Below are 288358 nucleotides of genomic sequence, written 5' to 3' on the forward strand. Positions count from 1 at the left end.
TCTTGGGGAGTCTGGCACGACTTAGTAAATTCACCCAGTTTTCTAGTCATGATCTCCAGGAGCACACACACCAGTGACAACATCAGGGTCAGCCAGCAGGAGGGAGGACACTCGGTGTTGTGTCTACCTCTTCCTGGCTTTTAGCTCCCCCTTCAACTCCCTCTGCACAGTGCACTGATAGCAGCTTTTTCTAATGTGGTCATTGTTTCATTGAAAGTTCAACGTGATTGTGAAGAGAATGACGTGACTGGATGTGGATAATAATAGAATTTGCGGAAACAGGTTGAAGAGGAATGGCTTAGAGCAGAGAAGCAGCAATAGGACATCACAAGTGGACAAACAGGTCTTATTTTGAAGAAAAAATTAACTTTTATTCAACGAATTTATGATATTATTTTTATTTGAGAAAATCAATAAAATGCTTTGTTACTTACTATAATGAGGCAGAAAATGTTTTGGAAGATTATAGATGTGGGCAGTTGATTTTGTAAATGGCAAGTGTGTGATGAGCACTGGACCTCCAAATCAAGTTGTTCATCAACTCGCTGGAGAATTCAGTGTGAAACTCAGTGAACAGGTCAGAACAATAATTACAAATTTAGGAGCAATATAAAATAAATTATCCCTTGCTGCCAAGGGAACAGGCTTCGGAGGGGGGGTGGCGTTGGGAAACTGGGAACAATGGTGAAGGGAATGTCACAATGGCCATGGGGTTGGTGCTGGAATGTTGAATGCACGAAACAACTGTATTGTGAATGACTTTGTAAAGCATGGTTGGAACTTAAATTTTCTTTAAAAAAGTAGGAAGAAGAAATCCCTTTAGATGACTTTTAAAATGATGAGGCAGGATTAAGATGTTGAGGGCCAAGAGATGGTACAGTTGTTTACTTGCATTAGTTCAGACACCACACAGACTCTGTACCTCACCACATATGGAGCCCTGAAGGGCTAGGCCACTGCTGGGGTGTCCCAGATGATCTTCAGCAATACTGCATCCTCAGGCCCTTACTGGCATCACCAGCCAAGGCGGCACAAATTTGCCTGTAGGGCTCCCGGCCTCTTAAGCACCACTTGGGAAGCCCAAAACACAGAAGATGAATAAAGAAAATGCAAGAAGGAATGTATGCCAGAGCTCTTGGAGTCAGCAGAACAATAAGGAACTATTTTAAGAAAAGATACCAAGGAACTGCTGCAGAAGGCAAAGGAAAACCAAGCAAGAATGCTTTTATGAGACAAAGACGAATGGGCTTTATGAGGGTCCTCAACCCAAATGACAAGAACTACTGACAAATCTTGACCATGCAGTACCTTAATTACTACTTTGCACTCAGGAATTGCACCTTATTTCCTACTTTTTTGTTTTTGCTTTTTTAATCACATCCAGAGATGCACAGGAATTATTCCTGGCTCTGAACTCAGAAATTATTCTTGGTGATGCTCAGGGGACCATATGGGATGATGGGAATGGAACCTGGAGAGGCAGCATGCAAGGCAAACACCCTACTGGCTATGCTATCACTCCAGCCCCGTTAATTTCTGCTCTTAAGGGTCTTTGCCATCTGTGAGAAGAGATTGTTACAGTGAGAAAAATTATTATATTTACCATACATTAAAATATGTTTATATTTATATATACTTAGCCTCGCCCAAAGTTTGCATTTCAAAGCTTAGGATAAGTTAAAGAAAGAATTTTTCAGGTCAGAGAGATAGTCAATGCATTATGTACTTGCATTAATGTGACCTATCTTGTTTCAATTGCTGGCACCACATATGGTTTCCTGAGCACCAACAGGAGTGATCCCTGAGCACAGAGGCAGGAGTAATCCCTGAGCACAGAGCCAGGAGTATTCCCTGTACACAGAGTGATACAGTTCTCCAAAAACAAAGCATAACAAAAATAATAATCAGAAGAAGGATAAAGCTTGGTTTGTACTGTATCTATGAACACTTTTAGTATTCGAATCATTAACTATCAGAGTGCAATAATTTTGACTGAGAGAAAAATGAGAATAATTTGTTCCTGGCTTAATGCATCCTGAAAAATTATAAATACCTGCTAAGTAGTTGTAAAATACTAGGAAATCAGTTTGTTTTCTATATATCATGTCCCTCCCCAAACACAAATTGTTTTTATACTTTTAATTCATTCTTATTCTTCATATTGTGGCAGAGACAAACACTAGTCATATCTTTATTTGAATTAGGACAAATTTGAGGAAAATTTTCAGAGCTATTTAAATGCTTCATAAAGACATTATGCTGATATAAATTACAATTAATTTGATGCTGATCAATATTTATGTTGCCTCTGCCAGTCGCCTGAGCACATTCTATGGCATTCTGAGCAAGGAAGTTTATTTATAAGAATTGCTGTCTGCAGCCGGCCATTGAGTGAATTCTAATCATAATATCATGACATTAATGCAGACTGAATGATGATTGCTTTCCACCTCAGTGATGATAGAGCTGTGGATAGCCCAGTTTCAACAAGCATAGGAAACTCATTATTTTTATTTATCAGGTATAGTGTGTGGTTATCACCTTTCTATGTAAAAGCTTTTTTATCCAGATGAGCTAAGTAAGAAGACAATAGAGAAACTGACAGGTAATATCTTTGTTGTTACATTGCTGTTGTTTTAGTTCTAATTAGACAAGAAAGCAAGACAATGTTTTAATTGGTTTAAAACTATTCTAATTCGGTTTTGAAAATTAGGTGAGATGCATATTTTTATTTATTTATCTTTTGCTTTTTGGATCACATCCGGCTATGCACAGGGGTTGCTCTTGGCTTTGCACTCAGGAATTCTTCTGGCGGAGCTCAGGGGACCATTTGGGCTGCTGGGAATCAAACACGGGTCAACAGCATGCGAGGCAAATGCCCAACCCTCTGTACTGTTGCTCCAGCCCCTAGATGCATATTTTTAAATCAATGTCGTTTGACTTAAGAATGAGTGGAAGAAAGATCAGTGATAAGATCGCTGCCACTACCATGATCACCCCTACTACCAGCAAGGTCACCTACACCACCGACAACACCACACCGTTCAAGTCTAGCGTGACTCTGGCGGTGACACTGATAAAGATCCAAAGAACTTGCGTTAAAGTTCAGTGGACAAATACAGGTTTTGGGAGTCAAGAAATAGTATGGCCGGGAGGGCACTTACCTTGCATGAGGATGAGCCTGGTTTGGTCCTCGGCATCCCACAGACTTCCCTAAGCACCATCAGGAGTGATTCCTGAGCATAGAGTCATGAGTAAATCCCAGAACACCGCTGGGTATGCCCCCCAAACAAAAAACAAAAACAAAAACAAACTTTCAAAGTTACAGACCAAACTAATCTTGGACAATATTTATATGTTGAGTTTGATGACAGAAAAGCTCATAGGGAAATTCCTGGGAACACTCTTATTATCAGGTGCCACCTCGGAGATTATTTGTTTTAGGAATTCTACTTATTAGTGGTAACTGGAAGGAAGTTATTTTCCAGCATGTAAGCATATCACAGTAGGTGAAAAGACAAACATGAGCGTTAGCATCAGTACACAAAGATTTCAATATCAACAGCAGCTTTTTCAGATGGTAGTAGAACTGTATGTCAGAAAGATGAGTGCCAAGGAAAGAGGGAATTGAATGGAGCGGAATGATGAGGCAGCTCCAAGAACATTGTTCAGGGGTCTTGTTTCCTGGTGGTGGAGAGGTGAGCAAACTGTACATTACTATTGAAAGCGTGTATAAAATATAATAATTTAAATATAAAAATGAGTTCGCTAAGGGACTGGGGTAGGAGGATGGGGGCGGAATCCTCCCATGGATGAAGGATCATGGACATTGAAGGTGAGTGTGGCATTGGAACACTGTATGCCTAAAACGCTATTAATCATATTAAAAATCAAAGAACCTAAATAAAAAGTGAAAAAAAAAACAAGCTCTTCACTCAGTAAGATAAGCGTTCAATAAAAATAAATAAATAAGTGAATCTCAGTCTCTTCATAATCAAGAACTCAGATTGTAATACCTGCAACCTGGTTTCAAGTGCTCTCGTCATTTATACATTACCTTGACGTTAAGCATGACTATCACTGATGCTAATCCGGATCAGTAGAAAAAAGGAGTTAATATTGCCTTGTTCATGGAAGTGTTGCAAAAAAATAAAGTAATAGATGAAGACTGCTGAGCTATTGAAATTTTGAATCCACAGAGTAAATAACTCAATGTAAGTTCAAAATTTCTTCTTTTCTAATTCTATAGACTTCCACTATTTTGGGACTTCTACTATTATAGGAGTCACAAACTCATGGATTGGACTCAATAAGATATTGTGACACTGAGAATGACACTGTCCTCCCATTGTTCATCAATTTGCTCGAGCAAGCACAGTAATATCTCTTTTTGAGACTTGTGTTACTGTTTTTGGCATATTGAATATGTTACAGGTAGCTTGCCAGGCTTTGCTGTGCGGGCGAGATACTCTCGGTAGCTTGCCAGGCTCTCCAAGAAGGGCGGAGGAACTGAACCCTGCTCGCCAGGCTGACTGCATGCAAGGCAAATGCCCTACAGCTGTGCTATTGCTCCAGTCCCAAGACATTGTAAATAAAGTATTTTAATATATTGGAATGTTAGGTGAATATTGCTTTCAATACAGAGGTGCACTTGTACTTTAAAAATATATAAAATTTAAAAATTGGAGTAAAATATAAAATAATTATTTTCTTAGTATTTAAATAACTATATTCTCTCTAAAAATGTTAATATCCTGTTTCAGTTTTGCTATTATATCTGGTAGCTCTCTTAGCACAGTATCTAAAATTCTGTATATTATGATAATTGATTTAATATTATTTCCTGACTGCTGAGTTTCTTCCAACATTGGTTATTATAGTAAATATTGAGTGTAATGTTCTATCTATATATAAGTACCTTTTGGAGCTATTTCTGAAGCATATGTGTTTTGGCTTAAGAAAGTCAAATTAATTTCAAAATCAATGAGGAAATTTTAGTAAAGAAGGATTAAATTCTATAATTTCTTTTATTTAGAAAATTGCCAATATTCCTCCACTACAAACCCAGTGTATTTTTTCTATCCTTGCAAAAACCTCCAGAATCAACTGTAGTCTAATATTAAGCACTGAAAGGGAGAAGAAAATGATTATGAGAATATAGATTAATAATATGTTAGTATCATCTTTTTCCTTACTAAAGTTTCACATTCATTTCAGATTATTTTGTACACATGGTCATGGCTTTTCAACTACGTGATTCTGTTTATTTATGCCATGCTTACTCTGAAGATTTACAATTCATAATGCTATGCAATCCACGACTCCTTATCCTTCACTGTCTCTGAGAAAGCTCTCTTGGACAGTGACAAAGCTCCCAAAGCAACATGTCTCAGCCATGCCCCCTAGAAATTCTATAATAATTTCCATTACCTCCTCTGTAGGGTACTTTTTAGAGTAGAAATATACTATGACCTTCTGACTCGTTGTTATAAATTCAGGGCTTGCCATGAGCATAGATCCCAACATAGCTGGTGAATGAAGGACAGAATAGGAAAATAGCTGTATGAATAAATTCTTGGAATTATATTCCCATTTTTTCTTAATTTTCATGATTGTAAATGTGGAATTGTATATGCGAATAATTCAAATGTTATAGAGCTAATTGAGTGGTGATACTTGTTTAACTGGAATAAGCATATTATTAATTTTTTAATGGCAAAATGATGCGCTAGAGCTATAGCACAGTGGGTAAGACATTTGCCTTGCACGCAGTCAACCCGGCTGACCCGGGTTCGATTCCTCAACCCCTCTCGGACAGCCCGACAAGCTACTGAAAGTATCTCGCACTCACGGCAAAGCCTGGCCAGCTACCCGTGGCGTATTCGATATGCCAAACACAGTAACAAGTCTCACAATGGAGACATTACTGGGCTTGCTCGAGTAAATCCATGAACAATGGGAGGACAGTGCTACAGTGCTATTGACAATATGATATCTCTGGATTATTCTGTCAACTCAACTTGGAGCACAAAACACATATTTCTGTAAAAAAAATCGAATCATATATTACCTCTGGCTTTTTAAAAATCTTTTATTGAAGTAGCAATGGGTAACAACATTACATAGATATCAGATGAACTTTATATATTGATATCTAGATAGGCCACATTATGTATACGATTGCAGGTTAGGTTTATTTCAATCAGCCTTTCATTTATGCCATTAAAAATGACTACTGTCAAAAAGACAAGAGATGATAAAACTTGGCGAGGCTGTGGGGACAAAGAGCATTTGTAAAAAAAAAATAAGTGATTTTTTTTTTAAAAAAAAGGGGCTGGAGCGATAGCACAGTGGGTAGGGCCTTTGCCTTGCACACAGCAAACCTGGGTTCAATTCTCAGCATCCCATATGGTCCCCTGAGCACCGCCAGGAATGATTCCTGAGTGCAGAGCCAGGACTGACCCCTGAGCATCACTAGGTGTGACCCAAAAAGAAAAAAAAAGCATTTGTACACTATTGCCGGGAATAGAAATTGGTACTACCTCCATTCACGGATGCGCGACATCTTATAAGAACTTTTTTTTAATGACATCTTATTATCTCATTCCTACTTTGGAAAAAGTTGCAGGCTATTGAATGTAGCCTGCCTACAGGGCAGAGTCTGGCAAACTCCCCGTGGCATACCAAATATGCCAAATACCAGTAACAATGATGGGTCTCATTCTCCTGAAGAGCCGTGAATATAATCTCAGGGCTAGGATGAAAGAGACGTTACTGGGGCCTGCTCGAGGCAATCGAAAAATAACAGGATGATGAAATGAAAATGAAAAACTACCTCCATGGAAGATAGTATGAAGATACCTTAAAAATTTAAGAATAGAAAAATCATACGATCTAGTAATACCACCTTGGTTATTCAAGGTATATGAAAACAATAAGGTTACGTGAAGAGATATAGGCATTCCACATTCATCACAGCATCTCAAACAGCTAAGAGTTGAAATAACGTAAGTTCTCACTGACAGAGGTACAATAGAGCATATGTGGTATATATCTACAATGGAATACTATTCTCTTACAAGGAGATGAAATCCTGTTATTCTCTGCAACTTACATGAAACTAGGTAATATTATGTTTAGTAAAAAGTCAGATGGAAACCACTATGAGTGTACTCATAAAAGTAAAAAATTAATAAACAAAAAAACCCTTATACTTTTGACTGATGATTTCTCAACTACATGGCTAATAGTTAACCTTCTAGGAAAAATATTAAATACCTATTAATACATTATGACCTGAAACTTAGATTCTTGATTAGAATAATTGAAATTGTACTCAGAAGATTATATAGTGGTTAGTACACATGTACTAGCCTTCCACATGGTCCCTAGAACATTTCTGGGTGCAGTTCTAGAGATCTTTGAGTGTCTGAAGTGCCCCAGGTAATCTCAGGCTCTTTAGAACATGAGCTTCAAGACACCCTTAGGCATCACATTGAAATGCCAGTCCCATTTTCCAAATAGGGCTTCCGGTCCTACTGAATACAGCATGGGAGCCCCACCCTCAAAAAAGAATTACTAAGGTTATAGTGCCTATATTCATCCCTACATCTGCACGATTTACTAAATCATGATTTACTAAAAGGAAATTTATCTGACTCTTCCAAATGACTTCTAACCTCTATTTACCATAGATTCGTATTTATATTTATTTTGTTTTTTTTTTAAAAAAGTTAAAATGTCATATTGATTCAGAAATTACTGTTTTCTAGGGTCTCTATAAATTACACCTATTTTAAATTCATTTTTCTCTAAAAACCATTAGAAAAATAAAAACATGGTAAAGCTAACAAAGGAATCTCATGTCCAATCCAATCTGTAGGCTTATTCTTTAAAATAGCAAGAGAGGAACTATTTTTAAGCTCAGTGACTGAGTTTCTACTAAAAGAAATTATTTTCCTGATTGAGTAATTGAAGTAAATCTGGAACAATTTTAAAGAAAAGATGAAAAACTGATAAAGCTTATTACAGAAGCTAATCAAAACAGTAAAATTCTATATTTAGCAAAGTGCTGAGTAGAATTGGCATACAGTTGTAGTTATTGCAGAAGATTGGACATTGATTACATTTCACAGCAGGGAAAAACAATGAGGGAATTACTGAACTCAGGTTTGTTTTACCTTTGTACTTTAAGCTAGGATTCTTCATAGTAATAGGGTCAGAAAAATGCTAAAACTTTCAACTCAATACCCCTTTTTTTTTTGGCTTTTTGGGTCACACCCAGTGATGCTGAGCGGTTACCCCTGTCTCTGCACTCAGGAATCAGTCCTGGCGATGCTGGGGGGGACCATATGGGATGCCGAGGATTGAACCTGTGTCGACCTCGCTCTAACCAGTGCACTATCACTCTGGCTCCTCAACTCAATATGTCTGATTTTGAATAGAAACTATTGTGAAATTATTTTTCTTATATTTAAGTTCATTAACAAAATCTGACTGTCTTCTTTTGTTTCTTAGTATTAATGAGTACAAATAAAAGGTGGATATCATAATAATTAAAACTGCCCAATGTTTATTGAGGAACTTGCTGTCTTTTTAAAGCTCTTTTGTGTAAAAATATTAATGGTAGTTTTCATGGTAAAGTTTTAGAATCTAAGTTGTTCTTTTAAGTTTTTATATCTCAGCTATATCACAGTAAAATGGAAGAATTCTATAACCACATGTAAGATAAAATGTAGCAGTAAAATCAAGAGTAAAGATAGTCTTAAAGAATGAAATATTCTGGAGATTAAAAAAATTCATAAACAATATTTATAAATCAATTTATATTTGAAGTGATGTCTTGCATGTATTCTTTAGATAGTCTGGGGTATGAAATCAGCTATTTTCAGTGAAATATTGTTATCGTTATTTGTTTAAATTGCATAATGCACACATAAAGAAGAAAACTTCTGTCACCTTTTTCACATTTTGAGAGTATTCAAATCATACATAAAATGATTTGAATACTTTACATGATAATTAGGCAATATTCTGATACCATCTTGATACATTTTTTTTAGAAAATAGAAACATTTATTGGAAAGTAGAAGAGAAAGAAAAAGGAACTCCCCATATGGAGAAGAACTTTGTATAGAAAAGTATTTTGCAACTTTCTTTTCCTTGCATTTTAATGATTTCCTTCAAAGTACTTATACTTCTTATACAATATTCCTGAAGGCTTTAAAACACTCAAATATGCTTTAGTTAATTAAAAATTAATTATTTACCAACACTTCTAATGTTTTACTAAAATAAACAAATGTATGCAGATTATCCATATTCATTGGATTCTGGGAAGCTCTATACTTAGGAAAAAATATTTATGTAGAAATTAGACTTTAACATTATGAATATTTTTAAAGCTTCTGATACTGTACTCCAAAATATTTTCCATAAAAACGGGGGTCTGTAGTCCCATAAGAATTTATATTACTGAAACAAAAAAAGGATGCATTACTGGTGAAGGGACTGGTGTTGGAACATTATATGACTGAAACCCAGTCATTAAAAACTTTGTAACCGTGTATCTCACTGATATTCAATAAATAATAATAAGTTAAAAAATTAGTATTAACACCATTTTTTTTTCTCTTGCCTCTAAACCTGTGCACAGAAAACAGAGAATATTGTTAGATTTATTTGATGGGGCAACCTGTGTTCTCTTAAGAATCTAATATGCAATGCTTGATTTCTGGTGAATGTGAACATGTGAACAACTTTGAGTACATGTTTGTAGTTGACATACCACCTCCTCCTAAGAAGTCTACTCAAGGCCATCCTATTTTAATCATGGTAATGGCAGCAGTGCCAGAGAACAAGCAACAACATGCAAGAATTCTGGAGACTTAGAGTTGGCGCATCCTAGTAATTCCTCATTCTATCTGTGAGGGAAAATCAGATATCCAAGGCTGTCCATGTGAGGCTGAGCAGTATTCCACACACAGTGGTCAAGGAACCATTGCTACAGAACAGACGTTATTACTGGGAAGAACCAAGAATCATAGACAATGCTTTCTTCTTCTTCATTGATTGAGCGATTATGTTGATTTCAGAATGTATTTCTTCATTACATTTCAAAGCATTTCAGCGACGTTATTGGCATTCTTTTGGACTCTTTAAGACACCTAAACAGGAATTAAGAAAATCACTTAAGTGGCCGAATGTACAAAGCACTTTGAGTAGTATCACTCATAGTGAACTGAAATCTTAAGTCTGAGTAGCACTGTAGCATTGTCCTCTAGTTGTTCCTCAATGTCCTTGAGCAGGCACCAGTAACGTTTCCATTGTGAGACTTGTTACTGTTTTTGGCATATCGAATACTCATGGGTAGCTCGTCAGGCTTTGCCCTGCGGCCGGATATTCTCGGTAGCTTGCTGGGCTCTCAGAGTGGGGCGGAGGAATCAAACCCAGGTTGGCTGCATGCAAGGCAAACGCCATACCCTCTGTGCTATCACTCCAGCCTGAATAAGAACAAATAATAATTGAAATTGCACACACACACACACACACACACACACACACACACACACACACACACAGAGGTATGCTCACACTCAGAGTCCAAGTTTAGCATCTTTCTGGGAGGACATGGTTTGGCCCCCAATTTAATAAACTTTCTGAAGTCTTAAATCTTTATTTTATCACATGCTAATTTGCCAACAGTGGAATTTTCCTTGAAGAAATAATGGTATAATATTATTACTTTTGGTAATAATGGTATAATATTATTACTTCTAATATAAAAGCTCCAAATTTAGAGCTTTTCCTCAACACTTTATTTAAAGAGGTATGTTTTTAGCAAATAAAGTGAAAATTGATGTAACATCCTCCTCTCGGATTTGCCAATGAATCTTAAAATTTTCTTTGATAAAAATCTACCACTCAGTGCAATTTTTTAAAGTCAAGCAGTGCCTTCTTTTAGCAAGTAGGAATAAAACTTTCCTAATATGATCAGACTAATAGAAAGGGCAAGGCAGAGTTGAATTTCCATGTCAGAGTGTTTGCATTCTACTCTCTATCCTACCCCTCTGCTTTTAGGCCGTGTTTCCTTTAGAGTCATATGCTCACTCTCACTATTTGTGGGGTCTACATTTGTACATTTCCAGCTGATACTCATCCTTGAAATACACTGCAAAAACTGCTAGTATTTCTTTTTTCTAGCCAACTAAATGATGTATGAACTTTGAACTATTTAAGTCTTTGCAGACCTTTCCCAACAGAAATTTCAAAGGCTACTTTTAACTCTTTTATGGTTAATTGTTAAGAGAAAAGAAGAAATGAGGAGAAGAAAAACACAAGACAAACCAATCTGTGGTCGAAGAGTACAGTGGTTAGTGCACAGAGGGCAAGGTACTCTCCTTGCATGAATGAGAAATGGTTCCCCCACTCTCCCTAAACTCCCTGGAGACTTCCAGAATTGATCCCTGAACACAGTGCCAGGGATAAGCTTCAAACACAGCCAGTGACCCAAAGACAAAGACAAACACCACCTCCCTCAAATAAAACAACCCACATTTGACTTCAAACCTAGAGTCAAACAATACCAAGTTACAATCATTAAAATGCTTGCAGCGTTAAAAACAAAAAACAAACAAACAAAAAAAACCAAAAAAATCACAATACTGAGTAACTCGATGGGCGTTGGCTCAGAATTCAGATTTCGGAGACTGACTGATGCATTTGTAGCCATGTTTACCCACCAACTGCAGAGTTTTGGCTGCTACCTTTATTATTATTTTTTCTTTTGACCACATCCGGTGGTGATTAGGGGTTAACTCCTGGCAGGCTCGGGGACAATATGGGATGCTGGGGACTGAATCCTCGTGAGCACTTTACCTGCTGTACTATCCAGCCCCCCAAACAATTTCCCTTAGTTTATTTTCAGCAGCATTGACATACCAATCGTATATATCCAAAATGGGGACTTGCAATTACATAATGACTTGGTCAGTATTAATTTTTCCCCTTCGATAATCCAAATCAAGCTTTGCTACTCCAGTAGAGACAGAAGCAAATTTGTTCCCTTAAAAAATAATAATAAAAATTTGTTCTACTCTTAACCCATCTTGTTTGAAGGGAGCCATTTTCATCACAGAATTATAACATTTATTTAATTCAGTTTACTTTGTATCCAGACACAGAAAACTCATTTCCAAGGTTTGGGCTTGAAAACGAGGGTTTAAAGATTCTCTGACCAAAACTCTATGGGTAAAAATGTTCAGTTTCAACATGATCATGAACAGCTTTTCAACTATGTATCTCACCGTGACATGATTTTAACAATTAAAATTAAATAAAAGGATACAATAAAAAATATTGTTTCACATGCCAATAATAAACTTGGTAGTAAAAATATTCTGTGGGTAAAAAATCATTTCTGAGTCCAGAAAAGGAAGAATCATAAGTTACTAGAAACCCATTTTCACAATTTATTTCCTAAGTATTTGTTTCAGTTTCAAGGTAATTCTTGATTTTTATAATAAAGCCTCAAAGATTTAGTCCTTATAGGAAAAATAAGCTTGAATAAAACAATGTGTAAGATGAGAAGCAATCTTAAGACTTTACTATTAAGGTAACAATTAGTGTAGGCTTGTAGACTTAAGAGGTGCACTACTTACATAATATGTTATTTGGTCAGTTACTTTTATTTTTAAAATTATAAAGCAATATATGATGATATAGAGATCTAAAATGCTATTTTACATGATGTTATTTAGATATATTATTTCTATAGGCTGTTAAACTATCTGAAAATAGAATTGATCTTCAGCATTACCTCCTTAAATATAAGACATATATCATGTATAAAGGGAATATTTCTTCATTACATGAAACATTTTATGAAATCCAACCAATATTCAAAACACACATGAGTTTAATATTGCAAAGCTATAAGCATCTAGCAAAGAACAGTGAAAACAAATGTCACACCTATTTCATTAATAAGAAACAGACCTCTAAATTTAATATTGACTTTATGTCAGCAAACAGGAATAGTTTGTGTGGTGTCTTTCAAGGAAAAGAGCAAAACAGAGACGTTTAAAGTTGAAATGCAAACTGACAGGTTACTATCAGAATGCTTTTAAGGAATCAAATTGAACAAGAATAAGAAATGACCTAAACTGAAGGAGTGAAATGAAAGAAGAGTGATGAACATATCAATTAGTAGAAATGCGTGTGAAACTATTTAATTTTTTTTTCTTATTCGAGTATCTGTGGATTCCTTCTAAAATGAAAGAATTATGAAGGGGGAAATGATGGGCATGATAGGTACACCCAATGTCTGGGTCACAGGCCCAGCATGCATGAGGCCCTGAGTTCTAACCCAGGTATCATATGTCTCAAGTGTTGAATGATGCTTCTGCAACAGTCGGACTAAAGATCACTGTGAGTGGCCCCAAGACCCCTAAGTCTTGCTTGGTAGCTCCCCTCTGCCAAAAAAGTGAATTCATTAGAGAGGAAAACTAATATCTAAATTTATAAGTGATTATACTAAGTCCTGAAAAGTGCTTAATGTGAGGTTTGCTCAGACCAAATGGGACTGCTCAGGACCCAATGGTAACCAGCTGATGAGATAGCAACACATTGGGAATCAAAGATCCACCCTGGGCCCCAGCTCAGAGGACAGAACTAATGGCCCAACTGGTGACAGGAAGCCATCAGATTGCATTCCATGCTTCCTCATATCGCCATGCCCCTCCCCCCCGCCACCCTGGTTAAAACAAGGCCAGGCCAAAGGCATCGGTTCCACTGGTCTTTGCTCCCTTTTCCTGCCCAAGACAATTTAAAGGCCCTTAGTCTTTCCCTAGGATATAGTTCTATCCAAGCCTCATTAGAGGTTCATAGGGTTCCGCCTGAGAGTACACCTCAATGAACTTTCCCTATGTTCCTTCACTTTTAACTTGTCTCTGTCTCTCTCTGTCTGTACCAACTGAGGTCAGAGATCTATTACTTATGTATTTTTTTCATGGTGCAAGTGATAGAATGGAATAGTTTAAGGTTAGATGAACTATAGATTCTAACAAAAATACACAGCTAGAGATTTGTATCATCTTTTTTTAAAGTCTGTGTTGGCATTTTGGGGCTACCCCAACAGTGCTCTGGGCTAATGCCTAGCTCTGAGTTCAGGGATCACTCCTGTTGAGATCTGGGGACCATATGGGGCGCACGGGATTGAACAGGAATAGTCGATTGTGTGCAAGGCAAATGTCCTATCTGCTGTACTGGCCCAGGGAATTGTATCAATTTTTAAGAAAAAGTAGTTAAATAAAATAATATAAGTGGTTTGGCATATCAATGAAATAGTTAGGAAAATAACCAAGCTAAAGGCCATATGTATAGCATCATTGTTTTAAATAGCCATATTTTAAACACGCCGTATCAGTAAAGGTAAAGGTAAAGGCCCTCCTGTTGATCGTCGATTTCCTCGAGCGGGCCCAGTAACGTCTCCATTGGAGACTTTGTTGTTACTGTGTTTGGCATATCGAATACTCTCGGTAGCTTGCCGGGCTCTCCGAGAGGGGCAGAGGAATCGAACTCGGGTCGGCCATGTTGGCCGCTTGTAAGGTGGACGCCCTACCCGCTGTGCTATCAGTAGTATCAGTATCAGTAGTATCATTATTAAAACAGCCAAGACACAAACAACAAAAAACCCAAAGCATATGGACAGACAAAGAAAGCAAGGGTCTATCCTACAACGGAAATTAGAAAGTTTAAATTCAGTATCTCATTGTTCATTGGTTCCATGGTGCATTTCACACTGAATATACTGATGGGGATAACAGTTTCATTGCATCAGATAAGCTGAGCTTAGGAAAACATACAGAATTACTTAATTGGTTTGAAATAAGCTAAAACTGTCTGACTACATTAAAAATCAGAAAACAAATTTAAAAATTTTAAGAGTGTTGCTAATTCTGAAGGATTAACTATTAGGTTTTCAACCTTTACCCATGAAATAATTCCCTGAACACAATGGAATCCATACCTATTACTTCATCAATACAACCATTGTTTAGAGTTAAAATGAGTTCTATTCACCTGAAAATAGTTGTATTTTACAGAATCTTCAGACAGAAATCTTCAAGTTACAAAATTTAAAAAAATCCTTTTGAAAATGGTGATATATTTAATAAGGACTTGTGATTATTTCTTAATTATTCAATAATGAGAGTTAAACATTAGTCTTACATAAACTTATATAACTCACTGGCAGGCTTATCTTACTGCTTTAGCCATCGAGGTAATGATTACATAAAAGACCTTTAGTTTCTATTGAATAAATCATAACAAGTCATTAGAATTGGGTTATTAGAACACTTAAATCCTGACAGCATGATCCTCAGATATAAAATTGCTTCAAGTCAGTTTTTTTTTTTTAAGAAAGGATTTACATTTTATAAAAGCCAGTTTTCACTGCTTACCTGTGACTATCTTATTGGTATGTATAGCTAATTTCAGTACCCCTGGTTTAAACCAGAATTTAGACGGATTAGGGCTCTTATGGTCTGGAGCGATGGCACAGTGGTAGGGTGTTTGCCTTGTGCGCAGCCAGCCTGGCCAAGCTGGATTCAATTCCTCTGCCCCTCTCGGAGAGCCCAGAAAGCTGCCGAGAGGATATCGCCCGCCCGGCAAAGCCTGGCAAGTTACCCATGACGTACTTGATATGCCAAACACAGTAACAACTAGTCTCAAAATGAAGACGTTACTGGGCCCGCCTGAGCAAAACCGATGAACAACGGGAGGACAGTGTTTGTTTTGTTTTGTTCGGGACTCTTATGCCACATACCTCTGAATCTCTTGACAGTATTGTCATAGGACTACATACAATTTAAGAATAATTATCAAAATTGTGAATATTGAATGTTATATTATTTTTATATATTATCTCAGAAAAAACCTCTTTATAAAAACCCAATTGTGTTTCCTTGGTAAGTCACTAAATTTTTCTTTAAAATTACATTGCTTTCCATACCTTATTGGATAACAAACCTACTGGAGAGAAAAAAATAAAATGCATGTACCTTTTGGGAGGTGAATTCATTTGTTGTGAATATATCTGACTTGTCCCTGGCTTAACTATCATCATGCAAACCAAATAGCTGCCCATTACTTGTCACTGTCACTGTCACTGTCATCCCAATGTTCTTAGATTTACTTGAGCGGGCACAAATAACGTCTCTATTAGCAGCCTCTCTTTACTTGTCTTTCCCAACTATTGGAGGCATTTTTAGGGTCAGGGGAATGAGACCTGTTATTGTTACTGTTTTTGGCATATTAAATATGCCACAGAGAGCTTGCCAGGTTTTGCCATGTGGGTGGGATACTCTTCGTAGCTTTTCGGACTCTCCAAGAGGCATATATATTATATATTATATTATATTATATTATATATTATAATATATGGGCTGGAGTGATAGCACAGCAGTAGGGCGTTTGCCTTGCATACAGCCAGCCTGGCTGAGCCGGGTTCAATTCCTCTGCCCCTCTCAGAGAGCCTGGCAAGCTACCGAGAGTATCTTGCCTGCATAGCAATGACTGGCAAGCTACCCATAATGTATTCAATATGCCAAACACAGCAACAACAAGTCTCACAATGGAGACGTTACTGGGCCTGCTCGAGCAAATCGATAAATAATGGGAGGACCGTGACTGTGACCGTGATTATAATATATTATATATATTTTCTCTATGATTTGTTGCCTACTGTATGAACCGCATCAAACATGATGTGGTAATTATGTAAAATGGGTAGGAAGTGTCTTATGATGTGTTTGAGGCCACAAGGTCTGGAAAGCCACCTGGAGTGTGGTACCGGTTAGGTAGGTCGGCTGCCAGAGCTGGGTCCCTTGGGGAGGGGAGGGCTCTCACCCTCATTACTTAGTTATGATTTTTGTTCCTATAGAAACGATTATGATTTGGGGGAGGGGATCAGTACTTGGGAGTCCCTCTTGGTTCTGAGCTCAGAGCTCCCTCTTGATGGACCTCAAGGTCCTGCATGGGATGCTGGGAATCAAACCTGGGTGGGGTGCCTGCAAGGCAAGTCCCTCACATTTTCACTATCCACTCCCAACTGTGATGGGCTGGAGCATTAGCACAGTGGGTAAGGCGTTTGCCTTGCATGTGGCTGACCCGGCTTCAATTGCTCCGACCCTCTCAGAGAGCCGGGCAAGCTACTGAGAGTATCCTGCCCGCACGGCAGAACCTGGCAAGCTCCCTGTGGCATATTCGATATTCCAAAAACAGTAACAAAAAGTCTCACAATGGAGACATTACTGGTGTCCTTTCGAGCAAATCGATGAACAATGGGAGGACAGTGCTAGAGGACAGAGCTACAGTGCTACACCCAAATGTAATATTTCTAAAAATTTTCAGATATCACTTCAATTCTGTGAATGATTTTCATCATTGTAGAAGATCTGTGTAAGTTCAGGCATTCTTTCAAGGTTATTAAGCAACATAAAATAATAAAAAATAAAACTCCAAATTAAAAGAAGAAAGAGGAGATACAGAATGAGCTATAAAATATAATGAATTTTTGAAAGCAGCAGTTAAAGGTGAGTCCACACCAACTTGCAATAAAAATTTCAGTTACGTTTCCTTAACCAGGACAGACTTCCATCAGCATTTCCTGGCTCTCCAGGGGATCAGAAGGAAATGAAGAGCTTGGATAGTTTCCAAGACCAAATGGTCTAGAAACTTGACAATGAGAGTCAGCATGTGATTGGTCTGCTCTCATCAAAAAGTGACATATTGTTGATGATTGTTTAGGGAGATAACTGAAGAGATGTAGGATAGTCTTGTGAAACACTTTACAAACTATTAGGGCATCATAATATATTTTGTTGAGAGATTTGCAACCATTGAAATTCATATAAATAAATAATCTTTAATGGACAATTGCAGTTTGCTATAAAACATGATATAAAGAGATTGATAATAAGTCAAATCAAAAGTAGGAATGTTAAGACTGGTAACTGGAGACAGTGATGAAGGATTTAGTCTTATTTGCTCATGTGTTCATAATGGAAAATACCATAAGAAGCTAATCCGGATCATTTTAATGTCAAGTATGGTCGATTCTTGAATTTTATACTAGTATTTTCCTTCCTTTCTCCCTCTCTCCCTCTCTCCCTCCCTCCCTCCCTCCCTCAATCCCTCCCTCCCTCCCTCCCTCCTCTCTCTCTCCTTTCCTCACTTCCTCCCTCCCTCCCTCCTTCCTCCATCCCTCTCTCCCCTCACTTCCTTCCCTCCCTCCCTCCTTCCCTCCCTCCCTCCCTCCCTCCCTCCCTCTGTTCCTTTTCCCTCCCTTCCTTCCCTCCCTCCCTCCCTCCCTCCCTCCCTCTGTTCCTCTTCCCTCCCTTCCTTCCCTCCTCCCTCTCTCCCTTCCTCCTCTCTCCCTTCCTTCTTCCCTTCCTTCCCTCCTCCCTCTCTCCCTTCCTCCTCTCTCCCTTCCTTCTTCCCTCCCTTCCTTCCTTCCTTCCTTCCTTCCTTCCTTCCTTCCTTCCTTCCATCCTTCCTTCCTCCTTCTTCCTTCCACCCTTGCTTCCACCCCTCATTACTTTCCCCTTTTTTGGTAGGTAAATTAATTTTCTAGAAAATTATTCCTTATACATTATCCTTGCTAAAATTTTTACATGCATGCCTGACAAAGAGTTAAAGGGCATCTATGCATTTATGGTAGGTACTGAGCTAAGACTTTTGCATTTTTAAAAGTCTTGGGATTTTTACCACTAATAACCTATCTCCTATGCTTCTAAATACTTCCTAACTTAAGAATCTACTCAGAGCTCAATCCTTTCTGTCTGCATTTTGGGACCACACCCAGTGGCAATAGGGATCTACTCCTGCGTTCATGCTCAGCAATGAATGATTCATAACACTGCTCTGTGAACTCTGCCAAAAATTGAACTCAGGCTTCCAGCACGCAAAATATGCACTCAATCTGCTTAACCATATCCTCAGCCCCAATAATAATAATGATGATTCTTTAAGTATGATATTCCAATGCCTAAGAATATTATTTAGGATAGATTATATAAATAAGATATTTTGTAAGTCTCTTGAAAACAAAAATCATGACTTTAAGAGCAGATTGTGATATTCAGAAAGTTTAAGGCTGCCAGTTCAATTTTGTGTATTATCTTTGGAGCTGTATAGTATTCATATAAGTACTGACTATATCAAGGTTATAAAAGGAGTATGGTTTAGTTTGTGGTTTTATTTTGTATATACCCAACAAAGTATTAGATAGTAGATAGACTCATAATTAATATAACTGAATATACTATTTGCTTCTGAAATAAGATAATGTATGTCATGTCTTAGAATTGTGATCATGTTTTAAAACACTAAGTAGCCCTTTTAATTTTCCCTGACATTATCTACCCTTGTTTATATCAGACAAGTTTGTAAAAAAATCACGATATATTTCTTGAATAAAGAGATACAAACACAAAGCAAATATTCATGATGTACTAAATATACATGTTCATGAGAAACAATATATATGAAATCTTAAATCAAAACCCAATGAAAATATTAAGTCTAACCCATATTCAAGTTGAAGATCATGGCAGTCGAGCAAGTCATTGACATCTCAGCACTAGTTTAAGTATCCCAGAGTTTATCCCATAGCACAAGTATTTGTGTTGGGCCTCAGTGTCATTCCTTGCGAAGTATCATCTCTGGTCCTGTAAGCAAACCTTTTTCTTTGTGGTATGTGTTAGTCTACAGTGACTGTGCCCAGGGTTTACTCCTGGCTCTGTACTCAGAGATCATTCCTGTTGGGCTCAGGGCACTACGTGGGTTTCCAGAGATGAAACCAAGCTCTACTGGGGCTGGAGCGATAGTACAGCAGGTAAGGAATTTGCCTTGCATGTGGCCAACCCAGGGTTGGATCCCCAGTATCCCATATAGTCTTTGAGCACTGCCAGGAGTAATTCCTGAGTGCAGAGCAACCCCTGAGAATCACCAGGTATCATCCAAAAAGTCAAACCACACTCCCCTACCCTACCAAATAAAACTCAATACCCAGGTCTGCTGTCTGCATGGCAAGCACCCATCCTGCTGTTTCATAGTGCCAGGCCCTGTAGCCAAGCCTTTGTGTGTGTGTGGGGGGGGGGGGGGGGGGTGTGCATGTGTGTGTGTATGTGTGTGTGCATGCATGTTTGTGTGTGTGCGCATGAACACACGTGAGTATGCATTGTGTGTGTATGTGTAATGTTTATGTACCAGAGAAAGACATCAAGTACATGAACAGTGCATAACCTAGAACTCAGATAGTGTGGGCAAATTTACTCTTTATTTGTGGACTGTATTTCTCATTCTAAATGGAAGGAAGCAGGTAATTCACTCATTTCAATTGGTCTGTGAGTCTTCCTGTTCTGCAAGTTGCCTGTAACTTGCCTGCCTATGTATTCAGGCTTCATACATACTTACGAGGCTATGTGCTATACCTATGTACTGTACTTTTTGTACTGTACCTTTGTACTATACCTATGTTCTAATTTATTCTTAATTGTACTGTACCTACGTATGTGCTGGTTTTCAAATACAATGGAATCAAAATAATTTTCTACACAATAGAGGCACTTCCTCTGTCCAGCTGGAAAAAGAGAAAGCCATGTATGAAGTTTGAGGGCTCAACCAGCAGGCAAACAATTTTCAGTTTTTCTTCAAATGGGAGGAGAGAGAGGAGAGGGATCTATAATCGAAAAGAAGTCCTACAAGGGTCAGAGGTCAAGCTCTGTCAGAAGTGACTTCAAAAACAATTGCCTGAAGGGATGAGGGGAATAGATTGTCCTAGGAAGGAGCTTCTAACTTCTGAGACTTTCCAGGGTCCAAAAATGAACCCAGAGGAAGCTTGAAAAGGCTGGTGGACCAGATGAAAGCAATGTGGTTAGACAGAATCCACTGTTCACAGAACCTTATAACCTACATTTAACAGCAAAATAGCAGTCTTGTTTTGTACAACAAAATGCCCCAAATATCACATGGGCCCAGTCACACCTCTATATTAGTGATATCCAGAAAATGTATAAAACAAGACAGCAGAAAGAATACTACAAAAACTAACACGAAGATTCTTTCTCTAAATCTTGGGAGAAGGTGATTCAGTGGCTGTATCTGAACGGTAATGAGAGACACAATCATTCTAGAGTTTATTAAATTATTGGGCTTTAAGATACTATTGATTAAGCAAGTTTTTTTAAGTACTTGTTCATCTTTGGTTCAGATAATATCTGAACTGTTAAAGAAAATTATGCTGAAAACCTGAGAAGGCACATTTTCTTTATGCAACTAGTACATTTTTAGCTCCTTTTAATAAATTATAAGTTCAGAACTTGCTTTTGTGCAATAATATAAAGTTATAGTGTTGTAAAGCTCTAGCTAATCATTTAAAAATTCAGTCCGTATACATTTGCTTAGTCTGTAAAATCTTTGCTTAAACATTTGCAATGATTTGGAACTTACTAGTTCACAAGTAACCTTCTCACTTCTAGAAGTATATTTCCTATATAACATCTCCCCCTCCCTCTTTTGACGACAAATTTTGCCTCTATCACTTTATTCTTTGCTCCTATTTCCGCTGTGATTTGCTGAGAACAAATTTAATTTCTTACCCATATTTATTTAGCAATATTTACCAAATACATAGCATAAGGCTATTTTTAATATTCGTAGTAGGTACTGGAATAGGAAAAAAGACTTACACTACATTATATGTACTTTTGGTCCTGATATTCATGCCTGAAAAAAACTATTTCTCCTGTGTTCATAAATTTTAAAAAAAGTAATAAAGTATTACATAAGCATAGTTGTAAAACCCATGAGCAAGAATAAGACCTACACAAATCTTAATGAAGGAAACTCTAAAGCCATAAGTCTTTAAAAATAAAGCAAAATATCCATTTTTCAGTCAGAAAGACATATTCCAAATTTTATGAGATAACAATAGATATTGGGTAGCCTGAAGAATTAAATGCACTACTTTGATAAGTTGCAATACGATCACTAGAATAGGTAAGATAACATAATTATATGTCACATAATTACAATTTTGTGCTTAAAATCTTTAAGTAAGTTTTAAGTGTGTAGTAGGTAAAAAATGGCATTCAGCTCAAATAGTACAACTTAGTTACTCATCTAACTTACTCAACTTCTTACAGCAACTTGTACTCTTTGACAAATATTAGTCCATTTGAACATTTCCATTCATCCATTCCACCCCTGGTAACCAGCATTGTATTCTCTGTTTCAACAAATTCGCTATGTTTACATTCTCTAGATGAATTTGACCACAAACATTTTTTACCTTACCTTTAACTTAGCATAATGAATGTTCTCAATATCTATCCATACTATCGCAAATAAAAGGATTTGTTTTCTTCTGATTAAAAAACAGATATCTATCTATCTATCTATCTATCATCTATCTATCTATCTTCCTCTATCTCTCTCTCTCTATCATCTATGTATATATCTTCTTTATTCAACAGACTTTTCAATCCGAAGAAAATATTCTCTTATTTGTGATAGTAAGCATAGATCTTGAGAACAGTCATTATGCTAAGTTAAAAGTAAGGTAAAATATGTTTATGGTCAAATTCATCTAGAGAATATAAAAAGGTCGAATTTGTTGAAACAAAGAATACAATGCTGGTTTTATATACATATACATATATGTATATACATGCACACATAAAAAGTGTTAGGTTTGATATGCATGTATATATATTGATGTATGTGTGTATATGCATGTAAGTGTATACGTAAATACATTCACATGTACCCATCTCTCTCTCACACACCACACATAAACATATATATATACACATATATATAAAACATCTTCTTTATCGATTTGTTTTAATACTATGGTTATTATGAGTAATACCCTACCATTGTGAATTTTGTTTCAATAAGCAAGGGAATTCAGGACCCTCTTCAATATCCTGTTTTCATTTCCTTTGACTATATATCCAGATGTAGAATCACTGGATCATCTGGTAGTTTAATTTTAATTTTTTCAGACTGTACATTCTTTTCTGTGCCAGTTTGAATTTGCATTAACGGAGCATAAGTGTCCTCTTTTCTGCATATTCCTGCCAGCGCTTGTTATCTTTTTGTCATTTTATGTTTTTATTTATTTATATTTTAAGCTGTTGTCATTTTTATACTTGTCATCATAATGGGAAAAACTTTTTTGATAGAATTAGCCTGATGATGATATCATATTTTTATGGACTGTATTATCTTTAAGAGAAGTGTGTATTTAGTTTGTGCATTAATCCCTGGATGTAAGAATGTTTCAATCGATCTCACTGTGGTTCAATAAAATAAAAATTTAAAAAAGAATGTTTCAATTGTACAAATCAATAAATGTGATACATCATATTAATAGAATGAAATATCACCAAAATGGTCATTATGATAGATCCAGAAAAGTTATTTTATACAGTATAATGTCATTGTATGATATAGACTTAGTAAATTGACTATTGATAGAAAATAACACAATGGAAGACACGTGTCAAACACACAACTAACATTATACTGAATAAAATACTGAGTTTTTCTTTTATTATCAGAATCAAGACAATATGCTTCATTGATTTTGTTCAAAGAAGAATTGGAAATACTGGCTACAGCAATCAGTGAAGATACATAAAATTACATACAGATTATAAAAGAAAGAAACAAAACTCGTTATTTGCACACAATGTAATATTATATAGAGAAAATGCTAGTATAAAAAAATGTGAGAACAGCAAATTCAGAATAATTAGAGGATGTAACATGCAGAATTCAGTTGTGCTTTTATACATTAACTCCACAAAGTAACATTAAAAAAAAGCATTACCACTCATTTTAGCATTAAAATGAAAAAAATCCTTGGTTTAATAAATCTAATCTTAATCACTTAACTTAATTTAACTTCCTGTTAGTTGTCGATTTGCTCGAGCAGGCGCCAGTAACGTCTCCATTCATCCTTGTTGCATGCCAGTGAAGCCCAAAGGCATCTGTTCGCTCTGGGAACATGAAGAGCCTCAAACCGATCGTTCATGATCTTGATGAAGAAGTCTGACCACCTGGTAGGTGGGCAGCCACGCGGTCTTTTGACATCCCGGGGGATCCAGTCGGTAACAGCTCTAGTCCAGCGGTTGTCTTTAAAACTCATTATGTGACCAGCCCATCTGATTTTCGACACCTTGGCAAATGAGACAGCGTCCCTGATTCTTGATCATCCACCGATGTCGGAACTCTGGATTCTTTCTCTCATTTGAGTGAAACGTGGTATTCCAAGCATAGCTCTTTCAATTCCTCTTTGGGAGACCCGAATAGCATTCTCATCCTGTTTACGTAGGGCCCAGGTCTCTGAGGCATATGTTAATGCAGGAAGAACAGTGGAATCAAAGAGATGTGCCCAGAGCTGGAGGTTCTTCGTCCACTTAGCTATATCTTCGATGTTCTTGAAGGCGTTCCAAGCCGCTCTCTTCCTCCTGCGCAGCTCGGGTGCCAGGTCATTTGTCATGTTGACTTCTCGACCTAGGTACACATAGCTGTTGCATTCGGAGATGGTCATTCCATTGAGAGCGAATGGGGCAACAGGAACGAGGCTGTTTCTCATAAACATTGTCTTCGTAAGATTCAGCTATAGTCCTGCCTTTCCACACTCACGGTCAAAGTAGGCCAGCATTTGTGCTGCTTGGCTGATGTTTGGTGTTATTAAAACAATGTCATCAGCAAAGTGGAGGTGGTGTAGTTGCCAACCATCTATCTTCACTACCATTCCTTCCCATTCCAGTTGTTGCATGATGTTCTTGAGGGAGGCACTGAAGAGTTTCGGTGAAATGGTATCACCCCGCCAAACCCCTCTCTTGACATCAATGATTACTTCTTTGTAGAATGGTGAGATCCTGGTAGTGTATCCGCAATACAGCTCACGGAGGATCTTGATGTATTGGGCTTGAATGCCCTGATTTGCTAGGGCTTCAATGACCGCTTCCGTCTCAACAGAATCAAAGGCCTTCTTTAAATCAATGAACGTTAAACAGAGCAGCATCTTGAACTCCCGAGAAACCTCAATGAGCTTGGTTATCGTGTGGATATGGTCGATGGTGCTGAATCGTATGTGGAACCCTGCTTGCTCACATGGTTGTCCTTCATCTAGTGTTCTGCCAATTCTATTTAGGATGACTCGAGTGAACAACTTGTAGATGACAGACAATAGGCAGATCGGGCAATAGTTGCCAATGTCATGGATGTCTCCCTTCTTGAATAGTAGTACAGTCCTGCTGGTTTTCCATTGGGATGGAACCTTGTATTCTGACAGGTAGCATGTGAAGAGCTGAGCCAGTGTATTGATGAGTACTGATGGCAGGTTCTTCAGGTGTTCAGGTCTGACCTTGTCTGGGCTGGGTGCTGTTCGTTTCTTTACCAATGAAATGGCGTGTCGGATTTCGGAAGGGAGAACGTTGGGAATGACATATCCATCCTGTGGAATTTGGTATGTTGGCAAGTGGAAATGGCTATCAAAGAGATTTGAGTAGAAGTCATGGATAATCTTCTCCATTGCCGTTCTGGAGGATGTGATGGATCCATCAGGACATCGGAGGGCAGTCATCTTGGTCTTATAGTTGGCAAAGGACAGGCGGGCGTTATGAATACTTTTCCAGGCTTCTGCCGCATCTACCAGCACTTCTGCTCTTCTCTCTTTGAGGTCTTCCTTGATCACATCTCTGCACTGCTTTGTGAGCTTGGACGTTAGCTTGCGGTTGCCTGAGGCATGCGCCAAACCACGCTGGCGAATAAGCTCAAGAGTTTTTGAAGACAGGCGTTTTTTTTGTGGCTATCTTTCTCTTGGTGTTCCTAGCACAATCATGGATGTGCTGAACCAGTCGATCGTATTCCTCGTCAATGTTGTCAACAGTGGCATCTTCCCATGTTGCCGCAATAGTGCCAAAGAGCTCCCAGTTGGTGGTCGTTCTGGGAGTTCTCTTTTTAAACTGCAACCCTTTCTCCCCGCTCTGTGAAGTAGAATTTTGCACAAAGGAGACGGTGGTACAATCCCGTTCGGAATTTTGGGACAACAGCAACATCGGTCAGGCAAAACCATCGATTGAATATGATGTGGTCTATTTCATTGTGGAATCGTCCACCGGGAGACTCCCATGTCCAACATTTAGATTCTGCCTTCTGGAACTGTGAGTTACCATGGATGGTCTTGGTGGACATGATGAACTCAGATAGTCTCTCACCGTGTTCGTTCCATTCTAGGCCATGGGTCCCGATGTGAAGTTCTTCAGCTGATCTTCTTGGTCCTATCTTGGTATTAAAATCACCCACAATGATCTTGTAGAAGGTGTGGTCTTCTTTATAGAACTTCTCCAGCTCCATGTAGAACTTCTCGATTTCTCTTTCATCATAATGCGATATTGGTGCGTAGACAACTAAGATAGAAACTGCCAGCAGTGAGCCACATCTATTCAAATGTAAACATCCGATTCAGGTTGTTAGGCATTCGAATGAATCAATGCTCATGGCCAAGTTTGTGTTGACAAGGACACCGACGCCTCCGACAGCTCTTTTATCGCATGTTCCGAGGAACAATTCTTCTCCAGTGTTGAAAATGGCATGGTGAGATTCGTGCCTTCTTGTCTCGGTCAGACCAATGATGTTGTACTTGATCATTCGTGCATTGAAAGTACAGACGATCATTTTTGCCTTCCTTCATTGTGGCAGCCTAGTTCGTCCTTGAGATTTTATGGGCCTCTCCTTTCTCATCCTTCTCAGTGCTGCCATGTCGGTGAAGCCTTCAGGGTCAGGTGAGTGAGACCAGTTGTAATTACTGGTTTTGGCATATTGAATACACAATCTAATCTAGGAGGTAAATATCTTTCACCAAAAATTCATATGACGCTGATAAACAAAAGAAAGATCACACAAACAAAAGTGTGTTGGAATGACATATTCATGAAATCACCATTAACAGAATTGTAAATCACAGTACCTCAATAATGTTCTTTTTTTAAAACTATTTTTTTATCGAATCACTGTGAGATAGACCATTACAAAGCTGCCCATGATTGGATTTCAGTTATATAGTAGTCCAACAACCTCCACCAGTGTACATTTCCCAGAAGCAGTGTCCCCAGATTCCCTCCCATCACCCCTCACCCCCTGCCCCCTGCCTGTCTCTATGACAGACACTTTTCTTCCTCCCCACCCCGTCTCTCTCTCTCTGTCTCTGTCTCTCTCTCTCCTCTCTCCTTTTGGGCATTGTATTTTGCAATAATAATGTTCATTTTGTAAAAATCCCATATTTGTGTGTCAAAAAAGTTTGCATTTTTTAAGGCCCTCACTTCTCAATATTATCTCTACATTAAATTTAAATCCTTATTGAAATTTCAAACTACATTTTATAATAATATGGGAAAAAACAATATTTTGTGTACAATGCAGTTTTAAAGCAAATCTTAGAAACAATGCTTGAGAAACCAAATTTCTTGATTTCAAACTTACAACAAAGCTGTAGTAATTAGAACAGTATGGTGTTGGCATTAAAAATTAACAAACAGGGAAAATACGAGCTCTCCGTAACTTCATCCAACCTTTAATCCTAGATCAAGGCCACCCTCAAAACATGTAAACCTAGTGTTGAATCAAATTAAACTGACACTAACAAAATTTGAACCTTGACAACCAGTGCATTGACAGTCCTTATTTTCACAAACTGTATTTTTTTAGATAAAAAAAAAGAAAATACATTCTTTTAGAAACATTTTTTCTTTATGCTGTTTTTCTAATATATATTTCTAAAAATTCTTACTGTGCAATTAAAGATCAAAAGACATAAGAAAGAAAAAAGCTAATCAGTCAAGGAAAAAAGTCAATTAAAAAGAATAAGAGAAATTTGAAATTTCTTTGAAATGATCAGAACTAAAATGTCTGATGAAAAGTTAAGAATGTCAGTACAATGGGTAAGGCATTTGCCTTGCATGTAGCAGATCCTGGTTCAAACCCTCCTATTCCAACCCCAACATTCCATCTGGTCCCTGAGCACCACTATGTGTGATTCTTGAGTCAGACCTAAGAGCCTGAGTATCTCTAGTGTGCCCCCCACAGAGATAAAAGTTTGTTTATTTGTGCATAAGCAAATATAACTTTATCAGAAACACAAAAACTGCAAAAATAATCCAAAGAAATTAAAAATATAGTAGATCCAATAACAAGTTCAGTCTGTGAACTTAAAAACAGAATTGGACAAATGAGGCAAAGACAAGGAGATGGACACATGAAGAAAGACAAAAAGAAAATACTCAAGCAAACAGTAAAATTACAAGAGTGAAGAAAATAACTGAGTCTAGTTACACAGGACAGTATCAAGTAATCTTTCAGAAGCATAACTGAAGTTATAGGGGAAAAAATGACTGAAAGAGAACGATGTAGAAGAAGTATACAAAGTTAATGGAAAACATTCCAAAATAAATAATCTGTTTAACAAGTATCAAATAAGATAATAGAATTCAGGGAACTTACTGGAAATTAAACATAAAGAGCGAATATTCAAAATGGTAAGAAGCAGCAGTACAAATGATCATAACTCAGGAAAAAGCAGAAGTGGAAAGATAATTGACAAGCATATTAAAATATGAAAGCAAAAAATTCACCTGTAGATTTACATATGTTCAAAACAATCTTAAAAAATAACAGTGAAATAAATACTTTCTCAGAAAAAAAAGCTGAGAGAATTGTCTCCAGTATTTCCCGGCAAGCTACCGAGAGTATTCAATATGCCAAACACAGTAACAACAAAGTCTCCAATGGAGACGTTACTGGGCCCGCTTGAGCAAATTCTTTGGGTTACATCTAAATAATTATTGATGTGTGACCTATATCATGAAGAATAAATGAAGAATACCAATAATGATAAATGTCTAAGAAAATTGGAATTGTCTTTGGTTATCAATAATGAAAAATATTTAAGAAAAATTAAAATTTTTTCACTAGTCTATGTGTACAGATTATAGAAATATCAATATATCAGTACTGGGCAAATAGTTACTTCTATAAACCCAACATTCTTTCTTGAAACAATCATTCAATAGAAAAATAGCATCAAAAAATATGTTCTTTGCATTAAATTAGGTGCTTCCTATTATTGGTAGACATAGCCCCTCTCTGTCTCAATTGCCTCTAGATTCTTTTCCTTGCTTGAAGCAGCAAATATCTGATTCATTCTGGAACTTTTATGGATCCAGGGGAAATAAAACTTCATCCAATAACTCCATTTATTTCCTGGGAGATTATAACATCAATTCATCTCCAAAAAGGTCAGATGTCATAAGCTCTTCTTTATTATGTGTTCATAGATAGATTCTTTCTATTTCATTTGGAAATTATCTCTGAAATCCCAGTCTGAGGTTTTATGTCTAGAAGAGAAAGTAGCTACTGAGATCCTTACATTTTTTTCCTTCCGCTTCATTAAAAATAACATTCTTCTCTATAACTATTACTATCTGGTACAAAGTACTCAAGTCAAATACAATTTCTATATATATGGAAATGACAGATAAGATTGCATTAAAACAGTAAAGAACAAAACAAACCAAAAAAAAACATATTAAGTTAACTTGGTGCAGATGATACTAAACAAAATTTTTATGTGATGGGTGTTTTCAAAACATATTATGAAAAAAAGACTAAAATGCTCCTAAATTTTGTCAAGGGCCAAGATCAGAATCATACAAATGTAGTTGATCTAAAACAATGTAAAAGAAATTATATGTAGTTTTTTTAAATAGTGTCTGCTGAGAAGAAAAATGAGTATAATAAGATTATAGATAAAGAATTATTCAGTCTTTTAATTAATTAATTAATTAATTTTGCTTTTTGGGTCACAGTCGGCAATGCACAGTGGTTACTCCTAGCTCTGCACTCAGGTATTACTCCTGGTGGTGCTCAGGGGATCATATGGAATGCTGGGAATCAAACCCAGGTTGGCCGCATGCAAGGCCCTACCTGTTGTGCTATCACTCCAGGTCCTAGTCAGTCTTTTAAAACTCTTCAAAGTTGCTATGTTAACCTGAACTATATGTACTTTATTAAATTGAGAATACAATAAAGTTGAGACAACTATAAAATAATGATTGTTTCATCCATAGTTTCTCTTTAAATGGCTTAAGGAATCAGCATGTAATTAAATGTTATATCAATTTTCAAAATCCTTATGATATAAAATATGACATATTAATAATTTATATTATGAATATCTGTAAATTCATAAATTAAAAATCAAGTCTTATATTTGTATTGACCCTGCCATGTATCCTAAAAGGTAAACTGGAAACCAGTTTTATATATGTGTGTGTGTGTGTGTCTGTGTCTGTCTGTCTGTCTGTCCTGTTTTGTCTTTTACTTTTTCCCAACCAACCCTGCCAGTTACCTCACTGTTAATTATAGTAGTGATTGTTAATTCATAAGGAATTAAAATTGAGCATATAATTTGAATAGGTTGACTCTCACTTTGTGTAAAACAATCTGTGTTTTTAGAACAAAGAATATAAAAAGACGCAGTATATAAAAATAGCTTACTTTGTATTTACTAAATAAAGGAAACCGGTTAAATGTTAGTTGGAAAGAAAAATTTAATGGGCCACAGTAATATAATTCAGGAATGATAAAATACACTCTCAAGCAGATATAAAGCATTTTCGATAAAGGGGGAAAATCAATTGCCTCTACACTAGAAAGAATTCATTTGAAAATGTGAGATGTTTATTTTCATTGCTATGGGTTATTTGTAATTTAGAAAGTTAGAAAACAGTCCAAACAATGAAACTTACCAAGTCCATGATGTGCATTTTTTTTCTCAAATAACTGAAAACACTCAGCGATAACCTTAAGTTATTTCAGAACTTTTCACAATTTTTCTGACTCCTTCCATGACACTCATCTCTTTAATCATATAAGCCCAGGCTGATTTTATGATAAAATAAAAGACATTATTTTAGGCAAGGCACAAGAGCACATGTTAGAGGGCTGAGTTAAGGACAGTGCAAAGAAAGCTCTTCAACTCCCCATCCCTGTGTTCTTCTTGCTCTCCCTCATACCAGAAGTTTTATACAACTCTCACAAAAAGATCAGTGTACAAGAGAAAATTCTGTGACTATAATTTTGCTTTTCCAAAACATTCTTGAATGGCATCCCCAATGGGGAAAGCATAACTAAAGAGGAGATTACACAGCAAGGCGAACAGTTTTGAAGCATAAAAACAGGAGTATATCTCACCAGTCGTGAATGCCCACACATGCTATTGCAGTTTTCCAGCCTGACAATGAAATGGAGATTCTTTCTGGCAGCGTTATTTCTTCACGTCAGGACAGAACAATGACACTGCAGGAAAAGGACCTTGACAGGATTCTGAAATCTCCTCCTTCCTCTCACTATATCCCTACACGGAACAATTTTTGAGTGTTTTTCTTTTCCTTTATTTCTATAGTCAGATAAATCACAGTCAGCACCAGACCACTTTTATGGTCTGGAATAAATTACCTGAGGTGTAAAATTTAAAGAAGAAATTACCTGAGGTAATTTTAATCCCTAAGGTCCCTAATTTTTGACGTTTTCTCTTATGCAGCTGTATTAGATTTCGTAAGACTATTCTTAAAATGCACACACTGTTCTCAAAATCAGAAGACTATTTTCTAATCCAGACTATGCTACTAAACTGCATGGCCTGGCCAACTCAAGTTATATTCTTCAGTAAAAAAGTAAAAGCCAGAAATATTTATTATTAGTGAAGTCTCTTGTATCCTTAAAACCTAGTTATAGAAGGCCATCCTTTAGAATATAGTCTGCATAATTTCACCAGCTATTTTTAGAGAATATGGCAAGAATAAATTTATGGAAAAGAAATAATAAGCAATATGGAAAATAGTTTATTTGAGAATTCCAGAGAAAAATAGAAGTTATTTTTCCTAATTGGATCTATGCTCATGAAATACTGTGTATATGCTATCTGTGGATATGTGTACATCTCAATGTTTATATGTAACTGAAAAATGTAACTGAATTTAGAAGTTTCAGTGACAAATATAAATTTATATTGATAGTCTTGAGTTGGCATCTATCTCCAGTAACATAATATTTAATATCTACACCAGTGCCTCCAGTAGGGGCATATTAAAACTCTGTATTACTAAAATAAAAGAGATAGCAAATGATTGATATCAAATTAGTTTGAAGGATAACATAATTTGCATAAAATTTTACCATGTGATATAGTCTCACATGTGTACTATATTCAGCAGTCAAAACACTTAAAAGATTTGCTACAAAAATTTATTTATAATTCTGGCCACCTATAGTAATAGAAATAAGGATTAGGTTAGACTAAGTTTACAAGTAATATTAGGGGCTTTGCTATTGGTTTATAATGCAAAAACTTTCCAAATATCTGTTACTACCCAGAAAATGAATATTTAAAAAAAAAGGCACACTTTGTTTTCTGGTCTCCTTTACTGGAACAAAATAGTTTTGCACTCATTTTCTAAATTTCTGTTTTGAAAATACCATGAACTCACAAGAATTTGCAAAATTTCACAGATAAGTCCCTCGTGTTCATCACCAACTCTCCCCAATGGCACCAGCCAAAGGACATTACAAAATCAAGCAACTGATTGGAACGGTGCCGTCTCTAACAGTTACTCTTATCTCACTGGGATTTTGCATGCACTCAAAATGCGTCTATTTTTTTCTTACTTTGGAACTTCTAATGGTTCAAATTTAGTATATTTTCACATCTGTCAGTGAAAAGCTAGCATATGTATGGGGACTGGCATTTGAGGGACTTTGTTTTGCTTTGTGACAGTGCTCTTGGGTTATTGCTGGCTCTGTGTTCGGAGGTCATTCTTAGTGGTTCTCCGAGAACCATATTCAGTGTCAAGGAGCAAGTCAGAATTGACCACATGCATGAAGGCAAACACCTTAATCTTTCTACTATAAACCAGGCCCAAATCAATATGTTTTATAGGATTAAAATGAATATCTCGACATAAAGTCTACTTTTGGGAAAACAATGACAATTATTTACCTTGCCAAAGTAGATTTCTAAAATGATCTAGAGATTCAAACATTGAATTAAATTCCAATTAGAAACTATTAAGGGGCTGGAGTGATAGCACAACAGGTAGGGCATTTGCCTTGCACGTGGCTGACCTGAGTTCGATTCCCAGCATCCATAAGGTTCCCTGAGCACCGCCAGGAGTAATTCCTGAGTTCAGAGTCAGGAGTAACCCCTGTGTATTGCCCGGGTGTGACCCAAAAGGCAAAAAATAAAAACAAACAAACCAAAAAAGAAACTATTAAGTTAATTCATTAGTTTTGGAACTGTTTATTGAACAGCTCATTAAGGGCAAACTCCACACTAGAAAATACAAGGGATAAAAATATGCATAAAAACATCTCTCCACTCTTCAAGGTCATGTATAATGCAGGAAATACAGCCAAGGCCACACACATACACACACACACACACACACACACACACACACACACACACATACTGAACAGCAGATTGAGATGTAACCTGGATGATGGAGACGAGTAAGGGAATTCCTATATCATCATGAAGAATTTGACAACGACATTATTAGTCTTTCTTAGCCAAAATAAAGATGTTTGACATTATAATTCTAGTTTTAGTCTCAACTCATGTAGTCTGTGGCCCTCCACTCTTTGCTGTGTATTTTTTTTTTTTTGGCGGGGCGGGGGGAGGATGGTGGGAGGGAGTTTGGGTCACACCCAGCGAAGTGATGCTCAGTGGTTACTCCTGGTTCTACGCTCCGGAATCACTCCTGGTTCCAGGGACCATTTGGGACCATAAAAAGTAGGTCAGTCATGTGCAGGGCAAGTGTCTTCTCTGCTGTATCGTTCCTGACCCCGTGGTTCTCCACTCTTGATGGGTAAGCCCATCTACATTAATTTAACTGCAGAAATTGAGAAACCTAGTGTAACATTTTTAGAAACTGCTGTTTCCTGAAATAATACTGAACCCCAGGATAAGGATAAAAGGCTGCACTGGGATTTTGTTTGTTTATGTTATTATTTTGCTTGTTGATGAGTTGGTAAGTTTATTTCTAAGCATTCTAACTTGCAAACTTATGTCTTGTTAAGATGTTACTTGCTTCCTCGGGGGGAAATACTAATTTGTCTTTACCTTTTTTTACCTTGAGGTCCAAACTTTAGTAGGTAAAAGTAAATATTAGGATGTGCTTCCAAGCTTAAGACAGAAAACAGTATGTAATAAGCATGACAGACTAAATAGAAAAAGGGACACAAATACATATTAGCAATGTTTTAAAAGCTAACTTCACTTAAAATTTTATATGATTGAAGTAGTTCATTTATATTCTGGTTGTAGGTAGGTGTTGGAACATTGCATGCATGAAACTATAAATAACAATTTTGTAAATCAGGATACCAAAATAAAAATGGGAAAAATAGAATTTAGCACAACTATTTTTCCAGCATCATTACCAAATTAATTTTATTTAGAATAAATACTGTTGCATCCAAGGTAAAATCAATGAGTTAAATTGTAACTTTGTAATGATACTTTTAGATAACTAATGGATAACTATAAAAATATTAGTGGATCATCCAAATTAAACATTTGTCTCTAATATAGTCATATATATATATATATATATATATCCGACTTGGAGGATTCTTCTGGAAGTGAGTAGCTATTATTTGGGGCCCTGTTTTCTTTAGTATATACATGTCAAAGATGATGTTCTCTTGATAGCTCACTCTTGCTCTCTCTCTTTTCCACTGTGTGTGTGTATGTGTGTGGCAGAGGTGAGTGTGGGTATATTTGGAGAAATCGATGGGTAGGATCTCTAATCAAGTCATTTGGAAATAAAAAAGAGCATGAAAAATGTGAAACAAAGGTTTATGTGCCTACAACTGGAAAAACTTTGTCACATTGCATTGGTCTGAAAACAGTCCAAGAGTCATAGCGAAAGCTTCCCAGAAGAGGAAATCAGAAGAAAAAAACCAGGTTTTGGTGAATATATTTTTTCCAGTCTTCATATATCAAAGGTTTTTGTGCAATTTGAAATGTAATAAAATAAAACAAATGTGTGACTTTTGAAATTTGCCAATTATGCATGCAACAAAACAAATATGAATAATTTTAAACATTGTTGATCATCATTATTTTTTCATAATCTCAAAATGTTAGCTGTCTTTCACAATCAATTCCAAAATGTCAAGTTTTTATAAATAATCTGACAGATCAGACAACTTAGGTGTTATTCAACAAGCAAAACAACTGCAGCATCATTGCATTTAATTAGCTAAGTATTCAGTAGATTAGAGTTTCAGAGAGGTCTGTCTATCCAGATCTGCTCAAAGCAGATTCAAAATGTGTACATGTTTAGGTGAACAAATATCCAGTACAATGTGATCCCTTCAACCCAACAATATGGAATTATTGTTGCTTCTGTTATCTCTGCTTCATATAGTAGCACTGAAATTAGATGCAACACTGATTGTCATTCCATCAGTTTTCCTTAGGATTTTGAGGACAATTTTCCCCTCTCTAATTGCTTATGAATTATGCAATAGTATTTAATTTTGATATCATAATTATCTTGAGTCTAACATTTTGAGGACAGGAACTATATATCTGTATATCTCTAGGGAAATTAACCAGAGTTTAGGTAGATGCCTTATAGGTCTACCAATATTGGGGTTCAGAGTCTGTGATTTATTCATTTATCTTTTTATTACATATAACACATTGCATTGCATGTTGCAATTGTGTTATCCCCTAAGTGTGTTATTTGATTTTTTTTCTATTCTGATGCACAAAATAAAGTCTAACTTGGAGTCTATCTACCATATAGTAGTTTTTGTGTGAGTTACATAACGTTCCAAACCTTATTCTTTTTCTCCGAAATGTAAGATATTATAGTAGCTACCTATGAAGTTTGAGATTAGAATAAAGTGAGATAACAAATTTAAAGCTAATTATCGCTCAGAATAGTGCTTAAGAGTATCACTATTATGAATGGAAAATAGAAGAGGGTTCTTGAAGTAGATAGAGTAATGAATGAAAATGGATAGGACCTATAAAACTAATACTGAAATTCTAATACTGATATTTATAAATGCCTGCCTCCTGACAAAACATGCTTTACAATGAACTGAGGCAAACCATCACATTTTCTCTTTTCTCTCTCGTTCCCTTTCTTTCTCAGTCCTTCCCTCCTTTTATTTAGCTTTCCTGCATGTCTTCCTCCCTCCCTCCCTCCCTCCCTCCCTCCCTCCCTCCCTCCCTCCCCCCTCCCTCCCTCTCCCCTTCCTCCCTCCCTCCCTCCCTCCCTCCCTCCCTCCCCCCTCCCTCCCTCTCCCCTTCCTCCCTCCCTCCCTCCCTCCCTCCCTCCCTTCCTTCCTTCCTTCCTTCCTTCCTTCCTTCCTTCCTTCCTTCCTTCCTTCCTTCTTCATAATCTCAAAATGTTAGCTGTCTTTCACAATCAATTCCAAAATGTCAAGTTTTTATAAATAAGCTGGCAGATCAGACAACTTAGGTGTTATTCAACAGAAAAAACAACTGCAACATCACCGCATTCAATTAGCAAAGTATTAAGTAGATTAGTGTTTCCTTCCTTCCTTCCTTCCTTCCTTCCTTCCTTCCTTCCTTCCTTCCTTCCTTTCTTCCTTCCTTCCTCCCTTCCTTCCTTCCTTCCTTCCTGGTATTAGGAATTAAAGCTAGAGTTTCTCACAAGCAAGGACACATGTGTTGTAACCCTGAGTCTCATCCCTATCCCTAAAACCATCACTTTTAACAATACTTTAATTCTAAGATGCTAGATCATGATAAAAGCATATTGGGAAACTGCTAAAGGCCAGGTTAACAACTAGGAGATTTTAAAAGAGTTGAAAGGGTGATTAAATTTCCTTCCCCCTAGGTAAAGCTATAGAGAACAGAAACAACACTTCTTACTCCTAACCTAATTTTAAAAAATTTGGGGGTGGGAGTGAAGTGAGGACAATATCTCTATTTGTACTGTTCTTTGGAAAAGGCAAATTGTCTATCAGATCTATCTCTGGAAATAAAGCTTGGTGAAATTGATCTTATATAAGTGACCCAAGTGAATGACACCGTTCTCTGTCATCCTGACCTGTTCGTGTTGACAAGCCACAACATGAGTGGCCATTAGGAGTCTGAGTATTATTGAATCGGCAATAAGCATTAAAACCTGCATGAACGCCCTTATCCCATTGGGGAGAAGTAAAATGATGAGCACATTTTTCACTGTAGGCTTCACGACTCCTTAAACTTCAACATTAGAGACAGCCCTGAAAGGAATAATGCTTTACTCAGAGAAAGCCAGCCTCTGAATAAAACATGATTTATCCTCTTGTTTCCCTTGAGCTGTTTTTACCCCATCATATAATTTCTGACCTTGGAAGATTTGGCAAAAAAAATCAAAAAGTCATTGTGAGTAAGACTATAGATTGTTCTGGATAGAAAGAAATGGGTTCTTAGGGGGGTTCAGTGTGACAGGGCATGTACAGGACAGAAGGTTGCAGGTCAGAAGAATGCAGGTACAGGACAGAAGGATGCAGGTCAGAAGGATGCAGGTACAGGACAGGAGGATGCAGATCAGAAGGATGCAGGTACAGGAAAGAAGGATGCAGGTCAGCTCCTTCCCATATTGGTTCTCCAGCATTTTCCAAGGCTGCTTTGTCAAACTGAGTGGACCATTCTTCAGGAAGCCTTTCTTTCTTTGCTTCGCTTACATATGGACATTAGGAAGTAAGTCAGTTGCATAAAAGTAAATGTGATGAGAGAAAAGAGAGCGTGGTCTAGTGGAGCAAGGCGATTCCTGAATATTAGCATTTTTCTTGAAATCCACAGAGCCAGGTATGGAAGCTGCTTTTAGAAATTCAGAGTGATGCTCTTCCTGGGGTACAACTGCAGCGTAGGTGAGGGGTATTGGAAGTTTTTTTCCTTTGTTCTTCTTGTGTTCTTCAGCACTTGAGGAAGGCCCATGGGCTTCTAAGAGCTTCATTTTGCGGTTTTAAAAGAATTTGGCTTTAGCCTTCTTCAAATGCTGGTTACTTTTCCATGGGTATCAGTCCAATCTCTGAAAATCCTGGAAGATCCTGAGATAGAACTCCCCAGAAATCCAGCAGAGAAATAACGTGAGCTGTATTGCCCATCCCTTTTTTGTTTTAAATCTATGTATCAGCCTTCCCTGTCTAGACAGTGGAGCTCTGGCTCGTCTGGTTTAGTTTGTTGTTTCTTGTCTAGGTTGTTGGTTCTTCTGCTTTTCTTCCCAAAGCATTCTAATTTGTTCTGGGAGGCATTAGGAAATCACCTTGTCAAGTTAGGATGGACACAGCATATTCTTGGAGGTTTCTATTTTCATAGATTTCTTTCTTTGAATAAATTCCCAGGTAGTGGTCTACACAACAGGGAAAAGTAAAGAACTTTCACTGAGGTTGTTTTTGGGGATGTTGTTTGAACCAAGAACCCACTCAATAACAAGGCTACTTTGGAAATGTCTTTTGTATCCCCACAGGCAGATAATGAGACATATAAGTTCATGGAAAGAAAAGGAAGGAACAAGAATCTCCTCACTTCTGTCTAAGGTGGCATTTTCCCTACAAGAAAGGTCTGATTTAAGGGATGGCATTTTAGTAAGTGACACACCAATTATACAAGGACAGCAGCGACAATCAATTCCAAACCCCACTCATTGCAAGGAAAGCAGCTAAGACCCAGAAGGTGAGAAGCAAAGTCAGGGACAAGGACAGAGCGGATAACCTCCCGTTCCTGGCTTGCACACAAGTGTCCTTTCCATCACAGGCTGCATTCATTGCTTTTGCAAATGCTAGATTTAATTCCATAGGAGAAACAATGTCATAACGGCTCAAAAACTCGGTTTCTTTAGCTAGAAAAAAGCAATTTTAAAATTCAGGTCAGAGACTAGCAAGAGATAGTGGGTATGGCTCTTGTTTGCACAGGACAGACCTGGGTTTGATTCCCAGTACTTCACATGACTCTAGTGGACTACCAGAAGTGATCCCTGAGTGCAGAGTGGAAATCAATCTTGGGCACTGCCAGGGGTGGCGCAAACACCAAAATAATAATAATAATAATAATAATAATAATAGAATAAAGGGGCCAAAGTCAAAGTACAGTGGGTAGGACATTTGCCTTGCACACGGCCAACCCAGGTTTAATCCCTGGCAACCCTTATGGTCCCCCAAGCACCATCAGGAATAATTCCTGATTGCAGAGCCAGAAGTAACTCCTGAGCATCACTGGGTGTGACCCCAAAAGCAATAATAATAATGATAATAATAATATAGAGATCAGTCACTGTCATATTGCTTAAACCTTAAAGTCTTGCTCCTCTAGGGGGCTGAAGAGACAGGACAGTGAGTAGGGTACTTGCGTTGCATGCCACTGGTTGGCGTTCTACCCTCCTCACCCCATATGGGCTCCTAAGCCTGCCAGTACCTGTGAGCACAAAGCCAGGAGTAAGCCCTGACTTTGGTATAGTCCCCCAAATATTCCCCACCCCACCCCTAACCCCCAAATTTTGCTACTCTAAAGAAGACTCAGAGACCTGGAGAGCCATGATCACCTATCACCAGGAAAATTCTTAGAGCTATAGGATTGAAAAGCCTGTCACAAACCATTTTCTGGGGATCAAAACTTTGTTACGATGCCCAGGTGATCAGCATTGCCCATGAAAGTCTGCAAACATGCTTAATTTATTTATTTAATTTTTTTTATTGAATCATCGTGAGCTACAGTTAACAAAGCTTTCGTATTTGAGTTGTAGTCATAACAATGATCGATCACCTATCCCTCCACCAGTGTACATTTTCTACCACCAATGTCTCCAGTTTCCCTTCCCCTGAATCCACCCCGCCCCCCACCTCTATGGCAGGCAATTTTTCTCTGACTCTTTTTCTCCTTATCGGTATTATGGTTTGCAATACAGATCAGGAGAGGTCATCGTATTTGGTCCTTTATCTACATTCAGCACAAACTCAGTGATTCTCACAACCAGTCGGGATTATTTGCGTGAGGAATCATCCTTAATAGCAATGTCCACCACAGAAGCTCAATAAAAAAGTTTAGGAAAAAATGAAATCGGGGACTGGAGGGATAGTGCAGAGGGTAGGGCTTTTGCCTTGTATGTGGCCGACCCGGGTTCAATTCCCAGCATCCCATATGGCCCCCCCGAGCACTGCCAGGAGTAATTCCTGAGTGCAAATCCAAGAGTAACCCCTGTGCATCGCTGAGTGTGACTCCCCCACCCTGGAAACACACACACACACACACACACACACACACACAATGAAATCAGTGTTTCCCAACCTTTTCACCACAATCACCGGGGAGCTACCAAGAATCCAAAGATGCCATCATATACCTATTCACCCCTAGACTTTCACAAGTGGTTGAGCGACAGCTCCAGAGTGTCCAGGACAGACTGGAAATCTGTTTCCCAGGGGGACTGTGGGGTTGGTGCAAGATACCTACGTTTTCTAAGTCTCCCTCCCCTCCTTTTCTACACAGTGGAAATAGTCATGCCTGTCTGAGAGGCTTGGGAAAGGCTCAAGTGAAGCAAGAAATGGAGCAGAAAATAGCTGCTCATAATCATATGTATTCCCATACTCTCAATGACAATTCCACCTTACTTTCCTCCACGTCACTAGCCTGGAAACTCATCCATGTGCCATCCTCATAAGCGGCTCTTCTCTCCCACAAATTCCACAGAGCATGACACAGATTCACGTGCATTCAGAGCTGACTAGCGGCCTTAAAGATGTCTTTCTGGGGCTAGAGTGATAACACAGCAGGTAGGGCATTTGCCTCACACGCGGCTGACCTGGGTTCGATTCCCAGCATCCCATAGAGTTCCTGAGTACCACCAGGAGTAATTCCTGAGTGCATGAGCCAGGAGTAAGCCCTGTGCATCACCAGGTGTGACCCAAAACACAGAAAATTAAATCTATCTACTGATTCTGCTCACTTGTCTTCTCTATGCCACACATGTCAAGGCAAGTATGCAAGGTCCATTTTTTCCTATTCATGAAGTAATGTTCTTTAGAATTAATCAATACAATGTAATAAGTTCATAGGGCATGCCTAGCATTTCTGCACTCCCAAATGACAGTGAGTCCTCAAAACCCACATGCTCCACGAAGACAGATTTGATTGTCCGTATAATACATCCAGCTCTGAGGTCCCTGCATGCGTAGACAAAATACAACCTTAAATATGCTGACAACTGGGGCCCCAAAGATAGTACAGGGATTATAAGGCTCTTGTCTTGCTCTGGGCTAACTCTAGTTTGATCCCTACCACCAGGAACAAAGGGGTAGGAGAAAGCCCTGAGTACAGCCAGGGTGGCTACCCACCCTCGCCCCCTCCCTTTCTTCCCTTTCCAAACTGTTTACCACTAGGGATGTGGCTCAGTGGAAGAGCACAACGTTGCAGGTACATGTTCCAAGTTTGATCTTTGACAACACTAATTTAAAATACGTTTGTAATTAAAAGGAAATTGTGGGCATATGTAGTGCTGAGGACCATAAGTATGTCCCTGCCAAACCTTGGGCAAGGGAACAAAATAAAACCCACCCAAAACCTTTCCTCTGGAATGTCTAGAATAAAGGGCCAGATTAACAAGGTGCTCTCGGTACAATAACTGAACTTTTGAAAATCTCTGGAAATCAATGATGATGATATGTTCAAATTATCTCATGCAAGAAAAATCGAATGCAAAGGCGGCCCATAATATTGCTCCTGGGCTGTAAACCTGCCAGTGTCTATAGCCAGAGACCCTGAGCTTCCCACCCACTTATCTGTCCTGAGTAGATAATAGAAAAAGAAAGATGCGTGAAGGCCTGCTCTGGGCTTTTTGGAAGGAGGATTTATATTTTAATATCGCCATGCTTTTGTCTGATCCGAAGATTATGATTCATTGTTTCTAATTGCTCCATTTCTGAATCTCCTGGTAAATACACATCATAAGAACATTTTCAAAAGATCTGTCACAGGATTGTCTCTATTTTTTTGTGCTTTTAGATGTAAAAGCCCCCCAAAGAATTGTCAGCAACTCAAAATAATGATTATGTAAATGAAAAAAAGAGTCTTGCTTTTAAAGCCAAGAAAGGCAAAGCTATTTAGAGTAAGGACCCCTCCTCCACTGCAATGTTCATTCTCCTCCACCTCTTCCTCCTCTTCTTCCTTCTCTCCCCCCCGCCCCCGCCCCAGATTCTTCAGAGTTCCAGGGGACATCCCCTCTTCAACATCCCAACCGCATCCTTGAAAGGATTGAGAGCCAACTGCTAAACTGTATAGCCAGTCTTTATCATGAAATTCAAACTGACTTAGAATCTCTGGTACTGATGCTAGAGCCATCCAACATTTGTGTCATCTTTTGTGGTTGAATAGAAATTCTGGTTGGAAGGGTGGGAGGAAAAAAGTGTTCCAGATATTACAATAAACACCAGCAAGCACACATAACACACACACACACACACACACACACATGCACATACACAGCAGAAAAAAAAATTTTTTTTCTATCTCCATTGAGCTTAACAATCAGCAGGGCCCAAATTACCTCTTATTAACATTTATTTTACAAAAGAGGCAGGGTATAATTTGGTGATAGATTCAGATTTGGAGAGGAGCTATAATCAGCCTCCTGAAGAGCAGTGCCTGAAGTATATGGCTGCTATTTTTTGTAATTATATTTTTCCACACCCCCCCCCTTCCCTCTGCCCACTCCCCCTCCCTAGTCTGTAGAGTCTTTCAATCCCATCTCCAGGGCTTGAATTTCACCCTCCCCTTCATCCTTTTTCTCTCTCCCCACCCCCCCCCCCCACATGCCCCACCCCTCCTCTTGCCTTTCTCTTTCAGGCCTCTGAATAATGCAGCCTCTTTCAATAGTCCAGGCAGGCTTGAAGATTAGGAAGCCTGTTTGTGAAGCTGGGGGGTGGGGGGGTGACTGCATAGGATCAAGAGGCCCCACACCCCTGGCAAACAAGGCCCTGGGAAGGAGTCCAAGTGTGGAGAGCATGTGTGGGGGTGGGGGACTGAATAGGCAAGCAGCAGGCTGGCCCATATGTCAGCCTGTGCCACAAAGACTCCTCTACATATCTACCATGACAAACAGGATTACCGAAGACAATTAATCTGGCACGCTTTATCAAAATCAAGCACTGACCCCCGACCTCTCTTCTCAGCGTGCGGCAGATGCCACGCTCCGATTCAATAGACCTCGAGTGTTCCCTTTTTCACTGGTGAAAAGAATCCAAGGCCTGAATAAGCCTGGCATGGACTAATTGCAACCGCGATGGGATGGTGACAGTTCTAATCAAATAAGACGAGTCTACCTTTTCTCCCACTTTTAATGGAGAGGCTGGCCGCAGCTCCCCGCCTGTAGCAAAAGAGAAAAAGAAAGGCATCAATTTTACTCGGAGTCTTTTTGTCCTCTCTGTGCCCGCTGATTGGAGATGGGAGAGAGGAATGGAAAATCAGGTAGTTGAGATTCTTATTGTCTGCTGCTGGAAGCTTCCATTGGAGCTGGGAAAGGTCTGCCAAAGGCTGAGGATCTGAATGGTTTGCATGAGTTAGTTAATCCTTTTGTGGCTGGAGATAATAATGCAATAGAAAGACATGAGATCAATGGAATCAACAAAATCTCCAGTCTTGAGTTCATCCAGGCCATTCCTGTAACTTAATCCAGTTGATCTAAATGTTTACATCTGTACCCTTTCATGCCGTTGAGAAAAGGGACCCTGGATTTGTTGATGATAAGAATATCCACCAAACTACTCAGATTAAATTAGAAATCAGTCTTTTGTAGAAAGGATATAAGTGTCAATTCTTTTCTTTATTAAATTATTTATTTAAGGTTGTTTTTTTTTTTTTTTTTTTTTTTTTTAGGTTTGAGGGGCAAATGAAAGAAAGACTTTTGGTCATTTTCTTATTGATGATCAAGGAAGAATATAAAGTTTATAATTGAACAGAGTTGATACTTTGGCCTTTGGGGAGTGGGGCCAGAGGGTTATAGTTCCCTTTTTACCCTCAATCAGTTTAAATACTCTAAGTATGGTAGTGGAGTAAGTCAGATTACTTATTATTATTATTATTACTATTATTATTTCATCCAATCTTGGTGACCCATGAATATTTGAATGATTGAATATTTGAATGTTTTTTCAGTATTTTATTTAAGAGTCTGAATCTCATAATAAATGTGAAGGTACTGCTTGGAATCGTGTAGCTTTTCTCTTTTTTCTCAAGCCACACGTATCCTTATCACCTATAGGACCCACCAAAAAATCCATACAGGTTGTATAATTCCTTAGATAAGCCTGTGTTGTTGTCATATAACATTGCTTGGGTGATTTTGTGTACATACAATTTAATTAAAAGCAGGAACATACCCTGGCATCTGAGTCAATGGCCCATGCACAGTTCAAATAAATACATGAGGCCTATTTTTCCCCAAATGCATAAGGCCTGCTTAAGTTACAGATGAAGCCTGAGCCTTATTTCTTTATGACCACAACTCAGTAAATTTAAACCAATTTGTACTGGCTTAAGAAACTCATCGATCTTAACCTATGAGGATCGAGTTCTATGAACTCTCTATTGAAGGTTTTATAAATCTCGTATTACAAATGCTTCTTCCCATTTCTTCTGTTTCCAGTTTGGATCTTACTCTGTAAAATATTGATATCAAATCCCCAGTATTTCCTTTTGATGCTAATATCTGAAAATTGATGTTGCAGTTGAGGAAAGGATTACCAGCAAATGAACTTTGTTCTAGGCTAATGTCTATCTAAACTGGTTCTATCATTATGACTGAGTCATTTTCTGCACTTTGATTCTTTCGTCAATAATGATGGCATTGAATATCAAGATCTCTCGTGTTCAATCTGTTTTTAAAATACCCTGCTTCTTTAAATCTGATTTTTCTGATAGTTCTTTCCTTCCTATCTTGGGATCTGACATAGTATGTGTATACCTAGCTCACTCTTGGTCTTATAATTTAGATTCCATGTAAGATTGTTTAAAAAAAAAAAGGGGGCCAACCTGTGATTGTATTTCACCAGCTCAGGTTTTCAGGCTAGTTGATTTTCTTTCTGATTTGGCAGTATTAAATGAGTGGAAATTCTCAAAACCCAGTTATCGAAGAAGATAGGGTTTTTTATTAGAATATATAAATAAAATCCAGGTAGTGGAAAGTAGTGTTTGTATTTGCTCAACTTAAAGAATCTAAACATGAAAAATATCGGGGACAGCTCAAAATAAAATTGTACAGAGAAATTGTATTTACTTGAATTGTTGTGACCTTGGACCCTTCTAAAATTCCCTGTGGCAGAATAACTTTCTATGTCTTGTTCATTGTAGATGTCTCTATGTTCCAGAAAATTCTTTGCTGATATCTTCAACCTAGGCTGGGAATACAGGCTTACTCTCCATGAGATTAATCTCTACGGTATTACATAGCATTCTTACACTCAGGTGTTAATTTTTCTTGAACATAGAATTCTCTCCAAAATTATCAATTCTTGTTTTACTGCATTTATATTGCAAATTATTTGCAATTAAATTATTAATTAGTTTAGGGATTTGCAAGGTCCAAGATCAGTATGATTATCTTCAACTCATGTTAATTATCTAATAGATTTAAGATTCTTACAAAACAAGAAACACTTCTGGAGAAATGATGCATAAGTAAGGTAAAATAAGTAAGGGCATTAACAATTATTTAAGATAAAATGTTTGAAAACTAGGAGATAATTTTCTAAAAGACTTCAGGACAAAATAATACATCGTTCTCCTTACTCTGATATACAACAACATTTGCAAGCCAAATTTCTTTGAATATTATGTATATAGTTATATGAAATAAAATATACATATATTTGAAACCCACAAGAACATTTAAGTATAGCCATAGATGCAAAAGATTCTTGGTTGAGAAAAACGTGGTGTTCAGTTTTTCTTAGACAACTTAATTAGATAACTTGAGTTTCTAGAACTATTTTTCTAATATTAACTATCCATCTTTACGAAATAAATAATCTTAAAAAAAAATCCAGTCGGACTGAAATGTACTCACATGGATGGAAGGTGATAGTTATTCAAATGATCCTGAGCAAAGCTAATTTTGCAAGGCTGAAAAATTGAGATAAAGTGGAGCCTAACCCTCAAATTCTCAGGAGAAGTTAGAGGTGGGATTTCAGATTGGCAAAGCTCCAAATCTAAGGAAATCACTGTCTGGAGTCAGTAATTTCTGGACTGAAAATTCAAGACTCCATTAGGTTTCCTGTCCTAAAGGAAGCGATAGTTTAATGGTGATAATCAAGAGGAGATGGTTTAGTGTGTATGGGGGGGGGCGGGGGGGGGGGGGTATTTGTGTGCCTGTTTTTTGTTTGTTTCTATTTTGAGGCTACACCCAGCAATGCTCAGGGATTACTCCTGGCTCTATGATAAGGAATAACTCCTGGCAGTGCTCTGGGAACCATATGGGATGCTGAGAACCTGACACATGTGTGGCACACGCATAGCAAGGACCCTACCAGCTGTGTTATTTTTGTTGTCCCCAAGAAGAAACGGTTCAGATAAGCTAGTTGTTGGAAGCTCAGCTGGCTAGGGTCAGGCATTCACTATCCCTTTAATACAACCTGCCCTCTTCGTTGAAAAAAAAAAAAACTGCGTGAGCTGGTGTTATTTATCTTACAAATTTACCTTTACAAATCTACAATCTTATATATGCTGTGTTTCATCTCTTGTGAGTGACTCAACCGAAAATACACCTGAGCACAAACCTGGAGCCTTCAATGCATCAGGAAAACCTTCTGATAACCCTTTACCACTTGAACAATGGAAAACAATCCCCTTCTCACTAGCCGCCCCCCTCCCATGTTTCTTTGGAACCCATATGGTGAAAACGCTATGCCCCCCCATCCCCCAATGCAGAGATAAAACTGCTGCTTAGATCATTCATTGTCAAAAGTATTGAGCACATTTTAGAAGGATGGTGATTGTAATGATCTTCTCAGGTGCTATAGCACAAGAGCTGAGGTTATCAAGATTTGGGGGCGCGTTTCACGTTGGACTTAACATTTCTTGCTTGCGGAAGTGCCGGTCAGGTTCTGTATTAATCAGCTTGGAGGATGTGGGAGCTGCAAAGGGGGTTGCACCAGCAGCACTCAGGCTAAGCAGAAGGTGGCAGCATTTTAACATCATCCAGCAATGCATGTGCCCCCCACCCCCATCTCACTGCCCCCCCCCACACACACACATATACACATACACTATCATGAAGACCTAGGGATCTTGGGTTCTTTACTAAAATCCTGATAGGCCTTTTTTCAGCTACATACTTAGTGCAGCAAGGAAGCAGAACACACAGTGATGAGAGGTTTATTCATCTGTGATAGCACTGGATCTTTCCGGGATAGATTGGCAAAATATACAGCCACAGGAACCAAGGCTTTGGGCTGAAATTAGCTAGAGAAATGTTAAATTTTCTGACGTTTTTCATGAAAAAATACTCTAGTGTTAAAGTAGTAAGCTTAATGTAGGATGTACAGAATGATTTAAAATGAGACACACCAGAAGCTTATATAATGTTTAATGCAATTTACTTCCAGTAAAAAGTAAAATAAGAGAAATAAAGGTAAAGAATACAGAAAAGTGTAGCCCAGAAAGGGAGAGGTGTAATCAGATTTCTCTGCTTCTAAAAAGCTCAGATCACAGCCAGCACTGAGGCTGCACAAGCCTATGATGGAGTGAGACGAGTCCCTGTTCAGAGGTTCTTCATCCTCGATGCCTGCTTCATCCTCAGAAGCTAGAGGAGCTGCCACCAGCTAGAGGAGCTGCCACCAGTCTGGGCAGAGACTCAGCACTAGCTTGGATTTCAGAGAGTACAGCTCCTCGGGCTTCAGCTTTTAAGTCTCTGCCCCTGCGCTTCGGTGTTCCTTCCCGGAGTCCCTTGGAGGGGAGCGGGTTGAGCTTTCCTCCCCGCCCCGGCCAGGGCTACGGCAGCCGGAGACCTCCAGGACCAGCCACCACCATGCTGAGACCACTCTCCGCACACATGAAGGTACTGGCAGAGGGACAAAGCCACGCGGGTTCCGGGGCCGAGACCTCCAAGCCTACTCGAATTGGAGTCGAGCATCTTCCACCCAGATCCTCCAAATTCCAGTAGGCGGGGGTCACACCCACCACCTGGCCCCCTGGCGCCGTGTAATCCCATCAGCGGCCAAGACTCAGAGACTTTAAAATCCAGATCCCGGACGAGAGCAGTGCAGTCTCTGCCCCCACGCTTCGGTGTTCCTTCCCGGAGTCCCTTGGAGGGGAGCGGGTTGAGCTTTCCTCCCCGCCCCGGCCAGGGCTACGGCAGCCGGAGACCTCCAGGACCAGCCACCACCATGCTGAGACCACTCTCCGCACACCTGAAGGTACTGGCAGAGGGACAAAGCCACGCGGGTTCCGGGGCCGAGACCTCCAAGCCTACTCGAATTGGAGTCGAGCATCTTCCACCCAGATCCTCCAAATTCCAGTAGGCGGGGGTCACACCCACCACCTGGCCCCCTGGCGCCGTGTAATCCCATCAGCGGCCAAGACTCAGAGACTATAAAATCCAGATCCCGGAACCGACATCTTATTATCTCATTCCTACTTTGGACAAACTTGCAGGCTGTCGAATGTAGCCTGCCCACAGGGCAGAGTCTGGCAAACTCCCCGTGGCCTACCAAATATGCCAAATCCCAGTAACAATGATGGGTCTCATTCTCCTAAAGAGCCCTGAATATAATCTCAGGGCTAGGATGAAAGAGACGTTACTGGGGCCTGCTCGAGGCAATCGACGATTAACAGGATGATGAAATGAAATGAAATAAAAAGCTGCCTGGGACCAGTTTATAACAGTGAAGGAGTTCTATATGATAGGAAAGTAAGGATGTGGTATGGGTTCTGTTTTTGAAAAGGGTACGAACCTTTAGGTCAGTCATAAGTCAAGAGAAAAAGCTGAAGCTCTATATTACTAGGTAAATGTCCACTCTTACTACGTATGACCAAGGACAAATGTTTACCTCTCAGTGTCCCATCAATAAACTGAGATAATAAATGTTAGTATTGTGATAGGTTTCTTATAGGACCATGGTTATTTCTGGAATATGTATAACAACATCGGCTTCATATCCGGTGTCCCAAAGACGTTATCTTTTATGATTACTCCTACAATGACAGCACAATTATTAGTAAGTTTACTGTTTAAACACTACATGTATTTTATGAGCTGATTGGTTTTTGTCATTTTGTTTTGGTTACCACACCTGAAAGTTCTCAGGGCTCATGCCTGGCAGTGCTCTTAGGGCAATATGCAGTACCAAAAAACTGATCCTAGGTTGACCACCTGCAAGTCAAGCACCTGAGCCACTGTGTTATCTTTCTGGCCCTCTAACTTAATTTTTATGGTGTTTCTGTGAAGCAAGTGAGAAAGAAATTATAATCTTCATTTGACTATTAGGGTGAGTGGGCATAGATAAAGATCATGCTTGTTGCTTTCACCCTTGCTGTGTCTTTGAGGCAGCACTTGTTGGTCATTGTTGGTTCAAAACCACTGGACTAAGTGACATCTATGTCCTTCCCGTAATACTCAATATTTTCAACTGCTGAAGAAAGAATTTGGGCTGAAGGATGGGAGTTCTAACTTTGTTACTAGCTCTGGAACATTCATAATTCTGTCATTGACAGCATAATAAAGAAAACTTCAATGGAAACATGGCATGCTATTTCATCTTAATGTTAATTTGCTGCAAATAAAGACAATGTTAATTTGATTTGTGCACACAGAACTCTTCTTCCTAAGAGGTATAAAGAAGTGAAACAGAACTCCAGTGAAACCCAGTCACTTGATCACTTGATCACTTGATCCCTTGACATCTCGTTACTCATTGATTTGTTCACACAGGCACCAGTAACGTCTCCATTTGTCCCTGTCGCATGCTAGTGTAGTGCAATGGTGTCTGCTCACTCAGGGTCACGAAAAACTTCAAACCGATAGTTCAGGGTCTTGATGAAGAAGTCTGACCATCATGTAGGTGGGCGGCCATGAGATCTTTTGACGTCCAGTGAAATCCAGACAGTAATATCTCTAGTCTAGCGGTCGTTTCCAAATCTCATTATGTGTCCAGCCCATCTGATTTTCTACACCTTGGCAAATGAGACAGACTCCCTGATACTCGATTGTCGATGGAGGTTGGAACTTGAGATTCTTTCTCTCACTTGAGTGAAGCATGATACTCCAAGCATAGGTCTTTCGATTCCTCTTTGGAAGACCCGAATAGTGTTCCCATCCTGTTTTTGTAGGGCCCAGGTCTCTGAGGTGTATGTTAATGCAGGAAGAACAGTGGAATCAAAGAGATGTGCCCAGAGCCAGAGGTTATTTGTCCTCTTAGCTATTTCTTTGACGCTCTTGAAGACATTCCAAGCTTCTCTTTTCCTTATGCACAACTCGGGTGCCAGGTCATTCGTCATGTTGACTTCTCAACCTAGGTACACATAACTGTTGCATTCGGAATGTTCCTTCTTTTGAGAGCAAATGGAATGTCAGGAACAAGATCGTTTCTCATAAATATTGTCTTCGTGAAATTCAGCTGTAGTCTGACCTCTCCACACTCATGGTTGAAGTCAGTCAGCATTTGTGCTGCTTGACAAATGTTTGGTGTTATTAGAACGATGTCATCAGCGAAGCAGAGGTGGTGTAGTTGCCGACCATCTATCTTCACTCCCATTCCTCCCCATTCCAGTTGTCGCATGATGTTCTCAAGGGTGGCACTGAAGAGTTTTGGTAAAATGGCATCACCCTGCTGAATCCCTCTTTTGACATGGATGATCACTTCCTTGTAGAATGGTGAAATCCTGATAGTGAATCCGTAATAGAGCTCACAGAGGATCCTGATGTATTGAGTTTGAACACCCTGTTTGGTTAGGGCTTCCATTACCGCTTCAGTCTCAAAAGAATCAAAGGCCTCCTTTAAATCAATGAACATTACAGAGTGGCATCTTGAACTCCCAAGAAACCTCAATGAGCTTGGTTATCATGTAGATATAGTCTATCATGCTGATTCCTTTGCGGAACCTGACTTGCTTGCATGGTTGTTCTTCATCAAGCGTTCTGCCAATCCTATGCAGGATGACTCAAGTGAACAGCTTGTAGATGACAGACAATAGGCACATTTTGCAATAGTTGCCAATGTTGTGCCTGTCTCCCTTCTTGTACAGTAGTACAGTCCTGCTGGTTTTCCATGGGAATGAAACCTTGCATTCAGACAGGTAGCATGTGAAGAGCCAAACCAGTGTATTGATGAGAACTGATGGCAGGTTCTTCAGGTGTTTGGGTCTGACCTTGTCTGGGTCGGGTGCTGTTCGCTTCTTTATCGACAACATGGCGTGTTGGATTTTGGAAGGAGAACGTTGGGAACGATATATCCACCCTGCGGAATTTGGCATGTGGGCTGGTGGACGTGGCTATCGAAGAGATCTGAGTAGAAGTCATTGATAATCTTCTCCATTGCCAGCAGTTTCTATCTTCACTGTCTACATACCAACATCCAATTATGATAAAGAGGAAATTGAGAAGTTCTACATGGAGCTGGGGAAATTCTATAAAGAAGACCATACCTTCTACAAAATCACGGTCGGTGATTTGAATGCCAAGATAGGACTGAGAAGATCAGTCAAAGAACTCCATATCAGGAAACCCAGTCAATATGGGAAAAAAACAAAATCACTTCCAAGTAGTGTAAGTTGTTCACAAAAGACATCCTGCTTAATTTTATACATAGCCCAGGCACTTGATTGTATTTTGTAGACAACTATATTCCCTATCCATTAACTCCTTATCAGTGAAAGTGCTTTTCTTGAAATTAATTTGACCTATATTTGTCACACATGTTCTAGAGTGACTGTAATTATCAGTATGCTATTTAAAAGAATGACCTTCTTGGAGAACAAGCAAACACCAGAGAAAGTGATTCAACAAATAGCTTACTAAAAAGTTGAGTGTTTTATTAATAATGATTGTTTTATTAAAATGGAAATGTCTGAAATATTGCAATTGTCTTGTATTAAAAACTGTCACAGTAAAGGTTTTTGTTTTTGTTTTTTGCTTATCTTTTGGATATACTTTTCTGTGAATACATCACACATGAAAGAGAAATAAAACTTCATGGCTGACCTCAGTTATCTTTAATGCTATTGTAAATTATTTCATTCCATGAACCAGATGGGTTTTAATTGTTGTATCTGGTGTGATTTTAGCATTACAGTTTACAGTTTAAATTGTCTTTGGTTAAAATACCATTAATAACCAGAGTTCTAATACAGTTATTATAGTTTTGTTGAGTTCTAACAAATTTCCACCTCTCAAAGATTGCCAAAATGAAAACAAAACAAACAACGAACACTGTCCTCCCATTGTTCATCAATTTGCTCGAGTGGGCCCAGTAACGTCTCCATTGTCACACTTGTTATTGTGTTTGGCATTTCGAAAATGACATGGGGAGCTTGCCAGGCTTTTCTGTGCAGGTGAGTTACTCTGGTTAGCTTGCTGGGCACTCTGAGAGGGGCCAAGAAATCGAACTTGGCTCGGCAGGACTGGCTGTGCGCAAGGCAAATGCCCTACCGCTGTGCTATCGGTCCAGTCCTGCCAAAATAGATGATAGAAAAATTAGTGTGTGAGATGAGCCTTTATTTCTTATATAAAAAAGCACCTATTTATGACTAACATTGAAGTCATTTCTCTTATTTTTGTAATAGACTTTGGCATTTAAGAAATACATGATCTCAAAGTTTTGTAAGTTCTTAAATTCATGAGGATTTTTATGACAGAATTTCAAAAGTCTTACAGTACCACAGCAGGTAGAGTGTTTGCCTCGCACATGGCCGACCCGGCTTCAATTCCTCTGTTCCTCTCGGAGAGCCTGGCAAGCTCCCGAGAGTATCCCGCCCACACGGCAGAGCCTGGCAAGCTCCCCATGGCATATTCGATATGTCAAAAACAGTAACAACAAGTCTCACAATGAAGACGTTACTGGTGCCTGCTTGAGCAAATCAATGAACATCAGGAGGACAGAGAGAGAGAGAGAGAGAGAGAGAGAGAGAGAGAGAGAGAGAGAGAGAGAGGTGTCTGCCATAGAGGCAGACTGGGAGGTGGGGTAGTGTGAGGGATACAGGGATATTGGTGATGGGAAGTGTACACTGCTGAGGAGGGGAGGGATGTTTGACTGAAACATTGTATGACTGAAACCCAATCACAAAAGCTTTGTAACTATATCTCATGATGACTCAATTAAATAAAAAAGGAAATGATCCCTGAACATAGCTAGGAAGAAGCTCTGGGTACCATGTGTGTGGCCCCAAAATAAACAAACAAAAACAGTATCTACCACATGGAATTGTCACAAATATGAAATGAAGTAACAAGATAACTGGAACAGAGGAAGAACTGTATAAGCATGCAATAAATTTTAACTGTTACCATGATTACCTTCGATGACATTTGTTTTGTCCACTGAAGAACTCTAACTTCCGGTTAGCAAATTCATAGCCAGAGTACTGCTATACTGTGCAGCGCTGGATTCAGACTTTGATACACAGGTAGGCAATATAAACACAAACACAGCCCTTCATTTATCTCTATGGGATGAAGATAATATCACTTACTTGGACAAAATTGTACATACTATAAAACAATATGGGTAGGAGCAGGCATCTTTCTTTCTAGATCAGAGGTCAGAAAATTCACACAAATTGCTCAGTTCCTTTAGGAAGACAAGGGAAGACTTTCTGGTTAATTTAAGAGTTTTGCAAGTTCTAAAGTACATGATGGTCCACTGCTTCTGTTATTCACTAAGGCCATGGGAGAGTGTATCACATAAAAGACAAAAATGTAATTATAATTGAAACAAGGATGAAAGGAGAAGTTATGTCCTTTGTAAACCCAAAGATTCATTATTATAAATTTCTAGGAAATAATTTTTCAATGTTGAATTATTGTGATGCTTTAAGACAGACCACATTAGAATTTTTGCTAAAACCTTTGCTCACCATTGACACATTTCAATATGAAACTATCATATTATTTAAAAAATGTTATTGATACTTTTTGCTTGTTTGGGGGCTCCACTCAAAACTGGAGCCCAACTGTACTTAATACTCCTGACTGTACACTCAGGAGCCACTTCTGGTGATCTTTAGACCACAAGGAATATTAGGTATCAAACCCTGGTCACCCTGTGTGGAAAGCAAGAGTCTCACCTGCTGTGCTATTTTTTCAATTATATTATTAATCTTAAATACTCACAAGGGCTTATAATTAATAAATTATCTGAAACATAATTAAAATAACTGCACTCCCACTTAATAGAAGTTTAGAAACCTAGATGGGAAGTGCTGACATAAAATAAATATGTTATAAATAAAAAGTAAAGGCAGTAGAGAAAGCATTCATCACCTCCACTCTATCGCAACAGAGATTTCTCCAGCAATCCCAATATAATGGTGAGTTTAGGAACAGTCATTATCGAAAAGTAAAGAAAAGTCTTTTGGATAATAGTTTTGTTTCTTTAATTTTTGCTTGGTGTGCTGTTATAATGATTCTCACCTTCTATGTATGTTTGCTGAGCTCTCAGTTAGGAACTGTGAACTTTTCTCCATGAATGTTTTATTTTAATAACATTTTTTAAAAAGAAATGTTAAATGACATCAACTCTTTAAATAAATTTTTGACAATATTTTTCCTTCTTCGGTGACTCTCCTAGCCTCCTGGAACCAAAGTAAATAACGTTATAAGTAGGTATGCTGTTCACTGTGAGAGCCTGAGGTGGTAATTGTATCACCAGCAATTAGAGGAGGACTATTACTAATCTATTCTTATTAAATTACAAATAATTTGCAATGTTTAAGAAATATAGAATAACAAAATGACAAATTCATAGTTCTATGATCAAAATATGATTACCAAGAGGGTGAGACAATTAAATTTGCTGAATACCACAATCATGGAGAAACTGTCTGGGTTTAAGGAGTATGCAGTATAATATGTTCTTGTCCTGCATTTATTCAGTTCTTGATACCAAATGGACACAGAATAGCCTGGACACACCATGACACCACAGGACACAAGTGGCACTACATTCTTGGATCCTCACAGTGAGGCTTCCAAATCATCACTGGGAAGTGACTCACCCACAACAGGGAGAAAATAGAGATCCATCAAGTAGATTTAAGGAGATGCCTTAACTAACCTTAAAAAAAAGCCTTAATTAGTTGTGGGGGCTGGACTTAGCCCTCAGAATGAACTTGTGTAGACTGCACTGCACATGGCAGAAACATAGGGACCCATGAAAATGGGCGAGATTTCTCGTATGTCCTGATTGGTTTGGATGAAACTGAACATCTTTTCCTTTAAGCTGCCTTCAGTAAATAATTTAATAAATTTCAGTTTATCACTTACAGAAAGAGACAATTTTCTTTTTTTCACAGAAGACTGACTGGTCTTTGACCTGCAGATTTCAGGTTCTAGTCCAGCCTAGTCTTTGGGATGTAAATTCCAGGTGCTAGCCCAGTCTAGTCTATTGGGATGTAGCTAAGAATTTTTTTAAATACCCTACAAAATTTAAATGTCACCATTAAAAACTATAGTGGCTTCTTGCTTATGCTTTTTGTTCAAAACCATGGTTTCCAATCACATCATAGTCATTTATAAGTAGAGACTTCCTCGTTTCAACATACCTGGATCTATCATTAAAATGCTTTTGACCTTCTTCCGCTACTTGATAAAATATTTCTTATTCGTGAGATACATAGTTTAAATTAAAAAAATGAGATCCTTTCCTCAAGGCATCTATTGGTTAAAGGGAAGTCAGAGAATTGGGTAATAATTTTGAAGAAGTTACAGTTGAAAATAGAAATAAGTGCAGGCGTGAAACTTTTCTAGAGTTTTAAACTCAGCTGATCTTTTGACCTCAAATAAGTATACTGCATGGAGTGCTGTGTTTTACACACTCAAGCTTGTGAGACCAGGGAGCCAGAGGTAAAAGCACAATTTGGACCTGAAGATACAGGACAATTATAGAAATACGGAGGTTATTGTGTCTTATATTTCCTGTGAAATTGAAGGCAGCGCTGGGGACCTTAGTTCATTACTCTCACAGTGATCCTTCAGGTTGTAGTTACCCAATCAATATGTGACAATTTTTGAAACCAGAGGTATGACTATGATTTCTGGTTTTGTCTCCTGCTTGGAAAGATCAAGAAAACCATAATTCCCGCTATTACAAAGAGAAATAGTTTCACAAAGAGAAGATCAATGACTTTCTTAGACCAATCATAGACTCTATCTCTTGATGTCTAGAAAAAGGGAACTGTGTATCCAGAGGAACAATTGAGATTTTTTCCTACCAGGAGCAGAAGTAGTCAGAGCCACAGAATTTTAGAAGCATTTCTAAGGTAGTTTTGATGAATCACTGAAGGCTTAGTTAGAGATACGACTTCCTAGGAAATACAGTTTTCTAAGGTGATCCCCATGGGTTTTTTTTTTTAAGAAGATACATGCACAGTCCTGCTTATGATTTTGACATGGGTGGAAAAGAAAGAATATTGTGAATTAAGTCCTGAACCTTCTCCACAAAAGTCTGTTCTCAAAAATATATAAAAGGAATGTTACAAAAAAAAGTCTTTTTGTCTAACTTCCTGTTAGAGAAAGAGAACATTTTCATTTTTGCCTACATTTTCATTTTGGTGTTTGTGAGTGGGGGAAATGTTCACAACCAACAGATGAAGAAGCTACTTGAGAAACCTTCAGTGAGAGGGCTGGAGTGACAGTACAGCTGAAAGGGTGTTTGCCTTGCATGCGACTGACCCAGGTTTTATCCCCAGCATCCCCTATGGTCCCTGAAGTACCTCCAGGAGTAATTCCTGAGTGAAGAGCCAGGAGTAACCCCCTAACATTGCTGGGAGTGATACAAAAAAGCAAAAAGAAAAAACAAAAAAAGAAAAAACCTTTCAGTGAGGCATAGGAATAGAAAGGAGAAAGATGACATATGAAAGTCATGACACAAAGATCCATGAACACATAAGCTATTTGACCACAGTGCTGTATAAAACACAGCTCTCCACCCTATCTCAACACAATTCCAGTAGATTGACACAGTAAAATACAGACATAGAGAAGCCCAGAGTGCTAAGGGGAGTCTCAAACAATGGCACTAGAGGAATTTAAAGCCTCCAGAATGTATAGAAAATATATTTCATTTTTCATTTCATCATCCTGTTATTCGTCGATTGCCTCGAGCAGGCCCCAGTAACGTCTCTTTCATCCTAGCCCTGAGATTATATTCAAGGCTCTTTAGGAGAATGAGACCCATCATTTGTTACTGGTATTTGGCATATTTGGTATGCCACGGGGAGTTTGCCAGACTCTGCCCTGTGGGCAGGCTACATTCGATAGCCTGCAAGTTTGTCCAAAGTAGGAATGAGACAATAAGATGTCATAAAAAAGTTCTGATAAGATATCGCGCGGCCGCAAATGCCCCCGTCTTCTGCCCCCGCGCCTGGGTGTTCCTTCCCGGGGCCCCTTGGAGGGGAGCGGGTTGAGCTTTCCTCCCTGCCCCGACCAGGGCTCCGGCAGCGGAAGACCTCCAGGACCAGCCACCACCATGCTGAGACCACTCTCCGCATACATGAAGGTACCGGCAGAGGGACAAAACCACGCGGGTTCCGGGGCCAAGACCTCCAAGCCTACTCGGATTGGAGTCGAGCATCTTCCACCCAGATCCTCCAAATAGAAAATATAAAACACAGCAAAACCCATAACCATTAAATTGGTTTTCAGAATAAAGATCTGTTTGCTTCAGTTTCTATGACTTCATATTACATGTTCAGCTTTTGACATGAAATTATAATACATGCCAAAAGGCAAGAAAAAAAAACATGGCCTGAAGACACATAGCAATTATCATACTGAGACTCAGACATGACACAGATTGGGGGCTTTTGAAAGTTTTTAAATTGATTTTCATTTCTTTCAATTCATTTCTAATTTCTTTGAGTCTAAACTTTTTCATGCTGTCTAGTAAGCACAAAGCCTCTATTTATAATTTACTTATTTAAAATGTACCAGAAAGTCATAAATGACACAACTCTCTGCATTGTAGCACTGTCCTCCCATTGTTCATCAGTTTACTCGAGCAGGCACCAGTAACATCTCCATTGTGAGATTTGTTGTTACTGTTTTTAGCATATCTAATACACCACAGGGAGCTTGCCAGGCTCTGTGGTGCAGTCAGGATTCTCTCGGTAGCTTTCCAGGCTCTCTGAGAGGGACAGAGGAATCGAACCCGGGTCAGCTGCAACTCTCAGAATGTGAAATATTTTCTTTCTTGTTTCCTTTGGCTTGGGGGCCACACCTGGCAGTGCTCAGGGTATTCTTCTGCCTCTGCACTCAGATCACATATGATAGAGCTCCTAGGACCATATGTGGCACAGGAAATCAAATCTGGTCATCCATGTATAAGGGAAGGTACCCCGTCTGCTGTACTATCTTTCCAGCCACATACAATTTTTCTTTCCATTTGTCTTTTAACCTTTTTTTCGTTGATGTTTTCTCTGACAGATTTTCTTCAATGAAAACTTTATTTTGGTTGAAGCAGGAGCGGGGGACTGGGGACAGAAATAACATCAAAGGAACAAAGGCTTAAAATAGATGAATAAAGCTCTACTTTTAGGTTCTCTTCCACCCAAAGCATACCTACCTTCATTTAGCTATTCCAATTTCTTGCAAGACCAGTGGCAGTAAGACAAAAGATTGCCTATTGAGCCACGCTGATGGCCTGCTTAACTCAGCAAATAGAAAGTCCAAGCTGTAAGGTGTAGTCACACCTGCAACTTGGAGATAAAGATAGACTAGGCGTAGGTTTCAGACAGCACCTTAATTAAAAAATGCTTTGACAAGCCTGCTTGCTTGGGACTTAACTACCCTGTCTGTCTAGGAACTTTTATTATCTGAAAAAGAATACTCTTTATATTACTCATATCACGCATGATTATTCAATGGATAGATTCCTGATTTAACAAAAAAGAACCATAGACATGGATTTCAAATCGTGGACACTGGTAGGTGGTATGTGTGGTACTGCAACTTTGTATGTGAAACCCTGTAATGTAAACCATAGGTAAAGGTAAAAGCTCTCCCGTTGATCATCGATTTGCTCGAGCGGGCCCAGTAACGTCTCCATTGGAGACTTTGTTGTTACTGTGTCTGGCATATCGAATACCTCACGGGGAGCTTGCCAGGCTCTGCCGTGCGGGCGAGATACTCTCAGTAGCTTGCAGGGCTCTCCGAGAGGGGCGGAGGAATCGAACTCGGGTCAGCCATGTTGGCTGCGTGCAAGGCAAACGCCCTACCGTTGTGCTATCGCTCCAGCCATGTTAATTCAAATTTAAAAAAAAATAAAATAAAGGACAGCGTTGGTGTTCCAGTGGTTTTTGTTTGTTTTTATTTTGTCTGGGGACAACACCCAACTGTGTCCAGAACTTGGTTCTGTGCTCAGAACCCAGGTCAACCACATACAAGACATGTTCGTTACCTGTTGTACTAGCTCTCTGGCCATGTTCAGTTTCTCTCCTTCTCTTCCTCCCCTATTCCCTGCCCTTTTCTTTCCTTGTCTCTTGGAGGTCTTTTAAGGTTCACTAAACCCAAACTAATAACCCAAGTCTTTATTAACACGGACCTCTAGTTTCCAGGACAGAGTAGGTATTTCACTCTTGAGAAGATCTTCAAAATAGGAGCACAGATTAAAGAAAGAGGCCAAGCATTGCTTTAGAAGGGAGGAGGGGCAAATTTCTGTCCTATTTGTCCTATGGCCAGTCCTTTGAGCTAGTGGCTCTCAGTCTGTATGTGTTGTGGCCCAGTGATCATCAGCAGCCGTGTCATCTGGAAACTTGGTAGCAGTAAATCACTCTCCAACCCCAACCAGATCTAATATTCTAGTGAGGAGATCTATCAAGCTAAGTATCAGCAAGTTCTCTGGGTAATTCTGAAGCTTACTCTTATTTTTTTTTAATTTTTATTAGTGAAACACCATGAGGCACAGTTTTGTGCTTGGGTTTCAGTTATATAATGATTGTTACTCTTATTTTTGAGGATTTTTTTCCCCCTATAGTCTTTAGGCTCAAGTTTTAGGCTAAATTTTTAAAAAATGATCATACATTGTATGACTGAAACATAATCACGAAAGTTTGTAAGTCTGTAACTGTATCTCATGGTGATTCATTTTTAAAAAATACATAAATAAATAGGAGCGGAAGAGATAGCATAGTGGGTAGGGCACTTGTCTTGCACATGGTCAACCTGGGGTTCAATAACTTCTTATTTTATCAATAACTTCTTAAATTATCATTGCACCACTACTTCTTTTTCAAAACTTCTTTCAAAGTGTATAGGATTTTATCATGATTAGATATGTGTTTTTAAAAAGCATTTACCTGCATTGAGTAAAAAGTAGGGTTAAGCAAAGGTTTGCAAATATTGCAAGCAGATAGGTACAAAGACCCTGGTAAAGAGCTGTTAAGAAGTAATAAAATGTAAAAAAAACTTTAACAGCCCAAGAAGTAGTCCAAAGGCATGGAGACCACATTCCTTTGACGTGCAAATTCTGAGCTCTTTGGAGACAAAGAAATAGATTCACCCCCCCCCCCCAGAGGCAGAAATCCAAGGTCCAACCCAGAAAAGGGTGAACCCCTTAGAAAAGAAGAGGGTAGAACATAATCTATAGGTTGTGGTGAGTCTGTGAAAAGACTAAAATGAAAAACAGCAAATTGTGCAAGGTTTTCCTTAAGAAAATACCCGGATTAACTTAAAGAATATCTCCCGAAAGCCACTGGAGACTTGTTTTTACAAACCCATGATCTCTGCTGAGTGGTCAGTCCTCTTTTGCTCTCCCCCTATCACTAAGACCACGAAAATTATGAGCAGAGAAATGATTAAACAATTATACATGGAAGTAAAACTAGAGTTTCAATAGAAACAATCCTGTTTTTCTATTTTCCCCTTCCCCTGAGATGATTTTCTGTGACGGAAGGGGAAGAAACTGGAAGGTTGGGTTGTTTGGGACTGATTGTCCCTTTCCTGAAAAGAGCGATTCCTCTTTCCAGCCTGAGTCCTCATCCCCCCAAGAACGCTGTTGGTGGGGACCACTTCTGGTGCTGTACAGAGCAAGTGGATTTCTGCTTAGTGGTGCTGGCAGGACCTGAGCATCCTTGCTTTGTTCGTACTTATAGCCGGCTGGCTTCACAGTCCTGACCCCTATCAGGCATTTCCCCAGGTAGCCACGGTTTGTCCAGTAGAGAGCTCTGGGGACAATCTTTGCTGCTCCTTGCTTTTCCACACTTCCTGTAACACAAAAATATACACTTTAGGGGTCTATTGCAAGCTTTCAGAAGTCCCGACACAGACCTCCTCATCATAAAAATCTTGGAGAATTGAATAAAGAGTACAGAGATGTGAAAATGTGAAATTTCTGAATTAAATTCAGAGTTTTCTGTGTTACAATAAAATATGGCATACACTTGATCACTTCATCACTTGACTTCCCATTGTCAATTTGCTCAAGCGGGCGCCAGTAACGTCTCCATTTGTCCCTGTCGCGTACTAGTGTAATCCAATGGCAACTGTTTGTTCGAGGAACACAAAAAGCCTCAAACCGATCGTTCAGGATCTTGATGAAGAAGTCTGACCATCTTATAGGTGGAATTAGAATGATGTCATCAGCAAATGAAAGGTGGTGTAGTTGCTGACTGTCTATCTTCATTCCCAATCCTTCCCATTCCAGTCATCCCATGATGTTCTTGAGGGTGGCACTGAAGAGTTTCAGTGAACTGGTATCACCCTGCCAAACCCCTCTCTTGACATCGATGATCACTTATTTGTAGAATGGTGAGATCCTGGTAGTGAATTCGTAATACAGCTCACGGAGGATCCTGATGTATTGAGTATGAATGCCCTGATTGGCTAGGGCTTCAATGACCGCTTCTGTCTCAACAGAATCAAAGGCCTTCTTTAAATCAATAAACGTTAGACAGAGAGGCATCTTGAACTCCCGAGAAACCTCAATGAGCTTGGTTATTGTGTGGATATGGTCGATGGTGCTGAATCCTTTGTGGAATCTGGCTTGCTCTCATTGTTGTCCTTCATCTAGTGTTCTGCCAATCCTATTCAGGATGACTTGAGTGAACAGCTTGTAGATGACAGACAATAGGCAGATCGGGTGATAGTTGCCAATGTGGTGGATGTCTCCCTCCTGTACAGTAGCACAGTACTGCTGGTTTTTCATTGGGATGGAACCTTGCATTCAGAAAGGTAGCGCCTGAAGACCCAAGCCAGTGTATTGATGAGTACTGGTGGCAGGTTGTTCAGGGTCTGACCTTGTCTGGGCCAGGTGCTGTTCGTTTCTTTATAGATGAAATGGCATGTCGAATTTCAGAAGGGAGAACATTGGAATGACATATCCATCCTGCAGAATTTCGTATGTGGGCAGGTGGACGTGGCTATCGAAGAAATCTGAGTAGAAGTCATGGATAATATTCTCCATGGCATACAGTAAATTTTTATTCCTTACCTATCTGTGGATCATTTGGAGAAACTCTTGTTTATTTGCTAGGTTTACTAGATTGTCTCTGAGATGGGCAATAATTACTTAATGCAGGTTGGTGCCTACAGTGTTTATGCTTCAAGTTAAAAAATTATAAATTGATTGGGTCACTCTGTTCCTCTGTCATTCATCTTCCTTAGGCTAGTGGATATCTTCAGGTAGTGATTAAAAAAATGAGATGTTTATAAATAAATTAAACATTTCAAGTTCCCTAATGCACAGCAATGCCAATGTTTCACAATCAAGGATCTTATATGATAGAGACCAAAGACAAGGAACAAGAAAATCAACTCTTTCTCGAAAGTGATGGGAAGATGGAGTGGAATGTTTTGAATAAGTCTAATGCCTAGAGGGAAAAAATATCTTCCAACTTAAAATATGTTTTTAGCAACACATTCATTTCTTTTGCTATGAAAGTATGACAAAAGTTACTTAAAGTTGCTTACATGAAAAACCTAAAGGGTGTTTCCTTCAGACTACCTAATCCTTATAATCCTTATAGAAGGCAGAATTAAAATCTGAGTGGTTTTTATTTATTTTTTTGCCTTCCCCTTCTCAAAGTAAGCTGTGATAACAAACTGTTTAAAGATGGTGCCTAAGAATACACGGTGAGTTACTACAATTTATGGCGTGCTTCCCATGTGTATAGGGATTCTACATATTAATAAGTTTGTTTTTATTTTTGTCTAGTCTTGTAAACCCTAGTAATTTCTGTGTGTGTTTGTATAACAGATACTATCCCAATTAAAAAGATCACACATTTCTTTAACATAAGATAATGGTATTTTTCTCTATTATGCCTTGCAAAAATAATTTTGGTGATATCAATACTTCTCACCTTCAATCTTGTGCTGAGGCAAGGACTGACTCTTCTCTCTCTCTCTCTCTCTCTCTCTTGCTCACTCACTCACTTGCTTGCTCCCCCCTCTCTTCCTCTCTCTCTCCCCTCCCTCCCTCCCTCCCTCCCTCCCTCCCTCCTTCCTTCCTTCCTTCCTTCCTTCCTTCCTTCCTTCCTTCCTTCCTTCCTTCCTTCCTTCCTTCCTTCCTTCTTTCCTTCCTCCTTTCCTCCCCTTTCCCTCCTCCTTATCTCCCCTACTCCTCTTCCCTCCCTCCCTCCTTCCCTCCCTCCCTCACTCCTTCCTTCCCTCCCTCCCTTCCTTCCTTCCTTCCTTCCTTCCTTCCTTCCTTCCTTCCTTCCTTCCTTTTTTCTCCACATCTGGTGGTGCTGAAGGCTTACTCCTGGTTCTATGCTCAGGGATCACTTCTGGCCTGCTTTGGGGATCACAGGTGACAGGGATGGAACCCTATTGGGCAAACATCCTACCTGCTGTATTATTACCTCACCCCTGCTTTCACTTTCTTGCAAAGAGCATTTCTTCACTCCAGCCTGGGTTCAGAGCTCCCAGATAACTAAGGTGGTAGGGACAAGTTCCCATGCAGTGAAGGGCACGTGGACTTCAGGCACACCTTGACAACAGCTTCCTGGGGCTGGTGGACATGCAGTAGATGTTCATCAGTATCACTGCTCACAGTTGACTTTACCAATCCTGACCCACACAGCATCTGTTACCCCGGGGGGACCAAAGTAGGTAGAACAGAGAGGTTGAACACTATTTTCTTAAGTGAGTCTCCCTGGCTTCCCACTTTACCAAGGCACTTGCAACCATTTTATTAATCACACACATTCATTGTTAGCTTTATTGAACTATTTGGGATAAAAGAAACTATAACACCGTAGCACTGTTGTCCCACTGTTCATCGATTTGCTCGAGCGGGTACGAGTAACGTCTCCATTGTGAGACTTGTTGTTACTGTTTTTAGCATATGGATTTTGCCACGGGGAGCTTGCCAGGCTCTGCCATGTGGGTGGGATACTCTCGGTAGCTTGCTAAACTCTCTGAGAGGGACAAAGGAATCGGACCTGGGCCAGCCACATACAAGGCAAATGCTGTGCTATGGCTCCATCACTCCCTGACCTTTTGGCCAAGATCAAGTGTGTGAAAGAAACTATATGCTTAAAAAAAGAAACTACATGCTTAAATATTATCACTAGACCAATAGAAATTACTTATTATATTTGTCTGTGCTTGATATAATTTGCTACAATTTATATTACATATTAAAGCAGTTTGCATTTTGCAGAGAAAAAAGTTACATGAAGAACCAATATGACACTCTTTCTAGTACCTTTTGAAATAAAGAATCACATTTAACATATTGTGATGAGTGTCTTTCTGTGTCACAAAAAAATATTTGATGGATTAGAGTTATAAGAATCAATCAATCCTTTGTTTTAAACTCCATCCTGCATCCTTTAAAAATAGAATATAATAGGAGAAGGGAATTGAACAACCTTTAAAAGTAGGGTGATAAAAATAGATGATCACTACTCCTGTGGAGGAAAGAAGAATATTTTCTTTAATTAAGCCTAATCCTGGCATTCAAAAGGTTGAGTTTTAACTACTTTCAAAATAAGTAATACTATTATAATTTCATGCCAAGTGAATCAGTTTATCTTTTGATTTAAGGAAAGATTTCACTGTTGCAACCATTATAATAAATTAAATAAATGTATTGTACTATTTTATAGATTCTATTAATAACAATTTACCGATTTTAGCCAATATGTTACTAAAACTCATGTTACTAAAACTGACAATACACCAGAAAGAATTTTTTGGACATATTCTCAATATGAAATTATATAGGTACATTTTCATATGATGAATGTAAAATTTCAAAGGATAATGCCAGATAAGAATGTTAATATTTCTAACCAATTTTCTAGTTTACCTTTGACTCTATGTAGGTTCTAAAAGGACTGGTTAAAAAAAACTCACATAATTGTCATTATGTGGAATTGATTTTATGTATTTTGCTTTTACGTATAAATTGATTTTATGTGTAAATTGAAAGTAATTTTATTTCAGAAATACATATATATATAAGAAGTTTGTTATGTATTTTCAGTTTTAAAAACATGAATGCATATACCCCAGAGAGGCCAAAAAGTATAGTTAAAGTGACATCTGCACTTGTTTGTTCATTGCAGCACTGTTTACAGTAGCTAGAATATGGAAAAAACCTGAGTGCCCGAGAACAGATGACTGGTTGAAGAAACTTTGGTACATCTACACAATGGAGTACTATGTAGCAGTTAGAAAGAATGAAGTCATGAAATTTACATACAAGTGGTACTACATGGAAAATATTATGCTAAGCGAAATGAGTCAGAAAGAGAGGGTCAGACATAGAAAGATTGCACTCATCTGGGCAACATAAAGTAACAAAATAAGAGACTAACACCGGAGAACAGCTGTGATAAATATGAGGTTGTTCACTCCATGGCTTAGAGGCCAGCCGCACACTCCAGGGGTAAAGGCAGCTCAGATAGAAAAGGGAGCACCAAATAAAGGGTGCTGGGAAGATCTGCCCAGGATGGGAGATGCCTGCTGAAAGTAATCTATGGACTGAACATGATTGGCACCCAATGTCTCTTCTGCAGACCACAGCACCCAAAAGGAGAGATAGAACAAAAGGGAATGCCCTGCCACAGAGGCAGGGTGGGATGGGGTATGGGGGGGGTGGGAGGGATACTGGGATTGGTGGGGGTGGAGAATGGGCACCGGTGGTTGGATGGGTACTCGATCATTGCATAACTGAAACCCAAGCACAACAACTTGTAAGTCTACAACTGTACCTCATGGTGTTTCACTAAAAAAAAAAAAAAAAAAAAAAAACATGAATGCATTTTTGACAATGACGTATCAAAACATATATTGATGCATCGCCCTGAAAAACATGCAGTCTCCCAAAATGGTTTTTAAAAACACACATTTTGATAAAATCTATTTAAGTTTTTAACATCTTTATGTATATCCAAAACTCCTCTAACATCTTTCATGTTTTCTTTACCTGAATCATGATTCTTTTTGATACCAGTAGGATTACACAGATGTTGACATAAATACACAGTGAACCTCATTTTTAACAACTATTGTATATACCTTTTTGGTTTTTTTTCCCCAATTAAAAGTATTCAGTTACATTTTTATGGGTCCTCCTGGATTACATCCAGAGAACAGTTTTCCAGTGGAAACTGATAATTACAGGGTAGTTCTCCTTACAACTTTAGAATCTAATGCTCTTATTCCTAACCCCCAGGGATTATGAATATCTCAATTTCTAGGCAACTATATCTCAACTGCGCATACTTCAACTGAAGTCTGAAGAAAAAAAAAAACCCAAGCAAATGACTATTCAGTTAACTTTGTACATGTGATTAAAGAGTTCTGAACTAAATAACTTTTCTGGGGGAATATTGGTGAGTCGAGAGAGAAGGCAGCTGACAGAGGGAGAGAAAGAAACAAAGTGGAGACACTAAAATAATTATATATCTGTCAATTTCCTTTTTTTCCTGTTAAACACTCACCTATTTTTTCCCTGTGGAAAGTTCATTTAAAACTGTCTCTCTCCAGCTATATGGAAAACCTACAATGCTTTCAAGAGTATAATACAAATCTAGAATGTTTTCAAATTTCCCTCTTTTGTGGGTTTGGAGAGTGACAGCTCTATAATTAGGGATAACAAAGAAGAAGGGAATTAATAAGATTCAAATACGGGAGGCCCAGTCAGAAATCTGGAGTGAGGAAAGGGGAAGAAAGGAAAGCAAGGAGTGTAAATCATATAATTTTATTGTGCACTGGAAAGTTGGACATTTAGGCTTCATACAGCGACTTATTTATTTAGATTTTATGCAACCAGTTGGATGTTCCAACTTTCTACAAAAGCTTGTAGGTCATAGGAACCTGAAAATCGATCCTCAGATTCTTTTACATTTGTTTTTGCTCTGAAATAAATATTTGATTTAAAGTTCCACCTGAATAGTTGCATTAAATTGTCTCTACTGCTTAACAGTCACCTGTGGGACAGGTTAATTAAATAAACCACCAGCATTTTGACACAAGAACCCCACTCTATCTAGGATTGTGTTAGTTCAATTTTAAAGTAAGAGTGACTAGCTCCTCATCTAGGAAAATACTTCTTACTCTTCTGGTCTTGTTTCCATTCTCTGTTTGTTCTTCTTGGTTTGATTAAATTGACCTATTTGATGTTTAATAAGATTTTTAAAACCACGTAGCATATGTTTATGCCTTTTAATATTTTTAGTGATATTTATTTACATTTCATTGGGAATAACAATTAAGAATAATAGATTACCTGGGGTTTGTTAGGATTTTCAAAACCACAGAGTGTATGTTTATGCCTTTTAATATGTTATAGCTATACTTCACTTAATCACTTATGGTACAAGCGCGAATGATCAAGTACGACATCATTGGTCTGACCGAGACAAGAAGACACGAATCTCACCATGCCGTTTTCGACACTGGAGAAGAATTGTTCCTCGGAACATGCGATAAAAGAGGTGTTGGAGGCGTCGGTGTCCTTGTCAACACAAACTTAGCCAAGAGCATTGATTCATTTGAATGCCTAACAACCCGAATCGGACGTTTACATTTGAATAGATGTGGCTCACTGCCTGCAGTTTCTATCTTTGTTGTCTACGCACCAACATCTCATTATGATGAAAGAGAAATCGAGAAGTTCTACATGGAGCTAGAGAAGTTCTATAAAGAAGACCACACCTTCTACAAGATCATTGTGGGTGATTTTAATGCCAAGATAGGACCGAGAAGATCAGCTGAAGAACTTCACATCGGAACCCATGGCCTAGAATGGAACGAACAGGGTGAGAGACTGTCTGAGTTCATCATGTCGACCAAGACCATTCATGGTAACTCACAGTTCCAGAAGGCAGAATCTAAACGATGGACATGGGAGTCTCCCGGTGGACGATTCCACAACGAAACAGACCACATCATATTCAATCAACGGTTTTGCCTGACTGATGTCGCTGTTGTCCCAAAATTTCGAACGGGATCGGACCACCGTCTCCTTCGTGCAAAATTCTACTTCACAGAGCGGGGAGAAAGGGCTGCAAAGTTCAAAAAGAGAACTCCCAGAACGACCACCAACTGGGAACTCTTTGGTACTATTGCGGCAACATGGGAAGATGCCATTGTTGACAACATTGACGAGGAATACGATCGACTGGTTCAGCACCTCCATGAATGTGCGAGGAACGCCAAGAGAGAGATAGCCACAAAAAGTCGCCTATCTTCGAAAACTCTTGAGCTAATTCGCCAGCGTGGTTTGGCGCATGCCTCAGGCAACCGCAAGCTAACGTCCGAGCTTGCAAAGCAGTGCAGAGATGCGATCAAGGAAGACCTCAAAGAGAGAAGAGCAGAAGTACTGGTAGATGCGGCAGAAGCCGGGAAAAGTATTCGTAACGCCCGCCTGTCCTTCGCCAACTATAAGACCAAGATGACTGCCCTCCGACGTCCTGATGGATCCATCACATCCTCCAGAACGGCAATGGAGAAGATTATCCATGACTTCTACTCAAATCTCTTCGATAGCCATGTCCACTTGCCGACATACCAAATTCCACAGGATGGGTATGTCATTCCCAACGTTCTCCCTTCCGAAATCCGACACGCCATTTCGTCAGTAAAGAAGCAAACAGCACCCGGCCCAGACAAGGTCAGACCTGAACACCTGAAGAACCTGCCGTCAGTACTCATCAATACACTGGCTCGGCTCTTCACACGCTACCTGTCTGAATGCAAGGTTCCATCTCAATGGAAAACCAGCAGGACCGTACTACTGTTCAAGAAGGGAGACATCCATGACATTGGCAACTATCGCCCGATCTGCCTATTGTCTGTCATCTACAAGTTGTTCACTCGAGTCATCCTGAATAGGATTGGCAGAACACTAGATGAAGGACAACCATGTGAGCAAGCAGGGTTCCGCAAAGGATTCAGCACCATCGACCATATTCACACGATAACCAAACTCACTGAGGTTTCTCGGGAGTTCAAGATGCCGCTCTGCTTAACGTTCATTGATTTAAAGAAGGCCTTTGATTCTGTTGAGACGGAAGCGGTCATTGAAGCCCTATTGGAGATTATGATTAATAATAATAGATTTCAGGGGAGTTATTGGGCCACAACCAAAGATGTTTGGAGCTTAACCTTGGCTCTGTGCTCAGTAATCTTTGCTGGTGGTGCCCAGGAATGTATCGCCAGGATCAAACTGAGGCTCATCAGGACCAAGGCAAGCACCTTAACCCCTGTACTATTTCTCTGGCCCCAAATAATATTTATGTTTGATCTTTCATGTAAAAAATTAAGCGATGGAATAGTAACATTAAAAGTTACTTAGGATCTGGGAGAATATCACAGAAGCTTAGAGGGAAAATTATATATATAAATATATGTATATATTTATGTGTATATATATATATATAATTACTGTAGCTCTGTTCTCTCGTTTTTCATCGATTTGCTCAAGTGGGCACCAGAACCGTCTCACAATAAATTGTGAGAATTTTTGTTACTGTTTTTGGCATATCGAATATGCCATGGGTAGCTTGCCAGCCTTTGCCATGTAAGCAGGATACTCTAGGTAGTTTGCTGGGCTCTTCAAGAGGGGCAGAGGAATTGAACCCAGGTTGGCCGTGTGCAAGGCAAATGCCCTACCTGCTGTGCTATCGCTACAGCCTATATATATCACGATCACGATCATCCTGTTGTTCGTTGATTGCCTTGAGCAGGCACCAATAAAGTTTCCTTCATCCTAGCCCTGAGATTTTAAAAAGTGCCATGTTCAAGGCTCTTTTAGGGTTAGGAGAATGAGATCCATCATTGTTACTGGTATTTGGCATATTGGGTACGTCTCGGGGAGTTTGCCAGACTCTGCTGTGTGGGCAGGTTACATTTGGTAGCCTGCCAGGTTGTCCAAAGTGAGAATGAGATAATAAGATGTCGTGCAGCTACAAATGCGGTGGCACGCTTCTGGGAGCTAGGTTTTATAGTCTCTGGGTCTTGGCCGTTGATGGGATTACCTGGCACAGGAGGGAGTTGGTGGGTGTGTTCCCTGCCTATTGGAAGATGGAGGATCTGGGTGGAGGATGCTCAGCCCCTATTCGAGCAGGCTTGGAGACCTGCCACTAGGTAAAAATATTCGTATCAAATGAATAAATAATTCTTCAGTCTTTTAAAGGGTATGCCAGTTGTTTATTGCTTCATAGAAAGACTTTAAACAACACCTTGAATATTTTCTGGTTTTGACAATTATGCATTTTTTGACAATTATGCATTTTTACTATGCAAAACAAACAAGCAAACAAACACCTGATTTAACAAGTAACCTGTCAAGTATTGATCTCTTCAAAGAACCAACTTTTGGCATTATTTGCTCCTCACTGTCTTCTGGGACCACTCCTGGTGGAGCTCAGGAGATCTTATAGGGTGTCAGAGATGGAACCCAGGTTCACCAAGTGCAAGGCATGCATATGGCCCACTTTACTACATTCTTATCTATCCCTAAGGTATCACATTCTTTTCTTTTCTTTTTCTTTTTCTTTTTTTTTTGACTTTTTGTGTCACACCCAGCAAGCTCAGGGGTTATTACTGGCTCTGCACTCAGGAATTACTCCTGCTGGTGCTGGGCATTTATTTTCCTTACTGCTACCTTCGGGCTTTTATTTTCCTTACTGTATCCCAGATATGGAAAGATCATACTGTTATCTATCCCTCGCCTTTGTTTTTTTTTCCTTTGTTTTCTGATTTTTGATTTGGGGGCTAGAGGGCAGTTTTTGGTGGTTTTGGTCACACCCAGCAATGATCAGGATTCTGTGGCTCTGTAGTCAGGAATCAACCGTGGTGGTGCTCAGAGATACCAGGGATCATACCTAGGTCAGCCATGTGCAAGGCAAGCACCCTCCCTCCCCACTCTACTGCCCGCCAGATCCAATCATGTACCAGCAAATTGCATGACTTTGGTTTTTCTTATAGCTGAGTAGTATTACACTTCATGTATATATATATATATATCACAGCTTATCCAATCATCTCTTCTTGTATACTCCAGATTTTGACTATTGTGATTAGTGCTGCTCATTTAGAGTAGAGACGGTCACACCCAGTTGTGCACAGGGATCACTCCTTGTGAGGAGGCATGTATGGAACTGAGGATTGAGCCTAGGTCAGTCTTGGTAAGGCAAGTGTTTTACCCAGTACACTATCCAGCCCAGAAAATATTTTTATGTAATGGGGGCGGGGGGCTGGGTGCCCTGTCACGCCTGGGAATACTCAGGGTTACTTCTGACTTTGCTCTCAGGGATCAGTCACTCCTGGCTGCCTTAAGGAACTGTGTGGGATGCCAGGGATTGGACCCGAGTCAGCTGCAAGCAGCAAACGCCCTATTTGCTGTACTATCTCTTTGGCCTCCAAAAATATTTTTAAATTAATGAAAATAGAAAATTTTGTATACTGTGGCTCAAGCAGACTTAATGGAAAATTTATTCTGATAATCTTTGGATGGTTAAATTAGAAAAGTTTTAGCTTTACTGTAAAGCGTCTTCCCTCTTAGAAAATAACAAATTAGATGCTAAAGAAAGTGGAAAGGAGGCTGGAGCAATAATACAGCGGGTAGGGCAATTGCCCTGCACATGGCCAACCAAGGTTCGATTTCCAGCATCTCATATGGTCTCTGAGCACCTCCAGGAGTAATTCCTGAGTGTATGAGCCAGGAGTAACCCCTGAGAATTGCCGGGTGTGACCCAAAAAGCAAAAAAAGAAAAAGTAGAAAGAAGGATCTAATAAAAAGATAAGAGTGCGGTACCTGGGGACAGAGCGATAGTACATCGAATAGGGTGATTGCCCTGCATGTGGCCAGCCCAGGTTCATTCCACGGCAATTATATATGTATATATATGTATATATACATATATACATATATATATGCAAACAACACTAAGAAAGGAAATACTATATTGAAATGCATAGCTATTAGGACAACTGAGTTTTATTTTTCAATTCTCATCCTTGATATCTATCCTTATTAATTCACTTCAAAGGGTTGTTGACAAAACTGTTTGAATTCAGTATCTCATTTTTGGAGATACTGAAAATTTTAACAGAGATAATTAGTCACCAAGAGCATAGTAATATTAAGTAATATGAATAACATAAGCTCTATGAGTTTTTAAGAGATATGTAAATACATACGGGACATGAAGGCCATTGATTTGATCAGGAATGATTGGGAAAAGCATCATGGAGGGTAAAACTACAACCCAGAGTTGTGTAAATAACCAGTTCTGCAATCAGTCTAAAGAAAAAAAGAACACAGGCTTTCCACTGTCTAAATGTAGAACATTTTTAGAAAAACTTCACATGGAAACGCTTCCTGCAAAGAAGCTTTTATTATTGATTTCTATGGGAAATGTTTAGTGCTCTCAGGCTATCCAAAAATAACTTACCAAAGGGGAAAGTATATAACCTACCAAATTATACCAAATAAAAGTTAAAAATATATCCTATCATCTAGGAAAAGCAGGGACAATACTCAAAGCTCCCTTGTAGAAAGAAGTTTCTCTGAAGGAGCTCGACATAGAGTGCTCAGTTCTGGATTTCCCTAGTTCTAGAACAGGAGCCCAATGAGACCAATATTAGGGACTTCAGGTCTTGTATGCTTTGCTTTTTTCACTCCTAAAAGCAGAAATTCTCTTAGGATTTTTCTCATTTAGCAAAAACAGGTCCTAAAGAAGAGATTTTATATATAGCAAGTGGCTTAATGTGAACTTTAGAAAAGCCAGGGTTCTTATACTACCTTCAGCAAAAGAAGTCACTGTGATGAAGACAGATGGAGGTGGAAACGTGGGGTAAGCAGGTAGACAGATGTGAGCACAGGGCTTGTGCAGAGAGCAGGTCCTAGGAAAGTATCCTTAAGATACAGATTATCAGTGAACCTCACACTGAGCCTTTCACAACAGCAGTATTTTCAAATTTTAGTGCTATGGACTGGAGTGATAGCACAGCGGTAGGGTGTTTGCCTTGCACGCAGCCGACATGAACAACCCGAGTTCTATTCCTCCGCCCCTCTCGGAGAGCCCGGCAAGCTACTGAGAGTATCTCACTCACACGGCAGAGCCTGGCAAGTGACCCGTGATATATTCAATATGCCAAACACAGTAACAACAAAGTCTCCAATGGAGACGTTACTGGGCCCGCTCAAGCAAATCGATGAACAACGGGAGGACAGTGACAGTGACAGTACTATTGATGTACACCAGGAGAGCAAACGCAAATCTTTGGGTGTCCTCTTCGGATAAACAAATCCAAAAGGTCTAAACTTAGGGCGTAAGAGAGTCAGAGAGGGTAAGCTATTGCCTTAATCATGTCTACCTAGTTAGATTCTGGCCCAGTAGAGCATTCCCCAGAGTGATTCCTGAGCACAGAGGCAGGAGTAAGCACTCAGCACCATTGGGCATGACCTCAAAAAAAAAAAACTACGTACAGGTATACATGCAAATACAAATACATAAGTAAGTAGATACATAAATAAGTACCTAAAATTGAGCCTTGAACTCTGCATGTTTAGTATTAAATCCAAATCCAGTTGGCTGTGGATTTGAAGGGATCACATTTTGGGGATGATTACAGGAAATGTAGTTATCAAAAGATAGAATTAGTTAAAGGACATTCTATAATCCTATTGGAAACATTGCTCAGTGTTGTATTTCTCCTCCGTGGTTGTATTTCTCCTCCGTGGTTAAAGAAGAAGCAGAATGATTCCTTCCATAATGAATTGAATGTTTTGCAGAGATTTTTTTCTCTTCTTGTGATTACATAATTATTTATCTGATAAAAATCTTTGAATCAACTTATTGATCAATTAGACTGATTTCCAATATAATCAAAAATAAGTTTGTGCTAAGGCTATATTTAACCTCAGATTTTAGGAAATGCACTTTTTATCCATTGTTGTTCTTGTTATTATCACATTTTAAATTCTTTTTTATTTATTCTTTATTATTGTTTTAAAGCGCTTACCTCCCAAAATTTTAGGCAGTAATAACCACTAAAAGTGAATGATTGTCATCTGAGAAGTTTCAGTCGAACTTTGTAAAGTTCTATAAGTTCAAAAAAACTATGAAATATAATCATTTGAATTTTTTTAGTTCCAATACCTATATAGGAAGAATATGGGTAGTGAGTAAATCAATTAAGTTTCATTGACGATTATGAAATTTAAAATAAGATTTAAAATTTGGTTATTAACTTGTTACGGATCTTTGACCAAGTCATCATTAAAAATGAATTTAAGAAATAAAAAAACAATTTAAAAAATTAACTATAGTACAGTAAATGTTGAAGCATTCACTTCACATAGATTATTCAAATGATTTAAATTTTCTACCAAACTCATTACACAAAATTATGACTGGTTCAAATATCTCCAGATAATCTTTTAGACACTACAACGTAAGATATTACTACTAGCATATCTTTTAAATTTATTATTGTAATATTTTTTACTTATTTATTTATTTTGGGGCTGGAGTGATAGCACAGTTGGTAGGGCATTTGCTTTGCACGTGGCCAACACAGTAGACCGAGTTTGATTCCTCCACCCCTTAAGCTACCAAAAGTATCTTGTCCGCACAGCAAAGCCTGGCAAGCTACCTGTGACGTATTAGATATGCCAAACACAGTAACAAGTCTCACAATGTTACTGGCCTGCTTGAGCAAATCAGTGAACAGTGGGAGGACAGTGATGGTGACTGATTTAATTTGATTTTTGGGTACAGCTGACTCTGAGTTAGACTCACTTTTGGTGGTATTCAGGGTGTCATATGTGGTACTAAATATACAAAGATAAGCCATATGCAACGAGACTATTTTATCCTCTGTACTATCTCTCTGGCCCACTAACATGTCTTTTTAATATATTACTTTGTTGTTATTTGGTGAATTGCTTTCTTTTTATCAACTTTTTGAGCCTGTGTCATTCTAAAACATGCAATTAATCTACTTTAACTTTTAAATGTACTTTAGCTTTTTTGTTTTCTTTTTTAACCTTTGCATATATTTTTTTTCTTTTCTCTTTGTCATCTATTTTCTTCTGAAATAAACAATGAAGATGTGAAATTTCCTTAAAAATGGATGGGCATGGAGAGTATCACTCTGAGTGAAAAGAGTCAGAAGAGAGGGGCAGACATAGAATGGTTGGACTCATTTATGGAATATAAGAAAACATAGTACGATATTAACACCCAAGAAAGTAGAAATAAGAACGAGGAGGATTGGTTCATGTTTGGAAGATTGCCTAAGTTGTTGGGGGAGAGGGAAGTTAGAGTAGAGAAGGGACCATTGTGGCAATGATAGTTGGAAATGATCACTCTTAGGTAAAGAAACAAACATGAGAACCTTTCAGTACCAGTATTGCAAACCATAATGCCTGAAAGGAGGGGACCAAGTCATCATTAAAAATGATGGGATAGAAGGGGGAAAGAAACTGGGAACATTTGTGGTAGGAAAGGTGAAGAGATGATCGTTGGAATATTGTATGACTAAAACACAATCATGAACAAATTTGAGACTGTATATCTCACGGTATTCAATAAAAAATAAAAAAGAAAGTTGGGGAAGGATATTTGGGCCATACCTGGAAGTGCTCAGGGATTATGCCTGTCTCAGTGCTTAGGGGGTCACTCCTGGTAGTGTTCATGAGACCAGTGTGTGCCAGGGATTGAACAGGGATTGGTTATATGAAAGACAAGTGCCTTACCCCCCATACTATCTATCAACTCCTGGTATGAAAAAATGTTAACTTTATTTTCAGTTCTTTTTGAATCTTTTCTTCATAGAATATGGCCTCCAAATAATTCCCACCTCACTAGTTTATATATTACCTTCAATTGACAGTCCCTTATTTCACTAGCACTGTAGCACTGTCCTCTCGTTGTTCATTGATTTGCTCAAGCGGGTCCAGTAACGTCTTCATTGTGAGACTTGTTGTTACTGTGTTTGGCATATAGAATACATCACGAGTAGCTTGCCAGGCTTTGCCGTGTAGGCAGGATACTCTCGGTAGCTTGCTGGGCTCTCTGGGAGGGGGGTAGGAATCGAACCAGGCTCGGCTGGGCCAGCTGGGTGCAAGGCAAACACCTTACCACTGTGGGCTTAAAACATTTTTATATTGATTACATAGCAGTCTTTAGTCTTTAAAATAGCAACATATTAAAATGGTTTATTTCATCATCTTAACTCTCAAATACCAATACACAGAAAGTTTTACAGATATACATTTAAATCAAACACATCTAAATATTAGTCATGTGGTCATTGCTGCTGATTTTTTTTTGTACATTTATATAAAAGTTATTTTGAAGAGCTGTAATCAGAATTAATCTCAATAAATAAAATGTGAATTGGTAGAATTTAATAGAAATTGATTGTATTTTTGGATGGCTTGGGGATATTTTCTTGCTACCTGACAAGTTTTCATAATAGAAATAATATAACTAGGGAACTTTATTAATTCACTTAGCTGCTTAGCTGAGTGCACTGTTATTTAAAATCAGCCTATTTCAGATTTAATTTTCTATTAGTACAGATGGTACATCAGCACTGCATTCAAATCACAAATATGTTGACAGAAATAAGGATCATCTAAAGGCTCTATTAATCAACCAATTAAATTGAAAATAAATACTCCATTATGTTTCCAAAATAAATATCCAAATAAAAAATAGAATTGGTTAAAGGAGAGGAAATTCAAAACATGGCTAGAATGTTTTTTAAAGTTCTATATCTATAGTTCATAGTTATATTATAATTATCTTTAGGATCGAGGTAATTTATAAATATATGACACTGTGAAAAATTCAGTTCATTGAAGTAATAAGAATGTTAACACAAGAACCACCTGACAATATATTGACAATGATACAATATAATTATTTTGTATTCTAACTCTAAATATTGAATGAATTCTTACTTAAAAGAATAAAATAATCTTTGCCGTAGCCCAAAAAATATAGGTATAAGTGTGTATAGATTATTTCCACATTACCTTCAGAGTGACAGCAGTTTCATTTCATCATTGGATTTTAAAATTTCACTCTTTTATATATCTAAAAGCATTTAAATAAAATAAATTTCAAATTATGAAACTGCTTGATTTCCCTCTTTGCAGAGCTGTTAAAAATAATTATGTGCACCAATAAATTTTTAAATATAAGGTCAAAGATATACAACTAAATAAATATACACTAGTAAATGTGATATACCTGGTAATCACAAGGGCAATTCCCTGTTGCTGAAATTTCATTATGAGGTATTAATTCAGTGTATTTATTGCTTTAGAATTCATAAAAGTCTTTCAGGTTTTATGGATCTTTTAACACATCATTCCTTTGAATTAAGTAATATAAAGGGTTAAATTCTTTTTTTAGGGATTTCCTGTCTTTGGTCTTTTCTCCGTGGGGGTATGGGGGGGTTGTTGTTGCTTTTTTTTTCCTTGAGATCAGATTTTATAAAGTGCTATAATGCACACATGTTTAAGGTCTAACATAAAACAGGTAGTAACATTTGGCATTGCCTTTCATTTGCTTTATGATCATTCTCTTTGGGATGTTTTACTTATCAATAAAGAATCAAGAATTCATAGAGTGTTGTTCAGTTATTTTTATTAGTTTTCCATCACTTCCCAGTTGTTGCTGTTCTATAAGCAATGTTAATTATTTGTGTAAGTTTAAGCACAAGTAAGTTTTCCAGAGAGTTGGAAGCCCAAGAATTAGAACACTAACAAAACAAAAAGTAGGCTACTAACTCAATATCTCATCAAAGTTTGCATATATTTTATGAAGTAATAAAAAGCAAACCAAGTTCTAGTCAATATACTAAAATGAGAAAAATGAAACAGAAAAATAATTAATGAGCAGAGAGATAGAGTTCAATGGGTTGGAACAAAAACTCTGCATGCAGGAGGCCCACATGTGAGGCTGAGCAAATCATGGTTCCCTGAGCCATCAGTAGCCCTTGGAGCACAGCCAATCTTTTTCTCACCAAAAAAAAAAAAAAAAAAAAAGAAAGAAAAAGAAAAAAATAAATAAAAGAAGTGAAATAATTAAGAAAAAAGAATACAATAAAATAAACAATAACATTCGTTATGCAGAAACCAGCATTAAAATCACTTTTAGAGAATGCAAAATATTTAACCTAATCATACACTTCTCAATTTCTTTCTTATCCACTGCTCATTCAAGTATCTCATTAAGAAGGCATAAGAAGTTCAAGACACCATAAAACATCTGACAAAGAGTCAAAAAGTTAACTTATTTATGTATAAGTCTTGAGTTTCTTCTCTGTCTGAACAACTGTATTCTCTGAATTGTAGAATCTTCCTCACAGTGGCTACAAATTTCACATCAGATTCTTATCAGTTATTTTTCTTTTCTTTTAGGTGAATGATTAATTGTCATAAAATCTTTTAAGTCCATCAAAAGCAGACCTTTAAAATATATTTTTTAGGGGTTAAAGAGATAGTACTATGGGTAAGGTTCTTGTCTTGCACACAGCCAACCTGGGCTCTGGTACTGCATATGGTCCCCAGAGAAATGCCAGGAGTCATCCCTTAGCATAAACCCAGATGTAAGCCCTTAGCACAGCCCAAACAAAGAAAAATAATAGTAAAATTAAAATAAATAAGAGCTTTTGTAGTGTAACCAACACATTTACAAGTGTGCCACCATTTAGTGTCTTGATTGTTACCACACCTCATCACTGCCAATATCCTCCACAATAGCCCACCCTTTCATTTCACGCCCATCTCTCAAGAAATCATACTTTTAAAATACAGATTTTCTACATGAAACGTTATAACATAGATTTCATTATAAGTTCCCTTTTCATCTTTTGCTGACACTTAAATCTATCTACACATTTAAAGGTAAAGGTAAAGGCCCTCCCGTTGATTATCAATTTGCTCGAGCGGGCCCATTAACGTCTCCATTGGAGACTTTGTTGTTACTGTGTCTGGCATATCGAATACGTCACGGGGAGCTTCCCAGGCTCTGCCGTGCAGGCGAGATACTCTCGGTAGCTTGCCGGGCTCTCCGAGAGGGACAGAGGAATCGAACTCGGGTTGGCCATGTTGGCTGCGTGCAAGGCAAACGCCCTACCGCTGTGCTATCGCTCCAGCCCATCTACACATTTATAAACTAAAAAATTTTCTATCGTGGAATGTATGAAGAGCATATTATCATGCCACCCTTCCACAAATAGGCCCCTTTGGCATTGCGTTCTCTTAAACTAAAGATTTTTTTTAGATTTCTTTTTTTTCTTTTCTTTTTCTTTTTCTTTTTTTTTTTTTTTTCATCACAGCTGGTGATGCACAGGGGTTACTCCTGGCTTTGCACTCAGAAATTACTCCTGGAGGGATGCTGGGAATTGAACCCGGTCAGCCATGTGCAAGGCAAATGCCCTACCAGTTGTACTATCACTCCAGCCCCAAGATTTTTCCGATATCTTAACACCAACCTTCCATTTTTATTCCCCAAAGTAAGATTAATGAAAAATTCTTAGCACCAGAGTCAAGGCCAAAAGAATTCTGTACACTCAAATAGCACAGCGGTAGGGCGTTTGCCTTGCACGCAGCCAACATGGATGACCCGAGTTCCATTCCTCCGCCCCTCTCGGAGAGCCCGGCAAGCTACCGAGAGTATCTCGCCCGCATGGCAGAGCCTGGCAAGCTAACCGTGATGTATTCGATATGCCAAACACAGAAACAACAAAGTCTCCAATGGAGACGTTACTGGGCCCGCTTGAGCAAATCGATGAACAACAGGAGGACAGTGACAGTAACAGTGACAAACCTTGTTCACATAGCATACACCGTCTACTTATTTTCCCACAGCTTTAATTATTTTCCACAACACCCTCTTGTTCAAACTTATATAATTTTTTTTTCAGTTTAGCAATTTATTGGAAATGCAATTCCTTATGAGAACTCCTATATTGTGTAAATTTTACATACAATAAACTTGTATGATTTTCTCCGGAGAAACATCCTAGTTTGTGATAATTTAATCTCAGGCCCAACTGAAAACCCTAACAGGGTAGAGGTAATGTTTTATGGCCCTGTATGTGTGTGGGGAAGTTACCAATATGACCTAAATTAAAATAGAAAAGCTTTGAATTCATACTGAATGTCCTTTACTTTATTAAAAAGATCATTCTCCTTAACTTCACCCTCAAAGTCCATCCAAATTCTTGCAAAGAACAGATTTCCCAGCCTCTTATGGTTAAATGATATATACCATTGTATAATATACATAAAAATATGACTGTATCACTATATCACTGCTATCCCGTTGTTGGTCGATTTACTCGAGTGGGTGCCAGTAACGTCTCTATTCCTCCCAGCCCTAAGATTTTAGCAGCCTCTCCTTACTCGTCTGTCCCAACGATTGGAGGCTTTTTCAGGATCAGGGGGATGAGACCACATAAAAATATAATAATATAAAATCTTATACAATCATATAACATATTAATAATGCCATTGTGTTTTATATAAGGTAAAGGTAAAGGCCCTCCCGTTGATCGTTGATTTGCTCGAGCGGGCCCAGTAATGTCTCCATTGGAGACTCTGTTGTTACTGTGTTTGGCATATTGAATACTCTCGGTAGCTTGCCGGGCTCTCCAAGAGGGGTGGAGGAATCGAACTCGGGTCGGCCATGTTGGCTGCGTGCAAGGCAAACGCCCTACCCGCTGTGCTATCGCTCCAGCCCTGGTGTTTTATATATGTATGTATGCATTTTCTATATTATATGTTTTAGTCATTCATTTACTAAAGAATGCTTAGGTTGTTTGGATTGCAAGAAAAGTAAACAAATGTGTACCACAAATTGGAGTGCAAATTGGTACAGCCAGTTGAAAAGCAGTATGGAAGCTTCTCAACTATTTAAAGAAAAAAAAAATCAGATAATCTAGCAATTTCATTTCTAGATAGATTTTTGAAGAAAAGGAAATAAGTATTTTAAAGAGATATTGAAGATCTCACATTCATTACAATTTTATTTACCAGAGTCAAGATGTGGAGACAAGATCAATGTCCTAGTGGTTGGATAGTAAATAGAATGTCACACACACACACACACACACACACACACACACACACAGACTCTTAAGAGAGAAGGAAATCCTTCTATTTGCTGCGAGAGGGATGAAACTGTTCTGAGTTAAATAAGATAGACTAATGTATTCAATGTTAGATTGCTCCTGTGTCTTATAATGTGAAAATGCCCTAGTAAACAAGGAAGCGCCAATACATCTTGGCTGTTTCATTTCCTTGTAATAGAAGGAAAATGTTTCCTTCTCTTCACTTCCTCACCAACACTTGTTTGAGTTTTGTTTTGCATAAATCATTTTCACAGATAGGAGGTAATATCTCAGATATCCCATTAGATTGGATTTGTATTTTCCCAATAATTACTGATGTTAAGTACATTTTCGGGGGTCACACCCACCAACTGGCCCCCTGGCACCTTGCAATCCCATCAACGGCCAAGACTCAGAGACTATAAAACCCAGCTCCTGGAAGTGCGGCCGCATTTGCGGCCGTGCGACATCTTATCATCTCATTCCTATTTTGGACAAACTGGCAAGCTACCGATTGTAACCTGCCCACACGGCAGAGTCTGGCAAACTCCCCGTGGCGTACCCAATATGCCAAATACCAGTAACAATGAAGGGTCTCATTCTCCTCACTCTGAAAGAGCCTTGAATATGGCACTTTTTAAAAAAATCTCAGGGCTAGGACAAAGGAGACATTACTGGGGCCTGCTCGAGGCGATCAATGAATAACAGGATGGTAGTGATCGTGACCCCATTAGATTGGATTTGTATTTTCCCAATAATTACTGGTGTTAAGTACATTTTCATTGAAATTTTGGCCATTTGTACATCTTTTAAACAAATTTATTAAGGACTAGAGCAATAGTACCGCAGAGAGTTTGCTTTTGTTGCATGAGGCTTACCTGGGTTTGATTCCCAGCCCCAATGCTGTCCTCTGAGCAGATAGAAGTGATCCCTGAGCACAAAGGGAGGAGTAGGTCTGGAGCACTGCACTTGTGGCCCAAAAGCAAACAAACAAACCCTTCCCGAAAAAACTATTTAGTTTTGCTTTCCATTTTTAAATTATTTGTTGTTATTAAATTAGGTAAAGTTTTGCATATATTTATACTTTATAAGTGTTTACAAGTATATTTTGTCCCATTCTGTAGGTTAACTTTGCATTTTGGTGATTTCTCAGCTGTGCTTAGTTTTCATTTATTTATTCATTTTTGGCTTTTGGGGTCACAACCGGCAATGCACAGGGCTTACTCCTGGCTCTGCGCTCAGGAATTACTCCTGGCGGTGCTCAGGGGACCATATGGAATGCTGGGAATCTAACCCTGGTCTGCCCCATGCAAGTCAAACGCTTTATCAACTGTACTATCTCTCCAGCCCTGTGCTGAGTTTTTTAATTTGATGTAGTTCTATTTTATCTAAATTTTTCTGACTTTGTTTTTTGTATCACACTGAGGCAAACACGATTAAGGCAGATGTCAATGACTCTACCCCTCATGTCTTCCTTCCTCCCTCCCTCTCTTCCTTCCTTCCTTCCTTCCTTCCTTCCTTCCTTCCTTCCTTCCTTCCTTCCTTCTTTCCTTCCTTCCTTCTTTCCTTCTTTCTTTCCTTCCTTCTCTCTTTCTGTTGTGGGGGGCAATACTCAGAAGTACGCAGGCTTACTCCTAGCTCTGTGCTCAGGGATCACTCCTGGCATGGCCTGGGGGGACCATATTTGGGTTTGGTCATCAAATCCAGGTCCACTGCATGCAAGGCAAGCACCCTAACCCATTGTACAATCCCTCCTGCCTCTTGCCATTCTGGATTTTAAGGAGTAGTTCACCATTAAGATTCAGAAGCAAAAATCTACAAAGACTAGTCTTGCCAAAATACTATAAATATATGAAAGACTATTGTGTCTCATAAATAATTACACTGGCATATAATTTCTCTGTTGTGGTTTCCTATATATTTTTAAATCAATAATAAAATATCATATTCCTCAATGAAAAATCTTCCTGTCTCTTGCTAATGCCTTGCAACATTACCACATTTCCTTGAATGCTATATTGCCTACTTGGGACTGGTTTTGAGTGATATGATAATAATAGAGTGTTACTCCTGATTGTAATTCATTTTGCTTGCATATCAATCTTGCTGTATTTGAATGTATACAAAGAATACTAATCACTGTACTGTATGTCTTTAATCTCTGTCTTAAAGCAACATCTTTATTTGAATATGCATGACTTTCAATATTTGCATAAAGAGAAAGTCAGACACTTTGATTACTAGTAATCTTTTCACAATTTGTAAGACTTAACACTTCGGTGACAATTTTCCCTTTCTTATTTTCTTTCCAAGGTGAGCTTTCTTTCATGTATATCTATGTGCATCATAGGGGATATATCAATAATATTTGAGTATGAAATTAATGAGAAAAACAATAAAACATATCAGGTGTTGATAAATAAACTGCCAATTTAGAAATATACTCAGAATAATTTTAACTTAAAGAATTTAAAACTGTACTATTTATTCCATTCACTATAATTTTTCACTCCTTCATTCCCAGGTGATAGAAATCAAATGATCAGAGATCCAATTTTGACCACTTACTAACACAAAATTATTTTCCAATTTGATTTGACACAAAGATAACATTGTTTAAAAGAAAATATAAAATAAAAGTTTCACTTTTCAGAAAAAATAAATGGGTTAATTTATATTTGTATTTTGCATCTCCTTTCTCCAACTCTTCACAATTAACTTGATTCTAAAATGTTTGAAAATCTACAATCGATTCCTGGCTACAAAAATTGTTTAAAAGCTTCTATTTTCCAATGCAAGAAACAGGAAAATCCAGATAACTATGTTTAGTTGTATTCGTGTTTTAAACTAAATTAGTAATTTCTAAGAGAATGATAACTCTTGAAAATCATTATGTTGGAATATAACCATTATATTTAATTTCTTTGTGATGCCACTAAATTATGAATGTCATATCCTAAGACCACTTTCATTTACTTCAGTCTGGTCAGGAATGTCCTGTAACCATCACTAAATAGTCCTTCCAGCATTTGGGAGGCTATTTTTCTTGTTTCTCATAGTTAAGAATTCTTTAAATATAAATAAGTATTCAGAGTGATACAACATAGCCTATAAAATATAAAATAATTGAATGCACTAATAAAAATATAAACTACTCAAATATAATTTATGCAATTTTTTACTCCTTTGTTTCCAAGTTTCCAAAATAAATTGTATTCCGCTTTCCTACAATCCTCTCATTTGCTTGTATCTACCCTGTACATGTAGAGGAGCTGGGGGTTCTGCCAAAGATTTTATATTGCCTGACTTATCAAAACTATCATCTACTTTAAAAATGCTTTGCATTATCTTATGATATAGTTATCATGACCCGTTTGCATTAAGCAAATGTATAAATAGAGTGAAACAAGTTGCCCAAAGTAACACACCTGACAAGCCAGGAAGGTTCACAACCAGGTTCTGAATCTGCGCATTTTCTACAGTCTCTCTAAAATGCAATATAGATATAATACCTTACATTTGACTGATATTGATTTTTAAACCACATTTTTCATAGGATATATGATAAACAAAAGGAGCTTCCCACATCCAATCAAATGTGGAAAAAAAACTATAAGTTTACTATTTTGATTTACTATTTGGTTATTTTCCCATAAAATAATAAAAATTTATAGTGAAACTAGAGTAATATATTATTCCTATCTAATTCCACATGATTTAATTAACGTCTCCAGATATACTTTACTTTTGTTGCTTTTTTGGAAGGGGTCATCTAAAGAGAAGAACATATGGCTCTGTTTTATTTATTTATTTATTTATTTATTTATTATTTTCGGGTCACACCCAGAAAAGCACAGGGGTTACTCCTGGCTCTGCACTCAGGACTCACACCTGGCAGTACTCGGGGGACCATATGGGATGCTGGGAATCAAACCCAGGTTGGCTGTGTGCAAGGCAAACACCCTACCCACTGTGCTATTGCTCCAGCCCCTAGACAACAGATGAGTTTTAGGTACTTGTTTGGAGAGTTCTCTGGGCAACATGACATGCCAGTATTCGTAGTGTTGTCGAAGTATTTGTCCAAGTAGTAGATCTGCTTGTCGGCCATCCCTGTGGCAGTGCAAAGGCAGAGTTGGAGCAAGGGGGCTGCATGTCCTCCTCTGGGTGAAGCAATAACTCGACTGTGACCAAGATAGTGGTAGAGGAGAAGAAGGAGAAGACAAAAGAGCGGCAAGAAACTAAAAGGAAAAAGATGACAGATAAAAGGAAGACGACAGCAGCAGACGAGAGACCAGGAGACAGAGAGAGAGAGAGAAACAGAGATTGAGGAAGATAGAGACAGGAGACTGAAGGGGAAGACAAAGACTTGAGGATAGAGAAGACACCCAGAGAGTCCACCCATCAACCATCCTTTGCCTGTTGTCCAGAAGAGCCTGGGGTGGCTTCTTGTGGTGGTGTGAAAAATCACAGTTGCACATCCACTACGATGGAAGGCAAGTGCCCTTTCAGTTGTGCTATCACTTCAGCCCCACTTTTCACTTTATGTGGTTTTACAGAGAGAAATATAAAAATATATGCCTCTTACAGAGCCTGGCAAGCTATGGAGAGTATCCCGCCCCCACGGGCACAGCCTAGCAAACTCCCGGTGGTGTATTCGATATGCCTAATACAGTAACGACAACAGGTCTCATTCCCCTGACCCTGAAAGAGCCTCCAATTGTTGGGGAAAAAACAAGTATGAATAGGCTGCTAAAATCTCAGGGCTGGGAGAAATAGAGATATTACTGGAACGCGCTCAAGTAAATCGACGAACAATGGGATGACAGTGATACAGTGATACAGTGATACAATTCAATATGATTAGAACTTCCTTAATTTTAAAAGATTCGTGTTGCTTTTTAAATAAAAAATTTTGAGAGTATAAAACACAGTCACTAAAAATAATTTAAGTCAGGTAACTATTATATTCTCACCTGAATCATAAAGGAACATTGAAAATATTTCATTGTGTTTGTTTTCTAGAACTAATTATCTGCCTTTTGGTCATTATAATTTATCTCTAGGTAAAGGCCCTCCCGTTGATCGTCGATTTGCTTGAGCGGGCCCAGTAACGTCTCCATTGGAGACTCTGTTGTTACTGTGTCTGGCATATCGAATACTCTCGGTAGCTTGCCGGGCTCTCCGAGAGGGGCGGAGGAATCAAACTCGGGTCGGCCATGTTGGCCGCGTGTAAGGCGAATGCCCTACCCGCTGTGCTATCGCTCCAGCCCAGGTAGGGCGTCTGCCTTGCACGCAGCCAACATGGCCGACCCAAGTTCGATTCCTCCGCCCCTCTCGGAGAGCCCGGCAAGCTACCGAGAGTATTCGATATGCCAGACACAGTAACAACAGAGTCTCCAATGGAGACGTTACTGGGCCCGCTCAAGCAAATCGACGATCAACGGGAGGGCCTTTACTTTACTTTAATTTATCTCTAGAGACTCATAATATTGGAGATCAATTCAATTATATTATATCCCTTTTATATATAAATATTTTTTGTTTCTTTATTTGGGAACCACAAAATAAATAAATAAATAAAATTTGGGTGGTGTTCAAGGATCACTCTTGTTTCTGTGCTCAGGTATCACTCCTGTTCAGGCGACCATTTGTGATAACGTGGATCAATTCTGGGCCAGCTGTATGCAATGCAAGCATCCTACCCTCTGTACAACCTCTCTGGCCAAAAATTGCATGTTTTTTACATATGCAAAGTGATAGGATATTATGAGAGGGGATAAGAAGCAAATTGAGCTAAATTTTAAATCTTTATGTTTAAAAATATTTTCAATTTGTGTAAAAGTGTCTGACTCGTTATGAATTTCACTGTTCTATAAGAGAATTAAAAGAAATGAAAAATCTCCCAACTTACTCTTATATGATTGCTACCTGAAAGGTAATATTGTAATAGCCTATAATTGCCTGTAATTCTTCCTTTCATTTGGCATGTAGGAAATAAAATACATTGCCATGAAGATTGAATATATCAGCCTCTCGCTCCCTCATAAACACTAGAAGCTGTACAATAATTAAAATTGAATTTGAAAACAAATTCATTTGACTAAACATGACATATCAACTATACTGAAGTGTGGCACTTCTGTCAGGAGTTATTAATGGAAGGATTAATGTATTTTCATGTATTTCATTTCTGCAGGAGAAAAAGACACACAACTAAGCAAAAATGCATATGAATCTCTTTGCTCATGCTCTATGCATCTGTCATGATTGCCTATCAATGCAGTGAATTCATGCATTCAATAAATGTATTTTGAGCACCTGCTGTGTGCGAAAAGTACAAGATTGCCAGAAGTGCAAAGGAAAATACAGACTATATATATGTAATCAACTAAAGAAGTAAACACGAAATTATGAAAACTGCTGAGTGGGACAATAGAGTGTAAACAGGTGGCATTTAACTAAAACATATCATTAAGATAAGAGGAAAGAGCAAAAATTCAGAATCAGGGGTAGGAGTTAATATAAATACAGGTTTAAACGAAAAAGAACTTGAAGACCTGTAAGACAAATGTTTTTGACCTCAGAAATTGTAGTGTTTTAGTACTAAGAAAGCACAACTTACTTTGCTTTTATTTGTAATCAAGGATTTCGGTGTGTGGGGGGAAGTGCAAGGGGCTAGAGCGATAGCACAGTGGTTGAGCATTTGCCTTGCACGTAGCCAGCCAGGCCTGGTTCGATTCCTCCACCCCTCTCGGAGAGTCTGGCAAGCTACCCAGAGTATCTCACCCGTGCGGCAAAGCCTGGCAAGCTACCCGTGATGTCTTCAATATGCCAAACACAGTAACAAGTCTCAAAATGGAGACATAACTGGGCTTTCTTGGGGACATTGATGAGCAACGGGAGGAAAGTGTTTGACAGTGGGGAGGTGCAAACGAGAGAGAATGGGGTTAAGTATTTGCCTTGCATGCAGCTGACCACAGTTAAATCTCTTGCATTGCATATATTCTCTGAGGCACTACCAAGAGTGATCCCTGAACACGGAGTCAAGAGTAATCCCTGAATATGGCAGGGTGTTCCAACATCACCCCCATTTTTTTTAGTTCTTGGAAAGTTTCAGTCATGCAAAATGAAAATGTTCTAACTTGTATTAAGTATTGTATCATAGTTAACTCAGGGTTGCAAACTTTAAACTATGCTAAGAGGACAGTTTTAAGTTTTCTTCTTTGTTGTTTGTTTTGTGTTTGGTTTTGCCCACATACTCAGGAATAACTCCTGGCTCTGCACTCAAAAATCATTCCTGGCGGTTTTGGGGGGACCATATATGGTAATGGGGATCAAACCCAATTTGGCCATGTGCAAGACAAGTGCCTTACCCCCGGTACTATCTCTCCAGCCCCCTATTTTAAGTATTCTTGACACACACACACACACACACATATATATATATACATATATATATATATACATATATATATGTCCTCACACATATAATCAACACCAGGTGAAGGGATGGGGAAAGCTTTGAGATTGATGGATAAATTTGTATTATATTTTGTGTGATGGTTTTACTGGTAAGTAAAGTAAGTAAAGGCCCTCCCGTTGATCATCGATTTGCTCGAGCAGGCCCAGTAACATCTCCATTGGAGACTTTGTTGTTACTGTGTCTGGCATATTGAATACTCTCGGTAACTTGCCAGGCTCTCCGAGAGGGGTGGAGGAATTGAACTCGGGTTGGCCATGTTGACCGCGTGTAAGGCAAACGCCCTACCGCTGTGCTATCGCACCAGTTTTACTGGTGCATATCTAAAATACCAGTTTTACTGGTGCATATCAAAAATATTCATTTTAATATCTTGATCATTCTGTGACTAAATAAAGAAAATATATATCTACACAATGGAATACTCTGTAGCCACCAGGAAAAATGAAGTCATGAAATTTGTGCGTAAATGGATGGACATGGAGAGCATCATGCTGAATGAAGTTAGTCGGATGGAGAGGGACAAACATGGAATGATTGGACTTATCTGTGGGATATTTAAAAAAAATACAATATGAGACTAATACACAATACCCAAGTATAGTAGAAAGAAGGGCAAGGAGAAATGGTCCATGGTTGGAATGTTGCAGAAGTGGTGATGTGATGAGGGCAGTTATGATAAAGAGACCACTGACAAAGACAGTTGGAAATCGTCACTCTGGACAAGAACTGAGTGCTGGAAATAGGTAAAGGGACAAACATGACAACCTTTCAGAACCTGTATTGCAAACCATAATGCTCAAAGGGAAAGAGAGAGTGAGTGAAAGAGAGCAAGAGCGAGAGCGAGAGAGAGAGAGAGAGAGAGAGAGAAGAAAATTTCCTGCCTTAGAGGCAGACTGGGGGTTGGGGAGGGGATGATGGGAAGAAAAAAAACTGGGGAGATTGATGGTGGGAAATGTATGCTGGTGAAAGGACACGTGTTAGAACATAGTATGACTAAAACCAATTCACAAACAACTTTGTAACTGTGTATCTCACAGTGATTCAATAAACAAAAAAGAAAAAATCTTTTATCAATTTGGAGTGTATGATATTGCACTGTTTGTAGAGTTTCAACAGTGAGCAGTGAATTTTTCTGCTGTCTCTGGAAAGTAAGGAGACCTGGGTGAGGAGTTTAAAGCTGCATAGGGTCATTCCGTTTTATTTATTTCTATTGCATTTATCTCCCATCTGATTCAGACCATACAAATTTACAGAATGTGTTTGAAGATATTGGATGTCTCCGTAAAATTCAAAATATTGTTTGAATTCTATATTCCCTACAGATATCTTTAGGAAGTGTTCTCAAATGAAAATATCACATTGAGGGGTGTGTGTGCGTGTGTGTGTGTGTGTGCATGTGTGTGTGTGTATGTGTATGTGTGTGTGTGCGCGCCCACAGAGCAGACCCTGGTTCTATCCCTGAAACCCCAAATGTTCTCCTGAGCCCTGTCAGGAGTGATGCCTGTACACAGATCAAGGAATAAACCCTGTCATATAAACAATGATCATTCAACATATAAAGCATGAGGCAGGTATGCTATAATTCAGTCCATTCAAGCTTTATTTTAGCATATCCACCTAGTATTCCTTTAGTCTTTGTGATTCTAAAATTTACAGAGCTTTCTTCGGAAAATCCCAAACTATCATGATAGATTTAGAATGAGAAATAGCTTAAGCATTATGTCTGAGAAGTAGAAGCATTTGCTTTGTTTGTTTGCTTGTTTTGTTTGTTTTTTGGCTTTTGGACCATGCCTTGAGAAGAACTGGCCCAGAAGTAATAAGGGTTAGATGTGGTTATGACGGCTGAGTCCGTTAGAGATATCACCAAACTAGTTCACTCTCACTATATACTGTACACCCAGAAAAGAGGATAGGATGCTAAACAGGAAGACAGATTTCTGCAAGATAAGAATAGAGCCCTTACCAGAAACTTCTGTGTAGACTCCTTGATCTTTGTCAGTCTTTAGAACTGTTTGATAAAAATGTATGCTGCTTAAACCACCTAATCTATCGATTTTTTCTTTCTTTCTTATTTTTTAGACAATGCTAGCATAATATAGATCCCAGTCATTAGACATCCCTATCTCCAAGTTATGGGAGTCAGTGAGAGTTTTTTTTTTAAGCATGCCCATTGGAAAACTCACTTTAAAATCACAAAGAATTTGTATTAAAAATGCAGACCTTTGAGTTTAACTAAATGGATTTTAATCAAAATCACTGGAAATGGGGCCCTCTAACTTACTATGCATCTTACCCCAGAAAAGCTTGAATACAGATCATTCTGTTTTTTTCCAGAGTCACAGAGCCAATATCTTCCAATAAAAAGACTGTGAATAGGTGTGGAATGAATATTTTTTGACTTGAAAACAAATTTTGCATTTAAATGATATAGGTGATTTTAAAAAGGTGAAAGGGAACTGGGGAGGTTAATGATTCAAGAGACTTATGAATATTTGGAGTAAGATGGCCAAAAAAACCTCAATTAATAATAGTAAATCATTTTATGGCTTGCTAGTTTGAGTTTGACTTCTCCCTTGCTTATCTGAGTTGAGCACAGACAAGGCATATATGTTTGGTTTTATATTCTAAGACCATGTTAGTAATAGGCTGCTTTTCACAGAGCTCTAGCAAGCTGCAGAAAATCATAATTCTCATATACAAGAAATGTTTTAGTCAATAGCAATTTTTGATTGCCACATATTCTACTAGTAGTGCGATAGAACAGAACTTTGCTGCATATAAACATTCTAGAATTATATCCCAATACAAACTACATATTTAAGGGAGAAGCAATTAAAATTCCCTAAATCTCAGTTAGGAAAGATTGGGTTTCTTGATGGTTTCTATGGACTGAAAAATTTATTTAGTCTATTGATGCTTGGAATATCACGTTTCACTCAAATGAGAGAACGAATCCGGAGTTCTGACATCCGTCGACGATCAAGGATCAGGGACGCTGTCTCATTTGCCAAGGTGTCAAAAATCAGATGGGCTGGTCACGTAACGAGATTTAAAGACGACCGTTGGACTAGAGCTGTTACTGATTGGATTCCACGGGATGTCAAAAGACCGCGTGGCCGCCCACCTACCAGATGGTCAGACTTCTTCGTCAAGATCATGAACAATCGGTTTGAGGCCCTTCATGTTCTGGAGCGAACAGATGCCATTGGGCTACACTAGCACGCGACAGGGACAAATGGAGACGTTACTGGAGCCCGCTCGAGCAAATCGACGACTAACGGGAAATTAAGTGATTAAGTGATTAAGTGATGCTTACATCATCAAAGAATATTTTACAACAAAATACTGATTGTTAGTCTGAGAGCCTGTAGAAGATTCCAATGTCATTTGGAGTTAAAACAGCAAGAATGCACCTTCTGTGTAAGGTCTTCTTCAATTTTTAAAAGAAAAGTAAATATTCATATTATTATGTTTAGAAACCATAAATAGTTATTTTTGTTTGGTTGATTAGAGTTTTTTGCATATGCATAATGGGCCATGTGCGGGACCCTGAGCTGAGATCTCCAAGCCTGCTTGGTTCAGGACTGCGCCTCCTCCACCCAGATCTCCCATCTTCTAGTAGCTAGACAGTTACACCCACCAAATGCCTTGTAACCCATCAACGGCCAAGATCCAGAGACTATAAAACCAAGCTCCCAGAAGAGAACAACGCAAAGTCTCCTGCCCCCATTCCTGGCCATCCTCACCAGGGCCTCTTGGAGGAGGGTGGGTTAAGGTTCCCTCTCCACCCTGAGCAGAGCCCTGGCAGCTGAAGACCTCTGAGACCCAGTCACAGCCATCCTGAGACCACTCTCCACATGCTAGGGCAGCTTTATGCATGAAGGAACCAGCAGAGGAACCCAGGTGTGTGTGTGACCTGGGTCTGAGATCACCAAACCTGCTCAGTTAGGGACTGGGCCTCCTCCACCCAGATCCCTCATCTTCCAGTAGCTAGACAGTTACACCCACCAACTGTCATGTAACCCCATCAACGACCAAGATCTAGAGACTATAAAACCAAGCTCGTGGTTGCACAACCTTTTATTATCTACTTCTCACTCTCAGAGAACCCAGCAGGCTACCAAGAGTATCCTGCCACATATATGCCTGATGGGGAACATCTCTAAAGGTGAATAGAGGCTTCCCCAAAAGCCTTCATCCCTCTCAGAGAGCCCAGCAAGCTACAAAGAGTATCCTGCCCACATGGCAAGCTACCCATGGCGTACTCGATATGGCAAAATCAGTAACAATGATGGTCCTATTACCCTGACCCTGAAAGAGCCTTCAATATGCCATCAGTCTACAATAGCACATGACAGGGATGAATGGTGACATTACTGGTGCATGCTCTAGCAAATTGATGAACGGGGTGATAGTGATAGTGATAGTGATAATGTGCCTATAAAAGGCAGATGGCAATAGTTACCTGGTGGTAATTAGGTATATACCAGATAAACCTTCTGTCACATAAGTCCTAGTATGCCTCTCTCTCTAATCCGCTCATAAAAGTAACAATATTAAATTATATCTAAAATCCATTTGATATATTGATTCACATAATGCAAAAACATTCTCTAGTTAGGTAGAATGATTTTTTTTAAAAAAATTGTTATTTATTTGTTCATTGCTTTGTCAAAATAGGTAGGTGATGTCTGAGAATATTCTGATATGAACATTAAAAATGTTTGTGAGAAATACTAATAAAATGAAATTGAAACACGTAAAAAATCCTATGTTGTAATAGGTGTGAGCTGCCGTTTTCTCTTGTTGAATGCAAAAAAGATTACAGTCATTTTGTATCTCGACTTTCAACCGTTCTTAAGCTGTCCCCTACCACTTGCCTCTTTGATTGATCTGAAAAATAAATGCAACTGCATAGGTCAGAGTGCACTGGGAAAATCAACAAACATTCCACAAACAAGCTCTCCAATTTTATTATCATGCTCTCCACACTTCTGTTTATCTTCTAGGTTCTGAGTTTTAAAGTAGAATAATGACTGTCTTTGGATTTCAAGAGCCAAGGCGAGATAGATTGAATCATGGAGAAGTGTAGATGCAAGAAGCATGGGTGTAAGATAAGATAAAGTATATCTTTCCAATTATAATTACACAGTATCTTTTGTACAGTTGTCCCTACTATTATCATGACATGTCTGCAAAAGAGAGGAAATATAAAGGTTCTTTGGCATTCTCAGCCTATTGACATACTGGTAGAAAATGTTATTTCCAGAGAATGTATTGTAAGAAACAGCAGTATGATTAATTGTGTCTGGAGAAAATTAAATAGAATAAGAAGACTTTTGTTTACTTTAGAGGTATGCCGGAATTTGATTGTATTTTGTACAAACATTGACTGTTAGCAAATAATTTATAGATCTGATCTATTACTAAAGCAGTAGGGGAGCTTTAAATGAACCGACTGAAAGTCATTGCTAAATGAAATACTTTACATATCAGCAGCAAATATGCACTCTATCCACTTCTGAAAAAAGATGCTTACATGGAGAGAATGGCACCCGAGTAGAAGATTTGCTGAATGTAAACAAGAAGCATTGAAAGAAAAGAAATTTCAAAGCAGTTCTGCAAATCTGGATAGTTTTCTTACAGCCATATTTGGCAAACCTTTTAACTTTTTCATCTATACCAGAAGTTCTGTTCTTCCTTGGTCGCTGATTCCAGATATTTCAGCTTTCCAACATATTCAAACACTTGCATTCACCTTTTTGCCTGAATATAAATTAAAGAGCTCCCACTAAAATTTACAACATTTAAAATGGAAAAAGACACAAGAAAATGGAAAGATACTCCATTCTCATGGACTGGAAAAATTAATATTTCTAAAATGATCATTCTGTTCAGAGAATTATATAATTTCAACTCAATATCTTCAAGATATTAGAAGAATTTCTTCAAAGCTCTAGAGCAAACGTTTCTGAAATTTCTATGGAACCACACACACATATACTTATACAAAAATTTTTCTGAAAAAAGAATATGGGAAGCATAACATGTCCCTACTTTATGTTTTACCAAAAAAGTTATAATAATCAATATTGTGTGATAGTAGAATAAAAGTAACATATAAATAGAATAAAACTGAGATAAAAAAAGAAAATCCTCAAATATATGTTATCTTGTAATTTTCAGTCAATAACATAATATAGAAAGATTCTTTAACAAATGGTAATAGGTAAACTGGATAGCCCCATCCAAAAGAATAAAATTGGATTTCACTATATATAAATGAACTCAAAATGGAATAAAGACTTGTATTTTAGACAAGAATCATAAAATGTATTAAAAAGAAATGAAAAATCCATGACACTGGAAGATTGTGGAGCAACAAAAACCTTCTCATATTACTGTTCTTTTATTACTGTTCTTTCTCATATTACTGTTATTTTGTTTATAATGCAAAATAAAAACAAGCTCTTCATAAAGTTTTAGCATTTTTATTACATAAATGCTTATAATGTGGTCTAACAATCTGATCCATCGATATTTATGCCATAGAATTTTTGAAAACATATTCATGGAAAGATGCACACACACATGCTTATAACTGTTTTTTTCAAAAATGCTCCCAACTGGAAATTACCTAAATGTCCAGCAATTTATTTAATTGGGCAATTTTTGTATATCCATATCACAGAATATGGCCCAGAGATAAAAATGAAGTACGAGTGTAAAGTGCCAGTATAAACTTCTAGTATAAATAGTGGTATAAAGAACTACTACATAAAGTGCCAACATAAATGAATGCCAGAAGATTAAAGCAAATGATGCCAGACCCATAATACTATTACAATTCATTTATATAAAACTCTAGAAGAGGTAAAAATGTACTAAAAAGAGTATATCTGCGTATCTTGTGGGTTTTAGGTAAGGGAAGATATTGATTTCAAAAACACAAGGGGATCTTAGGGTTGAGTAAATATTCTGCATTTAGCCAGGGTAAGTATCTGACTACATTCGCTGGAGTTCATTAAGCTACACTTTACATACAGTGGCAGTATTCACTATATGTAAACATAACTCAATGAAGTTGATTAAAATAAAATGAAATCTACTCACCTTTCAACAGTTCTTCAAGCCGTATTAATCCCTGGAGAAATCATTTGTTGAGGATCTACCATGTAAATTCTCTGTTGTTTTTGTACTATTGTGCTATTTTATTAATTGAAATGAGAGGATCTTTTTCTATACTGTGTCATTGTATTACAGCAGTAGGGCATTTGCCTTGCACGCAGCCAGCCCAGCAGAGCCAGATTCAATTCCTCTGCCCCTCTTGGAGAGCCCGGCAAGCTACCAAGAGTATATTCAATATGCCAAGCACAGTAACAACAAGTCTCAAAGTGGAGATGTTACTGGGCCAGCTTGAGCAAATCGATGAACAACGGGAGGACGGTGACAATGACGGTCATTGTATTACTTTAAGTTGTATTTTTGAATTATGAATTATATACGAGTTTCCTGATTTAAAGTATACAGTTAAATTAGTTTGGACAAATGTTTATATAACAAACACCAGCATATACTAATATGGAGTATGCCATCAAAAGATGAGTTGTGTGTCATTTGGAGTCAATCTGCTTCTCTTCTATCTATCCACTTTCAAATGCATATATTTTATTTCATTCTAATTTTATATTCTCTGGAAATTAATTTTCTGGAATCATTAATCATGTATGTAGTCTCTAAATCTGACTTTCTTTTGCATGTTTTCATGATGCATCCTCTAGGTTGCAGAAAATCAGTAGTTTGTGTCCTATTTCAGAAAAATGTCTTCATAATTGTCCTTTTAGTTGCTTTCACTTTTATTAATTATAAATAAAGCTCATTCAAAAATTATACACAAGTAATTATGTAAACATGTTTGATTTCGCTGAGATATATAATATAGATATTGCTGGTTTCAATTGCACCTATATTAGTGTGTCTTTAAAAGAAACTAGCAGTGTTTTTCTGAGATTTATATAGCTTGCATTCCTTCACCTAAAATATACAATGGTTTGCATCATCAACAATTTTTTTCTGTACTCAAAGATTTTTATTTTGGCTCTTCTAATAGGTATTTGAATTATCTCATTGTGATATTAATTTTTATTTTCTAATGGTTAGTAGAGCTGGAGCGATAGCACAGCGGTAGGGTTTGCCTTGCACGCAGCCAACATGGCCGACCCGAGTTCGATTCCTCCGCCCCTCTCGGAGAGCCCGGCAAGCTACCGAGAGTATTCGATATGCCAGACACAGTAACAACAAAGTCTCCAATGGAGACGTTACTGGGCCTGCTCGAGCAAATCGATGATCAACGGGAGGGCCTTTACTTTAACGGTTAGTGATGCTTATTATATTTTTACGTGCTCTTTCTGTTTGTTTGGGGAGATTTCTATTCAAACCTTTTATTCATAGTATATTTTTTCTTATTTATTTGTATTCTTTTTATATTTTGGACATAAATACTTTATCTGATATGCTATGCCAATATTTTGTCCTGTATGTACCTTGTCTTTTATATTTGTTATAATAATAAAGTTTTAATAAAATTGAATTTATCTTTTTATGATTAGTCTTCTCTGCCCTCTGTTATAATTACTACTATTCTATGTATGTAAAGATTTTTTCTCAAATTAATAAGTTTCATACTTTATCTATGACATTTAAATCTATGGTCTAATTAGAAGTAACTGTGTATGTTATATAGTAAGTTTTGAGGTTTTCTTTTTTTTCTTTTTGGGTCATACCTGATGAAGTACAGGGGTAATTCCTGGCTCATGCACTCAGGAATTACTCCTGGTGGTGCTTGGGGAACCATATGGGATACTAGGAATCGAACCTAGTTTGGCCGTGTGCAAGACAAACTCCCTACCCACTGTGCTATCTCTCCAGCCCAGTTTTTAGTTGTTGTTTTCATTTTAAGCTGCTTTTTTATTCGGATGTCCAATTATACCATGACCACGTATGCAAAATTTTATACGTTCCCTGTATAAAAAAGTTTACATGATATTTTGTTGAAAATAAATTACCACATATGCAAAATCTCTTTTAAATTCTCCATTCTGTTTCATTAATATTTACATCCATATTTAAAATAAATTCATGCTCTCAAAGGTAAAAGGTAAAGGTAAAGGCCCTCCCGTTGATCGTCGATTTGCTCGAGCGGGCCCAGTAACGTCTCCATTGGAGACTTTGTTGTTACTGTGTCTGGCATATCGAATACTCTCGGTAGCTTGCCGGGCTCTCCAAGAGGGGCGGAGGAATCGAACTCGGGTCGGCCATGTTGGCCACTTGTAAGGCGAACGCCCTACCGCTGTGCTATCGCTCCAGCCCTCAAAAATAGTCATAAATGGTTTTACAATCAAGTAAGCTTTCCAGTTATGCTCTATTCAAATGTCCTTTGATCTTCCCATGAATTTTAGAATCAGCTTGCCAATATCTACCAAAAGACCATTGCAGGAAGCAGTTGATTGGAACTGCTTTAAATCTCTAGATTAATTTAAGGAACTGTTGTGTAAAGATAAAGTATGTGAATGCATATTGAAGATTTACTTTTTCACAACAGTTTTAAAGTATTGCACAGCCTTACAGTATTCCATTGTCTGACAGTATTTAGATTTTCTTGATTTTTCTCATTGTTTTCAGTTTAGTCATAAATATTGCACATTTTTAAAACTGCTGTCAGGTATCGTGTTATAAATGATTTTGTGTTAGTAGCCAACATCCCTTGGTAATATATGTCGAACAATAAAGTTTGTAAATTTCTAACCTCCTAATATTTTCCGGTGCTCTTTTAAAATTTTTATTTTATTTTTAAAAGTTGTTCACAGTAATTTGTTACATTTAATATTCCAACACCAATCCCATCTCCATTACACCTCCCCATCACCATATTTCTAATATTTACACTTCCAACCTCAAACCCAGTCTCCAAGCAGGATCAAAATAATTTATTTTATATTGCGTGTTAAGAATAATCTGCTGAAAATGATACAAAAAAGTTTCCTTAGAAAAAATTGTGTGAAGATTGTTGCATCTCATCATGGAGCCAGTGAGCCCTTGTTTAAGAGATTACCAACGTACGAAAAGGTCACACAGCTACAAATGCAGCTGCGTGCTCCAGGAATTCTAAAATTTAAATACAGTGATATAGTTGAGGATAATTTAATTATTTTTTAAACTGGGTGGTGGCTTTGGGATTGGGAGGCATCTCTGCAGCATATCATTCTGTGTTGATCTCTTCCAAGAGCTTTATTTGTGAATCTCTGGATCATGGCCGTTAATGAGCGTAGATGGTGCCAGAGGCAGTTTGTGGACATGACTACCAAGCTACCAAAAGCACAGGGAGATGGGGGAGGGGGCACCCATTCCTGACTCTGTACAAGCCCCTCTGTACAAGTCCCCCATACCTGGATTTTTCAGCAGAATCACTCATGGGTGAAGCTTGTCTGAACCAGCAGAGAGCAGCTTTGGGAATGGAGGAGCCCGAGTTCTGGAGATTTTGGCTGCCAGGGATCAAATCCTGGTGGGAACTCACCTGTCCCCCTTTTGCACTGTAGCACTGTAGCACTGTAGCTCTGTCCTCCCATTGTTCATCGATTTGCTCGAGTGGGCACCTGTAATGTCTCCATTGTGAGACTTGTTGTCACTATGTTTGGAATATTGAATATGTCATGGGTAGCTTGCCAGGCTTTGCCTTTAGGATGAGATACTCTTGGTAGCTTGCTGGGCTCTCCAAGAGGGGCAGAGGAATTGAACTGGGTCGGCCCCTTTTGGTACTTTTTAAAATAGATTTCTTAGAAGATTGTATATAACCCTTGTCCTTGATCCTAAGGTTATATTCTTCAGTCTTTTCTACAGGATAGGAGAAAATATTTCCTCATCACACTTTGGGCAAAGGGTTAATATCAATTTCAAGGAGAAATTCCTTGAAAAACACAAACTCCCAAAGGCCAGTCTAAAATAGATCATCTGTACAATCATGTCTATAAGCAAAACTAAATGTAACTAAAATTTTGCTGCAAATAGGTTAGTTTTCTAGTATGTTTCTTCTAAAACTAAATTGTGACACCAGGTGAGGTTTTGAAATAAATTTATAGGGTTTACGCCAAAGTTTTGCAAACTTTGGCTTAGTCCCTTTGAAATATTATATGACATACCCTTTAAAACACAGACTTCTGGGGCTGGAGCGATAGCACAGTGGCTGGGTCGTTTACCTTGCAGCATCCCATATGGTCCCCTGAGCACCGCCAGGGGTAATTCCTGAGTGCAGAGCCAGGAGTAACCCTTTGCACCATGGGGTGTAACCCAAAAAGCAAAAATAAATGAATAAATAAAAATTAAAAAAATAAATAAAACGCAAACTTCTTTTTAGACTTAGAGAGTTTAAAATTAACTAACCATATTATTAATTTAGGTCAGGTTCACCCCAACCAAAATTCAACCTGGTAGTTGGTACTTACTAAAAACCTGTAAAACTGGTTTACCTTCCAATCAATTATTGCCGAAATGGAAGGAACTTTATCAAATTATCTTAAGCATTCCCACGGCTGTGAAACTTAATGGAATTTCTAGTTGGGTTCATCTCTCCAGGATAAAGATCATCTACATCATCCAGCAATTAGATTTTGACAAAGTTCGAATCATATGTCTTCTAACTTGGGACATGCCTTTTACAAGTAGTCAGTAAAAGCAGAAACTCACTGTTTCCTTTATAGCAGTCCCTTTAGCATGCAGAAGAAAGAAACAAAAGCTTGCCATATTGTCATTATTTTGGAATTTCCTTAAACGCTCTTTCCATAGACCAAGGAAATTTATTTTCCCTCCAGAAGCATATTATTTATTTAAAATTATTGTTTACATTTTTTAAAAACGTCTATTTGATTTCTCTTTCAGACAATTCTAAAATCTCATAAACTATCGCCTGGGACAAATACCAAGTTTGCATGACAGGGTCTGTGCCCTTTTGTCAGATTGGCATATTGACTTATTAAAACACCAAATCACACACTTAATATTGGTAAATTCCTCTTTAAACTTTAACACAAAAAATACATTTGGCAGAGAAAATAAAGAGTTCTTTTTGAGAAGGATTTGAGGGAGCATATGAGAAGAAAGGACATGGGTCTAGAGAGGAGTTCGAGAAGGAATAAGGATCTGTCCAGAAAGAAAACCAGAGGACACAGTGCAAACTTGGCCATAGCAACCCTTCAGTAACCCAAAGAGAGAGCACTGCTACATGCTGGGTGCTGTTCCACAGAGTTTTCCAGATTAATCAGACAGAAAATTGATGCTCCTTCATTTCACATGAATTTCTTGGAACCTAAGTTATGTGCAGTGACCACTGTCCCTAAATGTATTAAGCAATTGGAAATCCAAAGGTCCCTTTGTCAGAGGAACAACTCAATGGCATTATAGCTAAGCAGAGCCTGGAGCTCATTCAGCATCACCCAATGCCACACATGCCGACAATGTTCAGGGGTTACTCCTGCCAGTGCTCGGGGTACCATATAGGATGATGGGAATCAAACCCCGGTTGGCTGCGTGCAAGGTAAACACCCTACCTGCTGTGCTATCGCTCCAGCCCCAACAACCAATGCCTCTTGAATCATTTGGAGGTATAGTTCTCTGTACACATCACCATGCAAATGATGTATGTGAAGTGCTTTGCACACCAAATCTTTGAAACGTCCAAGAAGAAAGATGATTTTTGCAAGCCAGCAGCCTATATAAAGGCACACATGCATTTGTATTGATTTTGGCATCAGGGGGCTGTTTTACGAGATTTTGTCAACCACGTTTCCTTTCTGAACACAGGCTGCATACAACAATTGGATGAACAATTTTGCCAAATCTCTGGGGACAGCTCTGCAGGCCTAGCTTGTATGAGATCACAATATGAGAATATGGCTTGGTTGGACTTTTATTTCAGTAAGTGAGCTCATTCACTTAAGGCACTAATCATTTTAGCAGGAGAAAAGTACAGCCTTCCAAAATCATGGCAGGAAAAACACAAGAGAAAAGACATGTCGGAATGATTCTATGGATGTTCCCTTGTGATTTTACACTGAAAATTTTCCATTTATACATCATCAGAATGGATATTCACTCTGATGTTCCTGGTGAAAGATATATGAGAAAAGTCAAACTAATGCAAACAAATAGGATTTCAGGCTGCAAAGCTGACTTACCTGTTTTGGTTTTATTACATTTGACATAGGAATACTACTTCCCCCCATTTAGAAGTCTTTCCATCATAAGAAATAACATCTGCATGGACATGATTTTAAGAAGAGAGATTATGATGTTTTGTATGAAGCCCGATACTAGTGACTGATTCTATCTACATACCTAATATTTGTATAAAAACTGTAAATTTTACTATGGCTACCCTGACTATGCATCATGGTTTTACTCGATTTTATTTCTATATTCAGTTATCTCCAATAAAAAAGCTTTAATCTTTCTCATCTTTCCAACTTTAAATCTCTCCCCTTTGCTTATTTCAGGATATCTTTGGTGAAAAACATTGCTGCATGCACAGAGCAAAATACTTCATATTATTGCACCCTAAAGGTAGTCATATTATTTCCAGTTAAATATAACTAATCTGGAAAGCACATTAAACCCAGAAACAAAGTTGGTCTAATTCTGTTTTTCATTAGTGAATGCATTAGAAATGGATTCAAGTAAGTTCATGGAATGTTTATATATTTTTATAAAAATATGTATCTACTGGGGAAAATACAGGGTGAATGGATGATTCATATATCCATAATTGAATGTTCTGTGTGGCAATCATAATTTTCAAATTTTCTGAAGAGTATACTGGGTAATGCAACCAATTCTATGACATGCCATTAAGAAAACACAGAGAACTACTGCTGAAACAGATGGTCACGAACAGTATTCCTGTGGATCTGTCAAGCTTAGATTAGTGGTGAGTTTCTGTCAACTTCTATGATCAGGTTGTTGACTATGAGATCTCTACCCTCTCTCTCTCTCTTTTCTCTAAATTTTATATTATTTTTATAAAGTTTTACACAACAATTCATTACATTTAATATTCAATCACCGCCACTATATTTCAAATGCTTCCACCCCAAATCCCAAATAATGACCCCCAAAGCTTGGTAAATCAATGCTATAGAATATGAGAGGTGCAGGAATTCTAAAATTTAGAATATGATTATACAGCAGATTGACTTATGTCTACCCTCTCTCTTAATACATATACTGCTTATATAATCAGAATGATTCTCTGCTTGTTAACTTTGTCCTTGTATCATGCCATAAGAGCTAGTGAAATCAATCAAAGTAACAATTTACTCATCCAGTACCCCTGCAGAACTAGCCATTTTCCACCCACCAACACTCACACACACAAAGAGAGAGAGAGACAGAGAGAGAGAGAGAGAGAGAGAGAGATTATAGCATTTCTCAGTCAAGGATCCTATGGTACCTAGCATCCCCAGGATATTTTCAAAAGACCACTGGTAAAAATCACATAAATGGGGATGACATAGCATGGAATGAGGTGGTCAAATGGTAGAACAGGGTGGAAGACAGAATCAACAGCTAGAAAATGTTAAGAAATACTCTCCTGATCTATAACATCTCTCCACATGATTAGAAAATATCATGGTAAACCTTGGGAATTTGTGTTTAGTGTGCCCTGCCATTGCTCGACTATTATCCTCATCATTATGTAAGATCTGTGTCATTCTACTCTACATCTGTGTCCTTTTATTCTACATCTATAGACTAGACTCTTACACCATAATTTCTCCAGGATCTTTTTTCTCTCAGCCTTATTTCATTGCTTAGTATTCACCACTCATGTGTGTTTAGAAGATCCTGATTCACAAATTTCCATTTCATCCTCACCTACGTGTGCTTCACTGAACGTTTCCTTCTCCATTCTACCTTTACTGGAAGGTCACTGCCACGAAATCCACATGCATCTTTTTCCCCTTGGTTTTTTCTTTTTTCCTTCCTTTTATCCCATCTCATAGGCCTCGTGTGTAGAAATTAAAGTTGCAAACACTTTGATTTCTGCTTGGCATTTGATATACTTTCTACACTTTCCATGAAATAAAATTTTTGTTCCTTGGAAATTTATATCAGTTCTTATTCACCTAACCCATAGAAGCACTAATTCTTTCTTACTCACTACTATTTTAGTGACTGGTCATAAGTTGTTTCCTTTATGAAATTTGGGAATATGTTCCAAGAAACATGAAAACCTACTTATTTCTTAACTTATTCATCTTTGCTTTCTTTTACATTCCTAAACTCATGGGCATACATTGTTACTCCTTAGGAAACTATTCTACTAACAAAGTGATCATTAAGAAGCCTGAGATGAACATTAAAGAAAATGGGAGGAAAGTGTCTTATAATACCAAAGCATAGATGAAAAGATTAAGCAAGAAGAGGAAGTACAACTTTCCCTTTGAAAGGGATAGAAAAGAGGATGAATATTTATGGGCACAAAGGGTGAAGGACTAGAGCTAAAGAAAATTTATGAGACTATTATGAAGCAGTGTTGCATATCCAGTGAATGATCAAAGCATATCAGCTATATACCCGGATAGCTGGTATTGGAGTAGTGATTTGTTAGATATTATGACAGAAGACAAAAAATTGGTCATTGATGTGCAGTTGATTGGCCAATGGGGTCAACATTTGATAAGCAAAGAAATCACGAAAGAGAGCTAGGAGAGTAAAATAGGAGAATCAAAGGGTAAATGACTGAAAGTTCAAAGAGAAAGTATAATAAAAATAGAAGAGAAAAACTAAAGGGAGAGGAGATATGAAAGAGTAAAATACTTTAAGTACCCAAACTATTCCTTTCTTACATGAAATATATCCAGATAGGAGATTTATATTAACTCTTCCTGGAATATTATTTCTATGTAAAAAGTTATTAGGACTTACAAAACCAAAAGCAGATAGCAAACACATTTTAATGACTTAATCTCTTGGTAATGTGGGGACTGACTGATAATTTAAATTTATCGCAGCCTAACTGAAGTGGGATCTCTAATTCAATAGTTTAAAGAAGAAATGGGGAACTAGGAAAGTTTCCTTCTGTGAAAATAATGGGGAAAGCAATTCAATTCCTTATCATGTAACCACAAATTGTTCACATCCCTTACCTCCATAGAAGATAAACTGATGACAGGCATTCCTTTCAAACAATACATACAGGTTGTGAATGGAATCAATAATGATTTTTCTAAAGAATAGAATTTTATCACAAAAATTCAATCACGTATCTATTGCATATGCTATCTTACTTGAAAATCAAAATGAGTTTTAAATAAAATCAGTCCAGGAACCATTGAAAAATTAGAGCAGGAATTAAAAACAACTGCAAGAGTAAATTGAATAAAGCAATTAAAATTTTAATGGAATTTTGATTTTCCATAAAAAGAAAATTAGGGCAAGCAATAGTGTTTTCAAACATTAGGAACAGATGATTTTGTTTTGTGGGACTGGCATTCAAAGTGAATGTAATGGGTCTCCTAAAAAGGGTTTCTTTGTTTAAAGCCTGGAAAATCAGTATTTGGAAATACTTTTTACTGGGTAAAGTTTTTCTTGCAGTTATGTTTTATCCCAGCGAACTTGAAAATAACAGGTGCTTGCATTGTATTTTTCAGTAGGTTGTGGATTCTGGGCAAACAGTTTTCAGCCAAAGGGGAATAGTTGATTGTATCATTGCTATACATTCCACTAGTCAGTACGCTGGGGACTGTGACTCAAGTTTGACTTGTGTTCTAAAGAGTATTATACTGGATAGTTTCAGTGAAGTCTCTGGTAGACTGTAATCTGCACAAAATTCAGTCAGAGTGACAAAAAACCTTGACCAAGCTATCAAAGAAAATGAAATATAGTTGATGTCTGTCCTTTGGGTCAACCTGAAGGCCAGTTGTTTGGGGGAGTGTACTTAATGACAGAGATGGAGCAGTGCAGTGATATGTGTTCTGTCTAGATTTACTGAGAGATTATCAGAGGTGAGGGAGTCAGAAAATGCATTTCCTGCCCTTGAACTAGTTAGGTAGAATGAGTGACAAGGGAAACTTTCTCATACTAGGTGTGAAATATGTATCCTTAAAACCACCTTGTGGAGTCACAGTACAGATGTCAATAAGCAAATTTCTTCAGAGCTCTGCTGAAATTTCTGTTATCATGATTAGTCTTATTTAGAAATGGGTTAAATAACCTTTACTTCGTGTGGACAGGGAAGATATCGCGCAATTAAAATACTTGAGTGTACTTGTCCATTAACTCAATTCACATTTAATGATACTACATCCCAGCTAATGTTTTAGGTAGCTGTAATACAAGTATTTGCATTTCTATGTAAGCAAAATTACTTATATAACATTGTCTATGTCTATAAAATAGACAAAGTCCCTAGTTTGTCTAGTTGAGTTTTCATTATAACCTGAGATAATATAGATAATAAAAATATGACTGATTATTTTTAAAAAGTATGATGGACTGTGATTGCCTGAAGAATAATCCAGAGTACAGAGCCAGTAGAAAAATGAGGTACTTCTAATTAAATAAGGTGGTTGGAATTAAAGGAAAAAATGCTATATGAATCAAGTCTTGAAAATGTCAATGGAGTTATTCCTGTTGATATTTGGAAAACCTCATTCAAACATTTGTAATGGGCACAGTTTGATAAACTGCATGGACTTATGAACACACTAATATATCAAGAAACAACAGAATTGATTCAAATTGAGAATTAAATTTGCAAGGTCGTGGGACAGGAGGAATAAGGGAGCACAGTTTGCTCGTGAAAGTGCAACTGTAAAGATGAATGGGCAAATGGATTCAATTTTGGTCAAACTAAAAATAAATATACACAAGGAACCCATGGGTGGAAAAAATCAAGAGGTTTCAAGAGACTCAAGCTCAGAAATACATCATTAACACTAAGAAAATATGAAAACTTGGAATAGAAACTCATAGTTTAACTGAGACTTTAGACTTTAGAACCCTGAAGTTTAAGTGACTTCAAGCAAAAAAAATAAATAAATAAAAATGGTAAATGTAGTAGTGACTTCATTGCCAATAAAGGAATAGAGGAAGTTAGCTGGATTGTGGAAAGTTATCAAAATCACTGTGCCATACAGTTCTCTATGAGGCTGGAAGGTGAACTACATTGATTCTATTCTTAGCAAAGAAAAACCGAGCCAGGACTATTAAGAGGAATAAATTAGTTCATGCATATAGCACAGTACCCCACACTATAAAACATAAATGATATATAGGCATTGCCACAATTTATCCATTCTATTTTTCAGATTTCAAACTTGTGGGACAAAGTCCTTTCCCCTCACAAAATTAATATTAAATCAGTAATGTTGCTCACCTTGCATGAGAATATGTTTTATAATTAAAGCATTATGACCATTATATTCAAAATCCCATCCACAGAGAATGTAGAGGGCTACTTGTAAGTAAAGTAAAGTAAGTAAAGGCCCTCCCATCATTCATCGATTTGCTCGAGCGGGCCCAGTAACGTCTCCATTGGAGACTTTGTTGTTACTGTGTCTGGCATATCGAATACGTCACGGGGAGCTTGCCAGGCTCTGCCGTGCGGGCGAGATGCTCTCGGTAGCTTGCTGGGCTCTCCGAGAGGGGCGGAGGAATCGAACTCGGGTCGGCCATGTTGGCTGCGTGCAAGGCAAACGCCCTACCCACTGTGCTATTGCACAGTAACAACAAAGTCTCCAATGGAGACGTTACTGGGCCCGCTTGAGCAAATCGACGATCAACGGGAGGGCCTTTACCTTTACTTGTAAGTAAGAAAATTATAATTGTAAGTACACAAACAAACTAGAAAGATTTGTTGTCAGGACTCTGAAAGGATAAGGTAAAGGTAAAGGTAAAGGCCCTCCATTGATCGTCGATTTGCTCAAGCGGGCCCAGTAACGTCTGCATTGGAGACTTTGTTGTTACTGTGTTTGGCATATCGAATACTCTTGGTAGCTTGCCGGGCTCTCCGAGAGGGGCGGAGGAATCGAACTCGGGTTGGCCATGTTGACCGCTTGTATTTATCTAGCAAACATCTTCTTGTGTAATCACAACATAAATAAGTGCGCAGGCGGCAGCAGCGTGGTCTCTCTCACTCACCATGTGCTTTCAGTGGCCATGAGCCATTTCTCCACCCCGGCCAGCAGCCGTTGTAAACAGATGCATGAATGAGGGAACAGAACCACCAGGCAGGTTAGTGATCAGTTGCCTTTTATTGCATTCTTCCCACACGCCTTTTGCAGTCTTACTAAGCACCTCATTCCAGTCTCACACTGCCCCTCAGTTTTATCTCCTCCTGTCCCCCATGCTAGTCTCTCCACACTAGTCTCGCAGCCTTGGTCTAGTGCCCAACCTCCAAGCATTGAGGGTAGCAACTACATCTAGGTCAGGTGTAGTCAATCAACATATAAAATCCCTTCCTTCTGAGGGAAGCTCTTCTAAAATAAGATGAAGATTACCTGTAGCTAGAGAGCTGCTCAAGGGCAAATTCCATCTAGGGGTGTGTTTCTCCTTTCCTTAGTCCTACAACCATTTTAGATTTACTTTCTTCTAAATAATCTTTCTAGTCATTTTGTATAGACACAGTAAGAGAACCACTAAGCTTGTAGGGTGCCTCTCCCTGAGACATCTCAGTACAGATCCCAGACTGTAGTCCTCAGGCCAGGTTAGTCTTTCCTAACCCTAACAGAATCCTAATCCAGTTGTTATTCTTTGAATCAGGACAGAATTTGTCCAAGACTGTGCTCTTAACTTGTAGTTAAGTATTATGGTGCTTGGCCTGACCCATATCAATGCCAGGGTAGCTCACAACTTGCCCTGGGTCTATCCAGTCCCTCGTCAGGACTCTGATCTTGGGGTGCTAGGAACTAAGGGCAACTGAGGCTTAAGTCGAGAAAACAGAAACCCAGGAGTGAATGTTCTTTGGAGTCAGTTAAATTCCAAGATACAAAAACGTAGCACTATCTGTCTTCCCATGTCTATACAAAGAGGACGTTGCTCTAAAGTGAACTATGCAATAAATAAATAAATAAATACAGTGAACTATAAAGGAAGGATAAAAATCAATATTTCACTTACAAATACAAATCCAAAGATTTCTGAGGAATTTGACTTTACAAGTCACAGGTACTGCTTAGGGGAAATAGGAAATTAATGGTTAGGGAAGCAGAGCACAGATAAGTTAAAGGTAAACACAGAGGAATGGTAGTGCCTCAGGAGCACTGTGAAAGGTGTAACCCAATAAACCTAAACTTCCTGCAGCCAGGGAGAAAGGACAAAGTAATGTTATCCTACATCTCCTACATCTGATATTGCACAGAAAGGAATGTTAGGTTCTAGTTTGGGTAACAGAAATTAAGTGATTGTAGATTACATATCAATTTGAAGCACACTGTCTTGGGAGAGCAGAAATGTGCCATATTAAAGGAAGAGTATTAAAAGGAATTTTGTACCGCATCCTTACTACTACAAGAACTGTGAATCTAGGTTCAAAACTAGAATTTATGTTCATAAAGTGACTCTCATTTGAAAGTTTTGTCATGGTCTTCTCCCTCTGAAAACACTGCATTTCGGTCTTTAGTGGTGAATGGTAAAGTATAAGGTATCAGATACTGTCTGGATCATTCAGCTTATTTATAAAGCACAACTCATGAGAGCGGAGACAAGGAAGAAATCAATCTGCTGGTAGAGGATAAACCAGAAGGATAGCAATTGGAAGGATGCTGAGGTTAAATCTGGAACAAAATAAAGCCATAATTGGAAAGGGAGTCTCAAGTTCAGAAGTCATAACTATTAAGAATGGATTAGAAAGTGGAAGGGGAATTGGATCAGTATAAGACCTCAGGATAGAAATGAGAATAAAACAAACAAACAAAAAACAAGGAGCCAGTGTCCACTTTCTAGAGTGTGGTTGTGAGTGCTCTAAGAGTATGTGTGACACTTTTCTTCAGAAAATAGGAGTGGTAGGTTTAACTGTAAATATTCCAAGATTATTTTAACGGTGGCTTAACAGAACTATTCATGTTTTTTGTAGGTTAAGATTTATTATAGAAATTTTGCTAGCAATAGCCAACCAGGTTGCAAAAAAAAAAACCACAAAACAAACAACAACAACAACAATTACAACAACAAAAACCCACTGGACTGGGGAGTGGGAGATAAAAGGGTGATGGGAGGGAACCTGGGGACACTGGTGCTGGGAAATGTATACTGGTGGAAGAATGGGTGTTGGAATACTGTATGACTGAAACCTAATCATGAACAGCTTCTTAAGTGTCTATCTCACAGTGATTCAATTAAAAAAATTAAAAAACCCCTTTGGAACATTCCCATGAATAGATTATATGTTGGAAATATAAAATAAGTCAACAAATAGATGGATATTTATCTGAAGGATAGGATCACACTTAATTGGAAGAATAGTTCAAGCCTATGTTCATAGAAGCATTATTCAGATTGTCAAAATCTCTATCTACATGTCCAATAATATATGATAGTAGTTGTTAAGCCCCTACCTTTGCATTCTGACGATCCCATTCTGAATTCCTGGCAACTGGTATCCCCCACTCCAGAGCTCTCTCCTGAACACAGAGCCACACGTCAGTGGCTATGGCCTGATCCACCCCCTCCACATACACCCAGAAAATAGTCACTATGGTATGAATTCCTTTCAGTAGTTAAAAGAAATGAAATCATTTCCTTTTGGACAAAATGGGTGAAACACGAAGAAATTTAGTAACTTGAAATACACAAGGAAACACAAAACAGTGATGGAATGACTTTGTCATATGTGGAATAGTAAGTGTGGAAATAAGCAAGCTAGCAATAATCAATAAAGTAAACTCCCAGACATAGTGAAAGTATGGTGGTTGTCAGAAAGAAAGAGGGAAATGTTTCTAAAAATTGAGAAGATGATTCTTCTTGGTATTGGAATAGCAATGGAATTTTGGTGGAGTGTGTGGTTCAATTTTACACACAAATAGTATGCCATACCCAGAATTCTAGGTGTTATAAACTAATAATGAACCAATAAAAAGAAAGAAAGGAAACTAAAATTTTATTAAACTTTCAGGCCCAGCTTCTAGTTTCCATTTGTTGTGTTTTTCTCACATCATGCCGTCTTTTCAGCTCTTCCACAGAATTCCCTTTAAGTCCTTCATGAATAGTTTCTGAGAAATCATTTCAATGGCCTCATTACCTGTGGCTTTCTATGTATAGCTGATTTGCCCTTGTGAGCTAACAGTATTCATTTTGATAGCCATGGTAACTATTCCAAGCCTAATAAAATAATTCTGCTTTCAGATCTGCACGCAGTTTGCTTGTTGCATGATCTCTATCATGCACCTTCCTGAACCCTCACTTAGAAGATACAGGATTTTCAAGTAACATCAGTTCACCTGGAAGTCCAGCCTTGTGTGCTTTTAGCATTAGCAGCAATGAAAACAAGAGCAGACTTTGACTTTATCATTTGGCAGATAATACTCAAATTTAAACGTGCATCTGTAATAGAAATTGAGTTTCTTTACAGAGCCTAGTTTGTTATATTATATTTATATCCTATGACATTTATGGGCAATGACCTCTTTGATTTAAATAGCAACATCCATCTAGGAAATTTTTTTTGCCATGTTTTAACCTTTCCTGTTTTTTCCTCTTTAATAGAAACAATTTTGGTCATATAAAATGGTCAGAAAATTTATTATTGTTACATTAACACCGTTATATTCACTATGGATTCATGATTCACCTTCATTGTATACTAAAAGTATAAACTAGAATATTAAGTTATTTAAGCGGGCACTGCTTGTAAGAATTATTGAAATTGATAAATGTTTTACTTGATATCACTGTTATTGAAATATTTGAAGAGTTGCTAGAAAGTAGAGGAAAAACTTAGGTCTTACTTCAAAATATTAAACTTGTTTAATATCTCTAAGTCTGGAAATAATCACTATATTTGGAAATGGAATTGCTGAGACCAACGTTTTCCTAAAATTTGCAAAATGTTTAATGCCTAATTTTTAGTAGTACTAGGCATAGCAACAAATTGTAGACACAAGAAAATACCCCTTCTTTCTCTTAGATAGGTAAATTGGGATGAACAAACAATTATAATACAGCTTAATGGTGCTGTAATGGAAGTAGAGCTATTTTTGGTGAGTTAACAAAGGAGCCTTTGTTCAGAATTGCGTGGACCCTAAAAGGTGTGCTTAAACTCTAGTTTTCTCAGATTCATTAAAGCAAAATTCAATATGAAATTTGACACTTAATGAAATGCATTTCACTTATAAACACACATTTAATATTCTAGACATGTAATATATTTGTAAGTATTATATAAGTCAAGCTATTTGCATGAATCTTCATTTTTTTTAGTTTATAGTGCAATTTGTATGTAGTTGTTTTCTTTTGTTTTGGGGTCACAACTGATTATGCTAAGGGTTTATTCCTGACTACCCTCCGGGACCACTGTTGGCTGTGCACTAGTGCTGGAGATCAAACCCAGGACAGCTGTATATAAGACAAGTGTCCTAACTATTGTTTGGACCATGACCTCTGTAGAGTTTACATTCTCTTTTAGCGAATGTTTCTACGTGTTTTTGTGTGTTTGAAGCCAGTATAGAGATGGTCCCATTGAACAAAATTGGAAAGTAGTAGAGAGAGACCTATATAATCACACAGGGAACCTTACACGTCAATTTACAATACTTGCAATATGTAGGTGAGGATAAAATGATAAATATTTTGTACTGTTTGAGGTATTTCTTTTTCCATTCCCTGTAGATCCCCCGTACCTACAGAGATACGGGCAAGTTATAAATATATGTCATGTTGTTGAGGAACAAATAATGAACTCAATTCATAAAGAAAAAACTTTTTAAGAAGAAAAAATAGGATTATCTACCAAAAATAATTAGGGAAGTCTCATGGGATGCTTGAGGAGACAGCCCTTAAGGAGGAGAGAGCACGAAGTGTCAGTAAGATCATGTTTTATAAAAACAACAATGTGAGACCAATACCCAAGGACAGTAGAAACAAGAGCCAGGAGGATTGGTCCTCTGTTGGAAGACTACTTCAAATGCTGGGGGAGAAAACACTTGGGATTAAGAAGGAACCACCGTGACAAAGATTTTGGAAATCACTGGATAAGAATTGAGTACTGAAAACAGGTAAAAGAACAAATATGATAACATATATTGCGAACATATAATGGCCCAAATGGGGGGGGGGGGAGAGAGAGGGGAGAAGAGAGAGAGAGAGAGAGAGAGAGAGAGAGAGAGAGAGAGAGAGAGAACGAAAGTGCCCAAGTGCCTGCCATAGACAGCCTGGGATAAGAGAAACTGGGGACACTGGTGGTGGAAAATGTACACTGGTGGAAGAATAGTTGTTGAAACACTGTATGACTGAAACCCAACCATGATCAGTTTTCTAACTCTGTATCTCACGGTGACTAAAAAAAAAAAAAATTAAAAAACAAGAAAAGAATAAAGAACCTCAAATTGTAGAGACAGAGATTAGGTCCAAATAAACAAGTGGTGATTATGGAGGAATCATGTTCCTCCCAAATTTATGTTCAAGCCCTGACTTCCCCTGTCCTTGGAGGTTGAACCTTAAGAGAATAATAAGGTAAAGGTAAAGGCCCTCCCGTTGATCGTCGATTTGCTCGAGCAGGCCCAGTAACGTCTCCATTGGAGACTTTGTTGTTACTGTGTCTGGCATATCGAATACTCTCGGTAGCTTGCCGGGCTCTCGGAGAGGGGCGGAGGAATCGAACTCGGGTCGGCCATGTTGGCCGCTTGTAAGGCGAACGCGCTACCCGCTGTGCTGAGAATAATGAAAGTTAAAAATGAAGTCAGGACCTGAGACAATTAGACAGGCATAAGAACAAGAATCTGTCTCTGTCTGTCTTTCCTCACCTAAATTAAGCACAGGAAGAAGGTCAGGTGAGGGTAAGGGAAAATGTCAAAAGCCAGAAAGAAACAAAACCAACATTGAGTGCACCTTGCTTTGAATTTGTGGATTAAGAATTGTGAGGAAATCGGAGCTGGAGTGATAGCACAGCAGGTAGGCCATTTGCCTTGCACAGCACATGGCTCGACCCAGGTTTGATTCCCATCATCCCTTATGGTCCCCCAAGCACAGCCAGGAGTAATTTCTGAGTGCATGAACCGGGAGTAACCCCTGTGCATCGCTGGAAAAGAAAAAAAAAAAGAATTGAGAGGGAATAAAAACCGATTGGAGCCCTGCCAAGACCACGAGTTGCCCACCACGAACAGCTCTCAGCACAGCCATGGCCCCAGAGGCACAGGTTCCTAATTTGGAACCCAGAAGCTTTTGGCAGAAATGTGAATAGACATTAAGCTACGATGTTGTGACACCCTGGGAGGGAAAGGGTGTCTATCTCTTCCACCATCCCTCCTCGCCCCCCCCGCCCCCCCCCCAGAGGCATGGTGGCCACTGCCTCAGAGTTTATTGGACAGCCAGGTATGAGCCAGCAATCATGCCGCAACTGCGCCCTCATGGGATGGGGGGCAAAAACAACACATCCTTCTTGCCCTGCCCCCCACAAGCGGCTATGGATGCAGAAGCACACAAACCAATCTTGGAACTTTTCGGCTTTTGGCAGAAATCCCTCCCGACTTAATTAGTAAAACAAAAGAAATCCAAAATCCAAAATCATGTGGCTACATCATATGGTCTTCATAACCAGCAATAGAAAATAAATTATTTCATGATGCTTTTTCAGCAGGTTTGATTGTTGGGGGAAAAATTCCAAATAATAATGGTGCATCTTTTGTAGAAATAATGAATGTAATCAAAATAGAGAGAGAGTTAAGTGGAAATCATCTGCCTCAGAGGCACGAGGAGGGATGGCATGGGGAGTATATTGGTTTTTGGTGGTAGAAAATATGCACTGGTGAAGGGATGGGTGTTTGATCATTGTATGGCCGAGACTTAAACCTTAAAGCTTTGTAACTGTTCTCACAGTGATTCAATAAATAAATTAAAAAAAAAAACTATTGGTTAAGCCATTCAACTTGTGGTATCTTGCTTTGGTAATTTCCTATGACCAAGTCTGAACTCAATGCATTTATTTATCTATCAAAAATAGACATATTATGGATTCAACAATTTTGGGAATGCATAGTTATATGTTAATGTTTCAAAGATGCAATTGACAATAAGCATTAACCTTCCCTGATATAAGAATGAACTGAGCTTGTTTTTGTACATTGAATATTATGAGTAGCGCTGCAACAAATATGGTTATATCTTTCCAAGATAATGATTTTACTTCTTTTAAATATACGTCCGGAGTTATGTTACTGAGTTATCTGATAGTTTATCCTACTATTTTTAATTTCTTGGACAACTTTAATGCTATTTTCCATAGTGACTGGACAAGTCAAAATTCTCACCAAAAGTGCACAAGGATTCTCTTTTCTCTGTATTCTCACCATCATCTATTTCTTATCCATTTGATAGTAGCCATCCTAACAGTACGATGACATTTCACAGTTTACAACAGTGTGCTGTATAATTGTCATTGCTAAGAGTAGAACTTCATCCTTCTCTCATACACACAAAAAGTAAATATGTGAGGTGATGGATATGTTCGTTAACTTTGAAGGAATGCTCTCACAATATATACATATACTAAATCACTGTCATATGCTTTACACATCTTATAATTTTATTAGTCAATTATACCTCAATCAATCTTAATAATCAATTGAGAGATTATGTGAATAAAGATCAAAACAAGGACTTTGTTGGCATTATTGTGATAATTGGATATCATGCTTTTGATTTCCCATTTAAAGGGCTCATTAACATCATACTCCTGAATCAGAGTCAACACATTACAGACATAGCTACATTGCAGAGAGAAGACTGCAAAAGAATGCCTTTTTCAGAAAGAATTCACTCCAAAGTAAAAATGGAGCTATATTTTTAGAGCCTCTGTATTCAAAGGTTTTTGAGGGGTCAGAGGAAGTATCTCAAGGTTTTGATCAGAGTACATGCTTTGCATGCAAAAGGGTATGATCCTTTATAATACTAAGTCTCTTGAGTACGGTTGGGTTGCAGAAAAAAATAAAATTATAAAAAAGAGAGAAAGAGCTGCTGCAATAAATAAATTGCTGCAAAGTTGGTAACTTCAAACAATAATAATAGTAAGGGGTTGGAGAGATAATGCAGGATTAAGGTACAAATGCCTTGTATACAGATGACCTGAGATTATTGCCCAATACATATGGATTCTTAGCACATGTGGGGTGACCTGGGAGGGCGGTTTCATATAGAAACAACAGTGACAGTCATCCATTTGCTCCTAACACTGGATATGAGAAATTGAAATCAATGGCTGGAAAAATCATGCTCCTTCTGAAGACAATGAGGAAATCTTCTCCTTCTTTCATCTGGCCCCTGGTCTGTCTGTAGAGTCTGTGCATGTGTAGCTGTATCACTACAAGTTCTGCCTCCATCTTAATTTCTGTTCTTCCCTGAAGTGTCTCTATATGTCCAGTCTTCTCCTTCCAGGATGCAGTCATTGGATTAGGGTCCATCCAAATACATCATGATTTCAAAACTCATAGCATCTGCAACAACCCTAAATCCGCTAAAGGTCTAGATAGATATGAATTTGGGAGAGAATAACTGAATTTAATCCAGTACAAACTGAGCTGTCTCTCTGTAGCACTGTCCTCCCATTGTTCATCAATTTGCTCAAGCAGGCACCAGTAACGTCTCCATTGTGAGACTTGTTACTGTTTTTGGCATATAGAATATGCCAAAGGTAGCTTTCCAGGCTCTGTGGTGGGATACTCTTGGTAGCTTGCTGGGTTCTCCGAGAGGGATGGAGAAATCGAAGCTGGGTCAGCCTTATGCAAGACAAATGCCCTACCCGCTGTGCTATCACTCTGCCCACAAACTGAGATAATGCGTCACAAATATTTCTTTTACTCTCCCTCCCGCTCCCCCAAATATATAACGTATTATTCTAATAAGGGAAGAATTAGTAAGAAGTTGCTAAAGAGATAGGTGTGCTACTCTAATGGAAGACTTTCCAGTGAAAATCAAAGTCAGAAAAGAAAACAAAAATATTTTCTGCTCCAATTTGGCCTGTTGTTTTCTTAATAAGTTGCATTTATTTTCTGTGTTCCTCTGTTTGTATATTTCTCCCACAGGAGGCAAAAACAACTTTCTGGGATGACAGTTACATTCATGATTTCTGGGCCCAAACCCCTCAAATACCCACAATAGCTGCTTGAATTGCCTTTTCCTCTCGGAGTTTAGTTTTTGCCTCAGTAGAGATCTGACACAGGTCATTACCAAATATTAAGTGAACATCCCACTGCTTTCAAGAGGAAAATTTGTTCCTTGGTCTCTTTTTACTTATTTTCAAAGTTTTCCCAGCTACATTGTATAAATTAAGCCAAAAAAGTTTTCACATTTAAATTAAAGTACAGCATGAAATCATTCTAATAACAAAGTATCAATAATATAAAGGCATCCCAAGTTCCTTTCAAAATGACCCTTATGGATCATATTCCTGAGTGGAGACCCACTTGTCAGGAATAAGATCCTGCATATTTAATCCACAGATAACAGAATTCTTTGGTTTAGCTCACTCACCCAGGTACCCACCCGGTGGCAGGGTCCCTTCCCAGAGTTACACATCTAACTAGATCCCCTGAGAACAGGCGGTTTCATCCTTGGTCTGCGGGGGATGGGAATTGAGGCACACTCTCACTATCCGCAGATGATATGATACTATCCTTAGAGAACCCTAAAGCCTCTACCAAGAAACTCATAGAAACAATAGACTTGTATAGTAAATTTGCAGTCTATAAAAACAATACCCAAAAGTGATGGTTTTCCTATATGCAAATAGTGAGAGAGAAGAAAGTGACATGAAAAAAAAATCCCGTTCACAATTGTGCATCAGAAAATCAAGAACCTAGGAATCAGCTTAACTAAGGAAGTAAAGGACCTGTACAAAGAAAACTACAAAATGCTACCTCAGGAAATAAAAGAGGACACGAGAAAATGGAAAGACATCCCCTGCTCATGGATCGGGAGAACCAACATTGTCAAAATGGCAATACTTCCCAAAGCATTGTACAAATTCAATGTGATCCCTATAAGGATACCCATGACATTCTTCAAAGAAATGGAGCAAACACTCCTGAAATTCATATGGAACAATAAGCCCCCACAAAAGCAATTCTTGGGAAAAAGAAAATGGGAGGAATCAACCTCCCTAACTTCAAACTCTACTACAAAGCAGTAATAATTAAAAAAGCATGGTACTGGAAAAAGGCAGAGCTGAAGACCAATGGAACAGGGCTGAATATACTGACATCTCCCCCCAAACATATGATCATCTAATCTTTGACAAAGGGAGCAAGAAATGTGAAGTGGAGCAAGGAAAGCCTCTTTAACAAATTGTGCTGGCAAAACTGGATGGCTACATGCAAAATAATGGGCTCAGATCTCTGGCTAACACCATGTACAAAAGCAAGATCAAAATGGATTTAAGACCTCAACATCAGACCGTAATCCATAAGGTACATTGAAGACAAAGTTGGCAAAACCCTCCATGACATTGAATCTAATGGTATCTTCAGAGATGTCACACCACTGTCCAAGCAAGTGAAAACTCAGATAGACAAAATGGATTATCTTAAACTAAGAAGCTTCTGCACAAGAAACAGTGACCAAAAAACAATGACAGTCTACAGAATGGGAAAGGATATTTGCCCAATACACATCCAACAAGGGGTTGATATCTAGGATATACAAAGTACTAGTTGAACTCCACAAGAATAAAACATCCAACCCCATCAAAAAATGGGGTGATGAAATGAACAAAAAAAATTCTCAAAGAAGAAATCCAAATGGCAAAAAGGCACATGAAAAAATGCACATGAAAAAACATCATTAATCATCAGGGAGATGCAGATCAGAACAACAATGAGATATCATCTCACACCAAGAGACTGGCCCACATCCAAAAGAACAAAAGCAACTGGTGTTGGCACGAATGTGGCAAGAAAGAGATCCTCCTTCACTGCTGGTGGGAATGCCGACTGGTTCAGCCTTTCTGGAAAACAGTATGGACTATTCTCCAAAAATTAGAAATCGAGCTCCCAATTGACCCAGCAATACCACTCTTAGGAATATATCCCAGAGAGGCAAAAAGTATAGTCGAAGTGACATCTGCACTTGTTTGTTCATTGGAGCACTGTTTACAATAGCCAGAATCTGGACAAAACCTGAGTGCCTGAGAACAGATGACTGGTTAAAGAATCTTTAGTACATCTACACAATGGAGTACTATGTAGCTGCTAGAAAAGATGAAATCATGAAATGTACATACGAGTGGTACTACATGGAAAGTAGCATGCTAAGCAAAATGAGTCAGAAAGAGAGGGACAGACATAGAAATATTGCATTCATCTGCGGAACATAAAGTAACAAAATAGGAGACTAACACCCAAGAATTGCAGAGATAACTACCAGGAGGTTCACTTCATGTCTTGGAGGCCAGCCGCTCATGCTAGGGGAAAAGGTAGCTCAGATAGAGAAGGGAACACCAAAGAAAGGGTGTTGAAAGGATCCTCCCAGGATGGGAGAAGCATGCTGAAAGTAGACTATTGACTGAACATGATTGCCACTCAATGACTATTTTGCAAACCACAGCACCCAAAAAGGAAAGAGAAAACAAAAGGAAATGCCCTGCCATAGAGGCAGGGTGGGTTGGGGGGGATGGGGGTGAGAGGGCTACTGGGATCAGTGGTGGTGGAAAATGGGGAACTGGTGGAGGGGTGAGTACTCGATCATTGTATAACTGAAACCCAAGCACAAAAAATTTGTAAGTCTACAACTGTACCTCATGGTGTTTCACCAATAAAAATTAAAAAAAAAACAAATCCATTGGTTTACATGTAAATACAATGAAACTGAAGACAATATTCTATTGCCTTTAAATGTTAAATTCAAAGAAAATACAAAATTCTCAAACTGAAGTTTCACTAGCAATATTGGTTGGTTGGTTTGTTCAGGTGCCACAGCAGACACTGATCGCAGTGTTGCTAAAACGACCATGGGTACTAGGGATCAAACTAGAGCCTCCTGCATATAAAGCAGATTCTGCAACCCTTTGGAACATCACCCTATCACCCTAACTTGGGCATTGTGGTTAGTGAATTCCATTAAGGTTTTTTTCTGTATGTTTTTGTTTTTGTTTTTGCTTTTTGAGTCACACCCAATGATACTCAGGGGTTACTCCTGGCAGTGCTCGGGGGAACATATGGGGTGCTGGGAATCAAATCCGGGTCCTCCAGGTGCAAGGCAAATGCCCTACCCACTGTGCTATTGCTCCAGCCCCCATTCCCACTAAGTTTAAACCAAGAGCAGAATATTTTTGTTGAATATTCTAGAAGAACTGAAGAATATGCCCAGTTTGAAGCATCTGCCTGGAAAGGATTGTTCTGGCCAAATCTCTCCTATGGTCCCAATTATAGAAGGTCTAAAACGTGCATTAAAAACAAAGAAATATCTTAGTGTTAAAGCATGCACTCACAGAATGAAGTCAATTAGCCACTCCTGAGGCCCTGTTGAAGTTACTCCAAACAAAAGGAAGCTCTCAAGTGAGATTAAGCCAGATTCACGTTCCCCATGCTTGAGATTAAAAGATATTTGAACAATTGAAGAACCAATCAGGAGAAGTCATTGTTCCTAGCTCAAAAAATGAGATCGCCACTCATTTTATCCCAGAGGTTTAGCCTTCAAGATTTGTGGATTAGTATTCAGTGAGGAGAAATATCTCACCGTGGAATTAGTTACAGCACTATTTAAATTTTCTAAGTTGGAGGAAAGAGTTGATCTTGCAGTGTAGTAATCGAATAATCCTGGTATCCTGAGGATATCAAAATTTGCAGTGAGGGGAGATTTATTCGTCCAGCTATATTTCTGTCAGGTACATTCAAGTGATTGAATTTCTAGTTTCTCTTCGAACAACATGTAGCCAGCGTCATGATGTGGAATCTCTGTGTCTCAATTCCTTGCTCCACATATTTTCTTGATTAGAAAACATTTTTACTTGAATTCTATCCTAGCTTCTTGCAGCTCCTTCTGTTTGAAATGCAGTTGTTTTGGGCTCCGGAGGCAGAGTCCTCTTGGGTCCACAGCTGGAGAGTTTTTCTGACCAAAACACTCACAAGAAACTGCTACTAACGGCTCTTGAATGTGTGGTCCACTGCCCTAGCATCTACCAAGACTTAAGCTATCTTCTCCTTATGATACTATCTTTTTATCTTTCCTTAATTTGCTTGATGTTTGGAGTTTTGCAAAGGACCGCCCCTGACGCCCTCCCCCTCCCCCACCCCCGTATTTTAAAGCCATCATGGGAATTCAATGATCCACTTTCGCATTAGAGTTCTCATTCCTTTTGAGAAAAGTTCTGGTGAATCCTAAATAGTTAAACATACTTTTAAACCTCGTCACTTGCTATCTCTCTATCATTTCACTTCTCTTTGTCTGCTGGCCCTGACATTTATTTTCCTAACCTATTCTTATAAACATTATTTTGTGTGATTCTTCATAATGAGAGTTTTTTTTTAAATGAGACCTAGTTTTGCTGAAAGCATTGTTTGCATAATTGTTCCTACCATAAAATATCCATTATTCCCATATTACTTATTAATAAAAGCCCAATCTTGCTAAAATGCTTCTGTCTCAGATTGTTTTAAAAGAGACAACTCCTAGGTAAACAGATGGTCGTAGGTATTGTTAAGGGAAGAGTTCATAGTAGTTTCATAAGAAGTCGATTTAACCATCTCTGTTCACTCATTCTTTTTATTTCTTTTCTGAAATGTTGGCCTTATATGTATAAATTCAACCGTAACATGTTTCCTGGGAGTAGGGAAGCACTGGGATAAGCCTGATAGTCATCTGGGCTCTATCCTGATCTATGCTTAGTGGCTACTCCTGGGAGTGCTCAAGGAACTATCTGTGGTGCTAGAGACTGAACCAGGGTCAACTGCCTGCGAGACAAGCACCTTAATCTTTACAGCATCTTTCTAGCTCAATTGAAGAAAAGTGCTATTTAATTTTTTTTTGGGGGGGTGGCATACTGTCTTATTCCTGGCTCATGCTCAGGGATCTTTCCTGATAGCATTCAGTAGGATATATGTGATGTCAGGGATTTGAATAAGGATCCACAGCATGCAAAACAAGTATTTTACCTCCTAGGCTATCTCTCTGACCCCTTAAATTGCTTTTTATTAATTTTTAATTTTTAAAAATTTTAAGCTATTCGTTTATTTTTGGCTTTATGGACACACTTTGCTGTGCTTAGGGCTTACTCCTGGCTCCACACTCGGGGATCACTCCTGGCAAAGTCTGGATTACCATACGCTTGCTGGGTATTGAATCCTGGTCCACCACATGCAAGACAAGTACCCTGTTGCTGTACACACACACTCTCTCTCTCTCTCTCTCTCTCTCTCTGGGTCCTTAAACTTTTAATTTTGAATTTTTATTTTTTAATAAAAAATATTTTCTAGGGGCTGGAGCGATAGCACAGCGGGTTGGGCGTTTGCTTTGCACGCAGCCAACATGGCCAACCCAGGTTTGATTCCCAGCATCCCATATGGTCCCCCAAGCACCGCCAGGAGTAATTCCTGAGTGCATGAGCCAGGAGTAACCCCTGAGCATCGACGGGTGTGACCCAAAAAGCCAAAAAGAAAAAATATTTTCTAGTTAAGCTAACATGTTTACAATCATATTAATATATAGAATCTTGAGGCACTGTTAGTATATCTTGTCACTCCTGAAATGTCCAGTAACTTCCACCCAAATACTTATGTTACCTCAAGCCCTCTTTATGATTCCCAACTCCTGCTCAGTAATCTTAGTCATTAATTATATTTTTGTCTTGGGGAAGTTAGGGATCCTAAGTGGTCATCAGAGAGGCCAGAGGCTCCTCCCTGTAAGACACTGGGGCCACTGACAGCTAGATCAAGGTTATTGTACTTTTCAGGCCCTACAGTTTTTAGGACCACAAGAGTCACTCCAGCAGTGCATGGGGGGTCTTCAAGGACTAAAGAAAGTGATGCTGAAAGACCATGTGGTCCTGGAGAGACAAAACCCCTAGTTATATGGCTGCTTCGACAGTTGTCTTGATTAACAATGCACAACTACCAACACACAAGAAATTACTTGAACAATTTGAACAACCAATGTCTTGTAAGTTCAGCCACCTGTAGACTAGCTTCAAATAAGAACAGACCCAATCTTATGTTGGTCATCCTTATTGCCTTCAAAACATGAATTGGCTCATATGACTGTATGACATAAAACATTTCTAGAATGTAGTCAGCTAGGGCAATCTTTTTATCTCTATATGTATTATGGAGATATAAATTCTTATATCTCCATTTGAAGCTTGAAAATTAATGTTTCTGTAATGCAATGATAGTATTTAAGGGCATTGGTGGAGGGGGCATTGGGCTATACAGCTGTAGTGCTGAAAGACTATTCCCAGTGTTGTATTTGGGGATTATTCCTGGATGTAATTAGGGAACCTGGATCGTGCAGGAGACTGAACCCAAACCTCTGGGATGCAAAGCATGTGCTTCAGCCCTTTGCTCTTTCTCTCTTGACTTCAATGGTAATATTTATAATCTTTACTTCTCCTCTCAAATCATCCCAAACACTGCATTGCCACTATTTTTAAGGACTGTTTTCCTTATTTTGTTATGTTTTCCTCTTATTTTGAACTATCCAAGGAGAACGACTTCTTTTCCTGTATCTGTATTGTCTCTAAGGAATAATTCCAAATATTCACTATTAATTTCAATTTTACAACAATAATAGACATTTCTGGTGTTCTTTTTTTTTTGACAAAATTCTATAGAAACACAGTATAAAGTCCTGATTTAATCTCCACTAAATTGGGGGTCGGCAGAGAAACATTTTTCAGCCAATGATTATTTGAATATTGGTAACATCAATTGCAGGTCATAAAATTCAGGCAGATGGGTCACAGTAAGCCAACGGAAAGCACATTTGTCTGTCTTGTCATGGATAAGGGCCAGACCACATGATTCTTTTTCTTCTGTGTTGTTCTGTGGTCACACCCAGCAATGCACAGAAGTTACTCCTGGTCCTGCACTCTGCAATTATTCCTAGTGGTGGTCTGAGGAATATCTGGGATGCTGGGAATTGAACAGAGATCAGCTGTTGTATAAGGCAAACACGCTACCCACTGTACTATTGCTCTGCCCTCCAGACCACATGATTTCTTGAACTTTAGATTGTTCGAGAGTTGGACATTTTCCACTAATGCTATCACCTTTATCGATTCCTTACTATCTAAAAGAATAATTAGATCTGCATATTCTTTTGTTCGACCTTTATCTTTTGTCCAACTTTATCTTCAAAGTCTTTTTATCTCTCTACATATCTTCCCTTCTTATTTTACAAAATGCTGAAGGTTTCCAGCTGACAAAGTACTTTTTTTTCAAATTCATTTTTTTTCACTCTCAGTGTTGTTCCCATGCTAATGATAAAAGAAAAGTGCATAGTTTTTATACCTCACAAATTTTTCTTTGAATTTCTTATTCTCAGTATTAAACATTTAGGAGAAAGATATTTTCAACTGTTTCTATATTTCAAAATATCTTATTCTAGTTGATAACTTTCATCCCTTGTTATCATTGGAAATAAGGGACACCCCTAATTCAATCTACTGTGAGAAGGAAGCACAAGGATTTAAAATAAAGTTGTTTTTTGTGCAAAAATGTGTGAATCATGATTTTATTTTTATTATTTATTACCAGTTGTTGGGCTGGCAAAAAATGATATTCTAGTTAAAAATAGTGAAGCAATTGTTCACTAAAGCTATTCAGTTTCTGTGAAAAATATTATGGAAACTTCCTAAACAGTAATTCTAGAACCTACATGTGATTAGAGCTTATCTGTGAACCCACTTCTTGGAATCTACCCCAAGGACATAAAAGCATCAGTTCAAAAAGATGTATTTAAACCTATGCTCATTGCAGCAATAAGTACAAAGGCAGGTTATAGATAGAAACAACCAGAATGTACATGACAGACAATTAAATAAAGAACTGATGGTATGTAAACACAGTGGAAGACTATTCATTTTTTTTTATTAGTGAAACACCATGAGGTACAGTTGTAGATTTACAATTTTTTGTGCTTGGGTTTCGATTATACAATGATCAGATACCCATCCCTCCACCAGTGCCCATTTTCCACCACCATGGATAATATCCCCCCACCCCCATCCCCCCATCCCCCCTGCCTCTGTGGCAGGGCAATACCCTGTGTTCTCTCTCTCCTTTTGGGTGTTGTGGTCTGCAAAAGAGGCATTGAGAGGCAAACATGTTCAGTCCATAGTCTACTTTCGACATGCATCCCCCCTCCTGGGAGGATCCTCCAAACACCCTTTATTTGATGCTCCCTTCTCTATCTGAACTGCCCTTTCCTCTAGGATACCCGGCTGGCCTCTAAGTTATGGAGTAATCCTCCTGGTGCTGATCTCAGCTATTCTTGGGTATTAATCTCATATTTTGTTACTTTATATCCCCCAGATGAATGCAATCTTTCTATGTCTATCCCTCTCTTTCTGACTCATTTCGCTTAGCATGATACTTTCCATATTGTACCACTTGTATGTAAATTTCATGACTTCATCTTTTCTGACAGCTACATAGTACTCCATTGTGTAGATGTACCAAAGTTTCTTTAACCAGTCATCTGTTCTTGGGCATTCAGGTTTCTTCCAGTTTCTGGCTATTGTAAAGAGTGCTGCAATGAACAAACAATTGCAGATGTCCCTTCGACTATACATTTTTGCCTCTCTGGGATATATTCCCAGGAGTGGTATTGCTGGGTCAAATGGAAGCTCAATTTCTAATTTTTTGAGAATCGTCCATACTGTTTTCCAGAAGGGCTGAACCAGTGGACATTCCCACCAACAGTGAAGGAGTGTCCCTTTCTCGCCACATCCACGCCAGCATCGGTTGCTTTTGTTCTTTTGAATGTGGGCCAGTCTCTAAGGTGTGAGATGGTATCTCATTGTGGTTTTGATCTGCATCTCCCTGATGATTAATGATGTAGAGCATTTTCTCATGTGCTTTTTTGCCATTCGGATTTCTTCTTTGAGAAAGTTTCTGTTCATTTCATTGCCCCATTTTTGGATGGGGTTGGATGTTTTCTTCTTGTGGAGTTTAACCAGTATTTTGTATATCCTGGATATCAACCCCTTGTCAGATGTGTATTCGGTGAATATCCTTTCCCATTCTGTAGACTGGAAGACTATTCAATTTTAAGAAAAAATGAAATGTTGCAGTTGGCTCCAACTTTGATGAACTGGAGGGTACCATGTTAAGTGAAGTGAGTCAGAAGGAGAACAGCAAATACTAGATGATTTTGCTAATCTCTGATAGAGAAAACGAAGTAATAGGATTGAATAAGAGCAAACCACTGACTTGATTGCAAAACTGATGTCACCAAGCAGTGCAAGGAGGGGGAGAGGGAAGAGATAGATGGTGAATGGAAAGGGAGATTATAATAGAAGCTTTCTGGAAATGTAGAAGGAAGATGTTTGATGGAGTAATGTTTGAATCAAAACAATAAAAATCAACACTATTGTAATGAGGTTGCCTAAAACCACAATAAAATAAAATAAAATAAACTTAAAAGGAAAAATATACTAATGGCTTGATTGGGGCCCAAAAATCGTGGTGGATAATGAGCCAAAATCTGTAACAAAAGTTTATAGACATGAAAGAAGCAAATGCCACTAGTAAGAAAAAATATGCTTCACATGTACATGGGTTAGCTTGATCATTTGATAATTTGATCACTTGACATCCCATTACTCATTGACTTACTCAAGCAGGTGCTGGTGACGTCTCCTGTCATGTGCTAGTGTAGCCCAATGGTGTCTGCTTGCTCCAGGAACATGAACAGCCTCAAACCGATCTTTAAGGGTCTTGATGAAGAAGTCTGACCATCTCATAGGTAGGTAGCCATGCGATATTTTGATGTCCCATGGAATCTAGTAGGTAATGGCTCTAGTCCAATAGTTGTCTCCAAATCGCATTACGTTTCCAGCCAAAAACAGTAAATACAATGGGTCTCATTCCCCTGACCCTGAAAAAGCCACCAATAAAGCAGCGTTAAGAAGGATGAGGAAGGAGAGGCTGATAAAATCTCAAGGCCAAACTAGGTTGCCAAAACAAAGAAGGATAAAAATGACTCTGTACTTTCAATGCACGTATGCTGGCATTAGATGCATCCATGGAGGATCTGATAGTGCAAGCACGAAAGATCAAGTACATCATTGGTCTGACTGTGACAAGCAGGCATCAACCACATCATGCCATTTTCGACACTGGAGAAGAACTATTCCTTGGAACATGAGACAAAACAGGCGTTGGTGGTGTTAGTGTCCTTGTCAACACAAACTTGGCCATGAGCATTGAAACATTCGAATGCCTAACAACCCGAATCAGACGATTGCACTTGAATAGATGTGGCTCATTGCTGGCAGTTTCTATCCTAATTGTCTATGCACCAAAATCCAATTATGATGAAGAAGAAATTGAGAAGTCCTACATAGAGCTGGAGAAGTTCTATAAAGAGGACCAAACCTTCTACAAGATCATGTGTTACCTAAATACCCAGATAACCTCATATGTATGTTCATAAGTTACATTTTTATTCTAAAGTGGATATGTCCCTTCCCTGAATGAACTTAATGTGGGGGCACATGTACAATTCTTATACATCGTATTGCCAGAAATTACTCGAAATTTGCTGGATGCCTATTGTCCAGTATGCACATAAAAGGATAAATGATTTTATATGAAAAGAGAATGTCATCCAGCTATCAAGTTCTTTATGTAGATACTGTACATATAATAAAATATGCGCTTGATAAATAAGCAGAGTAAATAGTCCAAAGCAGCATAGCATTTGCATTGGGCTCTTAACATCCTCTTGGTAGATGGTTTAAAATTAACAATCAGACTGTATACAATTGGCATCTGGAGAGAAACTGCCTTCCTTGGACAGACAATTTGAGAGTGTGTTTTGAATATTAGTAAAGTGAAAGCACGAAAAACAGCACAACTGTTCCATTTTAAAAGAGATCAATAAGCCTGTTTGCCTCAATATGTTTTTAATAAATAAAATATTAATATCTGGCTTAAATGTTAGCATCAGATAAAAAGGCCAATGAAGTAATAAAGCAAATACTACATAAAAGCCATTTCCTGGGCTATAATCATTTCTTCATTTAAACCATTCTGCCTTATAGTGGAGCGTACTGGGAGCTAATAAGACCAAAAGCTATTCCAGCGATTGTTGCAGTGAATGCTGAGATTGAATAATTGTTCACTTTTCAGCTAGGTTTGGCAATCACCATAGGTAAAAAATAGAGTCGGGACAAACATTTAGATTGGAAAGAGCCTACAGGGAAGCCCCACAGAGATTTTCCTCCTATTAGTTCTGCTCAGGGTAGCAACTTGTAGATAATGCCTGCAGTCAATTTTTAAATAATATTGCAATCAAATACCTGAGCTGTCAAGGATACTGGGCCTGGATAAACCAAAGTCAGAAGAATAGAAGCTTCAGAGTTAGCATCCTTTACCACCTCCAACATCATCTGTTTCTTCCAAAATTCTTGCCATGATTGCTTTGGACTGATTCCCTTTGTCTCATTTTTTTTCTCTAAATCTTAGTCCCATCAAGATTTTTCCCTTCCTTCCTCTAAACTGTGTTTGATAAAGTGTACCAGTGACCTCTCATTGGCTAAATCCGGTGTTCAAATTTCAATTCTAGTCCTATTCAACGAGAACCCCAGTTCATGTTTTTACTGTAGTATTCACCTCAAAATAGCACTCTTGGTGTCGTGGAAAATATATTCTGTTGCAGCATTTAAATAGTGGTCAACAGCTGCTGTTTGTTTGGGATTTTTAAAAATCACATTCTCAAATCTGAATGATAAACTTTCAGTGTAGCATATTCTTGGTGTCAGGTTCTTCTCTTTCAGTTCTTTGTATGTACTGTTCCACCACATCTGGACATTTTTTTGAAAAATTTTACAAGGAACTTTACTTAAATTTTCCCTGTATGTGGGGACAGAACTTAAGATTCACATAAGAATTTGTTCTCACTTTGCTACTTTAAGTATCTCTTTAGTTCTTATAATTTTGGTTTCAGTGTGCTTTGGTGTTGCTCAATTTACTTTGTTTGTGTCCTTGTTTCTTTTGGATCAGAGCACTAATTTTCTCCTCACACTCTGTCATTATCTCTTCTACTTCTACAAGTTGTTCTTTCCGATACTCTCTGTCCTCTCCTGGAATTCAAATCAGCTCTGCAAGAGATACTGTAAAAAAATGTTAAAATGTTAAAACCTTCTATAAAAAATGTTAAATGGAAAAACTCATCAAAATCCTCACTAAAAATGGCAATGAGCACCTACATATCAATAATTTCTATAAATGACCATGAACTCAGCTGGGAACATTGATGGTAGAAAATGGGCACTGATGGAGGGATGGGTACTCCATCTTTGTATGACTGAAACATAGTCATGAAAGTTTGTAAGTCTGTAACTGTATCTCAAGGTGAATCATTAAAAAAAAAAGAAAAAGGAAAAAGAAAGGCTATTCTTCTAAAATAATTTAAAAAGAACACAAGTGAACAAAAGACCCCTAGACACAGACAGCAATTCGCATTTCTAACTCCCTGACATTCATTCTCTGAAACTGTGTGTATCAGAAATGTAATAATGAACACATAATGTAGTAGGTTCTGTGGTGAAAAAATCTAAAACTCAACAAATTATTTTAAAATAATTAAAATAATCTATTATTATATCATTTAGAAAACATTTTTGTGATATAGAAATGGTTTTATTAATTTAGAAAAAAATCATGGGCTAATTTTTTCTTTAGCTATTGCACTTTTATTTATATTTCTTACTTCATTGAATGTTTTTAATAGTATGCCTATATGTGGGTATGTATGTATAAGAACAGTGTTCATTAAATATAAATGCTACTAATTGCTATCCAATAAGCTAAGTAACCTATAAAAATTACTTTCTTAGTTATTCTTAATTTTACTAATTTTTATTGAAGTAGCATTTTAGTATAATATTAAATTTAATGTGTGAATCATTAAAAATCAACATATGCTTACAAAAATAAGTAAATAAATAGATAGTGGTCGACAATATAAATGACACAAAATATAAATAACAAAATACATTCCAGGGATGTTTTTTGATTTGTTATTTGATATCGCTGGAGCGATAGCACAGCGGGTAGGGCGTCTGCCTTGCACGCAGCCAACATGGCCGACCCGAGTTCGATTCCTCCGCCCCTCTCGGAGAGCCCGGCAAGCTACCGAGAGCATTTGATATGCCAGACACAGTAACAACAAAGTCTCCAATGGAGACGTTACTGGGCCCGCTCGAGCAAATCAGAGGGCCTTTTTATTTGATTGTTTGAGGGATGTTTCCTGGAAACAACATATTTAAAGTAAATTTTTTTGTTTTATATATATGTATGTATGTATATATATATATGTATATATATGTATTGTTTTTGTTTTGGGGACCACACCCAGAAGTACTCAGGGCTTACTCCTGGCTCTGTACTCATTAGTCACTCCAGGCAGGCTCAGAGGACCATTTATATAAGGTGGTAGGGATCAAACCCACATCAGCTGCATGCAAGGCAAGCACCCTACGTGCTATATTATTGCTCTAACCCCTAAGCAGACAGACAGACAGACAGACAAACACACACACTCAGGCATGCGCACACATAAAATTTGTCTAAAAATTTTGTTCTATAGATTACAGAGTGCATAATTTTATTCTAATCTATAAAGAGTGCAAATTTAGGTCAGAGAGACTCTATCTATAATCCTGGCTTGAAGAATTAAGAAGATTTACTCCAGATTTAAAAGATGAGTATTCTGTTTCTTTAAAATGAGGTTGGTTATGGACAACAACGTGTCTGTACAAGTTGTCAGGATTTTGATTAACTAAAAACTGTTTATGAAACTCTGCCATAGAAACATTATGATTTTTAATTTTCCCAACCACATTTTGAGTTACTATCTTATGAATGATAAATAGTTTCACTATGAATTGATATCCATTTCTGACTTCTGACTTCTGGCTTCCCATTCTTAGCCTAAGAGATTTCCAGTAAGGTACATCCCAGTGCTTGTTCTGAGACTCAGGCATGAATCGACTTTAGGATGGCAAGTTAAAATCTGTAGTCTTTACATATTGGAATTTCATTGTATATTAATGTTTGCACTAGTCACGCTGATTTGTAGGCTGAGGGTCTCTTGATAACATTTCCTTTGAGTTTTGGCAGGAAAATATTTTTTTATACAGTAACTTCTGCAACAGAACATAACAGACTTGTCCAAGAAATTTATAAAAACTTTGGAAAGATATGAGATGAAAAGAAAAAAGTTATATGTCTCAAATGGCATCGGATAAAATATAGTTTATAGAACAGTTTCATCACCTCTCTTGTAATTAGAACCTCGATTATTTGAGAGATGTTTCCTGGAAAAAGCATAGTTCAAGTCAATTTTTCTTGGTAGTTTTTAAAATTTACAATTCAAAGACAATGTTGACAATTTGGCCCCTGAATTAAGTTGGCATCTGTTTTAGGTTGTTGGCAACTCAGTCTGCCTGTTGTGATTTTCCTCTTGCTTGCATTTTATCCTAGTTCCTTGCACAGCTCCTCCAATGTGTTTTTAAGCAAATAAATCATATGACATTTTTGTTGCAGAGAGATTTTATTCATAGCTTTCTGTTCCTTACTCTGAAAGCAATATTATTTGCAGATTTACCAGATTTTAGATACTTTCCACTAAAATTTGTAAAAACTTACAGAGAAAGGATTTTTTATGGAGATCTTCTATATTGTCTTTAATGAAAGATTAACCTACTGCCTCACTTTTTCTGCCTATTTCAAAGACCCAGTATTTAATCATCTTTATTAGAATCAATAATTCATGATCTCTTCTTATTTTCCACAGAGAGGGTATTGAAATTGAATCTGTAGTTTTTACAGATTTATCACTGTTACTGTTATCCCGTTGATGGCTGAGTTACTTGAGTGGGTGCCAGTAACGTCTCTATTCCTCCCAGGCCTGAGATTTTAGCAGCTTCTTTTTACTCGTCTTTTCCAAAAGATTGGAGGCTCTTTCAGGGTCAGGGGAATGAGACCTGTTGTCGTTTACTGTACAGATTTATACAAAAAGAAAATAACTCTCTATATTACTAACTACATAGAGATATGCCAAATATGCTTTTTAAAGGTATATTGCATGGGTATAACTAATGGGAGGAAATTTAAGACTGGAAAGAAGATAATAGGACAGTTTTTTTCTTTTTAAGTTAAAGAGATGTCAGCCTACTGCTTGAGTAGTTCAAGAAAATTCTCTTCTTCCTCAAATACTAAAAAATATTCATTATCAATTGATATATTTAAAATACGACTTATTTTCATTGCATGAAGATTCAAACTAAAAATAACCCCTGATAGTCTTCAACATGAGTTATTTTTGGATTGGTTTAATTTATTTGTTCAGTTTGATCTATTCTGATTAAGGTAAATAATAAATACACATTCAATTAATAAATAGGTGATGAATAGATGGCATTAGTTTTATTAATATTTTATCTTTTTCAGACTTCACGTTTTTAGAGGACTATGAAGATTGTAATAATTATCACTTTATAAAGTGGGGAAAATGGCAGGACTTTCACACAAAGACTTCATTGAAATGGAAGTATGAGCAAAAAAGACCCAGAAATTTTAGTTTACTATGTTATCTCTAATAGGACAGACTTAATTACGTAAATTTTATGAAAACCACAAGAAATTCAACTCACAAATCCTGATTTGGGTTCAAATTTGGAAATCAAATGCTTCTGATACAATAGTGATAGAAATTACTAATTTTTAAAAAAAGGCTATTTAGAAAATCTGATAATTTTAGAGATAAAAGTAATTTTTGAAAGTTTACAAAGGAGGAAATAAGCCCCATTGTGGTTCAGCTCGATGAGATATAGATTTCAGAAAATATTAGTAATAAGCTTATATTTCCTGAATACCAATTCTTATAGTATTTAGAATAAAGTCACGCTAATAAACTAATTTATCCAATAGTTTAAAATTTTACCTTAATTTTAACTGAGTAGAGTTAAAGAAGAAACAGTGTTGAAAGAGGGCTTATAGTATTATGCATTTCTGTCATGATTTCAGTTTCAAATGAACTTTGAAAACTGTATTTTTAAACTTTGTCTAGTTATTCTAATTTTATTAAGGTAATGGCATGGAAGACTGTTTCTGTTTCAAGAGTGGGATTTCACGACTCCTTTGAAATACATTGCTATATGACACTCACCAACAAAGGCCCAATGACCTTCCTTCACAGCTCATGGGACTCCCTTCTTCACTGAGTGGTCTCAGTTCTCCGATCAGAGTCTCAGAGCTTATTTTATTTTGAATTTGTTTGCTTTTTCACTTTGCTTCTCTATATCCCACATATAAGCGAGATTATCCAATATTTGTTTTTGTTCTTCTGACTTATTGACTTCTCTTGATGTAATTCTGTTTTCAACTGAGATGCAAGTATAAGATTTATCCATCTTGACAGTTATTTCAGGGCCTTCCTTACTTTCTTATCTTTTACATAGAAGCTGGCACCCTAGAGCACTAGTCATCTGCTGCAAAATGTCTTTTCTGTAGTATTTTTTTCATTTCCCCAGTAAAATTTAGAAGGCAGCCAGAAGTTCCTAAACTCAAAAGTAGCAAATAATTATATTCACTATTTGTCTCTAAAAAAAAAAGTTTTCAAAGTTTGAAATCGCCTTAAAGAAAATAAAAAATATTAGATATTCTCTATAACATGACCCCAGGTTAAAGATCAAATAAAGGTAGATTAATACATTTTCTTAACCACTTAAAAGTATTTTAAGTGAAACTTTCCAGTAGATAAAAATACAGTTAATCAAAATTGTATTTCCCACAGTTAGCTGTAGATTAATGTAAATACTACTCTGCCTTGAAAAACACTTTGTTTCTTAACTAAAGTAGCAAAATCCTATAAGATGCACGGAGAGGAGAATTGTTCTATATTGAGAATATTATTGACAAAAGACAGGAAACTTGGATCAAAAGAAACAGACACCAGACAAAATAAAACTTTTACACCTTTATTTTATTTTAATTTTGTTGTTCCTGTTTGTTTGGGGACAACACCTGTGCTTAGCACATATTCCTAGCTCTGCACTCAGGGGTCACTCCTGGCAAACTCAGAGGACCATATATGGTGCTGGGGATTGAACCCAGATTGGCCATATGCAAGACAAATGCCCCATCCACTACACTATCACCAGGGCCCACCTCTACACCTTGAATATGCTCCTGGTATTGCTAGAAGGAGGCAGACAAGAATGTTTTTTAGCTGTATACACAGCAACTTGTTATAAAAAGACGTTTGTTCATTAGACAAAACCAAGACCATAGACTATAAAGGTAAGAGCTGAAAAATGTTTTCTGGAGAAAAATCACTGTGTCATAATCAATGAACATTATTTGTGCCAAGACCAAATATCCATCAGAGATTCATAGAAAAGAGCAATGAAATAATAACTGATAGAACCCTGTTTAATGTGACTATCTATAACGTTTTTCTGTCCCGTTGTTCTAAGTTTGATATAGGAAGAGCAATAAACACCATATTAAAAATTTACTTCACACAGAAGTACTCAAAGTACACACCAACAAGGCCTCATCATACCTGAAACGTATTTAATGGCAAAACTCTATTTCAAAAATATGGCCTAGGGGCTGGAGTGATAGCACAGCAAGTAGGGCATTTGCCTTGCACGTGGCAATATGGATTTTATTCCCATCAACTCATATGGCTGGAGCGATAGCACAGCAGTAGGGTGTTTGCCTTGCACGCAGCCAACATGGCCAACCCGAGTTAGATTCCTCCGCCCCTCTCGGAGAGCCTGACAAGCTACCGAGAGTATCTCGCCCACACGGCAGAGCCTGACAAGCCACCCATGATGTATTCGATATGCCAAACACAGTAACAACAAAATCTCCAATGGAGACGTTACTGGGCCCACTCGAGCAAATCGATGAACAACGGGAGGGCCTTTACCTTTACCAACTCATATGATCCCTTGAGCACTGTCAGATTAGTTCCTGAGTGCAGATCCAGGAATGACCCAAAAAGAGTAAAAAAAAAATGTAGCCTAATGCTTGAGATAAAATTTGGGGGTCTTGGAAAGGGCATGATTTTATTTTGCATATGAATGGTAAGAAAGGGCTGCAGAATTTAAGAAGAGAACTCCCAGAACGACCACCAACAGTGAGCTCTTTTGCACTATTGTGGCAGCATGGTAAGATGCCATCATTGACAAAATTGACAAGGAATATGATCAACTGGTTCAGCACCTTCATGGTTGTACAAGGAACGCCGAGAGAGATAGCCACAAAAAAAAAAAAAAAAAAAAAAAAAAAGCCTGTCTTCGAAAACTCTTGAACTTATTCGCCAAAGTGGCTTGGCGCATGCCTCAGGCAACCGCAAGCGAATGTCCAAGCTTGCAAAGCAGTGAAGAGAAGCGAAAAAGGAAGACCTCAAAAAGAGAACAGCAGTGCTGGTAAATGCCGCAGATCAGGAAAAGCATTCGTAACTTCCGCCTGCTCTTTGCCAACTACAAGACCAAGGTGACTGCCCTCCAACGTTCTGATGGATCCTTCACATCTTCCAGAAGGGCAATGGAGAAGATGATCCATGACTTCTACTCAGATCTCTTTGATAGGCACATCCACCTGCCCACATATCAAATTCTGCAAGATGGATATGTCATTCCCAATGTTCTGCCTTCTGAAATCTGACACGCCATTTTGTCGGTAAGGAAACGAACAGCACCTGGCCCAGAAAAGGTCAGACCTGAACAACTGAAGAACCTGCCATAAGTACTCATCAATACACTGGCTCGGCTCTTCACGTGCTACCTGTCTGAATGCAAGTTTCCGTCCCAATGGAAAACGAGCAAGACTGTACAACTGTTCACTCGAGTCATCCTGAATAGGATTGACAGGACACTAGATGAAGGACAACCATGCGAGCAAGCCGGGTTTCGTAAAGGATTCAGCACCATCGACCATATCCATACGATAACCAAGCTCATTGAGGTTTCTCGGGAGTCCAAGATACGATACCTCTCTGTCTAATGTTCATTGATTTAAAGAAGGCCTTTGATTCTGTTGAGATGGAAGCAGCCTAACAACCCGAATCAGACGTTTACATTTGAATAGATGTGGCTCACTGCCTGCAGTTTCTATCTTCGTTGTCTATGCACCAACATCTCATTATGATGAAAGAGAAATCGAGAAGTTCTACATGGAGCTAGAGAAGTTCTATAAAGAAGACCACACCTTCTACAAGATCATTGTGGGTGATGTTAATGCCAATATAGGACGGAGAAGATCAGCTGAAGGACTTCACATCGGGACCCATGTCCTAGAATGGAACGGACAGGGAGAGAGACTGAGTTCATCATATCGACGAAGACCATCCATGGTAACTCACAGTTCCAGAAGGAAGAATCTAAACGTTGGACATGGGAGTCTCCCAGTGGACGATTCCACAACGAAATAGACCACATCATATTCAATCGAAAGTTTTGCCTGACCGATGTGCTGTTGTCCCAAAATTTCGAACGGGATCGGACCACCGTCTCCTTCGTGCAAAATTCTACTTCACGGAGCGGGGAGAAAGGGCTGCAAAGTTCAAAAAGAGAACTCCCAGAATGAACACCAACTGGGAACTCTTTGGCACTATTGCGGCAACATGGGAAGATGCCATTGTTGACAACATTGACGAGGAATACGATCGACTGGTTCAGCACCTCCATGAATGTGCGAGGAACGCCAAGAGAGAGATAGCCACAAAAAATCGCCTGTCTTCGAAAACTCTTAAGCTAATTCACCAGCGTGGTTTGGCGCATGCCTTGGGCAACTGCAAGCTAACGTCTGAGCTCACAAAGCAGTGCAGAGATGCGATCAAGGAAGACCTCAAAGAGAGAAGAGCAGAAGTACTGGTAGATGCGGCAGAAGCTGGGAAAAGTATTTGTAACACCGCCTGTCCTTCGCCAACTACAAGACCAAGATGACTGCCCTCCAATGTCCTGATGGATCCATCACATCCTCCAGAATGGCAATGGAGAAGATTATCCATGACTTCTACTCAAATCTCTTCGATAGCCATGTCCACTTGCCGACATACCAAATTCCACAGGATGGATATGTCATTCCCAATATTCTCCCTTCCGAAATCCGACACGCCATTTCATCGGTAAAGAAAAGAACAGCACCTGGCCCAGACGAGGTCAGACCTGAACACCTGAAGAACCTGCCATCAGTACTCATCAATACACTGGCTCGGCTCTTCACTCGCTACCTGTCTGATTGCAAGGTTCCGTCCCAATGGAAAATCAGCAGGACCGTACTACTGTTCAAGAAGGGAGACATCCATGACATTGGCAACTATCGCCCGATCTGCCTATTGTCTGTCATCTACAAGTTGTTCACTCGAGTCATCCTGAATAGGATTGGCAGAACACTAGATGAAGGACAACCATGCGAGCAAGCCGGGTTCCGCAAAGGATTCAGCACCATTGACCATATCCACACGATAACCAAGCTCATTGAGGTTTCTCGGGAGTTCAAGATGCCGCTCTGTTTAATGTTCATTGATTTAAAGAAGGCCTTTGATTCTGTTGAGACGGAAGTGGTCATTGAAGCCCTAGCCAATCAGGGCATTCAAGCCCAGTACATCAAGATCCTCCGTGAGCTGTATTGCGGATTCACTATCAGGATCTCACCATTCTACAAAGAAGTGATAGTTGATGTCAAGAGAGGGGTTCAGCAGGGTGATACCATTTCACCGAAACTCTTCAGTGCCACCCTCGAGAATATCATGCGACCACTGGAATGGGAAGGAATGGGAGTGAAGATAGATGGTCGGCAACTACACCACCTCCGCTTTGCTGATGACATTGTTTTAATAACACCAAACATCAGCCAAGCGGCACAAATACTGGCCGACTTTGACTGTGAGTGTGGAAAGGTAGGACTACAGCTGAATCTTACGAAGACAATATTTATGAGAAACAGCCTCATTCCTGATGCCCCATTCGCTCTCAACGGAACGACCATCTCTGAATGCAACAGCTATGTGTACCTAGGTCGAGAGGTCAACATGACAAATGACTGGCACGGGAGCTGCGCAGGAGGAAGAGAGTGGCTTGGAACGCCTTCAAGAACGTCGAAGAAATAACTCTAGAGGATGAAGAACCTCCGGCTCCGTGCACATCTCTTTTGATTCCACTGTTCTTCCTGCATTAACATATGCCTCAGAGACCTGGGCCCTATGCAAACAGAATGAGAACGCTATTCAGGTCTCCCAAAGAAGAATAGAAAGAGCTATGCTTGGAATACCATGTTTCACTCAAATGAGAGAAAAAAATCCGGAGTTCCGACATCCATTGACGATCAAGAATCAGGGACGCTGTCTCATTTACCAAGGTGTCAAAAATCAGATGGGCTGGTCACGTCTTTAAATGACATTTAAAGACGACCGCTGAACTAGAGCTGTTACTGACTGGATTCCACGGGATGTCAAAAGACCGCGTAGCTGCCCACCTACCTGATAGTCAGACTTCTTCGTCAAGATCATGAACAATCGGTTTGAGGCCCTTCATGTTCCCGGAGCGAACAGATGCCATTGGGCTACACTAGCACGCGACAGGGAAAAATGGAGACGTTACTGGTGCCCGCTCGAGCAAATCGGCGACTAACGGGAAGTTAAGTGATTAAGTGATTAAGTGATGTTATATCTAAAAGTTATGGTTGCTGTTCTATTGCTGGCAATTTTTTCCTAACTTGATTTTACCATTTTTCAGTTCTGCTAATTATAGAAATGACAGTGTGTAGAAAGTATAATTAATCAAATTTCTTGAGTTCCTTCTTTTTTCATATTTGGTAATTTTCTAACAATAAGTAATATTCTTTCTAGCAAACAATTCTGTTTCTAGTTGGTTTTGGACATTTAAGAAAATCTTCTTGGCTCTATGTTACAGAAGTTTCAGATAAAATAGAAATACAGTTCTATGAAACTAGGGCAGAAGGAAGGAGATAAAAATTGCCCAATTTGCTGGTGGGCAGATAGTAAGATTTCACACTAACTTATAAACATCGAAAACATAACAATTTAAATGTCTTAGGTTTGGGGAGTGATATAAAATTAGATGAATTATTGAAAAATATAGTGGGAAGAAAAACTACCCATTTTTCTTTAACTCAGTTTAAAATATCTTATAGGTAAGGACTTATTTTTGTAGATTGGCATTCATTTCTCCTGTGTTGCAATTTATCTGTGGTCATTTGTATATCCACTCAGCAAATGTATTTGAGAATGTTTTGTATATCACAGGCAAATTCTAGCTTGCAACAGCAAATTAACAAACTAAATGTTATGTTTCCCATGGAGCTTACATTCAGAAGGACAGCACACAAATAATAAAGGTAAAAGGTAAAGGTAAAGGCCCTCCCGTTGATCATCGATTTGCTCGAGCGGGCCCAGTAACGTCTCCATTGGAGACTTTGTTGTTACTGTGTCTGGCATATCGAATACTCTCGGTAGCTTGCCGGGCTCTCCGAGAGGGGCGGAGGAATCGAACTCGGGTTGGCCATGTTGGCCGCTTGTAAGGCGAACGCCCTACCTGCTGTGCTATCGATATGCCAGACACAGTAACAACAAAGTCTCCAATGGAGACGTTACTGGGCCCGCTCGAGCAAATCGATGATCAACGGGAGGGCCTTTACTTTAAATAATAAAATAAATAAGTAAAAATATATAACAGTAGAAAAGGGATACGTACAAGGGAGAAAATAAACCTGAAAAAAAGAGAGAGAAAATGTGTATTTCTCTTGCATTTCTAGTTAGTGAAGGCAAAATATTTATTTGAGGTGATATTTGAGTGGCAAATGCATGAGACTAGCTAGAGAGAATGAAAAAGTAGGAAGCAGATTCAAGAGAACTGAAAAACCAGATAATTGAAAGCTTGACTTATTAACAGCATTAATACAATGAGAAAATATATAAACCTTTTCTTTCTATGACTTTTTTTCTTGTCATCACATGGAGACTTCATTAGCGGCTGCTCTGATTGAAGTCCCTATGAGGCAGTGTGACCCACCATTGACAATATCAGAAAGATTACAGACCAAGACATTCTTAAAATTGTAAGAGAAACTCAAAGCTAAAGTGACCTGGTTCGAGTCTAGACAACCCCATAAAACAATGAAACATATTAGTAAAATGATTTAAGTCCATTGAATTTTAAGGTGATTTGTCACGATCACGATCACGATCACGACCATCCTGTTGTTCGTCAATAGCCTCGAGCAGGCCCCAGTAACGTCTCCTTCATCCTAGCCCTGACATTATTTTAAAAAGTGCTATATTCAAGGCTCTTTCAGGGTTAGGAGAATGAGACCCATCATTGTTACTGGTACTTGGCATATTGGGTACACCACAGGGAGTTTGCCAGACTCTGCCGTGTGGGCAGGTTACATTGGGTAGCCTGCCAGGTTGTCCATATACATATTTATAAAATATACAAAGGTGATTTGTCACATGGTACCAATAGTATCTATTAGTATTTTGGCTTTATGGTGATGCTCAGGGGTTACTCCTGAATCTACACTCTGGAATTACTTTTGGCAGTGTTCAGGGAGGGGACCATATGGGATGCCAGGAATCAAACCCAGGCTGACTGCGTTCAAGACAAATGCCCTACCTACTACATTATCACTCTGGCATCAGATTATTCCATTTCTGAATGAGTTCATAACTCGGCATGCCTGGCACTTACTTACATGTCATCTGCTTTTTTCTAGCAATTTATTCTACCTAGCCAACCCATAATTTAAAATATCTACAGATAATAACTCCTAGATTTCTCTTGCCCTAACATAAATTCAATAAATGCTCACTTACCTAGTTAGCAGCCTTTATTATATTACTATCAGGTTGTCTAAGATTAGCCTTCAATCAAAATTCTTCCCTAGTCTTTTCTGTCTCAGTTAATGGCACCAGCATAAACCCAATTGCAAAGGATTACTAAACTTTGATGTTATTATAATTTTTTTCCTTGGCTTTGTGCTCTGCCAATGCTTTCCAATTTATTCAGATGTCAAATTTATTCTCCTTTCAAAGTGCATCTCAAATCCTGCCACGAGTCTTTAGAACTAGTTTAAGTTTGAGCAGATCTGTATCATCTTCTCATCAATGGTATAGAGTCAGGAATAGTACCTAACCACCACTGGGTATGCCCTAAAAACCAAGCCAAACAAACAAAGTAACAAAGAAGTTATTCAACTCTGATAGTTAAAAAAAAAAATCATATACTCAAGTTAAGAGCTTTCTGAAAATTAAATGGTGGATTAAAGTAATTAAATTTAGAGACAAAATTAAAATTTAGACTAAATTTAAACATTTCAAATTGAATTTAAATTCAGTTTACTTTTTTAGCATCAATGATCTATAAATTTACATTGCAAATTCAGGAGAATATAAAGACTCACAAAAGTATTATTATAGAAAGTAATTAAGCACTTGAATTAAAGGCAGAATAAAGCATTCCAGGGAACTTTATAAGACATCCAAAGGTCAGGGAAAAAACTACGTTTACCAAGGGCAAGGGAGCACTGTCGGTGCAGGAATAGATATGATGAGGCCCTGAGGAAACGATGCAAGGAAGTAGACACGTGTGGAAGGTGTGGAATTTGAATGTTGTGTGCATAAAACCTCATCATGAACAATACTGCAAATCACCATGCCTTAAATAGAATTTTTTTTAAAAAACCTGGATATCCAATACTCACAACATTATCATACTTATGATTTCAAACAGATTTAGTCATTTCTGCCGTTATAATAATCAAATGAAATATGTGTCTCTTTTTCTTACACTAACTAGAAAGAAAATTTATAGCATGAGTTGCATTGCTCATGGGATAAAAATCAAACAATAAAGTTCAAAGTAATACTTGACATTGTCCAGGGCAGAGAGTTAACTAGACTTTCTTAACAGTATTTCTCATCTATCACTACTGAAATAAATGTAAATAGCAGTGAGATTAAATTTGCCAGGATTTGTCTTTCCTCTTCTCTGATCAACCAATGAGAATATTCCTACGGGAGGTCATGCTCTATGCTTTGTTGGTGAGCAAGTGCCATTCTGAGTCAGACTAGAGAGTTTTGTTATTAAGATGTTCTTTCTGCTGCTGTTTTCTTGCAGTAGTCAATGTGGTCAATTGAATTACACTCCTTTTTTTTTTCTATAGAGTCAATTATTTTTCCTACCTTGCCTCTTAACTCTTAAATAATTTGATGCCAAAGACAAATGCCTTTTCTTGTTTAGCAGGGCTCTTGCAAAATGGGATTTTTACTGACATTTCAATATCTCTCTGTCTTTTGTGCTATGGTTTAGAACACTCAGGGATCACTGGGTCTGTCAGTTCAAATATTTTAGTGCCTCATCATTTAATTTATGGTTTAATAAAAGAAATGATTTTGTTTATGGCTTGGATTTATTTCAATAAGTTGGGTGCTTGTTGTTTGAAGTGACTTGCGGGTTTGCCTGTAATTTTTTTAACTAATTTTTTTAATTGAGATTTTAATTCAGAGAGATCAACTTCTCATAGTCTTATTAAAAAGGTCACAGGAAATGTAGAAATCCCTTAAGCAGTGTAATTTTCATAAAAATCAGTAATATGGTTTATATTACATAGCCTACAGTCTATCATAATTATGTGTTATATTCAATTTAGGAACCCGGGAGAAAATGTTGACTTTGGATTCATGGATATTAAATGGGGTTGTGGACTCATTACATTTTCTAGTTACAATCCAAGCAAGAGCATTGACCTGCTTATCAGTACTAACTGGGGAAAAAAAAACAAAGTAGTATAGTTTACATCCAGTCACAATAAATTCTTCTTTTTTAAGCTTTCATGAGAAGATTTCTGAAGCATGCTATTTTTTTTCTTAAAAAATTTAAATATTTTTCTCAATCAACGGAAATAAAGAGAAAATTAAAGTAAATAAACATAATTTCTTATAAATCATGGAGAGACTGACTAAATAATGAGAAACAAAGGTTAAAAATTAAGGAAAGTAAAGGGACTCCGGAGCAGAGAGTACAGCAGGTAGGGCATTTATCTTGCACATGGCTGACCAGGAATTATCTCTGGGACTTCATGTGATCCACTGAGTCCTGCTAAGAGTGATCTCTGAGTACCGAGGTAGAAGTAAGTCTGAGTACTGACAAGTATGGAAAGTGAGGACGGAAGGAGGGAAGGCAGGAAGAGGGGAAGGCAGGAAGGCAGGCAGGCATAAGGCAGGCAGGAAGGGAGAAAGGGAGAAAGGGAGGAAGGGAGGAAGGGAGGAAAGAGGGGAGGAAGAGAGGGAAGAAGAAAGGGAGGAAGGGAGGGAGGAAAGGTGGAGGAAGAAATGAAGGAAGGAGGGAAAGAAAGAAGGAAGGAAGGAAGGAGGGAAGGAAGGAAGGAAGGAAGGAAGGAAGGAAGGAAGGAAGGAAGGAAGGAAGGAAGGAAGGAAGGAAGGAAGGAAGAGAGGGAGGGAGGAAGGGTGGATGGAAGGAAAGATGGATGAAGGGAAGGAGGGGGAAGGGTGGATGGAAGGAAAGTTGGATGAAGGGAGGGAGGGAGGGAGGGAAGGAGGGAGGAAGAGTGGATGGAAGGAAGGGTACTTATAAGGTGTCTCAGTCACTCTAATTAGCTGCATTACAAGCATGAGATCATGAGTGTTCCCAGCAATTCCATTAGTTGGGATCTCTGGTGTCACAATGAAGTATACGATCTTTATTGCACAGCCGGTTGTAAGTGATTTATCACAAAATAAAAGTGTGCAACTCCCATCAAACACTTCATCCAAGAAAGATGTGTGAGCACTGCAGGCAGGTGTCCAATTCTTGTGACTATAGGCTTAACACATCAACAAGTGGCAAGCACTACAACCAGAAAGAATGTGTATGAGAACTGTAACTAGATGGAGACCCCAGAAACATTCAGGTACAAGCACTTCTAAAGCATGGGATGCCAGGAGAGTATCACAGCCAGGAACGGGGAATAGAACTACAATAAGAGGGAAAACGGTGTAAAAATACTATCGAGTAATTGAAAAAAAAAAACCTTGATAGTTAAATTACTTATTTCTTTTGGGGTCACACCCGGCAATACACAGGGTTTACTCGTAGTTCTGCACTCAGGAATTACTCCTGGCTGTGCTCTGGGACCATATCGAATGCTGGAAATCGAACCCGGGCCGACTGTGTGCAAGGCAAATGTCCTGCCCGCTGTACTATCACTCCAGCCTCTAAATTATTTATTTCTAATTTCTGTGTTGTATATAGAAAAGATCACTTAGTGTCATATCTACTATTCCTATATTCTAGTAGTTCAGTGAATGACAATGAAAATTTACTCTCTAGTTAAGAAACAAATATATGAGTGGCACAGTACAGCTTTTTCATGCCTAGATTACAAAATTAGACATTTGGAAGCTGCAAAACATTCTATTATTTCCCATTATATGTTCCAAAACCCTTGGCAATAGTTTGCCTTTATTTAAATTTTCATTTCAATTACTAACAGAATTTACTTTAATCTTAAAGGTCTAATAAAGAATTCTTAGAACGTAGACTATATAACAGATTATGTAACAATTATGAAACAGTAAGGTCATACTGCCAATTTCTTTTTCAGAATAGGACATTAGGATCCTAATATTTTGCTGATATAAAATTATCTAAGTTCTCTTATTTTTATTTATTTATTATTTTTTTTGCTTTTTGGGTCACACCCAGCAATGCACAGGGTTTACTCATGGCTCTGTACTCACGAATTACTCCTGGTGGTGCTCGGGGGGATAATATGGGATTCCTGGGAATCGAACCCAGGTGGGCTGCATGCAAGGCAAACACCCTAGTCACTGTGCTATTGCTCTAGCTGCAGTTCTCTTATTTTGAATAATATTCTTTCCGCTTTGTTTTTGTTTATGCACCGCACCCAGAGGTGCTCAGTGCTCTGCACTCAGGGGTCACTCCTAGCCAACCCAGAGACCCATATGGGGTTCCAGGGATTGAATCTGGTTAGGTCACATACAAGTCAAACACCCTACCCACTCACTGTATTGTAATTCCAGCTCTCAGATAATATTTTTTTAGTTTAGTTTTGTTTTGGGCCACACCCTTCAAAGCTCAGAAGTTACTCCTGGCTCTCAGGATTCATTCATGGCAGTGCTCTGGGGACTATATGGAATGCCGGGAAATTGAACCTAGATCATCTGCATGCAAGGCAAGTGCGTTACCTGCTGTACTATCACTCAAGTCCTCACATAATATTCTTAAAAAGTAAAAATTAAATCCCAGATTAAAAAGTGTTTTTCATTCAAATGTAATGCTATACAGACTCCATTTCTTATTGTGAAGATCATTTTTGTTACTTCCTAGTGTTTAGTGAATCAATTATTTCCATTACACCAATAATGTTTTCATGATATTTGTCCTTCATATATGTGGATATATAATTATTAATATTCAAAATGATGATTCAAGATATCAAATCATCCAGAGAGGGAATAAAAAAAGAGGCCAACCTTTTGTGAAATGAAAATTTAACTGGAAAAAAGAATTGCATTTGAGATAGTTTTACCCAGGTAAAATTACTATGATAGGGGAATGCTCACGTGTGCTTTTAAAAATGTATATATTCTGGATGAAAGAGAGGAGATTCATTGCATTTTAAATACTTTTTGGAAGTTTGAATTTTCCATATGTGCTGAGGTTAAAGCTAGTTAACTTGATACATTGAAAGGAAGCAGTAGCAAAACACAGCTATTGGGCAAAAACATTGAATACTGGCACTTTCTCCATCTATTGAGCTCAGCTACAAGTGAGAAATCTAAAAATAAGAATTATCTAAGTTGTTTAGATGGTTTGTATGTCAACTTAAAAGCTCTGTGAAGGGGCATTCCCTTGGACCAAATCAATAAAACCAATTCTACTCTAATCTTCAGGCTGCTATTAACAATTTTTAAGTGCAAATCTTCATTTACCATTCTTTTGCTTTGAATTTCTTATGCTTATGCTTACACCCTGAGAATAAATGTAATACACATGGGACCAGAATTCCATGTGATCAAAGATTTGCATTGATTTTCTTAACAGAAGCAAGTTTTTAAGTTCTTGAAGAGAAAGACAAAATCAGATTTATCTCTTTGGTTGAAATTAGTTCATCATGTTTGTGTTTTTATCGGTGTCTACATGGGATAGGAATAATCTCAAATAGTAGAAAACTGATTGATTTATTACTGTTATTAAACATTTATGTTTTAGAGTGCTTTTGAGTCTCACACAGTTATACTCAGAGACTTGTTCTGTAGTCAGTGGTGGTGATATTGTCTTGTGAAGAATCTACGATCTGCAGGGATAAGAATTCCTTTTATAATTTTCTGAAAAATAAAGATGCATATATATTAAAATTTCCCTGAAGGACTAATCTGTCAGAGTTTTAGTTGGTTAGATAATCGTCAAGGCCACCTCTTACCCTATATTTTGTTTTAGAAAACATCTACCTCTTGACCAAAGACAGATTAAAGTTATTATTCTGAAGTAAACCAAAGACTATATTCTTGATTCCATCTCAATGTGTCCTTTTTGCTCAAACGGCCCCCTTCCCCCATATTCTGTGACTGGGAACTTGACTGTGATGAAAGATAATTATTCCAATATGACAACTTTATTCAATAACCTATTTATAAAGATCCTTGAAAAGATAACTGGCTGAGTTTGAGCTCAACATGGAAATTTGTAACCTATTTATAAAGATCCTTGAGAAAATAACTACCGGGCTGGGACTCAACAAGGAAATCGTTCCAGGTCTGTCTCAGAACACATAGTAAACTATAATTTTAATAGTTTTCAACCCTTAAGGAGCAAATTTTGCAGAGGGAAAACTCAATCAGAATCAGAAAAAAAAACAGGTTTTCCTTCATTTCCCATTTCACTTGAAATTCCTTGCACAGCTTCAACACGACTTTAAATGCCGTATATTTGAGTAAGAATGTCAGACTTTCAGAAGAAAATGAGGCAACTAATGGAAATCTAAATAAAGTCTAATGTATGCCTTTTGCTCTCCGCCTCCCAAACCTTTAATTAAGGTTATGCAGGCACTTGCATTGTTAAAACCCAGGGAAAGTTTTCTTTTGTTTGTTTGCTTAAAAAAATTTATCCCAATTTTTGTAATAACATATATCACATGAGCTAATTGGTCACAGAGCTTTGTCATTTATAAATAGCTGGCACAATCTGGGCTGAAAAACTCTAAGTGGAAAAGCACATGTTTATCGCACACATTTATCAGCACGAAAAACTGGAATATTAAGTTTTTGTCAGATTGAAAAATGAAAAGAAATGGGTTAGCAAGTCCTCAGAAGGAGGTAAATCAGACTATTTTTTAAAAGTCATCCTGAGCTAAAAAAGGGAGAAAAACAGAAAGTATTAACTTTGGAAAGCCATTTTGGGATTCCAAAATCCAATTAGTCAAATCCACCAAGTATGGAGGTAGGGATCTGGTGTGAATTAAAAACAAACAAACAAAATGCATTAAGAATCATGTAGAAAATTTGTATGAATAATACCTTGTGTCATGTTGACCCGAAGTTCAAAACAACATAGAATCAACCAAAATTTTGTACATATTTATTGAAATATTAGAAATCTTAAGTCCAATGAGTTTTATCTCATGTTTATTAGTAGTAATTCATTTGAACAGCACTGTAAAGTGATTCAAAACAAAAGTATAGCATAATTTCTCTTTATAAAGTTTTGCTTTTGTTTTGTTTTATTTTGGGAGGGGATTGTACCACATGTGTCAGAACTCAGGCTTTACTCCTTGCTCTGTGCTCAGGATCCTCTCTTTGTGGTGCTCAGAGGATTGTGTGTTGGGCCAAGGATTAAACTGAGATCAGTAGCATGCAAGGCCAAGTGCCTTAATTCCAGTTCTAAAAAATATTTATTTTAAATGTCTAATGGAGACTGAAAGTTAACTGAAAGTTAAAGTTAAATTCCATTCCATCCGGAATTACATTTTTTTAAAAGAGTAAAACCAGATATTGAAATACAAAGTCACACTGCCAAGATATTCTGATAATTACGACATCAGATTATTCTGTAGTTGTGTGAATGTTATAGAGAGTTTTCCATTCTCCATATAGTACTTTTCCAAAAGCTTTCATTGATCCACTCTGTTGAATCCATAGCCATTCCAGAGGACAATTTTGGGGAGGAATTGGGAACCTGTGAATTTATATTGATCCTGTAGTAGTTTGACAGAAAAAAAAATTTGTAGCAGGTTGTAACAGAATAACATCTAGTGTACCCTACCTGTAGCACTGTAGCACTGTCCTCTCCTTGTTCATTTGCTCCAGTGGGCACCAGTAACGTCTCCATTGTGAGACTTATTTTTGGCATATCGAATATGCCATGGGGAGCTTGCCAGGCTCTGCCATGCGAGCAGGATATTCTCGGTTGATTGCTGGGCTCTCTGAGAGGGATGGAGGAATCGAACCCAGATTGGCCGTGTGCAAAGTAAAATGCCCTACCCGCTGTGCTATCACTCCAGCCCCTATATGTATTGTCTGAATTATTTCTTGGTATATCGCTAAAGAATCTGGAAGTGGAAATGGGTCTTCTCTTCTAACTTGAATATGTGAATTGTTTTCAAGGAACGGTTCCATACCATCAAACAAATATGGAAAGAGTCCAAGGACTAAATTTCAGAGCTTAGCAAAAAGAAAATATAAAAAAATGAAGTCAATATTTTCATTTATACCCAAAAGTTCAATACAGGCCAAATTGTTATAATATATTATGAAGCAGGACATTAACTATCTGATGTTATGCAAGCTATTTTATTATGTACGTTGTAGATAAAATACTACTTGTTGTCTTCATGACAGGAACGTGACCAAACACTAGCTTTGTAAGTTTAAATATGTAGAAAATGTCAAGATCCTGTTTTAATCATCCCTTTTTAAAATTATATACCATCAATTGATGTTCATTTTTCAATTTTTCTATTTTGGTTTATTTGTTTTGGGCCCATACCTGGCAGTGCTCCTGGCTCTGTGCTCAGGGATTACTCTTGACCATACTTAGGGAACCATATGAGGTGCCGGGGATTGAACCCAGATTATCCCCTTTCAAGGCAAGTGCCCTACCCACTGTATTATCACTCAGGCCCTTAATTCATTTTAAACTTTATTGAATATGAAAATATATATATTCCTGCTTCTCCTTCTAAAACTCTATGTTATATATTATATGGCTATTTCTTAAGTAGCAATGCTTAATGTTTCACTGAGAGAAAAACAACCCAACTAATGAAAAACAATACAAAGTTACTTAAAGCCTTGTATTTCAAAATCCAACTGGCATTGAGATTTACTGCTTAATGTTTTATGTATATAGTTCTCTGAATTAAGAAAGAAACATATACACTTTTATAAACATGACCACAGTACATAACCCAAAAATAATTCCTCATATTTTCCCTCTGTAGGCAAATCTTCCCCTTTTGATACAATGTCATAGATACCTAATATATCAAATCTTCAGTTTATTTTGTCATTTTTATAGTCATAGGCAAAGTTTCCAGTCTTCGGGGGGTAACATTTGCAACTTTTTTTCTCATTTTTATTGTATATTTTTTTCTAAAAGAGAAAATGTCAACTTTTAAATTTATTGCAATTACATAACAGATTGGTAGTATATTCAGCAGAGAAGTAATTCTATTATTGAACACCAGAAGCAAACATTTTTGGAAAAATAGTCCTGTCCTCAGAAACATATGGTTCAAAATCTGTAAAGTTTCACTTTGGTTACCATAATCTCAGAAGAATAGATAAATAATCAAACATTAAACTTTAGTCAAAATGTTATCCAAGAGCTCTAATAGCAACAGAAACTATTAATCTTTATAAGAGGTAAGATAAAGATAACAAATTTTCCAAAAGAGTTTCCATAAAAACGTTCCAAAAAGCACTGAGCTGAGAAATAGACTCTTCAAACATTTTGCAAATCATAGCAGAATCAAGATTTTTTTCATGAAGCATGGCACAACTTTCATATCTATTTTTTGTTGGTTATTCACTTTTTGAGTAGAAAGGAAATATCAAATTAGTTCCACATGCAGATGATCTCTTAGACTTGAATAACTCTAAGCCATAACTGTGGTTACCCTTCCCAGAGGATGTGTCTGGAACTCAGTGATTTGACACCCAACCAGGAGCCTCTATAGGTTTGAGTTTTGCATTTCTATTGCTCATAATCACGGAAAATATTAATCTCTGGCTCCTTTGAATTGATTGCTTTCTCCATTTGCATGAACTATCCTCTGAGTTCTTGCAATAAATGACTTCTTTTTGGCTTGATTGAACGCTCAAATGAAATCATACTATACACCTATAAACCCTGAATTCAAGTTGAACTCACATAAATGATTGAATGTAGGGAATATCTTCTCACTGCAATAGTTAATAACTTTTCCTCTGCTATCATGTCCCTTTGACTTTCAAATAGGTGAAGTGCTATATACAGCTAGATCTGAATATCTAACCCCGTGGGTTTTAGTTCCATTAGACTCTGCCACAGATCATTAAGAGTCACAGGGACCACTACCTAGTATCGGGAAAGAGCACACAAAGTCATATCCTTTTCATAGCATACTCTTTTTTTATTTTTATATTGTGTCTCATGTATTGCCGACCCGAGTTCGATTCCTCCGCCCCTCTCGGAGAGCCCGGCAAGCTACCGAGAGTATTGGATATGCCAGACACAGTAACAACAAAGTCTCCAATGGAGACGTTACTGGGCCCGCTCGAGCAAATCGATGATCAATGGGAGGGCCTTTACTTACATGTATTAAAACCTTTTGAGATAAGATGTAGGTTTTATTTGTATTTTTACTCCAGTGTATACCATCAGTATAGGTTATGCTGAGGTCCAAAGAAATCAAAGCAAATACAGGATGAAAACAAGTTTCTCTGTGGAATCAACTTGTTTTGTTTTGCACTGTTGACTGAACCTTCCTAGTTTCTCTGTTTCCACCCATTGCAGCAAACTTCCCTCTATTATCCCAACTCTCCTTCTTCCGGGATAACCACCATTTCTTATTCTTTATTATTAGGTAAAGGTAAAGGCCCTCCCGTTGATCGTCGATTTGCTCGAGCGGGCCCAGTAACGTCTCCATTGGAGACTTTGTTGTTACTGTGTCTGGCATATCGAATACTCTCGGTAGCTTGCCGGGCTCTCCGAATTCTTTATTATTATTATTATTATTATTATTATTTAACTAGAGTCACCATGAGATACACAGTTACAAAGTTGTTCATGATCAAGTTCACTCACACAATGTTCCAACACCAGTGTACATCTCTGACCACCAATGACCTGTTTCTTTTCTTTCTGCCTCTATGGCAGGTACTTTGTCTCTCTCTCTCTCTCTCTCTCTCTCTCTCTCTCTCTCTTTCTCTCTCTCTCTCTATCTCTATCTCCTTCTCTCTCTCACACACACACATATACACAGCTTTTGGGCATACTTTTAACATGTGATATGCTTTCTGGTGACAAAAGTTCCATATAATCATCAGAGAAAGTATGAAATTTCACTGATATCTTCTAAATGGACTTTGCTAAGAGAAAGAATTCTGGACTTAGTTATTATATCAGTTAGAGAGGTGAATACAAATTAAAGGTATTTAACTAACTATTTAATTTCTATTACCCAGATAGAATTTTTTTTTGGTTTATATTCGTTAATGCCCTTTTGTTCTTCCAGAAGTATGTCCTCATTTTTCAACTACGAAATTGATGCAAAGGATTTCAAAGAAGTTGAATCTTGAAGAAGCATGACAAATATAAGCCTAATTCTCTTCAATCCATGTAAGTTTCAATAGTTCTTAATTAGGAACAATTTTTAAATTATGATTGTTGCTATTATAACACTATTAATATTATGATTAGGCTTTTCTATTATTTTCTTTAAAACAATTATCTCTGGAAATTAATTTCACTTTTCAAAAGAAGCTTGGTCTACTATAAATTTTCAAATGAATTGGAAGAGAGTAAGTATCCATCTTCCACCTACAAATCCATGGCCATTCTGATTATTTTCTTCCCCGTGGAATTAGTTTTTATTACCTCCTCTTTCTTCTCAATAAAATTTTAATAAAAATTTACATCCATATATGTTCTGGTTTATCTGAAGCACAATATCATAGTGTATATCTTGGTTGCCTTCCTACCTCTCTTTCCTAATCCCCTAAGCCTGTGGGTTTCTTGATGTATTTATTTTTCAGGTGACTTTGCTATCCTTGACCAAATCCTTTAGTGTAATTTTTTTTATCTCTGAACATTGACTTTCTACCCTTTAATTTTTCTGGTTTACTGTCCACACTAGGCTGTGCTCAGAACTTACTTCTGGTCCTGTGCTCAGGGATCACACCTGACAATGCTTGAAGCACCATATTTGGTGCTTGGGATCTAACTAACAGAGCACCTTGTCTAGACCCAACTAGATAAGCACCTTAATCTCTCTGTTACCTGTATATGGCCCTGCCAAATCTACCACTGTATGGCAAACTACACTCTGGAAATCACATTACTCCTGAGCTCCATATCTACAGATGAGAAAGTATTTTTTTACAGGTTATTAAAAAACTTCTTAAAGTCAGCTGTCTAGTTGATTAATTTTAGCATTAGCTGAATTAAAAGGTAGTGGTGGTTTGGAATAAGCAGTGAATGTAATGATTAAGATACTAAGTATAAGGAAAATATCAGCTCAGTTTCTAATTTCTCTAATTTAGAATTTATTATTAAAGATTGTAACTTTTCCAAGGTATGGCGACTTCATTAAAAGATATATCAAGAATAGTAATAATGATTGTTCTAAAGAGCAAAGGTATTAATTCATATATACCCCAAGCACAGTGCTTTGTCTATAATAAATATTAGATAGAAATAGTATTTTTTGAAGAATTTATCACCCATCATAAATTCTCTATAAACTTTCTCAGCAAATGTCCATTCCAATGATAGATATATGCAATCTCATCTAGGAAAATTTTAAAGGGTGGGGCAGGAGATAACATTATTATATTCCATTATTACACTAAAAGCTCTAAAGGTAATTATTGCAAAGAAAGATATGCCCAATAGTGTGGTTTTCAAAATGGGTGGTGGTAGAAACTATTTGTACTGAATAAAGCATCTGGATAATTAGAGATAAAGCAACCACAGAGTTGATGTTCAAGAGATATTTTATGCTTATTTGTATAATGTAATAATTAAACACATATATACCATTAGAAAGCTCTGCCCCAGTAGATTTATTTTTTTTTACTTTTGGGGGTCACACCTAGCAATGCTCAGGGGTTATTCCTGGCTTTGCACTCAGAAATTACTCCTGGCAATGCTCAGGGGACCATATGGGATGTCGGGGATCGAACCTGGGTCGACTGTGTGCAAGGCAAACGTCCTATCTGCTGTGTTATCGCTTTGGCCCCTGCCCCAGTAAATTTATTTGATATATACTTCACCTCACAAAATTACTATTTTCTGTTATGGTGAGAACATTCAGAAAAGTAATGTCACAGCAATTTTCAACTAAAGCTATTTACCACCATTCTGCATAATACATCCTTGGAAATTATCTCACAACTGGAAATTTGTACCTTTTATTAATATTTCATTATTTTTATTCACCACCCAGTCCTGGCAACCATAATTCTACCATGATCCTATAAATCTGAAATTTTAAAATTAAAAGTAAAGATTTGGTTTTACTCTGACATCTCTCTTAAGGTTATAGCCAATAACAGGATTTTCTTCTTTTGAGCACTTTATTTAAGATGTATTCATGGATCCTTAGGTTATTTCTGATTCTTTTGTCTAATTATTTCATGAACACAGATGTGCATACATATCATTGAAACCCCTCTATATTTTTGCATAATCATTGAAGATCCTATGCCAATATTTTTGAAAAAAATGTAGACATTATGTGAAGCTTTTTAAAAAATGGATTTGCATTCTTTAAGAAACATTTGTTACTAAAGTGTCTTTGGCGCAAGATTAGGATGCATGAAATACTCGTAAATACATGTTAAAATTGAATGGTCGAAATCAATGCTCATCATTTCTTTATGACAGTTTAGCAAACATTTTTCAGATCTGAAAAATAAAAAGTTAACACATTAATAGTTATTGATTTAGGCATTCCAGTTGAAATATTTCACTGGAGAAAATTTACAACAGTGTTGCAAAGTATGGATTTACAAAATTTAATCAGTGTCTGTCTGAAGATTCTGTGCCACTGTCACTGGTTTTATTATCTGAAGCACAGTCCTCTGTGTCCCTAATGTAATCCGTGCTTACATCATCACTTTGCCACTAAGCATTATCTTCAATCCATCTAGTACATTAGAATATCCCGTCTTCTTGAAGTGAAACAACTGCTCACTTCATTCGAAGGCCTCAACTCTTAATTACTTAATGGCATCAGTTGGTGATCACTGTTCAGCATCCACTCCTAAGAGTGGAGCAAATAGTTTCTAAAAGATTGTTTTATCTATGTGGACATGTGCTGAAAAGTCTAGTGCTACTCACAAAGCACTTTACATTAACATAACTCAAGTCTTTTCTAAGACCAACACCACAAGGGGGGAAAAAAGTATGCTCATTGCAAATAAATTTTCTGCATACAGGCTGGCATTTATTATGGTTTCTAAATTTTCTATATCATATAGCAATTTTTTTATTCTGTGGGATAACAGTAAACTTTTCACCTAATCATTCTACATTTACATTATCTTTTCTATTTAGATAAAGTTCTAAGCATTGAATGAAATTAGTGATTTATTATCTATCAAATATGTTGAACTATTTTAGATTTTATTTGCATTGTACATAAAGGTTTGTTATCCCTGGTTTTCTTTTAATTTATTATTTTTATTTTTGTATGATTCACTGTGAGGTACAGTAGCAAATCTTTCAGTTTGAGCTTCGATCATATAGTCATCAAACACCCATCCCTTCACCAGTGCATGTTTTCCACCACCAAAATCCCCAATGTCACCCCCTCCATTTCACACCTCTCCCTGCGTATGTGGCAGACAAATAATTTTAATAATTAGGGTCTGTATCTCTGGTTTTCTATATTATTCCAATATGTTTCAATCTTACCTGATTTTTATCCTTTTTTATTTTTTGTCAAAACTTTTTGTCCCAGTTTTGAAAATAAAATTTTGGTGAAATTTTTGGTGTATGGCTGTGTTTTCTGATGATTTTTATTCTTCAATCTATGCTTTCCTTGATGACTTTGATTGAAATTTAGTCTAAGTATATTTTGGAACTTGTATCCATATGTCCAATTTTGTTTAGGTTTAATTCTTCTATTAAAAGAGAATCTGCTTACTGATCTTTCTATACATTTTGATTTATTAACTAAGAATAATATTTTATTTTTTTGTGATTCAGAATTTAGTATGAACAATAAGATTTTTTATGCTATTTAAGTAACTGTTAGTTTATTTTAATAGTATCACTGTATCACTGTCATCCTGTTCTTCATCGATTTCCTCGAGCAGGCACCAGTAACGTCTCCTTAGTCCTAGGAACGAAGGAAACGTTATTTTAATATTGTATTAATTTATTTAATTCCCATTTCTTAAAGTTATCAGTTTCTGATATTGCAAATGGAGTGTTAAAGAGGTCTAGTTGATTACTGGCTTATACAAGGACTCTTGGCTCTGTGCTCAGAACCCATTCTTGGTAGTGTTTGGGATTAACTTTGGGTCATATTATTGTGGGCTAGCTATCAGAAAAATAACTTTTATGACTTGTTTAGACGTGTTTTGAGTTATACAAACACAATTCTTAATTTTACTTTTGCTCGTTTAAAATTTTGTATTGCCTAAAAGTTAGCCATCTGGGGGGCTGGAACGATAGCACAGCGGGTAGGGTGTTTACCTGCATGCGGTCAACCCGAGTTTGATTCCCAGCATCCCATTTGATCCCACAAGCACCACCAGGAGTTATTCCTGAGTGCAGAGCAAGAGTAACCCCTGTTTATCGCCAGCTAAAAAGTTAGCCATCTCAGTAGGAAATAGTCACACTTCTGACTTTGCAGTTTAAACATGAAAACAGGTTTTCATGATTGTTTTCAGTTCTCATAGTTATCTGATTAGGCTCGTCTAATTGGATAATTAGATAATAGTTTATATTTCCAATTTTTCTATTTCCAAACATGTTGATTATATGTACAAATGCTATTAATTAATTACTAGACTATTCTTCCCCTTGCGCTAAACAAAATTCCAGTAATATAGTTTCTCATGCATGCTGCCAAAAAGTTTAATAATCTTGAGCTTATGGAAGATGTTCTTAATTTTTTCCAATTAAGAGGAGGTTTAAATTTCTTATTCCTAATAAATCCGGACAATTATGCCCATTTTCTTGAGCAGTACACTTAATGTGGTGGTTGTTATGAAGTATAACACTTAAAATTTGTGTCTTTCCGCAAGGTAAATTTTATTGAAATGTTCCTAACATGAAATAACATGAAATGTTCCTAACATGAAATAAGTCTCTTGTCCCTGTATCCCAGAGACAAAGCCCAAGTTTGCAAGGAGCCCTGGTTCTGGTTTCTGAAGGTAGCAGATACTTAGATTAGACAAAGCCTCTTTAGCAAGCAAAGTAGGAAAAACCATTGATATAGAATCAATGTCACATTCATAAATAAATTGAAAATTCTTCTAGGGGAGTACACACACAGTCAACATTACATTCAAAGTAAAACAGTCATCAATTAGAAATAGAAGAAGAAAAAGATTAGACTTTTCCAAACACTCATTTAACTTGACCACAGACAAACAATGTGTGTGTTTTTGTCTTACCAGCAGGAGAAGCTAACTGAAAGACTAATTATGGAAACGCCAGCCCTGTCAAACAAGGATTAGTGCATGATTAGATTATTTCAATCACCGGTGAAGTGATGGAGCAACTCCTAAGTACTCAGTCAGGTGCTTCTTGGTTGGTCCCATTATTTATTTTTTTTACTTGCTTGTTTATGTTGTTTTGTTGTTTTCTGAGTTTATGTTGTTTATGTTGTTTTCTCAGTTTGTTTTGTTTGTTTGAGTTTGGGGGCCACACCCTGTGATGCTCAAGCATTACTCCTGGCTCCATACTCAGCAATTACTCCTGGCAGTGCTCTGGGGACCTTAATGGAATGCTGAGGGGGGAACCCAGGTTGATTGCATGCTTGGCAAGTGCCCTGCCCTCTGCACCATGGCTCTCTTGTCGCTTTTGCTATTGTTTTCGTTTTTATCCTGACCTGCTCTTGTACCTTGTCTTTACTTTTTCTCACTTTTTTTCTCACTTTACTTTTTACTCATTTCCTTTTTTTTTTTTTTAACTCAATCATCTATCAGAGAAGTTCAGGTTCAGCCGCTATGTTGTCTTAAAAACAACTTAAAAGTCTTGGGGATAGATGACAAGAAGTAGGATTCCTGGATCTTATAGAAGTTTTTGAGAAACCTTCTTACTCTTCCTAACAGAGGTTGAAGAGGACAGTACTCCCATTGACAATGAATGAAGGTTCCTTTTTCACCACATTCCCTCCCATGTAGAGAACTTCCTATCTTTTTGGTATATACTGCTCTCACTGGTGTAAGATGAAACCTCCTTGCCATGTTGATTTACATTTTCCTGTTAATAAATGATGACAATGAACACTTTTCTACATGCCCACTGGCAGTTCAAATGTTCTGTCTAGATCCTCTTCCCATTTTTTTTTTATTTCTTGTTTTTTGTTCTTGTGAAGCTGTGTGAATACTTTATGTATTTGGATCTTAACCCTTTTTCTGATGGATGGTTTAAAAATATTTTCTGATATTCAGTAGGGTGCTTTTTTTATTTTAGACTAAGCTTATTTTGTTGTATAAAAATTTTCATTTGATGTTGTTCCCTTTATTTTTGTTTTGTTATCACTGCTTCTGCTGCTAAATCAATAAGGATACCCTTGAGGTCCAGATCCTGAAGATTTTTGCCAATGTTTTCCTCAATGAGTTTTATTGATTCTGGTCTTTAATCCACTGGTGAGTTAACATTTATGTATAGTGTGAGCTAGGGATCCAGTTTTACTTTTTGACATCTATCCCAGGAATACAATGACATTCATTCAATAACATGCATTCTCATGTATGTTCATTCTAGCATTTAGTACAAAAGCTAGGATAAAATGTTCCTAACTTTGTATGTTCACTCAAATGTTCAATGACAGATAACTTGATTTAAAAAAAACCCTGTAGCATATAAACAAAATGAAATGGTATACATTGTGTATTCTGTAAGGAAACTATTTCACTTTGATGCAATTTGGATAAGACTGAAGGGTATCATGCTAAGCAAAAAAAAAAAGTCAGAGTGAGAGGACAAATATCAATCTCTCTCTTCTATAATATACAGAGCTAAAAATTAAGGAAATAATGTCAGGAAAAATGACAAACCCTCAGTCCTGGATTCAGTCATTTTGGGAACATCAGCCATTTTATGAGTTCAGTTTTTAATCCTAAAGTAGATTGTTATGTCTCCTCAACATAATACTTCTACTTTATTTTTGTATGTACTATGTTAGTCAAATTTTATTATTTTCCATATTCTTTAAAATAGCCTTAAGGAAACTTTAGAAATAACGCAAAAGTCTTTTCAACATCCTTGCCCATGAATAACTGTGATTATTAATCTTGAGAGGCGGAGATTACACTCTGCTCTCATGATCTGTGCAGATCTGATCTTTCTGTTAATTTTTATAGTAAGTTTGAGAATAAGATAATAAAAATTATGAACAGCTATAGTCTATAAGGATGACAGAAGACTAAAGGGAATTTTTAAAAGTCTTTTTGCTTTTCAAATTATACATTCTCTAATGAATGTTATTTACAGTCGGTAACAAAGATAGGGATACCTTTAGGTTATTGCTGACTATTGTGCTATATATTTTCGCACGTAACATTAAGCAGTCTTCTGGGTTTTAGGATTTATTGGGGTTCACTTGTAGAATTGTTTCAACTTCCTAGCATTTTGAACTGGGCTTCTTACATATAGCTATTGTCTTTCATTGACTTCGGCATTCTTCATCAGAGTTGAATTTCACATTTCCTTCTTATTGAAACTGGGAAAGAAATGAATATAGCTGAAGTGATATTATCTGACATGCTAGGCTCTTATAAAAGACACTGTATGTTCTCCCTTCCTCCAGATATGTTTATACTTGAGATTTAGCCTTTGCCCAACAAGAAAGATGAACAAAGAGTGAAAAGGGACACATAGGTTTTTCATCATGGCCTTCAGCATTCACAGTTGATAAACTTGTGAACAAGCGGACTATGTCCCAGCTGACTTGGAGTGGAAAAGAAATGTTGAGCCAGTTCAAACTGCACATTGATGGTTAGAATAAATATAAACAGATTAACTTTTGTGGTAGGTTGTCTAGACATAGCCCAAATGGTGTGGGTGTTTTATTCTTGTTTTTATTTTTTTGGGGGTCACCCCAGCATTGCTCAAAGCTTTCTCCTGGCTTTGCACTTAGGAATCACTCCTGGAATGGAGATCTAACCTAGGTCTGCCATGCAATACTGTCTCACTCCTTGCTATACTATCTCTCTAGCCTCCCAAATGGTTTTTTAAATAATATTTTATTTTATAATTTTTAATTGAAAGAAAAGTTAACATAATAGGACAAACAATTCCTATAGGCTTTTTCTTTAGATTACACAGTTTTATGCTTGGCAATATAAGTTTTACCACTTCATCCTGAAGTATGCTTTTATTCTAAATTGTTGGAATTAGATATATCAGGTTTTTTATTCCTACTTTGACACAAGGTTTATAATAAAACAAATTCTTAACATAACTGTTTATAAAAAGTAATGAAATTGACATTAATGCAATGGTGTCAAGTTTTAAATGAGCTCAATGTTATTTTTAGGATCATGTAACTTTTCATTTTTCTTTTTACATCTTTTATTTTTCACTTTAAAAATTTTCTCAGTGCTATTTTTAAGGTCATGCACTGTTTTTATTTTTATCTTCATATCTCAATTTCCTTTAACCTTACTATCTGTGAAGAATATAAATTACTTTGCAGAATTCCCCTCCTGTTTAGATTTATGTCATGATTCATCACAATTAATCATACACAATTGTCCTCATAAATATCAGTGAACTGAGAAATAATACAGGAATTAAGGCTATTACTTTGTGTGAGGCTGGGCCCAGTTTGATCCTCTGTATTGCATATTTGATCCACAGCAAATAATGACAATTCTGAGCATTGCCAGAAATGAACTGAGCAGTATGCTAAGAATAAGCTTGAGCACTGCTAGATGTTCCCCAACTTCCCGCCCATCACCCCTCAGTATCACTGAATTGAGTGTGTGTGCTACTTAGTATGCCAAGTCATAAAATCTGCATTCATTTGATATCAATGATACATATATTGACTTTGATCACTTTAAGATCATAACTAAAATAGAGTTCCTCTTTTCCCAACTACAGTTTAATACAAAATTGTGGGGAAGATTCGTTAAGTGCAAATTTCCTGTTGGTCACCAGATTTTTGTCCACTAATTTGGGCATACACTCAGTTTTATAACACTATCATTCGTTCTGTTTATTGGTTGTCATTCTACTTAAGGAAGAGATTTCTATTCACTCCCATTATTCATGTGTTTATTTTACTATGGACTCGTGTATTTTAATTATGTTTAATGAGTTATAAAATGTTGTTATCATGATTCATTTTTATAGTCAATTTGTCTCAGTTGTAGCCAATGGGAGAAACCTCAAGCTGGCTCTATTATGCTTTTCCACTGTTTTTTGAGACTTCCTTAATGCTTGGAAATATGAATTTTCTCCATCTCTTTCCCAAAGGAGTCTAGTATCTAGCAGTTAAAAAGGGTTCTTTAGAAATCAATTTATGGATAACAATTTATGGATTGCATTAATATAGCTGGACCCCTATAGTGAACATACATAGGAAATGCATATGTGCAAACATAAGCCACTAATGCATATTACAAAACAAATGAAAATACAAAACAATTAATTAGAGATTCCTATGTGTTTTTAGTATATTTTATTTTTGCCAGCATTATTTACAATTTTGCAGTACCATCAATAGCAGGTATCATATATGCAACATTCCATTCTTTTAAGTTAAAATTACCCACTGTGCTATCTCTTCAGCCCCTACTCTGAAAATGTTGACTATTTTTTTTTTTTTTTGCTTTTTGGGTGACACCCGGTGATGCACAGGGGTTACTCCTGGCTTTGCTCTCAGGAATTACTCCTGATGGTGCTCGGAGGGACCATATCGAATGCTGGGAATCGAACCCGGGTTGGCCGCATGCAAGGCAAACACCCTATCTGCAGTACTATTGCTCCAGCCCCTGGAAATCTTGACTCTTAACATCATTAACATAATTTGACAATTATTTGATCTCTTGTTGAAAAATAACTAGTTCCAAAATACTAATGAAATTAGCACTGTAGCACTGTCTTCCTGCTGTTCATTGATTTGCTTAAGTGGACCCAGTAACATCTCCATTGTGAGACTTGTTACTGTGTTTGGCATACTGAATACGTCATAGGTAGCTTTCCAGGCTTTGATGTGCAGGTGAAATATTCTTGCTAGCTTGCCGGGCTCTCAGAGAGGGGCAGAGGAATTGAACCTGGGTTGGCCAGCAGGCTGTGTGCAAGGCAAACACCTTACTGCTTATTCTAGCAATGTTGCTTTTGAGACAAGCTGACTTAGAATAGAAATTAATTAATGGGGTTCATCGAGATAATAAGGGGTTTAAAATACTTGCCTTGCATAACGCCAGCCCCAGTTTGATCCACAGCACAGTATATGATCCCCCAAGCACTGTGGGAATGATCCCTAAGCACAAAGCCAGGTGGAAGTCCTGAACACAACTTAGTGTGGCCCCCAAATCAATAACTAACTGAGTGAAATTGGTAATTCATTTTTTTCTTTTATCTGTCTTTATTATTATAAGTGTGCAGATATAACCAAAATTGCTCCTTAAGGGTTTTAATTTTAGTGTTTTTTTCTTTTTTTGTGTCTTGTTTGTTTTTGAGCTACACCTGGCAGTGCCCTGCATTTAACAATCACTCTTTGCAGTACTTGAGGGACCATATGTGGTGATGAGAATTAAATAGAATGCAAAACAAACATCCTACTCATTGTACTATCTCTTCAGCCCTGTTTTTGTTTTTATGCATTTATTCTAATGCCCAATGATAGAGATTTTTTCCCTCTCTGTGTTTGTTTCAGCATTTAATGTTCTTTTTAAATTTTGCCATCAGTTTTAGATTATTTTCTTAGAATTTTGAGCAGCTTAAAAAGATTAATTTTTATTGCTCAGTTATCAAAGCAACGTGGAAAGCTTTTCCCATGACAGTCTTGTTTCTCCTTCTAAACCTTTTTCACATTGAAATCATCCCACCAAATATAATTTCCTGTGGGAGTGAGAAACTACACCTATATCTCTCTCAACACACACATTCTCTATAAATAACTACTTTAATTAGTTATTTTAAATATTCCCTTTAATAGATTTTTGCAAACAGAAAAATATCCATTACTTTTTTCCTTTCACAAAAAGGCATAAGTATATTGCATAATGTATACTACCCTGTGCCTTGCTATCACTTAAGAATATATTTTTGAAATCTATCCATAGCACATCATCATTATTTTTAGGTAAGGAGTGCTCACTTAATACATACACAATATGCTAAGCAGCATTCAGGCCATGGTTTATTCAGTTCTCACAAAATCTTTGTCAAGAAGGGATAAATCTAGGGCCAGAGTGATAGCACACTGGGTAGGGTGTTTTTGACCCAGGTTCAATCCCCGGCATCCCATATGGTACCCTGAGCCCCGCCAGGAGTAATTCTTTAGTGCAGAACCTGGAATGACCCTTGAGCATTGCGGGATGTGAGAGAAGAAAGAAAGAAAGAAAGAAAGAAAGAAAGAAAGAAAGAAAGAAAGGAAGGAAGGAAGGAAGGAAGGAAGGAAGGAAGGAAGGAAGGAAGGAAGGAAGGAAGGAAGGAAGGAAGGAAGGAAGGAAGGAAGGAAGGATGAATCTTGGTCCAAGTGATAGCACAGTGGGTAGAGCCTTTGCCTGCACGTGACTGATGCAGGTTCGATTTCTGGCATCCCATATGGTACCCTGAGCCCTTCCAGGAATAATTCCTGAGTGCAGAACCAGGAATAACTCCTGAGCATATCAAGGTATGAGCAAAAAAAAAAAAAAAGGATGAGTTTCAGACTTCCTGTCTTCCTATCCATAAACATTGCCTCAGGTCTTTTGGTGGAACTGGCAACCAACACTCTGTTGAGACCCTCTTTGGTACTTGCCTTTAGCTGAAGGACCTCATGTCAACTACCACTCTCTTCCAATACCTGATGTGTGCATGGGTTCAAATGCAAATTCATTATTGCGACTGGAAAAGCTGTTGTGACTTTTCTACCCTGTACCCCTGTTAGGATCCACTGAACTTTTTGCTGTGAGATTTTTGCACTTAACTATCCCTCCAGTTCAATCCTATTTCTTTTCTCCCCAGCAACAACACAGTCCAATAAACTTGTTTATGTTTTATAAGGAACATATCCCATTAGCATCTTTTGGAGTTATATTTTGTAATGTCACAACTTTGCAGGCCTGGCAAGCTCCCTGTGTCATATTCGATATGCCAAAAACAGTAACAATAACAGGTATCATTCCCCTGACTCTGAAAGAGCCTCAAATTCAGCAGCATTGGGAAAGAAAAGTTAGAGAGGCTGCTAAAATCTCAGGGCTTGGACGAATGGAGACATTACTGGTGCCCGTTCGAGTAAATTGATGAACAACAGGATGACAGAGATACAGTGACACAGTGATTGTCACAACTTCATAGGTGAAATAAATTGATTCTTAAATTGTTCCTAAACATCTTTGGTGAGGACCTGCAAACAAACCGACATTTTTTTACACTGTGTATAACCACTTTGTCATAGTATCTGGTCCTTATCTAAGCAGTGACTTCCTTCCTTGGTTTTAAATCACTTTCATTTTCTTCTAAGAGATCTCTTGGCCTCATCTCTTTTATCACCTCCAGCCTACAAAACGATTTTCTAAAGCTTCAAAGGAAATGACTCCCACATATAAATACCACATATAAGAGATTCTTCCTGAATATAAGCCGAAATAAATAATATTTTACCGGGGGCAGACAACTCCCCATTTGCTATTGACTTCATTGTTTGCTTCTATAATTCGGTTGTGGAAACTTTGCATCTAATATGACCACACAAGGAGGAAGGACATTATGAGACCATTAAGGTAACGTCAGATGATAAAAGTAAAGACGGAATTTGGTAAGGTTGGGGACTTTAAGGAAAAGGAGACCTTTTTTTTCTTTGCTTTTTGGATCACACCCGGTGGTACTCAAGGAATACTCCTGGCTCTACACTCAGTAATTACTCCTGGTGGTGCTCAGCGGACCAAATGGAATGCTGGGTATCAAACCCAGATCAGCCAAGTGCAAGGCAAACGCCCTACCTGCCCAGGGCCCAGAGACCTTTCTCTCTCTCTCTCTCTCTCTCTCTCTCTCTCTCTCTCTCTCTCTCTCTCTCTCTCTCTCTCCTCTCTTGTCTTTTCCCTTGCCCTCTTGTCTCTCCAAAGGTGCTAGGGAAAAACCATAGGCACGCTCAGTGGGAAGGGTCCATCTAGAAGGAGGGTCTCACCTAAATCTCACTGTCCTGGCACAGTGACCTTCCAAGGTTAACACTTGAGAAATAATCCACCACATGACCACTCTCATAGTTCTTACAAGGCAGCTGAGAGCACCAAGACACCATCCCTGGACTTTGCATCTTTTTTTAACCCTCACTTTTCCTTCCTTTCTCATCTTGATCTTAATCCAGCTCTGCTCTTCACGTGACCTCACTGTGCAGTGAACTCATTTTACCACCTTTATTTGAATAACCCCTTCTCAGTCTCAGTCCTATAGAGGAGGACTCTTAAATATTTTTCATTCAGACACTACTTTTCAGTAGATAATTTTGTGTGTGTGTGTTTGTGTGTGTGTGTGCGTGTTTGTGTGAGATCTACAGGCATGTGAAAGAGGTCTGAAAATAAAATAGTTACTGATGATAAATCATAAAAGATACTTTAAAACAAATCTTTAGGATTTTTTAATAATGTTTTTATTTATTTTAATGACCCATATGTCATCACAAGTCATTGTTTAAGAAGCTATGTTCTTGAGTAGGATTTCCTGAGCTCCTAGTTAGAGCAAATCTATTTATTAGCTCCCATAATGATCTGTTATGTATCTTTGGGGGTTTCAGGTGGCAAACTTGAGGTCTCATGTATGTAAAGCACTTTCTCTGAGCCACGTTTTTGATTGCTGTCTTTTAACCCTTTAGAATAAAATTTGACAAATAACATCATGCTATTAAAAATTATAACTTCATGCCACGCGACATCTTATTATCTAGTTCTTACTCTGGAGATCTTGGCAGGCTACCAAAAGTATCCTGCCCACCCAGCAGAGTCTGGCAAAGTCCCCATGGTGTATTCAATATGCCAAAAAGCCAGTAACAATGTTGGGTCTCATTCTCCTGACCCTGAAGGAGCCTCGAATGTGGTACTTTTTCAAATCTCAGGGCTAGGATGAAGGAAACGTTAATGGGGCCTGCTCAAGGCAATCGATGAACAACAGGATAACAGTGATACAGTGAACTTTATACTTATAGTATACACTACTTTGATCAATTAAATAGATAAAAAATGTTATTTTGTGTACCCATGGAAACAGCCCTGGGGTTATTCTCTCCCAAGTCTACGTTGTGGGGCCAAGGGAATAGTACAGCGAACAAGGCAGTTGCGTTGTACATGGCCAACCCGGGTTTGAGCCCCCGCACCCAGTCTGGTCCCCAAAGCCTCCAGAAGTGATCGCTGAACAAAGAGTTAAGAATAAGGTCTCTGCACCATTGGGTTTAACCTATGCCCCTACCCCCAATACAGAAAGAAAAACAAAAATGAAATCCACCTCCTGTGACAGTTATCAGTATAAACTTTACCTACTCCTCCAAGAAATTTTTCTTGACTTCTTTCTCTAAACCACCATAAATGATTAATCAGAATAAATTTCCACGTGGCCAAGCATTAGATGCCATTATTCCTCACACCACGTGGTTATACTTACTGCTCGTTTAGTTGTCTGATTCCCTAGTTATCCTTAAGGACAGGACAGATGCCTTATCCTTTTTAGTATTCTCAGAATTCAGGGCATTGCTCGATGCATTGTGTTCTAAATAATAAAAACATAAACAAATGAATCCACATAAACATTCATAGACTCAAGTGGAAAACAAACATTCCCTGTTTATATCCCTTGGAAGAATATCTGAGAACACAGTAAAATAAACTTGTACTTCCTGTAAGGTATCCATAAAGTGCTGATATCTTAATATTTCAACCTATCCCTTGGTTCCTGGCATCAGTAAAATGGTTTTAAATTCTTCTACCTATTTATTTTCTTTCTTTCTTTCTTTCTTTCTTTCTTTCTTTCTTTCTCTTTTTCTCTCTCTTTTTTTTGCCTGAAAACACTGGAAACTTCTTGGTTAATGTCAACAAGCAGTGCAGAAAATTCGGTCCACAGGACAGCAATGTTAGCTCCATGGAATGAGCACATAACTTTCCTGCAGGGATCCCAGTTTCTACCCCCAGAATCACAAGGTCCCCAAGCAAGACCAGGAGTGACCTCTGAGCACTGATCTTGGGGCACTGTTTGATCACTACTCAGTGTGGTTCAAAGGGAAAAAAAAGTCATTCTTTGCCAGGAACATAAACTAATTGAATCCTCCTTATTCAAGTTTTTGTGATTTCTAAGGATTACAGGTATAGCAAAATAACTGACCTTCTATGACCAGTCTTGCAACTTCCTTCTAATGATCTTCCAAATCATGATCCTTTTCACCCTAAAGAGTAGTGAAGGGAGTGGAGAGAAGGTACAGCCAACGGGCTCTTGTCTTATTGGCAGCTTGCCTGGGTTCAGACTCTGGCACCTTATATGGTCTCCCAAGCTCTCCAGCAGTGATCCCTGAGCACAGAGCCAGGAAAAAGCATTGAGCACTGGAGATATAGTTCCATCACTCCCCTCAAAAAAATAAGCAGTGGAAACTTTGAGGGAATAAATACTTTTGCTGATGTACTAATCATACTAGTTCCTAGTACATGGCTCTCATGTAAACAGTGCTAAATCCTTCCCACAAATATAACTTACAAATCCTTAAGTGTCTTGATTATAATTATCTTCAGAATTTGGTCAAATTTGACTTTTATATGGTCAGTGGGATAATGATGTGGTATAGGGATTGCTAATTATGTTCAGGAAAGGAAAATATCATCATGAATATATTTTAGCACCTAAATACATTGTTCCATCATGGAATTCAGGGAAAAAGAGGGGGGAAGGGGGACTGTAAGTTGAGAAGCCTGGATTGGATAAGAAAAGAGAAATTCTTAGATTCTCATTAGTTATGTTTTCACCACATATGGTCAACCCAGGTTTCTTCCCTGGCACCTTATATTGTCCATCAAACACTGCCAGGCATGATCCCTGAACACATAGTTAGGAATAATTCTTGAATGCATATGACTCCAGAACAAAACAAAACACATAAAAAAATGCTTTGATTAGAAATGTATATTGCCAATATACTACTTTTTAGTATTTTGATCATATACCTATTTGTGTGGACTATTATCTATGTAGAATGCAATATATATATATATATATATATATATAACATATATAACATAATTCACTGTTTTAACATTTTAGTCTAAAACTTACTAACATTACTCATTAACAACATTGAACAACAATCTATCTTTCTAGTTCTAAAAGTTTTTGTCAACCTTAAATAAAATTCTTTACTTATTATGTAGAAACTTCATTTACCCCTGCCAACCCATATTCTCTGGATAGTTTTATTGGAATATACTTTTAGAAATTTAACATAAGAAGAAAATAGAATCTATGGTGCTTTGTGTTGGGATTTCAAAGTTCATCTACCTTATAACATCTAACAAAATGGCAGTCTTTTTATGGCAAATATTCTACTTAAACTATAATAACATTTTGCTTATTCATTTATCTGTTGATGAACACTTGAGTTATTTCCACCTTTGAATACTCTGAATGAATACTGCTCTAAACATTAATGTGTAGGTATCTGTGTTTCTATTTTAATTGATTTTAACATCCTAGAACTGGATTGAACATACTACTCTGTGTTGCTTGATGTGAAAGATAATTCAAAAACTTTTAGTATTCTGTGAAATACAGTTAAAAATCTGAAAAAAAAACCGCTCAAATTTACATTAAGTTTGCATTTTATGTAACAGAAGCTACGTTTGACAGACTTATAAATGATTTATAAATAAATCATTTCAAAATTGTCTTTTTCTTTTAAATGTGATACTATTAGACACAAAAACAGTATTATGCTGCAGACTTGTAGTTAAAATTAGTTACCAAAAGTTAATATTCATGACCACGTACTTGATACTAAATACCAACCAGTCAACAGCATTATTGAGACTATTATTTCCTCCAGGGACAATATAGGCTTAAATGATCAATAATAGAATATTTACAGTAGTAAATGCAAGCATATATGTGGCATCAGTCATTGAAATCAAGAGTGAAACTTCACTGAGAGATAAAGAAATATACCTTGGAGAGAAGAAACATTAAAATTGAATTTTATTTGCACTGCTTTAGGCATAATAACTGGGAAAGATAAAAAGAAAGAATCCAAATGAGCGATAGTATATCTGTTTGCTCCTTGGGTGACCTAGTGACCCTACCCCCAGGCTTTCTTTTTTTTAACTAAAGACAGTAAAGTGATAATAAATGAAAGAAATGTCACGAATTCCTTAATGTCTAACTGTCTCCAATTTATAGACAATATGAGGAATATTTGAGAGGAGTTTTGTTACAAATAACTGACAGAGGTATCGAGTGTGGAATGTGATATATTGACTTTGGGGAAAAGTGAAAAGTTTGGCATATGTCTGACTCTCTAACTTATTTTCTTTCATTCACTATTAGGAGTTTCCCCTGAGAAACGAAGCTCATAATTGAGCACTCACATGTAATCACCGTCACATACCACTTCTACACTTTAATGAAGTCCCAGAATTCAGGATCTCTGTCTGCCTGTGTCTGTGTGTCTGTGTCTGTCTGTCTGTCTGTCTGTCTGTCTCTCTCTCTCTCTCTCTCTTTATCTCTCTCTCCCCGTCAGTCTCTGTCTCTCCTCAGATTTCTATTGTTATAGCTCAGATCAATCTAAGCTCTCTGCTTCTGAATTTTTTCTTAATTTCCTCCCTGCCCTCTTTGAGGATTACAGAGGTCGGGCCTGATAAGAAGCGAATACATCTCTGCAGTTTGACTTACCGATTGGATGGAAAAATGGATGAACACAGTGAGGCTATAGACTCACTTCTCCAACTTAAAAAACTGCAACTCAGAATCCAAACTGAGGTTCTTAACTTTAAATTCTGTGTCCTGCGAATTGCAATTTTGTAATGTGCCTAATGCTGTATGATGATGAAGAAACGCATGTGCGAATAACCTAAAAGTCACGTGCCGCAGAAATCCCACTAGCAGTAGTTCTCTTAATAAGAACTGCCGAGATGGAGTAATTTCAGGGTTGCTTACTTCCACTGCTTGGCGCATCTACGGGGATTCAAATCCTTTCCACTGTCTTGCTCTGCCTTGGCTTATTATATTGGCTTCTCCTCCTGAGTCCACAATTCAGCTGCAACATCTCCCTCCAAAAGCAATGGGGAAGAAGGAAGGAGGAGGATCTGCTCTTCATTCGTGTCTTCTTTAAACAACAGAGATAACTTTCCCAGAAGCCTCCAGCAAAGACATTTCAGTTCATTGGTCAGAAGTGTATCAAATTACTTTTCCAAAAGAAATCTAAGGCCATCAGAAAACTGTTGGAATTTTCTTAACCAAGTTAAATCCCTGGGTTGGGGAAATGTTAGCTTCCCGGGATGCATATCCATTCAAGTGAACAAATCAGTGTATAGTATTTGTTGCTTCAGCTTTTTTATCTGGCCAGAAGCCCTGAGAGGTAGGCCCATCTAGATCATTTAATTTTAAATGATAAAATTTGATTTATCATTATGCAGTAGTGTTTCCCATCGAAACATCAGATTGCTACTGTCTATATACAGGCATAAAAAGACACTCGAAGAAGAAAATTAGTTGTTTTTCAGTTCTAGATGAGGTGTGTGTGTGTGTGTGTGTGTGTGTGTGTGTGTGTGTAGGTTGGGGTGGTGGGGAGTTAAGACCATTAAGACCACATCCAGAAACATTCTGAAATTATTTCTGGCTCGGTGTTCAGAGATCCCTCTTATCAGGGCTCTGGGGTGTATAGACAGTGAGAGGGATCAACCACTTGCAAAGCAAGCCCCAAACCCACTGTTCTATCTTCCTGCCCCTGATTTTTCCTTTTTTAGTTCATTTATGATAGCTGATATGCAGAAAGAAGAATTCACAAGGAGATGAAAAAATGGTGTTATTATACACAGTGCGGTTGTATTAATTTGTAATTAAATTTTGCAATAAAAATATCTTGTCATGATTCAAAATATGCCTTGCATTCTCATTTACGGCGCCTTAATTCTTAAAGTATACGCAACATTTCCTTCCAATGTTTTTCCCATCTCAAATGACTCTAATTTAGACAATAGCAAGCCGAGCACATGATTAATGAAACTGTGAATTGAGGACGGGACAGCTGCTGGATCACAAAAAAGATGCTTTGTGGGCATGTTACTGCAAGAACAAGGAACTCTACAAATTGATAATTTGTGAAGCCAATTGAATCCCTCTGTTAGTATTATTGTAACTTTTGGTTAGGCAAGGGCATAAGCAGTGTTTATACCAATCTAGGGCAAAGCCATCATGTGCGATTAATAGTACTAGCATTTACAGCATCGAACAAGCTACACTTCAGCAAAAGAAATCAGACTGGTGAATGTGTTCTTATCATCAGTGCTCTGCTTGCGTCCCTCTGATTCCTCAGTGGAGGGTCCCAAGCTTTTCTGGCAATGTTCAGTTGCTCAATGATGCATTTTTCAAGCCAGCCCACCTGGTGCCGGCCAGCCCTGCTTATTCTTAGCACACACATCCCTTTCTCTTATTTCGAGCAGGAATGAGATAAGGGATATGGAGATTTGATCGATGGTAGGGAAGAAACAGAATAATAGTAATGCGCTTGCATTGTACAGTCTTTCCTCTCTTAACTTGAAGAAGAACATAACTATGGAATATTGGATGAGACAGATTGCAAAAATAAATAGAGACAGAAATATATATATGAATGCCTTCATGATGACAGAAATACTGTTTTGTTTTTTCCCAACTAACTGCTAGCCCCTTTCACTTTAAAATTTCAGTTCATGCCATGTAAGACCAAATTATTCCTTCCAGTTCTTATTTGAATTGCTATAGGATTTAGATCCTTAATTTCTGCTCAAAAACTTTTTCACTTGGCTCTCAAAGCTTTGTTCTCCTAATCCGCCTGTAACACTATTAACCTGTCTTGTTATCCGTCTTTTTTTTTAATGGCTTAAGACTTCAAATTAGGGGATGTTGCTAGTTTTTTTTCCAAAGGAGTGATTTATGTGTCTACGATTTGGATATTATTTATAAGTTCATAACTGCTAAATTTATACATTAAACTGTAGCAATGGCACAGTGGTAGGGAGTTTGCCTTGTGTGCAGCCAACTCAGCCGAGCCGGGTCCAATTCTTTCACCCCTCTCGGAGAGCCCGGCAAGCTACCAAGAGTATCTTACCCGCTTGGCACAGCCTGGCAAGCTACCTGTGACGTAGTCAATATACCCAACACAGTAACAACAAGTCTCAAAATGGAGACGTTACTGGGCCCGCTCGAGCAAATCGATGAAGAATGGGAGGACGGTGACAGTGATAGTCAACCTGCACCTAACATGCTGACTAGTCAGTGAATTAGAAATCCTATGTTCAGAGGCAAAGTCAGCCAGGAGCATCCCTAGTAGATAGAAAGCACTGAAAGGATTCAACTGCCTCCTCTCTTCCTTGCTCCAAATAAGTTTAGTTTTTCATTCTTTCTCATTCTTTTGCCTTACACATTGCAAAACCCCTCCAGTTTTCACACCTCTTCATAGATATATACACACTGTTTAGTAATTTATCAGCAATTACATCTGTTGGCATTCCAGCTGTTCCTCATGGTATTTGTCTCTCTCTCAAAGTCAGAAAACCAAGAATAAAATGGCACCTGACAACCTTGCCAGATCAGCACATCTGGAGATTCTGAGTGTCTGACTCAGGAAAAGTGCATCCAACTTATGGGGCGAGAAAATACTTGAGGCATCAAATCATGCTAACTTTGTTTTGTTTCGTTTTTTTCCCTAAAGTTTCAAAATAATGAGAGAAACAAATTTAGAAGAATTATATTTTTAGACAATTAAAACATTCCTGTCAACCATGAGCTCTCTGAAGTAATTAACCATTTTAGATGCTGGAGAATAACCATCCATTCCATGGTCTAAAATATATAGAGAAGATAAATACAGAGAAAGTTGTTAAAGATTCAAATCTCTGACAGTACTTTAGGGGAGGTTAAATTTGGTTAACCTCTCAACATGAACAAAGGAAATCTTTTCCATTCTGCACTAGGAGATTCGAGTTTAAAAATATTCATACGTAAGTTTTTTGTATCAGCAGTATTATTCTTGGTATGATATGTTCAGATAATGACATGGAGGTCAAATTTTGGTGACATTGCTTTCTTCATTTCATTTGTTTGGAGTTCGAAGAAACTGACTCGAGCAAGATGACTTGTTTCTTTGTTGTTCTGTTATACCCCACTGGGTTTTTCTCATGTTCAAAAACACAAATTGCAGCTGGTAATCAATAGTTGTTCTTGGGATTCAGGCAACAATTTATGTGCTCTTTTGTACCCGCTGTACTTAAAATAACACTCTAGACTCTTTTCTAATCAATTAAAGGTGGTTGCAGGCTCTTGTTACATGATTGTGAAGCAAAAAGCAAGCCTCAATAAAAGTGAGGTGACCTACTTCCCTCTGGAACAACTATGCATTGACGTCTACAAAAAAACACTGGCACCTTATTTTCAACATGTGACTTAGAGTTCTCGCCCTCAACACCACAGTGATATTGTAGTCTGCAATGTCTGACAGGAAGCTTGGAAGAAAGTCTGAATAGAGAGTTTGGCCACATGACTCATGTACTCGAACACAGTGTTTTGAAGAATATGCACTGATGAATATTCTTCGTAGTGCATTAAAGAATATGTTCACCTCTAGGAAGAGGAAGGACTGAGATCCCCTCCCCCTTTATTTGTTTATTTTGTAATAATTACAGGCTCACAAGAAGTAGCAAAGATAACATTTGTATGCCAGTTTCACTCATTGGTGACAACTTACAGAATTATGGTTCAATAACAAAATTAGGAATTTAACGTGGGTACGCTGTGTGTAAGAGTTTTATTGTTCTATATCATTGTCAAATGTGAGTAGATTCTCATAACCACAGAGCATGCGTTTATATAAAATATAATAATATTGTCTTTTTAAATTTTCAATGCTCATACATATAAATAAGGACTATTTCCCCAAGGTAATTACTATAAAAAGATGATACCCTTTCTTCTCACATAGATACTGTACTCAAAATATTCCTGAGGTGCTCATCTCTCCAATTTTACTTCTAACTTATTTGTGAAACAGAGAAGAAACTCATTCAGAGCTTTCATCCTCTCACGTTCTTACTGTACTTGCTAGACTTCCTTTTAAGGTTGCTCTCTCCTTCCCTATTCTATTAGTGATACACTTATTTTTCCTAAGCCAAAACTTTTTTTTTGATTGCCCACTTCACTCTCAGTGAAGTGTTTTGCCTATAAAGTAGCTGAGGAAATAGACCCTCAGACATAACCGTAGTTGAATTCTAATCAGTTCCTTCTACCAGGAATGAAGTAGCCTTTTTTTCCTATCCAAAACCTTTCTCCCCAAATGCCACATTCTCCTGTACTTACCTAGTGCAGGGGCAAGAGGCATTCCTGATGCTCTCTCATGTTTTTGCTCAATTGCCCTTCTCTGAAAACTATGCCATGCCTCCCACATGTCACTCAAATCCGAGCAGTTCTAGGCATGGTTTTCATATCTAACAAACAAAGTAATATTCTTTGTGCTTGAAATTACAAAATAATGCTTTGGGGCTGGGGATGCTTGCACGTTGGCAGAGTATATATGCTTAATATGTGTGAGGCCTTGGGTTCAAACTCGTTACACACACATGCGTGCATGCGCACACACACACACCCATACACACACACATACACACACAAAGTACAAGACTTTCAGTTGTAGAGAGGGATTTAAAGTTGTCCCTTAAACATAACTGGAAGGTCCATTAACGAAATTCTTCTTTCTTTCCCCTGGTTAAACACTTACATGTTCAACCAACAGCTAATGGTTGGTTAAAATACCAGAGGTAGAATTTGTTGAATCTTGGAGGCAGAATTCACAGATAGAGAAGACTTCATCAAAGTTCCATTGAAGTTTTTTACCTTTAACTCACCATTGCTTAAGACAGCTGCTCCTGAGAAGTCTATAGAGATTTTTTTTTAATTAGGATCTATGTTTACTGAGTCCGTGGTTTATAACTCTGTCATTTTGACACTTGATGTCCAGGCTACAGAAATTGACTATAAATTATGTGCTTACAAGGAGTGATGCAAACTTAGTCAAAACAAAGTTAAACTAGAATCTCCCCTCAATGAATCACATGCATGAAATGCTTTCTTGTAACAAAGTATACTAGCACATTTCAATGGAGAGTTTATGTGTGTGATAAATGTGTGTGAGGGAGACATACCTTGAAAAAGTCTTAGACATAATATAAAAAATATAATTGGTTTTACTAATATTTGAACAGATATTTTTGTGTGGAATATATACTTTCACTGAGTAAAAACATGCTAAACTGTATTTAATATACTTCACTTCATAGTTGGAATGGTTTCATTGTGTCCCAAATATGACATATTTCAATAACAGAAGACAAAAAAGCAGAATACTTGATTTGAGTGAGTTTGCCATGTGTACCTAAAGCTTTCTCAGAGGAAGTGCACCTACTTTTGTGACCCAATTAGAAATATGCTGAAATAATCAGCCATAATTTGGAGAGTCAGTAAACCCAGGGGTCTCTAAGTAACAGCAGAGTTGATCTGATACTAGTGTTCGTATCTAGAACTCCCATTTCCTAGCAAGTTGCTGTTCAAAATTGTAGATTACCCCAAGCTAAAACCTGTTAAATCCATTGTCAGTTCATTTGCAAATTCCTCTCTTTCCCTAACCTGAAAATGTTTAAATTTGCTAATCCATTTAGTCAGCAGTTGACTGTGGAAATTTTGCTTACCTTAGGCAAACTGAAAATTGCCTACACTTTCCAAATTCTTTGACTCACACATGGGTCATTTTGCATTTTGTTCCCAATAATCTTTTGCAAGTGAGTGGGGGGTGGGAAGCCCACCTGCTTTGTCTCTGTGGTAAAGTCAGAGTTTCTTTTAGAACATGAACTGATTTCCTAACAATTACCGTTTTATCCAAATCGGCTGTATGATGAGAATGAATTTCTGGTTCAAATTAGTGAGCCACCTCTTTAGAGGTTGTTACCGTGCTGTGCTGTGACAAAGTCATTGCTTCTCAGGCTCCTCAGAGGCAATGTAATGAAGTTAGTAGTTGGAGTGGTGGAGAAAATCTATTTTGTAGTATTTATAACAGATAATGTTGCAGGTGTCAATGCTTAGAAAAGAAATCCCAATCATATTTGTCTAAATAGACAAAAAAGAGAAAAAGAGAGAGAGAGTAGATTGTGTGGAAATAATTCCCTCATTCACAATCATCTCCACACCTGCTGAGTTAATGTTGTCTATTTGCATCCCCAAATAATTAGTATTTTAATAAAGCCACGGTACCTGTTATAGTTAACACTAACTTGGCAAATGCTGTGCTTCTTAGGGTTTTTTTTTCCCCTTTCATTTTCTTTTCTCCAGCATCTCTACCTTCCCTTTTGTCAAAACTGCTGGTCTCTTGATTGTGACCTTATTCCAATATATCACAACATAATCTGAACTTTCAAAATAAGCCCATTGTCTTGGATACTCATGGCATGAAATTTTGCATAGTTTATGATGAGCGGGATATCCAATATAATCTAAGTGACACAGTGAGGAACAAATATTTCTATATAATTTTTAAAAGTGAAGTAGGATTGGCTTACCCTGATATAAGTAGCTCTGTCAGTAATACATAAGAATGTCCTTGATCAATAAACTAACAAAGTCTCCTAAATCAACTTGTTCCTCCCATTGTTGCTTTCCTCTAGTATGGTCTCAGCAGAGTGAAGAATAGATTATTTGGACAAATAAGCCAGCTGATTTTATCTGGATGCTTCGTTACTCAGTGACTGTACATTTCACTGAGAATTAAGAGTTGAAATTCTAAGATGCGGTACAGAAGATTTTCCACTGGGGTGCCCAATCTTTCTTTGACCTCATCACCCTCCCCACACACCTCATTCTTCTCATTATTGATGTACCTACGGCTTTGGAGCATTTACATTGACTAGTTTCTGTCAACTTGGAATCATGTCTCTGCCTGCTGATTAGCATAGGAACTGCTTCCATTCCTTGCTGATCTTAAATGTGAAGCAACTTCACTATGTTCAACTACTCAGAAAACCTCTTCCTCACTACACCATTCTCCTTCTTTTCCCCAGAAACTTGGTCCTATTCTAGAGTACTACAGAACTGATTCTCAAAAATCCTCAAGCTTTTACTTGACTTGTAAACCAACAACTCAGTCTACTGCTGTTTCATGAATGCCGGCAGAAGACACCCAACTATGTCGTAGTTGCCCTGCCCCCAACTTTCTATCCTTATTCTCCTTCACGTTAACAAGAATAATTCTGATGAACAACCATGAGAGATCCGACAGTTTCCAATGAGACAAAAAACTTACATGTTTACTGCACAACTGTGAGAGGAAGAGGGACTCCTAAGCTCAGGGCATCTTCTGGAGCATTGTCCTTGTGGTATGCAGGCATTCTGCCCGTCTCTGTAGCAACATTGTAACACTGTCCTCCCATTTTTCATCTATTTACTTGAGCAGGCACCAGTAAGGTCTCCATTGGGAGACTTGTTGTTACTGTTTTTAGCATATCTAGTATGTCATGGGAGCTTGCCAGGCTCTGCCATGCCAGCAAGATACTCTCAGTAGCTTGCCAGACTCCCTGACTCGTCTTCCATCTCTATTATAATTAATTTCTCAACCATAAAATGGGAATAAGACCTCTTAGACACATTTAGGGAAGAGACATGTAAAGTTTATTTAAGTGGAAAAATTCCCCAAGGCTAAGATGTAATAGGAAGTAGAATCTCCTCTTCACTCTCTTTGCATCATTTTGGCCAAATGTGAGTCCATTATGTTGGCCTGTAATATTTCTCTAATCCAAAATCTCATCACGTTGTTCTGTTTTGTAGAAGTTGTTGTGGAAACTTAGTTCTAATTTCTCTTTCTAAGCTGGGTCCTCTTGCAGAAAATCTTATCTCAGTAAGTGACATTCCCATATATTCATTTCTATCAGCCACAGTTCACAAGTCTTTGAAAAATTCATTATTTCTCAATCCATTTCATCCTCATATCAAAATATTAATTTTTGTTAATTTCTTCTTTTGCATATAACTTTGAAGTCCATATACCTTTTTTGGTCCACTGGTAGGAAAATAAATACAAGGTCTGTGATTCTTAAGTGTCTCAGACAAATTCCTATTTGTAGAAAAATATTTCACAATATTTCCTAACAGATCAATATATATATAAATGTATATATAACCAAAGATACATATAAAATTCCAAAAATACAAAGTACTTCACTTATAATATGAAGTGCTAGTAGGTAAATATATAATTTTTAAATTATATGTAATAATTTAAAATGAATTAAAATAAAAATATGTATAAACAATTATATATTATTTTAATATGGGGCTGGAGTAATAGCATAGCAGTTAGGGCATTTGCCTTGCACGCGGTCAAGACCTGGCCAACCTGAGTTTGACTCCTCTGCCCCTCTCGGAGAGCGTGGCAAGCTACCAAGAGTATCTCACCCGCACAGCAAAGCCTGACAAGCTCCCTGTGACGTATTCGATATGCCAAACACAGTAACAACAAGTCTCACAATGGAGACGTTACTGGTGCCCGCTCAGGCAAATCGATGAACAACAGGAGGACAGTGCTACAGTGCCATGAAAATATAAGACATGGGCAAATTACAGCTGCATAAAGAATCATTCTAGATTTGAAACCTACCCGGGAGACTGAGAAAATTCTGTTGTATTAAATTCAGATATGAGGTGGAGCATTGCTTCTAGTGATACGATTTTCTGAAAGGGTTAAAACCGTTGGTCACTTTCCAAACAAACTAAAGTACAATATATTTCCATTTATACAGGAGATGCATTCTTGTAAGATTTAGTGTAAACTTAAGTCATGCGGAAATACTGTGTGCTTATATGTAAAATGCAATTAGAGTCTAGACAGGTTTTTCATTTGCATGAAAGTCTATGTTCTTTTGTGGCTTGCTCCAAGTTTAAGACAGAGATAATTATCTCTTTAAATTTAAATGTTGGGACTAAGGAAACTAACTCAAAGGAGTCCCATATTTATTCCTCTGGCAATGCAGAATACCAAAAGCATGCCTGGGGGTGAATCCAGAGAAGCACTGGTGTGGCCTACAAGCAAACAAACGAACAAACAAACAAAACGTTTAACTCTTACACAATGTCATATTTGGCTCTAAGACTTGTACTCCACTGAGATGAACTACCAATAGCCTGTGCTGAGAACGCTTGCTATAGACCAAGTTATACGTATATGCGGGAAGCAGAGGTTACAAGATAGTGAACCCAGGGCCTCATACTGTAACCCATTTGCTCTGCCATTGAATTTCATGCCTGCCCTGTTTTCATATTAAGTTTTAGCTTCTGAATAGTCCTGTAGCTTAACTTTTAACCCTTCTAATGTATTCTCCACTTTAGATCAGGTTCTGAAACCCAAATTTGATGAAGTCATCTCCATTAATCTGTGTTAATAATGTGTGCGAATGAGAGAGAGAAAGAGAACGAGAGAGAAATAGAGAGAGTTCTAAGAATTGACTCATATAACATGAAAGCTGAGGAGTCCCAATATCCAGAAACAGTGAACTAGACACTTAGGATTGCCATTGGTGTATATTTATGTTCAAATACCTGAGAATCAGGAGACCTGATGATTTCTGTAATAGTCCAAAAGTCAACAGACTTAAGAACCAATGTGAATCATTGTTTTAGTTCAAATTTGAGGACAGAGAAGCACCCATCAAGAAGACTGAGGATATTTCTGAGGAGAAGAGAGAGCCTTAGATATAGTGCTTATAGATGATAAGCACTAAAATACTTAGAGAATCAACTGCTTACCAGCTCAAGTATTTTAATATTTCAAATCCAGTATGACTTCTTAGATTGTTCAGGCATAAGGAATCCTCTCTTACTTGGGGAAAATTAGCCCATGTGTCCCACTAGAAATACCAACTGATAAGATGAGATCTACCATACTGGAATAGTCAACATGCTTTATTCATTGTATTTATTCAAATGCTTTTTCTATCTCATTCTAAAAGCATCACAGACACTCCCACAAATAAGTTTTACAGACAACCAAGCACTCCATAACCAATTACAGTAAAATAAATGAGCTATTATTCTGTACATTACACTGATTCCTTTATTACCATTTTATTCTCTTATGACATAAATGTAACAGTCTAAAGCTTGTTACCTTTATTATTGTCTACTTTGGGGAGCGAAATTCATCATACTCAATGTTTTTCTGTTTGCTTAAAATGCACTGGCTCTTTTTTATACTGTAGATGTGCTCTGATCCTTCACACCATAGGATCCGTGCTTATGCAGTCTCTCTACATGCACACCAACTTTCCTAGGTAACACTGAAAACTAGTTCCTCTATGTAGAATCTCTCATTTTTCTGCTTTAAATTTAGTCTTTCGAATTAGAAGGTAGTATAGTCTTACATAAAATTATTTCTACACTTTTTCTAGATGGCCAAGGGTAACATTCAGAACACCTTTATCAAATATCAGGGGATCAATCCATCCAAATATATTCCAGTCACAGAGAACTATCCTAAGTACAGTAAAGTCTCAACACATTAGTTGTTGGACTGTGGCATGTTGTAGTTTGGGGAAGATCAAGAATATTTCCAAAGAGAAGAGAAAATTGACATAGATGATAAGCACTAAAGGACCTAAAGAAACAACTGCTTTACCAAGTCAGTTATTTTAATATTTTAAAACCAGTATGACTATGCAAAGTAATTCATTTTTATTTTCATTACTACTATAATTATTATTATTTTACTGTCAGCCCCATGTCAGTATATAGATTAGATGGAGTTTCCTGTAGACTTTGTCAGTTCTCAATCAACTCGATTACAGAATATATAGCCCGACCTTCTCCTATATACTTTGCACAAACAAGCTTGTGCTATTTTTGTTTGTAAAAATATTAAAATGCAAAATGATTTCTAAAATATAAAATGATTACTGGTTAATTTTGAAAAAGCAGGGACTAGGTCTATATATCAAAATCAAATTACACAAACACAAAAATATGGATTTTGTGTACTGAAGACAATATTTACTGAAATACAAATAATAAATATATAATATTTACTATAATGTAGTGAATATATATGTCAGTAATAGAAGTATTTTACATAAAGGTATTTGAATATTTTAAAAATTTTAATAATATGTGTAAAATATTTATGTGAGAATATATTTTTATATAGCTAGTAGTCAACACAACTTAGTTTTTTTTATCATCTTTCTTACTTTCAAGCATATCACTGCATCATTGTTTATTTTAATCAACACATATCACTAACTTCTAAATATTCAACTACTTAGAAAGTTTAATGAGCAAACACTGAAATTAGATAGTAAGCCATGGAATTTCCCTTTCTAATTCTAATGTGCCTAAAATAGGCCAGGGAATGGGAGACTTATTTTCTTGTTCTAATTGTTTCTATTTCTTTCCCTCTGAGCTTTGGGGAAAGTCAGGCCCAGATCCCAACTTTTGTTTTCTCTTTCACACCAGGGATTGTCCTTTCTGTTTTACTGAATGCAACACAAGTCTGTGCTCAGTTCCAGAAGCTCTCTCACCATGGAAATGGAACTCATGGTTCTGATGACCTAGGAGACATAGATTTAACTAACCGCCAAGGTAAAAGACAACTAAAGACCCTAACTAGAGGTCTCAGAAACCCAAAAAGTTGTGTAAAGAAGAAAAATTTATTTCAAATAAATAAATAAAAATTGCTATGCCTAGGATCAAAATGAATTAGATGAAGCTAAAGAAGACATAATCAAGAACCCCGCCTCGTCTTCGAGGACTGTTTATATACTGTCAAACCTTGAAATTTTCAAAACAAAAGTGCTCTGCACTTTTTCTTGTACTTATTATCTAGTCTGTTCAATGTCCCATGTAGTGTATGCCTCTGTGAAATTGAATATAATTGGTTTATGGAAACTGAAGGAAAGCCTAAATTTAAAGCACATTTCAAAAATCAAATTCATTAATTTAGTTCACACACTCATTGACCCGATCCCACCAGCTCTAGTATCCTTTGTACTTGTCTATGAGTAAACCTAAAAGTATGTTGAGATGAGATCACAAATAAGTGTGGTGGGAAATTATTTGCTTTATTTTGATTTATAAGCCTAGATCATTTGCCCACTATTTCTGGATCTCTATTCTTCTCCTAGCCCTCACCCCGACCCCAGCCTAACCAAACCAGAATGAGGCATTCTGCCAGAATTGCCTCAGGAAAGATATTGTGCTGAAGATTGCAATAAAAAGGAGAGTAAAGTCTTGGCTTTGACTTTTAAATAAAAAAAATGGAAGAAAATAGATTTTGAGAGTGTGCAATAGTAGAAACTCAATCTAGAGTGACTTTAAAACCCCTAGAATTTAGGAAAAATTTGCCACAAAAAAAGCAGCAAGAAAAAGGAGAAATAAAAGAAAATGTTAGAGACAGTTCTTGAACCATCTCCCTTCTTCTCAACTTCATTTAGGATAAAGGGAATATTGGACTTGGTTAAACACGGAAATCTGAAAGCACAGAAGTATATCCCCCAGCCACAGAAAAATGCTAAGAAACCCACAAGTCCTACACACCGTGGGAAAAATTTCCTGTTCACCCTACAAGAACTTTTTACTGCTCAGCAAGTTCATAAAGTTCCCCTTGTTCTGGTCCGGTTCATGAAGACAGCTAAGCATTTCCACTGCCTGATAATTGGATGGGAGCAATTGGAAGAGAGCAGAAACTGGATAGCTTCTGTAATTCAGAGTAAGGGTCATCCTCACAGCTGCCTTCCAGGGTTGCAATCTACGGAGCACATGAAATGACAGACTGCAATGACAATACCACCAATCAGAGGCTCCCTACCCAAACATGGTACCATGCTGAAATCGAGATGCACCACAGAGAAGAAACAGGAATAGGGAAACTAATCTCACCCTGAAAATTAACACCACACACAAAGTTTACCCACCTGTAGCAACAGTGGGGATTATAGAAGCAATGCAGGTTGTGTTTTCTACAGGAACAGGAAGTAGGTACAAAGTGGGAGTTAAGTTGACATCCTGGAAAAAAAAATCAAAAGCCTCTCTGAGGCTGGAGGATATACTTTGCTCTTAGATTTCTATGTCTAGCCAAGTCCAATATTCTCTTTATCCTAAATGAAGTCGGGCATAAGGGAGATGGTACAAGAACTGTCTCTAAAATTTTCCTTTACTTCTCTCTTTTCTTTTACAGTGCTCTTTCTTGGTGGCAAATTTTTCCAAAATTCTAGGGGTTCAAATAACTCTAGAGAGTTACAAGTCAGTTTGGAGGAGTTTTGATTTAAAGGTTCTGGTGATGGCTATTCATTGATTATTGTCTTTATTATTATTATTCATTATCTCAGTTACAAACTTAATGAACTTGGCTTTTGCATCAAAATGCCACTGACTCTGGCTTTACAAACATTCACAACTTAGTTCCCATTGTTTTTGTGTCTGGGGGAGTTCAATATCGGGACACTTGAATGGTTGGATTTTGACAATAGTCACAACCCCGTTTGTAGACAGAAGATTGGCATCTCTTGTTACCTCACATAGTTCCCAGGTCACCAGGCCTCTTTTATAGAAGCGACACTTCATTCATGAAAGCTCCACCCTTATGACCTGAATTATGTTCCAGAGGCCCATAACTTCATAATAAGATTTTGGACAAGGGTTTCAAGAGTTTTGACATATAAACAGGGAGGAAATAAATATTCAGTCTATTGGAGATTTGGACAAACATAGCAAGATTTATTCAGATTTAGATTTTATCAGGCTGAAGTGATAGCACATCAGGTAGGGAGTTTGCCTTGCATGCGACCAACCCGGGTTCGATTCCTCTATTCCTCTAGGAGAGCCTGGCAAGCTACCAAGAGTATCCCTCCTGCACAGCAGAGCCTGGCAAGCTCCCCGTGGCATATTCAATATGGCAAAAACAGTAACAAGTCTCACAATGGACACGTTACTGGTGCCCCAGCAAATCGATGAACAATGACAGGACAGTGCTACAGTGCTACAGAGCTAAATTTTATCATACTGGGTATCCGCTGAAGTGTCAATGAAATATTATTCTAAAAAAAAAGAAAAACCAAAGAATACTTGATGATGTTTTGTCACTATTTGGTTCTGTTTATTTTCCACATGCATATAGACCATTGCACCCAAGGTGTCCTATGTTCCTTATATAATCATTATTTTGAGAAGAGTATAGGTTTGAAAACCAAGGGGGTGCATTAACTTTAAATGTTCTTAAAGTGGGACTGTGTTTAACTAAAGTAAAACTTAAATGTGAATGGAAAAGCAAATCCATGAAAAAACCCTGTAATGGTAAAGAGTCAGGGTCAGGATTGGTACCTGCCTTATCACTCCTAGCTTTCCCCAGGTAGAGCTGGCCTCCCTCCCTAGAAACCACACCCTCAAAGACTCAGTGGCCTGACATGGGGCATTTCCAATTCCTCTTCCTTCACCTACTTGCAAACAATTTTCCACAGAGCTTAAATTTTAAGATAATTGACCTCAAAGGGAGAGTTAGGATAATTTGCATGAACCTACATGTTAATTTACCCTGAGTCTGGCTCTCTCTGGACTCTTGGGCTCTAGAAATTAACAACACATAGACACAGACAGAGACAGATAGACAGACAGATACACACACACGCACACACGCGCGCACACACACACGAGTTTACCTACCTAAAACCACAGTGAGGATTATAGAAGCAGTGCAGAGCTCATCAGGTGTAAAAAACCCAAGGCTATTAAAACTTCCCTTTGTGTCTGATGAATTTTGTAGGTGCACAGAATGATTTGCAATCGGTGCTGGAGTGTGCTAACCTTCTTGACTCATGACTGTCATGACTATATTAATGTCAGACTCTTGAAGTATGGAGGACAGTTTCTATCCTAAAGATTTCTTTAAAAGGAACTCTTAGACATCCCAAGTTCCAGGCTCCCAAATGAAAATACCTTCTAATAGATTTGAGCTTTCATCTGACTTTGTTGCCAAACTTTGTTGCTCTAACCCTAGAGCAGATCGCGAGAGGAATGAATGTGCTTTCAAAAAGGTGGGTGTTAAAAAAGCCCTTCTTACCACATCTCCTGGGGATACAGGGCAGAGGTTGAGAAAGGACCGCAAGACACTACTTGGAACCGTTTCTATCTATGAATTTATTCGCTTATTAACACAACCTGCTTCTTTCCCAGGAAGGTTGAGCTTTTGCAGCTCTTAAAAAATCCCAACACACGGCAGCCACACACCACCGGCGTGAGCAGAAGCAGAGTCTCTTCGGTGTGTAACGCCTCTGAGTTTCATTAGGGTGAATCGGTCCTCTGGGACTATGCCCCTTTGGGTGAGCTGAGATTACGGGATTGATTAGCAGCCAAAGGAACAGACTGTAGCCCCCGGATAGCGCTGAATAAGCCCGAGCCGTGAGTGCAGCGTGCAGAGGACGGCCCCATCAAATTTATGGCAATTCTGTTTAGAATCTTGTGGCATATGCCTCTGTAGCGTTTGTTTATAAAAGGCCAGGGCTGGGTGTATTATGCCTCACAAATGATATACTGTAGAGTTTCCCAGGATAAATGAAATATGTCCATTTTGTCCCATCTGGATCTTGTTATTCTTTTTTTTTCTGTCCCATGATTAGCATTTTGGCAGTTTTCATTCTTCCTCTCTGCTGTTCTAAGTGCCCAGGGGAGGTGAGGAGTTGAGCTCTTTCCAAAACTGGGCTAGGGCTGTGTGCAGAAAAGCTCCAGCTGAAAGGGCATTTTCTTTACGGTGGATTCTCCACAGTGGGATGGAGGAAGCCGAGGTTGGGAAGACGATTAGCGGGAGTGAAAGCACCGTGAGATCAAGGCGTGCAACTCATCCAATGTCGAAATATTCTTACCAGATGAGAGTCAGGATACAAGAGATTTTCTGTCTTCCAGAACCAGCTGAGCTTGGGAAATGCTCCCCAGCCCGTTTTGCTGAGCTGCAAAAGACTCTGCTCGCAGGAATTTAATGGACTGGAGATAAAATTGGGGACACTCGTTCATTGAACACCTTGGTTCATTTATGCGATATCCAAGCCCAAAACAAACCAAATCCACTTTGTGGACTGTAATACGATTTATTCCTTTTAAATGATGCTATAAAAGACCCAAGGTCTGTTTTTGGGTTAGGTTCATGTTGCCAGGGTATATCTTAGAAGTAAAACAGGCAGTCAAGAGGGTGCCCGGTGAGCGCTTGTAAAAGTCCTTCCTCCTTGTCTGTGAAATAGACACAACCAGAGCCAGAGCGTTAGTACAGCAGGGAAGGCGTTTGCCTTGCACTTACGGGACCCAGGTTCTATCCTCTGCAACCCATATGTTCCCCTAGGCATCACAGGGGTTACAAAAAGACAACAACAAGGTCAGAAGTCAATCATTCACCCTGTGTTCATGGGTTTGTGAGCTAAGGAGAATTGTCTTATGCTTTTTAGTTTTGTGCTTAAACAATAATAGCATCATAGTCCATGATGGATATATACTTTTTCATGATAGATATTTTTAGTTACGTCTCAGACTTAAAATCACTTTCTGTTAAAGCTCACAAGACATATTACTATTCAGGTTTTTATTCGGAACAGAACTTTGCGAACAAGACTAAACTTTCACTTGCATTATAGATATACATTAAAAGTAGAACCAGGAAATTACAAAAAAATATTATGATGAATAAGCACTGTATAATACCCAAGGGATGAAAGAAAACCAAGAAATAGTTGTTTGGAATTTTGATTGAGAACTCAAGTATATGGTCATTTATATCAAAAGGTTTCCTGAGTTTCAGTTACTGGAATACAAATAACTTTTGTGTTATTGTAACTGGGTATAATATATAGCCAAAATGCCTTACACATTTGTGATATGCTTTACAAATTCTGCGGCCTTTTCAAATGATGCAAATAGAACTTTATTAAAAAATAAAAATTTCCAGTCAAAATATTACTCTAGTTATTATAGTTCTATTATTTCCAGAGTTACATAATCTCCTTCTTTTCAGACTCTACCTACACTATACGTGTATCTATCAATATTTACCTAGGCCATTTATGCCTTATTTTGCCATTTAATATATTGATATATTATTTTCAAATATTTAGCACATACATTTGCTTTTTATGCTTCTGCAGAAATACTACAGATTTATTAAATTTTGAATTCATACACAACACCAGCTCCTGAAATAGTTTGTCCGTGGGCAATAAACCATACGCGACATATCCCTATATACAAAGGGATCAATGGAAAGTAAATCATCCAACGTTTCTCCCTGAATATCAGGCTTAACTCATGTACAAACCACAACACCCAATAGGAGAGAGAGAACAAAAGGGAATGCCCTGCCACAGAGACAGGGTGGGATGGGGGGTGGGGGGTGGGAGGGATACTGGGATCCATGGTGGTGGGAAATGGTCACTGGTGGAGGGATGGGTATTCAAAATAAATAAATTAATTAGTAATAAAAAATTAAAAAATATTCAGCTGCTCCTCCTGTATCTCCCTGCCTTTCCAATTTTTTTTATATTGAATGTTTGTTATACTGTAAAAGACGATTAAGAAGAGGCTGCAAAATCTCAGGGCTAGAGGAATAGAGACATTACTGGAGCCCGCTCGAGTAATTCATCAACCAGTGGGATTATAGTGATAGTTATAGTGATCGTGGTAGTTATACTATAAATTGTTGGAATTTTTTAAGCAGTCTCCTTAAAAGCTTGTAAATCTGAAAAGAAAATCAAACAAAAACCAAAACCTAGAGGCTAACCCACTACATTCCACAAATTCTCGTTCAATAACCTGGGTCATTATTCAGGAATGTGCATGTTAAAAGCCTGCCCAGATGGTGGTGCCAATGCAGACCAGAGTACTGAACTCATACTTTGAAAAGCAGAGCGTTAAGGCCTGTGGCTATTTTACTAAAGAACAAGTTCATCTGAGCCCTCCAGGGATTAAATTGCCCCCAAAGAGAAATTCAGGAATTTGGGTTTCTTGATCTCAGTTTCATCAAGTCATCTAGCTTCCTGCCATCAGGGGGCAGCTGTTCAGAGTAAGGATTACTGTACTAATTCTCCAAGTCTTCACCCTATCTTTGTAACCCACCATTCTCTGGATTACATATGAATTGGACCGACCTTTTGGGACACTGTGTCTATGTGTCTGTTCACATTTAAGTCGTCAGACTTTGTGGGTAGGTCATCTCGTCCTTCTCTCCTCTTCTCCATTCCAGCTGTGCTGAGCTGATTGCCAAGTCTTAAAATTCTCCTCAGGACACTCAATACGAACTTTCCTTTGCTCTTTGGGAGAACTTGTGGTGAGCAAAGGTCTAAAGATTTAGGAGATAGATAGGGAGGCATCAAAGGAAAGCATGCTGAATTGAACTTTACCGAAGTTCAAAATTTCTGCTCTTCCATTTACTTATCGCAAATGTTGGGGAGAGCAGCTACTATAGAGTGAATGTGAATTGATAGAAAATATCTTCAAGACATTTCTGTGATAAGTGCATGACTACTAACTGATTTCCGGGACTTACAAATCAAATCATTTTTAATTCTTAAGTTTTATAAAACAAATAGCCATTTTTTATTTATTTACTTTTTTTGAAATGCCACTCATGCATTTATTTAAGGATATGAAAACACGATTTTTAAAGAATATTTGCATCCCCATGTTTATATAAGGATACTCTTAATAATTAAAACATGTAATAAACCCAAATGTCTATCAATAGATACATAAATTAAATTGTGATATATATATATATTTACACACTCAATGGAATACTAATTTGCTATTACAAATGATGAGATCATATGTTTTAGGAAAAAGCAAATGAAATGTATATGTATATAGTTCATTTCATATAAAGTTTTATATAACTTTCTTATTGAATCACCGTGATACAGATACAGTTACAAAGCCTCCATGATTGAGTTTCAGTCATACAATGATCAAACACCCTCCTTCTACCAGTGCACATTTCCCACCACCAATGTCCTGTGTATCCCTCCCACCCCCCAATCCCACCCCACATCTTGCCTTATGGCACAGCCATTTATTTTAAAAATGAGCAAAGAATTTGAGCAGACACTTCATCAGAGATGCTACACTGGCACTAAGTAAACCTCGGATGATTCTCAATATTATTAATCATTAGAAAAATGTGAACTAAACCTCCATGATATCACTCACTGTGTACTTAAGAATGGGTAAAAAAAGCAACAGTGCATTGTCTATTATATATTACAAAATATAGAGAGCAACAAGAACCTCACAAATTTCTGGTGGTAAAGACATTTGGCATATCCACTTTGGAAAACAATTTGGTGGATTCTTATGAAATTAAGAATGTATTTGATCTGCTGCATTAATTCAGGACTGAGCATCCTCCACCCAGATCCTCTATCTTCCAGTAGGCAGGGGTCACACTCACCAACTGCCCCCGGTGCCAGGTAATCCCATCAATGGCCAAGACCCAGAGACTATAAAACCCAGCTCCTGGAAGCGCGCGGCCGCGAATCTCGTTCTTACTTTGGACAACCTGGCAGGCTATCGAATGTAACCTGCCCACACGGCAGAGTCTGGCAAACTCCCCGTGGCATACCCAATATGCCAAATGCCAGTAACAATGATGGATCTCATTCTCCTAACCCTGAAAGAGACTTGAATATGGCACTTTTTAAAATCTCAGGACTAAGACGAAGGAGAAGTTACTTTTGCCTACTTGAGGCAATAGATGAACAACAGGATGATTGTGATATCCCTAATATATCCATCAATTTGCTCGAGCGGGCACCAGTAATGTCTCACAATAAATTGTGAGACTTATTGTTACTGTTTTTGGCATATCGAATATGCCATGGGTAGCTTGCCAGGCTTTGCCATATGGGCAGGATACTCTAGGTAGCTTGCCCGGCTTTCCGAGAGGGGCGGAGGAATTGAACCCAGGTTGGCCGCATGCAAGGCAAATGCCCTACCTGCTGTGCTATCGCTCCAGCCCATATATATCACGATCACAATCATCCTGCTGCATTCGGAGTTGTTCATTCCGTTGAGAGCAAATGGAACATCCGGGACTGCCACTTATCCAAAAGAAATAAAAATTCACTTTCTGAGAGAAAAATGAATTCATATACGTATAGCAACATTCTCAGAATTATAAACAGCAGGAAATAACTAAAAAGTTCTCTGTGCAATGTGTCAACCAATAACACTAGAGTCAAATAATGAGATACTCCACAGGAGGTTTTCTATACATACAAAGAAAGATGGAGAAGGTGGAGAAGATAACACAAGTGACAGAGCCCTGAATTTGTTCCTATGTACCTTAGAGCTCAGGGAGTATCACAAGATATGGAATCTATGGGGGGGAAATTTAAAAGATGGATGAATTTTAAATGCTTAGGTTTTGTGAAATATACAATTCTAAATAAACCTAACTAAAGGTTGTATTCATTCATTTGTATAATATTGTAATAATAGCAAAACACAAAAGGCAGAAAATGACAGCAGGTTCCTTTGATCTGTGAGTGGATATAAGACAGCTACAAAGGTGCTTGAAGAAACTTTCTGATCAGATAAAAATGACCGATATTTTTAGTATAGATGGAGATGAATGACCCTATGCATTTGTCAAGAATCATGAAACTGTGCTGCTAAAAGGTGAATTTTATTGTGTATCATTTGCAACTCAAAAAAACTAACTTCGAAAAATTAGATTCTGCCAAATACAATGAGAGCAAGATCATTTTGTGTGATACTCTGACTTGGAGCATAACAGCAATCACTCTTTCTTTCTGCCCTCTTTGAAGATGGAAGCATAATTTTGGCAATTACATTTCTTCCAACTTAAATCCCATCATCTTTAAAATTAGATTTCTCCTGACCTTAAAGTAATAAGCTCTGAATGAGCTTAAAATGTCTTCCTTAAAAGCTTTTAAGGGTCTAAAGAAAGAGGAGGGAATGAAGGCTGTGATCATTACAAAAAAACAATGTTATTCCAGTCAATTCAGGGATTTCTAGGATAATTCTTTCACTAGAGTCACATATATTTGCTGTCAAGCACAACTGCACATTCACATAAACAGAAAAGATAGTGACTAATAGCAATGATAGTGATGATGACATTATATATTTGGGCTAGTTTATATTTAAAATTAAATTTTCGTTAAAACATTGCTCGTGGTTAATATTCACCTTACTAAAATGTTTTAGGAGCCAATTCACTATATTCATATGCTTGCTAAGTTCTGGCCACCTGTGCATCAACAGATTAGTCTTAATACCAGTAATCCTGCCAGTGCTACATAGCAGATCATGGCTATTTAGTTGTCATTGGTGCTGGGGATACCAGAATCTAAGAACTGAAACATCATATAGTTGGGGACTTTGAAAATCTACCACATTCTGATTTTTCCCAAGATAGAATAACTGATTTGCTTGGGATCCCCTGGTTCAAGGATAAAGGAGACTAAATATCTTAGTTTAGCTTTGCTTGACTTCCCATGTGAACCATAGCCTCTCATGAGAAGAACTGTCACTGTCACTGTCCTCCCATTGTTCATAGATTTTCTCAGGTGGGCCCAGTAACGTCTCCACCGTGAGACTTTGTTGTTACTGTGTTTGGCATATCAAATACGTCACAGGTAGCTTGCCAGGCTTTGCCGCGTGGGATAGATACTCTTGGTAGCTTGCTGGGCTCTCCGAGAGGGGCAGAGGAATCGAACTCGGGTTGGCCGTGTAGGCCACGTGTTAAGGCAAACGCCCTCTCTTCTTCTCATCATCTTGACTGCATGAGAAGAACAAATTCATAAAAATAAATTGCCATCCATTCCATAGCTGACACCATCCAATGCTGCACCATGCGATGGTTGCTTTTATTTAATAACAACTCTGATGAATTCACTAATTTTCAACTGAATTGATGTGATAGAATCATCACTTGAGTTTCCTGATAATAAGAAGAGGTGCTTTGAGTTTTGCTGAGGCATCATTGAAAATTAAATATCTACAATTGTTAATTAAAATCAATTAAAGAATGTGTTGGTTACAAATTTATCTGCATGAATGCAACCATCTGCGTGAGTACAGCTGAATTTATAAATACTGAAGAAACACACCAATTCTGGTACTCAAATAAAAAGCAGGGTGAGAACTAAAAGGATAAGAAAGGTTTGATATTCTTAATGGCTACAATCATCAGTCACATTAAACAATTATTTATGGGGCATAACCAATATGCAATGCCCTAACTTAAGCCTTGTGGAGGCAGTCAGAAAACCTCACATTTTTCTAATATCTCAATAAAAAATGTGTGGTCTCTATGAAGATTAAGTGTTAGATATTTAAACTATAAACATGCTTATCAGAACAATAGTTCAATATAACAAATGAACAGTTTCACTTAGATCTTCTGTAGTCAAAATTTCAGTCAGTTAGAGAAAAAATGAAAACAACACTCAGTTGGATGGAAAATAATGTGGGAAACATACCATTGTGTACAAATCAACAGGAGACTTCTGAAATGCATAGCAGATTCATTTTCAGAGCAATTATAACCATTAATAATGACTTTTAGTTAGAACATTAAGGGGCATTGGTTGAGCCAGGTAAACCTCTCAGAGGAGTTTGCATGCACCTGATAAGGGATGATAGAAGACATCTTTACAGTACATCTTGTTAGCTCTAATAAGTATAACAGGACCAGAGATCCCAGCAAGATGGCAGCTGAGCAGAGACACTGGACTACTCCCTGCATTTTCAACAAAATGGTCATCAGAGTGAAATGCAGGTCATGAAGAGGATTACAGAGCCAGAGGACCTTCCCAGTCAGGGAGAGACAGTGGAAGAATTGTATAGGGCACATCAAATCTCCTGGAGACCTCAGTCCCATGGCTTGTGAGAGAGTGGGAGGCAATGACTCAGAGCAAGGTCAGGCACAAAACTGAGACCCTTCCCCACTAGGAGGAGGTGACGATGGGGAGCAAAATTCTATGGCCTAGCTCTGGGAGATGATGGACAGTGGTCATGGCAGGTGCCTACCAGCCAGCAAACATTCAGGAAGGTAGAACTGATGAAGGAGGCATCCCTCACTTCTATTGTCGTAGGGTTTTTAAGGCTGTGGGCATATTGTGACTTTTGTGGTGGTTACTGACGTGGAGCAGGGGGCAGGGTTGGGTGAGACTGTTAACTTAGTGACTTCTTGGGTGTAGGTATCTGGGGTTCAAGCCTTCAGATGTGGCAAGGTGGAGGTTGTTGAGTTTTGGGAAACTTGTTCCGAATTGTCCCCTTTTCCTTAAAGAGTTTCCTTTTTCTACAGAGTGGTGGAACTCAAAGTTGAGTGCATATTGGAATCACCTGCACTGATGTTGACTCCCATCCTCCAGGAGTATTCTGACGTAATTGTCCTGGTTGTGGTCTGGCCCACAATTATGTTATTCGGGATATTAGAGAAACTTGGAGAAATTTTAAAAGCTGTCGAGTTGAGTCAGAAAAGATGCTGATGACAGAATTGATGTTACCAAGTAAGGAATGTGGGCTGAGAGGGACCCAAAGATTCTGGCATGTAGATATTTACACTTTGGCGGTAATATGGAATGTTAATACTGTATGGACATGGACAATATCATGGTAACTAAAATGAATCAGAAAGAGAGGGACAGATACAGAATGAGTGCACTCATTTGTGGAACTTAAAATAACCTAATATGAGACTAATACCCAAGGAAAGTAGAGACAAGGGCCAGGAAGATTGCTTCATGATTGAAAGCCTGCCTCATGAGCTGGGGGAGAAGGCATCTGGGTAAAGAAGGGATCACTAAGTCAATGATGATTGGAAGAATCACTCGGGATGGGAGAAAGTAGATAAAGGACCAAACAAGGTGGCCTCTCAGTATCTATACTTCAAACCATAAGGCCCCAAAGTAAGAGAGAGTAAGAAGGAAATTGTTTGCCCTAGAGGCAGGGGGTGGGGTAGGGTGGGGGTGGAGGGAACAAAACTGGACATTGGTGGTGGAAAATGTACACTGGTGGAGGGATGGGTGCTCGATCATTGTATAACTGAAACTCAATCATGAAAGCTTTATAACTGCATCTCACTGTGATTCAATAATAAAAAAAATACTGTAACTTCGAAACAAGAACATACTTTTATACTGATCAATAACAATATTAAGACCCACAAAGAAGTAAGGAAAATTACTAATAAGCAACTAAATCCTATAGTTAAACAACAATAAGTAGAAGAGGAAATTGAATTCAAAAAACTAGTATAAAGATGAAATAATAAAAACCAGAGCAGAAATAAAATAGAAGCAGCAAAAAGGTGAATAAAGAGAATTGCTGATTTTAAAAAATATATTTATTATTAATAGTCTGTTAGCCAGGTTTTCTAACGAGAGGAAAACCCTAATAATCTTAAAAGTTAAAATATGTATCACATAAATGCAAAGACTTCTAAGAGGCTATCATAAATTGTTCATTGTAAATAACAAATTTAGCACTCTAGAAAAATTTTGATACAAATGTTTATGTGCTTTTATTTCTAATAATCAATGACATAAATTAATGTAATGAAAAAGCAACCTAGACATGGGTTACTTAGTGGTGAATAGGTTGTTCAGTGTCTTCCTCAGAAATTACATAAAATAAATTTATGGAGAGAGAGTAATTTGCTTTATTTTGATGAGGGATTGTGTTTGTCAAAACTCAGAGATCAATATGTCATAGTTTCACATTGCAGTTTAAGTAAATCTTACATCAAAAAATAACTTTGAGCAAATATTAAATTCTAGTAATATGTATGCAAAAGTAAGAAATGTATTTAGATTATTACAACCTACCAAAAGTGAGAAAAGAAGAAAGAAACCTGAGCAGAAAAATCACACATGTGGAAATTGAAACAGTAATACAAAAAGTCCTCAAAAAAAAAAAAACACAACATTTTTGGCCATATGGCTTTAGCCATAAATTTTACCAAGTTTTTAAGTGAAAATTTAAGACCATTATAAAATTTAAGATTTAGAAGTCAGATCTCAACAACAACAACAAGAAAAAAAGACAATTTTTGAGACCAGCATTAAAATACATCATGAAAAAGAAAACCAAGAATCAACACTAATACCTATGATAGACAATGATGTAAAAACTCTAAACAAAGTACTAGCAATTTGAATCTAATAACTTAGAAATGTTCCTACATCATGATCAAGTGGGGCTTATTACAGGCATTCAAAGGTGGCTAAATTTACAAATAATCAATGTAATATGCTGTATTAAAAAGAAGAGAAAACTGATACGTTAATAAGATGTTGATAAAGTACCATTTGTGATAAAATGTCTCAATAAAAGAAAGAAAATATCTCACATATTGAAGGCATAAACTAAATTCATAGTATCATACACATGATAAAAATCTGAGAGTTTCATTAAAATAAAAAATAAGACAAGGCGGTTCATAATCTCCACTTCTATTTGATTTAGTATTAGGCATCTTATCCAGAGCAATGAAATAGAATTGAGAAATAAAAGAAGTGCAGATTAAAAATAAAGAAATTATTATTATTATCTGCAGATGCTATGATAATATAGAAATAAAACCCCAAAGACCCCATTAAAAATCTATTAGAAACAATTAATGAATATAGCAAGAGACTAGTTACAAACCTAATATACAAAAATCTGTTCAGTTCTATTTGCAAGTGTTAATATGAGGAAAAGAAATTAAAAAAGTAATAACCTATAGAATTGCATTAAAAAGAATCAAGTAATCAGGAATAAATTTAACAAAGGAGGTTAAAGATCTGTATAAAAAGAACTTCAAGACACTGCTAAAATTTGGATAAAACAATGCAAGTTGGAAAGTCATTTTATGCTTGTATGGAAAAAATTTACATAGTAAAAATCTTCATTCTACCAAAAGCAACATGTATATCTAATGTGATCCCAATCAAAATTCCAATGACATTTTAAAAGAAATTGAAAATGCTGTTTTGTAAGAATCATAAAAGACTTTGAAATGTTATAGCTATTTTGAGTAAAGAAAAGGAAATTGTAAACATCTTATTGTGTTACTTAAAATTATCTGTCAGTGTGACAATGATTAAAACTGTAGGTACTGGGAGCTAGGGAAATAGCTCTAGAGGTATCACACATGTTCAAGTTCCTGAGTTTAATCCCTGAGCACTGTGGGTATAGCACTAGTTTCATCTGAGCACTGTCCAGATGACATTCATAGTCCCTTAACAACGACAGCTCTGAGCAATCGTTAGATGTATCCCGAAAAAACAAACAAACAAAAGCCCCAACTACATGGCATTGAAACAGTGTAGAATGGAGAAAGAAGTCTCTTCAACATATGGTCCCACAGTACATGTAAAAGTATGAATTTATTTATTTATTTATTTATTTTTTATCTTTTTTTTTATTAGTGAAACACCATGAAGTACACTTATAGACTCACAAATTTTTGTGCTTGGGTTTCAGTTATACAATGATCAAGTACCCATCCCTCCACCAGTGCCCATCCTCCCCCACCACAGGTCCTAGCATCCCTCCGACCCCCCATCCTCCCCTCCCCCCGTCCCACCCTGCCGCTGTGGCAGGGCATTCCTCCCTGTTCTCTCTCTCTTCTTTTGGGTACTGTGTTTTGCCAGAGAGGCACTGAGTGGCAGTCATGTTTGGTCTATAGACCACTTTTAGCATGTCTCTCCCACCCTGGGAGGGTCTTCACAACACCCTTTATTTGGTGCTCTCTTCTCTATCTGAGCTTCCTTCTCACCTAGCACATGTGGCTGGCCTTCAAGTCATGGAGCAAAATTCCTGGTACTAATCTGAGCCCTTCCTGGGTGTTAGTCTCCCGTTTTGTTGCTTTATGTTCCCCAGATGAATGCAATCTTTCTGTGTCTATCCCGCTCTTTCTGACTCATTTCGCTTAACATGATACTTTCCATGTAGTACCACTTGTATGTAAATTTCATAACTTCATCTTTTCTAACAGCTACATAGTACTCCATTGTGTAAATGTACCAAAGCTTCTTTAACCAGTCATCTGTTCTCGGGCACTCAGGTTTTTTCCAGATTTTGGCTATTGTAAAGAGTGCTGCAATGAACAAACAATTGCAGATGTCACTTCGACTATACCTTTTTGCCTCTCTGGGATATATTCCCAGGAGTGCTATAGCTGGGTCAAATGGGAGATCGAATTCTAATTTTTTGAGAATCGTCCATACTGTTTTCCAAAAGGGTTGGACCAGCCTGCATTCCCACCAGCAGTGAAGGAGGGTCCCTTTCTCGCCACATCCGCGCCAGCACCTGTTGCTTTTGTTCTTTTGGATGTGGGCCAGTCTCTGTGGTGTGACATGATATCTCATTGTTGTTTTGATCTGCATCTCTCTGATGATTAGTGATGTAGAGCATTTTCTCATGTGCCTTTTTGCCATTCGGATTTCTTCTTTGCGAAAGTTTCTGTTCATTTCCTCGCCCCATTTTTTGATGGGGTTGGGTGATTTCTTCTTGTGTAGTTTAACCAGTACCTTGTATATCCTTGAAATCAACCCCTTGTCGGATGTGTATTTGGTGAATATTCTTTCCCATTCTGTAGGCTGTCTTTGTATTTTGGTCACTGTTTCTTTTGAGGTGCAGAAGCTTCTTAGTTTAAGATAGTCCCATTTGTCTATCTCTGTTTTCACTTGCTCGGGCAGTGGCGTGACGTCTTTGAAGATACCACTAACTTCAATATCGTGGAGAGTTTTGCCAACTTTGTCTTCAATAAACATTATGGATTCTGGTCTGATGTTGAGGTCATAAATCCATTTCGATCTTACTTTTGTGCATGGCGTTAGGCAGAGATCTGAGCCCACTTTTTTGCATGTAGCCGTCCAGTTTTGCCAGCACAGTTTATTAAAGAGGCTTTCCCTGCTCCATTTCACTTTTCTTGCCCCCTTGTCGAAGATTAGATGATTATATGTTTGGGAGGAAATGTCAGTATATTCAACTCTATTCCATTGGTCTGCAGCTCTGCTTTTGTTCCAGTACCATGCTGTTTTGATTATTACTGCTTTGTAGTAGAGCTTGAAGTTAGGTAGGTTGATTCCTCCCATTTTAAAAGTATGAATTTAGAACACTAACACAACACACAAAAATAAATGTAAAATGAATTAAAGATCTTGCCCTTTTGTACTAGATATGGTGACAAAATCTGCAAATAACAAAGGAATCTACTGAAAAAGTAAGGAAGATAGTTCAATGTTGGTAACGTGGCAAGCTAGTTGCACCCAACGTAAAAAGATCCAACAAGCAATCAAAAAAATCTTCTTAAAATAAAAATTAATAAATCGCAATATAGATAAAATAGAACATATTAAGTGATTAAGTGAAGTAGAAACTCTTAAAGAAATAAGAGTTAGATTGAAATTATAGAAATAAAATATAAGTGAAAACACTCACTGAATTCAAGAACCGAGTAAAAATAAATAGAGAATAAAATTAGTGAACTTGAAGACAGATCATCAAAACTTGCACAGTCTGCACAATAGAAGAAATTTTTAAAAACTGAAATGTGTGAACTGAAGCAATCTAGGAGGCTGGTAGTAAAAAGAGGTGCAATTGAGGATATGCTTTCTGTTTTTTTCCCTTAAAGGAGTAAATTTCTCAGGGGAATTAAGGGCTTTAGGTGTTTTTTCTTTTTTTTTCTAAAAAAGAAAAGAAATTATTCTATATAAATTCAGATACCTGTGGCCTAGAGGTTACAAGGTTACATGTTTAGAAGGTGAAAAATAAAAACAAAAATGAGTGATGCTAAGAAGTAAGTTCTGGGGACTGGAGCTATAGGACAGGGGATAGGAGGTTTACCTTACAAGCAGCCATAATGTTTGCCTTACATGACCTGGATTTGAAACCCAGCATCCCGTATGGCCCCCCTAGCAGCACTTAATCACTTAATCACTTAACTTCCCGTTAGTCGTCGATTTGCTCGAGCGGGCGCCAGTAACGTCTCCATTTGTCCCTGTCGCGTGCTAGTGTAGCCCAATGGCATCTGTTCGCTCCGGGAACATGAAGGGCCTCAAACCGATCGTTCATGATCTTGACGAAGAAGTCTGACCATCTGGTAGGTGGGCGGCCACGCGGTCTTTTGACATCCCGTGGAATCCAATCAGTAACAGCTCTAGTCCAACGATCGTCTTTAAATCTCATTACGTGACCAGCCCATCTGATTTTCGACACCTTGGCAAATGAGACAGCGTCCCTGATCCTTGATCGTCGACGGATGTCAGAACTCCGGATTCGTTCTCTCATTTGAGTGAAACGTGATATTCCAAGCATAGCTCTTTCTATTCTTCTTTGGGAGACCTGAATAGCGTTCTCATCTTGTTTGCGTAGGGCCCAGGTCTCTGAGGCATATGTTAATGCAGGAAGAACAGTGGAATTAAAGAGATGTGCCCGGAGCCGGAGGTTCTTCGTCCTCTTAGCTATTTCTTCGACGTTCTTGAAGGCGTTCCAAGCCGCTCTCTTCCTCCTGAGCAGCTCGGGTGCCAGGTCATTTGTCATGTTGACCTCTCGACCTAGGTACACATAGCTGTTGCATTCGGAGATGGTCGTTCCATTGAGAGCGAATGGGGCGTCAGGAACAAGGCTGTTTCTCATAAACATTGTCTTCGTAAGATTCAGCTGTAGTCCTACCTTTCCACACTCACGGTCAAAGTTGGCCAGCATTTGTGCCGCTTGGCTGATGTTTGGTGTTATTAAAACAATGTCATCAGCAAAGCGGAGGTGGTGTAATTGCCGACCATCTATCTTCACTCCCATTCCTTCCCATTCCAGTCGTCGCATGATGTTCTCGAGGGTGGCACTGAAGAGTTTCGGGGAAATGGTATCACCCTGCCGCACCCCTCTCTTGACATCAACGATCACTTCTTTGTAGAATGGTGAGATCCTGGTAGTGAATCCGCAATAGAGCTCACGGAGGATCCTGATGTATTGGGCTTGAATGCCCTGATTGGCTAGGGCTTCAATGACCGCTTCCGTCTCAACAGAATCAAAGGCCTTCTTTAAATCAATGAATGTTAAGCAGAGCGGCATCTTGAACTCCCGAGAAACCTCAATGAGCTTGGTTATCGTGTGGATATGGTCGATGGTGCTGAATCCTTTGCGGAACCCTGCTTGCTCGCATGGTTGTCCTTCGTCTAATGTTCTGCCAATCCTATTCAGGATGGCTCGAGTGAACAACTTGTAGATGACAGACAATAGGCAGATCGGGCGATAGTTGCCAATGTCATGGATGTCTCCCTTCTTGAACAGTAGTACGGTCCTGCTGGTTTTCCATTGGGACGGAACCTTGCATTCAGACAGGTAGCGAGTGAAGAGCCGAGCCAGTGTATTGATGAGTACTGACGGCAGGTTCTTCAGGTGTTCAGGTCTGACCTTGTCTGGGCCGGGTGCTGTTTGTTTCTTTACCAACGAAATGGCGTGTCGGATTTCAGAGGGGAGAACGTTGGGAACAACATACCCATCCTGTGGAATTTGGTATGTTGGCAAGTGGACATGGCTATCGAAGAGATTTGAGTAGAAGTCATGGATAATCTTCTCCATTGCCGTTCTGGAGGATGTGATGGATCCATCAGTACGTCAGAGGGCAGTCATCTTGCTCTTATAGTTGGCGAAGGACAGGCGGGCCTTACGAATACTTTTCCCGGCTTCTGCCGCATCTACCAGTACTTCTGCTCTTCTCTCTTTGAGGTCTTCCTTGATCGCATCTCTGCACTGCTTTGCAAGCTCGGACGTTAGCTTGCGGTTGCCTGAGGCATGCGCCAAACCACGCTTGCGAATTAGCTCAAGAGTTTTCGAAGATAGGCGACTTTTTGTGGCTATCTCTCTCTTGGCGTTCCTCGCACATTCATGGAGGTGCTGAACCAGTCGATCGTATTCCTCGTCAATGTTGTCAACAATGGCATCTTCCCATGTTGCCGCAATAGTACCAAAGAGTTCCCAGTTGGTGGTCATTCTGGGAGTTCTCTTTTTGAACTTTGCAGCCCTTTCTCCCCGCTCTGTGAAGTAGAATTTTGCACGAAGGAGACGGTGGTCCGATCCCGTTCGAAATTTTCGGACAACAGCGACATCAGTCAGGCAAAACCATCGATTGAATATGATGTGGTTTATTTCGTTGTGGAATCGTCCACCGGGAGACTCCCATGTCCATCGTTTAGATTCTGCCTTCTCGAACTGTGAGTTACCATGGATGGTCTTGGTCGACATGATGAACTCTGACAGTCTCTCACCCTGTTCGTTCCATTCTAGGCCATGGGTCCCGATGTGAAGTTCTTCAGCTGATCTTCTCGGTCCTATCTTGGCATTAAAATCACCCACAATGATCTTGTAGAAGGTGTGGTCTTCTTTATAGAACTTCTCTAGCTCCATGTAGAACTTCTCGATTTCTCTTTCATCATAATGAGATGTTGGTGCGTAGACAACGAAGATAGAGACTGCAGGCAGTGAGCCACATCTATTCAAATGTAAACGTCCGATTCGGGTTGTTAGCCATTCGAATGAATCAATGCTCTTGGCCAAGTTTGTGTTGACAAGGACACCGACGCCTCCAACACCTCTTTTATCGCATGTTCCGAGGAACAATTCTTCTCCAGTGTCGAAAACGGCATGGTGAGATTCGTGCCTTCTTGTCTCGGTCAGACCAATGATGTCGTACTTGATCATTCGCGCTTGTACCATCAGGTCCTTGATGGATGCATCTGATGCTAGCGTACGTGCATTGAAAGTACAGACGATCATTTTTGTCTTCCTTCGTTGTGGCAGCCTAGGTCGGCCTTGAGGTCCCCCTAGCACCATCAGAAATAATTCCTGAGTGCAGAGCCAGGAGTAACCCCTGTGCATAACCAGGTGTGAGCCCCCCTCCTCCAAAAAAAAATAAAATAAATAGATAAAGAAGAATCAAGTTCTTAGACGAAAATGATAAGGGGAAACAGTTGAAACAATGCTTTATTGAGGATATTTCTAGCACATTAGAAACTTACATTAGAACAGGAAAGGTCTCAAATCAATAACCTCATTTCAATCTCAAAAAATAAAAACTAGAAAAGTCAGAAAAATAAATGCAAGCAAGCAGGAAGAAGGAAATAATAAAGATAAGAACAAAGATCAATGATATGGGGAATAGGGGGAAAATAGCAAAAAAATCAATGAAGCAAAAAACGAGTTCTTTGAAAAAAATCAATAAACCTCCAGCAAGACTGACAACAATAAAGAAGACACAAATAACCACCTCAAAAGTAAAGTATGGAATATTACTACAGATCTTGCTAACCATTAAAACATTAAAGAAATAATGTCATTCAATACCCTAGAAAAATTGATCAAGTCCTCAGAAACTGTAAGCTTAAACGAAAATTAAAAGACTGACAGTCTGAATAGTCTCATATTAGCAAAAGCGTGAGTTTGTAACTTAAGAGTCCCCCCCCCCATAAAAGCAAAGCAACCTGAAGTCCTGGAGGATTACACTAAAGAAATCCGACAAAATTTACATCAATTTTGCAAAACTCCAGGAGAATATATATATATATATATATATATGTATATATATATATATATATATATATCACTGTATCACTATCATCCCGTAGTCCATTGATTTGCTCGAGCGGACACCAGTAACATCTCCATTGTGAGACTTGTTACTTTGTTTGGCATATCATTACACCACAGGGAGCTTGTCAGGCTCTGCCATGCAAGTAGGATACTCTCGGTAGCCTGCCGGGTACTCTGAGAGCAAGAACTAAATAATAAGAGGTCTAGTCTAGGCCTCATTTGCTGCCTCACACTTCCAGGATCTTGGTTTTATAGTCACTGGATCCTGGCTGTAGAAGGGATTACACGGCCCTGGGGCAGTTGGTGGGTGTAACTGCCTAACTACTGGAAGATGGGGATCCGGGTGAAGGAGGCCCAGTCCTGATCCGAGCAGGCTTGGAGATCTCAGCCCCGGGTCCCTCACACCTGGGTTCCTCTGCTGGTTCCTTCATGAAGAATGAAGAATATATAAGAACATATAAGAATGTATATATGAGAATATATAAGGAGGATTCATGAAGAATGAAGAATATATAAGAACATATAAGAATGTATAAGGTAAAAGGTAAAGGCCCTCCCGTTGATCGTCGATTTGCTCGAGCGGGCCCAGTAACGTCTCCATTGGAGACTTTGTTGTTACTGTGTCTGGCATATCGAATACTCTCAGTAGCTTGCCGGGCTCTCTGAGAGGAGCGGAGGAATAAGAATGTATATATGAGAATATATGAGGATTCATTTCCAACTTAATTTTATGAGATCTCTACTATCATAATACTAAAGCCGTATGATAAGAATGAAAACATACATTCAAATATTGTTTGATTTAAGTATAGCATTGCTTATCATTTTTTATTAATTTTTGATGCCTTTATGTAATTGAATATCATTCTTTTTCAGTATATTCCATCCTATAGTGACTGATTAAAAAAAAATTCCATTTTTTCCCCCTACTAATGTACTCATGTTCTGTCACTGTCACTGTCCTCCCGTTGTTCATCGATTTGCTCAAGCGGGCCCAGTAACATCTCCATTGTAAGACTTGTTGTCACTGTGCTTGGCATATCGAATATGTCACGGGGAGCTTGCCAGGCTTTGCCACACGGGTGAGATACTCTTGATAGCTTGCCGGGCTCTCTGAGAGGGGGAGAGAAATAAAACCTGGGTTGGCCAGGTTGGCTGCATGCAAGGCAAATGCCCTACCGCTATGCTAGTACTCATGTTACAATTTACATTTTGTGCACTTTTATATCTTAAAGAAATCTTTGTTTGCCCCAGGTCATAAAGATAGTTTCCAAAATTTAATTCTAATTCTTTCATAGCTTTGCTGTTACCATTTACTATGATTTAATCCAGTGGAAATTGATTTTCATATATGATAGCAGTGAGATCCTACCTAAACACTTATTCTAATGTGATTTTTAATTGGCCTCCAACCACTTACTTAGTTTGGTATTCTATTACTGATCTGCAGTACAGCACCTTCATAAATTATGTCTCCATAATGCATGCTTCTGATTTCTGGACTCTGTTCACTATTAGGGGTTTAACTGACAATTACTGTACGAGGACTAGGCTACCTAAAATATTCTCAATTTATAATGTACAAATATTTATAGAACAAACCTTCTCTATACTCATATTTTCTAATACTATAAATAGTAGGCTTAGAAAATTTATATAGCTTTTATTACCATCCTCCCAAACTTTATAGAACACTTGGAATCTTAATGAGAGTTTAGTAGATTCCATAGAGGAAATTGAGGAGGATAATCTTGTTCAATTATAAACATTCCCATTCATGAGTGAAGTCTATCTTTGCTTTATAAAGTCTTCATTAACTTGAAAGAAACAATTCTTTACTATCAATTTCTGAAAAAAGAAAACTTGCACATCGTCAGATTTCTTTCTATTGATGACAGCTGATTATTTTGTATTTTTTGTTCTTACTGGCATTTTTAACTCAGTTTTGCCTATTTATTGAAACATAACTGCTTTCACATACTAATTTTGACAGTCAATTTTAATATTGAATATGGAGACTATTTCTATTTTCTCCAATAAAATCATATCAACTTCAATGCTTAATAATTATATCTAATATTTACTATTTGTATTTTATAAATGCTTTTGTGGAATTAAGTACATTTCTTCAATCAATTTATATGTTTACATAGTCAATTAATTTTATAAAGCACTTCACCTACCTAAAATAAAATAAACTAATAAAATGATTTTACTTTTATTTCTTTTTAATTGTTGATTTGCTCGAGCGGGCCCAGTAACGTCTCCATTGGAGACTTTGTTGTTACTGTGTCTGGCATATCGAATACTCTCGGTAACTTGCCGGGCTCTCCGAGAGGGGCGGAGGAATCGAACTCGGGTCGGCCATGTTGGCCGCTTGTAAGGTGACCGCCCTACCCGCTGTGCTATTGCTCCAGCGGGTAGGGCGTTTGCCTTGCACGCAGCCAACATGGCCGACCCGAGTTCGATTCCTCCGCCCCTCTCGGAGAGCCCGGCAAGTTACCGAGAGTATTCGATATGCCAGACACAGTAACAACAAAGTCTCCAATGGAGACGTTACTGGGCCCGCTCGAGCAAATCGATGATCAACGAGGGCCTTTACTTACTTTACTTACTTTACTTAGGGCCTTAATTGTTGATTATATTCTAAAATATTAATTCAACTGTAGATTTAGGGAATGAAATTCACCTTTTTATCCTCTATTATAGTTTTATCCTCTATTATATCTTTTTACAAAATAATCATTTATTCTTTGAAGTAAATAGGCTTCTACACGAAATTTACTTAGAGAACTGTGAGGGGAGAGAAAGAGAGAAATATCTTCTCAAGAGAGAGCATGGGCTTCTCCAGAGTCGAAAAAGGATTAAAGATATAGATTAAAAATCTCTTTATTATGTTTTTATTTCTATTTACATGTGAGAATGATCTGAAAATTTCTTTTGACTCATAATAGTTTATATCACTCACATTAATATCAGATTAACATAATGAATTAAATTGGGAAGCTTTTTGCTTTACTGTTCCAGAATGTCTGTTTAATATTAGGATTGTATTTCCTCTGGTTTTACAGAGTGTTCATAGAGTTTTCTCTGAAAGTGTACATACTACCTTAGCTACCTCTTACAATATCAGTTATGAACCAATTTAGATTTTTAAATTCTGAATCCATTTTCTGAATCTACATATTATGAAGTTTTTTTCTTTTATTTGGTGCTCAAATTTGATAAGTTTTTTATCATAGTTATCTTTTCAGAAATCTGTTATATCTCTATTAATGCTATTTACTGTCTTTTACTTGTTCATATATTTCATTTTTTGGTTAATCAATCTGAAAATAGTATATCAATTTGATTAATATTTTAAATTTTTTCTTTTTATTTATCTATTTGAAATTAAAGAGCTGTAATTTACAAAGCTATAATAGATGAGGTATGGCAGAGCCTGACAAGCTACCCATGACATATTCAATATACCAAAAAAAGTAACAATAACATAACGGGTCTCATTCCCCTGACCCTGAAAGAGACCCCAATATGCCATTGGGCTAAACTCGCACATGACAGCGACAGATGGAGACATTATTGGTGCCCACTCGAGCAAATCAATGAACGGGTTGACAAGTGATACAAATGATAATAGATGAGTCTCAGGCATACAATTTACCAATTCCAATCCCATCACCAGTGTCAACTTCCCTCCACCAGTGTTCTCATTCCATTCCTCCTTCTCTTAGCATTTATTTATCTGCCACTAAATTGACTGATACATAATGAATCTTTATTTTATTTTTTCTTCTATGACAATGTTCTTTGAATCTTTTCTAATATGTCAACCTAATATTTATAGGTTCATTTATTCAAAGCAGCTAACTTGTATGCTTTTATCTATGTAAATACGGTTATTTAATATATTTGTAAACATTAAGCTCTGACACTTTTGTAGATATTTCTAAAACCTGGTGTTCTGCTGGTGCCCTTCATGGTGTGCTTCTTCCTTCTGAATTTATTACAGTTACTCTCTTCATTTAAAATTCCATTTTAATGATATATTTAAAATTTGAAACAGTGAAATCTTATGGAGTGATTGAATGCTTGATTCTAGACTTCATGGTTAATGCAAATTCAGGATTACTTTTATTTAGTTGCTTATTTATCTTGTTTGGGGGACCATATGTAGGGGTCCTTGGAATATTATCTATTGTCAGGGTTCATTATTCTATGGGGCCTAGGTGTTTTCGCATGCACTCAACCCATTGGTCCCAAGAATACTTTGGGGGTTTTTTGGTGTTTTTTTCGGGGGAGGGGGGTCACACCCAGTGATGCACAGGGATTACTCCTGGCTCATGCACTCAGGGATTACTCCTGGCGGTGCTCAGGGGACCTTATGAGATGCTGGGAATCGAACCCGGGCCGGCCGCATGCAAGGCAAATGCCCTCCCTGCTGTGCTATCACTTCAGTCCCGGTCCCAGGAATACTTTGAATCTTAACATTTGTTTGTAATTTTCTAACTATGGAGATGTGAAATTAGCCTTACAACCTGAATGAGAACTTGCTTATGAGTATAAATTCTCCAGAATTATATCCTAATTCCCATCTCAGCATCAATGTTAAAATAGTTTGCCCATGCATTTGTGTTGGGGTAATTGGGTTGCTTTTTTCCCTCTTTTTTTTTTTCATCTCTTTGCAGCTACAGGTTTGGGCATCCCAAATTGATTAGAGAAATATACTATTAATAGTCTTTGGACTTTGTTTCATGTTCTCCAAATCTGGTGAGACTGAAAATAAATGAACAATTTCACCTGGCTTCTTGAATTTCCTTGTATAACTCCAGTTTCAGTTTTCTGCTAACCTACTAAAGATCTTCCCTTCATTCATTCCCTCTCTTGAGTAATTTTTTAATCACTTATCTCATTTGCACTTTTTATCCAGTACTATATACATTTACATGCATACATAATATACATATCATTTTTTCTTTCCCCACTGTTAGTAGAAGATTTCTGTTTAATACCTATTTTTGGATACTGAAGTCCTATCTTTGCACAACTTAAATACTCCAGTGTCCTGGATCTTGATGGCATTTTATTCTTGACTAATGAAATGAAAATGACAACAATAGAACTAGTCAATAGACATGGGAACTAGTGCAGTAAAAGAAATAAGCATTATTTTCTATATAATTGATATGTTGGCTGAAATTAGGAGTAATTACTGCTAAGTTTTTCTGTTGACTATTTTCTTTATTGATTAGTTATATATAATTTTGAGCAAAAAGCATACTGAATGGAGTATTTCAGTGTCGTCTTATTGGGTTGTCATGGATAATATAGTTGAATATACAAAAGCTAATAATCACTTACTTTAATGTTTCACACTAGTCTAATCCATCTCCCAAATACTGCATATGCTATTTTAAATTAAATCTGCCCATTTACTTCTAGTTATATTGATAATAATGAATATTTAAAGTATCACCCCCGTTTCCCCTAAATAATATGATAGAATATCACTGAACCTTTTCCCATATTATGTAATTAATTTGTTTTCTCTGTATAACAGTTCAAAGAATGCTGATAATATACGAGGCATTTCTCGTTAAATATTTAGAAAGAATTGTGTTTCTAATTTACTATTCTTCCTAAAACTAAATTTAAAAAAGTAACACAGAAAGGGGAGTAAAATGAAACCCATTTGGAAGAAGCAGAAGTTCAAAGATATGATAAAAATGATAATAGCACAGAAGACAGTCTGAACAAAATTAATTTTTATCTGGAAAATGAAAGTCATAAATATTATATAGTGCACATCTAATTTTCTTTTTAGAATAAAAGCATGAACAAATTGATTTAAATAAAGTACCTTACCATAATAAAAGCAATAAGATTCTCAAAAATAAATAACACCTAAAACTGTAAATTGGAATGTTACACTACCTGCCAGGGAAAATTCATACAAGGCAATTAATACTAAGTCGTGTCCTGAAAGTAATTGAACTTTGAGGCAAAGAAATATTTTCTTGGTGATCTAGACATTGCAAGAAAGGCATCAAGAAAGAGAATCAATAAACTTGGACTCAGCTTTCTTCATAGGAATATTAAATGATAAAAGAGACTGAAGCAATCAATAGATACAGGGTCCAACCAATAGATTCACAATCCTTAGGGAAAGAATGTGTGAAGCAAATATTTGTATATAAAGTCAACAAAGGTAGATTTTCAAATACATAAAATCTGAGGAATCCACAGTAACTAGTAGTGGTGAAAGAAGATACTTTGATTTTGAAATTATCCAATCAAAAGATAGAGAAGTGCAGCAAAACAATTAATGACTCGCATCAAGTTCATTAAGTAGGATAATAAGAATAATTAACTGCTACACTGGCTCATAACAAAATTCCAAAATTATGACATGCTATGAACCTTGATTTGTAAGTAGCACATCAATAAATATCCCGTAAAATCTGGAGGTGAAAAGGTCAAAGAAGTCAATAGTTTTCATCATTTTTTTACTTACAATTTTAGTTTTTGTTCCTTTGTTTCTTTTGTTCCCCATGAATTATTTAGATATTGTCATTATTATCTATATTTTATTGATCTCTAATTTTATCACAGCATGAAGAATATACTATTATAATACGGACACAAAGTATATTATAACTTTTTAAGCATATAATATGCTATAAGTATATATACATAACATTGTAATGAACAATGCAACACCCACTAGAAAGGCAGATATGTGAGAGAAAGAAAAACTCATTTTTTCTCAGTTATGGATATTTATAAGATTTTTCCTACCTTTATAAAGACATGATTAGAAAGTAAAATGGTGAAAAGTTTAAGTACACAATATGATGATTCAATATACAGATATAAAACAAATAAATTATTCAATTTGCTTTGATCACTTCTGCTTATATTTCAATCATATAGTACAGTTCTATCAGATATAGAAATCGTATTCAACATTAGAAATTTATCTAACTTTCTCTCTCTCTCTTTTTGTTTTTGGTTCACACCCTGCGATGCTCAGGGGTTACTCCTGACTCTGAACTCAGGAATTACTCCTGGCGGTGCTCAGGGGACCATATGGGATGGTGGGAATTGACCTTGAGTCAACCACATGCAAGGCAAATGCCCTACCCACTGTGCTATCATTCCAGCACCAAACTTGATCTAACTTTAGCATAATACCTTTTATCAGACACTTCCTAGTTTCAATCCATCATTAACCCTTTCCTGAAAACTATGCTTTTACTATTCATTTTCGTGCATTTGACTTTCTTAATTTTTCTGTTTGGAAAGCCTAATCTGCTCCCACACCCCAAACTGTTTTTTAATGAAATAACCTAGTTGACATTAGAACTGTTATTATGGGTGCTTATCCTCGAAGTGCTGCTATACCAGGCCCACCTCCTGTGTCAAGTCCCTTCTGCCATTCATTAGACTTTTTAATTTTTAGATTCCACATAATAAGTGACACTGTAGGGAATTTGTCTTGGTCTGATTTATTTCACTTAGTGTGCTGCCTTTCAGGCATGTTCCCATAACTGACAAAAATTCTCCTTTTCTAAACTGAAAGATTGTCAAGTAAGTGTGTTTTATATTACACGTATTTCTATAATTTGTTTATCTACAATTGCTCTTATTCACAATTATGGTATTAACTACAGCTCACTCAAATACACAATCTACACATAAATTATTCAAATATATAAATTATTTTGCTGTCTTTGTTAAAATGTATATTCAGAGGTTTTGCTTGCTTTTATACAGATTATTTAATTCATTTTTGTCTGTTTTTTTTCAATTAAAGTAACATTGTATTATAGCATTATACAACTGCAAGATGTACAACATGGAAAACCAACGTGCTTGTTCCCTCTACCCCAAATTGTAGAAATCACATACCCAACCCTGCCTTCTCTTTTGCCTTCTGGTAAACACTAATTGATCTTCTATTTCAACAGTTTATTATTGCTTTATTTAATTCATCTGTTTGTTTTCTCTGTATACTGCATGTGAATAAAATCATATGGTGTTTGTTTTTCTCCGTCTGGCTTATTTATCTTAGCATAATTCCCTTTAGATTCAACCGCGTAGTTGCAAATGGCAGGATCTCCTCTTGCTTTAGAGCTGAATACTATTCCGTTGCACGTATCTTTGGCAAGCTCCCCGTGACATACTCGATATGCCAAACACAGTAACAACAAATTCTCCAATGGAGACGTTACTGGGCCCGCTCGAGCAAATCGATGAACAACAGGAGGACAGTGACAGTGACAAATGAGCCTTCAGATTATTTCCAGCTCTAGGCTATTGTAAATAACATCTTTTTGATCAACTAGACTTGTGTTTTTCAGATTAGTAGCCCAAATGGTAAATAACTCAGCTATAGAAAATTTTTGTTTTTTGTTCTTTTGTGTAAATCTATACTACTTTCCAAAATGACGGCACCAATTTACACTGCTATTATTTATGTTTAATGATATAAAAAATACCCTTCTTTCCACATTTTTTCCTTCAATTGTTAATTTTTCTTGCATTGATTGTATTATTCTCACAGGTGTCATTATTATTTTGATTTATATTTTCTTAATAGCAAGAGATATTTTATTATTAATTATGTCTTCTTAACAATAAGATATCTTTTGTTATATTTTTAAATATTGGCCTTTTCTCCTGTATCTATTGACAGTCTCTAGATCATCATTAGAGAGGTGTCTATTTAGATCCTTTGTCTACATTTATTGTATAAATTTCTCCTGTGGGGACAGAGAAAGAGTTCAGCAAGTAAGGTGTTTGCCATATACAACATATGGTCCTCACTCCCTGAGCCCTGAGCACAGTCAGACCTGGTGCAAAACCAACAACAACAACAAAAAATTCTTTTTTTTTTTTTGAGCTAACATTAGCTTGCAAAATTATAAATGCTTTTAGCCACCCCTAAATTGACCAAATACCTTCATTGCAGTCCCTAGGAACCTTCTTGTCTACACTCTATCTATGGAATAACCTCATTCTCTTGTCAGAGTCTAGCGGGTGGTTTCATTAAAGTGTCTATTTTTTCGCTCTGTTTGTTTATATCCACAGACGAATGTCATTATCCAGTATTTGTCTTTCTTCTTCTGATCTATTAGTTTTACCATAACCCTTCCAATTCATCTATGTTGGAGATAAAGGCACTATCTCTCTATAGCTCAGTATTATTCTATTGTGTGTATCAACCACAGTTTGTTTATCCACAAATCTGTTCTTGGACACTTGAGTTGTTCCCTGTTCTTGGCTACTATACAGAGTATTGTAGTGGACATTCTGTGCACAAATATATCTGTTCCTCAAGCTTTGTTTAGGATATCCAGGTCCCCCACTGTTATTCTCAGCCAACCAAGACAGGTCTAACAGCAGTCTCCAGCTTTTGCATCAGATGCAGTAAAGGCAGGAGAGCGGATATGGCAGGGAGAGGCATGGAAGAAGGGAAGAGGGATGGGGGAGGGGGAGAGGGATTCCAGAAGTCATGCTATCGGTACCAATGGCTTCGGACCTCACATTTCAGTGCCAGTCTCCAGGGCATCGCACAGCTATGTTCTAGGGATCACATGATGCTAGTAATTATACCAGGATGCTGAAAATTAAACCAGAATTGGCACATGCTCCAGTGGTTCTACTCTCTTTGATCCCGTAGACTCTGTGTGTGTGCGCGCGCGCGTGTGTGTGTGTTTATTTGGTGAACAAACAATATCACAATTTCTCATGATATTAAACTTAGATATGAGCCAGAAAATTCACTACTGTGTTTAAAGAACACAGAAACAAACATCCAAAAAGAGGCGTGATCCACATCTATAAGTGTAAGAGAACTATCTACAAGATCTATTTGGAAAATCCACTTGGAGAGACTCCAGTGCTATTGATAGGTGAGCAAAGAATGCTGTTAGGATGGCATGCTATTCTGCTAAAAGAGATTTATTTTTTTTAATGGGGTTGTTTGGTTTGAAGATGTTGAGATTGATGAATGCATGGTATAATTTGCATTTTAACCTGAAATAAGACCATTTTAAAAAATCTCTCCCATCTAACTATTGTTTATTTAACCTGGGGAGCCTGAGGAATGGTGCCCACTGCACAAAACCTCTAGAAAGGACTCTGGATATTTTGCATTTTCCACATTTTCTTGGTGCCCAGATTTCCCAAGGCAGCAGAAAGTTTCTGGGGTCTGGGCATTGGCGTTTCAGTGGCTTACCCATTGGTGTCTGCACCTTCCATCTTTCTGAGTCTCCTTGGCATGTTGGAAGCCATCAACACAACCAGCCACACTCTCCTTCCCAACATCCTTTCTTCCCCTGGATCCTGTGATGGCACTTTCTAATGTTTAGATTTTCCTTAGAAATTTCTTAGACTGGAAACTTATATTCCAATGAGAACTTAAGAAGTTGGTCCACAGTCTGCCCTTCCTTCCTCCTTCGATCTGACCCCCATCCCATTCTGTGGAATTGGACATCTAGCTCCATAGCATTTGGCCTCCAGTCTTTTTCCATTCTACTTCTTCATCCTGAACACTGGAGCCCACAGAATCAGGTATCATCTCCTTTTAAAGTTGTTTTTAATTTTTCAACTTAGGCATCACGATTTAGAATGACTATTGATGATAGGGCTGGAGTGATAGCACAGCGGTAGGGCATTTGCCTTGTGCACAGCCAGCCTGGGTTCGATTCCTCCACCCCTCTCGGAGAGCCCGGCAGAGTATCTCGCCCTCACAGCAAAGCCTGGAAAGCTACCCATGACATACTCAATATGCCAAACACAGTAACAAGAAGTCTCAAAATGGAGACGTTACTGTGTCCGCTGGAGCAAAATCGATGAACAACGGGAGGACAGTGACAGTGACAGTGATTGATGATAGAGTCTCAGCATAACACATTTGCACATTTTGTAACTTTGATGTGCAATATCTTTTCCCATTCAGTAGGTTGTTTTTCCTTTGTACAGAATTTTTTTTCCTCTGCAAAACTTTGTAAATAGGATTATAATTCCACTTATTTTTTCTTAAGGGTTGCTGGTTGTTGAGCTGTCTCTCCAAACACTATGCTAGGGATCATATCACTCATGTCTATGGTTTCAGGTTTTCAGTTTCAAGTCTTTAATCAATGTTTAATGTTTAGCCTAGTTTTATTCTTTTGGTGTGGCTCTCCAGTTTTCCAATGATCCAATGATTCAAGAGAATTTCCTTTCTGCATTGTATGTTTTGCTTTTCTAATGTATAAACCTTATTCCTTACTGACTCTCTCAGTCATTCGATTTGAAAAAAAATTACAAGTTATTCTCTATGCTTTCATAAAAATATTTTATTTGTATAAAATAAATTGTATTGGTTAGCAACTTTTAGTTGTCTGGTATTATATACTATGCAGATCAGTCAACAACTTCTTCTAAACTCCTTTACATTTTGTTAACTTTTTTGTGTTCATTTTATTTCACTTAAGTTTTTTTACCATTCAAAATACATTTTTGTACATGCTAGAAATTGTAATTTCATTTGTCTTTCCAGATGGTTGATCAGCTCTGACTGCACTGTTTAAAAATTTGTTTTCATTTGTTTGACTGGTTTCAGGGCCATACTGGGCTATGCTCAAGGTTTACTGCTGGCTCTGTATTTAGGGATTATTTCTGGTGGGGGTCGGGGGATAATATGGGGTTGCAGGTATCAAACCAGGTCTGCTGCATGTAAATAGAATTCTGTACCCACTGGACTATCTCTGGACTTAAGAATTCTCATTTTCCTTGCATATCAATGCCTACTTTGTCCATTATTGAAGCTATACAAACATATGCATTCTATCTTATTTTGCTAATCTCTGTATATTCCTTCACCAAATTCATGTTAATTCTATTAAATTAATAATATATTTAGTACTATTATTTCACTTTATAAATAAATGTGCATATATGCACATATAATATGAGCATAAATATTTATATAAAATATTAATTTTGAAAAATATTATGCTATATGGTGCATAGTGACATACATTGTCAGGTTTTCATAACTTAAAATATTGATGTCATTTTCTGTCAATCCTAGAAAATAGGATATGTTAAAATCCTGTGTCACTTATTAATATTTTATCTCTTCCTTCCTTTAGGGAATATAACATCCTTGTTAAATTTTATCCTTGCATTTTTATGTGTTAAATAGAATTATTCTAGTACATATTTCTGCATTAGAAAATATGCTATTTCTATAGTGCCCATATGTTGTTTGACAAACATCATAAGATATCGCTCATATGTGTCATGTAGCTAAATCAAATGAATGAACTAAATAAAAGAAAAATAAACATTTAGACAGTAAGACCAATTAGTAGTTACGAGAAAGGAAGGTGAAAAAAAAAAGATTCATAAACTAGGTCAAAGCTGAAAATTGTATGATGGATAGAACTGGACTTTCAGCAGTGAATTCTCTTTTCTGATTCCAATACTTTTGCTTCTATTGAGAGAACATAGCCTCATAAAACTACTTATATTTTGGGATTATAATTTCTCACATTTTCAAAATATATGTTGCTACATCACACAAAAGCCACCTAAGAGCCAATAATCTTTTACAACAGTCCACCAGACACATTATATTTATAAATATATATATTTTATTTTTAATGATGCACACCTGAAATTTATATAATGTTATAGCACAATATCACTTTAATAAATGCAGAAAAGTACAAATTCGCACACTAATGCAAAGGACAGATTAGTATCAATATAATTATACTAATCAGTAAAAATCAGTTAGGATATAAGTTAATCATATATCAAATTGGTTTTAATATAATTCTATTACTAGAATTATATTAAAATTTAAAAGAAGTATTTTTCAATTTCCAATGATCTTTTCAGAAGGTAAATTAATATAAAAATACTTATGTTATTTATTTCAATTTTTTTATGACCCATATGTAAGTCTAGAAGAGCTAGTAGTAATAGTACTTATTCCATACTTAATAATTACTCTAAGCTATTGATTAAATCATCACATTTAGTAGATTATATAATATAATTTTCTAGCTCATATATTTATTAGATTATCTTCAATTCATGGCATTTATGAAAATTTGCTATTATATTTTATATTTTATATTATATATTTACCAAAATTTGCTACACTCCAATTTATTTTGAATTCGAACTAGAATTGCTAAGTTTTACTAAAATTTATTTTAGCATCTGTTAGCACTAAACAAATTTATTTTCTCTTTATCATCAGTGAAATAACAAATTATGTTGGGAAATGTCTTAATGTAAGGTATTTTTCAGTTCTTGAGACAAATCCTAGCCAGTAATAGTAAATTATTCTATGTGACATTGCTGTATTCTATATACTATTATATCCTTTTGGACTTGACCTCTTTATGCATTATATAAATTTTCCATAGTACTCTTTTTAATATCATCTCTCACTAATAATAGTCTCAAAATAATGCACTTTTTAAATGAAATGAAAAAAATTCTATTATTTTCATAAAAGTCTTTATAATATGAATAATATTAAAGTTATTCATCTGGTCCTCAAATATCATCATGTTAGATGTTAGAATGCAGTGTAGTCATATATCAAATATGATAAAATATTAGGATAAAAGTCTTTCAACGTCATCCATGATGAAACCTTTTTTAATGGATGCCTCAACTTCATGGTCTTTCTTGGTTTATTTGCCTTATTCAGTTCTACTCTGTCATCTTGGCAAATTGCATTGTTGAATAGCACTAACTTCTTCTATCTTGCATCTCTTTATTTTGTGACTTTGTCTCTTTTATCATACCTAAGGTTATTTTGACTGTTCACTTTTATTCTTTAATAAGATTTCCAAGAAATTTATTTGTTCTCATCTACAGGAGATTGGCTTATTTGTCTGTTCTTTGAACATCAAAGAGTATTATTTCCTAAGGTCTTATTTTAAACATTAATTCCTGCCTCTTGTATTCTTATTTTCTAATTTCTTAAAATGAATATTTACTTGACACTCTCCTTAATATCAAAGCCATTTGCAGTTATTTATTCGCCTATGAGAAAAGAAAAAATGTTGCATAGGTATCATTTGCTATATTACACAGGTGTTCTGAAATGGGTGTTCTTATTTTTGTTTTCTAAATTTTTTTTAAAAATACATAAAAACTTGTAGGTTTGAATTTATTTCTTACATTTAACTCTATTTTGTCTTTTTTTCTTTTGTTTGTTTGTTTGTTTTGAATTCTAACTAGAATTTGGGTCACTCTTGGCAATGCTCAGGGGTTACTCCTAGCTCTGCACTCATGAATTAGCCCAGCAGTAACTAGGGGACCAGAAAGCATACAGGGAATCAAACCCACGTCAGCTACATACAAGGCAAATGACCTCCCTGCTGCACTGTTGATCTGGCACTTATTTTACCTTTTTTTAATGCATCACTGTCCTCTTTCTTTCCTTATTTCTTGTCTATTAATCAAAGTACTTTTCCTGTCATGTTTGCCTTGTTAGTTTAGGAATTCTACTAAAATGTTCAACTAATACAGTCACTACTACAATTAGACAGACGTATAACTATTTATTGAAAGTAATAATTACCATTTTTCCACCAAGCCGCATTTTCATATCTGCAAAGGCCAGAGCCAGAGTGTCCTGTTTCAAAAGTTCTTCATAAACATCCTCCCACTCCTGGTGGGAAATAAATTTAGCTCTTTAACTTACCTGGGGAATATCCAAAATGTAACTTAATCTAATGTTGAAATCAGCCCACCTATAAATTATAAGGCAGATTGTACAGATACTTGCAGGCCAAGTACCTTTCAGAATTCCATTTAGTCTCATTTTTTTCTATATCTACCAACATCTAGCGAGCTACTAATACTTTTTCATTCATAATTTTCCAGATCTCCATTATTTTCAGCTTTCTTCTTTTGTGGGTTTGCTGTAATCATCATTAAGAATTATGGCACTGGACACCCAAAAGGAGAGAGAGAACACAGGGGATTGCCCTGCCACAGAGGCAGGGTGGGATGGGGGGATGGGGGTGGGGGGGATATTATCCATGGTGGTGGAAAATGGGCACTGGTGGAGGGATGGGTATCTGATCATTGTATAATCAAACCCAAGCACAAAAAATTGTAAATCTACAACTGTACCTCATGGTGTTTCACTAATTAAAAAAAAAAAAAGCTAATAAAAAAAAAAGATTTATGGCACTGGAAGAAACCTGAATGTCCACGAACAGATGGCTGGTTAAAGAAACTTTGGTACATCTACACAATGGAGTACTATGTAGCTGTTAGAAAAGATGAAGTCATGAAATTTACATACAAGTGGTACAATATGGAAAGTATCATGCTAAGCGAAATGAGTCAGAAAGAGAGGGATAGACATAGAAAGATTGCATTCATCTGGGGGATATAAAGTAACAAAATATGAGATTAATACCCAAGAATAGCTGAGATCAGCACCAGGAGGATTACTCCATAACTTAGAGGCCAGCCGGGTATCCTAGAGGAAAGGGCAGTTCAGATAGAGAAGGGAGCACCAAATAAAGGATGTTTGGAGGATCCTCCCAGGAGGGGAGATGCATGTCAAAAGTAGACTATGGACTGAACATGTTTGCCACTCAATGCCTCTTTTGCAGACCACAACACCCAAAAGGAGAGAGAGAACACAGGGGATTGCTCTGCCACAGAAACAGGGGGGATGGGGGGCTGGGGGTGGGAGGGATATTATCCATGGTGGTGGAAAATGGGCACTGGTGGAGGGATGGGTATCTGATCATTGTATAATTGAAACCAAAGCACAAAAAATTGTAAATATACAACTGTAAAAAAAATAAAATAAAATAAAATAAAGGGGGAAAAAAAAGAATTATGGCTCAGGGGCTGGAGCAATAGCACCGTGGGTAGGGCGTTTGCCTTGCATACGGCCGACCCAGGTTTGATTCCCAGCATCCCATATGGTCCCCTGAGCACCGCCAGGAGTAATTCCTGAGTGCAGAGCCAGGAGTAACCCTTGAGCATTGCTGGGTGTGACCCAAAAACCAAAAAAAAAAAAAAAAGAATTATGACTCAGAAATCTTGCACAAACTCAATTACTTTCACTTCAACATTGAATGAGGCTGGTACAAGATTCAGAGACAACCTTTTACTGTCTCTATTTTGCATGGAGCTATTCTATTCTTTTTGAGATTTACAGCCTAATAATAGCCTAATTTGTTGTTTGTTGTTGTTGTTGTTGTTGTTATCATAGCGATATTTCATCATGTCAATTGGGAAAATTTTTTTTTTAATTCTTTCTTAGTCGAAGATTTTACCAGGATTTCCCTAGATCTGTCTTTTTTCTTCTTAATTTAGCCTGATACAAGATCAAAACTTTTATTTCAATAATACTTTCTACCTGTTTCAGTAATACCTCTAGTGTGTAATTGCTTTTAATTGGAAGTATTATTCTTGTATATATTCTATTATCACATTAACTGGGAACTCGCTCTATTTTTATTCTATGCTGTGAGTTAGACACTTGACCCTCCAAACCACTGTAAATGGTTGCAGTGCTTTTGATCACTCTTCATTCCACAATCTTTATAAGAGAATAATTCATTCCTGTTCCAGTATTCAGAGTTGGCTCTTTTACATGTTTGCACGATAATTATGAATTTATGTGATCAAAGCTATGTCTGAGCCTAGACTGTGAGGGAAAACACTGTGGGGATTATGACTGTTCGTTCTGGCCAAGAAGCGTGGTTTGCATATCGTGCCCCTTTCTGTGGTATTCAGGACCCGTGGTCACAGATAAAAGGACAGGTGGGAGCAGCTATAGCATGTCTGAAAGGGTTTCCCTTACTATGAGCCAAAAATAAATCCTGGGAACTTAGAAATATAAGTCAGAGATTTTTTTAGGCTTTTAAGCTACTTCCTTGACCACTCAGTTCTTCTGTCCTTTAAGTGGAGAGAGCCACACCTGGTTTTCTCAGGGCTTACTCCTGATTCTATTTAAGGGTCACTCCTGGCTTTGGGGAACCCAACGTCGTGCTGGGGATCAAACCTTGGTTGACCATGTGCAAGACAAATGCTCTGTCTCCTCACTCCTCCCCCGTACTGTTGCCTCAGCCCCAGATCTTGTATTTTTAATGTACATGGCTGGAGGTAATGACAGAAATAAATGCTTTGGACCCTTTTACTGGAAGTAAATAATAGTGCCTTTGAATAAATAATAAAGACAACCAATTTCAGAAAACTCAGAACTGATTTGGATAAACCATTCGAGTTAGCTACTCTAGAATGACTTCTGCTGCTCAGTTCTGTATGGTAGTTAGATCAGAAAAAGTACAAATGCTAGCAGTGATACCCAGGCAAAGGCTTATGATGAAGATATATATATATATATATATATATATATATATATATATATATATATACACACACACACATATATATATGTATATTGCTTTTTGGGTCACACCTGGTGATGCACAGACATTACTCCTGGCTCTGCACTCAGGAATTACTCTTGCTGGTGCTCATGGGACCGTATGGGATGCTGGGAATCGAATCCAGGTCAGCCAAGTGTAAGGAAAACAACTAACTCACTGTGCTATCCCTCCATCCCCTATGATGAAGATTTAACTGGGAAATTGTAAAAGCCTATTGGCAGCTAGTAAACAGCAGCTGAAGTTGTTGCTCCTTTGTCTGGTCCTTAGCCCTAGCATGAAAAGCAGCAAATCTAACCGGAAAGATGGAGTGTGAGTGAGAGGGTGGGAACTGGATGGCAATAGACTGGGAACGAGGAGGATGAACTGGAAACCTTACTGGTGGATTAGAATTTCTACCGATGTTTAGTAACCTCAGAGAATCTATCTTTGATAGCAATGCACTGTTAAGAGAACCAAGTAAAGAACAACTCATAGATGATCCAGGAATCTGAAAAACTGGAACAGGGTATCCAACAATATCTGGAAGCTCTCAGCATTGACTCTGGTCCCATTTTTGCAGGGTGAGCCAAAAGATATAGCACCCTGGGGAAATCTTGGATGTGCTTTACTACTATCTTCTAAGTATAGTGCAAAGATGTCTTTTGTTTGATGGCCCATTGTAGTCTGAAACCATGCAGAAAAGGGAATTATAGCTTCACTAAAAGGAGACACCAGTAGGACATATAAAATCATTTAATATCTGATTAAAGGCATGAATAGACAAATGAACATCCAAATTAATAACTTTTAAGAGATAATAGCAGTGAATTTCAATCTCTAAATGATTAAGGTTCATTTGTTCCCTCAGAAAATTGAATACTTCTTTTACTGGGAATACTCATACACACGCATGTGTGCATGTGTATGTGTGTGTGTATGTTTGCATGCATGTGCATGTGTATTTTGCTAATTTGTTACCATCATAAAACTTCATATCAGCTCATTCAATAGATCTTTTGTTTGCATCAGTCTCAAAGCATTCATCTCTGTGGAGTACATTATACCGCCCTAGACTAGCCAAGTATCCCTTTTTTAATATTTTGGTTTTTCTGTATGTCTAGCTCAACATGCAAGAGTAATCAAGTAGCATTTGTAAAAGGTATTCAGAAGGAGATAAACGATAATAAAAATTGCATCTTGTTTAATGGAGCATGTGATGTTAACTTCTTTAGATAATGAAAGGGAGGAGGCAGGAAAGATAAGGAAAATAAAGATTAGCTGCTTTCTCTCACCTCAAACCTCAATCATAATACATTTCTAATAAGCCATGATCTATCGGGGTAGAGATAAATGTTCAAAAATTTAAAGATGACTGATAGTTTTTATTAGTATGAATGATTTTCCAGCATTAATTTGGATATAGAAGATTAATTCATTAAGACTAATTATGAAAACGATTTACACTGACTTGTTCAGCGCCAAAATATAGCAGAACACGTGTCAGATTTCTTTTCTACCAGTGGGTCTCAAACCAGCAAGAGGAAGAATCACCAGGAGGGCTTGTCAAAGCATAAATTACTGGGCCCTGCTCCCAGAGTTTCTGATTCAGTGAATCTGGGGTGGGGCCAACATTTTTCACTTCTAACAAGTTCCCAGATGATGCTGATATTGCTGGTCTCAGCACCACACTTTGAGAAACTAGATTTGAATAAAGGCATCTAAAGTGGGTGGAGAGTCTGTAACTTATTTGTCAGGATCACTTAAGGCTATGTCTTGCAGGTACCTGCAATTAACTCCACAATTAAAGTGCTTATTATCACAAATGGCTAAACACTAAGCTATGTGTCAAATCACTACTCAGCACAGCCTTAAGTTAAAGCATCTACTGTACGTCTTGTTATCCAGCCAATACAGAGAGGTGAGCCAAGCATTTAAAACCCTGTTTAAATAGACACAGTTACTATATCTAATCAACACAGCAGTAGGGCTTGCCAAAAACCTATAAAACTAATGGATTTGCAAGAAAATTACATCACCTTCAAATCAATGCCTGTAACACAGGTGGCATTTATAAAAAGTAAAGAAATTGACGTTTAACACAGTCTATCTCTGCCGTCTGCCAATGAGTACTCCAACTTTGTTAAGGAAAGATCTATCCTCCAAGAGTTGTATTTAAATATATTCACTTAAAGCAATCTAAAGTGGTGTAGTAGAAAGGACTGGTAACTATTCTAAAATACATCATTCGATAGGTTGAGAATATTTAGGCCCAGGTATCATAAAATCACCCTTCTCCAGCAATAAACAAATAGTCTTCAAAATACACGGTTTCTTTTCCTATTGAAAAGTCGTACATAAGCAGTTTAGCCTGTAAATTTAAATATCCCATCCTCCTTCACCAAAGAGGCCCACAGAAATTACAGTACTCAGTGAAATGAGACAGCAGCTGAGGACAGCAACCTGTGACTGCATGTTTAACCTCTGCTCAGGGACCTGCATTACTTAGCAGATGGAATTAAAATTCTGATAAGTGATATGAAAGGTTTGTAAGGGAGGAAATTGGTGTGTGGTCACATTGTCTGCCTTAATCCCCTTCACTTTTCACTCTCCAGTTTGTTGTTAAAACCAAGCCACATGGAATCATTTTCACCTCGAAAACTGCGGATGTTCAAGGGAAGCTTAGAAATAAATCTCTCCGGAAAGTGCTTTTGAGATAATCCTGAGAAATTGGTAATACCTGCTGAAAGTATGCACACACAGAAACACTCACAAACACCACATATACACGCATGCACACACACACACGCATACACACTCGCGGATATACCTATTTGCTTACACAGGATTACAATAAAACAGCCAAGCAGAATTAGCATATTTCATGAGAAGAGATAGCATGTGTTATAAATCAAATCACTACCAAGCTATTCCAGTAAAGAAATGACTATTTCCTAGGCTGACCTGCACAAAAGTTCCACTGATAAGATTTGGTAATGGCATATAACATATACAATTTTGGATCATTTCTTTTTATCTGTACAGAAAGTATACTGTTCTCTATAAGATCCTGTAGTGTTGTTTTCAAAAACTGGTAAATTGTGAAAGAAACTCGGAAGCATGAGCTCCACAAAAGAAGAGCCAAATGAACCTATTTGGTGGTATATTTGGATATCCTCTCTTGTTTATTTGGAGCTCAAGAATAAATATACAGAGGATGTGTGAGTGATACCCAAACTTCTGTATATAGATATTCTCAAATGAGGATTTTAGGAAAGTTTGAACAAAGAACATTTGTAAATGGCTACAAAAGTCTTTATTTTTTAAAAGCGCTATATTAGCTCAAACTGCTGTAACAAAATACCATATACTGGACATCAAACAAATAAAAAAATAAAATAAAATAAAAAAACATGGTTTTGTTTTCTCAGTATTGGAGGTTGGAAGTCCCAGACCAAGGCATAGCATGGCCAATTTTGAGTGAAACTTTTCCCTCCTGACTGGTAGACAGTCACTTTCTGAGACATTCTCATATAACCTTTCTTTAGTGTGTATAGATGGAGGAAGAGAAACAGAGCTAGTCCTCTGGAGTCTTTCTTATCAAGATGCTAATCCTACTGGATCAAGACTTATGATCTTGTTTAATCTTAATTACTTACTTATTCCAAATACAGCCTGACTGGGAATTAAGAGTTCAACAAAGAAACGTTAGCAGACATCAACATTGTGTTCACAATAATAGTGCCTATCCCAATAAACGTACTTAGCACTCACCTGCATATTTCAATGTAATTGCTCAAGTGGTGGACTTCAAATATTATATTTTCAACATTATCTTTGGTTCCAACATTACCATTTGACTTGTGGCTTTTGAAAGAATGTTGCTTTCTGTTTTAGGTAGCATTGATGGGTTCTCATAACACTCCGATGAGCGTAGGTGGTCTTTTCTCCAGGTCAGAGAGAAGGAAAGCTAACAGCCCTTTCGGCTATTGTCCCTAAAATATCAGGTGGAGTAGGGACATTGATTTTTTTCTCAGGTGGGGTTGGGGAGATAGTATAATGCTGTGGAGGACATGCTTTGCATGAAGGAGGAGTGAATTTGTTCTCCAGCATCTTGTAGTTCCCCAAGAACCACCAGGAATGATTCAAGAGCAGATCTGGGAGTAGGCCCTGAGTTGCATCCATGTGGCTTCTAAATAACCAGTCAAAACACACAGACACTGATGGTAGAGAATGGGCACTCGTAGAGGGATGGGTACTCGATCATTGTATAACTGAAACCCAAGTACAAAAATTTGTAAGTCTACAACTGTACCTCATGGTGTTTCACTAATAAAAACTTAAAAAAAAAAAAAGACAAATCTTCCTCAGGGTTCTCCTGAACCATCATCTGAACCAGAGAAAGCATCTTTATCTAAATTATATCACTGTATCTCTGTATCACTGTCATCCCATTATTCATCAATTTGCTCCAGCGGGCACCAGTAACATCTGGATTCGTCCTAGACCTGAGATTTTAGCAGCCTCTCCTTACTCGTCCTTCCCAATGGTGCTGCATCAGAGGCTTTTTCAGAGTCAGGGGAATGAGACACATCATTTGTTACTGTTTTTGGCATATTGAATACACCATAGGAACTTGCCAGGTCTGCTGATCTAAATTATATACTACACCCAAAAAGAAATAGTATACAAATGTGCTTTGACATTGAAATATAAAAAGACTTTGTTGACTTGTTTCTAGTCCAGATTTCTTCTAATCCTGTAAACTAGGTAGCTTATTTGCCACTACACTAATAAGAAAATATTCACTCTATTTTCATATTAGAAGCACAAAATTAGCATCCTGCTGCATCTCCCAGAGTTCAGAATTCTGGATGCCCCATCCATATGACTGAGCTATTGAAGGTCTTGGGCTCCACCTGATAGTGTTTATGACTTAATCCTGGCTCTGTTCTCAGGCAAGGATCATTCCTGGCAGTGTTTGCGGTCCCTATGTGGTGCCAGGGATCAATGTGGGGTCAGTCACCTGCAAGACAATCGCTTATTTTATAATTTTATTTTATTTTTACAGGTTGAGTCTTGTGTGCTAATAGTTTTTTTTTTAACTGAAATTGGTTGCCTTCTACTTTACATCCCATCCAACGTGGTGTGCTACTCCTGGTGCATCAGTGGTGTACAGTATGACCATGTCAAACAGAAATTCTAAAATTTGAAATAGAGTGATACAGTCGGAGTTAAATTTTTAACTGGATGGTGACTTTGGGGTTTAGAGGGTGTCTCTGCAGCTTCTTAATCTCTTCTATGTTTTATTTGTGGGTCTTCAGATCATGGCCAGTTAATGAGCTTATGTGGCACCAGAGATGGTTTATGGTTGTCACTGCCAGGCTCCTGCAAGAACAGGGGGCTGAGGGAATCTCACCCATCCCCAGCTCCTGAAGAGCCTGGGGTTTTCAGTCACAAAACCTGCATACCTAGTTTTTCAGCAGGATCATTCACTGTGTAGATTGGCCATGAGCATGGGTGGCAATTGGGTTCTGTAGGGTTTTGGCTGCCAAGGCTCTTCTTGGGACATCTCTGAACTTTGTTGATCTCTTCTGTGACTTATTTGTGAGTCCAAGGCAAGCACTTTAACCCCTGTACCATATCTCTGGCCCCTGATATTTCAAATCAATCCCTATGATTCACTTTCTTCTCCAGCTCTAAATTTACAAATTTTTATATTCACAAAACACTAAATATGATTATTTCTGGTGCCATTCCATTTTTCTAATTAGTTTGGTGTGATATTTCTTCACCAGGGTTTGAGAGTCACTCTCCCAGGGGCCAGAGCGATAGTAGAGTGGGTAGGACATTTGCCTTGCATGCAGCAGACCCGGATTTGATCCCTGGAATCCTGTATAGTCCCCTAAGTACCCCCCAGGAGTAATTCCTGAGTGCAGAGCCAGGAATTACCCCTGAGAATCACTGGATGTGACCCAAAAAAGCAAAAATTAAATAAACAAATATAGTCTCTCTCCCAGCATCACTGTATAACAAAACTCAGATTGGGTCTGATGGCCTTAGGAAATCACTGTTAAATATTCTGGAATAGTATTCAGCCTCAATTGTAGCTTTATAAGAAAAAACATGAAAACATGTGAGAGGAAGAGTGAAAAATATCACCTTTAAAAAAGACTATCCAAAACTCAACATGTGTTAATTTAATAGATTCTATTGTTTCCATTGGAACTTTACATTTATTATTACACCCTGAATATCACAAAAGAACACAGCATAACTTCAAGTTATAAATTAAATCGATATTTCTAAATGTGCATCTCCTCTATCACAAGTGCAAGTAAAGTCTTTGAAGTACAGATGGGAAACTTTGAACATGGGACATAAAGCATAGATAATATCAAGTGTTTGACTGAGCTAACATTTTTTCTGGTTGTGAGTGTGTCAACACAAAGTGGATTGAAGAAAAAAGACAGAGTGATAATAGTTTTCATCAGCTATATTCACACAATTCAAGTAAAGGCACAGATGGAAAACATTCCAATTGCAAAATGTTAACAGGAGGTATTGAGAAGAGAAAGAACAATTAAATTGAGCAATGAGCTATTTATGATTTCAGTTGCCTTGAATCTTGAATTTTCTTTACCACCATGTGGCTATCATTATTTCTTGAATGAGTTTTGGCTTGATGCATCCTAGTAGCAGGTTTTGAATTATATATATATATATACATATATATATATATATATGTATATATATATATAAAGTGACAGTTTATAAAATAAGTATAATGAGGTGATACTATTAATATGAATCATAGGTAACATTTTGTTACTTTTTAATTTACCTTTTTATTTTGCAGTATGACTATGAATCCATCATCTAAACCAGATATTACCATCTTGGGGAGATTATGGTTAAACAAACAGAAATTCTAAATTTTTAAGTTTCCAGTAGGCAAATATCAACTGACTCTAAATATATATATATATATATATTTATGTATATATGTGTATTCTACCCATTTTCCACAATTATTGCATTGTATTTAATGGGGTTAAAACAGTAAGCAACAAATAATAGAGAGAAATATATAAACATATGGCTCTCGAAGAAATGCTAGGAGTATCCCACCCGCACGGGCAGAGCCTGGTAAGCTACCTGTGGCGTATTAGATGTGGCAAAACCAGTACCAACTACAGGTGCCATCTCTCTCAAATAATAGGGAAAAAGATTTTTGAATAATTGAATTAATACATGTCTTACATTTATGTGTAATCACAATATAAACAAGTGAGCACAACAGTAGTGGTGGTCTCTCTCCCTTCTTCTGAGGGACGCTCTTCTAAGATAAGACAAAGATCTCCTGCAGCAGAAGATCTGTTCCGGGCGAAATACCATCTAGGGGTGTGTTTCTCCTTTCCTTAGTCCTACAACCATTTTAGATTTACTTACTTCTAAATAATATTTCTAGTCTTTTTGTATGGACACAGTAAGAGATACATTAAGCTTGTAGGGTGGCTCTCCTAGAGACACCTCACTAAAGATCCCAGACTATAGTGCTTAGGTCAGATTAGTCTTTCCTAACCCTAGCAGTGTCCTAATCCAGTTGCTACTCTTTGGATCATGACAGAATTTCCCCATGACTGTGCTCTTAACTTTTAGTTAAGTATTTTGGCTCTTGGCCTTGACCGTTTCAATGCCAAAGTAGCTCACAGCTTTCCCTGGGTGCATCCAGTCCCTCATTGGGACCCTGCTTTTGGGGTGCTAAGAACTAAGAACAACTGAGTCTGAAATCTGGAAAACAGATAACCAAGAGTGAATATATTTGGAGTCAATTAACTCCCAACTTACAAAAGCATAGCATTAACTGTCTTCCTGTGTCTATACAAAAAAGACATTGCTCTGAGTAAACCATGCAAAAGGACATAAGAGAAGGACAGAAGCAATATTTCACTTACAAATACAAAATCAGAGGTACTTCTTAGGGAAAATGGTGCTTAACTGGTTGGGGAAGAGAGCACAGAGAAAAGGTTAAAGATAAACACAGAGGAATGGAATTGCCTCAGGAGCACTGTAATGGGTATAACCCAATAAACCTAAGTTTCCTGTGGCAAGGAGAAAAGACATACCAATGTTAAACCTAAAATGTTTAGAGCTATATTCCAATAAACACAGAGAAATGGGAATGTCTTGGGAGCATTGTGATGGGTGTAACCCAATAAACCTAAGTTCCCTGAGGCCAGAGAGAAAAGACAAACCAATGTTATCCTACACATTTATATGATTAGTCAATAATTAAATAAAGATATTATTGAATATTTATATTAATAAATTGTCCTGAATTTTGTTTTATGATTCAATAAGAACTCTGTTATAAATTTTCTTCCTAAATAAAAGCATGATAGTAATAAACACAACACTCAGATTAGGATTATTTTAGATTTTTATGATTGAAAACTTTATGATTACTTAAAAATGTAAGGTGTCTTTGGATAGATTATTAAGAGCTTTCAAAGCTTCTGAACCAGAATGGAGAGATAGCACTGTGGGCAAAGGGCTTATCTAACATGCAGCTGGCTAATGTTAGAACCTTGGCATCACATATGGTACTACTAAATCCTGACAGAAGTGATCCCTGAGCACAGTCACGAGTAAGCCTGAGCACAGTTGGGTGTGGCCCCCAAACAAAAATTAATGCATGAAAGGGTCTAAATATCTACTTTTTCTATAAATTGGCATAGACTGCTTATTTCTTTAACTGTCCTGGACTTTGGGTAATGAATGAAGTTAGAGCACACATGTCACATTTTTGGTAAGAGTTATAACTATGTTAAAACAGCTTTTTTGGTAAGAGTTATAACTATGTTAAAACAACTCTTTTGGTTCTCACCTAAATTCTTCTCTCACCGAAAGAGCCATCGATCTCATGAGAATTTACCAAACCTATACTTTTAACCTGGGGGTGGTGATGTCAACATGAGCCATATTTTTAGAGAGGCAGAAACTGTAGGTAAAAAGGAAAATAACTTACAGGGAAACTCTCTTAAACATAAAAAAGCCTATTTCAGTCCCTCTCCCCATGATCTCTAACTGGAAATACTTCAACTCTAGCTGCACAGGATTGGACGACTCTTTTACTTCTAAGAATTTTACTTAACAAGAACTGAGAGGAATCATTTATCATGTGGACCTTATAATGATCAACAGAGGATTAATGAGGGTCGGGTGGGGAAAATTACTCTGTGGAATAAACACTTTTCAATGTATTCATACATTCCTCAATGTTTAAGGAGAGCTGCCATGTGCCAAGAAGTGTGCAACTGAACATTATCCCATTAACCTTTGTGTTTATTCATAGAATGAAAAGTAAGTAATGTGCTAGTTTAATGGCAACCTATTAAACAGGGGGGCCTCCTCATCATACTTAGAACCTTATTTAGAAGCAGCAGAACAAGAAGTCCTGCTTAGGTTATTCATTCGGATTTTCCTTCATCATTAAAATTCCATGGCCTTAGTAGACTTTGATCTATGTAAAACTTAGTGTGTATGTACTACTTTGTTATGATGGAGCAGTCTTGCTCTCTGCAACTGCAGTTCTTCAATTTTTAGCTTGATGAGCTGATAGGCTCTATGCTCTATGCTGATATGCTCTACTAATTACAGTTTTTCCTTTGTGTCACTTTTCTGTTATCTTTGTCCTCATGCCTAATGTCTAAATGTAAGCAATGTTTATAACCATTTTATTTACTCAATAAAATAAAACTTTTTCATTTTATTGAGTTCTGTGGCCTGTGCTCAGGTCTTACTCCTGGTTCTGTGTTCAGAGATCAGATCAGGTTGCAATTTTAGAGATTGGCCTACCTTCGTAGTTTCCACTTGACAAAGACCATATTGGGTGGTTGTGTTGAATCTAGGCTGTGTACTAGGCAATCACTTTACCACTGTACTATCTCTTCAGTTCCCAAAGTACAAAATCTTTCACTATCCTGAAAAGTGTGCCCATAGGTTCCAAATTTAATTCTCTAGTGGGAAAAAATTTATAGACTTTCTCAAATTAAGATAAAATGACAACTACATGAAATGAAGTCTCAGATTTTTTAATTTTTTAACTCAGATTTCTCCTTGATTCAGTCAAAAGTTTCCTTCATTGTTCATCCTTTCACAATACCTGGTTATTGGTTATGTTCCATGACATTAGCAAAAAAATTTAAAAAATAAGACCATTTGACACTTGATATTTTTGCATAGGATACCAGGTTGGGGGGTGGGGGTATCAGCTAATAATTTAAAAGTTCTTTCTTTTGTGTTTCTCAATAGTATTTTTTATTTTATTATTGTTAATTCACTTATTATATCTCATCTCTTTTTTTATTTTTTTTTATTAATGAGACACCATGAGGTACGGTTATAGACTTACAAATTTTTGTTCTTGGATTTCAATTATACAATGATCAAATGCTCATCCCTCCACCAGAGCCCATTTCCCACCACCACAGATCCCAGTATCCCTCCCAGCCCCCATTCCCCGCTCCTACCCTGCCTCTGTGGCAGGGAATTACCTTTTGTTGTGTCTCTCCTATTGGGGTTTTGGTTTGCAAAAGAGGCACAGCCCTTTTGGAAAACAGTATGGACTATTCTCAAAAAATTAGAAATTGAGCTCCCATTTGACCCAGCAATACCATTCCTGGGAATATATCCCAGAAAGGCAAAAATGTATAATCATCACTTATTTTCCTTAGACATTATAACCCATGAAGGCAGATGCATTTTTATATCAGCATCTCAGAAATGGATACTCTATAGATTTCAGTTATAGATGTTAACCCCAAATAGTATTTGAAAAATAGACTGTTGGGACTGAAGTGATAGTACAGCGGGTAAGGCATTTGCCTTGCATGCAGCCGACCTGGGTTCGATTCCCAGCATCCTATATGGTCCCCTGAGCACTGCCAGGAGTAATTCCTGAGTGTATGAGCCAGGAGTAACCCCTGTGAATTGCCAGGTGTGACTCAAAAAGTAAAAGAAAAAAATAGACTGTTACTGAAGTTTTTGGCTTAACTCATTCATACCTTTTGCACATGAATTTTATTAGTAACTATCAAAGAAAAGGAAAACACTTTTAGCTAAAAAATGACGTGAAGGGAATTAAGAGAAAATTGGAATTTGACTTTGAATATCATTGTAGAACTCAGGATGCAATTTTAGAGACTAGCATACCTTCTTAGTTTTCACTTGATAATTAAGTTAATGTAAAAACTAAATCACTGAGCATCCCTCTTCACTCCTTTATAACAAATTTGGCCTGTGTAGACTGTTACAGCTGGAGTGATAGCACAGCGGGTGGGGCGTTTGCCTTGCACGCAGCCAACCTGGCTGATCCAGGTTTGATTCCTCTACCCCACACGGCAGAGCCTGGCAAGCTCCCTGTGATGTATTCAATACACCAAACACGGTAACAAGTGTCACAATGGAGATGTTACTGGGCCTGCTTGAGCAAATCGATGTACGGGAGTGACAGTGACAGTGATACTGTTCTAGATCTACACTGACAAATCCAAATTAAGTAGAAGTCTAATGAAAATGATGGTTTGTTTGGTCAATAGTAAGTAAATGCTTCTATTCCATTGCTATCCATTACACACTTGTTAAATCAAATCCATTCCTTCTAAGAGTGTATAATATTTTCCAACACATTCCTCATTTTTTACACTATGTTGAAAGTCTCCTGATTTGGCATTTGTAACTTACCTAAATATGGTAATTTAGTTGTCTGAAATAAAGAGTCAATATAAAGTTTCTTGCAGTTTTTGGTAAATATTTTCTGCAAATATGAAATCCTACTTCATGTGGGAGGAGGATATTTTAGAATAATGTCAACTGAACTGTGTTGGCTTATATTCATTTTATTTTCAACTGTGGGCATAAACAAATGAACAGATTTATTCCTTCTGTCACCATTACCATGACACAAGTCATAATACTGTAGAAAGAACTGAGCACTTGGAAGAGTTATTTTACTATGAGAGTATACCTTATTTTTAGGGATTTCATTCTAATTAGAGGGAAATGATGTGATTCTGGAGGTATATGAATATATTGGAAGACATTTATGTCATGGGCACTGAATAGAATATATTTTATTCACAATTCTTCCACAAAATACAGTCAAAAGGTAAAGGATTCAACACCCTATATAGATATATCTTAAGAAACTCTGGAGATAAATGTCATAAATTTATTTTAAATATATTTTACTGACACTTCCTAAAACAATTATTTAAGGCTTCCAAGCTCACCCAGACGTTTTAAAATTTTTAATTTTCTTTTTTTCAACTTATACTGATATAGTTCTCCATTATATGTACTTATACTAGACTTCTGGGGCTGAAGTTAGGAAAGACATTATTTTCGGGTTGGGTGAAACCATAAAGCACTTTAGACATCATGTACAAAAAGAATAAATGGAAGGAAAACTAGAAAAAAACTCAACTTGAAGACCAGATAGACACTGATATTTGACTGAACATTAGAGACAGAATCTGAACCCACATTATTTGGCTTCCCATTCCCCACCTATCTTTTCTCTGTGTATTCATTTTCTCTTGTATAAAATAGAGACCATAACAACTATGTCATTGTTGGAAAATTTAAATGAGAAAATCAAGGCAAAGGAATTAGATTTGCCAGGGGGAAATCATACAACCTTAATTAATAGAGTTATTGTAAGCTTAAAGACATATGCAATAGTGATAAGAGTAGTATAATGTATTGCTTGCTAATTCATAAATGCATATAATTGAGCAAAAAAATTTTAAAACATGTAAAAGCACATACATGAGAAGACAGCTATTAATAACATACTTTAAGTCATTAGCTATCCAATCTCTTGAAACTATTGTTAAACAATTAGTATAAGTCAGGCATTGTAAGCCATGAAAAGACATGATCATTTTCCTATGAAGCAGCTTATGTGTGTGTGTGTGTGTATGTGTGTGCGTGTGTGTGTATACATATGTATATTAAAACATTGATAACAATAGAGTCTTAGTTGTTTCTAGCTGAATTTCCCTATGGAAGGAAAGTTATATTTATCTGTACAAAAAATAGATGAAGGAAATAAAGAATTCTAAAGAAAGATTGATTGAAAGAGTTGATGTAATGAAGGGACATCAAACAATACAAAGGGATATGGGATTGATATCTGAAGTCCACATGGGCTGACTTTGTAATCATGGCACAACCCCCTGTGCTGACTTTCATGGTTGGCATTCTCACATCAAGATCAGCTCCTGTGTGTGGATTTTAGGATATTGGAAGAAGTTTTGTTGAAAGGAAGTATTTTGAAGGGCCAAATCTACACAAGGACACATCTCAAACTGAAATTTTGGAGTTAACCTTGTGGTGGATATCATGTGATTCCACAATGTGGACATCTTAGAGTTATCTCTGAAGAGCTGTAAAAATTCTATCCAGTCTACAGCTTATTAGTTCATATAGCACAACATCTTTTTTTTTCTTTCTTTTTTTTTAATTTATTTATTGAATCACTGTGGGAAAGGTTACAAAGATTTCAGGTTTAGGTCTCAGTCATGCAAATATCAAACACATTTCCCTTTACCAATACTTATTTTTTTACCATGAAGAACCCCAATAAAACCCCACCTCCCACCCGTCCCAGTCCCTGTGAGGCAGATGAATTCTAGTTAACACTCTATCTGCTTTGATTAGATTCACTGTTTCAATAAAAGATTCACCACTATTATTTAGAGTTTACCCCCCCCCCCCAAATCAGACATGCTGAAAAAGCATTGTGAAGTGATTTGTTTTCTACAGCTGGGTTCAAGAATTAAATGTTGGTTTTGGATTTCTGCTATTTTACCTATTGACCCTGGAAGTATTTCTACTGAAAGTCAGATAGTTAAGAAATTGGTTTCTGTGTTCTGGAGTCGTGGCCGTGCTGGAGAGCCGCTCGTGGGGGGCAACTGGTGGCCTCGGTAGGGCGTGAAGGGCGGACTGAAACACCCCCCTTCCCATGAGGTTTTAGTCGCCCCCACACCCCCGGCTCATACCTGCTGTCCACAAGGCTCCCATGCGGCTGCCATCCTTCTTTCCAGAGAAGAGAGGGCGAATGGGGCAACACCCTTTCCCCTCTGGCAGACTTGATGGCCTGGATTAACGCATAGTCCGTTCGCTTTTCTGCTCCAAGCTGCTGGGTTCTGCATTAAGTCCTTGTGCTTCTGGGGCTGTGGCCGTGCTGGAGAGCCGCTCGCGGGGGGCAACTGGTGGCCTCAGTAGGGCGTGAAGGACAGACCGGAATGCCCCCCTTCCCATGAGGTTTTAGTCGCCCCCACACCCTCGGCTCATACTTGCTGTCCACAAGGTTCCCATGCGGCCGCCATCTTTCTTTCCAGAGAGGAGAGGGCGAATGGGGCAACACCCTTTCCCTCTGGACAGACATGATGGCCTGGATTAATGCATAGTCCTTTCACTTTTCTGCTCCAAGCTGCTGGGTTCTGCATTAAGTCCTTGTGCTTCTGGGGCCGTGGCTGTAGCACATCTTTTTAAAATTTTTTTTTAAATGTAATTATTCCTGACTAAAAGGGATTTCTTCACTTTGAGATGGCAGAAAAAACTGACAGGTTCCACAACTTGTGTGTTGTTTTACAGGCATCAAATTTTCTTCTCAGTGATATTCAATCTAGCACTATCTTTACTTTTTACAGTGAATACATATAAAAATATCACCACTGGTAGATTTTTCTCATTATATCTCTGTGTAAATCAGAGGAAAATAAAAACAACTAGATGCTTATAAATACTATGGTGCTTGCTGTACATCCTGTAGAGGAATTATATCTCAGATTTATATTGTAATCAAGTTTTCTTAAACATATAAAATTCATTGAATTAGTCAATCTTCCTCAAGAGAGATCAAAACTGAACCTTCTAGGAAGAGAGGAATTCTGGCACCCTAGTTCCAATACTCATTTATGAGAATCTAGTCATTCACCCCCAAGCTTCAAATTTCTTCCTTGTGTAGCAATGAGTTTACTAGATCCCATGGTGATTTCCATTTCTAAAATCCCCAAGCTAGAAATGTTTCTTTTGTCTGGATCAATTGACAGCCAACCACTAAACGTCAAACTGCCCAGAATACCTGCAATCAGGGTAGGTAGCAGGCGGTGTCCACGCATTCTAGAGGCCTAATACTGACACCAGAGTTTTACGCTACAGTCGCCTAATGGTTCCTACCAGCATGTTCCATTAAATCTTGACTTACTGCCAGGGATTTCACCTGCTGACACAGTAAAACGCCTAACTGGAAGCATTAACATTGCAATGTCAGATGGGAAAGAAATTGTTCATAAATTCCACAAATGCACACTGCTTTATTTGGGGTCCTGGTTGCAAACTCATTATTTATGCTGTGTACAGTAGGCCATCAACATATCCCACTGGGAAATTAGTTTGCAATTTAGAATCATTTCAAAGTACAAGTGATTCTCAAGTCATTTTCCCAGGTTAAATGAGAATTCTTATTGCTTTCCGTGGGCTCAGGGGGAATTTATACTCCAAATAAAGCAGTGTTCCCTCCTCCCCTAACTTCTGCTATACAGTCTTGATTTTTCTTTCTTAAATGCATTTTGGTGCTAAATCTCTCTCTTATTTTTTTCAATTTTTGAAAGCCAGTAAATGGAATGGTATTTTGTTGCATTTTCTTGCTTGCTGGGAGTGCTTAAGTACCTCACTTCTGATTACTGCGTTTATTCTTTGAAGAGTCTGGAGAGGTTCCCAGTTCTCTACCAATGGATTGCTTAGTAAACACAGGAGGGGATGGAGGGAGATTGTATGGCATCCCCTTTATGGTACAGTGAGAGTCTCTTGCCCCTCCCACTCAGCCTCTTACTCTAGAGCTCCTAACCCTGGCACAAAGATATGGGTCACTGGCTGAGAGTAGCAGATGGAATTTACTTCTCCCTGGTGAAGTAGATTGCAGGTCCGAGCCCATAGCACAAAATATATCAAGAGATAAAGCATTTTATCCACAACTTTTGCTGTCACACACTGCTTTAGTTGTTTGATTCTTTCCTTTAAACCCCTTTAAGTATTTTTTCTTTATAGTGTTATTTTGGGATGGAGCGAGAGTACAGCGAGTAAGACGTTTACGTTGGACGGCCCACCCAGGTTCAATTCCTAGCATCCCATATGTCCCCTAAGCACCACCAGAAGTAATTTCTGAGTGCAAAGCCAGTAGTAACCCCTGTGCGTCGCTGGGTGTGACCCAAAAAAGAGGAAAAAAGAAGTATTATTTCACTGTTAACGTGTATGTTTTTTAATCTAACGTCAGTCTGGGAGATGTGGCCTCAAAACAACTGGTAGATAATTTATAATAAATGGTTATCTTTGGTAAATACTGAGCATTATTTTAAGTACTGCACCTTCTGCGCCTTCAACTTCTCCAGCTCCGTCTCCACCTTCTTCTGCATGTTGACAACTGCTTGTGCTCCTCGTCCCGCTCCACTTCTGTGTCCCACAGCTGGGGGTCGAGGGGGAGGTGATCCAGAGGGGCGAGTCAGGAGCCAGGATGCCCAAGTCCCTCTGCAGGCTGCAGGCCTGGCCCCCTGCCCGCGCCCAGCCCTGTTACCCCCCTCCCCACACTCCTCCCTCCTCCTCACTTCCCTCTGCAATTCTATCCTTGCCACTCCCTGGAGCTTGGAAGGGCGTTTGCCTTAGCAGAGCTGACCCTGCCCAAGGTCCTGGGGGCCTCTCCCTTGCCCTCACCCAGGCCTCCATACTCACGGAAGGCTGGACCCCTGAAGGCAGGGAATGCAAGGACAAGACCCACCCACAATCCCCAGAGTCCCCTCACCTGGAGAGGGCATGGGAGGATGTGGGCTAATGAGGACTGATGCATGAGGGGGGGTCAACAAGGGGGGTATGGAAAGCACGACAGGCTGGAGGCTGCCAGGGGCTAGCAAGGCTGGCAATAGATGGTCTATTTATGATAGTACAGCACAGATCAGCACAGTCGTAGGGCTTGCGTGCTGCAGGCCAGGGCCAAGCCAGGTTCAATTCCTCCAAGCACAGCAAGCTACCGAGAGTGTCTCGCCCTCACGGCAAAGCCTGGCAAGCTACACACACATGACGTGTTCAATATGCCAAACACAGTAACAACAAGTCTCACAATGGAGACGTTACTGGGCCCGCTCAAGCAAATCGATGACAGTGCAGAGCATTTTAAGTACTATAATTTGACTACATTTATCATACCTAGGAAGTAGAAATAAACTAGAGTGTGAGAATCTTGTTGATTTTTTTTGTCCTGTTTTCTCAAGTGCATAAATTGCTGAGGCATGAAATTATTTTATAATATATCAGGTTCAAATTGGAAATAATCCAAAGTTGATTAGCTTTGTCTACTGATGCTCCTGTCCCCCAACAACAGGAAGCACTAGAGTTTACTGAAACCAAGATTTCAACATTCTTCTAATGAATTAAGAGAGTGCTTCTATAGGCATCGGTCAGAAAGTATACAAACCAAGAAGATTAAGTGTTTAGTTTCAAAATACATGAAATCACAAGCTTAAACACAGACTACACACAAAGAGTGCAAAGAAACAATGAAAGCAAGAGATCAAGAGTAAATATCACCTAGAAATACTAACAAGTCTTAAAGGTCAGAAATCCTTAGTTAAACAAAAGGACCCATCCATTAAAAGCAATCAATTGCAAGATAACCTGAGAATACCGTGCTAAGAATTCCCTTCAAAAGCAGAAGTTACTCAGTAAGAGCCATTAGCTCTGCATTCTAGAAGAAACTAAATAGATAGGTTTTTTTAAAAAAAGAAAGAAACCAAGCAGACATTGAAAAATGCATGCTTCAGAAACTGTATCCTATTGACTTTCTAAAGCCTAGGTGAAAGATACTGAACCCAGGCATTACTAATTATACAAATTTGATACTTCATGGAAGGGAACAAAAAGCTTCTCCTGTATTTCATTGTGCTGCTTAGTCTTTTTGATTGAAAGTGGGCTAAAATGTTTTTCTTGATTATCCATAATTCAAGTATTTTTTTCTACTACTGCTTGAGTGTATTTTCCAAGTAGTCACACTTTCCTTCCAATTTTAAAAGTATTGGGTACTTGTTTGAGCTAGTTGTATTTTTTTTAATGTGTTTTATGATCTTTAGCTAACCTTATAACTCACTTCAGCCCTTGCTTGGAAATCATATATGAAACAGATTTGATATAGGTCTTATAGAAAGTTAACATCTTTGCATCTTTAAGAACACATGGATATATAGTATTTTTAAAAATATTTCTCATGCCTTTAGTAATTCTTTTCCTAGACTTTCATATTATAATTTTTATTTATGATAACAGACTACTTATCCATTAAAGTTATAACTCTCATTAAACTCCCTCCTTACAGGTCTAGAGATGAGCGCAATCTATTAAAACTTCTTAATTCTCTGTGTTATCGTCTAATTTTAAGGCAACTGCACAGATTCCTGAAATTTTAATGTTTTCTGAGATAATAAACTGTTTATTGAAAAATTTTTCTATAATTTGCTCAAAACAAACAAAAACAAATCAGATATGCTCTTATAGTTTTTTTGTCCCAACATATTATTTCAGCAAGAGAAGAATTAGTTTTCTAGGAGTTGCTTTGTACTTCTTGTTTCTCAATCTACTTAATATCTGTAATAAAGTCTTTCTTAAAGAGCTACAAAAGTAGCAAAAAATAGTTGCAAAACCCAATGGCAAACGTTTTATTAACACATGATTGAAATCACTTTTTTTAAACAAAGAATGCAAAGTAGCAAAAGATTCCAAGTTAGATTTACTCTTACAAATCTAACTATCTGATTTGTATGAGTACAATTCAGATAGTTATATTTGTAGGTTGGGTAAATATCATAAAACTCCGGTGAAAGTCAGGATCCTGCTCTTTGATATAAATATCTAAGTTTAATCATATTCATGAACAGGGACTGGCCTTTTTCAGAAATATTCCTTTGCATTTTTATACCAACCTTCTTACCACATAACCATTTTGTTGTCCACATTTAATGTGTGATTTCTAAGGGAAGTTTATTTCCACATTTGATGTAATCACGCATTTTAGAAGTTTGCTTGTCTGTCATCATTCTCTATCTAGAACACACATTTTTTTCTTGGCTGTTCATTCCTTTTCTCCTTGGTCCTGTGACTACAGCTCTGAGGCAGAGACACTGTATACAAACTCTCCTGTATATGAGATTCCAGTCATTAAATTGATCCTTTGGATAGACAACAAAGTCTGCCTCAAAGCCTGGTGTTTCAGACACATAAATGCATAACACTGGGGTGAAAAAAAACTAAAGACATTGTAGAATCACCAGTGCCTAATGGTTGAAGGATGGTGTGGAAAGGACACCCCATCTCCCATTGTTCACAGGTCTGCTCATGTCAGCATCTCACTCTCAAAACAGCCCCAAGAGAACTGTCCAGAGGACCATGCACCCTCCCAAGATTGCTCTGCAGAATGCAACATTTTTGGCATGTTTCTTGCATCCTATTTCTGAGGACAGAGAGTGGAGCTGGAGAGATAAACGCATTGCCACACTGATTAGTTTCACTTTTCTTTCTTTTTTTTTCAACTTTCTGAGAAATATATTGGTCCACCTAGTATAGATTTTTTTAATATGTATTTTGTCTGTACACTTGTGAAAAATGAAAAAAAGGGAAAATAAACAAAGTTTTGTGGCACAAAGCTCGAGTTAGCTTTCTGGGTTTTTTCCCCCCTTTTTTAAAGCTCATTTTGGACTCACTTCTCTCCATTAGGGCCATGTAAGAATTATTCACACAAGGCTAAGACATTTTTTTCTTTTTTTCTGCTTAGAAAACATCTGCATTCAATTAGAAATAAGCCTGAGTGTAGTGTTAATTCTGCAGAACCAAACAAAGTCATTTTTGTTTAAACTCTTTCAATACTGTGAGGATGAGAGGTTGGGGTGGGGAGGGGTGAAAAACACTAAAGCAAAATGATAGAACAGCTCAGAAAGGGAGCTGAAGAGAAAGGTTAGATGTTACATTTACTCGAGAATAGAGCTAAAACCATTTGACAGAATCTATTTCTCTACTATTTCTCTCTTAAGGGGCCTGGGTATAGAGAGCAACTCTACTCTTTTCTGTAAAAATGCAACTTTTAAAGGAATGGAACATTCTTCCAATTCCTCCAAAATGAATTCGACCAAACAGTTGGTATGTTTGGCAAATGAATAGTAGCATTTTATTTTTAATTTTGTGGAAAGCCAAACAAATCCAAACTATATTTTTAGCCCATTGTGTACATTTCAGATCACTTTTATAGTTACCAAATGTGATTGGTATACTGATCTCAAGTATACTAAAGACAACAGTTTCTGTCGAAGCACATTTTTCCAGGGACATTAGTCCCCATGTTCACATCTTGTTGACTTCAGTAGTTATTCCAAATTCTAACTGGAATTTGAGTTTGTCTCGCTCAAAGCTATCTGTGGCTAACCCTAGATTTAATTTTTGCATAAGTACTGTAGAATTTTTAAGGATGATGATTTCTGAATAGAAAAATGAATTTCAACTATTTTTCTTCTTTTTTGATTGGGGGTGTAGGGAGGCAGTCACATTTGGCAGTGCCCAGTGACTCTGGGCTCAGGGATCACTGGTGAGTTCTGGGCACCTTTTGAGGTGTCAGGGTTGAACAAGTGTTGGTCTCATTAAAGACAAATTTCCTGCTTGCTCTACTGTAGTTCAGGCCCTCAGCATTTTTTTAAGTGCTGATACAATTTTCTATCTCCATACCTTTATAAAAAATAAGACCTCTGGGGGCCAGAGGGATATTACCACGGGTTGGGCATCTGCCTTGTAGGGGATTGTTGAGGGTTTGACTTCTACAATACAATGATCCCTGGAGCATAGCAAGGAAGTGATTCCTGAATGCAGAGTCCAAAGTAACCCCTGAGCGTTTCTTAGTGTGCACCCCCCAAAACAACAGCAACAATAAAATAAGAGCTACAATATCTCAGATATGGAAGGTCCAGGAAGATCCTATTTCTGTTTTTGTTTTTAGGGAAGTGAGTGAACCTTTAATTAGTATTACCAAAGATGTATAATTAAGAATGTTCCTGGAAGGAAAGTAAAGTAAAGTAAAGTAAAGACCCTCCCGTTGATCATCGATTTGTTCGAGCAGTAACGTCTCCATTGGAGACTTTGTTGTTACTGTGTTTGGCATATCGAATACGTCACGGGGAGCTTGCCAGGCTCTGCCATACGGGCGAGATACTCTCGGTAGCTTGCCGGGCTCTCCGAGAGGGGCGGAGGAATCGAACTCGGGTCGGCCATGTTGGCTGTGTGCAAGGCAAACGCCCTACCACTGTGCGATCGCTCCAGTCCCCTGGAAGGAAAAAATATTTAAATATGCTATCAATCCCTACTTTTAAAAGTGAGCTATGAGTAATTAATTATGCATCTAGGTTTGATGGATATGCTATGAATGATTTTATATATTTACTTAATCTATAAATTGAACATAAAAGAACTGTACACTAAATCAAATTTTTGACACTGTTTTGATTATATGTCATTAAATTGTCCAGTAATTTTGATCCCATTGTTTGTACTACAATACACAATATAAAATAATCCAAGAAAATGGATGTTTTAGTAGGGCTACTTCTTCTACATGATTCTATACACATTTATGAGAAGCCCTGAGAGGTATTTCCAAGGTTTTTAGTTTGGGATAATTTTTCAAATTACAGTTTTTGTTTTTAAGTCATAGAAACTGTGTGATTCTTGTAACTAATCCTTGTTTCTTTTTTACTTAAACTGTTCAAAACATTGAGACTGAATTTGTAACCTATCTTTAGTAACTGCCCACTGCATATATTTATACTTCCATATGTCAAGAATTTTATTAGACTATAATTCATGTTCTCTTTACTCAGTCTCTCATATATTTGTTTTATCTATTTTTGAAATTCTGACAATTTCTTTGTGAAAATTTTCAGGGGTTTTAAAACTAAGTAAATCCAAATTAAGTTCTGTTGTTAGGATAGAAGGCAATTTAATCTAAAACTTCCTCATGAGTACTTACTGTCCAATAGATTTCTAAAATAGTTAATTTGTGATTATTATGTGTCATAGAAATCTTTATATTCAAACTTTTTAAAAAAATTAAAAAAAGAAAGTAATAAAACAATATTAAGCAACAAAGAGATTGTACAGTGCTTAAGACTTTTGCTTTAAGTATACTGCATACTTATACACTGTATACAGTGATTCCTGCTTCATTCCCAGTACCACACATGGTACCCTGAGAACTACTGGGAATGAACTCTGACCACGGATCTATGAGTGAGTAAGCCCTGAGTATCACTGGATGGGACCTAGAATCTTCTACCTCCTCAAACAGAAAAGAGTAATATTTAATATATGTAAAGAAACTCATGTGGAACATAAGAAATGAATGTATAATTGTCAAAAACACAGCACTGGAGAACTGTTCATCAATTTGCTGGAGCGAGCCCCATAACGTCTCCATTGTGACACTTGTTACTGTGTTTGGCATATTGAATATGTCATGGGTAGCTTGCCAGGCTTTGCAGTGCGGGCGAGAAACTCAGTAAGTAGCTTGCCAGAGGAATCGAACCTGGCTCAGCCAGGCTGGCTGCGTGCAAGACAAACGCCTTACCGCTGTGCTATTGCTCCAGCCCAGTCAAAAACAATATAAAAGAAATAGACTACTTGACTTTAAGAGTAAAAATGATTATAAGGAAAGAAAAAGACATTACTGAAGATGAAAAACATCTTGATAGCTGTTTTATTTTTAGAAAACAGTCAATAAAGTAAGAATTGAGTTTAAAAGTCTCAAATGATCATTGGAAAAATAGTACTATAAGCTTAACTCATATTTCACTCTAGAATTTTATGATGGAATTTATCCATCACCTTAACTCTCTAAAGTTTTCAAAGACTTCAAGTCAATTAAAACCATATTTTTCCTCCCAAGTAAAAAAAAATTGAACTAATTGAAAGGGAATAGTATGACATACTGTTGTCACCATATCTATAAGCATGAATGAAAGGTAAAAATTAAACATGATAGTAAAAGGGTTAAAAGAATTGCAATTGTTATCAGGTACAAAATATGGATCTTTCTCTTGACTACTAGTTGAGATAGATTTATATTAGGATTATATTAGGATTATAAAGATGAGGATATGATCTTTATTCTAATTAAGTAAAAGAAAGATTAGAAAGATTAATTATAGAGTTTATATAATTTTTTGTTCAATTATTTAAAATGGTGAAAAGCTTCTTGCTCCATGCCATTCTAAAGACACTAAGCTTTTAAAATACCAGAAAACAGATAAATATACACATTTAAAATATTGAACCAAATAAAAATATTTTAATGAATTTTCAAAATTAATTATTTGATTAAGTAAAATTGATACTGATTAATCAAAGTAATCACATCTAAATCCATTTCTCTTTATTACAGATGTTATTTTGTATGAATGTTCATTGACCTCCTTCAATTATCCCTGAAAATTAAAGTCCAGTAGTAGGCTACAAATCTGTTTATGTATCTTTTAGATCTATTCTAGAATAGAATATCTATTTTAGATCTATCTACTCAGTGAGTTTGTATAGCAGATAAACTCACCCTTCTTCATGGAGCTTATTTGCAAGAGAAAGTTTGTCATTGAGGTTGAGAATTTGGGAGAAAGAATATAGGACATTATATGATGTTTACTCTCCAGTTCTCATTTATTTATTTAGTTATTTGTTTGTTTATTTTTATTAGTGAAACACCATGAGGTACAGTTGTAGACTTAGAAATTTTTGTGGTTGGGTTTCACTTATACAATGACGGAGTATCCATCTCCCCTCCAGTGCTCATTCTCCACCACCACTGATCCCATTATCCCTCCCACCCCCCATTCCTCCCATGCCATCCTGCCTCTGTGGCAGAGCATTCCCTTTTATTCTCTCTCTCCTTTTGGGTGCTGTGGTTTTCAAAAGAGGCATTGAGTGGCAATCATGTTAGGTTTCCCCAGTACCTTAAGAAAGAGAATGGAGAACGGTAGAATAGAAAATAATGTTTTGATAAAGTGCTTTGTGAACACAAAAGAGCAAGCTGCCTGTTATCTTTCCAAATGAAAGAATGGGATGAGAAGATCTTTTCTTCTTAAGTTGCAGAGTGCCTACAGTATTTAGCAGAGGGGAAGTGATACTCAGAAGGCATAGCACTCATTCAGTCTTTTCAACAGAGGTCAATCAGTTTCTTCTTGAGATTTCATGGACAGTGCCCATCCACTTGGAATTACACCAAAACCAAGAGGAGTTCTCACAATCAGTATAAGCTGATCTTGGAAACTCCATGACACAATGGAAGAACATTGGAGAAATAAAGTTTTAGCTATATGTAGAGACAATAAACAAATGAAATTCAATAGGTAGAATTCCAGCTTTCCTTTTCCCAAAGGAAATTTTGGCAAAAGAGTCCCTGACTCTTTTCTTAAATTTAATTCAACATTAAATATAGGAGGCGATATTGGTTATTTGGAATTAATAACCTTAAAGTTCAATTTCATGATGACCTTAGAATTGAGTTGAGATTTTCATAGTCTAAGAAAAGAAAATTGGAGCAAAAGTAGAATAAAACTCAGATTCAGATATTCATATTCCCTCAAAAGTTCTTTCTAACTTATACGTTTCACTCCATGTCTTTAGATTGGCAATCTGCTTTCCTGGTCAAAATTTACATAGATGACAGAAAATTACAGAAGGTAAAGAGAACTCACTCTTTTTTTTTAATTATTAGTGAGACACCATGAGGTACAGTTGTAGACTTACGAATTTTTGTGCTTAGAGTTCAATTATACAATGACCAAGTACCCATCCCTCTACCAGTGCCCATTTCCCACCACCACTGATCCCAGTATCCCTCCCACGCCCCATGCCCCCACCCCACCCTGCCTCTGTGGCAGGGCATACCCTTTTGAGAGAACTCACTCTTTTGTCACATCACAAATACCTATTCTATTTTCATTAACAATCTCTTCTATCTACTGCCTCCAATGTTTCATACTGAGATGAAAACCCATTGCAGGCATAATTTAGTTTACTCAAAATTAGGCTGAATTAGTAATACAATGGGTAAGGTGCTTGCACGTGGTCCACTTAGGTGTCCTTCCAGACACTGCTTAAGTTCCAGACTTGGGTTTCCCAAATCCCACCAGGAGTAATCCTTGGGCTCAGAATCAAAGTAAGCTCTGAACGTTGCCAGGTATTAACCCCCTATCCTCCCCCACAATTTAGAACTGCTTATCCGAGCCACTGTAACTATATTTCTATGTGATATAAAAGAGTTTGATAAATAACTAGTGTAAAAGATAGAATACATGAAATATCTCAAGCTGGGAAGTGATTTAGTAGATAATTACTTAGGGTCATATATTTTGGAGACTAGTAGCAACAATATTATTCAAGCAATGGAGTAAATTTTAGCTCAGTCAGTAATTTGGGAAATATTCTATGCAATTGTCTATGTCTATATATTTTAATAGAGTAGTTATAATTTATCTGAATTCATATTAGAATAAAAGGTTTTATTTAGGGATGAGGGTAATAATAGTACAGACTAAAAGACAAAAGCTTGAGAGCCAAAAGGGCATCAAATATTTCATATTTTTTCTATTTGTATTTTTTTTGTCATGAGCTGTTCTAAATTTGTCATTATTTCCCACATGAGCACTACCTGGATAAATTATAGTTTACATCTCCCTCCACTTGAAATGAAAAGCAGATTGCATTGCAGACTTGAATTATCTTCTAATATTGTGTGTTATATGATCTATCTTGATGGGAAACTATTGTTATATATTTCATAGTTATGATTTCCAAGGTATCAAACTCCTCGTTATCTTCCTGTGCTAGCCAGCTATAAATGCCAAAAATTCCAGATTTCAGTGTGTGCTTTTTGAAACTTATAGTCCTGTTTTCTGTGTAAGTTTAGCATTTTATGGTGCTGCAAAATATAAATATTAGACTTTATCAAATGCCCCAGCTGACTATTGACAGTATAGCTTTCATTTAATTCTTGGATACAGTAAACATCTTTTGATATTTCCTGTAAAATAAAACACCAACTGCAATGCTTAAAATAGATATTTACAAATTCAATCAACCCTGAAATTTAATCTTACTTAATTGGCTTATTCTAGTCCAACAAAATTGAATGAAATTAAAAAAAATTCACCTATCCTGCATATTTTATACTTTCTTTATGTAAAAAGGTGTAATTTTTTTCTCGTTTTCTCCTGAACTTCTTTCAGATTAATCTTTCAGTTAAGTTTACTAAATTTACTTAACCCTTTGTAGCATGGGCTGAAATAAATGAGTGACATCAGCCCGAGACAATAGTCACATGTTTAATATAATTTGATGTCAGTCACAGTTCATGTTTTGATTCTGCTATGAAAATCCAAGACATCTAAAGTGCTTGAAGGGGTCTTTGCAAAGACTATTTTGTATGCCCATTATATGTAAAATATATTCTGGAACTGACTAAGATAGAAGGAAGTATATATAAACCTTCTTTCTGCTCCACTAGAACTTTCTGAAATTAGGCATTCCATTTGGTATCATCCTCTTTGGACAGAAAAGGGCCATCAGAGTGACTCATACCTCAGTGAATATTATCAGTGCCTTTGGGAAAGCAAAAGTAGCTCTTAATGAAAAATATCAAGGCAACAGCAGCAGCTGGCTTATAAGCAAAAGACAGCAGGGAAATGTTTTTACATATAGTCGGTATGTTTGATGAAAAATAAATATAAATAAATTGAAGAATACCCATATAGGAACCCCAAAGGAGTGTAAATCACACTTGTCTCTGATTATCTAACATTATTGTTTTGCTTACTGACTTAGCTGTGTTTTCATATCCAGCCCCTTTATTGAATTTTTGTCTTAATGTTAAAAAACAAACAATAGTATATCCATTGAAACTGTTATATTTTTCTGTTTTGTCAAAATACTAAATCATTATTTTGCTGACATTTTCTTTCTTTTAATTTGTTTCTGATGGCTCTATTACCAAAGGGTTATATCCAGAAATCATAGGTTAATGAGAGCTTAAATATATTGATGGGATCAATTGTGAATATTGCACACTTAAGTTCAGATATTTTTAAGAATCAAGTAACATCTCTCTACAGATAACCCTGAATATTGTGAATTACTTATTTTTGTAGATAATAAGATTAAAAGTGGTATGTCCAAGGACCTTTTAAAGATGAAATCAGTGTATATAAGCAAAAGACAGTAAAGAAATATGGTTTTACATGTGGTCAGTATGTCTGATGAAAAATAAATATGAATACATTTAAGAATACCCATATAAGAACCCAAAAAAGTGTAAAGCACATGTGCACATATTTGTTTCTGATTATCTGACATTATTGTTAGATAATAACACAGATTAACATATATATTATATATGTATAATATATTTAACATATGTATAAGGAATAAGTCAAAACAGGGCTCAATATTCTCTCAATAAGTTTTCTATTATTGTCTAATATTGTTCAACCATCTAATTGTCACAGGAAAGGTTAAGTCATAAGGTTTTTCTAATAATAAAAACTGTGGGAGCAAGACAAACTAAACAAAAATATTTTATAGGACTGAGACCTTGATCTTACAGAAAGCAAATTCTTCCAGCTGTTAATGAATCATGAGTAGACAAAACTTGTGAAGAAACAACAAAATAATCACTTGGGGAAATTTAAAAAAGAAATTTCAGAATGTCCTGTATTATCAGTTACCTAAGTGTCCATATTTCAGATTTGTTTAGCTAAAGAAAAATTTTTATTTAAACATAATGATTATTTTTTTCCATTGAAAAGTCTATATGAAATTGGAATTATTGTGCATAGACCTTCGTGTGAAAGCTATTATTTTCTCTCTACTGAGCTCATGTAGCTGTTTTTGGATGGAGAATGTCTCACTTTTACCCACGTAGCTGATTCACATTCAGATTAATCCTACTATTGTGATTTATGACGCCCTTGGTTTTATATTTACTGCTAGCTCAAACTAATAAGCTCTCTCTGGACCAGCGCCATGACACGAGGTCAATGCCTAGTTAATCACGCCATTGTTTTCCCATACATGTTGCCCTTTGAATTATTTGCAGTGATAATTGATTAAAAACACATCGTGGAAGATATTATTATTTTAAAGAAACAAATTTAATTTTTCAAGGAATGCTTGCCAAAGTCTTGTCTAAGACTCTTTTTGAACATTTTAAATCATTCCATTAAATATATTTTGTATTTATCAAATTTGATAGTGCAAAATAGTATTCATCACCATCAGCGTCCAGGTCAAGTCTTTATTTGTAAAGTCACAGTAGTTTGTGTTTCATAGAAGAGAAAGAACTAGGTCAAATTATAGCATTATAAGAATTCCATGTATATTGTCAGATTTATTTCTGACATTTTTTATCACATACATAATTTCATTTTCTGCAAGTTATCAGACATTTTTTTTAAAAAGCACATTAATATGTTCAAGATGATAGTATTAAATCATAAAACTGATTTGTAAATGTTGGAACTAATTCTGTTAGATCTTTTCTACATAGCATATAAAAGTTTCCCCTTCCCCCATTAAGAGAATTACTTATCTTGGAGTCAGAGATATGACTCAATGCTAAAGTGTATGTCTTGGATGCATACATTTTGATTTTGCTGAGAGAAAGAAGGAAAGAGATTGAGAGAAGTGAGAGAGGAGAGAGAAATTTTACTTTATAATTTCTGCTCTTCACAGAGAACAATACTCAGCAGATAATGAAAGAATACTTAGATCTCCCAGTATCCTAGCAAATGCTGCCAATAAATAAAAGAAGTTAAAGATGGTAGAAATCACTGTCACTGTCCTCCCATTGTTCATCAATTTGCTTGAGTGGGCCAAGTAACATTGTGAGACTTGTTACTGTGTTTGGCATATCGAATACATTACGGGTAACTTGCCAGGCTTTGCCATGCAGGCAAGATACTCTCGGTAGCTTGCCAGGTGGGGATAAAAAAAAAAGAAAGAAAGAAAAAACAGTAAATTAGGACATGACGATTTTGTACCTAGCTATTATTTTGTGAACTCTGACTTTAGTTTTTGTCTTAGGTTCTTTAGGATAAATATAACCTCTATGTACCGACAACCACAGATATATTGCATTAGAGAGAGTTGGCCACTGACTGCCAGCAGCAATCAAATTCACGAATAGTGTGTGGTTTCGTTGCTACATTTATATTGGCAACATGGCATAATGAAAAGAGCAAAAAGAACAAATCCATATTCTATTGACTTAAGAGTCTTCAGGAGAGCCTTGAACAAATGGTTTTTAAATCAAAGTGAAAGATTCTTTTGGAAAAAAGACTGAGTGTGGGGAAGACCTAGGAGAAATGAAAAAGTGAAAATAGAGAAGCAGATCTATCCAAAAAGTACGAGAAAATTCTACTAGTAATACAATGCTGGTTTAGTTATTGGCACCTTCTTTTATTTTTTCAGTGTCTGTCTATTCCCATTCCATGTCTTTGTAAGGGCTGAAGATTGTAACTATTATTAGAATAAGTCATGCCAATAATTATGCATATTTTGGTTGCAAATATCAGTGGCTACTTTTCCTTATTTGTCTCCATTGCAGGCATAGAAAAAAAGTTAAATTACTATAAAGGATTGATGACTGTAACTATTCTCTATGAGTGGCCTTATTTACTGGTTATTATCATTTCTACACTAAATGAATTTTGAACTACAAATACATTTAACTTGAGGTTAATAATACATAACCGCATTGTCCACTACCTATCTGCTAAATTCTTATTTAACTCCTGCTCATGGAGAATTGGACTTCTACCATTTAGTTTCATTGTTATCCTGTATCTCTTAATTTATTATTTGGATCATGCTGTCAAAAATCTTGGTTATTTCATCTCTGAAAATAATTACCTAAGGACTTAAGTTTTAGTAAAGTTGAGTTCTGAGATTAGCCTTCTCTGCTAATTCTGTGGATAACTTGAGATTTAGAGGCCTCAATTATCTCCTGAGTAATTTAGGTTAAAAAGTAATGGGGGCAGACAGACGACAAAGGGATTAGGAGCTTGCCTTGCAAGTCCAGTTTCATTCTGGGTACCACATTTAGACCTCAAGCAGCATCTCTGAGCACAGAAGTCAGAAGGAAGACTTGAGCACTGCTGCTGGGTGTGTATCCTCTCGCTGTCCCTACCCCCCAAAAAAAGCAAAAAAGCATGTGAAAGTCCAATTAATTTAAAAATATATTCACAAGCTTTCTTGTGTGTGTGTGTGTGTGTGTGTGTGTGTGTGTGTGTGTGTGTGTGTGTGTGTGTGGAGGCTCTGCACTCAGAAATTATTCCTGGCTCTGCATTCAGAAATTACTCCTGGAAGTCAATACTTGGGAAACTATATGGGATGTCGGGGATCAAACCCGGGTTGGCCGAGTGCAAGGCAAATGCCCTACCCACTATTCTATCACTCTGCCCCCTTCAGAAACTTTCTTGTCAAAATGTCCTTCTTGTGCTGAAACACTACTGCACCATTTATATTTATCTAAGAAATATTAATACACATCAACTTCTTTTCTCCTTTTCTACAACAAATCACCGATTTGCTGGCTTTTATTTTCCAAAGATAGCTGGTATATTCACCTAAAATAATTATAATTTCTTCTCTTATGTTGTGTTTAAATGAAAGGATCTAATTCCCATTTTGTTTCCCTGGCTAGTTCTGAGGAATACACCGATATATACCGGAGCACTGAGCTACTCTCTTCTTGTAGCACCCCACGTACTGCATGTTCTAGATTTAAGAGCAGAGTGCCCCTGCATTAAATCTGACATTCAAAGCTGCCCCAGCACCTCCTCTCTAAATGCCATGTCTCAGTTCCAATTGCCAGAGCACAGCTCTGTAACTGCTTTTTTTCTCCCTCAGCCTCGATGGAATCTACCTATAGTGAATATTCAAATTATCCCTTGGGATTTGCTATGAAATTCAAGAATGTTTAGCAAACACGACCCAGAGATCAATTTTGCATGAGTCTTGTCCAAGTCTGTAGGGAGATCCGATCTTTACTTCACTGGTCCATGACAAGAACTTTCGCAGAACCTCTACTCTTATATAAACATGAATAACGTTTCTCTTGTTTATCAAAGATTCATTTTAAATTCAAGACATTGATTCTTAGACTTGCCCTAAAGCGTAGACAAGCCCAGCGCAAAACTGCCTCTAAGGATGGCTGTGGATCCCCTGATAAGGTCTGACATCAGACACTGAAGAACAAGTAAGGAGAATGTTCCAGCCTCATAGGCTTTCTATTCTTGGCCATTAAAAATCGTGCTGAAACCAAATATTTTTCAACAGTCATTGGCATGGTTCCTTCTGCCAGTTTCTTAAGTTTCTGTTAGCAATTAGCTTGTATCAGTGGTTCCAAGGTCTGTTTATTTGAAAATCCCACGGCAATTTCCAACTCCCCAGGGATTCTGTTTCACTTATGGACCTAGAAACTCTGAATTATTCCAAGCCCTGGCTGCCATCAATCTTATCCACACTTCTAGAAGTGACTCGAACTCCTGAAAAAAGAGGGATTCTGTAGAGATTATATTAAACTGTGCTCACAGCAAAGAAAGTGAGGCGAGTTTTAGGATTTCTCCTATCTGGTGATCCCATGTACAGATTTATATGATGCATTCTCTCTCTAAAACATACGGTCCCTACCAATGCACTCTCCTTGTTCAATTTTTTACCTTGGTATAAACATCATTATATATTTTGTTTGTTTGCTTTATCATATGTGTGTGTGTGTGTGTGTGTGTGTGTGTGTGTTTGTGCTCTGTTTGGTTTCTGTTATTTGAGAACGCTCAGGCTCAAAAGGTTTTCACCCTCACCCACTGTGTTTCTTCATAGTACTTTCCTAAAAATTTTAAAGTACGATAAAAATAAACTCTTGGCTCAACTCTAGAATAATCATTTGAATTGGAAGTAAAGCCAAGAAGTTCACTATAAGTTCACAATCCCAAAGAAAGCCGGACTCATTATGGGGCCTCATCATTATATCCAAATATAACTGGAGGCCGTGTTGGGTGAGTGGGATTGCTTTCAGAGAAATTGAGATGGGAAAATAAAAGGTCTAAATCAATACATGAAATTTCTACTAAAAAAAAAAACTACTAAAGGATGAAACTCTAGTACAAGTGTATGTAATACTAATGCATATAATAATATCCCTCTATGTCACTGTCTTCCCAAGGCATGTGTATCTGAAATCCTCTTACTCACTTATAATCGAATCCCAGTGCAAGGGATTTTCATGTCCAAATATGTCATCATTCTTTTCCTCCATCTATCTATTCTTGTTAAGTCTGTTCCAACACAAAACTATAACTTTAAATTGTTTGCCTTAAACCACAACACACAGAGAGAGAGAGAGAGAGAGAGAGAGAGAGAGAGAGAGAGGTGCAAAAGGGCATACCCTGCCACAGAAGTGGAGCAGGGTGGGGGGATGAGTTGGGGGTGGAGGGAGGTACACTGGAATCATTGGTGGTGGAGAATGGGCACTGGTGGAGGGATGGGTACTGAGCATTATATGACTGAAACGTAACCACAAAAATTTTTTAGTGTGTAACTGCACCTCACGAGGATCCATTACAAAAAATAAATATAAATAATAAATAAATAAATAAATGGTTTGCCTTAAATTGTTTTCTTATCAAGCAGAACATTACAAATAAGGAGTATTCATGGGGTGACCAAACAACCAGAAATAGCTCTTTCTAGAGTGGGAAGAGAAAATATTTTGAATACTCAAATATTACCATTTTTGCTTGTTTTGCATATGAACAATTTCAGAATCTACTGTAAAAGAAATCCATTTTGAGTGCCATGACCGGGTGAAGATAAATTAATAAAGAATTAATAGAGCATATACAAAGTATTTTCTCACGTATTGAATAAGAAAATAGATCGAGGCCTCCATTCATTAAAACAAGTATATAGTCATTGTCTGGTAGTTAGAAAGAAAAATGTAAAGCAAAGTAAGAATGAGAATTAGAGTGAGGAGAATTGCTCTAAAATAGTGTAGTCAGAGATGTCTTCTAAATTGAAATATTTAAGTTCCTAAAAATAAGGTTGGGTTACTGAAAAGGTAATTCCTAGGGGATGAAACAACAGATTTTGTTTCTAACAGAGCAATTTTAATGTATTAATTTATTTAACAAGAACATTCCAAGCAAGCACCTTCTGCTTTAGATAGTTTTTGGCAATGTGGGCCTAAACATCACTATCACCTGGTCCTGCCTTCCTGGAGCTTGCTGAGAAAAGAAAAGTTAATAAACAAATAGTATCCCCTAATTTAAATGTAAAGTGTGCTCAAGACAAAGCAAGCATTTCCAGGAAATTTTTCCCACAGGATTCTAATCCAATAGTGAGAAGAAATACCGAGCATATGGTGTTTCAAAAGCAAGTACACAGAACAGTCCAGTAAAAGAAATGGTATATCAAAATCCCCCAAGATGGGAAGAATTTGTGCATTTAGTAATGAAGAGAAAAAAGCAGAAAGGTCCAGATGTATACATGTATCACGAGCAATAAATAACAGAGCCAATTATAAATATGTGCCTTTTACTATTATATTGTAATTATTATGGTGAACCATTAGAGGCATTTATCTTTGGTTTGAATTCAAGGCCAAGAAAATCATGATAATTCAACATCTGCTTCTTCGGGTTGTGTCAAATGGAAGTATTAAAAGGCAGTGATGGACTTAAAGATTATATAAGTAAGTACTTCTTAAAAAATGGGTTTTGGGTCATTCATTTATAATTTTACTTTTTTAACTTTTACTATATTATAGTTTCTGTTGAAAGAAACTAATTTTTGCTTGTTGTTTTGTATTTTAAATTGCTTTTTTTTTCTTTTTATTTGTTTTCTTCTAATAGGAGTAGGAAATTTCTGAGCATAAATTTAAAAATATCATTTTGAAAAAAAATTACGTTTCGGGCTGGAGAGATAGCACAGCAGGTAGGGCATTTGCCTTGCATGCGGCCGACCCGGATTCGATTCCTAGCATCCCCTATGGTCCCCTGAGCACTGCCAGAAGTAACTCCTGAGTGCAGAGGCAGGCATAACCCCTGTGACCCCCCCCCAAAAAAAAATTACGTTTCTTCTTTTGTGTACAGTCAGCACAGCGGGTAGGGCGTTCGCCTTACACGTGGCCAACATGGCCAACCCGAGTTCGATTCCTCCGCCCCTCTCGGAGAGCCCGGCAAGCTACCGAGAGTATTCGATATGCCAGACACAGTAACAACAAAGTCTCCAATGGAGACGTTACTGGGCCCGCTCGAGCAAATTGACGATCAACGGGAGGGCCTTTACCTTTTGCCTTTACCTTCTTCTTTTGTAACTTAAAAATTGCTATTATCATTATTTGAGTTTGAGGGCCACAACTGACAGTGCTCATGGCCCTGTTAAACAAGACTCACTTCTGGTGGTCCACGGAACCATATCAGTGTCTGTTTATATAACATTAAATTCAACATTAAAAGTTCAATTTTATCTTGTTTACCCACCTCACTTCCACTTTCTCTCTGTGAATTTTTAATTTGGTCTATGATTCCAAAAGTTCATTTTTGTTTTACTTAGTTCATTCGCTAGTTTTGTTTTCATTATGTACCACATATAATGAAATCACATGGTACTGATCTTTTGCCATCTGGCTTACTTAGCAAAAAAAAACTTCTAGGTTCTTCCATATTGTCGCAAATAACAGACTTTCATCTTTTTAATAGCTGAGTAGTATTTCACTCTGCTTCCTTCATCCTGCTTGCTCTGACCTTTCTTCTCCGCCCCCCCCCCCCCCCCGCTAAGCTCCTGAATTAAATACATTACACGTTTAGGTAATAGTTGTGTGTCTTAGATATAAGTTTGTTTGTTTTGTCTTCTAGATAAACTGTCCACTGTCTACTCGTTTACTTCCCCAAGAGGCTGAATTATACAGGCCATATCAGTAACTTGCTTCCCTTTTTGGATTTCTATTCAGTTCATGAGTGGAAGTCTGTCATGGGCAACAAAAGAAGCATGTAAGGATAAGGAATTCTCCTCCTCCCTTCCTGCTGAGCCTTAGTGATCATTTGCCCTCTCTGCCAAATGCCAGGGTGCCAGGAGTTTCTTTCTGCAGTTTTCTGAATTTTATTATTTCCTCTGATTTCCCTCCAACATTCTGGGAGACAAAAGTTGCTGATATAGCTTGCTCCATAATTTTGCTGTTTCTGTTATTTTGCTTTTGGCTTTTGGGCCACACCTCATGGTGTTCAGTGCTTACTTCTGGCTCTGCACTCAGGGATCACTCCTGGCATTGCTCAGAGGACCACAGACCAGCGATGTGTATAGCAAATGCCCTAACTGTTATCACTCTGGCCTCACCCATAATCTTTATTTTACTTTGTTGATGTCCCTAAACCTGTCAATACACTTAAACAGCACTTGCATTACCCAGTTTCACCTATCTCCTACGGTTATTGATATCCTGTCTTTCATTTATGTTTTTTTTCATATTATTATATACTTTAGTTTTCACTTCTTTGCTTTTCCATTTTCCTCTATTTTGCCATATTATTTCCTTTCCAGCAATAACCTTAAGGGTAAACATTTTAGTTTTTGTTTTACTTGAGAATAGTTTAGTGTCTTAATCACATTTTGCGAGCTATATTAAACTATCAAAATCATTAATAACATTTTTTTGGGGTCATACCCGGCGATGCACAGGGGTCACTCCTGGCTCTGAACTCAGAAATTACTCCTAGCGGTACTCAGGGGACCATATAGGATGCTGGGAATTGAACCCAGGTCGGCTGTGTGCAAGGCAAATGCCTTACCTGCTATGCTATCACTCCAGCCCCAATAAAAATTTTTGATCCTTCTTTCTTCATAAAATATTTGGCCTTTTGCCGTTCTTTGTTCAAGATAAGGGTTTTTCCTGTTTGTTGAATTTTGTTGTTTTTTTCCTTCTGTTTAAGCTATTTTATTCATTTGTTTATTTAATACTGGGAGTCATGGCTGTTTATATTGTTTCTTTAGACTCCTAGTATTATAACACTAATTGAATGCCAACAGGAGCTAGGTCAATGCCATCAGAAGTAGATTAGGGGTCCTCAAGTGAAAGAAAATCAGGACACATTTAATTTGTTGTGATCATTTAATTTTTGATCTTCTACATAAGCAAAGTAAGAAAAAGGGAGTCAGGAAACAATTGCCAAGCTAGGTGTTTCAGGGGTTGGCCTTCATGAGGAATAAACAGATCTAGTAGATAAATCAGGAGCATCAAACAATTTAAAAAGAAAGTTTATTTATTGTGTCAGATTCTGATGTTTTTAAGACTGCATTTTCATTTTTTCTCTACAGTGTAATTGCATGACTTGGTTAATGTGTCTCTTTCATCATTTACTTTACCTGCATTGCATATGCACCATATTAGCTATAAGCTCCTATTGCAAAACTAGCATTAAACTAGGACAAGCATAGGACTCAACACGAGATTGGCTTCTCAGAAGTTTGGGTAACTCTATTCTGAAGTCCACCATTACTCTCCATCGCAAAATATTCATGAAGGTGTCTCCTTTCTGAGCTGAAAATAAAGAACGAGGGCCAGGGGAAATAACTGAGTCATCAGAGGTGCATATCTTGCATGTACAAAATCCTCTTTTCATCCCTTGTACCACATGACCCACTAAGCACCTCTATATGTGGCCCAAGGGACCCCTAGAACCATAGGTTCAAGCATCATCACCAGGCAGAACACCAACATTATTGACTGACAATAGTTAAGAATGGCCCCTTAAGCACTACTTGTGAGGGTTTTCCTCTCACCAAAATTGAGTTATGATTTCTTTTACATTCCGGATTTGATCTATTTTTATCATTCGTGATATATCTCAAGGCATTCACTCCTCATTGCAGTCCACATTTCACATTATCATTAATTTTCTGTGCAACTCCCCTATATGTCCAAATTAATTTAAGGTTTTGGAGGCAACAGACCTTTTCATTTACATTTTACATACATCACACACCTTCTGTCCCCATGCTACAAATGTAGAGATGTTCGATATATGTTGCTTAATTTGATTTATTACAGCGCTTATCAGCTCTGTCTGCTTCATCTGGTAGTACATTCCCTTCTGTTTGGTCAAGAGTAGACAGCACTTCATATACTTTGAAATGCAGTCCAAAGTTAATCATCTCTGAGAAACCTGATATGCTTTTAAACTCCCCAGACCTGTTGTTACAAAACACAAGAGACTCTGAGCATTGACTTTTCATAATAGGTTACTTCATTTGGTGTACAGTCCTAGCTACAGCAATATCAGGAGGTGAATCAAGGCCTTACAAGTCATTAGATTTGTTTAAGATTGGCAATATATATATATATATATATATATATATATATATATATCTTTTTAAAAGCATTTGGAGAAAGTTCAGCAGCTAGGTCCCTGGAGCAAAATGGTTTTCTTGACACTGCTTCTGTGTTGTCTCACAGCTATATATCTGGCCCTGTAACTTGAAAACAGGAAAAGGGCGGGGAGGGAGAGAGAGCGATCTTCTATTCATTCCCAGAGGCAATTCATTGGCAGTCTAAATACTTGAACCTTTTCATTTCATTGGGAGACTTGAAATATAATGGAAATAATGGAAATTAAAAATATAGAAAGAAATTCCAAAATAAAAAGCCAATTCCATATCTCTATATATCTGTATATATACATATCTATATATGTATATGAATGAGGTTCCAAATGACAGTGTTTAAATCACATTCTCCCTTGATCTTTAATTATCTAGCTCTGTGGAATCTTTTCAACGGTCATCCATCTGAAGTTCTCTCATCACTATTCATCTAGAATCATTTAGGAATAGAATTTCACATTGATATGCTTTAATATCCAGATGTTTGGCAGCAAATAAAAGCATGTCCAGGTTGTTGCCTAGCTTTTTTTAACAGCTCATTCAAAGTCTGACAGACACTTAGGATGTAAACTAGATACTTGTGTCTTATTAAGTAACATCATAATGATTATAGAAATGTGTTCATGAATACATCTTAAAAGCTTGCCTCGGATATGACTCCCAAATATCCTAAATTGCAGAGATGCTGTGGTCTTTTGGCCTCAGTACCAAGGTGCACTAGAAAGTCAGCCTGATATATTGATGGGTGAAAAGGGTGTTTCTTCTATAATTGCAGCACTTGTGAATGGGTAGTGAAGTGACAACCTATAGATGCAGTGTTGATAAATGCTATAGGATGCACCTGGACACTCCAAGATAAGAAGGCTGAGTGGATATGAATTCCAAATGTGGCGATCTCGGAGGTCGTTTTGCTGCAGTCCTTTGAAATGATTGAATGATTAATGGACACAGCAATTGTAGGAATCACCAACAGTCACTTTTGTTTGGGAAGGATTCTTCATTTTGATGAGCATTAAATTTTCTCATACACTTCATGTGCAGTAGAGCCCACTGACTTCTATCATAATTATAAGTATTAATTGATGGCCTTGATAGGACTGTCATAAAGTCTAGTGACAACAGACATTCAAACCTGAATGCTATTCAGACCCTTGGCTTTCTCTAGCTTGTCACCATTATTTCTCCACCTCAAATTGGAATTTTCCAATGACCTTTATCCAGACTTATCCATTGTTTCACAGTTGTCACTAAAACGACTTCTTCATTTGGTTTGATTATTTAGGGAATTATGGCAGGTAGCTGTGAAATAACAAAAGGATGGATACAAATGACCACAGTACATTTTTTTCCACTGTTTTTCAGCCACATGATAAAAACAGGATGCTTCACTCTCAGGACCCAGCAGCCGGCATAACTTATCAAAGCTGCCTTTTCCCTTTCCTCTGACTTTCCCCTTTGTTTCCTTGAGGGATGTAGAAATGACATCAAATGTTCAAAATAGCTCTGCTCCATTATAGATGACCAAAGAGTTATTTGCTTTATTTTGAAGAAAAAAAATAGCACTAACCTTTTGTTTTCTACAGAAAACAGACAAACAGGATATATTTTTTCATTGTCTCCAGGTTTTATCTCATCCTTTCCTGCACCTTTGAAACAAAAGACGTCAATTTTAAAAGGCAAAGAAGGATAAATAAAATTTCAAAACAGAAGTTGCAATACAATTTGCTGTAGTAACGTTCCACTGAGCTCTCACAAACTGCGGTGGCCAATCTCTTTATCCCAATCAATGATTGTGGATGTAAATAGTAGTTTCAGGATGCAGTAATAGAAAAAGAGGGAAAGAGAGAATATCATACTAATAGATCAAATGTGTGTTTTTCAAAACGTAAATATTAGCATTTAGCAGAAACTCAATTTATACCCTGTGAAGTCTTCACTCTGCCCCTTGTAGATTTCTCTGATCTGAAAGTTGGGTCTAGATGCAGCACTGTCAAGATCATTCTCCAGCAAATGCTACCTCAAAATGCAGCAGAATCAGTTCTGTATTACACTGCCCAACTTAAGACTCTCTTCTAATGAGTTATCAAAATAAACTAACTATTCTGGAAAAGACTTGTAATATGTGCATAGAGCAAAGGCTTAATCTATTATATGGAGGGTCCATCCTGAGCAACTGTCAAACCTTCTGCTATCCCTGACAGAAACTGAATCTGATTCCGTGTGTATGGGTTTTTATCAGGACATCTTTATTGAGATGTTTACAATGAAACTAGTCTTCATATTGGCATTAGTATGGGAGTCAATTCAGGACTATTAAGCACTTAAAATGTGGTGAGTACACTTAGAAACTAGACTTGTTAATTTTATATGTTAACTATTTTTTAAATTTATATAGATACATGTGACTAACAATGATTGCTATAGTAGATAGCATAACTTTAAAATATAAATTAATCCTGAATGCCTTAATGTAGCTGTAAATAATTACAATATTTCTGAACCTTTATTTTTCTATAAATAAAGAAAAATAATGACTACCATCTTTCCTCAAACTAAGATGATGAAACTGTTTAATAGGTTTTGATAATTACATGTGAAAAATTCAATTTAGATCTTTACAAGATGAAATTTCAAAGTCCCTCTGTAGGGATAACATTTTGCATCCAATTATCTTAGAGTTTCATAAGCACAAACCAGATGCTATGTTATAATATTGGCAGATATATTATAGTTTCAAAGTTATTTTCATAAGTTCTCAGAAACTAGTCAACAAATACATTTATCTCTATGTAAATAAGAGAGGAAATCTAGAGTTATTTATGTAAGAGGATATTTAATTCAAAGTTTTAGGTAAAGAACACTTTAGAGAACGTACTAACTAGAGGTTAGATTTTTTTATTTTTTAAAAAACTTTTTTGAGTGGTGGTAAGAAGACCAATTTGGGCTTTTATGAAATTTTGTTGCATGTGGAGGGTGTAAAAGAACATGAAGAATAGGAATTGATATTCATTTTGAAAATGCTTTCATAAGAAAGTAGGGCTTCTCTTTCAATCCTAAAATGAGAAACAACAATATTTGTTCCTGATCTTCTATCTAGGAGAATGCACTTAAAGAAATCACTAAAATACTGCTTTCATCCTCTGCAATTTTAGTCTCATCTCTCTCGATTTTTTTTCAGAGGACTGTTGATGAGGTAGTAAAGGATTGGTAGGGAGAAGGCACAGGCTTGTAAATTTACTTTTAAATTTACAATTGGAGTCTCAGAAAATACAAAAATAAAATAAATGCAATGACTTCCTGAGGTAAATTCTTGGGTCCAAAAGAATTAATTGCCACAGAGGAACTCTGAAAATGTCGTTACTTTCTGTAAAGGTGAAGAGGTTATTCCCTTTTTATATCTCTGTGTTCTTCTTGGACCTCTTGAACAGTGAAATTAATATTAGACAGATGAGTAAGTGAACACAAGAAACTTAATTACATGCTTTGGAAGAATTCACAGATTGGATTCTAAAGCCACTGGTACAAATCATAATTCTATGCAATGTCCTTGATTTCCACTCTTACAGGTACTCCAAACAGTAATCAAAGTTTCCTGGGATTTTGCTGGACCTCAAGTGATCTCTGTGATCTCCACATGCCAAAGTGACAAATTTTGGGAAAACCGGTCCTCATCGGACGTTTACATTTGAATAGATGTGGCTCACTGCCTGCAGTTTCTATCTTCGTTGTCTATGCACCAACATCTCATTATGATGAAAGAGAAATCGAGAAGTTCTACATGGACCTGGAGAAGTTCTATAAAGAAGACCACACCTTCTACAAGATCATTGTGGGTGATTTTAATGCCAAGATAGGACCGAGAAGATCAGCTGAAGAACTTCACATCGGGACCCATGGCCTAGAATGGAACAAACAGGGTGAGAGACTGTCTGAGTTCATCATGTCGACCAAGACCATTCATGGTAACTCACAGTTCCAGAAGGCAGAATCTAAAGGATGGACATGGGAGTCTCCGGGTGGACGATTCCACAACAAGATAGACCACATCATATTCAATCGATGGTTTTGCCTGACTGATGTCGCTGTTGTCCCAAAATTTCGAATGGGATCGGACCACCGTCTCCTTCGTGCAAAATTCTACTTCACAGAGCGGGGAGAAAGGGCTGCAAAGTTCAAAAAGAGAACTTCCAAAATGACCACCAACTGGGAACTCTTTGGTACTATTGCAGGAACATGGGAAGATGCCATTGTGGACAACATTGACGAGGAATACGATCGACTGGTTCAGCACCTCCATGAATGTGCGAGGAACGCCAAGAGAGAAATAGCCACAAAAAATCGCCTTTCTTCGAAAACTCTTGAGCTAATTCGCCAGCGTGGTTTGGCGCATGCCTAAGGCAACTGCAAGCTAATGTCCGAGCTCACAAAGCAGTGCAGAGATGCGATCAAGGAAGACCTCAAAGAGAGAAGAGCAGAAGTACTGGTAGATGCGGCAGAAGCCGGGAAAAGTATTCGTAAGGCCCGCCTGTCCTTCACCAACTACAAGACCAAGATGACTGCCCTCCGACGTCCTGATGGATCCATCACATCCTCCAGAACGGCAATGAAGAAGATTATCCATGACTTCTACTCAAATCTCTTCGATAGCCATGTCCACTTGCCGACATACCAAATTCCACAGGATGGATATGTCGTTCCCATTGTTCTCCCTTCCGAAATCCGACACACCATTTCGTCGGTAAAGAAACAAACAGCACCCGGCACAGACAAGGTCAGACCTGAACACCTGAAGAACCTGCCGTCAGTACTCATCAATACACTGGCTCAGCTCTTCACTCGCTACCCGTCTGAATGCAAGGTTCCGTCCCAATGGAAAACCAGCAGGACCGTACTACTGTTCAAGAAGGGAGACATCCATGATATTGGCAACTATTGCCCGATCTGCCTATTGACTGTCATCTACAAGTTGTTCACTCGAGTCATCCTAAATAGGATTGGCAGAACACTAGATGAAGGACAACCATGCGAGCAAGCTGGGTTCCGCAAAGGATTCAGCACCATCGACCATATCCACACGATAACCAAGCTCATTGAGGTTTCTCGGGAGTTCAAGATGCCGCTCTGTTTAACGTTCATTGATTTAAAGAAGGCCTTTGATTCTGTTGAGACGGAAGCGGTCATTGAAGCCCTAGCCAATCAGGGCATTCAAGCCCAATACATCAGGATCCTCCGTGAGCTGTATTGCGGATTCACTATCAGGATCTCACCATTCTACAAAGAAGTGATCATTGATGTCAAGAGAGGGGTGCGGCAGGGTGATACCATTTCCCCGAAACTCTTCAGTGCCACCCTCGAGAACATCATGCGACGACTGGAATGGGAAGGAATGGGAGTGAAGATACATGGTCAGCAACTACACCACCTCCGCTTTGCTGATGACATTGTTTTAATAACACCAAACATCAGCCAAGCGGCACAAATGCTGGCCGAGTTTGACCGTGAGTGTGGAAAGTAGGACTACAGCTGAATCTTACGAAGACAATGTTTATGAGAAACAGCCTCATTCCTGACGCCCCATTCGCTCTCAACAGAACGACCATCTACAAATGCAACAGCTATGTGTACCTAGGTCGAGAGGTCAACATGACAAATGACCTGGTACCCGAGCTGCTCAGGAGGAAGAGAGCAGCTTGGAACACCTTCAAGAACGTCGAAGAAATAGCTAAGAGGACGAAGAACCTCCGGCTCCGGGCACATCTCTTTGATTCCACTGTTCTTCCTGCATTAACATATGCCTCAGAGACCTGGGCCCTACGCAAACAAGATGAGAACGCTATTCAGGTCTCCCAAAGAATAGAAAGAGCTATGCTTGGAATATCACGTTTCACTCAAATGAGAGAAAGAATCTGGAGTTCTGACATCCGTCGATGATCAAGAATCAGGGACACTGTCTCATTTGCCAAGGTATCGAAAATCAGATGGGCTGGTCACGTAATGAGATATAAAGACGACCGCTGGACTAGAGCTGTTACCGACTGGATTCCACGGGATGTCAAAAGACCGCGTGGCCGCCCACCTACCAGATGGTCAGACTTTTTCGTCAAGATCATGAACGATCGGTTTGAGGCTCTTCATGTTCCCGGAGCGTACAGATGCCATTGGCCTACACTAGCACGCGACAGGGACAAATGGAGACGTTACTGGCACCCGCTCGAGCAAATCGACGACTAACGGGAAGTTAAGTGATTAAGTGAAGTCCTCAACAGATGGAGGATGCATGCTATTCCCAGGACATTTGCCGGCCTTAAGGGATGTTGAATTGGAAATTATTTCTATTGAGTGGAAGCAAGGTGGTGAGGGAGACACAGAGAAGTTAGCAATAACCAAATCTTGGAATACAATGAATTTCAAATTCTTAGGAATATCCTACACAGTAGCTCAGAAGTCTTTTGTTAATTTAAACATTTTCTTGACGAACATTTCTCTGAGATTTTCTTATGTTTCAACCTCAGGAGTTCATTCAGAAACCGGTTGAAAGAGAATCTCTGGGGATAGAGACGGAAAATGCTCATCAGTTCTTTATTCCTTGAAAGTTTTCAAGAAACCAAAACCACGCTCTTAATTTCAAGTTAATAGGTGGAATATATATATATATATATATGGATATATATATATTTAACTTATGTGAAATTTGATTTTGTGATTGAGATTGAAAGTAAATGTTTTAACATTTTAGAACTTTTTCAAGTCTTTCTGCAGTGACAAGAGAAGAACTAAATGCTAAAATAAAAAATAAAAAAAAGATGTTTGTTTGTTCATTTTGTTTTGTTTTGGGGCCATATACCCAGATGCTCAGGGATTACTCCCACCTCTGCACTGGAGAATCACTCCTGGCAGGCTCAGGGGACCATATGGGATGCGGGGGAGTATGGTCGCTTGCAAGGCAAACATGCGACCATGCTCCTACTTATTACCTACTGTAGTAAGGAGGAGTGAAAACATGAAACTTAATTACATGCTTTGTAAGAATTCACAGACTGGATGCTAGAGTCACTGATACAAATCATAATTATACATAATGTCCCTCATTTTCACTCTTTTAGGTATTCAAGACGGTAATCAAAGTTTCCCGGGAGTTTGTACTGTCTCTTACCTACTGTACTGTCTCTCAGGCCCCATAGGACGATAAGAAAAAAAGAAAAAAAGTGTCAAGCATTATAAGTCAGTCAACCTAATGATGACTATGTACCATTTTGCCAGAGAAAAGCAAAGGAAGGCAAAGAAGACCATGCAAGTTAAGTGGCATTATATTGCAGGTATAATAAAAAGATTTTCAGATTTATTGACTAGTGTATTTTCATCATACATTTTAAAATTCATATCTTAAGAGTTACAACAAGCCTTAGGTGCATTTTTTATAATGTCAATATAATGTCAACAATTTGAATGGATAGATATTTCTGGGTTTTGGGAGTGTTTTTTTTTGACTAGGTGCATTTGGGAGACAATTAGGGGAAGCAAGAAGTGTCTTATTACAGTCCCTGTGACTAAAGTCATTAAAAATTAGATATAAGACTTAATAAGAGTACTGGGTTTGCTAACATTCCATACAGTTTGGGAATATCTTAACCAATAATAGAATCAATTAATAATTTTTAGGGCCAGTGATTAAGTGTTAGATCAAATGCTCGGCATATAGGAGTTCTGGAGATCAATGACTGCTGTCCTCAGTCCCAAGTATTTCTGGACCAAGTGTTCTTTACTAACTCCATAATAATATTAAACACTTCAGTGACTCATAACCACATGTATATTTTCCCTTCATAAGTATGAATCCAATCGCATAAATACTCTGACACCGCTAGTATTTTATGTGAAAAGCTATGTTCTAGAATTAAGTCTGAATGAGCCAATCCCTAGAGCTTCTCAATGGAAAACCCGAAATGTACCCATATACACTGTATGACTTTTCTAAGACAAATGCAAATGAGGTCCCGAACTTTAGCTAGAGGGTGAAGATGTCCTTTAATGCAAATAAGCTGTAGATAGGTTTTGTTTAATAACTAGTTGAAGAATCACTAACCTTGAAATTAAAATTTAAAATTTTTGTACTACTTTTACATTGGGAAAAGTACTGGACTTAATAAATGTTATTGAAATTTAACTAAATGAATAAGAGAGTCAAGTTTAGATGCCTTAACTAAGCTCATATCTCGTTTCACTCAAATGAGAGAACGAATCCGGAGTTCTGACATCTGTCGACGATCAAGGATCAGGGACGCTGTCTCATATGCCAAGGTGTCGAAAATCAGATGGGCTGGTCACGTAATGAGATTTAAAGACGACCGTTGGACTAGAGCTGTTACTGATTGGATTCCACGGGATGTCAAAAGACCGCGTGGCCGCCCACCTACCAGATGGTCAGACTTCTTCGTCAAGATCATGAACGATCGGTTTGAGGCCCTTCATGTTCCCGGAGCGAACAGATGCCATTGGGCTACACTAGCAGGCGACAGGGACAAATGGAGACGTTACTGGCGCCCGCTCGAGCAAATCGACGACTAACGGGAAGTTAAGTGATTAAGTTAACTAAGCTCACAGCACTCCAGGCAAAGCAAAGACCAAAGCCAAAGGTTTCTTTAGCATTCATGTTTTTCAAACTTGATATTTCCCATAATAAATATTTGTTAATTTATTTGAGCATTTCGTCTCACGATGGAGATGTTACTGGGCCCACTCGAGAAAATCGATGAACAACGGGAGGACCGTATGTACTACCGTATGTATGTACTAATAATATATCTAGATTGTTGTCTATTAAAATTAATTGAATTTATGAAAGTTATTGACATAATTTTTAGTTTTATATATTTTCATGGTGAAAATTATAAACTAAAAATTACATGGTTAGATATTTCTTCCAGTTTGGGGGGAGAAAACAGCATTTAATATTAGCTAAAAAAACAAACTGGTATGATATAGTACACTAGAGCTTTTAACGTCTAGTTTCTTGTTCTTTATCTAAGTTCTGGGTGACAGGTGCCAGTCACGTAGCTTAATTTAAATCACTGCAGGTGATGATATATGTACATACGTAGAGCATTAGCTGTGTTGATTAGCTGCTGATGAAATGTTTTGACTGCTAAATTCTTCCAGAAGGACTGGATTGGCTAGGAACTAATGTGTGGATAAAATGGCTGCTTCAGAAGCATTACTTAGGGTTTAAAAGAAAAATCAAAATTTTATTAATTTTTGCTAAAAATGTTTATCATATTACACTCAACCTAAGACAAAATTGGAAATGTTGAATTTCTAAAAACTATGAGTAACTCTGATTTTTTTCTACCTGTGTCTATGTATTAATGAACATCTCCCTTTAGTTTTTTTTTAGTAAACTTTAGTTTTAAAATAAATAACAAAAGGTGAATTTCTATTAATCTCAAATTTTGCTATTTTTCCCATTATTATATTTCCTGCATTAATGAGCATTCATGAGTAGGGTTAGCGTTGTAAACATGATTCCATAATATTTCAACATTATTTCAAAAATAAAGATGAAATCATTTTTTTCTCTTAAATACATTCTCATAAACTTAAAGCATGTATTCTTTCTTTAAAGAAAGCAGAAATGTTCTGCCTTTTTATATGCAAGCAGACAACCATATTTTGGGCACTTAGAATACAGACAAGTGTATTCTAAGTGATGGTCTGGTTTGAAGTCTCCATTGTTCTAAGAGGCATTTTTCTGATCACAAATATAATAGCCCAAGAGCTGAAAATCACTATGACATATTATCACATGATCTTGTTATATTTGCGGTCATACTGGTTTCTAAACTCCAAGATACAAATATATCAAATATCGTTTACATTAAGGAATTATTTAATTCTCTAATGACAAAGTGCTTTATATTTTGAGGGATAATTAAAATATTTTAACAGCTAGTTCAAGAGATTATTTATGCATAAAAACTTAGGCAGCAATATATTCTTTGGTTTTAATCAGTTCAAAATTCTATTAGCTGGCCCTAAAAAATAATTTCATAATGATGGAAGCTTACCAGTGGAAGAAACTGAAAAAGCTAACTCACCTATTTTTTTTTCTTTTTTGGGTCACACCTGGCAATGCACAGGGCTTACTCCTGGTTTTGCACTCAGGAATTACTCCTGGCGGTGCTCAGGGGACCATATGGGATGCTGGGAATCGAACCAGGATCGGCCACGTGCAAGGCAAACACTGTACTCGCTGTTCTTTCTCTCCAGCCCCTAACTCTCCTTTTCTGATTTAATTTTCTCTGTAAGTTATCAACAAAATTTACCCTATCTTACATGAATGCAGATCAAGAGCAAGGTCTTTTACAAGAAAAATACCCCTATTTTATTTTTTGTCTTCTTTTGTTTTTGGCTCACAGATGGCAGTGGTGCTCAGGACTTACTCCTGGTTCACTCAAGCTTCACTCCTGATAGTGCTCAATGGACAATATAGGGTGCGGAGGGTCTAACCAGATCCAATACGTGAAAGGCAGATGCCCAACCTCTATACTATCACCCAGGTCCCAGACACCTTTAATATTTTATTGTTTCTTTTTCCAGGGGAGAGGAATTCTTATGAGAATAAAAGAATGGTCAACATTCATTCTGTAGTAACTTCCCAATAGCTTGATATTTTTCATAGTCCTAGAGCCTAAAAATGAATTTAAGGGGTTACTACCTTACAAATTGATTTTGCAATTATCTAGCCTATAGGACAGGCATTGGAGTGAGTGTGAGCATAATATCAGATATTTCTTGTCTATCTGTGCTAAATTTTTTCTGCCACTTTAGCATCCTGTAACTTTACGTTGTCAGGAGGAACCAAGACCATCAACAGCTTTAGAATTTTTATAGACTGAAATGTGAATTATCTATAAAGAACACTACATCTTCTGAAATGAAACAGTGCCCTGTTTGGCAAAGTACTACAAGGAATTTCTTGTATCTCCAAGCAGCTCAAATCAGCCTGGGTATCTCCCTAAATGTACCCTCTTCTTATACCTCTCCAACCCTCATTCAAAAGAAAATTTTTTCACTTATTTTCTGTTACCCACATTTACAGTTCTCTGCTTACCCAAAATTATTTCATGTGTGTCATATAGGAAATGTTCTACAGTTGCAAGTAGATATCCGTGAATTTTTGGATTAATTAAATTTTGGATTAATAAATTTGGAGACAAAGTTGATTTTTGATTAGTATGAATTCCAAAACATACTAAGTGTTTAATTCCACATTATGTAAGAAACATACTTGGGGAAATTTGAACTCCTATTGTTCTTTTACTTTTTCTTGTGTTAACGAAAAATAATAAATCAAAATAAATCATTGACTATACATAAAACCTGCCAAGTAGTGCTGATGATCGTAGGTGTTTGATTTAGAAAAATCTTACTACAGCATATTTTCTTAAAGACTGCCATAATACTACATTTAAAAATCTATTATTATAGAATTATAATCATAAATTCTGTGATTATATATGATTAAAATATTCTATTATTTAGCTTCATTTTGTATAGAAAACACTTGCTAGATTCTTAACAATAAAAATTAAGAATGCAGATATGTTGAAATCCTTGCTCTTAAGGAGTATGTGTCTAAGTAGAGACACAAAATAATTCAAAAATGATGATAGAGCTATTCAATTTAATGGAAGCACCTAGTTTTGTTACTGTGTTAGCCAATCAAAGGAAATTTTTTAAGAGTTAGAAGAAAGAATATTGATGATTTATTCTATAAAGAAAAAAGTGAATATTTTACAAACAGAATCAGGTTCAACTTAGTATCAGGGAAACGCAATTCAAAATGACAATGAGCATTCCTGGCTGGTCCTTCACGCCCTACTGAGGTCACGAGTTGCCCCCCATGAGCGGCTCTCCTGCATGGTCATGGCTCCAGAAGCACGAGGACTTAATGCAGAGTCCGGCAGCTTGCGGCAGAAAAGTGAATGGACTATGCCTTAAACCATGGTACTATGCCTGCCCGGGAGGAAGGGGTGTCACTCCCTTTTGCCTTTTTCCCCCTGGGTAGCAACACGACGGTCTCGGAGCTTTTCGGAAAGTCAGGTATGAGCCAGTGGTGATGGGGCAACTGCAACCTCATGGGAAGGGGGCGTTTCAGGCTCGTCCTTCAAGCCCTACCGAGGTCACGAGTTGCCCCCCATGAGCAGCTCTCCAGCACGGCCATGGCTCCAGAGCTACAGAAACCAATCTCGTAATTATATGGCTCTTGGCAGAAATCCCTCCAGACTTAATAAGTAAAATATAAAAAACCCAAAATCGCGCAGTCACAATAGCAGCCGTGTGACATCATATGGTTCTCATAACAGGCTGAAGAAAACAAATGATTTCATAATGCCTTTTCAGCAGTTCTGATTGTTGGATATAAACTCTATATAATAATGGTGCATCTTTTGTCGAAATAATGAATGTTATCAAAGTAGATAGAGAGCTGAGTAGAATTCATCTTCCTCACAGGCATTGGGAGGGGTGGGAGGAGGGTATATTGGAGTTCTCGGTGGTGAAAAATAAGTACTGGTGAAGGGAAAGGTGTTTGATCATTGCATGATGGAGACTTAAACCTGAAAGCTTTGTAACTTTTACCACAGTGATTCAAAAAATAAATTTTTACAAAAATGACAATGAGATATTACCTCATACCATTGTGACATACATCAAAAGAAATGAAAGGCGTTGCTTGCAGTTAGGTGGAAAAAGAATCCTCTTTCACTGTTGGTGGTAATGTCATCTGATTCAGCCTCTATGGAAAAGAATATGAAGATTTCTTAAAAAGTTACGTATTGAGTTTCCATATGCAGAGATTCAACTTATTAGCTTCTACCTCAAGAGCACAAAAACATCAATTTGCGGTCCTATATTCATTGCATGACATGAGTGATAAAGGCATGAGAAATGCAAGATCTGGAAACAACACAAGTAGCCAATAACAAATGAAAGGATAAAAAAAAACTCGTGTGTGTATGTGTGTGTGTGTGTGTGTGTGTGTACATGAAATGGAATAGTGCTCAACTTTTAAAAAACGAAATCTTGCACTTCACTGAAACTTGGATGAGAACAGGAGGCATCATGCTGAACAGAATGAGTCAAAGCAAGGATAAGTACCAATGATCTCACTCGTATGTAGAGTACAATGGAACACAGAAAGGTACTTAACAATAGTCAATGGTAACAGATTTTGAGGGTCAGCCTACAGAACTGAGTAGGCTAAGTGAGTGTCGGGTCAGGGAGACAGAACCTAGAGAGAGTGATGAAGAGATGCTTTTTTTCTGATAGTTGGTGTGTTGTAACAACATTATATTCCTGAAACATTAGTGTTAACAGTATTATGAGTTATTATGCCTTGAGTAAATAATTGAATTTTAGAGAAGATTAAAATAAAAACAAGAAAATGAGAAACCTCCCTGAGTGAGGCGTCCAGATTATATAAGAAGGAAAAGGAATTCCAAAAAAAATACGAATCAGAGAGAAACAGATATTAGAAGCCAGATAATAGTGACCCTGCATGAAAAGATGACATTTTATCAGGAATATGCAAAAGCAGCTTCAGACAAGCCATGAGTTCAGAAATATGGGTGTTGGGGATGGAGAACTTGATGGAGTTAGGGAAGCTACTGAGACAGTGACTTTCTGAACAGAGTAGCAATAGAGGGCAGGTAAAATAGAGAATATTAAACTGTGGGACAGTAAAATAGAAGAAATATTCTGAAAGAAGTGCTGGGAATTTGAATAATGAGGAACAAAGAACATGGACAGACAGGGACTGGGACATTGATTGGTGAAAATCTTAACTGAGAAAAACAAAAAAAAAAAATCCTGACTGTTGTAGAGATGGAGACACAAAGGGATTAGGAGATTTATTCTGGACATTTACTTTCAGTCAATCTAAACTTTGTAAAGGTCATTTTTCCCCCCACTGGGAATCATAAGTGCTTGGGTAGTAATTAAAATCAGGAGAACATGAGGATTCGTATATAGGGTGACAAGATCAAAGACCCTTGAGAATTACCTGGTTATGTGTTTAGAAGGTGGAAAAACATGCATGAAAGACTATCCTAAGAGAAAGCAATTTCTGAAAAGAAAATGGAGTCATAAAAATGTATCAGAGATAAGTGGTGTCTGATGCCATATTGCTGATACACTTAGAGTTTGTTTTTCCCCCCAAGATTTTTGCACAAAAAATCTAGTTAAGCCCTGGTTTAAATTATCAACCCATAACCACGTTCACTGGAAGGTCATAAATATGCTCTTACTTTAATCATTTCAGTAACTCAAATTTATATATCGCACAGTTTAACCTTTAAATATTCCTGAATTACAGATTCTTTTCTTGACATCTTAAGTACATTAAAAAACTGAATTTGAGCATTGGTCAATGTCAACTCCAAATCGGAGTTTCTCCCCAACAGGGTGATTTGCTTTTTTTCCTACTTTTTATCAACATTGCCTCCATTTCTTGAATAATAATCCCTTAGGATATGTGCAATGCTAATTAGCTGTTGAGTGATCTTCTAAATTCCTTTCCTTGGAGTTTAGAAATGCCTCTGCTATCATAAACAATCCCGTGGCCAAGTAGCACGGTATCATAACCACTTCTTTCTTTTAAATTGGCCTTGGATTCCTGTCTTTCTCTAAACATAGTACAGATGACAGAAGCACTGTCACCCTTGAGAAAGTTCTGTGTGACATAGAACAGAAGGTGTTTGAGAAAAGTGGAGAGCAAAAATGACCCTGGTTAAAGCCAAGTTTTTGAGTAATAAGAATGACAACTTGTACTTGATGATCCAAAGTCCTAATCTGCAGACTCCAGAAGTCTTGATTTAGAGATATTACCTGTAATATGCACATGTAAACAAGGAATCTGTTGCACTTAGGATGCCCATGGATGAATTTCACAGTGGAAGGAAAGGAGAACAGAGAATGATAAATATTTGCAAAAGTCTACAAATATATTTCAAGGCATGCTTAGTTACCCAATTGCCTTCTTTAATTAATCAAAGTTCTGCAAAATTTAAAGTTTAAGAATTCTGATATTTTATATTTCAGGTAAGGTAAAGGCCCTCCCGTTGATCATCGATTTGCTTGAGCGGGCCCAGTAACGTCTCCATTGGAGACTTTGTTTTGGAGCGATAGCACAGCGGGTAGGGCGTTCGCCTTACACACGGCCAACATGGCCGACCCGAGTTCGATTCCTCCGCCCCTCTCGGAGAGCCCGGCAAGCTACCGAGAGTATTCGATATGCCAGACACAGTAACAACAAAGTCTCCAATGGAGACGTTACTGGGCCCGCTCGAGCAAATCGATGATCAACGGGAGGGCCTTTACCTTTACCTTTACCTTTACATTTCAGGTAAAAAGTGAGATATAAACTATCAGAATTCTTAAATTTGGAAATTTTACAGAACTTTGATTAATTAAAGAAGGCAATGGGTAACTAAGCATGCAGCAGGTAGGGTATTTGCCTTGCATGTGACTGACTGGGTTCGATTCCTCTGCTCCTCTCAGAGAGCCCAAGCTACCTAGAATATCCCACTCCCACAGCAGAGCCTGGCAAGCTCCTGGTGACGTATTCGATATGCCAAAAACAGTATCAAGTTTCACAATGAAGACATTACTGGTGCCCACTTGAGCAAATTGATGAACAATGGGAGGACAGTGCTACAGTTCTACAGTATTTCTCATTATGGGAAACTTTTATTTTATATTAAAGTAGTAATTATAGTAAAATAAACTGTGAAAGTAGCAACCAATCTCAGAGTAACAACCTATAGTCAATTTTCTTTTGTTAAACCTACATCACTGGTTTGGGATTTTTATGTTGGTATATAAAGGTAATCATACCACAGAGAGTATCCAAAAGTTCTTTAGTGAGAGTCTTATTTCTTCATCTACTTATCCTGATAGTCCAGATGTTACTAATGGATCTTTAGAATGCTCCATTCTCTTCACAGTGCTCCCATAATCCAGATCCCTGAAGATATATGCAATACGCGAGTTCCAGATCTGTCAAAAACCAATTCCGAGTAAATTTTCTGTTTAGATATAAGATAACAGAAGAGTGACGTGAAGGAAGAACTATAATTGAAACACTCTAAAATATATTGCTCCAAACAAAGTAGTCCACCTCTGAAGTGTATTTAAAGTGTCCGCCTACATTACCCATGATGTATTATAACTGATTTATTCTGTTTTTCGCCTGCTCTAAATTTCACTACTCCTTAAAGTACAGCTGAATTTTTGTGGTGTCTATGAAATATCTCAACTATAAAGGATCTAACATGCATAGACTCCTCAGATATTCATATATTTTACATATACATGAGAGAGGAAGCCTCAGTTTACCCTTGACAGCTCTCCATTTTACAGGCCCATTCTACATTTTTGACCTCCTGAAATTTTGGGGGCTTTTCTGATAAACAGGGAGTTAATTGTCCATCAGAAAATTCTGCCCCCGGAGCTTAGGCTCACAGGGAAACTAAGATAATGGACAATACCTGAGGCAGGTGAAAGACTCAAACCAGCCAAACCACCTTGTAGATTCCCTGCATTCTCTGTAATACTTGTTGATTGTTAAGAAATGCAAAGGGTCTTTAAAAAGACCTACACAGTACAGAGTACTAGCTGCCATAGGGGCAGGGCTGGGCTTGGGTGAGGATGGTGGGAGGGATTCTATGGACATTGGTGGTGGAAAATGTACACTGGTGGAGGGATGAGTGTTTGATCATTGTATGACTGGTACCCAATCATAAAAGTTTTGTAACTGGATCTCCATGGTGATTCAGTTTAAAAAAATTCTTTTGTTACATTTGATTTAGTCCTTTACTAAATTCGGAGAGCCCGGCAAGCTACCGAGAGTATTCGATATGCCAGACACAGTAACAACAAAGTCTCCAATGGAGACGTTACTGGGCCCGCTCGAGCAAATCGACGATCAACGGGAGGGCCTTTACCTTTTACCTTTACTAAATTCCTCCCCACTTGGGGAGTTCCTTTTCCTTCCTCTACTGCTTTCTAATAAACATTTCTATTTTCTAACTCTGAGTCTGAGCATCTTTATTATTCATTATCTTCAAGAATGAAAATATCAAGTATCCTGGGAATCGTGAACAGAGACCCGCCATCACTACTCCAATATCATTTGTGTCATACACATGCCAATTTGACAATAAATCTGCACAGATGATTTTTACCAACTTCAAAACAATTTAGAAAGTTTTTTTCTAAATAATTTGTTCCAACTACTCAGAAAACTGCTGAAGCTTATGTCTACATCATTTTCTGGAAAGCTATATACAAGTAGCTTCCAGTATACACTTGACAAAAAAAAAACACGTCTTAGGTATTTTGAATCTGTTTGTCTGCCTCAATATTCTGCATAATTTCTAGAAGTTTACTGGAGTGCCTCTGTTGGTCCTGAATCCCTACTGTGAGTGAATAGGAAAAGAAATAATGGTTATTTCTGTAATGCAAAACAGTTACCAAATCTGTCTCTTATACATTTTTGTAATCTCCAGAATAATACTGTAAGGGAGACATTTTGTCATCTCCATTTCCATCAGTATTGTTGTTGGAATTTTTACCTAAAGTTAACAGATTCAAAAAGAACATCATCAAAGTTGCAAAGATCCTAAGAGGAAGATAGAGAATTAAAACAAGGTAGTTCATGAAAGGCATCTTATGGTTTTGCTAGTTTGGTTTTAGCTCAGTCATCCTAGGGCCAATCCAAGCCCCCCTTCATCTCTTCATTCTCTTCCAGATCAACCAGCTTTCCAGGTCAATAGCAATATTTGTATCGAGCCAATAATCAATAATTTTAATTAGTACATGCATTTAACCAGAAGATAGTTATCAAATAGCCATTTCTGAAGTCTGCTTTTAGATGACTATGTATTGAAGTCACCACCAAACGCCCAAATAGGAATTTTCATTTTCTCTCTTCATCCTAATAATCATTCCAATTTTTATTTCATTCTTTCTATCTTCCCACCACAGTTCCTTAAAATTAACCACATTTTTTTCAGTGACTTGTGGGAGATTATAAACTTTATCACAGGATCTGTTCTGAGAACTCATTTGCTTGGTCAAGCTGGAAAGAATTAAAAGAACATTTCTATCGGTTTATGTTTAGGCAGAAATAGATCCAACATAACAGATCTCAATCAAACACTAAGAAAATAAGCAGGTAGCACTTCCCGCTTCTCTTAGCATAAACTTTAAATGCAGGGTGGTAGTTTACATACTAATTTGCAGTGAGTTTAGTCCAGTTCTAAATGAGCTCAGCAAAGTACTTTTTTGACAACTTATTAAAAATTTAAGTATGATTCCAAACCCTCAGGCTACTTGATTTTTAAAGTTAAATTTTCTTCTGAAATAGCAATGCATGATGTCTGTCAAAAATCCCGAGCCATAATAGCTTTAGGCTACTTTCCAAAAATAAAATAGCAGTCTATATCAGTCAGCAAAGTTGCTGGTGCCTTGTTGTACATAGTCTTCTTTAATGGCTGATAGCTAAAACTTGCCTGCAACTTGGCTAGCAAAGACAGACCTTGTGTTTAATCATATGAGACAAATTATGTCTTGTCCATCCAAGGGATCAAACAAGAATAGGCAGTTGTCTTGTTAAGCAAATGGGTAAGAGTATGACCTACTCTTTACAAATGAGGGATAAAGTCATAACCAAAATACTTTAATTTAGCATGTTTTCTTACTTTTTTCCTCCACTTGGTAAAAGGAAATGAGGCCAGGAAATCTAACTTCAAATTCAGCTATACACCTAGTCTGTGTCAGAGAGTGAAGAGATTTTATTACTCTGGTTGATTCCGTCTAAAAAGAGAGATTTCTCTAGATTTGATAAACTGCTTGAGGTAGGGTAAGAAAGGAGAACATTTAAAGAGAGGGGGAAAAAATTAAGTGCTCTTATTGAGCACCTTGGGGATAAAGTCGGCTATGAATTAGTTGCTTACTCCCTTGAGAGAGAATCATAAAGAAAAACAAGGGAACAATAAAGTTGAGAGGAAAGCAAGGAAGGAAATCTCATCAAAAAATAGATTCCAAGTTCAGTTGTAAGTTGCTGAAGATGTTTCTGTTGCTTCAAATTGCCTGGCTCCGGAACTATTTGTGGAGTGTTGAGAAATGCTTTATATAGAACAAATATTCTTTGGCTGAAAATAAAGCAAGAATGAAAGTAAAAGAAAGAAAACTAAGAGAAACAGAACACCTTCTAGATTGCTGGTCTGCTTGGCAGTTTGCATGAGGTGGATTGATTGGTGGTTAATGCAAACAGGAAGGGATTTTGTGAAAGAAAAGAGAGATTAAGCAAGCAATTAGAAATCTCTAGAAGGTCTCAAACACTTTATTTCCTAATATTCACCCTAATACCACCCTGGGTCTCCTTGTTGGAACTTGTGTGAATTTATCAGTGGCACTGAGGAATTACAGGGAATAAACACTTTGATATGGATTACTAAACTGTGATAAAACATTTACAAATAATATTACATCATGCTTATATTTAAAAATAATAGAATATGGCATTGTACATTATGGTACACATAAACAAAAATTGACTTTTTCGAAGGAATGGATAAGGCATAAATCAGATGAGTATTAGAGGAAATATAATTTCTTTGTAGGGAAGAAAGAAAATTTTCCCTACCATCTAGTTTCTTTTTGAGTTGGGAATCCAATATGAAACCTAGTTGTAAAAATAAATGAGCAAATATAATTATATATTAATGGAGAATCAACATATATGTTGATTCCAAAGACAATGAGGTAAAATGTAGGCTGGTAAGATCATTTTTATGAAATAAATAATGTGATAGTGGACTAGGACATTTAGGAAAGTGGAAAGAATCTCACATGAAAAGGAAAGATTGAGTCATAAGGGTGAGGCCAATGTTCTGTATATAAATGTTTGCCCTAGCACATAGGTAGGTTTTACAAATAGAATGTTTCTGTTGTAACTCTTAACTCTGGATAACACCTCCAAGTTTGGATAATTAAGGGAGGAATGAAAATCACTTATGAGCTGGCAGGTCAAAATAATCAACATGTTGGAGTTCTCAACATCTTGAGAATTCCTATTCTGAATGTCTTGGGAAGACCTGTTCATCATCTTCAGCAATGCACATTTGTTCCCTGAACACTATCACAAGCACTGAGAGTTTTAAAGCAGGAGCAACTGTAGTAGATGTCATCATCATAACAAATAACTGATGGTTCTGATTTATTGAGCAAGGAAATACTTCAAAGCCATTCTTGTATTGTTTACATACTTGTGTTGAACTACTACTAACATAGTACAACTCTGGGATATTTGCCATCTAGGATTGACTGTATCATTGTCATCCCACTGTTCATCAATTTGCTTGAGTGGGCACCAGTAATGTCTCCATTTGTTCCAACCCTGAGATTTTCGCAGCCTCTCCTTACTCGTCCTTCCCAATGGTGCCATATTAGAGGCTATTTCAGGGTCAGGGGAATGAGACCCTTTATTGTTACTGTTTTTGGCATATCAAATACACCACAGGGAGCTTGTCAGGCTCTTCAGTGCAGGCGGGATACTCTTGGTAGCTTGGCAGGCTCTCCAAGAGGGACGGAGAATGTATATAAGAGAATATAAGCATGTATGTTAAAACCAAACACATGTGTGCTGCTTTAGGTACATCAGTTGGGTGGACTTTAAAATGTCTCGTGGCTGCAAATGTGGCCATGTGCTTCCTGGAGCTTTGTTTTTTAGTCTCTGAATCTTGGCCTTTGCCTATCTGAGCAAGCTTGGAGATCTCAGCCCTGGGTCCCACATACCTGGGTTCCTCTGCTGATTTCTTCAAGAAGGAGGCTCGTCCAAGCGAGTGGAGAGTGACCTTGAGCATGGGTGTGGCTGGGTTCTGGAGGTTTTGGGCTGCCGGAGTTCTGCTTGGGGCAGGGAGGGAAACTCAACCTGCCCTCCTCCGAGGTGTCCTGGTGAAGACAGCCTGGCCCGGGGATAGAAGATTCTAAGATGAAGAATAATACTAAAGGTTCTTTTTTTTAATACTCAACAAAGAGTGATAAGCAGTGTTTCCTACTGGGATGTGTAGTGGCATAGACAATGTGATTTGAAGTGTGTATACACTGAATACAGTAGGATATTTGACTTTGTCCTCTATGTGTCAGGAATTAACCTATTTCCAATTATTTGGAAAATACGAAAATATTCCCTGACCCATACAAACATAGTTACAAAATTTTCCTTAGTAAATGACGTTACCCTTGTTGAGAAGAACAGACACGGGATCCAAAAAAAATCCTATTTAGGAAAGAATAGATCCAGGCACCTGGCTCCACAGAAGAGCACTTGCTTTTATGTATGATGTCCTGGGTTCAATCTCAGGTACCACCAAAAAAACACAGTAAGGCTCATGTGAATCCAAGGAAAGGCAGCCATGTAAAACCTATTTGAGATTGCTAATTGCTTGTTTAATCTCTCTTTTCTTTCACAAAATCCCTTCATGTTTGCATAAACCACCAATCAATCCACCTCATGCAAGCTGTCAAGCAGACCAGCAATCTAGAAGGTATTCTGTTTCTCTTAGTTTTCTTTCTTTTACATTCATTCATGCTTTATTTTCAGCCAAAGGATATTTGTTCTATATAAAGCATTTCTCAACACTCCACAAATAGTTCCGGAGCCAGGCAATTTGAAGCAACAGAAACATCTTCAGCAACTTACAACTGAACTTGGAATCTATTTTTTGATGAGATTTCCTTCCTTGCTTTCCTCTCAACTTTATTGTTCCCTTGTTTTTCTTTATGACTCTCTCTCAAGGGAACCAGTTACCAATTCGTGACTGACTTCGTTCCCACAAGTTCTCTAGCATTATTGAGAGAATGAAACAATGAAGATAGTGGGAACAAAAGAAAATCCCTCTGGAAAGGCTTACCAAGCCCCTAGCATATGTAGAAATCATTGAACTGCTGAATTCTCCCTTGTGTTTGCATAAAATTCAAGATGGTTCCATATTCCATATTAGCATTCCTATTGATAAAAGTGTCAGTGTACTCACTGTCAAAATCACAGTGCAGTCTTATTTAGGATATCTCCTTCCTGGTGGAGCACTGGATTTACTAATTACACTTCCAAAGACAACATTCTAAATATATCTATTCTCAGTGATACTCTTACATGAAGACACCTAAAGACTTACCTAATAATGTAAGATCACTTTGGGCAAGTGAGGAGGAGCTGGGTTTGGGACCACATTTGTCAGTGTTCAGGAACTATTTCTGGCTCTGTACTGTGGTGTAACACTTTGCAGTGCTCAGAGAAGTTCTGGGAATCTATGAGATCAGCTGCAAGCAAGGCAAGCAACTTACTGCCTTTATTATCCAGCTCAAGAGCTTCTTGACATGAAAATGACAAAAGAAAAAAGATTCTAGTTATAATTAGGAATGCTTAAATCATTAGATTCAATCTTATGAGTATAACTAATTCCATAAGGGTTATGTAGTTCTTTGAAAAATATTAGTATAGATAATCCATAAAGAAAGTAGAGAAGGCTTGTAAGGAAAGAAATTTAAAAAAAACTGGAATATTACAACATTTTTATTTATTATCAGGGTAATCTTACTTCTTCTGATCACTTGATCACTTGATATCCCATTACTCATTGATTTGCTCGAGCGGGTGCCAGTAACATCTCCATTCATTCCTATTGCATGCTAGCATAGCCCAATGGCATCTGCTCGTTCTAGGAACACGAAGAGCCTCAAACAGGTAGTTCGGGGTCTTGACGAAGAAATGTGACCATCTCATAGGTGGGCAGCCACGCGATCTTTTGACGTTCCATGAAATCCACTTCATCTGTGGGTTCCAAATTTGATTAGGAAAGTATCAATATGTTGATATTATTATTCAATTCAATAAACTGTGTATCTCAAAGAAATGCAGGAAAACATCTTAGATGACATGAAAAATTATCCCTTCTGAAACCTGAATGTTTCTTGACATGTTTCCTTAATGGAAGAAGTATTCTTGTATGACTGTATAGCACAGGTTTGTCTAAAGTGAATCAAGTGTTGGTTTTATTTTGTTTCCATAACTTATATCAAAATTCCAGGACTTACTCTTAAAGGGGAAAATTGTGACTCAAAAACAAACACAATGGTGGCCAATATGCGTCTGGCATCTGATGGATAAAACATCATCCTCAAAGGTTTCACAGGGGTGGGCTGGAGCAATAGTACTGCGGGTAGGGCGTTTACCTTGCACCCGGCCAACCCGGGTTCTATTCCCAGCATCCCATATGGTCCCCCGAGCACCACCAGGGGTGATTCCTGAGTGCAGTGCCAGGAGTAACTCCTGTGCATCGCCGGGTGTGACCCAAAAAGCAAAAAAAAAAAAGGGTTTCACAGGGGCAACTCATATGAAAAGTTCTCATTGGGTGTGGAATACGGAATATGAATACAGGAAAATATTGTCTCTCCCTCTTTGTTCTTAGACAAAGTTAAGAACTGATCAAGCAACTTAACATGAACACATGCATAATTCATATGCTGTAAATACCAGAATATGTGGGACATTCAAAGGTTTATATTCCAAGCTAAGGAGGGCTAAGGGACTGGGGTATTAAAAAGGGAAGAAGAGGACTCATGTGATGAGGAAGAACTCATTCTCATATGACAAAAGCTTCTCTCTAGATATAGGGCCTGCATCAGGCTGGGTGACTCTAATGAACAGATTTCTGGAGATGATCCAAAATCCGTGTAATCTTCATTTTTGAAGGCAATGACAACAGTTTATTTCAGGTCCACAAGGGTTCTATTGATCTTAACTGCACATATCAAGGGGATAGTTATTGAAAAAAAATGACTGTTCTGGATAACTTGGGTAAGTCCATCTAATATAAGAGTAGACTGATCTTACACAGAGTGGGATCTTAAAAGTCCCATGTCTTAGATCTAAATATCTGGGTATGAATGTTTCCTCCCAAGTATCAAGTAGAATAATTTATAGCAATAATGATATAACAACATTTTTTGAACATTTAATATGCTTTTCAGTTCTTTATATGCATTTAGCTAGTTAGCTGCACTAATTCTCTCAGGAAATTATTATCATTTGTGTTTTATAAAGTATGTCAAATATTATAACAAGTAAATTAAAGAAACAAAGACTGCAGTCAGTACCTCGGAGTGTTGTATATATGGCCAGAGAGAACTGCCCTTTCCTTTATTTAAGATCCTGTTATCTCTGTATATAATTTTCTTAATCCTGAAAACTGGGGGCTTACTGTATAGAGCCATATTAAGAGAAATATCCTGAGGCATTTGGAATCTTTTACCTGCATTTTGTAATGAGTCCACAACTCTCCTTTTCTATAAGTCTTTTCCATTTTCCAATATTCTTTCTTCAAAATAAGCATCCTGTTCCTAAAAGGTTGGATACTTTCATTCCTTTTTTCAGTCCTCATTATTGCTGTGGAAAGAAAAGTCTTTAAAATTTATCCTTCTCGTATGTTGTTGATGTCGATGTTTGCTGCCTTCCCTTTATATGAGTCTTATCCCATGATCCATTTGTATTTCACATCAAAAAACCCGAAACACTTATGGCCAAGCTCACAGACAAAGCTAAACAACAACAAATTGGTTAGAGAGAGAAGTGAAAATTCTGCAGAGTGATAAATTATAGAAGAGACAAGAATCTCAGACAAGAGATTCAAAGGTGTAGAGACAATTTAGAGTTCACCCCTCAGAGAGTTTGAGATAATTCCATTATTAACAAGTTCTGATCACAATTTAGTATTGGGGATCTTTGATAATCTTGATGATATGCGTTTTTATGAGATGATGGATACAGAATTCACCTTGCAGTGGATGAGAAATTGGTTGAGAATTACAGGATCAGAAGCCAGTTTAGTTCAGTCTCCGGCTTAGTACCTTTATATTCAAGGGAGAAAAAAATGCATGATGATTAAAAGGGAAAAATTAGAGCCATTTTATTATGTGTGAAATGTTTTGTGCATGATATTATGCTGAAAGGATGTCAGTGGAGAGAGGAAACAAAATATTGTTATTTCAGAGATAAGGCAAGGAGTCATGATGGCATTAGGGTTCATTGACTTTATTAATTATGGTTGCAGGATAAATTTATTATCCTTAAGATGTCCAGACGGGAAGAAAAGATCAAAGAGTATGCAGATAGATTGTTTTGATTGAACATCATGATGTTATCTGTGAAACTATAAGCTAGAAATGGTGTTGAGTTTGGCAAAATCCTTGTCTAAGTAAAATCAACGAGAGTAAAGCTTATGGAAAAAGCTATTGTGGGAAGTGGTAGCAGAAAATACAGAGTAGAGATTAACATGTGGGATATGTGTAATGGTGTGATGAGGGGTAATAGTAGAGCTCTAAAGGCTTCAATGGTTGCGGGTAACACACTGAAATCCAGTAAATGACAAAGACTAAGGTTATAACATGGCAATATTAAAGATATCAGATTAATGTTTGTTTGGGGGAAGGACAAAGAATGAGTGACAGGGTTCAAAGGCTTATAGTTTACAACATTTATGTTACAACTTACAACTTTTGCTATAGTTATAATTATACTTACATTATACAGTAATGTATAGCATGATGATAGCGGTTAATAAGAAAAATACAGTTAAGGGAAATTAGGGGAAAAATTAATGGAGGACACAATTTTGAGGAAGCTGTTAGCAACTTATCAAGAAGATAGGGAAACTATAATTTTTTCTATCTCTGGTTCTTGCACTGAACTTGGTGGAATATGGGGAAATAGTCATTGTATTAACAAAATTTATTGAATCAAGGTAGGAGGATCAGCGTTGGTCCTGGGAGTCATATACTATGATGTATATGACTGGGGATAAGGAGATAAATATTCACAGATTCTTGTCTTAGTAAGTGTCTGATTTGATTTGGGAACCTCCAGCAGCTGTCAAAGAGACTGAGACTCCAACATAAGGCAACTACCCTTGGATAACACAAAAACTACTCAGAGTCGGTAGAGACTCAGGAAAACTATGCGTGTTGGCCTCAGAGCATAGCACAGCATGAATGAAGGAGAACACACTTAGAAGTAGAAGTGCATTTGGTGCTGTGTAGTTGAGCTTTCTATCATAAAGCTAAGATCTACTGGTATAAAAATATTAGGGTAAACTGTGGTGCTGGTGCGCTGGTACCTTTAAGAGAAAGTTCTTGAGAACCAATGAATGCAAGCTCCACTGTGGGAAGGGCTTCCCAGTGGAATTGGTGCTCAGCTGATGGAGAAAACTTGTCATTTTTATTGGAGGTAGAGACAAGTAGATTGTGTGTGGGGTGCGGGGGAGAGGGAGGGAGAAAGAGAGAGACAAAGATAGATGCCAACAGACTATAAGAAGGACAAAGGGCTAGAGAGGAAGAGGAAAAACAAGGAGATAAGAAAGAGAGAGAGGCAAGAGAGACAAGATTTCTTCTGGGCAGAAATTCATCTTGCTCTGTAATAAATTATTTTAAATACTGTTCAAGTTCCAAGTGAAGGGAGTGACCTCAAAAACACTTTTAAAATACATCAGGTGCAAAAAGGTATAGGGTGTCTCCACAGAATTTCTTCTGCATTCATTTTGCACTTCCAGCCATGGCCTCAGGTCATCTATCAGAATAGACTCATTAAATAGTAGGGAAAAACATTTAATAGGTGATGTTCTCCAATAATCTTATTCCTTCTTCACATATTGCCAGTGGGAAAGCTGTCTTTGAGAGAATTGGAATGAATTTATATCTAACTTAAATAAGTCTTGCACTAGAACTCCAGGATATGGAAACAAAATCCTGTGTCCATTAATGAATGAAAATGTGACATATGTATAAAATCAACAGAATACTTTTTAGTCATATTTAAAAAATGGAAATCCTTACATTTCTGATATTGATGAACTTTCAGGGCATTGCTGAGTTGAACTAGGATAGAGAAATACAAATACTACATATTCTCGGGACCTCAGGCATCCCAGCAGACGCCTGGAGAAACGCAGCCGTGAGCGGCTGCCGTCCCCGTCCCCTCTCCGGCAGTCACGCGGCGCTCCTCTCCTCTCAAACCCAGGTCAGACCTGCCACCGGTGTGTGGCCCCGGGACTTCCATCTCTCCCTTCGGGACCTCAGGCATCCCAGCAGACGCCTGGAGAAACGCAGCCGTGAGCGGCTGCCGTCCCCGTCCCCTCTCCGGCAGTCACGCGGCGCTCCTCTCCTCTCAAACCCAGGTCAGACCTGCCACCGGTGTGTGGCCCCGGGACTTCCATCTCTCCCTTCGGGACCTCAGGCATCCCAGCAGACGCCTGGAGAAACGCAGCCGTGAGCGGCTGCCGTCCCCGTCCCCTCTCCGGCAGTCACGCGGCGCTCCTCTCCTCTCAAACCCAGGTCAGACCTGCCACCGGTGTGTGGCCCCGGGACTTCCATCTCTCCCTTCGGGACCTCAGGCATCCCAGCAGACGCCTGGAGAAACGCAGCCGTGAGCGGCTGCCGTCCCCGTCCCCTCTCCGGCAGTCACGCGGCGCTCCTCTCCTCTCAAACCCAGGTCAGACCTGCCACCGGTGTGTGGCCCCGGGACTTCCATCTCTCCCTTCGGGACCTCAGGCATCCCAGCAGACGCCTGGAGAAACGCAGCCGTGAGCGGCTGCCGTCCCCGTCCCCTCTCCGGCAGTCACGCGGCGCTCCTCTCCTCTCAAACCCAGGTCAGACCTGCCACCGGTGTGTGGCCCCGGGACTTCCATCTCTCCCTTCGGGACCTCAGGCATCCCAGCAGACGCCTGGAGAAACGCAGCCGTGAGCGGCTGCCGTCCCCGTCCCCTCTCCGGCAGTCACGCGGCGCTCCTCTCCTCTCAAACCCAGGTCAGACCTGCCACCGGTGTGTGGCCCCGGGACTTCCATCTCTCCCTTCGGGACCTCAGGCATCCCAGCAGACGCCTGGAGAAACGCAGCCGTGAGCGGCTGCCGTCCCCGTCCCCTCTCCGGCAGTCACGCGGCGCTCCTCTCCTCTCAAACCCAGGTCAGACCTGCCACCGGTGTGTGGCCCCGGGACTTCCATCTCTCCCTTCGGGACCTCAGGCATCCCAGCAGACGCCTGGAGAAACGCAGCCGTGAGCGGCTGCCGTCCCCGTCCCCTCTCCGGCAGTCACGCGGCGCTCCTCTCCTCTCAAACCCAGGTCAGACCTGCCACCGGTGTGTGGCCCCGGGACTTCCATCTCTCCCTTCGGGACCTCAGGCATCCCAGCAGACGCCTGGAGAAACGCAGCCGTGAGCGGCTGCCGTCCCCGTCCCCTCTCCGGCAGTCACGCGGCGCTCCTCTCCTCTCAAACCCAGGTCAGACCTGCCACCGGTGTGTGGCCCCGGGACTTCCATCTCTCCCTTCGGGACCTCAGGCATCCCAGCAGACGCCTGGAGAAACGCAGCCGTGAGCGGCTGCCGTCCCCGTCCCCTCTCCGGCAGTCACGCGGCGCTCCTCTCCTCTCAAACCCAGGTCAGACCTGCCACCGGTGTGTGGCCCCGGGACTTCCATCTCTCCCTTCGGGACCTCAGGCATCCCAGCAGACGCCTGGAGAAACGCAGCCGTGAGCGGCTGCCGTCCCCGTCCCCTCTCCGGCAGTCACGCGGCGCTCCTCTCCTCTCAAACCCAGGTCAGACCTGCCACCGGTGTGTGGCCCCGGGACTTCCATCTCTCCCTTCGGGACCTCAGGCATCCCAGCAGACGCCTGGAGAAACGCAGCCGTGAGCGGCTGCCGTCCCCGTCCCCTCTCCGGCAGTCACGCGGCGCTCCTCTCCTCTCAAACCCAGGTCAGACCTGCCACCGGTGTGTGGCCCCGGGACTTCCATCTCTCCCTTCGGGACCTCAGGCATCCCAGCAGACGCCTGGAGAAACGCAGCCGTGAGCGGCTGCCGTCCCCGTCCCCTCTCCGGCAGTCACGCGGCGCTCCTCTCCTCTCAAACCCAGGTCAGACCTGCCACCGGTGTGTGGCCCCGGGACTTCCATCTCTCCCTTCGGGACCTCAGGCATCCCAGCAGACGCCTGGAGAAACGCAGCCGTGAGCGGCTGCCGTCCCCGTCCCCTCTCCGGCAGTCACGCGGCGCTCCTCTCCTCTCAAACCCAGGTCAGACCTGCCACCGGTGTGTGGCCCCGGGACTTCCATCTCTCCCTTCGGGACCTCAGGCATCCCAGCAGACGCCTGGAGAAACGCAGCCGTGAGCGGCTGCCGTCCCCGTCCCCTCTCCGGCAGTCACGCGGCGCTCCTCTCCTCTCAAACCCAGGTCAGACCTGCCACCGGTGTGTGGCCCCGGGACTTCCATCTCTCCCTTCGGGACCTCAGGCATCCCAGCAGACGCCTGGAGAAACGCACCCGTGAGCGGCTGCCGTCCCCGTCCCCTCTCCGGCAGTCACGCGGCGCTCCTCTCCTCTCAAACCCAGGTCAGACCTGCCACCGGTGTGTGGCCCCGGGACTTCCATCTCTCCCTTCGGGACCTCAGGCATCCCAGCAGACGCCTGGAGAAACGCAGCCGTGAGCGGCTGCCGTCCCCGTCCCCTCTCCGGCAGTCACGCGGCGCTCCTCTCCTCTCAAACCCAGGTCAGACCTGCCACCGGTGTGTGGCCCCGGGACTTCCATCTCTCCCTTCGGGACCTCAGGCATCCCAGCAGACGCCTGGAGAAACGCAGCCGTGAGCGGCTGCCGTCCCCGTCCCCTCTCCGGCAGTCACGCGGCGCTCCTCTCCTCTCAAACCCAGGTCAGACCTGCCACCGGTGTGTGGCCCCGGGACTTCCATCTCTCCCTTCGGGACCTCAGGCATCCCAGCAGACGCCTGGAGAAACGCAGCCGTGAGCGGCTGCCGTCCCCGTCCCCTCTCCGGCAGTCACGCGGCGCTCCTCTCCTCTCAAACCCAGGTCAGACCTGCCACCGGTGTGTGGCCCCGGGACTTCCATCTCTCCCTTCGGGACCTCAGGCATCCCAGCAGACGCCTGGAGAAACGCAGCCGTGAGCGGCTGCCGTCCCCGTCCCCT

At 37.9% G+C, this 288358-nt stretch overlaps 1 pseudogene; it reads right to left on the bottom strand.

Moving 5' to 3' along the window:
* Positions 1–85652: 85652 nt before the first annotated feature.
* LOC130040500 (cyclin-dependent kinases regulatory subunit 2-like) lies at positions 85653–86019 on the bottom strand (annotated as a pseudogene).
* Between the last annotated feature and the right edge of the window lie 202339 nt (positions 86020–288358).

The sequence above is a fragment of the Sorex fumeus genome, unplaced genomic scaffold, assembly GCF_029834395.1.
Source record: "Sorex fumeus unplaced genomic scaffold, SorFum_2.1 ptg000094l, whole genome shotgun sequence".
Classification (NCBI taxonomy): domain Eukaryota; kingdom Metazoa; phylum Chordata; class Mammalia; order Eulipotyphla; family Soricidae; genus Sorex; species Sorex fumeus.